We start from the raw sequence: 253,040 nt of genomic DNA on the forward strand, positions 1-253,040 counted from the left end.
ACAGCAGCCAGAGAGCGCCTTCCTCCAGGCTGGGTCAATATAGAATGCTCTATCACCGAGTCAGCTGATGCATCAGGTGACTATGTAAAGGATGGTGGGAGTGGTCACCACCCACATCAGCTGATGCATCAGGTGACTATGTAAAGGATGGTGGGAGTGGTCACCACCCACATCAGCTGAGCCAGCCACTCTGCAATTGCAGCAGCATTCCAGCCAGGAAAAAAGCTCCATTTAAATCAAAGTGGAACCAGAGCTGTTACAAATCCAAAAATGGATCATGACACCGCTGTACCCTCGCACTGGGTCAGTGGACGGTTCACCACCGTGTCCAGCCGGTCCCATATCTTTATTCTCCAGTGCAGGTTTTGCATGTGAGCTGCGGTTATATACTACATATTGTTATAGTAGATCATTTTCTGGACTTCAGGACAGTGTAGATCTTGACCTCGTATAAATATCAAACCTAAAAAAAAGTATAGATTTAGATTGTTGATAATTGTTATCATTGTGCGAAGAGGAGAAGAACAAATCATCTGCGTGACCGGCTCCAGGAGGAGCATAAACTACAGAGAAGAAAAATCAGAAGATTCACCATAAACCAGTATGGTGAGGTACAAACAACGAGAGACAATGTAGCTTCATTCCTCACTCAGGGTTATTGTCAGTAATGGATGATGAGAACTAGATGAACATCCAGCCGAAAGAGGACCCCAAGCTTCAGTGTCATTATCATATATCCTAATAATCAGTGGGTAATTATTCTGTTCCTTAATTGTCAGCATCATTACTCCCTGAGATTCAAGGTATCAGTGTCATTATGCTGTAACCCATGTGTCAGTGTCATTATGTACTGTTTGGAGGAGGGAAAATGATGCGTACACTGAAAGGAACACCCTGCCTACAGTGAAGCATGGCAGGGGGCTTGGGGATGTCTACAGTGAAGCATAGTGGGAGCTTATTCCTACAGTGATGCATGGTGGTGGCTTGGTGATGCTTATAGTGTAGCACAGTGGCAATTGCTGGGTATTACAGTGGCTGTTGCCAGCTACTACAGTGGATCATTGGTTAGCACTGGAGTGTTTGGTTCAACTCTGACCAACAATAATGAGATTCCACCTCTCGGGCACACTTTACAAACTGAAGTGAGTGGCTGCAATGGGAACTAGTTTCTCTTTTCACGAACTTCTCATAGGGGATAGAAGTCATTTTCGTGACTTAGGCAGTAAACAGCTCTTGGACAGCAGAGTGGCAGGGTGGTTCTGTGGGCAGTGGATTAATCTGTGTACAGTCCAGCTGTTCAGTGAAGATAGATTTATTCATGAGCAAAGATAACGCAGCTTACAACTGGTATTTCTTACAGCTCGGGATCTTGGCATCGTGTCTGCCAGCTTGTAAAGTGAAAGCAGAATGTGCTCCATCTACACACACAGTGTGAGCAGTGAGCGGGAACGTCCTGGGACTCTTATTTTAGACAATGTGTTATTGACAACATAACTATTGTTGGAGACAGACTAAGGCCCCAATAAACAGTAGCACATAGAAGTTGTAATTTATGCAATAATAAACATTATTCACACAGGTTAGCATCGCAGGTTTCCATTACTCGGGTTATTGCTTCACATCTAACCAAGGACAAGCATTTTCCACAGGCCATGCTGGGAGTTGTGTATTTGTGTACTGCCACAGGAGGACAGAGCATGCTGGGAATTGTAGTGCACATTTGTCGAATCACATTGACAATTCAGCCATCCCACAATGTGCTGGAGATATTGTGAAAAGACGGCCGCCCTTTTAAATGCAACACCCAACTTTCCAAGATCCCGGAAATCTCTTCTTCATCTCCAGTCATGACATTTGCTCTTCTTAATTGTCAGAGAGTGTGATGGCCGCACAGACTGCGGGGAGACGACTCCAAACCAAAGACTGGAAGCTGCGACCCGGAAAAAGTGAGAAACAGGAAAAAATGGGAGACATCTGCAGAGAGGAGGAGGATGGGTCTCAGCCGTGATCAGGGGAAAATGTCACCTCCCTATGCACCCCGACCCACTGAGTGCAGCTCTGGAGTGTAATACAGGATGTAACTCAGGATCAGTAATGTATGTACACAGTGACTGCACCAGCAGAATAGTGAGTGCAGCTCTGGAGTATAATACAGGATGTAACTCAGGATCAGTAATGTATGTACACAGTGACTGCACCAGCAGAATAGTGAGTGCAGCTCTGGGGTATAATACAGGATGTAACTCCGGATCAGTAATGTAATGTATGTACACAGTGACTGCACCAGCAGAATAGTGAGTGCAGCTCTGGGTTATAATACAGGATGTAACTCAGGATCAGTAATGTAATGTATGTACACAGTGACTGCACCAGCAGAATAGTGAGTGCAGCTCTGGGGTATAATACAGGATGTAACTCAGGATCAGTAATGTAATGTATGTACACAGTGACTGCACCAGCAGAATAGTGAGTGCAGCTCTGAGGTATAATACAGGAGGTAACTCAGGATCAGTAATGTAATGTATGTACACAGTGACTGCACCAGCAGAATAGTGAGTGCAGCTCTGGGGTATAATACAGGATGTAACTCCGGATCAGTAATGTAATGTATGTACACAGTGACTGCACCAGCAGAATAGTGAGTGCAGCTCTGGGTTATAATACAGGATGTAACTCAGGATCAGTAATGTAATGTATGTACACAGTGACTGCACCAGCAGAATAGTGAGTGCAGCTCTGGGGTATAATACAGGATGTAACTCAGGATCAGTAATGTATGTACACAGTGACTGCACCAGCAGAATAGTGAGTGCAGCTCTGGAGTGTAATACAGGATGTAACTCAGGATCAGTAATGTAATGTATGTACACAGTGACTGCACCAGCAGAATAGTGAGTGCAGCTCTGGGGTACAATACAGGATATAACTCAGGATCAGTAATGTAATGTATGTACACAGTGCCTGCACCAGCAGAATAGTGAGTGCAGCTGTGGGGTATAATACAGGATGTAACTCAGGATCAGTAATGTAATGTATGTACACAGTGACTGCACCAGCAGAATAGGGAGTGCAGCTCTTGGGTATAGTACAGGATGTAACTCAGGATCACTAATGTATGGACACAGTGACTGCACCAGCAGAATAGTGAGTGCAGCTCTGGAAGTTACTGGAGGATGAGGTTGAGAGACAGCAGAATAGTGAGTGCAGCTTTGGAGGATAAGACACTATAACTGCAGAATAGTGAGTGCAGCTCTGTAGGTGACTGGAGGATGAGGTATGCTGTGATAGCAGAATAGTGAGTGCAGCTCTGGATGTGACGGGTGGATAAGGTATGGTGTAATGACTGCAGCTCTTGAAGTCAAAGGAGGATAAGACACAATGTAACAGAATAGTGCCGCAGCTCTAGAGGATAAGATATGGTGTAACAGCAGAATAGTGAGTGCAGCTGTGGAAGTCAGTGGAGGATGAGGTTGTGTGACAGCAGAATAGTGAGTGCAGCTCTGGAAGTGACTGGAGGATAAGACACAATGTAACAGCAGAATAGTGAATGCAGCTCTGGAGGTGACAGGAGGATAAGACAATGCAACAGCAGAATAGTAACTGCAGCTCTGGAGGTCACTGGAGGATGAGGTTGGGTGAAAGCAGAATAATGAGTGCAGCTCTGGAAGTGACTGGAGGATAAGACACAATGTAACAGCAGAATAGTGAGTGCAGCTCTGGAGGTGACTGGAGAATAAGACTGTAGTAAAATATGTATATACTAGATTGTGGCCCGATTCTAACGCATCGGGTATTCTTGAATATACATGTCCCCGTAGTATATGGCCAATGATGATTTGTGCATATTTGTGTATGGTTGTCTGTTGTGCGACCTTTATGACATCATCGTCGCCATGGCAACCATTATGACATCATCGTTGTTGTGCCCGTTGCTGATTGGTCGAGACCTAGCGGCCTCGACCAATCAGACGCGGGATATCTACGTCCTTTATGACATCATCGTCGCTGTGCTCGTCGCTGATTGGTCGAGGCCTGGCGGCCTCGACCAATCAGAGACGCAGGACTTCTACGTCGATGCTGTGCCGGTCTCTGATTGGTCGAGGCCTGGCGGCCTCGACCAATCAGAGAGCCGGGATTTCCAGGACAGACAGACAGACAGACGGAAAAACCCTTAGACAATTATATATATAGATATGGATGTATGACCAGCATTAAATTAACACCTGTCTTAGACTGCAGCTCTCACAAAGGTCATGACCTATGTTATCCTGAGCAGGCAGTCTCCTGGTCTCCAGTCACACCAGGGGGATGTCCTGAGAACAAACAGAATTGGAAACACTTCACACCTCCTAGTGCCTTTGATAGGAAGACACCAAATTGCAGCCTACTGTAACACTGTATATTTACTCTGAGAAAGAAAGATTACACAAAGAGTGTTCAAAGAAAAATAATGTATTCATTGGTAAAATAACCAGGATCCAGTCACAAACCAAGGATTAGAATATTAACCTGAGAGGCTGGCCTAGATATCTGACCTCCAGGTTGACTATAAATTAGGCCTTTACACATAGAAAGCTGTTCACAAATTGAGGGACAGCCAAGCTGCTGTGAGCCATTCCATATTCATCCCCCCCAGGGAGCAGAATGCCGAACTGCAGAGTTTAGATATTTCTGTAAGTTTTCTCCTTTTAATTTTTATAACTTTTTTGTATATTTGGATGTCACTTTTTATTTTCATATTTTTATACCATTTTTATTGAAAGCACTGTACCTTTTCTATTAAAGCTTAAAACTTTAATAAGTCTGAACCTTGTATGCTCTGAAGAATCCATAGCCTTAAGGTGTGTGATCCTGGTGATTGGCGGACAGTAGTATTAATATTTCTGGGACTCATCGCCCGTGTATTTGGTGAGTGGTGGCAGCGTGTATGAGCGGGTGTGTGGCCTGGGTCGGTGTGTGATTTATGCTCCCATTACAGCATAGGACAGAGGTTGAATGCAGGACTGAGAGGAGATAGATTAACCCTTGCAAGCACAACCCCCAGTCACATGCTGAGAAGCAGGTACTTGACAAAGACAATGTAACAGCAGAATAGTGAGTGCGCCTCTGGAGGCCCCGGGAGGATGAGGTTGGGTGACAGCAGAATAGTGAGTGCAGCCCTGGAAGTGACTGGAGGATGAGACATAATGTAACAGCAGAATAGTGAGTGCAGCTCTGGAGGATGTTCATGGTTCCTGTGCAATATCTGGATATTACATTTCTTTGTTTAAATGATTAATGTGGAGTTCTTGATTCCGGAGGAGAATTAATGATGAAGATGCAGCGTCTTTCCATGTCGCCCTCCCTGTGTACAACCATCACCCACTCGGGGGCTTCGGATTTTCAGAAATGTCAGGTTTACACGTCTGGACGTCCAGCAGCTGCTGCTGTTTGTAATACGGATGTTGTACTATAAACAGGACTGGAAATACGGGAGTCCGAGAGAGTTTACTGGGGGGTGACAAGGGAGAGACGAGCGGCAGAGATACTATATACAGAAAGAAAGGCCGCCCCCCCATCATCGAGTCGAGTCCCACCATCAGTCATGGATGCAGTACTATTCCATAGCCCTGTCCATCCTGAGCCTCCTTGTTCATGAAAAGAATGTCGGAACCTCAGTGAAGAGTCCTGGGTTCTGTAATCCCATTCAATAGTACGAGAGGAACTTCTCAGAGGTCGTGATACTTGGGGGCTCAGGGTATTTTCGGGGGCTCAGTGGCCGGGCTCGCCCTACTCTCAGTGCGTTCCTGACCGCAGATGCGTCTGTTTGTTCCTCACCAATCAGCAGTCAATAAATTATAACCCGCCCTGCGGTGACATCCCGCATCACTTACAGAAAGTGGTGGTAAACCGTGGCGGGCGACCAGCACAAATCCGTGAGGACCGGACGCCGCCAAGATCTGGAGCGTTCTCAGTCATCAGACCGCAAGAAACTGAGTGACAACCAGAACCTGCGGAGAACTCTGACAACTCAGCCGGGAGACCCCCGACTCTGGGGGAGGTAGTGGTGGGATCTCTAGTATACGGGGCGCACTGTCACCTCCTGTACATGATGTACACAAATACCGCGACGTTGTACGCAAATGGAAAATGGGGCCGACCCCGATCACTAAGAAACATCAACGAGAAGACAAGAAGAAGTATAGAACGTCACAATGGCGTCCACTCACTGACAGCAAGCAGAGACTGAAAAAACGGAGCGAAAGGAAACATGTATGAAAAAGAACTTGTGATACAAAGTGTCAGCGTGAAAGCGAAACAATGTGACATCACCAAACGCAGGGGCGAAACAATGTGACATCAGCAGACGTGGAAGAGAAACAATGTGACATCACCAAACGCAGGGGCGAAACAATGTGACATCAGCAGACACGGAGGCGAAACAATGTGACATCACCAAACGCAGGGGCGAAACAATGTGACATCGCCAGACATGGAAGAGAAACAATGTGATTGTCACAACTCCCGGGTATTACTGCCGTGGGGGGGGGGGTGCACACAGCAGCAAGGGAGTTGAGCCAAGCGCCGGGTTACTAACCAGGTAACAACCAGGACCTGAACCATGTGATAGAGTGGGAGGTGATCGGGGGCGGAGCCAGACACCGGTGTGCAGAGAAGACGATATACACAGGAGAGTGGTCAAACAAGCCAAGATCAGAACCAAGAGATCACGAGGTACCAAAGGGGAGAGACGGGATTGTAAGAAGGGAAGCTAGAGATCAGAAATCCAAAAGAACAAACAAGCAGAGTAAGCACAGAGAGCAAGGAAAACTATTGCAAGCCGCGCACACACTCCATAAGTCAGGCACACATACAAGACGAATGTAAAGCTGACAGTGAATCCTAGTCTATAGAGAGTATAAATACCCCTCCCAGATAAAAAAGGAGGCCAGCAAAATTAACCCTGAGAGAACAGGGCATTAATCATGTCCTTACCATGACAGTGACATCACCAGCCATGGAGGAGAAACAATGTGACATCAGCAAACTCAGAGGCGGAACAATGTGACATCACTAGATGTAGGGTCGAAACAATGCGACAGCACCAGACACACAGGAGAAACAGCGAAACAATGAGACATCACCAGACGCCGAGACGAAACAATGTGAAATCACCAGGCATGCAGGAGAAACAGCGAAACAATGTGACATCAACAGATGCGAAACAATGTGATGGAGAAATCCAACAGTGGTCAGCTCCCTCCTCCTGCGGACTCTGCTCAGTACGTGGCACCTCTGACCCCTCCCGCGGACTCTGCTCAGTACGTGGCACCTCTGACCCCTCCCGCGGACTCTGTTCAGTACGTGGCACCTCTGACCCCTCCTGCGGACTCTGCTCAGTACGTGGCACCTCTGACCCCTCCGGCGGACTCTGCTCAGTACGTGGCACCTCTGACCCCTCTCGCGGACTCTGCTCAGTACGTGGCACCTCTGACCCCTCTTGCAGACTCTGCTCAGTACATGGCACCTCTGACCCCTCCCGCGGACTCTGCTCAGTACGTGGCACCTCTGACCCCTCCGGCGGACTCTGCTCAGTACGTGGCACCTCTGACCCCTCCGGCGGACTCTGCTCAGTACGTGGCACCTCTGACCCCTCCGGCGGACTCTGCTCAGTACGTGGCACCTCTGACCCCTCCGGCGGACTCTGCTCAGTACGTGGCACCTCTGACCCCTCCGGCGGACTCTGCTCAGTATGTAGCACCAATGACCCCTCCGGCGGACTCTGCTCAGTATATGGCACCTCTGACCCCTCTGGCGGACTCTGCTCAGTACATGGCCCCTCTGACTCATCCTGCAGACTCTGCTGAGTACGTGGCACCTCTGACCCCTCCGGCAGACTTTGCTCAGTACGTGGCACCTCTGACCCCTCCGGCGGACTCTGCTCAGTACGTGGCACCTCTGACCCCTCCGGCGGACTCTGCTCAGTACGTGGCACCTCTGACCCCTCTCGCGGACTCTGCTCAGTACGTGGCACCTCTGACCCCTCTTGCGGACTCTGCTCAGTACATGGCACCTCTGACCCCTCCCGCTGACTCTGCTCAGTACGTGGCACCTCTGACCCCTCCGGCGGACTCTGCTCAGTACGTGGCACCTCTGACCCCTCCGGCGGACTCTGCTCAGTACGTGGCACCTCTGACCCCTCCGGCGGACTCTGCTCAGTACGTAGCACCAATGACCCCTCCGGCGGACTCTGCTCAGTATATGGCACCTCTGACCCCTCTGGCGGACTCTGCTCAGTACATGGCCCCTCTGACTCATCCTGCAGACTCTGCTGAATACGTGGCACCTCTGACCCCTCCGGCAGACTTTGCTCAGTACGTGGCACCTCTGACCCCTCCTGCGGACTCTGCTCAGTATATTCTACCTCTGACCCCTCCTGCGGACTCTGCTCAGTATATTCTACCTCTGACCCCTCCTGCGGACTCTGCTCAGTATATTCTACCTCTGACCCATCCCGCGGACTCTGCTCAGTACGTGGCACCTCTGACCCCTCGCGCGGACTCTGCTCAGTACGTGGCACCTCTGACCCCTCCTGCGGACTCTGCTCAGTACGTGGCACCTCTGACCCCTCCGGCGGACTCTGCTCAGTATATTCTACCTCTGACCCCTCTTGCGGACTCTGCTCAGTACGTGCCACCTGTGCCACCATTACCTGGTCGTGTACAGGCAGCAGGGGGCACTCATCACTTCTGCACCAGGTAGAGATTAAGCCTGCAGTCTATTATCAATGACCTGAGATCAGACTGCAGGGAGCCTCCAACTACAACTCCCAGCATCCCCAGGTGCCATCAGTTTCCTGCAGCTGACTCTGCTCAGTAGTCAGATGTGGATTTTCACATGGACGATGCTGGTGCCGAGTCCTCACCGGGGGGAGATACAATAAGACCTAATTCAGACGTCTGCCCCGCCGTCATGTCCAGATCATGAGCGCAGGGCACCCACAAAACTGTATGTGCAGCTCTGGATGTGATTAGAGCATTGGACCTGATGTAACAAAGTAATTGATGATAATAAAACTCGTCAACACTCAGAAGTCTCCGCCGCTCACTGATAATTACACAATCCCTGATCCGGCCCAAGATCTGCAACTAATTAAATCCTTCTGTAAATTTGGACAAAAAGTGCACTCAACTATTTCACAACATCACATGATACCGCACAAGACACAACAGCGCACCACAACAAAGACCTGCAGCCGAGAGACCCTCATCTGGAAGACGTCCCGGGGTCTGCTGAAATCAATCTGGAGACCACGAAGGATCAGAAATGCTGACGGCACCGAAAAAGCATCTGACCCCTAGTAACAAAGTCACCAGCTGCAATGTACCCCAAAGGGGCAGAAAGATGCCGCTATCTCCACGGTCCTGCAGATGCCACGTACTTCTTGAGAAGTGAACGGGGAAAAACATTATGGATTTTAATAGGTAGGTGGCAGAACAAGGTGGAATGCTACCGGATTGATGACGGCTATGGTCTTATAGGGACCAATAATAAACCCGGGACCCAATTTCCAAGATGGAACCTTCAGCTTAATGTTCCTTGAGGACAGCCACACCAAGTCACCAACACTCAGGTCCGGACCCGCCAAACGTCTCCGATCAGCCACACTCTTATACTTGGAGCCCATCTTTTGTAAATTATTAATCACCCCCTGCCAAATCGTAGAAATAGAAGAAGAGAAACGTTCCTCCTCCGGTAAACCAGAAGGGCGATCACCATTGAACGAACTAAACTGCGGATGGAACCCATATGCCCCGAAAAACGAGGACTTACCGGTTGATTCCTGACAGCGATTATTAACAGCAAATTCAGCCAACGGTAAGTAGGTCACCCAGTCCTCCTGATTCTCAGATACAAAACATCTAAGATATGTCTCTAAATTCTAATTAACCCGTTCAGTCTGCCCGTTAGACTGCGGGTGAAAACAAAAAGACAAATGGATCCCCAGACGGGTGAAAAACGCCTTACAAAATTTGGAGATAAACTGCACCCCCCCGATCCAAAACAATATCTGTAGGAACCCCATGCAGTCTTATTATTTCCATGACAAGGATTTGTGCCAGAGATTTGGCGTTAGGCAAAGCAATAAAATGAGACATTTTACTGGACCTGTCCACCACCACCAGGATTACAGTGTTCCCTGCAGACACAGGTGGATCCGTAATAAAATCGACCGACAAATGAGTCCAAGGTATGCTGGGAACCTCCAAAGGTAGGAGAGCCCCTGATGGACGAGTATGTGAAGTCTTAGAACGCGCCCAGCTATTGCAGGCGGTGACATACTCCTGGACATCCTTATGAGCACCTGGCCACCAAAAACGCCGAGTAAGTAGATCGCGATAGCCTTAATCCCTGGATGTCCAGCCAGCACCGTATCATGATGTTCACTGAGGATTCTAAGACAGAGATTGACTGGTACAAACAGTTTACCAAGAGGACAGGTAGCAGGGGCGTCCCCCTGAGCGTCCGCAACCTCTCTTTCAAGATTGGAGCATTTAGACGCCATTACTACCCCTTTTTGTAAAATAGGTACCGGTTTGCACTTATCGACTCCCCCAGGAAAGCAACGGGACAAAGCATCTGCCTTAACATTTTTACTCCCCAGACTAAAAGTAACAAAGAAGTTAAACCTGGTAAAGAATAATGACCATCTTGCCTGACGAGGTGTAAGACGTTTTGCCGACTCCAAGTAAACCAGATTCTTATGGTCAGTGATCACCGTCACCGGGTGAACCGCTCCTTCCAAGAAATGACGCCACTCCTCAAATGCCCATTTGATAGCTAAGAGTTCCCTGTTACCAATATCATAGTTTCTCTCAGCTGGCGACAGTTTTTTAGAGAAGTAAGCGCATGGTTGCCATTTACCAGGAGACGCACCTTGCGATAATACAGCCCCCACTCCCACCTCGGATGCATCCACCTCCACAATGAATGGCTGAGTGACATCGGGCTGAATAAGAATCGGCGCAGAAGCAAAACACCCCTTCAAAGTGTCAAATGCCTCCCTGGCAGGACTGGGCCAACCTCCCCGCAACCCGGGCCCTCTAGTTTTCCAGCAGTTGCTTAAACAAGTGACGGGTAGGACATGTGCCGACAAAATGACCCTTCTGGCCACAACAGAAACACAGTCCCCCCTTACACCGGATTAATGCAAGTTTACTAGGTTGAGACGCCGCACCCACTTTTATAGGTTCCACAGTGGAATCAGTACTGGTCACGCTCAAACTTGGGCCTCCTGTCCCCAGAGGTGTCTCCCTGTGTGTCTGGCGAAGACGGCGATCAACCCAGATCGCCAGAGACAAGGCCGCCTCAAGGGAGTCCGGAGTCTCAGGGTATGTGCACACGTCAGGATTTCTTGCAGAAATTTCCTGAAGAAAACCGGAAATTTTCTGCAAGAAATCCGCATTTTTTATTTGCGTTTTTTCCCCGTTTTTTTTGCGTTTTTTTTTAGCATTTTGCAAGCGAAATTAGCTTGCAGAATGCTAAAGTTTTCCAAGCGATCTGTAGCATCGCTTGGAAAACTGACTGACAGGTTGGTCACACTTGTCAAACATGTTTGACAAGTGTGACCAACTTTTTACTATAGATGCTGCCTATGCCACATCAATAGTAAAAGATAGAATGTTTAAAAATAATTAAAAAAATGGTTATACTCACCTGCAGACAGCCGATCTCCTCAGCCGCGTCCGTTCCTATAGATGGTGTGTGTGTGCAGGACCTTCGATGACGTCGCGGTCACATGAGCGGTCACGCGACCAATCACAGGACCGCGACGTCATCGCAGGTCCTTCACACAGAGCATCTATAGGAATGGAAGAGAGCATGCACCGATGAGAGGCGGGAGGACTCCGGGGCCATCAGAGGGTGAGTATATCCCTATTTTTTATTTTAATTCTTTTTTTTTTACCAATTATATGGTGCCCAGTCTGTGGAGGAGAGTCTCCTCTCTTCCGCCCTGGGTACCAACCGCACATAATCTGCTTACTTCCCGCATGGTGTGCACAGCCCCATGCGGAAAGTATGCAGATCAATGCATTCCTAGGTGTGCGGAATCCCCGCAATTCCGCAAATTTAATGAACATGTTGCTTTTTTTTCCCGTGATGCGATTTTTTCAAGGAAAAAAAAGCAACATTTGCACAAGAAATGCTGAATACACTGTAAATAATAATAGGAGGCATATGTAAGCCTTTTTTTCGCGTTTATCACGTTTTTATAGCGAAAAAACGCAAAAAAAACGCAAAAAATACTGTACGTGTGCACATGGCCTCAGAGAGCTAATGCATCCCTTACTCTCACAAAGAAACCCTCGCAGAATAGACTATGGAGGGCCGGGTCATTCCACCTAGTGGCAGTGGCCCACCGCAGTATTCCTCCGCCAGACGGTCTCCTTGCTGAAGTTGGCGCCGAGATGACTCAGCCAAGAGGACACGATCAGGGTCATCATACACCAAGCCCAAAGCCTGAAAGAAGCTATTACAGCGCACTGTGATACTCACCTAGCTTCCCGGGTCCCGCGCCGCGTTCCTCCTCCTTCTCTTACGGGTCCTCGGCCATGCTCCCGGCTTCTTTATGACGCTGGGTTGTACTGACCCGGAAGCGCTATTCTGCCTGGGCGACTTCCAGGTATATCAGGTCGCTTCCTGTTAGAGGAAGCGCCTGATTATTATTGTGTCCCTCCGTGCTCCCACCGGGTCCACTTAGGCTCCAGTACGTCAGGTCCCTTTATGCTTCCAGTGTGTGCATGCTCTGCTCTGTCCCTGTACGATTCCAGTGCGTGCTCTGCTCAGTCCCTGTACGCTTCCACTGCGAGCGTGCTTCCAGTGCGTGCGTGCTCTGCTCAGTCCCTGTACGCTTCCAGTGTGAACATGCCCTGCTCCATCCCTGTATGCTTCCAGTGTGAACGTGCCCTGCTCCATCCCTGCACGCTTCCACTGTGAGCGTGCTCTGCTCTGTCCCTGTACGCTTCCAGTGCGTGCTCCGCTCTGTTCCTGTACGCTTCCAGTGCGAGCGTGCTCTGCTCAGACCCTGTACACTTCCAGTGCGTGCGTGCTCTGCTCAGTCCCTGTACGCTTCCAGTGCGAATGTGCCCCGCTCCATCCCTGTACGCTTCCAGTGTGAACGTGCTCTGCTCAGTCCCTGTACGCTTCCAGTGCATGCGTGCTCTGCTCAGTCCCTGTACGCTTCCAGTGTGAACGTGCCCTGCTCAGTCCCTGTATGCTTCCAGTGTGAACGTGCCCTGCTCTACCCCTGTATGCTTCCAGTGTGAACGTGCCCTGCTCAGTCCCTGTACGCTTCCAGTGTGAACGTGCCCTGCTCAGTCCCTGTACGCTTCCAGTGTGAACGTACCCTGCTCAGTCCCTGTACGCTTCCAGTGTGAACGTGCCCTGCTCAGTCCCTGTACGCTTCCAGTGTGAATGTGCCCTGCTCAGTCCCTGTACGCTTCCAGTGTGAACGTGCCCTGCTCCATCCCTGTACGCTTCCAGTGTGAACGTGCCCTGCTCCATCCCTGTACGCTTCCAGTGTGAACGTGCCCTGCTCCATCCCTGTATGCTTCCAGTGTGAACGTGCCCTGCTCCATCCCTGCACGCTTCCAGTGTGAACGTGCCCTGCTCCATCCCTGTATGCTTCCAGTGTGAACATGCCCTGCTCAGTCCCTGTACGCTTCCAGTGTGAACGTGCCCTGCTCTAGCCCTGTACGCTTCCAGTGTGAACGTGCCCTGCTCTATCCCTGTATGCTTCCAGTGTGAACGTGCCCTGCTCAGTCCCTGTATGCTTCCAGTGTGAACGTGCCCTGCTCAGTCCCTGTATGCTCAGTCCCTGTATGCTTCCAGTGTGAACGTGCCCTGCTCAGTCCCTGTACGCTTCCAGTGTGAACGTGCCCTGCTCAGTCCCTGTACGCTCCCAGTGTGAATGTGCCCTGCTCCATCCCTGTATGCTTCCAGTGTGAACGTGCCCTGCTCCATCCTTGTATGCTTCCAGTGTGAACGTGCCCTGCTCCATCCCTGTATGCTTCCAGTGTGAACGTGCCCTGCTCCATCCCTGCACGCTTCCAGTGCGTGCTGTTGTGAATTCTGTGGCAGAGTTCACTCCTGTGGTCACAAGTGGTACTTTGGCTGATTCTCTCTGGGATCTTCCATTTGTGGAGGAAAGTGGTACTGCAGCTTCTGAGTTTCCTCCCTCAGGTGATCTGGTGAGCTCGTTAGCTTCTTCTCTACTTAACTCCACCTGATGCTTTGATCTATGCTTCCTGTCAATGTTTCAGTGTGGGACTTGTTTTTTCCCTGGATCATTCCTGTTTCCTGCTGCTCTGCAAAGCTAAGTTTTGCTTATGTTATTTTGTTGCTATTTTTTCTGTCCAGCTTGCTTTATTGGTTTTTCTCGCCTGCTGGAAGCTCTGAGACGCAGAGGGACCACCTCCGTACCGTTAGTCGGTGCGGAGGGTCTTTTTGTCCCCTCTGCGGGTTTTTTTATAGGTTTTTGTGCTGACCGCAAAGTTATCTTCCCTATCCTCGTTCTGTTCAGCTAGTCGGGCCTCACTTTGATAAATCTGTTTCATCTCTATGTTTGTGTTTTCATCTTACTCACAGTCATTATATGTGGGGGGCTGCCTTTTCCTTTGGGGAATTTCTCTGAGGCAAGGTAGGCTTATTTTTCTATCTTCAGGATTAGCTAGTTTCTCAGGCTGTGACGAGGCGCCTAGGTTCTGGTCAGGAGCGCTCCACGGCTACCTTTAGTGTGGTTTGATAGGCTTAGGGATTGCGGTCTGCAGAGTTCCCACGTCTCAGAGCTCGTTCTATTATTTTGGGTTATTGTCAGTTCACTGTATGTGCTCTGACCTCCATGTCCATTGTGATTCTGAATTGCCTTTCATAACAGTACAGGAAGCCAAAAGTGCTAATGATTCTCAATAGAGGGAAAAAAGAAGTTCTGAGACCATTTTTTTTTTCTTTGCACTGTGTTTTGTCATTTTTTTCCCCTAGACATTTGGGTGGTTCAGGACACAGGTGTAGCGATGGACATTAAAGGTCTGTCTTCATGTGTGGATCAGCTCACGGCAAGAGTTCAAAATATTCAAGATTTTGTGGTTCAGAATTCTTTGCTTGAACCGAGAATTCCTATCCCAGATTTGTTTTTTTGGAGATAGAACTAAATTTCTGAGTTTCAAAAATAATTGTAAACTATTTCTGGCTTTGAAACCTCGCTCTTCTGGTGACCCAATTCAACAGGTTAGGATCGTCATTTCTTTTTTGCGCGGCGACCCTCAGGACTGGGCGTTTTCTCTTGCGTCAGGAGATCCTGCATTGAGTAATATCGATGTGTTTTTCCTGGCGCTTGGGTTGCTGTACGATGAGCCTAATTCAGTGGATCAGGCAGAGAAAAATTTGCTGGCTCTTTGTCAGGCTCAGGATGAGATAGAGGTATATTGTCAGAAATTTAGAAAGTGGTCAGTGCTCACTCAATGGAATGAATCTGCGTTGGCAGCAATATTCAGAAAGGGTCTCTCTGAAGCCCTTAAGGATGTCATGGTGGGATTTCCTATGCCTGCTGGTTTGAATGAGTCTATGTCTTTGGCCATTCAGATCGGTCGACGCTTGCGTGAGCGTAAACCTGTGCACCATTTGGCGGTATTACCTGAGCTTAAACCTGAGCCTATGCAGTGTGATAGGACCTTGACCAGAGTTGAACGGCAAGAACATAGACGTCTGAATGGTCTGTGTTTCTACTGTGGTGATTCCACTCATGCTATCTCTGATTGTCCTAAGCGCTCTAAGCGGTTCGCTAGGTCTGCCACCATTGGTACGGTACAGTCAAAATTTCTTCTGTCCGTTACCTTGATCTGCTCTTTGTTATCATATTCTGTCATGGCATTTGTGGATTCAGGCGCTGCCCTGAATTTGATGGACTTGGAATATGCTAAGCGTTGTGGGTTTTTCTTGGAGCCCTTGCAGTGTCCTATTCCATTGAGAGGAATTGATGCTACGCCTTTGGCCAAGAATAAGCCTCAATACTGGACCCAGCTGACCATGTGTATGGCTCCTGCACATCAGGAGGTTATTCGCTTTCTGGTGTTGCATAATCTGCATGATGTGGTCGTGTTGGGGTTGCCATGGCTACAAGCCCATAATCCAGTATTAGATTGGAAATCCATGTCTGTGTCCAGCTGGGGTTGTCAGGGGGTACATGGTGATGTTCCATTTCTGTCAATTTCGTCATCCACTCCTTCTGAGGTCCCAGAGTTCTTGTCTGATTACCGGGATGTATTTGATGAGCCCAAGTCCAATACCCTACCTCCGCATAGGGATTATGATTGTGCTATCAATTTGATTCCTGGTAGTAAATTCCCAAAAGGTCGATTGTTTAATTTGTCCATGCCTGAGCACGCCGCTATGCGCAGTTATGTGAAGGAATCCCTGGAGAAGGGGCATATTTGCCCGTCATCGTCGCCATTAGGAGCAGGGTTCTTTTTTGTAGCCAAGAAGGATGGTTCGCTGAGACCTTGTATAGATTACCGCCTTCTTAATAAGATCACGGTTAAATTTCAGTACCCCTTGCCGTTGTTATCTGATTTGTTTGCTCGGATTAAGGGGGCTAGTTGGTTCACCAAGATAGATCTTCGTGGTGCGTATAATCTGGTGCGAATTAAGCAAGGTGATGAATGGAAAACTGCATTTAATACGCCCGAGGGTCATTTTGAGTATCTAGTGATGCCGTTCGGACTTGCCAATGCTCCATCAGTGTTTCAGTCCTTTATGCATGACATCTTCCGAGAGTACCTGGATAAATTCCTGATTGTTTACTTGGATGACATTTTGATCTTCTCAGATGATTGGGAGTCTCATGTGAAGCAGGTCAGAACGGTTTTTCAGGTCCTGCGTGCTAATTCTTTGTTTGTGAAGGGATCAAAGTGTCTCTTTGGTGTTCAGAAGGTTTCATTTTTGGGGTTTATCTTTTCCCCTTCTACTATCGAGATGGATCCTGTTAAGGTCCAAGCCATCCATGATTGGACTCAGCCGACATCTCTGAAAAGTCTGCAAAAGTTCCTGGGCTTTTATAATTTTTATCGTCGCTTCATCTGCAATTTTTCTAGTATTGCTAAACCATTGACCGATTTGACCAAGAAGGGTGCTGATGTGGTCAATTGGTCTTCTGCTGCTGTGGAAGCTTTTCAAGAGTTGAAGCGTCGTTTTTCTTCTGCCCCTGTGTTGTGTCAACCAGATGTTTCTCTTCCGTTCCAGGTCGAGGTTGATGCTTCTGAGATTGGAGCAGGGGCTGTTTTGTCGCAGAGAGGTTCTGGTTGCTCAGTGATGAAACCATGCGCTTTCTTTTCCAGGAAGTTTTCGCCTGCTGAGCGTAATTATGATGTGGGCAACCGAGAGTTGCTGGCCATGAAGTGGGCATTCGAGGAGTGGCGTCATTGGCTTGAAGGAGCTAAGCATCGCGTGGTGGTATTGACTGATCATAAGAACTTGACTTATCTCGAGTCTGCCAAGCGCTTGAATCCTAGACAAGCTCGTTGGTCGTTGTTTTTTGCCCGTTTTGACTTTGTGATTTCGTACCTTCCGGGCTCTAAAAATGTGAAGGCGGATGCTCTGTCTAGGAGTTTTGTACCCGACTCTCCGGGTTTATCTGAGCCGGCGGGTATCCTCAAGGAAGGAGTAATTGTGGCTGCCATCTCCCCTGATTTGCGGCGGGTGCTGCAACAATTTCAGGCTAATAAACCTGATCGTTGCCCAGCGGAGAAACTGTTTGTCCCTGATAGGTGGACGAATAGAGTTATCTCTGAACTTCATTGTTCGGTGTTGGCTGGTCATCCTGGAATCTTTGGTACCAGAGAGTTAGTGGCTAGATCCTTTTGGTGGCCCTCTCTGTCACGGGATGTGCGTGCTTTTGTGCAGTCCTGTGGGATTTGTGCTCGGGCTAAGCCCTGCTGTTCTCGTGCCAGTGGGTTGCTTTTGCCCTTGCCGGTCCCGAAGAGGCCTTGGACACATATCTCTATGGATTTTATTTCTGACCTTCCCGTTTCTCAAAAGATGTCAGTCATTTGGGTGGTCTGTGATCGCTTTTCTAAGATGGTCCATTTGGTACCCTTGTCTAAATTGCCTTCCTCCTCTGATTTGGTGCCTTTGTTCTTCCAGCATGTGGTTCTTTGCATGGCATTCCAGAGAATATTGTTTCTGACAGAGGTTCCCAGTTTGTTTCGAGGTTTTGGCGAGCCTTTTGTGGTAGGATGGGCATTGACTTGTCTTTTTCCTCGGCTTTCCATCCTCAGACTAATGGCCAGACTGAGCGAACCAATCAGACCTTGGAAACATATCTGAGGTGCTTTGTTTCTGCTGATCAGGATGACTGGGTGTCCTTTTTGCCTTTGGCTGAGTTCGCCCTTAATAATCGGGCCAGCTTGGCTACCTTGGTTTCACCATTTTTCTGCAATTCTGGGTTCCATCCTCGTTTCTCTTCTGGACAGGTTGAGTCTTCGGACTGTCCTGGTGTGGATACTGTGGTGGACAGGTTGCAGCAGATTTGAACTCAGGTAGTGGACAATTTGACCTTGTCCCAGGAGAAGGCTCAACGTTTCGCTAATCGCAGACGCCGTGTGGGTCCCCGACTTCGTGTTGGGGATCTGGTTTGGTTATCTTCTCGTCATATTCCTATGAAGGTTTCCTCTCCTAAGTTTAAGCCTCGTTTTATTGGTCCGTATAGGATTTCTGAGGTTCTTAATCCTGTGTCTTTTCGTCTGACCCTTCCAGATTCTTTTTCCATACATAACATATTCCATAGGTCATTGTTGCGGAGATACGTGGCACCTATGGTTCCATCTGTTGAGCCTCCTGCCCTGGTTTTGGTGGAGGGGGAATTGGAGTATATTGTGGAGAAGATTTTGGATTCTCGTGTTTCAAGACGGAAACTCCAGTATCTGGTTAAATGGAAGGGTTATGCTCAGGAGGATAATTCCTGGGTTTTTGCCTCTGATGTCCATGCTCCCGATCTTGTTCGTGCCTTTCATGTGGCTCATCCTGGTCGGCCTGGGGGCTCTGGTGAGGGTTCGGTGACCCCTCCTCAAGGGGGGGGGTACTGTTGTGAATTCTGTGGCAGAGTTCACTCCTGTGGTCACAAGTGGTACTTCGGCTGATTCTCTCTGGGATCTTCCGTTTGTGGAGGAAAGTGGTACTGCAGCTTCGAGTTTCATCCCTCAGGTGATCTGGTGAACTCGTTAGCTTCTTCTCTACTTAACTCCACCTGATGCTTTGATCCATGCTTCCTGTCAATGTTTCAGTGTGGGGCTTGTTTTTTCCCTGGATCATTCCTGTGGCCTGCTGCTCTGCAAAGCTAAGTTTTGCTTATGTTATTTTGTTGCTATTTTTTCTGTCCAGCTTGCTTTATTGGTTTTTCTCGCCTGCTGGAAGCTCTGAGACGCAGAGGGACCACCTCCGTACCGTTAGTCGGTGCGGAGGGTCTTTTTGTCCCCTCTGCGGGGTTTTTTATAGGTTTTTGTGCTGACCGCAAAGTTATCTTCCCTATCCTCGTTCTGTTCAGCTAGTCGAGCCTCACTTTGCTAAATCTGTTTCATCTCTATGTTTGTGTTTTCATCTTACTCACAGTCATTATATGTGGGGGGCTGCCTTTTCCTTTGGGAAATTTCTCTGAGGCAAGGTAGGCTTATTTTTCTATCTTCAGGATTAGCTAGTTTCTCAGGCTGTGACGAGGCGCCTAGGTTCTGGTCAGGAGCGCTCCACGGCTACCTTTAGTGTGGTTTGATAGGCTTAGGGATTGCGGTCTGCAGAGTTCCCACGTCTCAGAGCTCGTTCTATTATTTTGGGTTATTGTCAGTTCACTGTATGTGCTCTGACCTCCATGTCCATTGTGATTCTGAATTGCCTTTCATAACAGCGTGCTCCGCTCTGTTCCTGTATGCTTCCAGTGCGAGCCTGCTTTGCTCAATCCCTGTACGCCTCTAGTGCGTGCCCTGCTCCGTCCTGTATCCGGTACCTTCTGTGTGAACCCTGCCATGTCCTGAGTCCTGGGTATTCTCTGTGGCTGCTCCATCCGTCTGGTCCTTGGTGAGTACCCTGATTTTCTTAGTTGTCCCCGAGCCGCCCCTCTGGCACAAGCTATCACGGTGTATCTCCCTCCTAGGCTTGCACCTAAACGTTCCTGTATAGTGGTCGGTTCCACGCGGTCTGCTCGCCTGGGAAGGGTTGTCATCGCAATCCAGTGGGTCCAGTCCAGGAACTGTAAAAGAATCCCTCTACTGTCTGGAGTGACTGTGAGTCAGTAGGGAGAGAAAATGCCGATGTTTGTGGGTCCCCCGCCAGGAGCGAGATAACAATCCCCACCCGTTGCTCCTCTGTACCAAAGGACGCAGCCGGAAATAAAGTTTACAGTCCTCCCGGAACACAACAAACTTGTCCCACCTGCCAGAGAACCGTCTGGCAGCGCGACCTTGGGCTCCACAATGGTTTGCCCGGAGGGCGAGATCCCCACACCAGATGTAACAGAATACTGTGAAACCACCGTGCGTAAATCCGCCACCTCCAAACTGAGCTGCTGCAACTGCCCTGACAGCGCTGTGATAGGAACCATCATGGATCAGAAAATGCTTTCGGTCTGAGATAATGTCACGATTGGACTGGCGAGTAAACTGGGACCAGCGGTACCTTCCCTGGCCCTAGCTCTAGGGGGCGCCCTAACTCGCCCTGTTCCCCAGGATACCTCAGATAGCGATGCCAGGGTCTCCGCCCTTGCCCTGTCTCCTAACTGCAGCCCTGCGTCTGTCCCCTTCCCCCAACCGGGGAAGAGAGGCGCTACTGTGTACAACAGTACACCAATCCGACAGACAGGGGAACCAAGACAAGGGTAAAAAAAGCCTCCACACAAAATATGCTCTCTCAAATAATAGAGATATTCACCATGGAGTGAAGGACGGGGGAGGAAAATAAGGCAGGTAAGGATGAGGAATTTCCAAGAATACAAACCAAGCAACAGTCGCACAATAAACTCCTCCAGCTCTCCAGACACCAGCTCCTCACTCTCCAGGTCTATGTAGCAAGTGCTAACTCAGACAAGGATCTGGCCAGCAGGCCTAGCTTTTATAGGAGAGAGGAGCGGCTAACCGAGCACAGCTGAAAGCAGGGATTTCCACATGGCCGCTTAACCCCTGTCCTGCTGAAAGAAAACAAACACCTTAGTACTTCTCAGCGGCGAAGCAGGTGCCATCAGACGCCGTGGTCTTCTGGTACTGCTCTGTCGCGGTAACTCCGTGACACAGCGAATACGACAAGACAAAAATAAGAACTTCAAATAAATGATAAATCCGGCCCTTTGTGTTTATCTTACAAGAACTTTGCTTGTCGTCAGCGAATGGAAACATTTATGTTCAAGTGCTACAAACCATAAGTCAGCAAGGAGCAGTAATAACACTATAATGGATGGCAGAAGCGGGCGGACACAATATAGCAGTATTCCCGCTGCGCTGAGACCCTCCATCCGACTGAGGCAGGTGGAGGCCTCCTTCCGAGAAGCAGCGTCCAGCCTTCACCTCCACAGATGGCTTCTGTTTGACACTGGATACCATCCAAGAAGCAGAAGAGAAGAGACACGGTGTCCATTACTGCAAAAACACGACTGCACCCAACATCAGTGCTGCTGAAAACTGGAAGGCCACTGCGAACAGAGCCCCCCATATAGGGACCACTGACCCCCTCACCTCAACCCCACCGAGTGCCTGAATCCCATAGAAGCCATAATGACAGCCGGGAATATCCTAATGGAAAGTGTGATGAAGCGGCTTCATAGAACGCACAGGAAAAAGCGTCCAAGATGTCGATAACACCACTCCTGCACCAGATAAATGGGATATTATAACCGGAGAACAGCCATGAAAGGGTTACATCAAGAAAAACACATTAATTCTACAAATATTGTGAAGTATTATAGTAGTTATATTCTTGTACATTGGAGCAGTATTATAGTAGTTATATTCTTGTACATAGGGGCAGTATTATATTAGTTATATTCTTGTACATTGGAGCAGTATTATAGTAGTTATGTTCTTGTACATAGGAGCAGTATTATAGTAGTTATATTCTTGTACATAGGAGCAGTATTATATTAGTTATATTCTTGTACATTGGAGCAGTATTATAGTAGTTATGTTCTTGTACATAGGAGCAGTATTATAGTAGTTATATTCTTGTACATAAGAGCAGTATTATAGTAGTTATATTCTTGTACATAGGAGCAGTATTATAGTAGTTATATTCTTGTACATAGAGGCAGTATTATAGTAGTTATATTCTTGTACATAGGGGCAGTATTATAGTAGTTATATTCTTGTACATTGGAGCAGTATTATAGTAGTTATGTTCTTGTACATAGGGGCAGTATTATAGTAGTTATATTCTTGTACATAGGAGCAGTATTATAGTAGTTATATTCCTGTACATAGGGGGCAGTATTATAGTAGTTATATTCTTGTACATAGAGGCAGTATTATAGTAGTTATATTCTTGTACATAGGGGCAGTATTATAGTAGTTATATTCTTGTATATAGGAGCAGTATTATCTATCTATATATATAATTGTCTAAGGGTTTTTCCGTCTGTCTGTCTGTCTGTCTGTCCTGGAAATCCCGGCTCTCTGATTGGTCGAGGCCGCCAGGCCTCGACCAATCAGAGACCGGCACAGCATCGACGTAGAAATCCCGCGTCTCTGATTGGTCGAGGCCACCAGGCCTCGACCAATCAGCAACGGGCACAGCGACGATGATGTCATAATGGTTGCCATGGCGACGATGATGTCATAAAGGTTGCCTCGACCAATCAGCGACGGGCACAGTCTGCCGCGAATTCTGGAATCATCATTGTCCATATACTACGGGGACATGCATATTCTAGAATACCCGATGCGTTAGAATCGGGCCACAATCTAGTAGTAGTTATATTCTTGTACATTGGAGCAGTATTATAGTAGTTATATTCTTGTGCATTGGAGCAGTGTTATAGTAGTTATATTCTTGTACATGGGGGCAGTATTATAGTAGTTATATTCCTGTACATAGGGGCAATATTATAGTGGTTATATTCTTGTACATAGGGGCAGTATTATAGTAGTTATATTCTTGTATATAGGAGCAGTATTATAGCAGTTATATTCTTGTACATAGGAGCAGTATTATAGCAGTTATATTCTTGTACATAGGGGCAGTATTATAGTAGTCATATTCTTGTACATAGGGGCAGTATTATAGTAGTTATATTCTTGTACATTGGAGCAGTATTATAGTAGTTATATTCTTGTACATAGGGGCAGTATTATAGTAGTTATATTCTTGTACATAGGAGCAGTATTATAGTAGTTATATTCCTGTACATAGGGGCAGTATTATAGTAGTTATATTCTTGTACATTGGAGCAGTATTATAGTAGATATATTCCTGTACATAGGGGCAGTATTATAGTAGTTATATTCTTGTACATTGGAGCAGTATTATAGTAGATATATTCTTGTACATAGGGAGCAGTATTATAGTGGTTATATTCTTGTACATAGGAGCAGTATTATAGTAGTTATATTCTTGTACATAGGGGCAGTATTATAGTAGTTATATTCTTGTACATAGGGCAGTATTATAGTAGTTATATTCTTGTACATAGGGGCAGTATTATAGTAGTTATATTATTGTACATAGGGGCAGTATTATAGTAGTTATATTCTTGTACATAGGGCAGTATTATAGTAGTTATATTCTTGTACATAGGGCAGTATTATAGTAGTTATATTCTTGTACATAGGAGCAGTATTATAGTAGTTATATTCTTGTTCATAGGGGCAGTATTATAGTAGTTATATTCTTGTACATAGGGCAGTATTATAGTAGTTATATTCTTGTACATAGGGCAGTATTATAGTAGTTATATTATTGTACATAGGGGCAGTATTATAGTAGTTATATTATTGTACATAGGGGCAGTATTATAGTAGTTATATTCTTGTACATAGGGCAGTATTATAGTAGTTATATTCTTGTACATAGGGGCAGTATTATAGTAGTTATATTATTGTACATAGGGCAGTATTATAGTAGTTATATTCTTGTACATAGGGCAGTATTATAGTAGTTATATTCTTGTACATAGGAGCAGTATTATAGTAGTTATATTCTTGTACATAGGAGTAGTATTATAGTAGTTATATTCCTGTACATAGGGGCAGTATTATAGTAGTTATATTCTTGTATATAGGAGCAGTATTATAGTAGTTATATTATTGTACATAGGGGCAGTATTATAGTAGTTATATTCTTGTACATAGGGCAGTATTATAGTAGTTATATTCTTGTACATAGGGCAGTATTATAGTAGTTATATTATTGTACATAGGGGCAGTATTATAGTAGTTATATTATTGTACATAGGGGCAGTATTATAGTAGTTATATTCTTGTACATAGGGCAGTATTATAGTAGTTATATTCTTGTACATAGGGGCAGTATTATAGTAGTTATATTATTGTACATAGGGCAGTATTATAGTAGTTATATTCTTGTACATAGGGCAGTATTATAGTAGTTATATTCTTGTACATAGGAGCAGTATTATAGTAGTTATATTCTTGTACATAGGAGTAGTATTATAGTAGTTATATTCCTGTACATAGGGGCAGTATTATAGTAGTTATATTCTTGTATATAGGAGCAGTATTATAGTAGTTATATTATTGTACATAGGGGCAGTATTATAGTAGTTATATTATTGTACATAGGGCAGTATTATAGTAGTTATATTATTGTACATAGGGGCAGTATTATAGTAGTTATATTCTTGTACATAGGGGCAGTATTATAGTAGTTATATTCTTGTACATAGGGCAGTATTATAGTAGTTATATTCTTGTACATAGGGCAGTATTATAGTAGTTATATTCTTGTACATAGGAGCAGTATTATAGTAGTTATATTCTTGTACATAGAGGCAGTATTATAGTAGCTATATTCTTGTACATAGGAGCAGTATTATAGTAGTTATATTCTTGTATATAGGAGCAGTATTATAGTAGTTATATTATTGTACATAGGGGCAGTATTATAGTAGTTATATTCTTGTACATAGGGCAGTATTATAGTAGTTATATTCTTGTACATAGGGGGCAGTATTATAGCAGTTATATTCTTGTACATAGGAGCAGTATTATAGTAGTTATTAATAATAGATGCTTTAGGAATGTTTGGGGGTGTCAGGTTTTATGCAGATACTCAGCGAGCCAATAGGAATATATCACAATTCATTTTCATCAACACGTTTATTACAAAGTTGTATATAAAGCTTCCTGTTCTCCCACATATGGTATAAATTTAGCACCAGGTACAAAACTCATCAGAAAGGCCCAAGGAATCCTCAACATTTATTACTGGTCACAATAATCCCCGATTTAAATAGTCTTCCCTAGACATTTCCAAGTTTTTGACTCCATAAACAGCAGAGTCGCTGTGTACATACAGCATTATACTCCAGAGCTGCGCTCACTATTCTGCTGCTGGGGCGACTGTCCTGTTTATGGAGGTGTATGGAGTTTTGTCCATATATATTAGGATTATTATTACAATTGTTTGGAGGAGACCCTATGCAGTGATACAGGGAACATACGTTGTGCGATTTCAGCTCTGGGGATAAATATTTATTATCCATGGGGTGGGCGGACGAGGGTCGTTTCTTACTGCCCCCCCAGGATGCGGCTTGTGCGGAGCGGCGCCATTCCTATGTACAATCAATGGTTGTAGTCAGGAGCTGCCACCTGATAATTGCCAGTAATTAAAGGGGAAGGAGCAGGATCTGAGGTGTGGAGTCCTAACCCTGCGTGGCCCCTCATCCCAGAGCTGATGATGTGCAGCAGGGTGGTCCTGACGATGTCCACAGCACACACACGAATACATATATATATATATATTATATATACAAAGAGGGCGAGTATCCCTCATATAAAATAACAGGCGCCAGCACTGCTGTATAAAAAACAAAGATCAGGAGACAATACAAAAGGTTACTATGTACAAGCCCGTGGGGGAGGGGTATTGTGGTGTGAGCCGCCCACCTCCACAGGCCCCACCCCCGCGGAACCCAAATGTCAGCAGAAGTTCTCCAGCAGGATTCCGGTAGGCTTATTAGTGACCCCACACACCGCTGAGTTATGGGGGCTTCTGCTGGACACAGTTCTTTGTATAGTCCTGGACTGATAACTGTTCCACCAGCTCAGAAGAGTTCAGCTCCGGAGGCAGCCACCATACAAATCCTCAGAATAGAGTGAGGTGACGACATTCAGGTGGTGGCTGATAGGGGTGACCCGATTCCAAAAAGCAGACAAGTTGGGGGGACGCTCAGCCTCCTCAATCTTCGGAAGAGTCCCACCAGATCGGCTTTTCTTATTATTGCTTCACGGGAAACACGCGGAACGCTTTACCTTCTTTACGGTTCCTAATACTGAACACAAAACAATCGGGAGTCAGAATAATCGGGGGATTCAGTATCTTATCCGTCCAGAAAAGCAGCCTGACAACCCTGGAGTAGCCGCTGCCTGCCCGACAACTCTGGAGTAACCGCTGCCTGCCCGACAACCCTGGAGTAACCGCTGCCTGCCCGACAACCCTGGTGTAGCCGCTGCCTGCCCGACAACCCTGGAGTAACCGCTGCCTGCCTGACAACCCTGGAGTAGCTGCTGCCTGCCCGACAACCCTGGAGTAACCGCTGCCTGCCCGACAACCCTGGAGTAACCGCTGCCTGCCCGACAACCCTGGAGTAACCGCTGCCTGCCCGACAACCCTGGAGTAACCGCTGCCTGCCCGACAACCATGGAGTAACCGCTGCCTACCCCACAACCCTGGAGTAGCCGCTGTCTGCCCGACAACCCTGGTGTAGCCGCTGCCTGCCCGACAACCCTGGAGTAGCCGCTGCCTGCCCGACAACCCTGGTGTAGCCGCTGCCTGCCCCACAACCCTGGAGTAGCCGCTGCCTGCCCCACAACCCTGGTGTAGCCGCTGCCTGCCCCACAACCCTGGAGTAACAGTTGCCTGCCCCACAACCCTGGAGTAGCCGCTGCCTGCCCCACAACCCTGGTGTAGCCGCTGCCTGCCCCACAACCCTGGAGTAACAGTTGGGCCCTGGGCTCCCGCTCTACATGGGCCACTGATCACACAGTATCAGTGCTGCTCTATCTGCAGACGTGCTGACCCCTCTTCCCATATAACCGGACCCCCAGCCCAATGACACAATGTTAATTCTGTGCTGAATTCTGTCTAGACCTGGGGCTCGGCGCCACGCAGTGATCGATGATGGCGGCAGGAGGTCAGCGCCGCGTGAGATGGGGAAATTAACCCCTCAGCTGCCTGGGGGGAATGAGTAAGATCCTCAGGTGAGAGACCACAGGGGACAGTAACGAGGGGGCACGGGCTGACAATCCGAGGAGGCCGCAGCCAGAGGGCACAGGTATACATGACCCTGAACATTCCTTTTAATCCCCCGGGTCACGAGCTCCACAATGTTATTACCTTTCCGAGTGGATCCCATTTTTGTTGGAGCCAATGTAATGATTTTTCCTATCCACGGGCATCACATCCACGTATCCCCCAGACTCGTCCTTAATGACCCCGGCGTGCACCGCTGTCCGACAAATGCTGGACGTCTGCAAGAGAAGACGGTGACACCAGTGACCACCAACACAGGAACATGTGACCATAACCCCGCCCCCAGTGATGACATCACTGATATAGGACACTCTGCCCCTAGTGATGACATCACTGATCTATAATACTCCGCCCCCAGTGATGACATCGCTGATATCAGTCACACTACGCCCTCTGGTGATGACATCACTAATATCGTAGGACACTCCGCCCCCAGTGATGACATCACTGATATAATTACACCCCGCCCCTGTGATGACATCACTGATATAATGAGACCACACCCCTTATACTACAGCAGCAGCGCCTGATTTATCACTGCTGACAACCTGCCTGTACACATGTGAGACGGGTTGTCAGCCCCGCCCATTAGTCTAGTGCTGGTGTATATTAGCGGGTGATGGTTTTCAGCATCTTGGAGTTCTCCTGGCACAGACTTGGTGCTTGTACATGGGCACAGTCAGCGCTGGCATCTGTCCTGGGAGCCTCCGGCCTCTATATCCAGAGCTGGGAAGAGAACCTCAGTGATGCTTGTAGGAGGTCAGCGGGGTTGTGGGACCCTCTAGGCTGGTCCTGATATACAGCAGTGTCCACACACAGGACGGGACCCGGCCACTCTGGTCCTGATATACAGCAGTGTCCACACACAGGACGGGGCCCGGCGGCTATGGTCCTGATATACAGCAGTGTCCACATACAGGACGGGACCCGGCGGCTCTGGTCCTGATATACAGCAGTGTCCACATACAGGACGGGACGGGGCCCGGCCGCTCTGGTCCTGATATACAGCATGTGAGGATAATGTATAATATAAGTTTTAGTTTCTATTGCCAGCACACATAGGGTGGGCGTTGACCCCCCTTCACTCTGTGTTTAGCTGAGGGATTTTTGCACTTCTGACCATGGTCCTGTTAGCACATGGCTGCTGTAAAAACCCCCTCTCGTTTTCCCCCCCTGAATACAACAAACCATCCCTATGGCAGACACTGGGTAACTTGAAGCTAGTGTGTGTGCAGGGTGTGGCTTTAAACTGCAGGTGACCAATCCTGCAAAGCCACCTGTGGTCCCTCCCTTCTCAGTCAGGAATTTCTTCTATAATTAACCAGCCCTTTAGTGATGTCATGAGGCTGGAGATTATAAGTCTTTACACTTAACCCAGCCTTTAGTCTTAAGGTACCGTCACACTAAGGGTACCGTCACACAGTGCCATTTCGATCGCTACGACGGTACGATTCGTGACGTTCCAGCGATATCGTTACGATATCGCTGTGTCTGACACGCAGCAGCGATCAGGGATCCTGCTGAGAATCGTACGTCGTAGCAGATCGTTTGAAACTTTCTTTCGTCGCTGGATCTCCCGCTGTCATCGCTAGATCGGTGTGTGTGACACCGATCTAGCGATACGTTCGCTTGTAACCAGGGTAAACATCGGGTTACTAAGCGCAGGGCCGCGCTTGGTAACCCGATGATTACCCTGGTTACCAGCGTAAAAGTAAAAAAACAAACACTACATACTTATCTTACGCTGTCTGTCCTCCGGCGCTGTGCTTTCCTCTGCACTGTGTAAGCACAGCGGCTGGAAAGCAGAGCAGTGACGTCACCGCTCTGCTTTCCGGCTGGCCGGCGCTGACACAGTGCAGAGAAGCACAGCGCCGGAGGACAGACAGCGGAAGATAAGTATGTAGTGTTTGTTTTTTTTACTTTTACGCTGGTAACCAGGGTAAACATCGGGTTACTAAGCGCGGCCCTGATATAGGACCGAAACGTTTTTTGGCTACTACGATTAAAATCTCACAAGCATTAAGTTGAGTGCCAGGTTCTTTCTTCTAGTATCACATGGTGTGGGAACCTACCTGGGCACCACTAGTAGTAGTGCACACGCCTTTATCTTTGAAATAGCATGGTTTTGCCTGACATGATCTAAAAACATGTGAGTTTTACCTTTCTTATTTAATCCCTGTTATTTTTATAATTACCTTGTACATATTTTCAATTGTCTCATATTGTAACATCTTTATATACCTTTGTAAACACTGCCTTCTTTCGGAGTAAAATATTTAATACTAGTTTCGTTCTCCTCCTCTAAAACGTACCCTAAGTCTTCTGAAGGGAATTACGCTACTGTTTTGGGTTAGCTTCAGACCCGTTTAATCGAAGCTGGTGGCAGCATACCTTGTACTATGCCTTTGGGAGTCGTTGTAGCGACTGCGGCGTTGATAATTAGTGCTCCTGCCTGAGTGGGAGTAGTTATATCGCCTCGCTGCAGCATGCCCAATAGCCAGTACATAGCAGGCAGCCTTTCTGGTGACTAATTTCCCTAGGTGCAGTACCTAATCTGACCTGAGAGTAAGGGGGCGCCAGAGAGCTGCAAGTTCAAGCAGAACTGTAAAGCGGGATATACATAAATCCCTGCAGTTCGTGGTATACTGAAGAGCAGTGGGATACCTAAAATAAGCCCCTGCTGTAAACTAAGAGGTCAATAGCCTTGTGTGTGTTTTTTCATCACATTGTAGCAGTGGAGGGATAACTAAGATAAGCCCCCCTGCACATGTGATAGCCGTCTGTTGGCCTAAAGTCACCCCGATCCGTGACGTAGGGGTGATGGTCACGGTGTGATCGTGACACAGCAGCGTCCACACACAGGACGGGGATGGGGCCCAGCCGCTCTGGTCCTGATATACAGCAGTGTCCACATACAGGACGGGGCCCGGACGCTCTGGTCCTGATATACAGCAGTGTCCACACACAGGACGGGGCCCGGCTGCTCTGGTCCTGATATACAGCAGTGTCCACACACAGGACGGGGCCCGGCCGCTCTGGTCCTGATATACAGCAGTGTCCACACACAGGACGGGGCCCGGCCGCTCTGGTCCTGATATACAGCAGTGTCCACACACAGGACGGGGCCCGGCCGCTCTGGTCCTGATATACAGCAATGTCCACACACAGGACGGGGCCCGGCCTCTCTGGTCCTGATATACAGCAGGCAGTGTCCGCACACAGGATGGGGACGGTACAGAATGTTCTTCGATTGTCTGCACCCCGGTGCGGGGGCTACGGTGCGACGATGAGCTTCTGCCTCGGGCACAGACCGGTTATTGATGCCAGTCACTGACGGGCGCATTATAATATGTGTATCTATGCTACACGTGCGACATTAAGAATGTCAGGCCGGGTCACAGCAGAGCGCTGGCATCGCCCGTCCACATGACTCCCACAGTCACCAATCACAGACACTACTTACATCTGCGTAAATGTTGGAGCCGATGACGGGCGCCCAGTGCGAGGGCTCGTCCTTACAGCGGCTGGGGCAGGAGAACCTGTGCAGGGAATTAAATGGTTAATACCAAGGCTCCTACAGACCCCGGACCCAAGGTCAGACACACAGCATCACCCACCACGTCCCCACATCCCCCTCCCCAGGTTCACGCCGGTATGTACCTGGGGCAGTGCTTCGCCGGCTTCTCATACGGGCAGATCTCCGCCACCGAGGAGTAACAGTCAATGGTCTGCACTGCGGGAAGGAAGCAAACGTTACATCTATGCGGCCACAATACCGCCACATGGCCTGGGGTAGTGCTGCGTGCCCCCAACACAGGACATTCCCAAATATACCCCCCACACGTCATACACCTAGATACACCCCCACACGTCATACACCTAGATATACCCCCACACGTCATACACCTAGATACACCCCCCCACACGTCATACACCTAGATATACCCCCCACACGTCATACACCTAGATACACCCCCACACGTCATACACCTAGATATACCCCCCCACACATCATACACCTAGATATACCCCCCACACGTCATACACCTAGATACACCCCCACACGTCATACACCTAGATACACCCCCACACGTCATACACCTAGATATACCCCCACACGTCATACACCTAGATACACCCCCACACATCATACACCTAGATATACCCCCCACACGTCATACACCTAGATACACCCCCCCACACAAGTCATACACCTAGATACACCCCCACACGTCATACACCTAGATATACCCCCACACGTCATACACCTAGATACACCCCCACACGTCATACACCTAGATACACCCCCACACATCATACACCTAGATATACCCCCCACACGTCATACACCTAGATACACCCCCACACGTCATACACCTAGATACACCCCCACACGTCATACACCTAGATATACCCCCCCACACGTCATACACCTAGATACACCCCCACACACGTCATACACCTAGATATACCCCCACACAAGTCATACACCTAGATATACCCCCCACACGTCATACACCTAGATACACCCCCCCACACGTCATACACCTAGATACACCCCCCACACGTCATACACCTAGATACACCCCCACACACGTCATACACCTAGATACACCCCCCACACGTCATACACCTAGACACCCCCCCACACGTCATACACCTAGATATACCCCCCACACGTCATACACCTAGATACACCCCCCCACACGTCATACACCTAGATACACCCCCCCACACGTCATACACCTAGATACACCCCCCCACACGTCATACACCTAGATACACCCTCACACACACGTCATACACCTAGATATACCCCCCACACGTCATACACCTAGATATAACCCTCCACACGTCATACACCTAGATATACCCCCCCACACACACATCATACACCTAGATATACCCCCCCACACACACATCATACACCTAGATATACCCCCCACACGTCATACACCTAGATATACCCCCACACACGTCATACACCTAGATACACCCCCACACGTCATACACCTAGATACACCCCCACACGTCATACACCTAGATATACCCCCACACACGTCATACACCTAGATCTACCCCCACACGTCATACACCTAGATATACCCCCCCCACACGTCATACACCTAGATATACCCCCCCACACGTCATACACCTAGATATACCCCCACACACACGTCATACACCTAGATATACCCCCCACACGTCATACACCTAGATATACCCCCCACACGTCATACACCTAGATATACCCCCACACACGTCATACACCTAGATATACCCCCACACACACGTCATACACCTAGATATACCCCCCACACGTCATACACCTAGATATACCCCCCACACGTCATACACCTAGATATACCCCCACACACGTCATACACCTAGATATACCCCCACACACATCATACACCTAGATATACCCCCACACACGTCATGCACCTAGATATACCCCCACACGTCATGCACCTAGATATACCCCCCCACACGTCATACACCTAGATATACCCCCCACACGTCATACACCTAGATATACCCACACACACACGTCATACACCTAGATATACCCCCCACACAAGTCATACACCTAGATATACCCCCCCACAAGTCATACACCTAAATATACCCCCCACACGTCATACACCTAGATATACCCCCACACACACGTCATACACCTAGATATACCCCCCACACAAGTCATACACCTAGATACACCCCCCACACAAGTCATACACCTAAATATACCCCCCCACGTCATACACCTAGATATACCCCCCACACGTCATACACCTAGATACACCCCCCACACGTCATACACCTAGATATACCCCCACACACACGTCATACACCTAGATACACCCTCACACACACGTCATATACCTAGATATACCCCCCACACATCATACACCTAGATACACCCCCCACACACGTCATACACCTAGATACACCCACACACGTCATACACCTAGATACACCCCCACACACACGTCATACACCTAGATACACCCCCCACACGTCATACACCTAGATATACCCCCCACACGTCATACACCTAGATATACCCCCCCACACATCATACACCTAGATATACCCCCACACACGTCATGCACCTAGATATACCCCCACACGTCATGCACCTAGATATACCCCCCCACACGTCATACACCTAGATATACCCCCCACACGTCATACACCTAGATATACCCACACACACACGTCATACACCTAGATATACCCCCCACACAAGTCATACACCTAGATATACCCCCCCACAAGTCATACACCTAAATATACCCCCCACACGTCATACACCTAGATATACCCCCACACACACGTCATACACCTAGATATACCCCCCACACAAGTCATACACCTAGATACACCCCCCACACAAGTCATACACCTAAATATACCCCCCCACGTCATACACCTAGATATACCCCCCACACGTCATACACCTAGATACACCCCCCACACGTCATACACCTAGATATACCCCCACACACGTCATACACCTAGATACACCCACACACGTCATACACCTAGATACACCCCCACACACACGTCATACACCTAGATACACCCCCCACACGTCATACACCTAGATATACCCCCCCACACATCATACACCTAGATATACCCCCCACACAAGTCATACACCTAAATATACCCCCCACACGTCATACACCTAGATATACCCCCCCACACGTCATACACCTAGATACACCCCCCCACACGTCATACACCTAGATATACCCCCACACACACGTCATACACCTAGATACACCCTCACACACGTCATACACCTAGATACACCCTCACACACACGTCATATACCTATATACCCCCCACACGTCATACACCTAGATACACCCTCACACACACGTCATATACCTAGATATACCCCCCACACATCATACACCTAGATATACCCCCACACACGTCATACACCTAGATATACCCCCACACACGTCATGCACCTAGATATACCCCCACACGTCATACACCTAGATATACCCCCCACACGTCATACACCTAGATATACCCACACACACACACACACGTCATACACCTAGATATACCCCCCACACAAGTCATACACCTAGATATACCCCCCCACAAGTCATACACCTAAATATACCCCCACACGTCATACACCTAGATATACCCCCACACACACGTCATACACCTAGATATACCCCCCACACAAGTCATACACCTAGATACACCCCCCACACAAGTCATACACCTAAATATACCCTCACACACACGTCATATACCTAGATATACCCCCCACACGTCATACACCTAGATACACCCTCACACACACGTCATATACCTAGATATACCCCCCACACATCATACACCTAGATACACCCCCCACACGCGTCATACACCTAGATACACCCTCACACACCTAGATACACCCCCACACACACGTCATACACCGCAACACACACGTCATACACCTAGATACACCCCCCCACACGTCATACACCTAGATACACCCCCACACATCATACACCTAGATACACCCCCACACATCATACACCTAGATACACCCCCACACACGTCATACACCTAGATACACCCCCAAACACACATCATACACCTAGATATACCCCCACACACGTCATACACCTAGATACACCCCCACACATCATACACCTAGATACACCCCCACACATCATACACCTAGATACACCCCCACACACGTCATACACCTAGATACACCCCCAAACACACATCATACACCTAGATACACCCCCAAACACACATCATACACCTAGATATACCCACACACACGTCGTACACCTAGATACACCCCCACACACATCATACACCTAGATACACCCCCCCACACGTCATACACCTAGATATACCCCCCACACATCATACACCTAGATACACCCCCACACGTCATACACCTAGATATACCCACACACACGTCGTACACCTAGATACACCCCCACACACATCATACACCTAGATATACCCCCACACGTCATGCACCTAGATACACCCCCACACATCATACACCTAGATACACCCCCACACGTCATACACCTAGATACACCCCCACACACGTCATACACCTAGATACACCCCCAAACACACATCATACACCTAGATATACCCCCACACACACATCATACACCTAGATACACCCCCACACACCTAGATATATATATATATATATATATACATACATATACACACACACATTACACACCCGTGTACAAGTTATATAGCCCCTTTTACAGTATATACCCCACACATACCACCCCGTACACACTATATACCCCGCCCCTGTGCATCTCACCTGTCACCTTCGAAACCATGAATGAATTTCCAGGTTTGAATTTACTGAGGGACATAAAATAATTGTCAGTTTCTGAGATTGTTAATTTACTGTCGCACAAAAAATGTGACATTTTACCTCAGTGACTCCACGCTGTTCCTGGTGGATTTCACAAAGAACTGCAGTCGCCCCTTCCGGGTTATGTCCACCAGGCCGCCATTGTTATCGATGACCCCATAGTGTATGGCCGCTCTGCAGAGGCTGGACATCTAGAGGAGAGCAAACAGCAGCGCTGACATGAGCGAAACGGGACGATGGTAAACAGGAAGGGGAGGGGCATGTGTAGGAAGGGGAGGAGCAGAGACAGGCACAGGGCGGAGCTGAGACAGGAAGGAGAATATGTAGGAAAGGGAGTAGCATATAGATGTATACATGAAAGGGAGGGGCATATACAGGAAGGGGAGGGGCATGTGTAGGAAGGGGAGGAGCAGAGAGGCACAGGGCGGAGCTGAGACAGGAAGGAGCATATGTAGGAAAGGGAGTAGCATGTATACATGAAAGGGAGGGGCATATACAGGAAGGGGAGGAGCATTTGTACATAAGGGAGGGGCATATACAGGAAGAGGAGTAGCATGTGTAGGAAAGGGAGGAACATAGACAGGCAGAGGGTGGAGAGAGACAGGAAGGGAAGGAGAATATATATGTGGAAAAGGGAGGAGCATATACACAAGAAAGGGAGGGGCATATACAGGAAGAAGGCGGAGCAGAGACAGGAAGGGAAGGAGATTAGACAGGAAGAGTAAGGTGCAGAGACAGGAAGGGGAGAAGCAGAGACAGGGAAGAGCTTAGACAGGAAGGGGAGTGGCAGAGACTGAAAGGGGAGTGGTAAAGAAAGATGGGAAAGGGAACAAAAGGGAAGAAAAGTAGCAAAGAATGGAAGGAAAAAAATGGGAAAGTCAGAGTAAAAGGGAAGGAGCAGAGAGCCAGGAAGGGGAAGAGAATAGGAGGAATAGGGAAACTGGAAGAAGTGATAAAAATTAAGGTGAGGAACATAGAAGGAAGAAAAGCAGAGGGACAAAGGAAAAGGAGGAGCACAGAAAGAAGGTGAGGGGCAAAACATGAAGGGGAGGGGCAAAGAAAGGGGAGTGGCAGAGGAAGGGAGGAGGAATAAAATGGGAGGTGCAACAAAAGGGGAGAGGCAAGGAAAGGGGAGTAGCATAGATGGTGTGGGGGTCTAGCCAGAAGTATGGGGGCACGTAGGAGCATGGTGACAGCCCTGGGAGTTTGTTCCCTCTATCACAGCCCCGCACCGCAGCCGGATCAGCCCTGGTCTTAGTGGAGAGGAATCAGGACCTAGATCTAATACTGAGGGCCCGTGTATACCTGCCCTGTTTGAGCCTGGGAGGTGAATCTGAGCCCTGCGGGGCTCCTTTTAGTCTCGGGGACCCACAGCCGCTGCTGGACCTCCTATATAAAGTCACCTCCAGGAGACACTTACGCTATCATAGAAAAGGGTCCCAAAGATCTTCCCTTTCTTACTTGCGCAGCCGGCCGGACAGAAATACCTGGAACCAATAAAGAGCATCACTGATGTGGGAGAGCGTCAGCATGCAGGACGTGTGCAACTAAGATAAAATGTGACATCTGCTCGCGTTCTCCGCTATCCTGCACAGAAAATGGGAGGAGCTTCAGGACGGAGCGCTAACCGCCACCAGGGTCACATGACACACAGCTCAGATGTGGCAACTGGGAGGGGTTAATCCAATCCGCTCCTAAATCCTGAGGTTTCAGGGTGCGGTCACAGCAGAGGGTGCAGAGACGGAGACACAACTGCCCGGACTTCCCCTTTAAGTGACCTGTAAGTGGAGGATCTGGAGCCGGGAGCCTCCGCATGTAGAAATATTACGGTGAGGAGTGAACCAGAACGAGGACATTCTGTTTATTTTGCTGCCTAAGCTCCAAACCCCATAAGACAGACCATGTTATACCACCAGCGCCAAACAGCCCTCCCCCCCGATGGCCACTCCTCTTCTTCTCACTGTGGATTGTTATGTCACTGTGGTTACCCCAAATTTATACTGCAGCAAACCCATTTATCTCCATAAGGAATGTGAGGGCTGAAAACTAACAGGAGCCGGAACCAGCGCTCGCCCCGTCCACTGCCAAAAACGCTGCGCTCAGTGTGAATCCGAACAAAGCAAAATATTCATACAGGAGAGAAAGCGCAAAAAACACAAGGCAGGACGAGTCCTCCACAGCCCAGGATCCAAAAGATCACATTCTCCTGCACCACTGGGGAGAGGAACCTGCTGCAGGGGTGGGGCATTCCCCTGCTCCCTCTGCGCCTGCCCAGTGGGCGGGCTCTTCCTGAAGTGATGTCAGAGCAGAGTTCACTGAGCCAATCAGATGTTTCCTACTATTGCTGCTCCTCCTCCTCCCTTCCCCCAGACACAGAGAGAACTGCAGCTGCATCCCCCTCCTCCTCCAGCCGCTGCACCAAACGGCAAAATTATCAGAAGCTGCTGGTGCTGAAGTGTTCGGCTACGGTGACATGTCCAGTAATCATCCAGCAGCAATCAGTTTTTTTCGCTGGACAAGCAGGTTGTGCAGACACACGTTTCTGTCCTGTGGACCTGTGACCTGCGCACCGCAGCTCTCCTGCACAGCAATGTGACACCAAAGAGCGTGTACCTGTTACAGGTGGATCCTTTACACTTGTCTCTCATCCGGGTCTCACATTTCATGACTTGAGCTAAAAAAGAAAAGAATTGATATCAACTGATTGATGTCACCGCTGATCTCTACTAATGGCACCGCTGATCTCTACTAATGCCACCGCTGATCTCCACTAATGCCACCGCTGATCTCCACTAATGCCACCGCTGATCTCCACTAATGCCACCGCTGATCTCTACTAATGCCACCGCTGATCTCCACTAATGCCACCGCTGATCTCCACTAATGCCACCGCTGATCTCCACTAATGCCACCGCTGATCTCCACTAATGCCACCGCTGATCTCTACTAATGCCACCGCTGATCTCTACTAATGCCACCGCTGATCTCTACTAATGCGATCGCTGATCTCCAGAAATGCGATCGCTGATCTCTACTAATGCCTCCGCTGATCTCCACTAATGCCACCGCTGATCTCCACTAATGCCACCGCTGATCTCCTCTAATGCCACCGCTGATCTCTACTAATGCCACCGCTGATCTCTACTAATGCCACCGCTGATCCCCAATAATGTCGCCGCTGATCTCCAGTGACTCTGCAGTCTCAGTCTGGGGTCTCTATTCTCAGTTTTCTTGCAGTGCGGCCGTGTGTCTCGTATGTGGCACGTACTCATCAGGTTCTCGTTGGTGGGCTGCGGAGTTTTTGGCTGCGGAGTTTTTGGCTTTGGCGTTTTTGGCACCACTTTGGGCTTGTTGATCTTCTCATGAACCCAGATCAGGGTCTCTTCAGGGACACGAGGAGATTCAATCTCATTGGTTTCATCAGTCTCCACCGTGCCGGCGTGCTTGTCACCTGCAGAAGAACAGTGTGTGATACAACATCACAGAGCGGTGTCCCCGGAGCCCGGACCCCCGCTGAGCAGAGGAACTTGTCCAGCGTCCAACACAAAGCTACTGACGGAGCTATCCTCCCCAGTCACAGAGAGGAGGACGGGGCTATCCTCCCCAGTCACAAAGAGGAGGACTGAGCTATCCTCCCCAGTCACAAAGAGGAGGACGGAGCTATCCTCCCCAGTCACAGAGAGGAGGACGGGGCTATCCTCCCCAGTCACAGAGAGGAGGACGAAGCTATCCTCACCAGTTACAGAGAGGGCAGAGCTATCCCCCCAGTCACAGAGAGGAGGACGGGGCTATCCTCCCCAGTCACAGAGAGGAGGACGGGGCTATCCTCCCCAGTCACAGAGAGGAGGACGGAGCTATCCTCCCCAGTCACAGAGAGGAGGACGGGGCTATCCTCACCAGTTACAGAGAGGGCAGAGCTATCCCCCCAGTCACAGAGAGGACGGAGCTATCCCCCCAGTCACAGAGAGGACGGAGCTATCCTCCCCAGTCACAGAGAGGAGGACGAAGCTATCCTCACCAGTTACAGAGAGGACGGAGCTATCCTCACCAGTTACAGAGAGGACGGAGCTATCCCCCCAGTCACAGAGAGCACGGAGCTATCCTCCCCAGTCACAGAGAGGAGGACGAAGCTATCCTCACCAGTTACAGAGAGGACGGAGCTATCCCCCCAGTCACAGAGAGGACGGAGCTATCCTCCCCAGTCACAGAGAGGAGGACGGGGCTATCCTCACCAGTTACAGAGAGGACGAAGCTATCCTCACCAGTTACAGAGAGGACGGAGCTATCCCCCCAGTCACAGAGAGCACGGAGCTATCCTCCCCAGTCACAGAGAGGAGGACGAAGCTATCCTCACCAGTCACAGAGAGGAGGACGAAGCTATCCTCACCAGTTACAGAGAGGACGGAGCTATCCCCCCAGTCACAGAGAGGACGGAGCTATCCTCCCCAGTCACAGAGAGGAGGACGGGGCTATCCTCACCAGTTACAGAGAGGACGAAGCTATCCTCACCAGTTACAGAGAGGACGGAGCTATCCCCCCAGTCACAGAGAGCACGGAGCTATCCTCCCCAGTCACAGAGAGGAGGACGAAGCTATCCTCACCAGTCACAGAGAGGAGGACGAAGCTATCCTCACCAGTTACAGAGAGGACGGAGCTATCCCCCCAGTCACAGAGAGGACGGAGCTGCTCCCGATCATAGCGGAGAGCGGAGCTTTTTCTCCCCCGGTCACTGAGAGGAGGGCAGGGCTATCCCCCACGACTGACCTTCAGGGAGGGTGATCCTTACATTTTACTCTTTAATGTTCCCCTACAGACTTTTACCTTTGTAGCACAGGTTATTTTTGCAGCTGCCTCCATAGCTGGGGGGACACTCGGAGCACGGCCGGCCATTCTTATAAGGGGCTTCTCCAATCCAGTTTCCCCTGAGAAGAAACATGAAGCACTATCAGTATGACCCGTGCAGCAGAGTCCTCTGTGCTGGGGCTGATGAATGGCGGCAGTGTGTGGCGGATGCAGACAGACGTGCAGAGAATGGCCTCGTGGCGCCACTTATCACACTCGCTGCCGCTGCTCGGCCCATCACAGGGGTGTGATGAAAGGTGCGCTTGTGCCGGACAGGACGGGACTCTCACTTTGGAGAATAGTTGCAGACGAGGTAGACGGCGTTCTCCCAGATCTCCCCCCACACGTTCATCCTCTTGCAGACGTTCACCGCGCAGCCCACTTTAGTGGTTGTGGCCCAGACGATCTGGAGATGGAAAAGACGAGATGAATAGCAGCAGGTTGGAGACAGGTCAGCCGTGGTCAGAAGCATGGGAGGTCGGGGATTGGGGGAGACCTCGGCTAGACCGCAGGGGAACATTGCAGGTACAATACAAGGTCTCCAGCTGGGTCAATGGCGGATCTGTGACGTGGTGGTGATGTGGAGGGGTCAGGGTCCATATACAGCAGTGCCCAAGGGCCCCACAATCCTACAGTATGGCCCCCACAGTGACTGGCACTTACCTGGGTGTAGTGGGTGCACATGGGTCCCGAGCACCGGTCCGGGCAGAAGGGGTTACACTCATGGGGGTACGGATACGTGTAGTCCTTCACCTCGTCATACCAGGACTGGACGTGGAAGGCCGGAGAGCGATACCTTGGGGAGGACAGAACATCATATGTGGCTTATCACAGAGCGGTGACCCCGCCGTCTGTGGCCCCCGCCGTCTGTGCCCCCCGCCGTCTGTGACCCCTGCCGTCTGTGACCCCTGCCGTCTGTGCCTCTCACCGTCTGTGAGCCCGCCGTCTGTGCCCCCCGCCGTCTGTGCCCCCTGCCGTCTGTGCCCCCCGCCGTCTGTGACCCCCACCGTCTGTGACCCCCGCCGTCTGTGACCCCCGCCGTCTGTGACCCTCGCTGTCTGTGCCCCCCGCCGGTGACCCCTGCCGTCTGTGACCCCCGCCATCTGCGCCCCCGCCTGTTCTCACCTGCCCCAGTGCACCGCCAGGTTCTGCCCGATGGACATGAGCAGGCTTGGGGGTCCGTGCTCCCACAAGCATTGCTGGGCCCAGGCCTCCGACGAGCGCTCCAGATCATCGTCCCACGTCTGCAAAGAAAACAAAACACTGGTTTAGTTCTCATAGCTGCTAAACCGCCTCCTGTCAGTGAATGGAAACACTTTACATCCAGGGGATAAAAGCCCGCCATTGCCGAGTACTGCAGACCCCAATGTCACCACGTATCGATCCGTATAACAGCTTGATACAGTGTCACAGACTACCAGCAGTGGATCATCCTCCGCTCAGGCCAGGCCGCCACTGGATTTCAATAAATGATTTATCAGTCACTGACAGCAAGAAGAGGTTTAACGATGGGAAAAAATTAAAACAACGTATGATGGGAAAAAAAATCACAAGTTTCTGCCTCCCGCATTGGAATCACGAGTTACAGTAAAAGCAGATGTTCATCTCGGGTCACGGAACACGACCCAGAAAATGTGCTGCAGAGTCCGAGCCGCACACAACCGCGGGCCGCACCTGTGGAGAATCAGCTCCGTCACCCGCAGAGCTGCCTGTTGTGTACAGGTCATACACAGACGGTCATCCCCTCCGACTCTCATTAACGATAAGGCACCATCACTGCACATAAGATCAGCGGTGCCATCACTGAGAATGCCTCCTATCCATCACCAGAGATCAGAGGTGACATCACTGAGAATGTCTCCTATCCATCACCAGAGATCAGAGGTGACATCACTGAGAATGTCTCCTATCCATCACCAGAGATCAGCGGTGACATCACTGAGAATGCCTCCTATCCATCACCAGAGATCAGAGGTGACATCACTGAGAATGTCTCCTATCCATCACCAGAGATCAGCGGTGACATCACTGAGAATGCCTCCTATCCATCACCAGAGATCAGCGGTGACATCACTGAGAATGCCTCCTATCCATCACCAGAGATCAGAGGTGACATCACTGAGAATGCCTCCTATCCATCACCAGAGATCAGAGGTGACATCACTGAGAATGTCTCCTATCCATCACCAGAGATCAGCGGTGACATCACTGAGAATGTCTCCTATCCATCACCAGAGATCAGAGGTGACATCACTGAGAATGTCTCCTATCCATCACCAGAGATCAGAGGTGACATCACTGAGAATGCCTCCTATCCATCACCAGAGATCAGAGGTGACATCACTGAGAATGCCTCCTATCCATCACCAGAGATCAGAGGTGACATCACTGAGAATGTCTCCTATCCATCACCAGAGATCAGAGGTGACATCACTGAGAATGTCTCCTATCCATCACCAGAGATCAGCGGTGACATCACTGAGAATGCCTCCTATCCATCACCAGAGATCAGAGGTGACATCACTGAGAATGTCTCCTATCCATCACCAGAGATCAGAGGTGACATCACTGAGAATGTCTCCTATCCATCACCAGAGATCAGCGGTGACATCACTGAGAATGCCTCCTATCCATCACCAGAGATCAGAGGTGACATCACTGAGAATGTCTCCTATCCATCACCAGAGATCAGCGGTGACATCACTGAGAATGCCTCCTATCCATCACCAGAGATCAGCGGTGACATCACTGAGAATGCCTCCTATCCATCACCAGAGATCAGAGGTGACATCACTGAGAATGCCTCCTATCCATCACCAGAGATCAGAGGTGACATCACTGAGAATGTCTCCTATCCATCACCAGAGATCAGCGGTGACATCACTGAGAATGTCTCCTATCCATCACCAGAGATCAGAGGTGACATCACTGAGAATGCCTCCTATCCATCACCAGAGATCAGAGGTGACATCACTGAGAATGCCTCCTATCCATCACCAGATATCAGAGGTGACATCACTGAGAATGTCTCCTATCCATCACCAGAGATCAGAGGTGACATCACTGAGAATGCCTCCTATCCATCACCAGAGATCAGCGGTGACATCACTGAGAATGCCTCCTATCCATCACTAGAGATCAGCGGTGACATCACTGAGAATGCCTCCTATCCATCACCAGAGATCAGAGGTGACATCACTGAGAATGCCTCCTATCCATCACCAGAGATCAGAGGTGACATCACTGAGAATGTCTCCTATCCATCACCAGAGATCAGCGGTGACATCACTGAGAATGCCTCCTATCCATCACCAGAGATCAGCGGTGACATCACTGAGAATGCCTCCTATCCATCACCAGAGATCAGCGGTGACCTCACTGAGAATGCCTCCTATCCATCACTAGAGATCAGCGGTGACATCACTGAGAATGTCTCCTATCCATCACCAGAGATCAGAGGTGACATCACTGAGAATGCCTCCTGTCCATCACTAGAGATCAGAGGTGACATCACTGAGAATGTCTCCTATCCATCACCAGAGATCAGCGGTGACATCACTGAGAATGCCTCCTATCCATCACCAGAGATCAGAGGTGACATCACTGAGAATGTCTCCTATCCATCACCAGAGATCAGCGGTGACATCACTGAGAATGCCTCCTGTCCATCACTAGAGATCAGAGGTGACATCACTGAGAATGCCTCCTATCCATCACCAGAGATCAGCGGTGACATCACTGAGAATGTCTCCTATCCATCACCAGACATCAGCGGTGACATCACTGAGAATGCCTCCTATCCATCACCAGAGATCAGCGGTGACATCACTGAGAATGTCTCCTATCCATCACCAGAGATCAGCGGTGACATCACTGAGAATGCCTCCTATCCATCACCAGAGATCAGAGGTGACATCACTGAGAATGTCTCCTATCCATCACCAGAGATCAGCGGTGACATCACTGAGAATGCCTCCTATCCATCACCAGAGATCAGAGGTGACATCACTGAGAATGTCTCCTATCCATCACCAGAGATCAGCGGTGACATCACTGAGAATGCCTCCTATCCATCAGCAGAGATCAGCGGTGACATCACTGAGAATGCCTCCTATCCATCACTAGAGATCAGCGGTGACATCACTGAGAATGCCTCCTATCCATCACCAGAGATCAGAGGTGACATCACTGAGAATGTCTCCTATCCATCACCAGAGATCAGCGGTGACATCACTGAGAATGTCTCCTATCCGTCACCAGAGATCAGCTGTGACATCACTGAGAATGCCTCCTATCCATCACTAGAGATCAGCGGTGACATCACTGAGAATGTCTCCTATCCATCACCAGAGATCAGAGGTGACATCACTGAGAATGCCTCCTATCCATCACCAGAGATCAGCGGTGACATCACTGAGAATGCCTCCTATCCATCACCAGAGATCAGCGGTGACATCACTGAGAATGTCTCCTATCCATCACCAGAGATCAGAGGTGACATCACTGAGAATGCCTCCTATCCATCACCAGAGATCAGCGGTGACATCACTGAGAATGCCTCCTATCCATCACCAGAGATCAGCGGTGACATCACTGAGAATTTCTCCTATCCATCACCAGAGATCAGCGGTGACATCACTGAGAATGTCTCCTATCCATCACCAGAGATCAGAGGTGACATCACTGAGAATGCCTCCTATCCATCACCAGAGATCAGCGGTGACATCACTGAGAATGCCTCCTATCCATCACTAGAGATCAGCGGTGACATCACTGAGAATGTCTCCTATCCATCACCAGAGATCAGCGGTGACATCACTGAGAATGTCTCCTATCCGTCACCAGAGATCAGCGGTGACATCACTGAGAATGCCTCCTATCCATCACCAGAGATCAGCGGTGACATCACTGAGAATGTCTCCTATCCATCACCAGAGATCAGAGGTGACATCACTGAGAATGTCTCCTGTCCATCACTAGAGATCAGCGGTGACATCACTGAGAATGTCTCCTATCCATCACCAGAGATCAGCGGTGCCATCACTGAGAATGCCTCCTGTCCATCACCAGAGATCAGAGGTGACATCACTGAGAATGTCTCCTATCCATCACCAGAGATCAGAGGTGACATCACTGAGAATGCCTCCTATCCATCACCAGAGATCAGCGGTGACATCACTGAGAATGTCTCCTATCCATCACCAGAGATCAGCGGTGACATCACTGAGAATGCCTCCTGTCCATCACTAGAGATCAGAGGTGACATCACTGAGAATGTCTCCTATCCATCACCAGAGATCAGCGGTGACATCACTGAGAATGTCTCCTATCCATCACCAGAGATCAGCGGTGACATCACTGAGAATGTCTCCTATCCATCACCAGAGATCAGAGGTGACATCACTGAGAATGTCTCCTATCCATCACCAGAGATCAGAGGTGACATCACTGAGAATGCCTCCTATCCATCACCAGAGATCAGCGGTGACATCACTGAGAATGTCTCCTATCCATCACCAGAGGTGACATCACTGAGAATGTCTCCTATCCATCACCAGAGATCAGCGGTGACATCACTGAGAATGTCTCCTGTCCATCACCAGAGATCAGAGGTGACATCACTGAGAATGTCTCCTATCCATCACCAGAGATCAGAGGTGACATCACTGAGAATGCCTCCTATCCATCACCAGAGATCAGCGGTGACATCACTGAGAATGTCTCCTATCCATCACCAGAGGTGACATCACTGAGAATGTCTCCTATCCATCACCAGAGATCAGCGGTGACATCACTGAGAATGTCTCCTGTCCATCACCAGAGATCAGAGGTGACATCACTGAGAATGTCTCCTATCCATCACCAGAGATCAGAGGTGACATCACTGAGAATGCCTCCTATCCATCACCAGAGATCAGCGGTGACATCACTGAGAATGTCTCCTATCCATCACCAGAGATCAGCGGTGACATCACTGAGAATGTCTCCTGTCCATCACCAGAGATCAGAGGTGACATCACTGAGAATGCCTCCTATCCATCACCAGAGATCAGAGGTGACATCACTGAGAATGTCTCCTATCCATCACCAGAGATCAGCGGTGACATCACTGAGAATGCCTCCTATCCATCAGCAGAGATCAGCGGTGACATCACTGAGAATGCCTCCTATCCATCACTAGAGATCAGCGGTGACATCACTGAGAATGTCTCCTATCCATCACCAGAGATCAGCGGTGACATCACTGAGAATGCCTCCTATCCATCAGCAGAGATCAGCGGTGACATCACTGAGAATGTCTCCTATCCGTCACCAGAGATCAGAGGTGACATCACTGAGAATGTCTCCTATCCATCACCAGAGATCAGCGGTGACATCACTGAGAATGTCTCCTATCCGTCACCAGAGATCAGCTGTGACATCACTGAGAATGCCTCCTATCCATCACTAGAGATCAGCGGTGACATCACTGAGACTGCCGCCTATCCATCACCAGAGATCAGCGGTGACATCACTGAGAATGTCTCCTATCCATCACCAGAGATCAGAGGTGACATCACTGAGAATGTCTCCTATCCATCACCAGAGATCAGCGGTGACATCACTGAGAATGTCTCCTATCCATCACCAGAGATCAGAGGTGACATCACTGAGAATGCCTCCTATCCATCACCAGAGATCAGCGGTGACATCACTGAGAATGCCTCCTATCCATCACTAGAGATCAGAGGTGACATCACTGAGAATGCCTCCTATCCATCACCAGAGATCAGCGGTGACATCACTGAGAATGCCTCCTATCCATCACCAGAGATGAGCGGTGACATCACTGAGAATGCCTCCTATCCATCACCAGAGATCAGCGGTGACATCACTGAGAATGTCTCCTATCCATCACCAGAGGTGACATCACTGAGAATGTCTCCTATCCATCACTAGAGACCAGAGGTGACATCACTGAGAATGCCTCCTATCCATCACTAGAGACCAGAGGTGACATCACTGAGAATGCCTCCTATCCATCACCAGAGATCAGAGGTGACATCACTGAGAATGCCTCCTATCCATCACCAGAGATCAGAGGTGACATCACTGAGCATGTCTCCTATCCATCACCAGAGATCAGAGGTGACATCACTGAGAATGTCTCCTATCCATCACCAGAGATCAGAGGCGACATCACTGAGCATGTCTCCTATCCATCACCAGAGACCAGCGGTGACATCACTGAGAATGTCTCCTATCCATCACCAGAGATCAGCGGTGACATCACTGAGAATGTCTCCTATCCATCACCAGAGATCAGCGGTGACATCACTGAGAATGCCTCCTATCCATCACCAGAGATCAGCGGTGACATCACTGAGAATGCCTCCTATCCATCACCAGAGATCAGAGGTGACATCACTGAGAATGTCTCCTATCCATCACCAGAGATCAGAGGTGACATCACTGAGAATGTCTCCTATCCATCACCAGAGATCAGCGGTGACATCACTGAGAATGCCTCCTGTCCATCACTAGAGATCAGAGGTGACATCACTGAGAATGCCTCCTATCCATCACCAGAGATCAGAGGTGACATCACTGAGAATGTCTCCTATCCATCACCAGAGATCAGAGGTGACATCACTGAGAATGTCTCCTATCCATCACCAGAGATCAGCGGTGACATCACTGAGAATGCCTCCTGTCCATCACTAGAGATCAGAGGTGACATCACTGAGAATGCCTCCTATCCATCACCAGAGATCAGCGGTGACATCACTGAGAATGTCTCCTATCCATCACCAGAGATCAGAGGTGACATCACTGAGAATGTCTCCTATCCATCACCAGAGATCAGAGGTGACATCACTGAGAATGTCTCCTATCCATCACTAGAGATCAGCGGTGACATCACTGAGAATGCCTCCTATCCATCACTAGAGATCAGCGGTGATATCACTGAGAATGTCTCCTATCCATCACCAGAGATCAGCGGTGACATCACTGAGAATGCCTCCTATCCATCACCAGAGATCAGCGGTGACATCACTGAGAATGCCTCCTATCCATCACCAGAGATCAGCGGTGACATCAGATTGCTCGGCATACATCCCCCATGCCTCTCAAGCAGATGTTTTCCTTTGGAGAGTGGGGGTTGTAGTAGCAGTGTTGCCCCCCTTGGTCTGGAGCGGTGGGCACACAGTAGCTCAGTGACGTGGCGCCTCTTCCCGGCAGTGTTGCCTCTGGATTTTCCATACAGTAACTCTGCGGCTCGGATCTATGGATTTTTTACATTGGGTTTTGGCTGTGATCCACAATGGAAAATCTCCAGGAGCGCGGAGGCCGCGGAGCCGTCTGAGAGCTGAGGCTTCTGTGTATCTGATGGCAGAGTATCCACAGCTGCTTCATCACATCTTGTGCCAGCACCGCCGAGCGCCCAGCTACAATAAGACATAATCCGAGGATGCAGAAGAAAGTGACGTCACTTATAAAGGGACGATTTCTGCAGACTATGGGGTCCAGCAGCAGAGACCCCCGACCATCTGATGAAAGTGGTGGTGGATCCTGTGACCCCCAATCATGGCACTGAAGGTCGGGCCCAGTATGCAATATCAGGAGAATATATACAAGACCGGATCACCCCACAGCAAATCTGATCAGGAGAATATATACAAGACCGGATCACCCCACAGCAAATCAGATCAGGAGAATATACACAAGACCGGATCACCTCACAGCAAATCAGATCAGGAGAATATATACAAGACCGGATCACCCCACAGCAAATCAGATCAGGAGAATATATACAAGACCGGATCACCCCACAGCAAATCTGATCAGGAGAATATATACAAGACCGGATCACCCCACAGCAAATCTGATCAGGAGAATATATACAAGACCGGATCACCCCACAGCAAATCTGATCAGGAGAATATATACAAGACCGGATCACCCCACAGCAAATCTGATCAGGAGAATATATACAAGACCGGATCACCCCACAGCAAATCTGATCAGGAGAATATACACAAGACCGGATCACCCCACAGCAAATCTGATCAGGAGAATATATACAAGACCGGATCACCCCACAGCAAATCAGATCAGTAGAATATATACAAGACCGGATCACCTCACAGCAAATCAGATCAGGAGAATATATACAAGACCGGATCACCCCACAGCAAATCAGATCAGTAGAATATATACAAGACCGGATCACCTCACAGCAAATCAGATCAGGAGAATATATACAAGACCGGATCACCCCACAGCAAATCAGATCAGGAGAATATACACAAGACCGGATCACCTCACAGCAAATCAGATCAGGAGAATATATACAAGACCGGATCACCCCACAGCAAATCAGATCAGGAGAATATACACAAGACCGGATCACCTCACAGCAAATCAGATCAGGAGAATATATACAAGACCGGATCACCCCACAGCAAATCTGATCAGGAGAATATATACAAGACCGGATCACCCCACAGCAAATCAGATCAGGAGAATATACACAAGACCGGATCACCTCACAGCAAATCAGATCAGGAGAATATATACAAGACCGGATCACCTCACAGCAAATCAGATCAGGAGAATATATACAAGACCGGATCACCTCACAGCAAATCTGATCAGGAGAATATATAAAAGACCGGATCACCTCACAGCAAATCAGATCAGGAGAATATATACAAGACTGGATCACCCCATAGCAAATCAGATCAGGAGAATATATACAAGACCGGATCACCCCACAGCAAATCAGATCAGGAGAATATACACAAGACCGGATCACCCCACAGCAAATCTGATCAGGAGAATATATACAAGACCGGATCATCTCACAGCAAATCAGATCAGGAGAATATACACAAGACCGGATCACCCCACAGCAAATCAGATCAGGAGAATATATACTAGACAGGATCACCTCAAGCAAATCAGATCAGGCGAATATATACAAGACCGGATCACCTCACAGCAAATCTGATCAGGAGAATATATAAAAGACCGGATCACCTCACAGCAAATCAGATCAGGAGAATATATACAAGACCGGATCACCCCACAGCAAATCAGATCAGGAGAATATATACAAGACCGGATCACCTCACAGCAAATCAGATCAGGAGAATATACACAAGACCGGATCACCCCACAGCAAATCAGATCAGGAGAATATATACTAAACAGGATCACCTCAAGCAAATCAGATCAGGCGAATATACACAAGACCGGATCACCCCACAGCAAATCAGATCAGGAGAATGGCTGCAGCGTGACCAGGTCTTACAAACATTCTCACAATCTGTTTGGTTGCAGGATGGTCTCATTGGCTCTGGTGTGATCCAGTCTTTTGACAATTCACATGATCTGATTGTTTAGAATACTGGATCACCCAGCAGCCAATCAAATCCTGAGACTATTTATAAGACTGGATTACCGAGCAGATAACCTCACTGTCAACATACTCAGGAAATCACCCTGCAGCCAATCGGATCACTAGCACGAGCTGCAGATGTGGATCCTGTAGATTACTCCCGTCTGGTAGGCACAGGACCCCTGAAGTGCTCGGTGTCTGGTGCAGTCACCTCAGGTCACCTCGGAGCGGGCAGCGAGGTCCCGCGGCTGGACTTTTCATGGCACTGGTCCCGCTGCGCCTGCCAGCTCTTCCCTGTACTTTTCCACAGCCCTAGAATGAGGCTCTTTCTTGCCCGGCTGCTGCTGCCGCTGTGGGCAGAGGAGTCGCCTCCAGTAACCGGCTCCGGAGCCATCACCTCATCTATTCTTGTAGCCTGAATAACCCCTTCAGAGCCAGACAGGGGCCCCAGTCCACTGGTGGGGCCCTCCGCCTCCTGCACTGTGCACAGATCACTTCCTCTCAGGTAACCCCATGATAGAACAGCCCTGGAGATCAGCGGCACCGGGAGGCACCGCTCATCATTGGGTTTTTCTGGGTTGTGTGTCCAGTAGGTGGCGCTGCTGTTCCCTGATCTCTGGTAGTGCAGGCGGGGGTAATCGTGCAGGAGCGAACAATCCAATCTGTGCAGCAGGAGGTGCGGGGAGAGAAATGAGCAGCCGGGACCACCACCCCAGCACACTGCGCTCCTGAAACACTCTGTGCTGCTGGAGGACCCAGGGTACAGACCGCACCACCCCAGCACACTGCGCTCCTGAAACACTCTGTGCTGCTGGAGGACCCAGGGTACAGACCGCACCACCCCAGCACACTGCGCTCCTGAAACACTCTGTGCTGCTGGAGGACCCAGGGTACAGACCGCACCACCCCAACACACTGCGCTCCTGAAACACTCTGTGCTGCTGAAGGACCCAGGGTACAGACCGCACCACCCCAACACACTGCGCTCCTGAAACACTCTGTGCTGCTGGGGGACCCAGGGTACAGACCGCACCACCCCAGCACACTGCGCTCCTGAAACACTCTGTGCTGCTGGAGGACCCAGGGTACAGACCGCACCACCCCAGCACACTGCGCTCCTGAAACACTCTGTGCTGCTGGAGGACCCAGGGTACAGACCGCACCACCCCAGCACACTGCGCTCCTGAAACACTCTGTGCTGCTGGAGGACCCAGGGTACAGACCGCACCACCCCAGCACACTGCGCTCCTGAAACACTCTGTGCTGCTGGAGGACCCAGGGTACAGACCGCACCACCCCAACACACTGCGCTCCTGAAACACTCTGTGCTGCTGGGGGACCCAGGGTACAGACCGCACCACCCCAACACACTGCGCTCCTGAAACACTCTGTGCTGCTGGAGGACCCAGGGTACAGACCGCACCACCCCAGCACACTGCGCTCCTGAAACACTCTGTGCTGCTGGAGGACCCAGGGTACAGACCGCACCACCCCAACACACTGCGCTCCTGAAACACTCTGCGCTGCTGGAGGACCCAGAGTACAGACCGCACCACCCCAGCACACTGCGCTCCTGAAACACTCTGTGCTGCTGGAGGACCCAGGGTACAGACCGCACCACCCCAGCACACTGCGCTCCTGAAACACTCTGTGCTGCTGGAGGACCCAGGGTACAGACCGCACCACCCCAGCACACTGCGCTCCTGAAACACTCTGTGCTGCTGGAGGACCCAGGGTACAGACCGCACCACCCCAACACACTGCGCTCCTGAAACACTCTGTGCTGCTGGGGGACCCAGGGTACAGACCGCACCACCCCAACACACTGCGCTCCTGAAACACTCTGTGCTGCTGGAGGACCCAGGGTACAGACCGCACCACCCCAGCACACTGCGCTCCTGAAACACTCTGTGCTGCTGGAGGACCCAGGGTACAGACCGCACCACCCCAGCACACTGCGCTCCTGAAACACTCTGTGCTGCTGGAGGACCCAGGGTACAGACCGCACCACCCCAACACACTGCGCTCCTGAAACACTCTGTGCTGCTGGGGGACCCAGGGTACAGACCGCACCACCCCAACACACTGCGCTCCTGAAACACTCTGTGCTGCTGGAGGACCCAGGGTACAGACCGCACCACCCCAGCACACTGCGCTCCTGAAACACTCTGTGCTGCTGGAGGACCCAGGGTACAGACCGCACCACCCCAGCACACTGCGCTCCTGAAACACTCTGTGCTGCTGGAGGACCCAGGGTACAGACCGCACCACCCCAACACACTGCGCTCCTGAAACACTCTGTGCTGCTGGAGGACCCAGGGTACAGACCGCACCACCCCAACACACTGCGCTCCTGAAACACTCTGTGCTGCTGGAGGACCCAGGGTACAGACCGCACCACCCCAACACACTGCGCTCCTGAAACACTCTGTGCTGCTGGAGGACCCAGGGTACAGACCGCACCACCCCAGCACACTGCGCTCCTGAAACACTCTGTGCTGCTGGAGGACCCAGGGTACAGACCGCACCACCCCAGCACACTGCGCTCCTGAAACACTCTGTGCTGCTGGAGGACCCAGGGTACAGACCGCACCACCCCAACACACTGCGCTCCTGAAACACTCTGTGCTGCTGGGGGACCCAGGGTACAGACCACACCACCCCAGCACACTGCGCTCCTGAAACACTCTGTGCTGCTGGAGGACCCAGGGTACAGACCGCACCACCCCAGCACACTGCGCTCCTGAAACACTCTGTGCTGCTGGAGGACCCAGGGTACAGACCGCACCACCCCAACACACTGCGCTCCTGAAACACTCTGTGCTGCTGGGGGACCCAGGGTACAGACCACACCACCCCAGCACACTGCGCTCCTGAAACACTCTGTGCTGCTGGAGGACCCAGGGTACAGACCGCACCACCCCAGCACACTGCGCTCCTGAAACACTCTGTGCTGCTGGAGGACCCAGGGTACAGACCGCACCACCCCAGCACACTGCGCTCCTGAAACACTCTGTGCTGCTGGAGGACCCAGGGTACAGACCGCACCACCCCAACACACTGCGCTCCTGAAACACTCTGTGCTGCTGGAGGACCCAGGGTACAGACCGCACCACCCCAGCACACTGCGCTCCTGAAACACTCTGTGCTGCTGGAGGACCCAGGGTACAGACCGCACCACCCCAACACACTGCGCTCCTGAAACACTCTGTGCTGCTGGAGGACCCAGGGTACAGACCGCACCACCCCAACACACTGCGCTCCTGAAACACTCTGTGCTGCTGGAGGACCCAGGGTACAGACCGCACCACCCCAACACACTGCGCTCCTGAAACACTCTGTGCTGCTGGAGGACCCTGGGTACAGACCGCACCACCCCAGCACACTGCGCTCCTGAAACACTCTGTGCTGCTGGAGGACCCAGGGTACAGACCGCACCACCCCAGCACACTGCGCTCCTGAAACACTCTGTGCTGCTGGAGGACCAAGGTTACAGACCGCTCCACCCCAGCACAACGCGCTCCTGAAACACTCTGTGCTGCTGGAGGACCCAGGGTACAGACCGCACCACCCCAGCACACTGCGCTCCTGAAACACTCTGTGCTGCTGGAGGACCCAGGGTACAGACCGCACCACCCCAACACACTGCGCTCCTGAAACACTCTGTGCTGCTGGAGGACCCTGGGTACAGACCGCACCACCCCAGCACACTGCGCTCCTGAAACACTCTGTGCTGCTGGAGGACCCAGGGTACAGACCGCACCACCCCAGCACACTGCGCTCCTGAAACACTCTGTGCTGCTGGAGGACCCAGGGTACAGACCGCACCACCCCAACACACTGCGCTCCTGAAACACTCTGTGCTGCTGGAGGACCCTGGGTACAGACCGCACCACCCCAACACACTGCGCTCCTGAAACACTCTGTGCTGCTGGAGGACCCAGGGTACAGACCGCACCACCCCAACACACTGCGCTCCTGAAACACTCTGTGCTGCTGGAGGACCCAGGGTACAGACCGCACCACCCCAACACACTGCGCTCCTGAAACACTCTGTGCTGCTGGAGGACCCTGGGTACAGACCGCACCACCCCAGCACACTGCGCTCCTGAAACACTCTGTGCTGCTGGAGGACCCAGGGTACAGACCGCACCACCCCAGCACACTGCGCTCCTGAAACACTCTGTGCTGCTGGGGGACCCAGGGTACAGACCACACCACCCCAGCACACTGCGCTCCTGAAACACTCTGTGCTGCTGGAGGACCCAGGGTACAGACCGCACCACCCCAGCACACTGCGCTCCTGAAACACTCTGTGCTGCTGGAGGACCCAGGGTACAGACCGCACCACCCCAGCACACTGCGCTCCTGAAACACTCTGTGCTGCTGGAGGACCCAGGGTACAGACCGCACCACCCCAACACACTGCGCTCCTGAAACACTCTGTGCTGCTGGGGGACCCAGGGTACAGACCGCACCACCCCAACACACTGCGCTCCTGAAACACTCTGTGCTGCTGGGGGACCCAGGGTACAGACCACACCACCCCAGCACACTGCGCTCCTGAAACACTCTGTGCTGCTGGAGGACCCAGGGTACAGACCGCACCACCCCAGCACACTGCGCTCCTGAAACACTCTGTGCTGCTGGGGGACCCAGAGTACAGACCGCACCACCCCAGCACACTGCGCTCCTGAAACACTCTGTGCTGCTGGAGGACCCAGGGTACAGACCGCACCACCCCAGCACACTGCGCTCCTGAAACACTCTGTGCTGCTGGAGGACCCAGGGTACAGACCGCTCCACCCCAGCACACTGCGCTCCTGAAACACTCTGTGCTGCTGAAGGACCCAGGTTACAGACCGCACCACCCCAACACACTGCGCTCCTGAAACACTCTGTGCTGCTGGGGGACCCAGGGTACAGACCGCACCACCCCAGCACACTGCGCTCCTGAAACACTCTGTGCTGCTGGAGGACCCAGAGTACAGACCGCACCACCCCAGCACACTGCGCTCCTGAAACACTCTGCGCTGCTGGAGGACCCAGGGTACAGACCGCACCACCCCAGCACACTGCGCTCCTGAAACACTCTGTGCTGCTGGGGGACCCAGGGTACAGACCGCACCACCCCAGCACACTGCGCTCCTGAAACACTCTGTGCTGCTGGGGGACCCAGGGTACAGACCGCACCACCCCAACACACTGCGCTCCTGAAACACTCTGTGCTGCTGGAGGACCCAGGGTACAGACCGCACCACCCCAGCACACTGCGCTCCTGAAACACTCTGTGCTGCTGGGGGACCCAGGGTACAGACCGCACCACCCCAGCACACTGCGCTCCTGAAACACTCTGTGCTGCTGGAGGACCCAGGGTACAGACCGCACCACCCCAGCACACTGCGCTCCTGAAACACTCTGTGCTGCTGGAGGACCCAGGTTACAGACCGCTCCACCCCAGCACACTGCGCTCCTGAAACACTCTGTGCTGCTGAAGGACCCAGGTTACAGACCGCACCACCCCAGCACACTGCGCTCCTGAAACACTCTGTGCTGCTGAAGGACCCAGGGTACAGACCGCACCACCCCAGCACACTGCGCTCCTGAAACACTCTGTGCTGCTGGAGGACCCAGGTTACAGACCGCTCCACCCCAGCACAACGCGCTCCTGAAACACTCTGTGCTGCTGGAGGACCCAGGGTACAGACCGCACCACCCCAGCACACTGCGCTCCTGAAACACTCTGTGCTGCTGGAGGACCCAGGGTACAGACCGCACCACCCCAGCACACTGCGCTCCTGAAACACTCTGTGCTGCTGGGGGACCCAGGGTACAGACCGCACCACCCCAGCACACTGCGCTCCTGAAACACTCTGTGCTGCTGGAGGACCCAGGGTACAGACCGCACCACCCCAGCACACTGCGCTCCTGAAACACTCTGTGCTGCTGGAGGACCCAGGTTACAGACCGCTCCACCCCAGCACACTGCGCTCCTGAAACACTCTGTGCTGCTGAAGGACCCAGGTTACAGACCGCTCCACCCCAGCACACTGCGCTCCTGAAACACTCTGTGCTGCTGAAGGACCCAGGGTACAGACCGCACCACCCCAGCACACTGCGCTCCTGAAACACTCTGTGCTGCTGAAGGACCCAGGGTACAGACCGCACCACCCCAGCACACTGCGCTCCTGAAACACTCTGTGCTGCTGAAGGACCCAGGGTACAGACCGCTCCACCCCAGCACAAAGCGCTCCTGAAACACTCTGTGCTGCTGGAGGACCCAGGGTACAGACCGCACCACCCCAGCACACTGCGCTCCTGAAACACTCTGTGCTGCTGAAGGACCCAGGGTACAGACCGCTCCACACCAGCACACTGCGCTCCTGAAACACTCTGTGCTGCTGGGGGACCCAGGGTACAGACCGCACCACCCCAGCACACTGCGTTCCTGAAACACTCTGTGCTGCTGGGGGACCCAGGGTACAGACCGCACTACCCCAGCACACTGCGCTCCTGAAACACTCTGTGCTGCTGGGGGACCCAGGGTACAGACCGCACCACCCCAGCACACTGCGTTCCTGAAACACTCTGTGCTGCTGAAGGACCCAGGGTACAGACCGCACCACCCCAGCACACTGCGCTCCTGAAACACTCTGTGCTGCTGGAGGACCCAGGGTACAGACCGCACCACCCCAGCACACTGCGCTCCTGAAACACTCTGTGCTGCTGGAGGACCCAGGGTACAGACCGTACCACCCCAGCACACTGCGCTCCTGAAACACTCTGTGCTGCTGGGGGACCCAGGGTACAGGCCGCACCACCCCAGCACACTGCGTTCCTGAAACACTCTGTGCTGCTGGGGGACCCAGGGTACAGACCGCTCCACCCCAGCACAACGCGCTCCTGAAACATTCTGTGCTGCTGAAGGACCCAGGGTACAGACCGCACCACCCCAGCACACTGCGCTCCTGAAACACTCTGTGCTGCTGAAGGACCCAGGGTACAGACCGCACCACCCCAGCACACCGCTCCTGAAACACTCTGTGCTGCTGGGGGACCCAGGGTACAGACCGCACCACCCCAGCACACTGCGCTCCTGAAACACTCTGTGCTGCTGAAGGACCCAGGATACAGACCGCACCACCCCAGCACACTGCGCTCCTGAAACACTCTGCGCTGCTGGAGGACTCAGGGTACAGACCGCACCACCCCAGCACACCGCTCCTGAAACACTCTGTGCTGCTGGAGGACCCAGGGTACAGACCGCACCACCCCAGCACACTGCGCTCCTGAAACACTCTGTGATGCTGGGGGACCCAGGGTACAGACCGTACCACCCCAGCACACTGCGCTCCTGAAACACTGTGCTGCTGGGGGACCCAGGGTACAGGCCGCACCACCCCAGCACACTGCGTTCCTGAAACACTCTGTGCTGCTGGGGGACCCAGGGTACAGACCGCTCCACCCCAGCACAACGCGCTCCTGAAACATTCTGTGCTGCTGAAGGACCCAGGGTACAGACCGCACCACCCCAGCACACTGCGCTCCTGAAACACTCTGTGCTGCTGAAGGACCCAGGGTACAGACCGCACCACCCCAGCACACCGCTCCTGAAACACTCTGTGCTGCTGGGGGACCCAGGGTACAGACCGCACCACCCCAGCACACTGCGCTCCTGAAACACTCTGTGCTGCTGGAGGACCCAGGGTACAGACCGCACCACCCCAGCACACCGCTCCTGAAACACTCTGTGCTGCTGGAGGACCCAGGGTACAGACCGCACCACCCCAGTACACTGCGCTTCTGAAACACTCTGTGATGCTGGGGGACCCAGGGTGCAGACCGCACCACCCCAGCACACTGCGCTCCTGAAACACTCTGCGCTGCTGGAGGACTCAAGGTACAGACCGCACCACCCCAGCACACTGCGCTCCTGAAACACTCTGCGCTGCTGGAGGACCCAGGGTACAGACCGCACCACCCCAGCACACTGCGCTCCTGAAACACTCTGTGCTGCTGGAGGACCCAGGGTACAGACCGCACCACCCCAGCACACTGCGCTCCTGAAACACTGTGCTGCTGGAGGACCCAGGGTACAGACCGCACCACCCCAGCACACTGCGCTCCTGAAACACTCTGGGCTGCTGGAGGACCCAGAGTACAGACCGCACCACCCCAGCACGCTGCGCTCCTGAAACACTCTGTGCTGAGAGGTGGTTCGGCCCTGCCATGGCCCCTCACATCTACCCTACCAATATAGCTGTAATTACTGGGGGTCTTCATTCTGCGGATATCCTGAGTGAAGTGCAGCTATGGGTTCTGGGGGTTATCACTACAAACCTTGCAGCTTTGCCATTCAGGGGCCCAGGAAAGTTCAATGAGAGTCCTAGTGTGGCCATACAGACTGTAATGCACTCACCATGTACTCCATGTTGGAGGATGATGGGTGGACTTGTCCTCGCAGCTTATTGTGGAGCTGCACGATTTCCTCCCGGTCGGACCTGGATATGGCGCGTCGGCTTCGCGAATGTCCAGCGCTGCCCCTGTATCTGCCCAGCAAGTTCTCCAGGAAGGTGTCATTGGCCAGGAACATGCAGTGACACTGGTCCACCAGCAGGAGGACGCCGAGCAGCAGAGGCCACAGACTCATGATGAGGAGCCGGAGGGACTGGAAAAGAGAAAACACATGAGACCATAGAGACTGAGACAAGACTACTCATCCCATCATCCTACCCAACACAGAACTACTGAGCCCATCATCCTACCCCGACATAGGACTACTGAGCCCATCATCCTACCCAACATAGTACTACTGAGCCCATCATCCTACCCAACACAGGACAACTGAGCCCATCATCCTACCCAACACAGGACTACTCATCCGATCATCCTACCCAACACAGAACTACTGAGCCCATCATCCTACCCCGACACAGGACTACTGAGCCCATCATCCTACCCAACATAGGACTACTGAGCCCATCATCCTACCCAGCACAGGACAACTGAGCCCATCATCCTACCCAACACAGGATTACTCATCCCATCATCCTACCCAACACAGGACTACTCATCCCATCATCCTACCCAACACAGAACTACTGAGCCCATCATCCTACCCCAACACAGGACTACTGAGCCCATCATCCTACCCAACATAGTACTACTGAGCCCATCATCCTACCCAACACAGGACAACTGAGCCCATCATCCTACCCAACACAGGACTACTCATCCGATCATCCTACCCAACACAGAACTACTGAGCCCATCATCCTACCCCAACACAGGACTACTGAGCCCATCATCCTACCCAACATAGGACTACTGATCCCATCATCCTACCCAACACAGGACAACTGAGCCCATCATCCTACCCAACACAGGACTACTCATCCCATCATCCTACCCAACACAGGACTACTGAGCCCATCATCCTACCCAACACAGGACAACTGAGCCCATCATCCTACCCAACACAGGACAACTGAGCCCATCATCCTACCCAACACGGGACTACTGTGCCCATTATCCTACCCCGACACAGGACTACTGAGCCCATCATCCTACCCCGACACAGGACTACCTAGCCCATCATCCTACCCAACACGGGACAACTGAGCCCATCATCCTACCCAACACGGGACAACTGAGCCCATCATCCTACACCAACACAGGACAACTGAGCCCATCATCCTACCCCAACACAGGACTACTGAGCCCATCATCCTACCCCGACACAGGACTACTGAGCCCATCATCCTACCCCAACACAGGACTACTGAGCCCATCATCCTACCTGACACAGAACTACTGAGCCCATCATCCTACCTGACACAGAACTACTGAGCCCATCATCCAACCTGACACAGGACTACTGAGCCCATTATCCTACCCCGACACAGGACTACTCATCCCATCATCTTACCCCGACACAGGACTACTGAGCCCATCATCCTACCCAACACAGGACTACTGAGCCCATCATCCTACCCAACACAGGACTACTGACATCACACTCCTCTCACAACAGCTCCCACCCAGATGAACAGTATGTGCCCTTTTATAACGACATAAGAGGTTCTGCAGCAGCTGACTGGCATCGTGGGGTCTGTTGTCTGACCACAGGGCTGTCGTCATGGTGATATCGGCCGTCAGGGGTTTGAATCATTGGAACTGTCCCCAGCCAATCACAACACAGTTTTCAGTGTCCAGGAGGGTTATTATCTGTAAGCTGCACTCCGATTGGTTGCTGTGGACAACGGGGCAGATGATTCGGTCAGCTGAGTCATCATAGTGTGTGCCGGTCCGTGGGGGGGGGGCATTGTGCTGGTCCGAGGGGGTTTACGCTGTGCTGGTCCGGCCCATGGGGGGGCGCTGTGCTGGTCCGGCCCGTGGGGGGCGCTGTGCTGGTCCGTGGGGGGGGCGCTGTGCTGGTCCGGCCCGTGGGGGGGGGGCGCTGTGCTGGTCCGGTCCGTGGGGGGGCGCTGTGCTGGTCCGTGGGGGGGCGCAGTGCTGGTCCGGTCCGTGGAGGGGGGGCGGTGTGCTGGTCCGGTCCGTGGGGGGGGCGCTGTGCTAGTCCGGTCCATGGGGGGGGCGCTGTGCTGGTCCGGTCTGTGGGGGGGGGGCGCTGCTCCATAGGGGGGGAGGGGGCTGTGTTGGTCCAAAAGGGGAGGGGGGGCGCTGTGCTGGTCCGTGGGGGGGTGCTGTGCTAGTCCGGTCCGTAGGGGGGGGGGGGCGCTGTGCTGGTCCGTGGGGGGGCACTTTGCTGGTCCGGTCCGTAGGGGGGGCACTTTGCTGGTCCGTAGGGGGCGCTGTGCTGGTCCGGTCCGTGGGGGGGGGCGCTGTGCTGGTCCGGTCCGTGGGGGGTGGGGGTTTGGGGGCGCGCTGTGCCGGTCGCCCGTTCTCACTTTCTGAGTTACACATTTGGCCTCAGAAATATGTAAACTGCGATTTTCCCATAGGACCGGAAACGTACAAGAGAGAAAAGCGGAACATTCCAGAGCGTCCGAGCGTTAACCCTCAGGGGGCACAGCCAAGACATGGACCCTCACATGCTGGACAGGCTGAGGTACACGGCTCAGCAGATGGTATCACACAGGAGAGGATTAGATACAGCTCAGCAGTCAGTATCACACAGGAGAGGATTAGGTACACAGCTCAGCAGACAGTATCACACAGGAGAGGATTAAATACACAGCTCAGCAGACAGTATCACACAGGAGAGGATTAGATACAGCTCAGCAGACAGTATCACACTGGAGAGGATTAGATACATGGCTCAGCAGACAGTATCACACAGGATAGGATTAGATACATGGCTCAGCAGACAGTATCACACAGGAGAGGATTAGATACACAGCTCAGCAGTCAGTATCACACAGGAGAGGATTAGATACACGGCTCAGCAGTCAGTATCACACAGGATAGGATTAGATACACGGCTCAGCAGACAGTATCACACAGGATAGGATTAGATACATGGCTCAGCAGACAGTATCACACAGGAGAGGATTAGATACACAGCTCAGCAGACGGTATCACACAGGGGAGGATTAGATACACAGCTCAGCAGACAGTATCACACAGGAGAGGATTAGATACACAGCTCAGCAGTCAGTATCACACAGGAGAGGATTAGATACATGGCTCAGCAGTCAGTATCACACAGGATAGGATTAGATACACTGCTCAGCAGACAGTATCACACAGGATAGGATTAGATACATGGCTCAGCAGACAGTATCACACAGGAGAGGATTAGATACACGGCTCAGCAGACGGTATCACACAGGGGAGGATTAGATACACGGCTCAGCAGACAGTATCACACAGGATAGCATTAGATACACAGCTCAGCAGACAGTATCACACAGGAGAGGATTAGATACACTGCTCAGCAGTCAGTATCACACAGGATAGGATTAGATACACGGCTCAGCAGTCAGTATCACACAGGATAGGATTAGATACACGGCTCAGCAGTCAGTATCACACAGGAGAGGATTAGATACACTGCTCAGCAGTCAGTATCACACAGGATAGGATTAGATACACGGCTCAGCAGTCAGTATCACACAGGATAGGATTAGATACACTGCTCAGCAGACAGTATCACACAGGATAGGATTAGATACACGGCTCAGCAGTCGGTATCACACAGAAGAGGATTAGATACACAGCTCAGCAGATGGTATCACACAGGAGAGGATTAGATACATGGCTCAGCAGACAGTATCACACAGGAGAGGATTAGATACACGGCTCAGCAGACTATCACACAGGAGAGGATTAGATACACGGCTCAGAAGACAGTATCACACAGGATAGGATTAGATACACAGCTCAGCAGACAGTATCACACAGGAGAGGATTAGATACACAGCTCAGCAGTCAGTATCACACAGGAGAGGATTAGATACACGGCTCAGCAGTCAGTATCACACAGGAGAGGATTAGATACACAGCTCAGCAGTCAGTATCACACAGGAGAGGATTAGATACAGCTCAGCAGACAGTATCACACAGGATGGGATTAGATACACAGCTCAGCAGTCAGTATCACACAGGATAGGATTAGATACACGGCTCAGTGTCTTGTTGGAAGGTGAACCTTCGGCCAAGTCTGAGGTCCAGAGCACTCTGGTAGAGGTTTTTATCCAGGATATCTCTGTACTTGGCCGCATTCATGTTTCCTTCAATGACAACCAGTCGTCCAGTCCCTGCAGCTGACAAACACCCCCATAGCATGATGCTGCCTCCACCATGCTTCACTGTTGGGATTGTATTGGGCAGGTGATGAGCAGTGCCTGGTTTTCTCCACACATACCACTTAGAATTATCACCATAAAGGTCTATCTTCATCTCATCAGACCAGAGAATCTTATTTCTCATAGTCTGGGAGTCCTTCATGTGTTTTTTAGTAAACTCTACGCGGCTTTCATATGTCTTGCACTGAGGAGAGGCTTCTGTCGGGCGACTCTACCATAAAGGCCTGACTGGTGGAGGCTGCAGTGATAATTGACTTTGTGGAACTTTCTCCCATCTCCCTACTGCATCTCTGGAGCTCAGCCACAGTGATCTTGGGGTTCTTCTTTACTTCTCTCACCAAGGCTCTTCTCCTACGATTGCTCAGTTTGGTTGGACGGCCAGGTCTAGGAAGACTTCTGGTGGTCCCAAACTGCTTCCATGTAAGGATTATGGAGGCCACTGTGCTCTTAGGAACCTTGAGTACTGCAGACATTCTGTTGTAACCTTGGCCAGATCTGCGCCTTGCCACAATTCTGTCTCTGAGCTCCTTGGCCGGTTCCTTTGGCCTCATGATTCTCATTTGGTCTGACATGCACTGTGAGCTGTGAGATCTTATATAGACAGGTGTGCGCCGCTCCAAATCAAGTCCTATCAGTGTAATTACACACAGCTGGACTCCAATGAAGGAGAAGAACCATCTCAGGGAGGATCACAAGGAAATGGACAGCATGGGACTTACATATGAGTGTCTGAGCAAAGGGTTATATGTATATGTTATACTAGATGGCAGCCCTCTTCTAAAGAATCGGGAGTCTAGAATCCATATATACTTTATTTATTCAAATGTATAAGAATAATACAATTAATAAATAATAGTAAGAAAGAACAAAAAATGGCTGCACTTACCAGCTCTTGACAATTCTTGTTATTTAAGAAATTGCTGGGCAATAATGGACAATGTCCTTATGTGGCAAATAATAGAGCAATATACCCAATGTGGCAAAGAAGAGGTTAATAAACGGCAGTCTCTCAGTATAACAGTCAGTGAATAATAGGCAGTATATGGAGAAAACACCAAACAAAAGTTCAAAATTGGTGTGAAAATGTCACTGAACCACTTCACAACTAAATATATATAGTTTTGGTAAATGGTATTATCATTTTTTTGACGAAATTCGGCAGGAGCTTGAAGAGCAACGTCACTGGGCCGCCTCCACGCAGTAGAAACTTGCTGTGAGGTAAAAATTCAAAAATCACACCAAAATGGCGGGCGGAGTGTGTCACAGTACGGCACGTTTCTGATTGGTCGCTCGCAGCAGGCGGCAACCAATCAGACACTGGACACTGTTGACGTCACTTATCTCCGGACATTAGCTCCGGACATTAGCTCCGGACATTAGCTCCGGACATTAGCTGCGGACATTATCTCCGGACATTATCTCCGGACATTAGCTCCGGACATTAGCTCCGCACATTAGCTCCGGACATTATCTCCGGACATTATCTCCGGACATTAGCTCCGGACATTAGCTCCGGACATTAGCTCCGCACATTAGCTCCGGACATTAGCTGCGGACATTAGCTGCGGACATTAGCTGCGGACATTAGCTCCGGACATTAGCTGCGGACATTAGCTCCGGACATTATCTCCGGACATTAGCTCCGGACATTAGCTGCGGACATTAGCTGCGGACATTAGCTGCGGACATTAGCTGCGGACATTAGCTCCGGACATTAGCTCCGGACATTAGCTCCGGACATTAGCTCCGGACATTAGCTGCGGACATTAGCTCCGGACATTAGCTGCGGACATTAGCTGCGGACATTAGCTCCGGACATTAGCTGCGGACATTAGCTCCGGACATTAGCTGCGGACATTAGCTCCGGACATTAGCTCCGGACAGGAAGTTGGCACAAATTGCAGGAAGTAGTATTCTAGGCAATTATATATTAGATGTGGCACAAGGGGATCTGCACATGATGATCTTTGCAGCCCTGAGAATAAGCACAACTCCCATCATTCACACGTTCCCCTCTGAGGACTACAACCCTCATCGTCCCCAGCGGCTGCAGGTCTGATGGTTCAGCTTCATGGAATATTCTCCGTCACACCATGAATCACAGAAACTAGAATACTCGCCAAATCCTTGTCCTCCGGCCACCCCCAACTCTCTGCCTCAGACCCCTGACCACAGAGGGGAGGGGGTCCGTCCAGGACGTCAGTACATGGGGAGGGTCACATGCAGCCCCCATGTATTCTGAGGTCATATCCCCGTCACCCGTATACTGAGACCAATATCCCATCATTGCCACAGATCACTGCCAGAAAAGCCCCCATCACCGGAGCTGCAGAACTAAGAACCACAAGTCCCAGCAAGACAGGGAAATAACAGGGCGGACAGTGACCTCTGGGCACCAGAACCCCAAGAATCCATGTAATAGAGAAAACAATCCAAATGCACAACGAAGCCCCCCCCCCCCCCCCCGAGACCTGGGACCACTACTCCTCATATGCTCAGAGTACTACTCCATGCTTGACCAGAGGAACCAGTAATGTTAGAGAGAGGCTGGGGGTCCCACCTGTTCTAGAGAGGCTGGGGGTCCCACCTGTTCTAGAGAGGCTGGGGGTCCCACCTGTTCTAGAGAGGCTGGGGGTCCCACCTGTTATAGAGAGGCTGGGGGTCCTACCTGTTATATAGAGGCTGGGGGTCCCACCTGTTGGGCCGGGATCACACATGCGAGAAACACGTCCGTGTCTCGCATGTGAAATCCAAGCTGTGGCGCCGGCACTTGGGAGCGGAGCGTGCGGCCGCATAGCAACACATGGAGCCGCACGCTCCGCTCCCAAGTGCCGGCGCCACAGCTTGGACTTCACATGCGAGACACGGACGTGTTTCTCGCATGTGTGATCTCGGCTTTCTAGAGAGGCTGGGGGTCCTATCTGTTATATAGAGGCTGGGGGTCCTATCTGTTATATAGAGGCTGGGGGTCCTATCTGTTATGTAGAGGCTGGGGGTCCTATTTGCTATATAGAGGCTGGGGGTCCCACCTGTTATATAGAGGCTGGGGTCCTACCTGTTATAGAGGCTGGGGGTCCTACCCATTATATAGAGGCTGGGGGTCCTACCCATTATACAGAGGCTGGGGGTCCTACCCATTATATAGAGGCTGGGGGTCCCACCTGTTATATAGAGGATGGGAGTCTGACCCATTAGAGGCTGGGGTCTTTCCTGTTATATAGAGGCTGGGGGTCCTACCTGTTATATAGAGGCTGGGGGTCCTACCTGTTCTATAGAGGCTGGGGGTCCGACCCGTTATATAGAGGCTGGGGGTCCTACCTGTTACATAGAGGCTGGGGATCCTACCTGTTATATAGAGGCTGGGGGTCCCACCTGTTATATAGAGGCTGGGGGTCCTCGCTCGGCACAAGCTGGTGGGCTCGGCTGCCTCCTGTGATCTGACTCCAGGGCTCCGGGTTCCTCCTATTTATACTGCGGGGACGGACGATCTTTTCCTGGAAGTCGATTTTCTTGGCAAGTTTTCCTTCACTGACGAAATGAAGACATCGGTGTCATGAAGGATCTGCGGCTCCAGGAGACGATAGCAGCGAGGTCAGCGCAGCCCGGAGAGCAGGGACGACTGCAGCAGGAGCTCCGATAGGTCAGATCCGAGGGGCAACACAACCCTCCCACCAGCACAGCTGCAAGAAGACCGGACTGCTATATACTATCACCTGCGGACCGGGGCCCTAACAGAAGACTGGGGCCCCACTGTCCCTTCAACAAGTGACTCAGTGATGTCACAGTACAGGGATAATGCACACAGTGATGTCACAGTACAGGGATACTGCACACAGTGATGTCACAGTACAGAGATCATACACACAGTGATGTCACAGTACAGGGATAATGCACACAGTGATGGCACAGTGTAGGGAGAATACACAGTGATGTCACAGTACAGGGATAATGCACACAGCGATGACAGTACAGGGATCATACACACAGTGACGTCACAGTACAGGGATACTGCACACAGTGACGTCACAGTACAGGGATAATGCACACAATGACGTCACAGTACAGGGATAATACACAGTGATGTCACAGTACAGGGATAATGCACACAATGATGTCACAGTACAGGGATAATGCACACAATGATGTCACAGTACAGGGATAATGCAGTGATGACAGTACAGGGATAATGCACACAGTGATGACACAGTACAGGGATAATACACACCGTGATGGCACAGTACAGGGATAATGCTCCCAGTGATGTCACAGTACAGGGATAATACACAGTGATGTTGCAGTACAGGGATAATTCACACAGTGATGTCACAGTACAGGGATAATACAGTGATGTCACAGTACAGGGATAATACAGTGATGTCACAGTACAGGGATAATACACACAGTGATGTCACAGTACAGTGATTTCACAGTACAGAGATAATGCACAGTGATGTCACAGCGTATGGAGAATACACACAGTGATGTCACAGTACAGGGAGAATACACACAGTGATGTCGCAGTACAGGGATAATTCACACAGTGATGTCACAGTACAGGGATAATTCACAGTGATGTCACAGTGTAGGGAGAATACACACAGTGATGTCACAGTACAGGGATAATGCACACAGTGATGTCACAGTACAGGGATAATGCAGCAATACTCGGTTCTTTGGAAAGGTATTCAGATAGTGTCTTGTCCACTGTGAGAATTGGCTATGCTTTCGATAAAACATTCCTCATCCTTTGACTTTCAGAATAGTTATTAGAAATGAACCGAACTTGTGATGTTGCAGCAGGTTTAGAGGATGAATACAGTAAATCATTTCTTTGTAGATGTTGTGCCCCATTATAGGCTCTTTTTATACGATTGCTGTAACCGCGATTGATTAATCTCATCTTAAGTTCCCGGGCCCGTATCTCAAAATCTTTCTGTAGAACACAATCGTCTTAGGGTACCGTCACTCTATACGATTTACCTACGATCACGACCAGCGATACGACCTGGCCGTGATCGTAGGTAAATCGTAGTGTGGTCGCTGGAGAGTTGTCACACAGACAGCTCTCCAGCGACCAACGACGCCGAGGTCCCCGGGTAACCAGGGTAAACATCGGGTTACTAAGCGCAGGACCGCGCTTAGTAACCCGATGTTTACCCTGGTTACCAGCGTAAAAAAAACAAACAAACAGTACATACTTACATTCCGGTGTCTGTCCCTTGCCGTCTGCTTCCCGCACTCACTGACTGCCGGCCATAAAGTGAAAGCACAGCACAGCGGTGACGTCACCGCTGTGCTCTGCTTTCACTTTACGGCCGGCAGTCAGTGAGTGCGGGAAGCAGACGGCAAGGGACCTGACGGACACCGGAATGTAAGTATGTACTGTTTGTTTTTTTTTTACATTTACCCTGGTAACCAGGGTAAACATTGGGTTACTAAGCGCGGTCCTGCGCTTAGTAACCCGATGTTTACCCTGGTTACAAGCGAACGCATCGCTAGATCGGTGTCACACACACCGATCTAGCGATGACAGCGGGAGATCCAGCGACGAACGAATGTTCCAAACGATCTGCTATGACGTACGATTCTCAGCAGGATCCCTGATCGCTGCTGCGTGTCAGACACAGCGATATCGTAACGATATCGCTGGAACGTCACGAATCGTACCGTCGTAGCGATCAAAATGGCACTGTGTGACAGTACCCTAAGTCTCAAGAATTGGCCCACTGGAATGGATCGTATTAATGATGTAGGATGGGCAGATGACACATGTAGAAGTGTGTGTGTTGATGTTTTCTTCCTGTAAATATCAGTCTGAAGGATATTATCCGCATCACGTTTAATAAGTACATCCAGGAATTCAGTCTTTGTCATGCTGGTAGTTCAGATGTGTATTTAAATTATTTTCATTCAATTGTTATATAAACTGATCAAGGGACTCTACTGAGCTCTGCCAAATGAAAAAAATGTCATCAATGTACCGTGTCTAAAAAAAAAAAAAAAAAGGACACGGCACATTGACTCATGATGATCTGACAAAAAGAGGTCCCTCTCCCACAGCTCCAGGAACAAATTGGCGTAAGCTGGGGCATATGATGCGCCCATTGCTGTCCCCTGGAGCTGTAGGTAGAAGGACCCCTTAAAAATGAAAAAATTATGAGTCAGACTGAATTCAAGAATTTCAATAATAAATTCATTCATTGCAGGAGAGTTGTTAGACATAGAAAGAAAATATTTGCTTGCATGTATACCGTCACTGTGTTTGAATATAATGATTCGACATCACGTGTGACCAGTATTGTATTAGTCTCAACATGAAGACCATTGATTTTTTTCAAAAATTCACTGGTGTCACGAGTGAATGAGGGAAGACATTCAACTAAAGGTTGAACTTTGTAGTCAATGAATTTGCCTACATTTTCCAAAAAGTTACCATTACCTGAGACAATGGGTCTACCGGGGGGGATTCCAAGTTCTTGTGTACCTTCGGTAGAAGGTAAAATGTGGGTATGCGTGGTTCCTTGATTGTTAGTGCCTGACGTAACTCCCTAGATATAATCCCTTCAATATTGGCCTCATTCAAGATGTCATTAAATTTAGAAGAGAAAGATGATAGTGGGTTAAAAGTAAGTTTTTTGTAACATACTCTTTTGGCCAAATCACGATATTTCCCCCTTTATCCACTGGTTTAATCACAACATCAGTCAGATTTTTTAATTTAGTCTAAACTATGGCGCTCCTCAAAATTCAAATTGCCATTGGATATATGGCGAGGTACCTTTTTAAATTCTTCACTAACAACTTTGACGAAGAGCTCAATATTGGGGCAAGTGAAGAAAGGATGGATTTTTTTAGAACGAGGTGCAATACATGTAGGAATCTTACCTCCTTCCGATTCAGAATGTTCCTGAGCAAGTTCAGTTACAATCTGTAGCGCCTCTTGTTCAGTGTCTGTTGGAAACAGATGATGCGTAGTCTCATCACGAAAAAACCTCTTCAGCATCAAGGACCTTGCAAAAATATGCAAGTCCTTGATGGCAGAGAAGGTATCAAAACATAAACGTGTCCGTTTGTGTAAAAGATTTTTAATGGTTGAATTAAAATCAACCGTACCCTGACCACTAGAATCATTAGTATTAGACCCACCACTGCCGAATAGTTGATTAACACGGCCTAGCCAAGATTGTTCCTTGGCTTTGAGGTCCATGGCCTTAAGGAGAAACCTGTGCAAGACACAGTATATAATATTAAATACACAAATTCTAAGGCAAAGTGCACATATGTAAAAAATGAATAAATAGAAAGATCCAAGATACAAGGCAATGTTGTACTAAGTGCAAAAATGGACAATACGAATGGACAACTCGGAAATTGAGATAACTAGCAACAAAAAAGAACCCGAACAAATATCCAATGTTCTACGTCGCTCTGCATTCTTCTGCACCGATCTACATCCTTCCGCTTCGCTGTGTCCTTCAGCATTGCTCTGCGTCCTTCTGCATCGATCTGCATCCTTCCGCTTTGCATCCTTCAGCATAGCTCTGCATCCTTCTGCATCGCTCTGCGTCCTTCCGCTTTGCATCCTTCCGCATCGTTATGCATCCTTCCGCATTGTTATGCATCCTTCTGCTTTGCATCCTTCAGCATCGCTCTGCATCCTTCAGCATCGCATCCTTACGCATCGCTCTGCGTCCTTCAGCTTTGCTCTGCATCCATTCTTGTAATTTCATCTGATGGAATGTCATCCCCCTCGATGCTGTGGACCCTCGGACATTGGTGTTGTTTTTACATGAATTAGACAATCCCATTTATCAGAACTCTGAGCAAACTCAGCAGAGCGCCCCCTGCCGAAGACACTGTCAGCGGCTCTGCGAGAATATCTGCCACTTATATACGTTCTCCAGAAAGGACGAGAACAGACGCAGAGCGGCAGCATCCACTCCTGCTGGGCAATAAAGCCACAAGCTGGATCACTCTGCATCGTTCTACGTTGCTCTACATCCTTCAGCATCACTCTGCGTCCTTCCGCTGTGCATCCTTTAGCATCGCTATGTCCTTCCGCATCGCTCTGCGTCCTTCAGCTTCGCTCTGCGTCCTTCAGCTTCGCTGTCTTTCCGCTTTGCTCTGCATCCTTCCGCATCGCACTGTGCCCTTCTGCTTTGCTCTGTGTCCCTCCGCTTTGCTCTGCGCCCTTCCGCTTTGCTCTGCATCCATTCTTGTAATTTCATTTGATTTTATCACCCTGATGTCGTGGACCCTCGGACATTGGCGTCGTTTTTACATGAATTAGAGAAGAATCCCATTTATCAGAACTCTGAGCAAATTCAGCAGAGCGCCCCCTGCCGAAGACACTGTCAGCGGCTCTGCGGGGATATCTGCCCCTTATATACGTTCTCCAGAAAGGATGAGAACAGACGCAGAGTGGCAGCATCCACTCCTGCTGGGCAACAAAGTCGCGCTGGATCACTCTGCATCATTCTACGTTGCTTTGCATCCTTTAGCATCACTCTCCATCCTTCAGCATCGCTCTGCATCCTTCCGCTTAGCATCCTTCTGCATTGCTATGCGTCCTTCCGCTTCGCACTGCATCCTTCCGCTTCGCACTGCGTCCTTCCGCTTCGCACTGCATCCTTCCGCTTCGCTGTAATTTCAACTGATGGAATTTCATCCCCCCGATGCCGTGGACCCTCGGACATTGGCGTCACTTCATCAGACTGGAGCCGCTATATTACTCCAGAACCTGACAAGAGCAGTTGTGAACTGCGCCCTATTCATTAGTGTGTACATCCCCCTTTAGGCCGTGCACAAGGTTTAACCTAATGAATTAACCCCAGTATGGCAGACACAATGGGACCAAACCTCCTCCAGTGACCGCCTGATGACGCCACGGGGCCGCACGAAGCAGCTGCTTCTGCCACATATTAGAGCACTTAAAATAACCTGTTACACAGCAGATATTTGTGGTACGGGGCCACAGGTCTATGTGTCACATAGACGGGTGATGATGGCTACTGGGGTCTCCTTGTCTATAGGGGGACGTGTGCTTATCTCTCCCATCTGGAGCTGCAGTCCCTTCATTCCCCAACAGTACATCATAGTTCTGCACATTGTAGGATGAAAGAGTCCAAGTGGATAATCCGAGACCACACATCAGTCTTACTCAGAGCTGCATACCAGAAACAGCAGAACAATAGGTCAGATTCAAAAGGGTGATAATGCTCCGCTAATGTCCACGTCCCCTGTATCAGTGGTAATCATTCGTGGGAGCAGAGAGGACCTCACTGACCATAAGAGCTTACACTCTACAGGAGAGAGAGGACCCCACTGACCATAAGAGCTTACACTCTACAGGAGAGAGAGGACCCCACTGACCATAAGAGCTTACACTCTACAGGAGAGAGGACCCCACTGACCATAAGAGCTTACACTCTACAGGAGAGAGAGAGGACCTCACTGACCATAAGAGCTTACACTCTACAGGATAGAGGACCCCGCTGACCATAAGAGCTTACACTCTACAGGAGAGAAAATACCCCACTGACCATAAGAGCTTACACTCTACAGTAGAGAGAGGACCCCACTGACCATAAGAGCTTACACTCTACAGGAGAGAGAGGACCCCGCTGACCATAAGAGCTTACACTCTACAGGAGAGAGGACCTCGCTGACCATAAGAGCTTACACTCTACAGGAGAGGACCCCACTGACCATAAGAGCTTACACTCTACAGGAGAGAGAGGACCCCACTGACCATAAGAGCTTACACTCTACAGGAGAGAGAGGACCCCACTGACCATAAGAGCTTACACTCTACAGGAGAGAGAGGACCTCACTGACCATAAGAGCTTACACTCTACAGGAGAGAGAAGACCCCACTGACCATAAGAGCTTACACTCTACAGTAGAGAGAGGACCCCGCTGACCATAAGAGCTTACACTCTACAGGAGAGAGGACCTCGCTGACCATAAGAGCTTACACTCTACAGGAGAGAGAGGACCCCGCTGACCATAAGAGCTTACACTCTACAGGAGAGAGAAGACCCCGCTGACCATAAGAGCTTACACTCTACAGTAGAGAGAGGACCCCGCTGACCATAAGAGCTTACACTCTACAGGAGAGAGGACCTCGCTGACCATAAGAGCTTACACTCTACAGGAGAGAGAGGACCCCACTGACCATAAGAGCTTACACTCTACAGGAGAGGACCCCACTGACCATAAGAGCTTACACTCTACAGGAGAGAGAGGACCCCACTGACCATAAGAGCTTACACTCTACAGGAGAGAGAGGACCCCACTGATCATAAGAGCTTACACTCTACAGGAGAGAGAGGACCCCACTGACCATAAGAGCTTACACTCTACAGGAGAGAGAGGACCCCACTGACCATAAGAGCTTACACTCTACAGGAGAGAAGACCCCACTGACCATAAGAGCTTACACTCTATAGGAGAGGACCCCACTGATCATAAGAGCTTACACTCTACAGGAGAGAGGACCCCACTGACCATAAGAGCTTACACTCTACAGGAGAGGACCTCACTGACCATAAGAGATTACACTCCACAGGAGAGAGAGGACCCCGCTGACCATAAGAGCTTACACTCTACAGGTGTTATGATCAGGTGACCTTGGAGCAGCATGAAAACTTTCACTGGAGTAGGTGGTAACTATACTGACCGCAAACCCTGATCTTAACACCGCAACTAGAAGTAGCCGTGGGGTGTGCCTAACAAATCCTAGACACCTCGACACAGCCGGAGGACTAAATACCCCTATAGATGGAAATAGGAATTCTACCTTGCCTCAGAGCAGAACCCCAAAGGATAGGCAGCCCCCCACAAATAATGACCGAGTAGTAGAGGAAAAGACACACGCATGCAGGAAACAGGATTTAGCAAAAGAGGCCACACTAGCTAAAATAGGAAAGGATAGGACAGGATACTAAGCAGTCAGTATTAAAATCCTTCCAAAAATATCCACAGCAGAAAATACAAAAACTCCACCATCTAACTAAAGATGTGGAGCGTATATCTGCAACTCCAGAGAATCCAACAAGACTGAGAAACACTGACACAGTCTAAGCTGGACAAGAGAAAACAAATTAATAGCACAGAATATAAGCACACAGCATGTGTGCCACAGAAAAAGAAACAGACACTTATCTTTGCTGAATTGGCAGCTAAGCAGGAGAAGCCAGACAGAGATCCAACACTTCCCAAGAAACATTGACAACTGGAAAGGACTAATGAGTTCTGCAAACCTAAATACCCCAGTCAGAATTGCAATCAGCAGATACACCTGTCCAAGACTGCAGCCCAGGGACAACTGCATTACCACCTACAACCACCGGAGGGAGCCCAAAAGCAGAATTCACAACAACAGGAGTGGACCCCACTGACCATAAGAGCTTACACTCTACAGGAAAGAGAGGACCCCACTTATCATAAGAGCTTACACTCTACAGGAGAGGACCCCGCTGACCATAAGAGCTTACACTCTACAGGAGGACCCCGCTGATCATAAGAGCTTACACTCTACAGGGGAGAGAGGACCCCACTGACCATAAGAGATTACACTCTACAGGAGAGAGGACCTCACTGACCATAAGAGCTTACACTCTACAGGAGAGAGGACAACACTGACCATAAGAGCTTACACTCTACAGGAGAGGACCCCACTGACCATAAGAGCTTACACTCTACAGGAGAGAAAGGACCCCACTGATCATAAGAGCTTACACTCTGCAGGAGAGGACCCGACTGATCATAAGCCACTGCCATGGATGTCTCCTCCAGATCCTCATCTCCCACCATACAGTCGTCGATATCATGGGTATCGGTGGTTTTGGCCGTCATCAGTCTCATGTGTATGGGGCCCTTACTCCGGGCAGTATCATCTGTGGCAACTAGTGATGAGCGAGTGTACTCGTTACTCGGGTTTTCCCGAGCACGCTCGGGTGACCTCCGAGCATTTGTTAGTGTTCGGAGATTTAGTTTTCATCACGGCAGCTGAATGATTTACATCCGTTAGCCAACTTGATTACATGTGGGGATTTCCTAGCAACCAGGCAACCTCCACATGTACTTATGCTGCCTAATAGCTGTAAATCTTTCAGATGAGGCGATGAAAACTTAATCTCCGAACACTAACAAATACTCGGAGACCACCCGAGCGTACTCTGGAAAACCCAAGCAACGAGTACACTCGCTCATCACTAGTGGCGACTTCTCGGTCACCCTATAATCAGATGCAGATAACAGTGGCCAAGAGATTGAAAACACTCAACTCATCCAAAATACGGAGGTTGAGATCAGAGGGAGCGAAGTGATAAATGGCGAGCACCGTTCACCAGAAGCGCAACGTCACAGCGTTACACAACCCTGCGCCGAACCCGAGCCATGAAGAGTGTTATTAATTAGAGGAATGTCCTCGGGATCCAGACAGAAGGAAAATTACAGAATTACAACATTTCAGAAGAAATATCAGCAAATTCGAAGAAAAAAAGGTGCTACTAATTAAAGGCGAAAATGGAGCTGAAAACATGAAGGGAAAAAAAGAAAGCAAACAGCCCTGGTGCAATAACAGACACCGGGCCCCCACGTGTGCAACCCCTACAGAGACATTACCGGCCTAATTACCTACACGGTGATCCAGCTAACGAGCAAGACCCAAGGAGAGCAGGAAAAGGGCAGATGGTCGCAACATGTCCTGACCACAGCGCATGCGTTCCACCTCACACATGCGCACAGGGAATAGAGGAATATCACAACTTTGTTTAAAAAAAGGAAAAAGTTATTCAAGGCACCACGGATGCCGGCCACGACGAAACCGGGCAATACCCATTCTTAGTGGCTTTCAAACATCAAGGACAACATCTGCAAGAGTTTGTATGTTCTCCCCGTGTTTGCGTGGGTTTCCTCTGGGTTCTCCGGTTTCCTCCCACATTCCAAAGACATACTGATAGGGATTCTAGATTGTGAGCCCCAATGGGGACAGCGATGATTATGTGTGCAAAACTGTAAAGCGCTACGGAATATGTTGGCGCTATATAAAATAAAGATTATTATTATTGCTCAGGTGACAATGACTTACTATTCCGTGTGTTACCGACCTGTCTGGGGAGGGCCGAGCTCCACTTCCTTGCCCTTTGGCAGCCACAAGTCGCCATGCTCCCCTTATCTCAGGGTATCATCTTCTTTATGTCTGAGTGGTAAGACAGTACTGTGTCCTGGTGCCGTTTATTTGTACTCCAGCTGCTTCTCTTGCTACTATCTGCTCAGACTTCTGAGATTTTGCATCTAGCACCTACAGGATCTTCTAGTTACCCCAACGTTTGCTGTAAGCATTACGAATTGGCATTGAGAAACTAATCCACTATGCTGCACTTACCTTTTCCAAACAATAATCTGGAATATCTTATCAGCCTTGAATCTCTGCCAAACTTGATGGTCTCTTTTGTCCTCCTGGCTTGATTTACCATCGAATATTCCGAAGTTAAAAAATGAAGTTTTGACTCTCTCTCAGTTTGCTTTGGCCCATATGATGCCTCTGAAGATGCACTTGAACATACCCTTACTTAGAGGTCATAATTTTGACTGAAAAGTAGTTTGCCGAAGATTCTCATCTTGGGACTGTTCTCTCCAGTCATTCGGGAAAGACTGCTGAACATGATTATTTCTACTGGTGGCCAAAATTGAGACGTTAAATAATTTGTAGATTCTTGCTCCCAGTTCAATCCCTCAACACCGAGTCCATGAAAGCCTCTTTCTAGGACATCTGAACCTTGTTCCGACACTTTAATGGACTTTACTGGATATTTCTGAGGTCCTAAAGTTCACTTTTTGCGCAAAACATTTCATGCTAAGCATTCTTTCTTCTACTGACTATTTTCTGGGACCATAGAAGGGGGTACTGCTATGTACCCGTCTCAACTCTGCTCACTTTCCCTATGGCCACTGCCCTTTGTTGTTCTCCACGTCAGGATTTACAAGGGTCCCTCCCTAGGCCTCTTAAGCCAAGATGAACACAAGCCTGTCAGTGGCAATAGTTTGTTAGGACTCAATATCCAGCTTCTCACATCTGCCCAGACTTCTGCAATTCCACATCTATCACCTACGGCTACACAAGGCTAACTGGTTAATCCATCATTTGCTGTAAGCGCTATCAACTAAACGGACATAGAGAGACTAATCACTACACTACATTTACCCTTGCAAAAACCTGTATTTTCTATGAATCCTCAGACCTGCTTGATGCAGGAGAGCTATATATCTTGGTACTGTGTTGGCCAATAGATAGAAAAATATTTAGAATTTAGAGTCCTCAGTGGTTGATACCTTTTAAAAAGGTATCAACCACAGAGGACTCAATTCTAAATATTTTTCAGACCTGCTTGTTAACTCGTCACTTGCTGTAAATATCAAACACTTAACCCTGCTGTTCTGTTCGGTCTGGGGAGACCTATTTTGAACTTTGGTATTTTTTGGGGTGTTCAAGATGCGGTTCTGAAACTTGTGGTTGATTGACTTAAATGAGGATGGGTCGGTCGGCCACGGGTTTCAGAGCCGCATCTTGAATATTTTAAAGAATATTGAAGTTCAAGGTCGGTCATTTTTGACCAACAGAACAGCAGGGTTAAAGAATGATCACATTAAGCTCTGCCTCTCTTCTGTGGCTAAAAGTATGTCCTGGAGTGATGGATAGGAGGCATTCTCAGTGATGTCACCTCTGATCTCTGGTGATGGATAGGAGACATTCTCAGTGATGTCACCTCTGATCTCTAGTGATGGATAGGAGGCATTCTCAGTGATGTCACCTCTGATCTCTGGTGATGGATAGGAGGCATTCTCAGTGATGTCACCTCTGATCTCTGGTGATGGATAGGAGACATTCTCAGTGATGTCACCGCTGATCTCTAGTGATGGATAGGAGACATTCTCAGTGATGTCACCTCTGATCTCTGGTGATGGATAGGAGACATTCTCAGTGATGTCACCTCTGATCTCTGGTGATGAATAGGAGGCATTCTCAGTGATGTCACCGCTGATCTCTGGTGATGGATAGGAGGCATTCTCAGTGATGTCACCTCTGATCTCTGGTGATGGATAGGAGGCATTCTCAGTGATGTCACCTCTGATCTCTGGTGATGGATAGGAGGCATTCTCAGTGATGTCACCTCTGATCTCTAGTGATGGATAGGAGGCATTCTCAGTGATGTCACCTCTGATCTCTGATGGGTAGGAGGCATTCTCAGTGATGTCACCGCTGATCTCTGGTGATGGATAGGAGGCATTCTCAGTGATGTCACCGCTGATCTCTGGTGATAGGAGGCATTCTCAGTGATGTCACCCCTGATCTCTGGTGATGGATAGGAGACATTCTCAGTGATGTCACCGCTGATCTCTGGTGATGGATAGGAGACATTCTCAGTGATGTCACCGCTGATCTCTGGTGATGGATAGGAGGCATTCTCAGTGATGTCACCTCTGATCTCTAGTGATGGATAGGAGGCATTCTCAGTGATGTCACCTCTGATCTCTGGTGATGGATAGGAGGCATTCTCAGTGATGTCACCTCTGATCTCTGGTGATGGATAGGAGACATTCTCAGTGATGTCACCTCTGATCTCTGGTGATGGATAGGAGGCATTCTCAGTGATGTCACCCCTGATCTCTGGTGATGGATAGGAGACATTCTCAGTGATGTCACCGCTGATCTCTGGTGATGGATAGGAGACATTCTCAGTGATGTCACCGCTGATCTCTGGTGATGGATAGGAGGCATTCTCAGTGATGTCACCTCTGATCTCTAGTGATGGATAGGAGGCATTCTCAGTGATGTCACCTCTGATCTCTGGTGATGGATAGGAGGCATTCTCAGTGATGTCACCTCTGATCTCTGGTGATGGATAGGAGACATTCTCAGTGATGTCACCTCTGATCTCTGGTGATGGATAGGAGGCATTCTCAGTGATGTCACCTCTGATCTCTGGTGATGGATAGGAGGCATTCTCAGTGATGTCACCTCTGATCTCTGGTGATGGATAGGAGGCATTCTCAGTGATGTCACCTCTGATCTCTAGTGATGGATAGGAGGCATTCTCAGTGATGTCACCTCTGATCTCTAGTGATGGATATGAGGCACTCAGTGATGTCACCGCTGATCTCTGGTGATGGATAGGAGGCATTCTCAGTGATGTCACCTCTGATCTCTGGTGATGGATAGGAGACATTCTCAGTGATGTCACCTCTGATCTCTGGTGATGGATAGGAGGCATTCTCAGTGATGTCACCTCTGATCTCTGGTGATAGGAGACATTCTCAGTGATGTCACCTCTGATCTCTGGTGATGGATAGGAGGCATTCTCAGTGATGTCACCTCTGATCTCTGGCGATAGGAGACATTCTCAGTGATGTCACCTCTGATCTCTGGTGATGGATAGGAGGCATTCTCAGTGATGTCACCTCTGATCTCTGGTGATGGATAGGAGGCATTCTCAGTGATGTCATCGCTGATCTCTGGTGATGGATAGGAGGCATTCTCAGTGATGTCACCTCTGATCTCTGGTGATGGATAGGAGGCATTCTCAGTGATGTCACCGATGATCTCTGGTGATGGATAGGAGGCATTCTCAGTGATGTCACCGATGATCTCTGGTGATGGATAGGAGGCATTCTCAGTGATGTCACCTCTGATCTCTGGTGATGGATAGGAGACATTCTCAGTGATGTCACCGCTGATCTCTGGTGATGGATAGGAGACATTCTCAGTGATGTCACCGCTGATCTCTGGTGATGGATAGGAGACATTCTCAGTGATGTCACCGCTGATCTCTGGTGATGGATAGGAGGCATTCTCAGTGATGTCACCGCTGATCTCTGGTGATGGATAGGAGGCATTCTCAGTGATGTCACCTCTGATCTCTGGTGATGGATAGGAGGCATTCTCAGTGATGTCACCGCTGATCTCTAGTGATGGATAGGAGGCACTCTCAGTGATGTCACCTCTGATCTCTGGTGATGGATAGGAGGCATTCTCAGTGATGTCACCGCTGATCTCTGGTGATGGATAGGAGACATGCTCAGTGCTGTCACCTCTGATCTCTGGTGATGGATAGGAGGCATTCTCAGTGATGTCACCGCTGATCTCTGGTGATGGATAGGACACATTCTCAGTGATGTCACCTCTGATCTCTGGTGATGGATAGGAGGCATTCTCAGTGATGTCACCGCTGATCTCTGGTGACGGATGGAGACATTCTCAGTGATGTCACCGCTGATCTCTGGTGATGGATAGGAGGCATTCTCAGTGATGTCACCTCTGATCTCTGGTGATGGATAGGAGGCATTCTCAGTGATGTCACCTCTGATCTCTGGTGATGATAGGAGACATTCTCAGTGATGTCACCTCTAATCTCTGGTGATGGATAGGAGGCATTCTCAGTGATGTCACCTCTAATCTCTGGTGATGGATAGGAGACATTCTCAGTGATGTCACCTCTAATCTCTGGTGATGGATAGGAGACATTCTCAGTGATGTCACCGCTGATCTCTGGTGATGGATAGGAGACATTCTCAGTGATGTCACCTCTAATCTCTGGTGATGGATAGGAGACATTCTCAGTGATGTCACCGCTGATCTCTGGTGATGGATAGGAGACATTCTCAGTGATGTCACCTCTGATCTCTGGTGATGGATAGGAGGCATTCTCAGTGATGTCACCTCTGATCTCTGGTGATGGATAGGAGACATTCTCAGTGATGTCACCGTTGATCTCTGGTGATGGATAGGAGACATTCTCAGTGATGTCACCGCTGATCTCTGGTGATGGATAGGAGACATTCTCAGTGATGTCACCGTTGATCTCTGGTGATGGATAGGAGACATTCTCAGTGATGTCACCGCTGATCTCTGGTGATGGATAGGAGGCATTCTCAGTGATGTCACCGCTGATCTCTGGTGATGGATAGGAGGCATTCTCAGTGATGTCACCGCTGATCTCTGGTGATGGATAGGAGACATTCTCAGTGATGTCACCGCTGATCTCTGGTGATGGATAGGAGGCATTCTCAGTGATGTCACCTCTGATCTCTGGTGATGGATAGGAGGCATTCTCAGTGATGTCACCGTTGATCTCTGGTGATGGATAGGAGACATTCTCAGTGATGTCACCTCTGATCTCTGGTGATGGATAGGAGGCATTCTCAGTGATGTCACCTCTGATCTCTGGTGATGGATAGGAGGCATTCTCAGTGATATCACCTCTGATCTCTGGTGATGGATAGGAGGCATTCTCAGTGATATCACCTCTGATCTCTGGTGATGGATTGGAGGCATTCTCAGTGATGTCACCTCTGATCTCTGGTGATGGATAGGAGGCATTCTCAGTGATATCACCTCTGATCTCTGGTGATGGATAGGAGGCATTCTCAGTGATGTCACCGCTGATCTCTGGTGATGGATAGGAAGCATTCTCAGTGATATCACCTCTGATCTCTGGTGATGGATAGGAGGCATTCTCAGTGATATCACCTCTGATCTCTGGTGATGGATTGGAGGCATTCTCAGTGATGTCACCTCTGATCTCTGGTGATGGATAGGAAGCATTCTCAGTGATATCACCTCTGATCTCTGGTGATGGATTGGAGGCATTCTCAGTGATGTCACCTCTGATCTCTGGTGATGGATAGGAGGCATTCTCAGTGATGTCACCTCTGATCTCTGGTGATGGATAGGAGACATTCTCAGTGATGTCACCGCAGATCTCTGGTGATGGATAGGAGGCATTCTCAGTGATATCACCTCTGATCTCTGGTGATGGATTGGAGGCATTCTCAGTGATGTCACCTCTGATCTCTGGTGATGGATTGGAGGCATTCTCAGTGATATCACCTCTGATCTCTGGTGATGGATTGGAGACATTCTCAGTGATGTCACCTCTGATCTCTGGTGATGGATAGGAGGCATTCTCAGTGATGTCACCTCTGATCTCTGGTGATGGATAGGAGACATTCTCAGTGATGTCACCTCTGATCTCTGGTGATGGATAGGAGACATTCTCAGTGATGTCACCTCTGATCTCTGGTGATGGATAGGAGGCATTCTCAGTGATATCACCTCTGATCTCTGGTGATGGATAGGAGGCATTCTCAGTGATGTCACCTCTGATCTCTGGTGATGGATAGGAGGCATTCTCAGTGATATCACCTCTGATCTCTGGTGATGGATAGGAGGCATTCTCAGTGATATCACCTCTGATCTCTGGTGATGGATTGGAGGCATTCTCAGTGATGTCACCGTTGATCTCTGGTGATGGATAGGAGGCATTCTCAGTGATGTCACCTCTGATCTCTGGTGATGGATAGGAGGCATTCTCAGTGATGTCACCGCTGATCTCTGGTGATGGATAGGAGGCATTCTCAGTGATGTCACCGTTGATCTCTGGTATGTAGATGAGCGGTGGAGCTTAGTGATGGCACGACTGATCTCTAGTTTTCTGATTTCCTAGCACAGGATCTGGTCTGGACACTAGTGATGCGTTAGGTCTGGTGATTACTACGGCATTGGTGCCAGGGTGCCGCCTCTGCCCATTTTACAGTAAGTGGGATTAGCTTTATATTTGGCAGCGCCGTTCTGTGGTCAGAGTCGGAAACAAAGCAAATTCAGCAGTAAAGTGTCAGAAAATTAGGATTTTTCCGTGAAATCTCCAGATCTGGCGTCTCGTGACCACGCCGGAGACACAACCGTGGACGTGTCCGGCCGTGCAGCTCCAGGGGATACAATGAAACCAGTCCAGGACGCAAGAGGTTAAACCAACATGGTGATTTTATTGATGGCGAAGACTTTGTACTCCAAGATATCACTAAAGTGTGTACAACGAGTAACCGCACGGCGGAGGAGAGGACGTGCCACAGACTGCTCCGCGCATCGCCAGCGCCTCTCCCCTCCGTCGTGCACAGATCAGCATCATTATTCCGGCCACTTGTACAGGCACTCCGCACACTCGGGGGGTCACTTATTTACGTCTATACCCCCCGACCAGTTTTAAAACCTTCCATCCGCCAGAGAGGAGGGCGCTCGCTGCACTTCTCCAGCAGGGAAGGGGTTAAAACGCCCTAATACTTCAGGTAACTGAAGAAACTCTGAATAAAAGCCTTCTGTATTTTTTTTTTTTCTTTGTATTTTTGCTATTTTTAACTTTTTTTTTTTGTTTGTTAATTATTATTCCCCCCCTCTGATTTATGCAAGAAATATTCTAGAGAAATGTGCCGTCTGGTTGTGATCTCTAGACTCGGTGATCGGGGGAGCGGAGGAGAGCGGCGAAGGGTTTCTTTGCGAGGAGTGGAGGGTGATGCCTTGCCGGCCGGGCCGTTTTCACGTGTGGGTTAATGCTGGTGCGTTGAGTCTTTGGCGAAGCGCGTGGGTGCCGAGAGGCGACTCAGAAGCTTCGATCCGAGACACTAAAAAAATAATAAAAATCTATTTCTGTGTAGCAAGAACCATCCCCCTCCCCCGTCAGCTTCTGCCTCGGTCCCAACGTCAACCCCGACACCGCGGCTTCGGGTGTATCAGGGTAAGGGGTGAATTGCAGCTCTGAGGGGCTTTAATCTCGTGATTCCTGTTGCCTCCAGACGGGGGCGCCCCGAGCCGCACAAGGCCATCGGTAATCGACATCTCACTAGGCGGATTACAGCGTCGTCTCAGGCGCTACGACTTTCAGCTTTGCAGGTCACGTGGTCGCTCAGAGGTGTCTGCATCCCGAAAAAGGGGAGCAGCACATCCCGGCTACTCCGGACCCCCCTGCCATAGCGGTCTGGGGGTCCCCAAAGCAAAGTGAAATAGTTTTTAAACATTTCTTCTTAATCTAATCTATAAAATGTACTGGGAAAAGAAAAAGTGGAGGAACAATGGGGGGAGCAAAAGAAAGGGGGGCACTCAAGAAAAGAAAAAAAAAATAGAGTAAAAGGAGGTGAAAAACTGTTTTGTGTCCTATGACGCAGGAATCTTGCGCCGGTCGCACGCAGGCGGCGCGGTCACAGCAGGTCGACGCGGCGGTAGTACAGGAGGTAGGCCGTGCGCTCCACCGTCTGCTTCACCACCTGATACTGATTGATCACTTTCACAGTCTGGTCGTCGATACGTAACCAGCCATTGAGACCGATCTGGAAGACGTCTGTAGTGTAGTGCCCACCCGTGGCGCTGTTACCATGGTGATAGACCACTGCCGGAGAGAAGACGAGAACACAATGGTCAGTTGGCACGGACACGGGATCAGAGGAAGTCAATGTCTGCACAGTGGCCGGATCTCTGCTTGCTGGGAATCAGTAACCGCGGGGTAATAAGCCGTTTTCTTACACTGGCAGCAAGCAGATATCTTACAAAGGATCAGAACTGAGACACAGAGATGATCACAAAGATTCACAGGACCCAGGAGTAGCGGGGCGGTGATGCAGACCGTGGCCTCCGGACCAGAGTCCTATGAACCGGGAATGCCGCAGGACTTTACCGATCCCAGAGGGGACCGCCGGGGAGGCTCGCAGCGCCTGGGTCCCGGGGGCATGGACTACATACGTGACCGCTCCACTGGACCAGGGTCCTGCAAGTGTTTGTGATCATCTCTAGACATGAAATATTAGACAGCCGCAGAATGTCTTCATACAAAGCAGTCTCTGGATTCTCTGCGTCCTGGCCCTGCGTGTCAGAGAGCAAGCAGCCCCATGTCAAGAGAGCAAGCAGCCCCATGTCAAGAGAGCAAGCAGCCCCATGTCAAGAGAGCCAACAAGGGCAGGTCAGGCAGCTGGATGAGGAGAAGCACTCACCTGCAAAGAGCCTGTAGGTTTTTTGGCCCTTAATCTTACTTCTCACACCAGGAGAAAACAAATCTGAAGAGGAAAAAAAAGATAGGAGGGTTAGGGGCGCGTTCACACACATCCGATAAGAACAGAACAGATCCACTGTCTCCTATAGAACCGTTTCTAGCATCCGCAGGGAGTTTGACATCTGGTATTTATCAGATGCAGCAGACGTCCGGCCTCACTCGCTCTCTCCCTCCACACATCTGGCCGGCCTCGCTCTCTCCCTCCACATCCGGCCGGCCTCGCTCTCTCCCTCCACACATCTGGCCGGCCACGCTCGCTCGCTCCCTCCACACATCTGGCCGGCCACGCTCGCTCCCTCCACACATCTGGCCGGCCTCGCTCGCTCCCTCCACACATCTGGCCGGCCACGCTCGCTCCCTCCCTCCACACATCTGGCCGGCCACTCTCGCTCCCTCCCTCCACACATCTGGCCGGCCACACGCTCGCTCCCTCCACACATCTGGCCGGCCACGCTCGCTCCCTCCACACATCTGGCCGGCCACGCTCGCTCCCTCCACACATCTGGCCGGCCACGCTCGCTCCCTCCACACATCTGGCCGGCCACTCTCGCTCCCTCCCTCCACACATCTGGCCGGCCACGCTCGCTCCCTCCCTCCACACATCTGGCCGGCCACTCTCGCTCCCTCCCTCCACACATCTGGCCGGCCACACGCTCGCTCCCTCCACACATCTGGCCAGCCACGCTCGCTCCCTCCACACATCTGGCCGGCCACGCTCGCTCCCTCCCTCCACACATCTGGCCGGCCACGCTCGCTCCCTCCCTCCACACATCTGGCCGGCCACGCTCGCTCCCTCCCTCCACACATCTGGCCGGCCACGCTCGCTCCCTCCACACATCTGGCCGGCCACGCTCGCTCCCTCCACACATCTGGCCGGCCACGCTCGCTCCCTCCACACATCTGGCCGGCCTCGCTCGCTCCCTCCACACATCTGGCCGGCCAAGCTCGCTCCCTCCCTCCACACATCTGGCCGGCCACGCTCGCTCGCTCCCTCCACACATCTGGCCGGCCACGCTCGCTCCCTCCACACATCTGGCCGGCCTCGCTCGCTCCCTCCACACATCTGGCCGGCCACGCTCGCTCCCTCCACACATCTGGCCGGCCACGCTCGCTCCCTCCACACATCTGGCCGGCCACGCTCGCTCCCTCCACATATTTGGCCGGCCTCGCTCGCTCCCTCCACACATCTGGCCGGCCACGATCGCTCCCTCCACACATCTGGCCGGCCTCACTCCCTCCTCCAGTCTGCCCTTTGAAGTGCACAGCAGCCATAACGTTAAGGACTCCACACACCTGTCGAGATGCATTATAATACCCAATAGCGCATTCTTAGTGGAGGTGCATGGGGTTATAATGTCAATGGCAGCACGCACAATTTCTGCAGCCAGTGTCCTCAGGTCTCATGCCGTACCCACAGGCGTCACATTAGGAACTCGCCGCAGCAGCTACCTGCCCTGGGCCAGATTTCATTGCCTTCATTATTCTTAATGCTATATACCAGAAGTCCCAAAGACAAGTCCGGGAGGGACATGGGGCACAGGACCCCGGGACGCAGGACCCCAGGATGCAGGACCCCGGGACACGTCTGTGGTGTAGCCAGACCCCAAGGTGCCTGATAGCACCCCTAGATGTTGGGGTCCTGTGCCGCCACCACGTCTCACTGTCTCCTCTCACCTTTGCTGATTTCCAGGTCCACCGGGTACTCGATGTTCTTCACCAGCTTCTGGCAGCCGCCGGTCTTTTCGAACACAAATCTTTTAAGGTGCAGCACGAGGACGGGCGGCAGCTCCTCCAACGTCACTCTGCGGCTGACCTCCACCTGGAAGAAGAGGAGCAGCGGTCAGCCAGGACCAGGAGATTGGGGCACAATGGTGGCAGAGTCCTGCCCTGATATCTGCGAGTGTGGGCCCCGCCGGGATAAGGGCGTCACCTGGCTTCTATCAGCGTGTGACCGGATATCCTCGGCCCGGTGATGAAATTGTTAAACATTCAGTGTCTCCTGCGGGTGTGCAGCGACCTGCGCTCTGCTGATCCGAGGCTCTGCTGATCCAGGAGAGCGCCGCCGCAGACACCAGGAATGTGCAGGGACGTGCGCCAAGTCTCACTAATCAGCGGAGCCGGCGGCTGCAGATCGCAACAGTGGGACTCCTGCGCACAGGAACACCGCCATGAACTCTCCCACAGGTAGTAGTGGCTGTGGTGTGGCCTGTGCTGCTCCGATACATTGTACCAGACCCTGAGCTGTGAAAAGCACTGTCAGATGTGCCCCAGTCTGTGAATGTTACAATATTCACTGACAGCAAGCAGAGAACAGGAAAAGGAGCAGAGGAGCTGCAGTGCATCCGATACTCTGCGATGTCTGATAATCCGGCATGTGGTGGGTCGCTGCTGTATATTCTAAAGCATTGGATGTTTGCACAGGGTCACTATAGGTGTAGACCCCCGCAAAGTCCTCGGCCGCCCCGTGGAGTGTGTATATATATTCCAGCCAATACTGAATTATGCGCTGGTGAACATCGGACCCCTGTGGTAATAATCCCCCCAGGACAGTGTCTTGTACACCCGTCCGCACCTGTGAGGAGCCCCCCATAGTCACTGACGTCTCTGCGCAGCTGCGCTCTGCCTCGGGCTAATTATTGTGCAGGAATTTTATTTCCGGCCCAGACATCAAAATAAAAACTCAGACGAAGCCAGTGGGACGTAAACTGATCCGCCGGCCCTCCCAAACCCGTAATTGAGCAGTGGTCGCCCTGTGAAGACCAGAAATGATGGGTTACCCACCAAACCCTCCAGCTACAATCACACGGGCGCTGCACCCACACCAGCACTGACCTGAATACCTGGGACGCCGATTAACCCCATCACTGCCCAGGAGGTCACACGGAGCAGCACACAACCGCCGCTCATGTGTCCGCACGTTTCCCCCATGTCTAATGATCCCGTCACCTGCAGAGCTGAAATCACCATTCTCCTAGCTGAAAAATTATCTACAAAGCTATGGAAGAGGCTGCAGCTCTGGATGTGACTGGAGAATCAGGAGACGTTACAAAGTCAGTATGGAGAGGATATTGGAACATCCGGCTTAACCACGGTTATAGCTCCAGTCCCACTACCCCCGGGCGTATACTGTCCAGCCTCCGGGCCCCCCCCCCCCCCGGTCTATAACCTCCGGCCCCCGGCCATGCCGTCTGCCTTCACTAACACGTGGCTGGTGGTGCAGATCTCGCTGATACCATCTTAACGCTTCAGCACCAGACTGCACTGAGCGGTGACTGTGGCAGTGCCGACACGTCTGTGTGACTGACAGCAGACGGCTCTGGGAAGAATGAAGCTCCCTCTCTCCGGGAGCAGTGCACCTTCCACCTGCAGATTTGCCCCATAGCCTGATCCGTGGTGACAATGCAATAACTGTGGTGGTGCTGTCGCCGGCCGGGACGCACCTCTTGCTTGGTTTTGGTGGTGTAACCCTGGACGGACTCTCGGGCCACGAGACTCTCCAGGGCGTCTTGGACGGTGCGGATCTTCTCAGACTGAATGTCCAGCTGGAGGGTGAAGAACGGCTGCAGGGTCGCTGACTCCTTGGAGCTGTGCTGATACACGACAGATCTGCAAAAGAAAGAAGCGATCTGAGCAGACTACACGGCGGCTGACACCATCCTGTACGCGGTGTCTTGGCTCAGACAGCCATGAGAACTTCTTCCCAGAGTCACAATCTGTCTCCCCAAAACCCATCACAGGGCGGCGCGTTCCTACGATGGGGAACAGGGTGTCCACACCAACCACATGGCACAGACAGCAAACACTTGTGGTGAGGAAGTGTGTTACATTACATCCTCGCACCGCACCCATCCTCCGCAGACGACAGATGTGCGAGGACCGCCGACTCTGCAGAAACTACAGCGAGAACCGCGGCTCGTCCAGAAGAGCGACCGGAGGGGCAGACACATCCGCCGCCTACATCGGTGACCCGGGGAGAAGAGCAGCGCTGCACTAGATCTGCACTGATAATGGACTCGCACCTCATGTGTCCTCCGAAGATCTCGGTAATGGGTGTCTGGATGAAGTCCGCCTGCCGGGTGATTGAGGACTTGTTTCTGGGTCCCACCTGCTCCCACTCCTCGTCACTGCCTTCTCCAGGGTCTCCTGGCTGGTTTGTTTCGTCTTCGTCGGTCGCCGGCTGAAGTTCTGGTCCATTTAAGATTTCTATAAAACAAAATGGTGTTAGTGCGGAATGATAATCGGCAGCTGTCCGGGCATGCTGGGAGTTGTGGTGTCTGCACACAATCTTCTCCAATAAATACAATCGGTGCACGAATCTGGAAGCACAGAGCTGGGTCAGACCTGGCCCGGGGGCACAGAATTGGGTCAGACCGGGCCCGGAGGCACAGAATTGGGTCAGACTGGGCCCGGGGGCAAAGAATTGGGTCAGACTGGGCCCGGGGGCACAGAATTGGGTCAGATGGAGCCCGGGGGCACAGAATCGGGTCAGTCCGGGCCCGGAGGCATAGAACTGGGTCAGACTGAGCCCGGGGGCATAGAATTGGGTGAGACCGGGCCCGGGGGAATAGAATTGGGTCAGACGGAGCCCGGGGGAATAGAATTGGGTCAGACGGAGCCCGGGGGCAGAGAATCAGGTCAGACGGAGCCCGGGGGCATAGAATTGGGTCAGACGGAGCCCGGGGGGCATAGAATCGAGTCAGACGGAGCCCGGGGGCATAGAATCGAGTCAGACGGAGCCCGGGGGCATAGAATTGGGTCAGACTGAGCCGGGGGAATAGAATTGGGTCAGATGGAGCCCGGGGGCAGAGAATCAGGTCAGACGGAGCCCGGGGGCATAGAATTGGGTCAGACTGAGCCCGGGGGCAGAGAATCAGGTCAGACTGAGTCCGGGGGCAGAGAATTGTCTAGTTCTGGTCAGACCTGTGGCCTGACCTAGTACAGACAGCGAACCCGACCTAGAAGAACTACACTGACACACTGTGACGAAACTGCTGCGCCTCCTCTCAGCGCCTCCAGCCCGTGGCACCGATAACGAGCAGCGCACGGCAATTCTCTAATCAGGAATTACAAGGAGACGGATGATGAACAATGCCAAGGCCGCAGGCAGATCGCACGGTGCTGAGCACGGGCGGTGCTGAGCGCGGGAGACGTACTGTCGTTGTGCGGGGACAGCAGCTTCTTCAGAGATAACATTTCTTCATGGAGTCCGTTCAGCACGAAGCCCAGGTACTCCTCCGCGTCCTCCTGCCGCCCCTGTGGGGACACAATACACGGGTTACACGGCTGATTCACAGTCCCTATATTGGGCCCAGACCCCCAGACAGCCCGACATATCACGTCCCGGCCCCCCATAGCATCTTTATACCTTCTCAGACAGACTGGACTTGGAGAGGGTCAGCAGCCGGTAGATGTAGGTGGGCTCGAACGCTGCCCCGGGACGAATGTCACGAACAACCTTCTCACCGGCCGCCACTGCCGAAAGTTTAGAAAATCAGAACCAAACGCCCAAATACTGCCCCCGACTAATGGTCATATCCCGAGAGGTCCGAGGACCCCCAGTCAATCCACAGACGGGGTCACACTGGTGGTCAGTCCGTCACTCCATAGACAAGGGGTCACACTGGTGGACAGTCCGTCACTCCACAGACAGGGGATCACACTGGTGGTCTGTCCATCACTCCACAGACAGGGGATCACACTGGTGGTCAGTCCGTCACTCAACAGACAGGGGGTCACACTGGTGGTCAGTCCATCACTCCACAGACAGGGGATCACACTGGTGGTCAGTCCGTCACTCCACAGACAGGGAGGTCACACTGGTGGTCAGTCCATCACTCCACAGACAGGGGATCACACTGGTGGTCAGTCCGTCACTCCACAGACAGGGGATCACACTGGTGGTCTGTCCGTCACTCCACAGACAGGGGGTCACACTGGTGGTCAGTCCGTCACTCCACAGATTGGGGATCACACTGGTGGTCAGTCCGTCACTCCACAGACTGGGGGTCACACTGGTGGACAGTCCGTCACTCCACAGACAGGGGGTCACACTGGTGGTCAGTCCGTCACTCCACAGACAGGGGGTCACACTGGTGGTCAGTCCGTCACTCCACAGATTGGGGATCACACTGGTGGTCAGTCCGTCACTCCACAGACTGGGGGTCACACTGGTGGACAGTCCGTCACTCCACAGACAGGGGGTCACACTGGTGGACAGTCCGTCACTCCACAGACAGGGGATCACACTGGTGGTCAGTCCGTCACTCCACAGACTGGGGGTCACACTGGTGGTCAGTCCGTCACTCCACAGACTGGGGGTCACACTGGTGGTCAGTCTGTCACTCCACAGACTGGGGGTCACACTGGTGGTCAGTCTGTCACTCAACAGACAGGGGATCACACTGGTGGTCAGTCCGTCACTCCACAGACAGGGGGTCACACTGGTGGTCAGTCCGTCACTCCACAGACAGGGGGTCACACTGGTGGACAGTCCGTCACTCCACAGACAGGGGATCACACTGGTGGGGAGTCCGTCACTCCACAGACAGGGGGTCACACTGGTGGTCAGTCCGTCACTCCACAGACTGGGGGTCACACTGGTGGACAGTCCGTCACTCCACAGACAGGGGATCACACTGGTGGTCTGTCCGTCACTCCACAGACAGGGGGTCACACTGGTGGTCAGTCCGTCACTCCATAGACAGGGGGTCACACTGGTGGTCAGTCCGTCACTCCACAGACAGGGGGTCACACTGGTGGACAGTCCGTCACTCCACAGACAGGGGATCACACTGGTGGGGAGTCCGTCACTCCACAGACAGGGGGTCACACTGGTGGTCAGTCCGTCACTCCACAGACTGGGGGTCACACTGGTGGACAGTCCGTCACTCCACAGACAGGGGATCACACTGGTGGTCAGTCCGTCACTCCACAGACAGGGGGTCACACTGGTGGTCAGTCCGTCACTCCACAGACTGGGGGTCACACTGGTGGACAGTCCGTCACTCCACAGACAGGGGGTCACACTGGTGGTCTGTCCGTCACTCCACAGACAGGGGGTCACACTGGTGGTCAGTCCGTCACTCCACAGACAGGGGGTCACACTGGTGGTCAGTCCATCACTACACAGACAGGGGGTCACACTGGTGGTCAGTCCGTCACTACACAGACAGGGGATCACACTGGTGGACAGTCCGTCACTACACAGACAGGGGATCACACTGGTGGACAGTCCGTCACTCCACAGACTGGGGGTCACACTGGTGGTCAGTCCGTCACTCCATAGACAAGGGGTCACACTGGTGGACAGTCCGTCACTCCACAGACAGGGGATCACACTGGTGGTCAGTCCGTCACTCCACAGACAGGGGGTCACACTGGTGGTCAGTCCGTCACTCCACAGACAGGGGGTCACACTGGTGGTCAGTCCGTCACTACACAGACAGGGGATCACACTGGTGGTCAGTCCGTCACTCCACAGACTGGGGGTCACACTGGTGGTCAGTCCGTCACTCCACAGACTGGGGGTCACACTGGTGGTCAGTCTGTCACTCAACAGACAGGGGATCACACTGGTGGTCAGTCCGTCACTCCACAGACAGGGGGTCACACTGGTGGTCAGTCCGTCACTCCACAGACAGGGGGTCACACTGGTGGACAGTCCGTCACTCCACAGACAGGGGATCACACTGGTGGGGAGTCCGTCACTCCACAGACAGGGGGTCACACTGGTGGTCAGTCCGTCACTCCACAGACAGGGGGTCACACTGGTGGTCAGTCCGTCACTCCATAGACAGGGGGTCACACTGGTGGTCAGTCCGTCACTCCATAGACAGGGGGTCACACTGGTGGACAGTCTGTCACTCAACAGACAGGGGGTCACACTGGTGGACAGTCCGTCACTCCACAGACAGGGGGTCACACTGGTGGTCAGTCCGTCACTCCACAGACAGGGGGTCACACTGGTGGTCAGTCCGTCACTACACAGACAGGGGATCACACTGGTGGTCAGTCCGTCACTCCACAGACTGGGGGTCACACTGGTGGTCAGTCCGTCACTCCACAGACAGGAGGTCACACTGGTGGTCAGTCCGTCACTACACAGACAGGGGATCACACTGGTGGTCAGTCCGTCACTCCACAGACTGGGGGTCACACTGGTGGTCAGTCCATTACTTCACAGACAGGGAGGTCACACTGGTGGTCAGTCCATTACTTCACAGACAGGGAGGTCACACTGGTGGTCAGTCCATTACTTCACAGGCGGGGGGTCACACTGGTGGTCAGTCCGTCACTCCACAGACAGGGAGGTCACACTGGTGGTCAGTCCATTACTTCACAGGCGGGGGGTCACACTGGTGGTCAGTCCGTCACTCCACAGACAGGGAGGTCACACTGGTGGTCAGTCCGTCACTACACAGACAGGGGATCACACTGGTGGTCAGTCCGTCACTCCACAGACAGGGGGTCACACTGGTGGTCAGTCCGTCACTCCACAGACAGGGGGTCACACTGGTGGTCAGTCCGTCACTACACAGACAGGGGATCACACTGGTGGTCAGTCCGTCACTACACAGACAGGGGATCACACTGGTGGTCAGTCCGTCACTACACAGACTGGGGGTCACACTGGTGGTCAGTCCATTACTTCACAGACAGGGAGGTCACACTGGTGGTCAGTCCATTACTTCACAGGCGGGGGGTCACACTGGTGGTCAGTCCATTACTTCACAGGCGGGGGGTCACACTGGTGGTCAGTCCATTACTTCACAGACGGGGGGGGTCACACTGGTGGTCAGTCCATTACTTCACAGACAGGGAGGTCACACTGGTGGTCAGTCCATTACTTCACAGACGGGGTGACACTTGTGGTCAGTGGTGTCTGGACATGTGGATGGCATCCTGTGGAGACCCCTCCGGACCCCCGTGGCTGATTTACGCCCTTACCTTGCTTCGGCTTAGCAATGACTGGCATGTTTGTGAATTCATTCATTAGTTGAACGCTGAAAAAAGAAAAGGCAAAACCTGAGAAACCAGAACCAGCGACAGTCGGAGCTGCACCATGAGCAGCCCCCCGCAGGGGCCGACGTCAGCCCCTACACATTCTGGAACGCTCCACCATACACAGCTACTTACAAGCTGTCGATCATGGGCGTTGATGTGCACGCTCGCTGCAGTTTGCTGTACATGGGAATGCACTTCATCAGATGGTACATGGGCGGACAGGCCACCAGAGCTTGGAGGGTCTACGGGACGGGTCAAGGAATAAACAATACACAAACCGCTCACGGGCCGAGAACACCTTAATGACTGTCTACACTGGATGCCACAGTAACAAACCCTCAGCGGTGACTGCTACCATGAGGTCTGACACGCTGCTTCAAATTCACAAACTACGAGGAAGCTGCAGCTGGAGACCCCCCAACATTCAGTGCAGGGAACCTGGAGGCAGTGTAATAACAGGGTCGGGACTGTGGGGACCTATAATGGCGGCGGGCACAGCGTGCGGTGAAGGATACAGCGTTGATGTAGCACCAGTTTCCTTTGTTGAGGAGTCCTCGCGGCTGTAACGACACGGGTTTATGGATGAGCTTCACCCCGTCCAGGATCTCTGCGGAGAGGAGGAAAGCAGCGTCAGCACAGAGAACACATCTGATAGATGGCAGACCACCGTGGTACATGGGGGGGATCGGAGGCTGCCGCAGCATGCAGTGCTTCCATCTGAACCCCCATCATCCACCCCCATCATCCTACATAGGCTCCGGCAGCCGCGTTCCCCATTGCCCCCTGAACATTAGAGAAAGGGAACGAGATGTCAAATGTAAAAAAAAAATTAAAGATATTAAATACACGGGCCCTCCAGTACCGACGACCCCGGGGGTCCGCACCGGTCTTCACTTTCCAGCGCTGCTCTTAGAAGTGATGCATGCACATACAGAACGTTATAGCTCCAGGAAACCAGCGAGCGATGCGGACCCCCGTGCTGGATGGGGGGGAATACAGGTGTGTACCTAAACAAACAACCTAAGCAAATGCTATTCACCCGGTGAATTGTTCTCTGCTCCAGCGCTGACCCTGGTGGTCCTCACATCCCACTTAGTGATGGTCCTGTGGAACGAGGGCGCTGATCATACCTCCGTGTTACAGGGGATGTCTGGAGCGTAGGACCCGCACCTCGCTGCAGGAGATGACATACCGGAGTCAGCAGGGAGTGCACGCTACACGCCCGACACCCCCTGTAACACTGAGGTATGATCGGTGCAACACGGCCGCTCTGCCCTCGGACCACAAGCTCGGAGCGCCACCTGGTGGAGAAATAAGTTGTCCCAGGTAATGGCGGATCATCTGCCCGCACAGGACGGCGGCGTCTGACCTCCGCACAGGAGCAGCGCCTCAGCCCAGAGCCGGCGACCCCCATCCATTACACCAAGGTGGTCTCAATTAGGAGTCACACGGGGTGAGCGGACGCTCCATAATACTAGGAGGGATAAACGGCTGAGCACGAGGGTCCGCCCGGGTCATGTTCTACTGCGGCGCCCCTTATTGATCACCCGTTGCTCTAGTTTTACTTTCTGGTTCCTGTAGAATTTTGGACTGACCACCACTTGGCGACCGACGAGCCCCCACTATCCCTGAAATCCACAGCATTCACTATGGCTGGGACAGAGCCACGGAGTATGGTATACACACAGCCTGCACTGCGGACACCGTCTGTGACGCCCCCTTGTGGTAACCACGGCCTACACTGTAGCAGGACTATAATGTGACCTCATACACACACAGCCTGCACTGCGGACACCGTCTGTGACGTCCCCTTGTGGTAACCACGGCCTACACTGTAGCAGGACTATAATGTGACCTCATACACACACAGCCTGCACTGCGGACACCGTCTGTGGCGCCCCCTTGTGGTAACCACGGCCTACACTGTAGCAGGACTATAATGTGACCTCATACACACACAACCTGCACTGCGGACACCGTCTGTGACGTCCCCTTGTGGTAACCACGGCCTACACTGTAGGACTATAATGTGACCTCATACACACACAGCCTGCACTGCGGACACCGTCTGTGGCGCCCCCTTGTGGTAACCACGGCCTACACAGTAGCAGGACTATAATGTGACCTCATACACACACAGCCTGCACTGCGGACACCGTCTGTGACGCCCCCTTGTGGTAACCACGGTCTACACTGTAGCAGGACTATAATGTGACCTCATACACACACAGCCTGCACTGCGGACACCGTCTGTGACGTCCCCTTGTGGTAACCACGGCCTACACTGTAGCAGGACTATAATGTGACCTCATACACACACAGCCTGCACTGCGGACACCGTCTGTGACGCCCCCTTGTGGTAACCACGGTCTACACTGTAGCAGGACTATAATGTGACCTCATACACACACAGCCTGCACTGCGGACACCGTCTGTGACGCCCCCTTGTGGTAACCACGGTCTACACTGTAGCAGGACTATAATGTGACCTCATACACACACAGCCTGCACTGCGGACACCGTCTGTGACGTCCCCTTGTGGTAACCACGGCCTACACTGTAGCAGGACTATAATGTGACCTCATACACACACAGCCTGCACTGCGGACACCGTCTGTGGCGCCCCCTTGTGGTAACCACGGTCTACACTGTAGCAGGACTATAATGTGACCTCATACACACACAGCCTGCACTGCGGACACAGTCTGTGGCGCCCCCTTGTGGTAACCACGGCCTACACTGTAGCAGGACTATAATGTGACCTCATACACACACAACCTGCACTGCGGACACCGTCTGTGACGCCCCCTTGTGGTAACCACGGCCTACACTGTAGCAGGACTATAATGTGACCTCATACACACACAACCTGCACTGCGGACACCGTCTGTGGCGCCCCCTTGTGGTAACCACGGTCTACACTGTAGCAGGACTATAATGTGACCTCATACACACACAACCTGCACTGCGGACACCGTCTGTGACGCCTCCTTGTGGTAACCACGGCCTACACTGTAGCAGGACTATAATGCGACCTCATACACACACAGCCTGCACTGCGGACACCGTCTGTGACGCCCCCTTGTGGTAACCACGGCCTACACTGTAGCAGGACTATAATGTGACCTCATACACACAGCCTGCACTGCGGACACCGTCTGTGACGCCCCCTTGTGGTAACCACGGCCTACACTGTAGCAGGACTATAATGTGACCTCATACACACACAGCCTGCACTGCGGACACCGTCTGTGACGCCCCCTTGTGGTAACCACGGTCTACACTGTAGCAGGACTATAATGCGGCCTCATACACACACAGCCTGCACTGCGGACACCGTCTGTGGCGCCCCCTTGTGGTAACCACGGTCTACACTGTAGCAAGACTATAATGATCTCATACACACAGCCTGCACTGCGGACACCGTCTGTGACGCCTCCTTGTGGTAACCACGGCCTACACTGTAGCAGGACTATAATGTGACCTTATACACACACAGCCTGCACTGCGGACACCGTCTGTGACGCCCCCTTGTGGTAACCACGGCCTACACAGTAGCAGGACTATAATGCGACCTCATACACACAGCCTGCACTGCGGACACCGTCTGTGACGCCTCCTTGTGGTAACCACGGCCTACACAGTAGCAGGACTATAATGTGACCTCATACACACAGCCTGCACTGCAGACACCGTCTGTGGCGCCCCCTTGTGGTAACCACGGTCTACACTGTAGCAGGACTATAATGCGGCCTCATACACACACAGCCTGCACTGCGGACACCGTCTGTGACGCCCCCTTGTGGTAACCACAGTCTACACTGTAGCAGGACTATAATGTGACCTCATACACACACAGCCTGCACTGCAGACACCGTCTGTGGCGCCCCCTTGTGGTAACCACGGTCTACACTGTAGCAGGACTATAATGCGGCCTCATACACACACAGCCTGCACTGCGGACACCGTCTGTGACGCCCCCTTGTGGTAACCACAGTCTACACTGTAGCAGGACTATAATGTGACCTCATACACACACAGCCTGCACTGCGGACACCGTCTGTGGCGCCTCCTTGTGGTAACCACGGCCTACACAGTAGCAGGACTATAATGTGACCTCATACACACACAGCCTGCACTGCGGACACCGTCTGTGGCGCCCCCTTGTGGTAACCACGGCCTACACTGTAGCAGGACTATAATGTGACCTTATACACACACAGCCTGCACTGCAGACACCGTCTGTGACGCCCCCTTGTGGTAACCACGGCCTACACTGTAGCAGGACTATAATGTGACCTCATACACACAGCCTGCACTGCGGACACCGTCTGTGACGCCCCCTTGTGGTAACCACGGTCTACACTGTAGCAGGACTATAATGCGGCCTCATACACACACAGCCTGCACTGCGGACACCGTCTGTGACGCCCCCTTGTGGTAACCACGGCCTACACTGTAGCAGGACTATAATGCGGCCTCATACACACACAGCCTGCACTGCGGACACCGTCTGTGACGCCCCCTTGTGGTAACCACGGCCTACACTGTAGCAGGACTATAATGTGACCTCATACACACACAGCCTGCACTGCGGACACCGTCTGTGACGCCCCCTTGTGGTAACCACGGTCTACACTGTAGCAGGACTATAATGCGGCCTCATACACACACAGCCTGCACTGCGGACACCGTCTGTGACGCCCCCTTGTGGTAACCACGGCCTACACTGTAGCAGGACTATAATGCGACCTCATACACACACAGCCTGCACTGCGGACACCGTCTGTGACGCCCCCTTGTGGTAACCACGGCCTACACTGTAGCAGGACTATAATGCGACCTCATACACACACAGCCTGCACTGCGGACACCGTCTGTGGCGCCCCCTTGTGGTAACCACGGCCTACACTGTAGCAGGACTATAATGCGGCCTCATACACACACAGCCTGCACTGCGGACACCGTCTGTGGCGCCCCCATGTGGTAACCACGGCCTACACTGTAGCAGGACTATAATGTGACCTCATACACACACAGCCTGCACTGCGGACACCGTCTGTGGCGCCCCCTTGTGGTAACCACGGCCTACACTGTAGCAGGACTATAATGCGACCTCATACACACACAGCCTGCACTGCGGACACCGTCTGTGACGCCCCCTTGTGGTAACCACGGCCTACACTGTAGCAGGACTATAATGCGACCTCATACACACACAGCCTGCACTGCGGACACAGTCTGTGACGCCCCCTTGTGGTAACCACGGCCTACACTGTAGCAGGACTATAATGCGACCTCATACACACACAGCCTGCACTGCGGACACCGTCTGTGACGCCCCCTTGTGGTAACCACGGCCTACACTGTAGCAGGACTATAATGCGACCTCATACACACACAGCCTGCACTGCGGACACCGTCTGTGGCGCCCCCTTGTGGTAACCACGGCCTACACTGTAGCAGGACTATAATGTGACCTCATACACACACAGCCTGCACTGCGGACACCGTCTGTGGCGCCCCCTTGTGGTAACCACGGTCTACACTGTAGCAGGACTATAATGCGACCTCATACACACACAGCCTGCACTGCGGACACCGTCTGTGGCGCCTCCTTGTGGTAACCACGGCCTACACTGTAGCAGGACTATAATGCGGCCTCATACACACACAGCCTGCACTGCGGACACCGTCTGTGGCGCCTCCTTGTGGTAACCACGGCCTACACTGTAGTAGGACTATAATGTGACCTCATACACACACAGCCTGCACTGCGGACACCGTTTGTGGCGCCCCCTTGTGGTAACCACGGCCTACACTGTAGCAGGACTATAATGTGACCTCATACACACACAGCCTGCACTGCGGACACCGTCTGTGACGCCCCCTTGTGGTAACCACGGCCTACACTGTAGCAGGACTATAATGCGACCTCATACACACACAGCCTGCACTGCGGACACCGTCTGTGACGCCCCCTTGTGGTAACCACGGCCTACACTGTAGCAGGACTATAATGTGACCTCATACACACAGCCTGCACTGCGGACACCGTCTGTGACGCCCCCTTGTGGTAACCACGGCCTACACTGTAGCAGGACTATAATGCGGCCTCATACACACAGCCTGCACTGCGGACACCGTCTGTGACGCCCCCTTGTGGTAACCACGGCCTACACTGTAGCAGGACTATAATGTGACCTCATACACACACAGCCTGCACTGCGGACACCGTCTGTGACGCCCCCTTGTGGTAACCACGGTCTACACTGTAGCAGGACTATAATGTGACCTCATACACACACAGCCTGCACTGCGGACACCGTCTGTGACGCCCCCTTGTGGTAACCACGGCCTACACTGTAGCAGGACTATAATGCGACCTCATACACACACAGCCTGCACTGCGGACACCGTCTGTGACGCCCCCTTGTGGTAACCACGGCCTACACTGTAGCAGGACTATAATGTGACCTCATACACACAGCCTGCACTGCGGACACCGTCTGTGGCGCCCCCTTGTGGTAACCACGGCCTACACTGTAGCAGGACTATAATGTGACCTCATACACACACAGCCTGCACTGCGGACACCGTCTGTGACGCCTCCTTGTGGTAACCACGGCCTACACTGTAGCAGGACTATAATGTGACCTCATACACACAGCCTGCACTGCGGACACCGTCTGTGGCGCCCCCTTGTGGTAACCACGGCCTACACTGTAGCAGGACTATAATGTGACCTCATACACACACAGCCTGCACTGCGGACACCGTCTGTGGCGCCCCCTTGTGGTAACCACGGCCTACACTGTAGTAGGACTATAATGCGGCCTCATACACACACAGCCTGCACTGCGGACACCGTCTGTGACGCCCCCTTGTGGTAACCACGGCCTACACTGTAGCAGGACTATAATGCGGCCTCATACACACAGCCTGCACTGCGGACACCGTCTGTGACGCCCCCTTGTGGTAACCACGGCCTACACTGTAGCAGGACTATAATGTGACCTCATACACACACAGCCTGCACTGCGGACACCGTCTGTGACGCCCCCTTGTGGTAACCACGGTCTACACTGTAGCAGGACTATAATGTGACCTCATACACACACAGCCTGCACTGCGGACACCGTCTGTGACGCACCCTTGTGGTAACCACGGCCTACACTGTAGCAGGACTATAATGTGACCTCATACACACACAGCCTGCACTGCGGACACCGTCTGTGACGCCCCCTTGTGGTAACCACGGTCTACGCTGTAGCAGGACTATAATGTGACCTCATACACACACCCTGCACTGCGGACACCGTCTGTGACGCCTCCTTGTGGTAACCACGGTCTACACTGTAGCAGGACTATAATGCGGCCTCATATACACACACCCTGCACTGCGGACACCGTCTGTGACGCCCCCTTGTGGTAACCACGGCCTACACTGTAGCAGGACTATAATGCGGCCTCATACACACAGCCTGCACTGCGGACACCGTCTGTGACGCCCCCTTGTGGTAACCACGGCCTACACTGTAGCAGGACTATAATGCGACCTCATACACACACAGCCTGCACTGCGGACACCGTCTGTGACGCCCCCTTGTGGTAACCACGGTCTACACTGTAGCAGGACTATAATGTGACCTCATACACACACAGCCTGCACTGCGGACACCGTCTGTGACGCCCCCTTGTGGTAACCACGGTCTACACTGTAGCAGGACTATAATGTGACCTCATACACACACAGCCTGCACTGCGGACACCGTCTGTGACGCCCCCTTGTGGTAACCACGGCCTACACTGTAGCAGGACTATAATGTGACCTCATACACACACAGCCTGCACTGCGGACACCGTCTGTGACGCCCCCTTGTGGTAACCACGGTCTACACTGTAGCAGGACTATAATGCGGCCTCATACACACACAGCCTGCACTGCGGACACCGTCTGTGGCGCCCCCTTGTGGTAACCACGGCCTACACTGTAGCAGGACTATAATGCGGCCTCATACACACAGCCTGCACTGCGGACACCGTCTGTGGCGCCCCCTTGTGGTAACCACGGCCTACACTGTAGCAAGACTATAATGATCTCATACACACAGCCTGCACTGCGGACACCGTCTGTGACGCCCCCTTGTGGTAACCACGGTCTACGCTGTAGCAGGACTATAATGTGACCTCATACACACACCCTGCACTGCGGACACCGTCTGGGACACCTCCTTGTGGTAACCACGGCCTACACAGTAGCAGGACTATAATGCGGCCTCATACACACACCCTGCACTGCGGACACCGTCTGTGACGCCCCCTTGTGGTAACCACGGCCTACACAGTAGCAGGACTATAATGTGACCTCATACACACACAGCCTGCACTGCGGACACCGTCTGTGGCGCCCCCTTGTGGTAACCACGGCCTACACTGTAGCAGGACTATAATGCGGCCTCATACACACACAGCCTGCACTGCGGACACCGTCTGTGACGCCTCCTTGTGGTAACCACGGCCTACACTGTAGCAGGACTATAATGTGACCTCATACACACACAGCCTGCACTGCGGACACCGTCTGTGACGCCCCCTTGTGGTAACCACGGCCTACACTGTAGCAGGACTATAATGCGGCCTCATACACACACAGCCTGCACTGCGGACACCGTCTGTGGCGCCCCCTTGTGGTAACCACGGCCTACACTGTAGCAGGACTATAATGTGACCTCATACACACACAGCCTGCACTGCGGACACCGTCTGTGACGTCCCCTTGTGGTAACCACGGCCTACACTGTAGCAGGACTATAATGCGGCCTCATACACACACAGCCTGCACTGCGGACACCGTCTGTGGCGCCCCCTTGTGGTAACCACGGCCTACACTGTAGCAGGACTATAATGTGACCTCATACACACACAGCCTGCACTGCGGACACCGTCTGTGACGTCCCCTTGTGGTAACCACGGCCTACACTGTAGCAGGACTATAATGCGACCTCATACACACACAGCCTGCACTGCGGACACCGTCTGTGACGCCCCCTTGTGGTAACCACGGCCTACACTGTAGCAGGACTATAATGTGACCTCATACACACACAGCCTGCACTGCGGACACCGTCTGGGACACCTCCTTGTGGTAACCACGGCCTACACTGTAGCAGGACTATAATGTGACCTCATACACACACAGCCTGCACTGCGGACACCGTCTGTGACGCCCCCTTGTGGTAACCACAGTCTACACTGTAGCAGGACTATAATGCGGCCTCATACACACACAGCCTGCACTGCGGACACCGTCTGTGACGCCTCCTTGTGGTAACCACGGCCTACACTGTAGCAGGACTATAATGTGACCTCATACACACACAGCCTGCACTGCGGACACCGTCTGTGGCGCCCCCTTGTGGTAACCACGGCCTACACTGTAGCAGGACTATAATGTGACCTCATACACACACAGCCTGCACTGCGGACACCGTTTGTGGCGCCCCCTTGTGGTAACCACGGCCTACACTGTAGCAGGACTATAATGTGACCTCATACACACACCCTGCACTGCGGACACCGTCTGTGGCGCCCCCTTGTGGTAACCACGGCCTACGCTGTAGCAGGACTATAATGCGGCGTCATACACACACAGCCTGCACTGCGGACACCGTCTGTGGCGCCCCCTTGTGGTAACCACGGTCTACACTGTAGCAGGACTATAATGCGGCCTCATACACACACAGCCTGCACTGCGGACACCGTCTGTGGCGCCCCCTTGTGGTAACCACCGCCTACACTGTAGCAGGACTATAATGTGACCTCATACACACACAGCCTGCACTGCGGACACCGTCTGTGGCGCCCCCTTGTGGTAACCACGGCCTACACTGTAGCAGGACTATAATGTGACCTCATACACACAGCCTGTACTGTGGACACCGTCTGTGGCGCCCCCTTGTGGTAACCACGGCCTACACTGTAGCAGGACTATAATGTGACCTCATACACACAGCCTGCACTGCGGACACCGTCTGTGGCGCCCCCTTGTGGTAACCACGGCCTACACTGTAGCAGGACTATAATGTGACCTCATACACACAGCCTGTACTGTGGACACCGTCTGTGGCGCCCCCTTGTGGTAACCACGGCCTACACTGTAGCAGGACTATAATGTGACCTCATACACACAGCCTGCACTGCGGACACCGTCTGTGGCGCCCCCTTGTGGTAACCACGGCCTACACTGTAGCAGGACTATAATGCGGCCTCATACACACACAGCCTGCACTGCGGACACCGTTTGTGGCGCCCCCTTGTGGTAACCACGGTCTACACTGTAGCAGGACTATAATGTGACCTCATACACACACAGCCTGCACTGCGGACACCGTTTGTGGCGCCCCCTTGTGGTAACCACGGCCTACACTGTAGCAGGACTATAATGTGACCTCATACACACACAGCCTGTACTGTGGACACCGTCTGTGGCGCCCCCTTGTGGTAACCACGGCCTACACTGTAGCAGGACTATAATGTGACCTCATACACACAGCCTGCACTGCGGACACCGTCTGTGGCGCCCCCTTGTGGTAACCACGGCCTACACTGTAGCAGGACTATAATGTGACCTCATACACACACAGCCTGCACTGCGGACACCGTCTGTGGCGCCCCCTTGTGGTAACCACGGCCTACACTGTAGCAGGACTATAATGTGACCTCATACACACACAGCCTGCACTGCGGACACCGTCTGTGGCGCCCCCTTGTGGTAACCACGGCCTACACTGTAGCAGGACTATAATGTGACCTCATACACACACAGCCTGCACTGCGGACACCGTCTGTGACGCCTCCTTGTGGTAACCACGGTCTACACTGTAGCAGGACTATAATGTGACCTCATACACACACAGCCTGCACTGCGGACACCGTTTGTGGCGCCCCCTTGTGGTAACCACGGTCTACACTGTAGCAGGACTATAATGTGACCTCATACACACACAGCCTGCACTGCGGACACCGTCTGTGGCGCCCCCTTGTGGTAACCACGGCCTACACTGTAGCAGGACTATAATGTGACCTCATACACACACAGCCTGCACTGCGGACACCGTCTGTGGCGCCCCCTTGTGGTAACCACGGCCTACACTGTAGCAGGACTATAATGTGACCTCATACACACACAGCCTGCACTGCGGACACCGTCTGTGGCGCCTCCTTGTGGTAACCACGGCCTACACTGTAGCAGGACTATAATGTGACCTCATACACACACAGCCTGCACTGCGGACACCGTCTGTGACGCCCCCTTGTGGTAACCACGGCCTACACTGTAGCAGGACTATAATGTGACCTCATACACACACAGCCTGCACTGCGGACACCGTTTGTGGCGCCCCCTTGTGGTAACCACGGTCTACACTGTAGCAGGACTATAATGTGACCTCATACACACACAGCCTGCACTGCGGACACCGTCTGTGACGCCTCCTTGTGGTAACCACGGCCTACACTGTAGCAGGACTATAATGTGACCTCATACACACACCCTGCACTGCGGACACCGTCTGTGGCGCCCCCTTGTGGTAACCACGGCCTACGCTGTAGCAGGACTATAATGCGGCGTCATACACACACAGCCTGCACTGCGGACACCGTCTGTGGCGCCCCCTTGTGGTAACCACGGTCTACACTGTAGCAGGACTATAATGCGGCCTCATACACACACAGCCTGCACTGCGGACACCGTCTGTGGCGCCCCCTTGTGGTAACCACGGCCTACACTGTAGCAGGACTATAATGTGACCTCATACACACACAGCCTGCACTGCGGACACCGTTTGTGGCGCCCCCTTGTGGTAACCACGGCCTACACTGTAGCAGGACTATAATGTGACCTCATACACACAGCCTGTACTGTGGACACCGTCTGTGGCGCCCCCTTGTGGTAACCACGGCCTACACTGTAGCAGGACTATAATGTGACCTCATACACACAGCCTGCACTGCGGACACCGTCTGTGGCGCCCCCTTGTGGTAACCACGGCCTACACTGTAGCAGGACTATAATGCGGCCTCATACACACACAGCCTGCACTGCGGACACCGTTTGTGGCGCCCCCTTGTGGTAACCACGGCCTACACTGTAGCAGGACTATAATGTGACCTCATACACACACAGCCTGTACTGTGGACACCGTCTGTGGCGCCCCCTTGTGGTAACCACGGCCTACACTGTAGCAGGACTATAATGTGACCTCATACACACAGCCTGCACTGCGGACACCGTCTGTGGCGCACCCTTGTGGTAACCACGGCCTACACTGTAGCAGGACTATAATGCGGCCTCATACACACACAGCCTGCACTGCGGACACCGTCTGTGACGCCCCCTTGTGGTAACCACGGTCTACACTGTAGCAGGACTATAATGCGGCCTCATACACACACAGCCTGCACTGCGGACACCGTCTGTGACGCCTCCTTGTGGTAACCACGGCCTACACTGTAGCAGGACTATAATGCGGCCTCATACACACACAGCCTGCACTGCGGACACCGTCTGTGACGCCCCCTTGTGGTAACCACGGCCTACACTGTAGCAGGACTATAATGTGACCTCATACACACACACAGCCTGTACTGTGGACACCGTCTGTGACGCCCCCTTGTGGTAACCACGGTCTACACTGTAGCAGGACTATAATGCGGCCTCATACACACACAGCCTGTACTGTGGACACCGTCTGTGGCGCCCCCTTGTGGTAACCACGGCCTACACAGTAGCAGGACTATAATGTGACCTCATACACACACAGCCTGTACTGTGGACACCGTCTGTGACGCCCCCTTGTGGTAACCACGGTCTACACTGTAGCAGGACTATAATGCGGCCTCATACACACACAGCCTGTACTGTGGACACCGTCTGTGACGCCCCCTTGTGGTAACCACGGTCTACACTGTAGCAGGACTATAATGCGGCCTCATACACACACAGCCTGCACTGCGGACACCGTCTGTGACGCCTCCTTGTGGTAACCACGGTCTACACTGTAGCAGGACTATAATGTGACCTCATACACACACAGCCTGCACTGCGGACACCGTTTGTGGCGCCCCCTTGTGGTAACCACGGTCTACACTGTAGCAGGACTATAATGTGACCTCATACACACACAGCCTGCACTGCGGACACCGTCTGTGACGCCTCCTTGTGGTAACCACGGCCTACACAGTAGCAGGACTATAATGTGACCTCATACACACACAGCCTGTACTGTGGACACCGTCTGTGACGCACCCTTGTGGTAACCACGGTCTACACTGTAGCAGGACTATAATGTGACCTCATACACACACCCTGCACTGCGGACACCGTCTGTGGCGCCCCCTTGTGGTAACCACGGCCTACGCTGTAGCAGGACTATAATGTGACCTCATACACACACAGCCTGCACTGCGGACACCGTCTGTGACGCCCCCTTGTGGTAACCACGGTCTACACTGTAGCAGGACTATAATGTGACCTCATACACACACAGCCTGCACTGCGGACACCGTCTGTGACGCCCCCTTGTGGTAACCACGGTCTACACTGTAGCAGGACTATAATGTGACCTCATACACACACAGCCTGCACTGCGGACACCGTCTGTGACGCCCCCTTGTGGTAACCACGGTCTACACTGTAGCAGGACTATAATGTGACCTCATACACACAGCCTGCACTGCGGACACCGTCTGTGGCGCCCCCTTGTGGTAACCACGGCCTACACTGTAGCAGGACTATAATGTGACCTCATACACACAGCCTGCACTGCGGACACCGTCTGTGGCGCCCCCTTGTGGTAACCACGGCCTACACTGTAGCAGGACTATAATGTGACCTCATACACACAGCCTGCACTGCGGACACCGTCTGTGGCGCCCCCTTGTGGTAACCACGGCCTACACTGTAGCAGGACTATAATGCGACCTCATACACACACAGCCTGCACTGCGGACACCGTCTGTGGCGCCCCCTTGTGGTAACCACGGCCTACGCTGTAGCAGGACTATAATGTGACCTCATACACACACAGCCTGTACTGTGGACACCGTCTGTGACGTCCCCTTGTGGTAACCACGGCCTACACTGTAGCAGGACTATAATGCGGCCTCATACACACACAGCCTGTACTGTGGACACCGTCTGTGACGCCTCCTTGTGGTAACCACGGCCTACACTGTAGCAGGACTATAATGTGACCTCATACACACACAGCCTGCACTGCGGACACCGTCTGTGACGTCCCCTTGTGGTAACCACGGCCTACACTGTAGCAGGACTATAATGTGACCTCATACACACACAGCCTGCACTGCGGACACCGTCTGTGACGCCTCCTTGTGGTAACCACGGCCTACACTGTAGCAGGACTATAATGCGGCCTCATACACACACAGCCTGCACTGCGGACACCGTCTGGGACACCTCCTTGTGGTAACCACGGCCTACACTGTAGCAGGACTATAATGTGACCTCATACACACACAGCCTGCACTGCGGACACCGTCTGTGACGTCCCCTTGTGGTAACCACGGCCTACGCTGTAGTAGGACTATAATGCGGCCTCATACACACACAGCCTGCACTGCGGACACCGTCTGTGACGTCCCCTTGTGGTAACCACGGCCTACACTGTAGTAGGACTATAATGCGGCCTCATACACACACAGCCTGCACTGCGGACACCGTCTGTGGCGCCCCCTTGTGGTAACCACGGCCTACACTGTAGCAGGACTATAATGTGACCTCATACACACACAGCCTGCACTGCGGACACCGTCTGTGACGTCCCCTTGTGGTAACCACGGCCTACACTGTAGCAGGACTATAATGTGACCTCATACACACACAGCCTGCACTGCGGACACCGTCTGTGACGCCCCCTTGTGGTAACCACAGTCTACACTGTAGCAGGACTATAATGCGGCCTCATACACACACAGCCTGCACTGCGGACACCGTCTGTGACGCCTCCTTGTGGTAACCACGGCCTACACTGTAGCAGGACTATAATGTGACCTCATACACACACAGCCTGCACTGCGGACACCGTCTGTGGCGCCCCCTTGTGGTAACCACGGCCTACACTGTAGCAGGACTATAATGTGACCTCATACACACACAGCCTGCACTGCGGACACCGTTTGTGGCGCCCCCTTGTGGTAACCACGGCCTACACTGTAGCAGGACTATAATGTGACCTCATACACACACCCTGCACTGCGGACACCGTCTGTGGCGCCCCCTTGTGGTAACCACGGCCTACGCTGTAGCAGGACTATAATGCGGCGTCATACACACACAGCCTGCACTGCGGACACCGTCTGTGGCGCCCCCTTGTGGTAACCACGGTCTACACTGTAGCAGGACTATAATGCGGCCTCATACACACACAGCCTGCACTGCGGACACCGTCTGTGGCGCCCCCTTGTGGTAACCACCGCCTACACTGTAGCAGGACTATAATGTGACCTCATACACACACAGCCTGCACTGCGGACACCGTTTGTGGCGCCCCCTTGTGGTAACCACGGCCTACACTGTAGCAGGACTATAATGTGACCTCATACACACAGCCTGTACTGTGGACACCGTCTGTGGCGCCCCCTTGTGGTAACCACGGCCTACACTGTAGCAGGACTATAATGCGGCCTCATACACACACAGCCTGCACTGCGGACACCGTTTGTGGCGCCCCCTTGTGGTAACCACGGTCTACACTGTAGCAGGACTATAATGTGGCCTCATACACACACAGCCTGCACTGCGGACACCGTTTGTGGCGCCCCCTTGTGGTAACCACGGCCTACACTGTAGCAGGACTATAATGTGACCTCATACACACACAGCCTGTACTGTGGACACCGTCTGTGGCGCCCCCTTGTGGTAACCACGGCCTACACTGTAGCAGGACTATAATGTGACCTCATACACACACAGCCTGTACTGCGGACACCGTCTGTGGCGCCCCCTTGTGGTAACCACGGCCTACACTGTAGCAGGACTATAATGTGACCTCATACACACAGCCTGCACTGCGGACACCGTCTGTGGCGCCCCCTTGTGGTAACCACGGCCTACACTGTAGCAGGACTATAATGTGACCTCATACACACACAGCCTGCACTGCGGACACCGTCTGTGACGCCCCCTTGTGGTAACCACGGCCTACACTGTAGCAGGACTATAATGTGACCTCATACACACACAGCCTGCACTGCGGACACCGTCTGTGGCGCCCCCTTGTGGTAACCACGGCCTACACTGTAGCAGGACTATAATGTGACCTCATACACACACAGCCTGCACTGCGGACACCGTCTGTGACGCCTCCTTGTGGTAACCACGGTCTACACTGTAGCAGGACTATAATGTGACCTCATACACACACAGCCTGCACTGCGGACACCGTTTGTGGCGCCCCCTTGTGGTAACCACGGTCTACACTGTAGCAGGACTATAATGTGACCTCATACACACACAGCCTGCACTGCGGACACCGTCTGTGGCGCCCCCTTGTGGTAACCACGGCCTACACTGTAGCAGGACTATAATGTGACCTCATACACACACAGCCTGCACTGCGGACACCGTCTGTGGCGCCCCCTTGTGGTAACCACGGCCTACACTGTAGCAGGACTATAATGTGACCTCATACACACACAGCCTGCACTGCGGACACCGTCTGTGGCGCCTCCTTGTGGTAACCACGGCCTACACTGTAGCAGGACTATAATGTGACCTCATACACACACAGCCTGCACTGCGGACACCGTCTGTGACGCCCCCTTGTGGTAACCACGGCCTACACTGTAGCAGGACTATAATGTGACCTCATACACACACAGCCTGCACTGCGGACACCGTTTGTGGCGCCCCCTTGTGGTAACCACGGTCTACACTGTAGCAGGACTATAATGTGACCTCATACACACACAGCCTGCACTGCGGACACCGTCTGTGACGCCTCCTTGTGGTAACCACGGCCTACACTGTAGCAGGACTATAATGTGACCTCATACACACACCCTGCACTGCGGACACCGTCTGTGGCGCCCCCTTGTGGTAACCACGGCCTACGCTGTAGCAGGACTATAATGCGGCGTCATACACACACAGCCTGCACTGCGGACACCGTCTGTGGCGCCCCCTTGTGGTAACCACGGTCTACACTGTAGCAGGACTATAATGCGGCCTCATACACACACAGCCTGCACTGCGGACACCGTCTGTGGCGCCCCCTTGTGGTAACCACGGCCTACACTGTAGCAGGACTATAATGTGACCTCATACACACACAGCCTGCACTGCGGACACCGTTTGTGGCGCCCCCTTGTGGTAACCACGGCCTACACTGTAGCAGGACTATAATGTGACCTCATACACACAGCCTGTACTGTGGACACCGTCTGTGGCGCCCCCTTGTGGTAACCACGGCCTACACTGTAGCATGACTATAATGTGACCTCATACACACAGCCTGCACTGCGGACACCGTCTGTGGCGCCCCCTTGTGGTAACCACGGCCTACACTGTAGCAGGACTATAATGCGGCCTCATACACACACAGCCTGCACTGCGGACACCGTTTGTGGCGCCCTCTTGTGGTAACCACGGTCTACACTGTAGCAGGACTATAATGTGACCTCATACACACACAGCCTGCACTGCGGACACCGTTTGTGGCGCCCCCTTGTGGTAACCACGGCCTACACTGTAGCAGGACTATAATGTGACCTCATACACACACAGCCTGTACTGTGGACACCGTCTGTGGCGCCCCCTTGTGGTAACCACGGCCTACACTGTAGCAGGACTATAATGTGACCTCATACACACAGCCTGCACTGCGGACACCGTCTGTGGCGCACCCTTGTGGTAACCACGGCCTACACTGTAGCAGGACTATAATGCGGCCTCATACACACACAGCCTGCACTGCGGACACCGTCTGTGACACCCCCTTGTGGTAACCACGGCCTACACTGTAGCAGGACTATAATGTGACCTCATACACACACACAGCCTGTACTGTGGACACCGTCTGTGACGCCCCCTTGTGGTAACCACGGTCTACACTGTAGCAGGACTATAATGCGGCCTCATACACACACAGCCTGCACTGCGGACACCGTCTGTGACGCCTCCTTGTGGTAACCACGGTCTACACTGTAGCAGGACTATAATGTGACCTCATACACACACAGCCTGCACTGCGGACACCGTTTGTGGCGCCCCCTTGTGGTAACCACGGTCTACACTGTAGCAGGACTATAATGTGACCTCATACACACACAGCCTGCACTGCGGACACCGTCTGTGACGCCTCCTTGTGGTAACCACGGCCTACACAGTAGCAGGACTATAATGTGACCTCATACACACACAGCCTGTACTGTGGACACCGTCTGTGACGCACCCTTGTGGTAACCACGGTCTACACTGTAGCAGGACTATAATGTGACCTCATACACACACCCTGCACTGCGGACACCGTCTGTGGCGCCCCCTTGTGGTAACCACGGCCTACACTGTAGCAGGACTATAATGTGACCTCATACACACACAGCCTGCACTGCGGACACCGTCTGTGACGCCCCCTTGTGGTAACCACGGTCTACACTGTAGCAGGACTATAATGTGACCTCATACACACACAGCCTGCACTGCGGACACCGTCTGTGACGCCCCCTTGTGGTAACCACGGTCTACACTGTAGCAGGACTATAATGTGACCTCATACACACACAGCCTGCACTGCGGACACCGTCTGTGACGCCCCCTTGTGGTAACCACGGTCTACACTGTAGCAGGACTATAATGTGACCTCATACACACAGCCTGCACTGCGGACACCGTCTGTGGCGCCCCCTTGTGGTAACCACGGCCTACACTGTAGCAGGACTATAATGTGACCTCATACACACAGCCTGCACTGCGGACACCGTCTGTGGCGCCCCCTTGTGGTAACCACGGCCTACACTGTAGCAGGACTATAATGTGACCTCATACACACAGCCTGCACTGCGGACACCGTCTGTGGCGCCCCCTTGTGGTAACCACGGCCTACACTGTAGCAGGACTATAATGTGACCTCATACACACACAGCCTGCACTGCGGACACCGTCTGTGACGCCTCCTTGTGGTAACCACGGCCTACACTGTAGCAGGACTATAATGTGACCTCATACACACAGCCTGCACTGCGGACACCGTCTGTGACGCCCCCTTGTGGTAACCACGGCCTACACTGTAGCAGGACTATAATGTGACCTCATACACACACAGCCTGCACTGCGGACACCGTCTGTGACGCCCCCTTGTGGTAACCACGGCCTACACTGTAGCAGGACTATAATGTGACCTCATACACACAGCCTGCACTGCGGACACCGTCTGTGGCGCCCCCTTGTGGTAACCACGGCCTACACTGTAGCAGGACTATAATGTGACCTCATACACACACAGCCTGCACTGCGGACACCGTCTGTGGCGCCCCCTTGTGGTAACCACGGCCTACACTGTAGCAGGACTATAATGCGACCTCATACACACACAGCCTGCACTGCGGACACCGTCTGTGGCGCCCCCTTGTGGTAACCACGGCCTACGCTGTAGCAGGACTATAATGTGACCTCATACACACACAGCCTGTACTGTGGACACCGTCTGTGACGTCCCCTTGTGGTAACCACGGCCTACACTGTAGCAGGACTATAATGCGGCCTCATACACACACAGCCTGTACTGTGGACACCGTCTGTGACGCCTCCTTGTGGTAACCACGGCCTACACTGTAGCAGGACTATAATGTGACCTCATACACACACAGCCTGCACTGCGGACACCGTCTGTGACGTCCCCTTGTGGTAACCACGGCCTACACTGTAGCAGGACTATAATGTGACCTCATACACACACAGCCTGCACTGCGGACACCGTCTGTGACGCCTCCTTGTGGTAACCACGGCCTACACTGTAGCAGGACTATAATGCGGCCTCATACACACACAGCCTGCACTGCGGACACCGTCTGGGACACCTCCTTGTGGTAACCACGGCCTACACTGTAGCAGGACTATAATGTGACCTCATACACACACAGCCTGCACTGCGGACACCGTCTGTGACGTCCCCTTGTGGTAACCACGGCCTACGCTGTAGTAGGACTATAATGCGGCCTCATACACACACAGCCTGCACTGCGGACACCGTCTGTGACGTCCCCTTGTGGTAACCACGGCCTACACTGTAGTAGGACTATAATGCGGCCTCATACACACACAGCCTGCACTGCGGACACCGTCTGTGGCGCCCCCTTGTGGTAACCACGGCCTACACTGTAGCAGGACTATAATGCGGCCTCATACACACACAGCCTGCACTGCGGACACCGTCTGTGGCGCCCCCTTGTGGTAACCACGGTCTACACTGTAGCAGGACTATAATGCGGCCTCATACACACACAGCCTGCACTGCGGACACCGTCTGTGGCGCCCCCTTGTGGTAACCACGGCCTACACTGTAGCAGGACTATAATGTGACCTCATACACACACAGCCTGCACTGCAGACACCGTCTGTGGCGCCCCCTTGTGGTAACCACGGCCTACACTGTAGCAGGACTATAATGCGACCTCATACACACACAGCCTGCACTGCGGACACCGTCTGTGGCGCCCCCTTGTGGTAACCACGGCCTACACTGTAGCAGGACTATAATGTGACCTCATACACACACAGCCTGCACTGCGGACACCGTCTGTGACGCCCCCTTGTGGTAACCACGGCCTACACTGTAGCAGGACTATAATGTGACCTCATACACACACAGCCTGCACTGCGGACACCGTCTGTGGCGCCCCCTTGTGGTAACCACGGCCTACACTGTAGCAGGACTATAATGCGGCCTCATACACACACAGCCTGCACTGCGGACACCGTCTGTGGCGCCCCCTTGTGGTAACCACGGCCTACACTGTAGCAGGACTATAATGTGACCTCATACACACACAGCCTGCACTGCGGACACCGTCTGTGACGCCCCCTTGTGGTAACCACGGTCTACACTGTAGCAGGACTATAATGCGGCCTCATACCTGCGGCAGACTCTGCGGATGAACACAACATACCTGCAATCTTTATGGCTACTGGGTCCTCAGAAACAGGAACGGGGCCCTCCTTAACGTCAGCCTGTTTTTCAGGGGCCGGCGGGGCAGCAGTGGGGGCGGCAGGCTTAGTTTCAACATTAGCTACCAGTGGGGTCGGGGAGGGCTTGGAATTGTGAAAGAGACTGGCCCAGGACTTCGCTGGGGGATTCCCGGGGGCCAAGGAAGACGCCTGGGTCACGGCCTGAGACAAGGACGTGTCCTCCGGCTTCACTTGCTCGGCCTCGGGAGGTAAATCCAGCCCATTGGGGGCCGCAGCGTCCTCGGCGGCTTCGAGTGTCTGTCCGTTGGCTACCCCCAGCATTGTTTCAGTAGTATCAGAGTCAGCCGGCGGCTGCTCCTCAGCTGTCCTTAGCGGGCTCTCACGCCCGGTGTCTGAGGCCGTGCCATCCTCAGGCTGCCCAGCAGTCCTGTCATCATCTAGTGCATTGGGTGCAGAGGAGCTGTCGTCACTGACGGCCTCTATGCTGAAGTCCACGGTGGGCTCCGGGCTGTAACAAGTCCTCGGGGAGGCCGACGATGCCCGCGTGTCATCTCCAAGCTCGGGCTCGTCTGTGCCGATACTGCCGGGTCCTGCGGAGGTGGCATGCCCGTTCACAAGGGTCTCCACAGGGCCATCGCCAACACCTTCCAAGTAACTGTAATATCCCGGGGGCCTTTTTTTCTTCTTTTTCCGCTCTCTCTGCGCGGATGTACCGTCACTGTCTGCATTGCCACTGCTGTCGGGGAGAGCAGCGTCAGGGTATTGACCGTCAACGGCGTCGCAGTTGTTTGCGAGGAGGAGGTCGTCGGGGCTCTTCTGGGTCGGGCTGCAGGACAGGATGAACTCCGGAGCCTGCGGGTTTAAGGTGCTGGAAATACTGTAATCCGAGTTCCCGATCAGAGCGGCGTCCACGTCGATCACTTCACTCACCCCAAACTCGATTCTCGGGAAGTCATCACCTTACAGGAGAAAAAAAAAACATCAGGAGCTGCGAGAATCTGCGATGGAGCCATGAGCGTCACAGGCCCACACCCATCCCCTTACCGGCAGAGACGGCGTACAACGTGACCCCGCACCCATCCCCTTACCTGCAGAGACGGCGTACAACGTGACCCCCATATCCATCCCCTTACCGGCAGACACGGCGTACAACGTGACCCCGCACCCATCTCCTTACCTGCAGACACGGCGTACAACGTGACCCCGCACCCATCCCCTTACCTGCAGAGACGGCGTACAACGTGACCCCCGCACCCATCCCCTTACCGGCAGACACGGCGTACAACGTGACCCCCGCACCCATCTCCTTACCTGCAGACACGGCGTACAACGTGACCCCCGCACCCATCCCTTTACCTGCAAACACTGCATACAACGTGACCCCACACCCATCTCCTTACCGGCAGACACGGCGTACAACGTGACCCCGCACCCATCTCCTTACCGGCAGACACGGCGTACAACGTGACCCCGCACCCATCCCCTTACCTGCAGACACGGCGTACAATGTGACCCCGCACCCATCCCCTTACCGGCAGACACGGCGTACAACGTGACCCCGCACCCATCTCCTTACCTGCAGACACGGCGTACAACGTGACCCCCGCACCCATCCCCTTACCAGCAGACACTGCATACAACGTGACCCCGCACCCATCCCCTTACCTGCAGACACAGCGTACAACGTGACCCCGCACCCATCCCCTTACCTGCAGACACTGCATACAACATGACCCCCGCACCCATCCCCTTACCTGCAGACACAGCGTACAACGTGACCCTGCACCCATCCCTTTACCTGCAGACACTGCGTACAACACGACCCCCACACCCATCCCCTTACCTGCAGACACGGCGTACAACGTGACCCCCGCACCTATCCCCTTACCAGCAGACACTGCATACAACATGACCCCCGCACCCATCCCCTTACCTGCAGACACGGCGTACAACGTGACCCCCGCACCTATCCCCTTACCAGCAGACACTGCATACAACATGACCCCCGCACCCATCCCCTTACCTGCAGACACGGCGTACAACGTGACCCCCGCACCTATCCCCTTACCAGCAGACACTGCATACAACATGACCCCCGCACCCATCCCCTTACCAGCAGACACGGCGTACAACGTGACCCCCATATCCATCCCCTTACCGGCAGACACGGCGTACAACATGACCCCGCACCCATCTCCTTACCTGCAGACACGGCGTACAACGTGACCCCCGCACCCATCCCCTTACCTGCAGACACTGTGTACAACATGACCCCCGCACCCATCCCCTTACCAGCAGACACGGCGTACAACGTGACCCCCATATCCATCCCCTTACCGGCAGACACGGCGTACAACATGACCCCGCACCCATCTCCTTACCTGCAGACACGGCGTACAACGTGACCCCCGCACCCATCCCCTTACCTGCAAACACTGCATACAACGTGCCCCCGCACCCATCTCCTTACCGGCAGACACGGCGTACAACGTGACCCCCGCACCCATCCCTTTACCTGCAAACACTGCATACAACGTGACCCCCGCACCCATCCCCTTACCTGCAGACACTGTGTACAACGTGACCCCCATATCCATCCCCTTACCGGCAGACACGGCGTACAACATGACCCCGCACCCATCTCCTTACCGGCAGACACTGCGTACAACGTGACCCCCGCACCCATCCCTTTACGTGCAAACACTGCATACAACGTGACCCCGCACCCATCCCCTTACCGGCAGACACGGCGTACAACGTGACCCCGCACTCATCCCCTTACCTGCAGACACGGCGTACAATTTGACCCCGCACCCATCCCCTTACCTGCAGACACTGCGTACAACACGACCCCCACACCCATCCCCTTACCTGCAGACACGGCGTACAACGTGACCCCCGCACCCATCCCCTTACCAGCAGACACTGCATACAACATGACCCCCGCACCCATCCCCTTACCTGCAGACACGGCGTACAACGTGACCCCGCACCCATCCCCTTACCTGCAGACACGGCGTACAACGTGACCCCGCACCCATCCCCTTACCTGCAGATACGGCGTACAACGTGACCCCCGCACCCATCCCCTTACCTGCAGACACTGTGTACAACGTGACCCCACACCCATCCCCTTACCAGCAGACACTGCATACAACGTGACCCCGCACCCATCCCCTTACCTGCAGACACGGCGTACAACACGACCCCCGCACCCATCCCCTTACCAGCAGACACTGCATACAACATGACCCCCGCACCCATCCCCTTACCTGCAGACACTGCATACGTGACCCCACACCCATCCCCTTACCTGCAGACACTGCGTACAACACGACCCCCGCACCCATCCCCTTACCTGCAGACACTGCATACGTGACCCCGCACCCATCTCCTTACCAGCAGACACTGCGTACAACACGACCCCCGCACCCATCCCCTTACCTGCAGACACTGCATACAACGTGACCCCCACACCCATCCCCTTACCAGCAGACACTGCATACAACGTGACCCCACACCCATCCCCTTACCAGCAGACACTGCGTACAACACGACCCCCACACCCATCCCCTTACCTGCAGACACAGCGTACAACATGACCCCACACCCATCCCCTTACCTGCAGACACTGCGTACAACATGACCCCCGCACCCATCCCCTTACCTGCAGACACTGCGTACAACATGACCCCGCACCCATCTCCTTACCAGCAGACACTGCATACAACGTGACCCCACACCCATCCCCTTACCTGCAGACACTGCGTACAACATGACCCCACACCCATCCCCTTACCTGCAGACACTGCGTACAACATGACCCCCGCACCCATCCCCTTACCTGCAGACACTGCGTACAACATGACCCCGCACCCATCTCCTTACCAGCAGACACTGCATACAACGTGACCCCACACCCATCCCCTTACCTGCAGACACTGCGTACAACATGACCCCCGCACCCATCCCCTTACCTGCAGACACTGTGTACAACGTGACCCCACACCCATCCCCTTACCAGCACACACTGCATACAACGTGACCCCACACCCATCCCCTTACCTGCAGACACAGCGTACAACGTGACCCCACACCCATCCCCTTACCTGCAGACACTGCGTACAACATGACCCCCGCACCCATCCCCTTACCTGCAGACACTGCGTACAACGTGACCCCGCACCCATCTCCTTACCAGCAGACACGGCGTACAACGTGACCCCGCACCCATCCCCTTACCTGCAGACACTGCGTACAACGTGACCCCGCACCCATCCCCTTACCTGCAGACACGGCGTACAACGTGATCCCGCACCCATCCCCTTACCTGCAGACACGGCGTACAACGTGACCCTGCACCCATCCAATTACCTGCAGACACGGCACAACGTGACCCCCACACCCATCCAATTACCTGCAGACACGGTGTACAACACGACCCCCACACCCATCCCCTTACCGGCAGACACGGCGTACAACACGACCCCCACACCCATCCCCTTACCTACAGACACTGTTCGGTGCAGGGTAACGGGGTCAGACCCAGTCCACGCAACGACACACGATACCACAGGTACTTACCATCCTGGAGATCACATGAAGACCGCGGGCCACAGAACACCGGCTCATTAAAAGGGGGCAACTGCGGAGAGAAAATGAAAACGTGAAAAAAAAGACAAAAACACAAGAAAAACTTCTCAGAATCTGCGGGCGACACGGCTCAGGATAATCCAGAAATCTGCACGAGATCAGTCACTGCCAGCACACAAGCCACCGAGCAAAGTGATACACCCCGGAGTGTGGAGAATCCACGGGGGAAGCAGAGACTCGACCTCAGAAAACGTCCCACACCCAGACACGGACGGATGTCGAATACGCCGCGGCTTCTGTGGGGCAAGATCTCAGCATCACCACAGGTCTATACAGGAACTTCCCCTGGTGCTGGAGATTTCTTCTGTGGTCACCAAGGCCCGAGGTCGAAGCTTCTTCACCCCATAGTTTGTGATGACACCAACACAACAGCCACCACCACGACAACAACACCAGGACACTCACACCGGCCACCACCACGACAACACCAGGACACACACACCGGCCACCACCACGACAACAACACCAGGACACTCACACCGGCCACCACCACGACAACAACACCAGGACACTCACACCGGCCACCACCACGACAACAACACCAGGACACTCACACCGGCCACCACCACCACACCAGGACACTCACACCGGCCACCACCACGACAACAACACCAGGACACTCACACCGGCCACCACCACCACACCAGGACACTCACACCGGCCACCACCACGACAACAACACCAGGACACTCACACCGGCCACCACCACGACAACAACACCAGGACACTCACACCGGCCACCACCACGACAACAACACCAGGACACTCACACCGGCCACCACCACGACAACAACACCAGGACACTCACACCGGCCACCACCACGACAACACCAGGACACTCACACCGGCCACCACCACGACAACAACACCAGGACACTCACACCGGCCACCACCACGACAACAACACCAGGACACTCACACCGGCCACCACCACGACAACAACACCAGGACACTCACACCGGCCACCAACACGACAACAACACCAGGACACTCACACCGGCCACCACCACGACAACAACACCAGGACACTCACACCGGCCACCACCACGACAACAACACCAGGACACTCACACCGGCCACCACCACGACAACAACACCAGGACACTCACACCGGCCACCACCACGACAACAACACCAGGACACTCACACCGGCCACCACCACGACAACACCAGGACACTCACACCGGCCACCACCACGACAACAACACCAGGACACTCACACCGGCCACCACCACGACAACAACACCAGGACACTCACACCGGCCACCACCACGACAACAACACCAGGACACTCACACCGGCCACCACCACGACAACACCAGGACACTCATACCGGCCACCACCACGACAACACCAGGACACTCACACCGGTCGCCACCACGACAACAACACCAGGACACTCATACCGGCCGCCACCACGACAACACCAGGACACACACACCGGCCACCACCACGACAACACCAGGACACTCATACCGGCCACCACCACGACAACACCAGGACACTCATACCGGCCACCACCACGACAACAACACCAGGACACTCACACCGGCCACCACCACGACAACAACACCAGGACACTCACACCGGCCACCACCACGACAACAACACCAGGACACTCATACCGGCCACCACCACGACAACACCAGGACACGCACACCGGTCACCACCACGACAACAACACCAGGACACTCATACCGGCCGCCACCACGACAACACCAGGACACACACACCGGCCACCACGACAACAACACCAGGACACTCACACCGGCCACCACCACGACAACAACACCAGGACACTCACACCGGCCACCACCACGACAACAACACCAGGACACTCACACCGGCCACCACCACGACAACAACACCAGGACACTCACACCGGCCACCACCACCACCACACCAGGACACTCACACCGGCCACCACCACGACAACAACACCAGGACACTCACACCGGCCACCACAACACCAGGACACTCACACCGGCCACCACAACACCAGGACACTCACACCGGCCACCACAACACCAGGACACTCATACCGGCCACCACAACACCAGGACACTCACACCGGCCACCACCACGACAACAACACCAGGACACTCACACCGGCCACCACCACGACAACAACACCAGGACACTCATACCGGCCACCACCACGACAACAACACCAGGACACTCACACCGGCCACCACCACGACAACAACACCAGGACACTCATACCGGCCACCACCACGACAACAACACCAGGACACTCATACCGGCCACCACCACGACAACAACACCAGGACACTCACACCGGCCACCACCACGACAACAACACCAGGACACTCACACCGGCCACCACCACCACACCAGGACACTCACACCGGCCACCACCACGACAACACCAGGACACTCACACCGGCCACCACCACCACACCAGGACACTCACACCGGCCACCACCACCACACCAGGACACTCACACCGGCCACCACAACACCAGGACACTCACACCGGCCACCACCACCACACCAGGACACTCATACCGGCCACCACAACACCAGGACACTCACACCGGCCACCACCACGACAACAACACCAGGACACTCACACCGGCCACCACCACGACAACAACACCAGGACACTCACACCGGCCACCACCACGACAACAACACCAGGACACTCACACCGGCCACCACCACGACAACAACACCAGGACACTCACACCGGCCACCACCACGACAACACCAGGACACTCACACCGGCCACCACCACGACAACAACACCAGGACACTCACACCGGCCACCACCACGACAACAACACCAGGACACTCACACCGGCCACCACCACCACCACACCAGGACACTCACACCGGCCACCACCACGACAACAACACCAGGACACTCACACCGGCCACCACAACACCAGGACACTCACACCGGCCACCACAACACCAGGACACTCACACCGGCCACCACCACCACACCAGGACACTCATACCGGCCACCACAACACCAGGACACTCACACCGGCCACCACCACGACAACAACACCAGGACACTCACACCGGCCACCACCACCACCACACCAGGACACTCACACCGGCCACCACCACGACAACAACACCAGGACACTCACACCGGCCACCACAACACCAGGACACTCACACCGGCCACCACAACACCAGGACACTCACACCGGCCACCACCACGACAACAACACCAGGACACTCATACCGGCCACCACAACACCAGGACACTCACACCGGCCACCACCACGACAACAACACCAGGACACTCACACCGGCCACCACCACGACAACAACACCAGGACACTCATACCGGCCACCACCACGACAACAACACCAGGACACTCACACCGGCCACCACCACGACAACAACACCAGGACACTCATACCGGCCACCACCACGACAACAACACCAGGACACTCACACCGGCCACCACCACGACAACAACACCAGGACACTCACACCGGCCACCACCACCACACCAGGACACTCACACCGGCCACCACCACGACAACACCAGGACACTCACACCGGCCACCACCACCACACCAGGACACTCACACCGGCCACCACCACCACACCAGGACACTCACACCGGCCACCACAACACCAGGACACTCACACCGGCCACCACCACCACACCAGGACACTCATACCGGCCACCACAACACCAGGACACTCACACCGGCCACCACCACGACAACAACACCAGGACACTCACACCGGCCACCACCACGACAACAACACCAGGACACTCATACCGGCCACCACCACGACAACAACACCAGGACACTCACACCGGCCACCACCACGACAACAACACCAGGACACTCACACCGGCCACCACCACGACAACACCAGGACACTCATACCGGCCACCACCACGACAACAACACCAGGACACTCACACCGGCCACCACCACGACAGGACACACTCACTGGCCACCACCACAACACCAGGACACTCACACCGGCCACCACAACACCAGGACACTCACACCGGCCACCACCACCACACCAGGACACTCATACCGGCCACCACAACACCAGGACACTCACACCGGCCACCACAACACCAGGACACTCATACCGGCCACCACAACACCAGGACACACTCACTGGCCACCACCACAACACCAGGACACTCACACCGGCCACCACAACACCAGGACACTCACACCGGCCACCACCACCACACCAGGACACTCATACCGGCCACCACAACACCAGGACACTCACACCGGCCACCACCACCACGACAACAACACCAGGACACTCACACCGGCCACCACCACCACACCAGGACACTCACACCGGCCACCACCACCACACCAGGACACTCACACCGGCCACCACCACGACAACACCAGGACACTCACACCGGCCACCACCACGACAACAACACTCACACCGGCCACCACCACAACACCAGGACACTCACACCGGCCACCACCACCACACCAGGACACTCATACCGGCCACCACCACCACACCAGGACACTCACACCGGCCACCACCACCACACCAGGACACTCATACCGGCCACCACCACAACACTAGGACACTCATACCGGCCACCACCACCACAACAGGACACTCACACCGGCCACCACCACCACACCAGGACACACTCACTGGCCACCACCACCACACCAGGACACTCATACCGGCCACCACCACCACAACAGGACACTCATACCGGCCACCACAACACCAGGACACTCATACCGGCCACCACCACCACACCAGGACACTCATACCGGCCACCACAACACCAGGACACTCATACCGGCCACCACCACACCAGGACACTCATACCGGCCACCACAACACCAGGACACTCATACCGGCCACCACCACAACACCAGGACACTCATACCGGCCACCACCACAACACCAGGACACTCATACCGGCCACCACCACAACACCAGGACACTCATACCGGCCACCACCACCACACCAGGACACTCACACCGGCCACCACCACCACACCAGGACACACTCACTGGCCACCACCACCACACCAGGACACTCATACCGGCCACCACCACAACACCAGGACACTCACACCGGCCACCACCACCACACCAGGACACTCACACCGGCCACCACCACACCAGGACACTCACACCGGCCACCACCACCACAACAGGACACTCACACCGGCCACCACCACCACAACAGGACACTCATACCGGCCACCACCATCACAACAGGACACTCATACCGGCCACCACAACACCAGGACACTCACACCGGCCACCACCACCACAACAGGACACTCATACCGGCCACCACCACCACACCAGGACACTCACACCGGCCACCACCACCACACCAGGACACTCATACCGGCCACCACCACCACAACACCAGGACACTCACACCGGCCACCACCACAACACCAGGACACTCACACCGGCCACCACCACCACCACATCAGGACACTCACACCGGCCACCACCACCACCACACCAGGACACTCATACCGGCCACCACCACAACACCAGGACACTCACACCGGCCACCACCACCACACCAGGACACTCACACCGGCCACCACCACCACAACAGGACACTCATACCGGCCACCACAACACCAGGACACTCACACCGGCCACCACCACCACAACAGGACACTCATACCGGCCACCACCACCACACCAGGACACTCATACCGGCCACCACCACCACACCAGGACACTCATACCGGCCACCACCACAACACCAGGACACTCATACCGGCCACCACCACACCAGGACACTCACACCGGCCACCACAACACCACACCAGGACACTCACACCGGCCACCACCACCACACCAGGACACTCACACCGGCCACCACCACCACACCAGGACACTCATACCGGCCACCACCACAACACCAGGACACTCATACCGGCCACCACCACAACACCAGGACACTCATACCGGCCACCACCACAACACCAGGACACTCATACCGGCCACCACCACAACACCAGGACACTCATACCGGCCACCACCACCACACCAGGACACTCACACCGGCCACCACCACCACACCAGGACACACTCACTGGCCACCACCACCACACCAGGACACTCATACCGGCCACCACCACAACACCAGGACACTCACACCGGCCACCACCACCACACCAGGACACTCACACCGGCCACCACCACACCAGGACACTCACACCGGCCACCACCACCACAACAGGACACTCACACCGGCCACCACCACCACAACAGGACACTCATACCGGCCACCACCATCACAACAGGACACTCATACCGGCCACCACAACACCAGGACACTCACACCGGCCACCACCACCACAACAGGACACTCATACCGGCCACCACCACCACACCAGGACACTCACACCGGCCACCACCACCACACCAGGACACTCATACCGGCCACCACCACCACAACACCAGGACACTCACACCGGCCACCACCACAACACCAGGACACTCACACCGGCCACCACCACCACCACATCAGGACACTCACACCGGCCACCACCACCACCACACCAGGACACTCATACCGGCCACCACCACAACACCAGGACACTCACACCGGCCACCACCACCACACCAGGACACTCACACCGGCCACCACCACCACAACAGGACACTCATACCGGCCACCACAACACCAGGACACTCACACCGGCCACCACCACCACAACAGGACACTCATACCGGCCACCACCACCACACCAGGACACTCATACCGGCCACCACCACCACACCAGGACACTCATACCGGCCACCACCACAACACCAGGACACTCATACCGGCCACCACCACACCAGGACACTCACACCGGCCACCACCACCACACCAGGACACTCACACCGGCCACCACCACCACACCAGGACACTCACACCGGCCACCACCACCACACCAGGACACTCATACCGGCCACCACCACAACACCAGGACACTCACACCGGCCACCACCACAACACCAGGACACTCATACCGGCCACCACCACAACACCAGGACACTCACACTGGCCACCACAACAACACCAGGACACACACTGGCCACAACCACACCAGGACACTCACACTGGCCACAACACCACCAGGACACTCACACTGGCCACAACAACCCCAGGACATTCATACCGGCCACCACAACAACACCAGGAAACACACTGGCCACCACAACAACACCAGGACACTCACACTGGCCACAACACCACCAGGACACTCATACCGGCCACCACAACAACACCAGGACATACACTGGCCAACACTAAGACACTCACATCAGCCACCACAACACCAGGACGCTCACATTGGCCACCACCACGACAACACCAGGACGCTCACACCGGCCACTACCAATACGCTCACACCAGCCACCACCACAACAACAAGAGGAGGCTCAAACCGGCCACCACCAGGACAAAACCAGGAGGCTCACACCAGCCACCACCAGGAGGCTCACACCAGCCACCACGAGGCTCACACCAGCCACCACCATGAGGCTCACACCAGCCACCACCATGAGGCTCACACCAGCCACCACTACGACAACACCAGGCACCACTACGACAACACCAGGATGCTCAAACCAGCCACTACCAGGACGCTCACACCAGCCACCACCAGGACCACTCAACCAGTCACCACTAGGATGCTTACATCGGCCACCATCATCACAACAACATCAGGACGCTCACACCAGCCACTACCATGAGGCTCACTCTGGCCACCACCAGGACACTCACACCAACCATCAGCAGGACACGCACACTGGCCAACACCACCACAACACTGGGATGCTCACACCGGCCTCCACTAGGACACACACACTGGCCACCATCATGACAACACCAGGACGTTTACAGCGGCCACCACCAGAGCACCTTCCGGCGAACACATCGGCCATCACAACACCGAAAGGTCAACAATCCGACCACCTGCATAACAAGCCGCCAAGAAGCCAACATGCCGGCCATCACCACAGAATAACACAGAGACCAATCTAGCCACCACGACAAACCGCCAGGAAGCCAATACGTATGTCACCACAACACCACCAAGATGCCATTTACCACAACCGGCCACAATGCCAGGACGCCAACACACCAGTCATCACTATGATAACGCCAGCCACCAAGACTCCAGCCACCACCACAACGCCAGGATCACAACTACCACCATGACAACTCTGGCCATAAAGCCAGGACACCAACACACCAGCCACAACGACAACACTAGAACACCAACACGCCGGCCACCACCATGACAACGCCAGCCACAACACAATGTCAAAACACTGGTCATTACAACACAGGATCATTATGCCGGCAATCACAACAACAGCCCCACGACACAATGCCCAGCCGCCATTACCAACGACAGAAGCCTGGGATGTCTGCCGGCAACACACCACCATGCCGGCAGACAAGATGTGAGGATCTGATATCCACGTATCACAACACCTCTTCTGCCCGGATTTCAGTGCGTGACGTCAAGCAAGAATTGCTTGTGGGTGTGAAGTTCCGATCCAAAATCCGTGAGCAGCGAACCCCCCAAATGTTTAGTATGGGGCGAGGGACAGATCCTTACCTCTACTGTACAACGAGTGCTGGTGAAGAACTGGCGGAATTCATCGTCACTGAACTCCCCAAAAATGTACTGAAAAAAAAAAGAAACACAAATCAGACCACGCACAGCAGGCGACCCGAGTACCCCTCACCCCCGACAATACATACACTCACAGACACTGCAGGTTGTCACCTCAACATAGGATATTTAAGGGCCACTCCCTGTATCCACTGGGAACAAATCTATCAGGATCATTGCCCCCTTCATATTCACAATCCACGAGATCGCTGCCCCACCCAGGACCATTGCCCCTTTCTCTCAGGATCACTGCCCCCTTCCCTAGGATAACGCCTCCATCCCCTCTTCCCTCCAAGACCATTGCCATCTTTCCTCAGGATCACTCCATGATCACTGCCCTCTTCCCTAGGATCACTTGTCCATCCCCTCTCCCCCCACGATCACTGTTCCCTTTCCTAGGATCACTCATCCATCCCCTGTCCTCCCAGGATCACTGTCCCCTTTCCTAGGATCACTCCTCCATCCCCTCTCCTCCCCCCAGGATCACTGTCCCCTTCCCTAAGAACACTACTCCATCCCCTCTGCCCCCCAGGATCACTGTCCCCTTCCCTAGGATCACTCCTCCAACTCCTCTCCCCCCAGGATCACTGTCCCCTTCCCTAGGATCACTCCTCCAACTCCTCTCCCCCCAGGATCACTGTCCCCTTCCCTAGGATCACTCCTCCATCCCCCCCCCCCCCAGGATCACTGTCCCCTTCCCTAGGATCACTCCTCCATCCCCCCCCCCCCCCCCCAAGATCACTGTCCCCTTCCCTAAGAACACTACTCCATCCCCTCTGCCCCCCAGGATCACTGTCCCCTTCCCTAGGATCACTCCTCCAACTCCTCTCCCCCCAGGATCACTGTCCCCTTCCCTAGGATCACTCCTCCAACTCCTCTCCCCCCAGGATCACTGTCCCCTTCCCTAGGATCACTCCTCCATCCCCCCCCCCCCCCAGGATCACTGTCCCCTTCCCTAGGATCACTCCTCCATCCCCCCCCCCCCCCCCCCAGGATCACTGTCCCCTTCCCTAGGATCACTCCTCCATCCCCTCTCCTCCCAGGATCACTGTCCCCTTTCCTAGGATCACTCCTCCATCCCCTCCCCCCCCCCCCCAGGATCACTGTCCCCTTCCCTAAGAACACTACTCCATCCCCTCTGCCCCCCAGGATCACTGTCCCCTTCCCTAGGATCACTCCTCCAACTCCTCTCCCCCCAGGATCACTGTCCCCTTCCCTAGGATCACTCCTCCAACTCCTCTCCCCCCAGGATCACTGTCCCCTTCCCTAGGATCACTCCTCCATCCCCTCTCCCCCCCAGGATCACTGTCCCCTTCCCTAGGATCACTCCTCCATCCCCCCCCCCCCCAAGATCACTGTCCCCTTCCCTAAGAACACTACTCCATCCCCTCTGCCCCCCAGGATCACTGTCCCCTTCCCTAGGATCACTCCTCCAACTCCTCTCCCCCCAGGATCACTGTCCCCTTCCCTAGGATCACTCCTCCAACTCCTCTCCCCCCAGGATCACTGTCCCCTTCCCTAGGATCACTCCTCCATCCCCCCCCCCCCCCAGGATCACTGTCCCCTTCCCTAGGATCACTCCTCCATCCCCCCCCCCCCCCCCAGGATCACTGTCCCCTTCCCTAGGATCACTCCTCCATCCCCTCTCCTCCCAGGATCACTGTCCCCTTTCCTAGGATCACTCCTCCATCCCCTCCCCCCCCCCCCCCAGGATCACTGTCCCCTTCCCTAAGAACACTACTCCATCCCCTCTGCCCCCCAGGATCACTGTCCCCTTCCCTAGGATCACTCCTCCAACTCCTCTCCCCCCAGGATCACTGTCCCCTTCCCTAGGATCACTCCTCCAACTCCTCTCCCCCCAGGATCACTGTCCCCTTCCCTAGGATCACTCCTCCATCCCCTCTCCCCCCCAGGATCACTGTCCCCTTCCCTAGGATCACTCCTCCAACTCCTCTCCCCCCAGGATCACTGTCCCCTTCCCTAGGATCACTCCTCCATGCCCTCTCCCCCAGGATCACTGTCCCCTTCCCTAGGATCACTCCTCCATCCCCTCTCCTCCCAGGATCACTGTCCCTTTCCCTAGGATCACTCCTCCATCCCCTCTCCCCCCCAGGATCACTGTCCCCTTCCCTAGGATCACTCCTCCATCCCCTCTCCCCCCCAGGATCACTGTCCCCTTCCCTAAGATCACTACTCCATCCCCTCTCCCCCCCCAGGATCACTGTCCCCTTCCCTAAGATCACTACTCCATCCCCTCTCCCCCCCAGGATCACTGTCCCCTTCCCTAAGAACACTACTCCATCCCTTCTGCCCCCCAGGATCACTGTCCCCTTCCCTAGGATCACTCCTCCATCCCCTCTCCCCCCAGGATCACTGTCCCCATCCCTAAGAACACTACTCCATCCCCTCTGCCCCCCAGGATCACTGTCCCCTTCCCTAGGATCACTCATTCATTCCCTCTCCCCCCAGGATCACTGTCCCTTTCCTTAGGATCACTCCTCCATCCCCCCCCCCCCCCCCAGGATCACTGTCCCATTCCCTAGGATCACTCCTTCATTCCCTCTCCTCCCAGGATCACTGTCCTCTTCCCTAGGATCACTCCTCCATCCCCTCTCCCCCCAGGATCACTGTCCCTTTCCTTAGGATCACTCCTCCATCCCCTCTCCCCCCCAGGATCACTGTCCCCTTCCCTAGGATCACTCCTCCATCCCTTCTGCCCCCCAGGATCACTGTCCCCTTCCCTAGGATCACTCCTCCATCCCCTCTCCCCCAGGATCACTGTCCCCTTCCCTAGGATCACTCCTCCATCCCCTCTCCCCCCCAGGATCACTGTCCCCTTCCCTAGGATCACTCCTCCATCCCTTCTGCCCCCCAGGATCACTGTCCCCTTCCCTAGGATCACTCCTCCATCCCCTCTCCCCCCAGGATCACTGTCCCCATCCCTAGGATCACTCCTTCATTCCCTCTCCCCCCAGGATCACTGTCCCTTTCCTTAGGATCACTCCTCCATCCCCTCTCCCCCCCCCCCCCAGGATCACTGTCCCATTCCCTAGGATCACTCCTCCATCTCCTCTCCTCCCAGGATCACTGTCCCATTCCCTAGGATCACTCCTCCATCCCCTCTCCCCCCCAGGATCACTGTCCTCTTCCCTAGGATCACTCCTTCATTCCCTCTCCTCCCAGGATCACTGTCCTCTTCCCTAGGATCACTCCTCCATCCCCTCTCCCCCCAGGATCACTGTCCCTTTCCTTAGGATCACTCCTCCATCCCCTCTCCCCCCAGGATCACTGTCCTCTTCCCTAGGATCACTCCTCCATCCCCTCTCCCCCCAGGATCACTGTCCCTTTCCTTAGGATCACTCCTCCATCCCCTCTCCCCCCAGGATCACTGTCCTCTTCCCTAGGATCACTCCTCCATCCCCTCTCCCCCCAGGATCACTGTCCTCTTCCCTAGGATCACTCCTCCATCCCCTCTCCCCCCAGGATCACTGTCCCTTTCCTTAGGATCACTCCTCCATCCCCTCTCCCCCCCAGGATCACTGTCCCCTTCCCTAGGATCACTCCTCCATCTCCTCTCCCCCCAGGATCACTGTCCCCTTCCCTAGGATCACTCCTCCATCTCCTCTCCCCCCACGGTCACTGTCCTCTTCCCCAGAATCACTCCCCCATCCCCCTGGAATCACTGCTAGGATACAGCGCAGCTTTGTCCTGTACAATATGACCTAATCCCGAGATGGTAACGAGCCACGAACATCCAGAGAAAAGTGCGAGCGCAGCACGAGTGCCTCATTGTCACCGTCCTGCAGCTTCAGCAATAGACACGTTCACACAGCACCCAGCGTAATCCGCGGGCAGCGCGCCAGCAACTCCCAGGATAGCAGCGGGTACAGTGGGTGCTCCGAGCAAAGGTCCAAACCACGGCACATCCCCCCACCCCTGGAGCAAAACCTCAGCACAGGACGGTCAGCGAGCGCCCGATGTATCACAGAGAGGAGGCCGCTTGCTGTTTGTGAATGGAAACATCCAAGACTTGCTACAATGTATCAGTCTGGAGTTCAGGCAGAGGATGCAACTGCAGTAAACCCTCAAATAAGTCTTTTGTTCCCTGTTATCAGCCATTCCATGCTGCAAGGTACCTTCCTGTCACATTTCTACAGTGCCGAGAACCTATAGAAATCATATCCGCCACCACTAATGGCAGATCTGCAACATCAGCTTCGGGAAATAATATTACCGGCCCTTTAAGAAGCGCGATCCCAGAAGAGATTATCATCTGACCCCCGATCACCACCTGATCAAAATCCACTATCTGCCGATCTCTGTACGCAGGCGCAATCACCATCATGGGTCGGGAAGGGTTAAGTATGTGGCTGGGCCAATGCCAACAGGAGGAAGCGCCAGGCCTAGATAGGTGTGGAAGGCAAGAAGAGCGGGGGCAGGGCGCTGCAGTGAGGTCACAACCTGGCGGACCACCCGAGGGACCAGCACAGTCCCCATCACAACCAGTAAGGCCCAGCACAGTCCCCATCACAACCAGTAAGGCCCAGCAGTCCCCATCACAACCAGTAAGGCCCAGCACAGTCCCCATCACAACCAGTAAGGCCCAGCAGTCCCCATCACAACCAGTAATGCCCAGCACAGTCCCCATCACAACCAGTAATGCCCAGCAGTCCCCATCACAACCAGTAATGCCCAGCACAGTCCCCATCACAACCAGTAATGCCCAGCACAGTCCCCATCACAACCAGTAATGCCCAGTACAGTCCCCATCACAACCAGTAATGCCCAGTACAGTCCCCATCACAACCAGTACAGTCCCCAATCACAACCAGTAATGCCCAGCACAGTCCCCATCACAACCAGTAATGCCCAGTACAGTCCCCATCACAACCAGTAATGCCCAGCACAGTCCCCATCACAACCATTAATGCCCAGTACAGTCCCCATCACAACCAGTAATGCCCAGTACAGTCCCCATCACAACCAGTAATGCCCAGTACAGTCCCCATCACAACCAGTAATGCCCAGTACAGTCCCCATCACAACCAGTAATGCCCAGTACAGTCCCCATCACAACCAGTAAAGCCCAGTACAGTCCCCATCACAACCAGTAAAGCCCAGTACAGTCCCCATCACAACCAGTAATGCCCAGTACAGTCCCCATCACAACCAGTAATGCCCAGTACAGTCCCCATCACAACCAGTAATGCCCAGTACAGTCCCCATCACAACCAGTAATGCCCAGTACAGTCCCCATCACAACCAGTACAGTCCCCAATCACAACCAGTAAGGCCCAGCACAGTCCCCAATCACAACCAGTAAGGCCCAGCACAGTCCCCATCACAACCAGTAATGCCCAGTACAGTCCCCATCACAACCAGTACAGTCCCCATCACAACCAGTAAGGCCCAGCACAGTCCCCATCACAACCAGTAAGGCCCAGTACAGTCCCCATCACAACCAGTAATGCCCAGCACAGTCCAATCACAACCAGTAAGGCCCAGCACAGTCCCCATCACAACCAGTAATGCCCAGTACAGTCCCCATCACAACCAGTAATGCCCAGTACAGTCCACAATCACAACCAGTAAGGCCCAGCACAGTTCCCATCACAACCAGTAATGCCCAGTACAGTCCCCATCACAACCAGTAATGCCCAGCACAGTCCAATCACAACCAGTAAGGCCCAGCACAGTCCCCATCACAACCAGTAATGCCCAGTACAGTCCCCATCACAACCAGTAATGCCCAGTACAGTCCACAATCACAACCAGTAAGGCCCAGCAAAGTCCCCATCACAACCAGTAAGGCCCAGCAAAGTCCCCATCACAACCAGTAATGCCCAGTACAGTCCTCATCACAACCAGTAAGGCCCAGCACAGTCCCCAATCACAACTAGTAAGGCCCAGCACAGTCCCCAATCACAACCAGTAAGGCCCAGCACAGTCCCCAATCACAACCAGTAAGGCCCAGCACAGTCCCCATCACAACCAGTAAGGCCCAGCACAGTCCCCATCACAACCAGTAAGGCCCAGCACAGTCCCCATCACAACCAGTAAGGCCCAGCACAGTCCCCATCACAACCAGTAAGGCCCAGCACAGTCCCCATCACAACCAGTAAGGCCCAGCACAGTCCCCATCACAACCAGTAAGGATCAGCACAGTCCCAATCACAACCAGTAAGGCCCAGTACAGTCCCCATCACAACCACTAATGCCCAGTACAGTCCAATCACAACCAGTAAGGCCCAGCACAGTCCCCATCACAACCAGTAAGGCCCAGCACAGTCCCCATCACAACCAGTAATGCCCAGTACAGTCCCCATCACAACCAGTAATGCCCAGTACAGTCCACCATCACAACCAGTAATGCCCAGTACAGTCCACAATCACAACCAGTAAGGCCCAGCACAGTTCCCATCACAACCAGTAATGCCCAGTACAGTCCCCATCACAACCAGTAATGCCCAGCACAGTCCAATCACAACCAGTAAGGCCCAGCACAGTCCCCATCACAACCAGTAATGCCCAGTACAGTCCCCATCACAACCAGTAATGCCCAGTACAGTCCACAATCACAACCAGTAAGGCCCAGCAAAGTCCCCATCACAACCAGTAATGCCCAGTACAGTCCTCATCACAACCAGTAAGGCCCAGCACAGTCCCCAATCACAACCAGTAAGGCCCAGCACAGTCCCCAATCACAACCAGTAAGGCCCAGCACAGTCCCCATCACAACCAGTAAGGCCCAGCACAGTCCCCATCACAACCAGTAAGGCCCAGCACAGTCCCCATCACAACCAGTAAGGCCCAGCACAGTCCCCATCACAACCAGTAAGGCCCAGCACAATCCCCATCACAACCAGTAAGGATCAGCACAGTCCCAATCACAACCAGTAAGGCCCAGTACAGTCCCCATCACAACCACTAATGCCCAGCACAGTCCAATCACAACCAGTAAGGCCCAGCACAGTCCCCATCACAACCAGTAAGGCCCAGCACAGTCCCCATCACAACCAGTAAGGCCCAGCACAGTCCCCATCACAACCAGTAAGGATCAGCACAGTCCCAATCACAACCAGTAAGGCCCAGTACAGTCCCCATCACAACCAATAATGCCCAGTACAGTCCACAATCACAACCAGTAATGCCCAGCACAGTTCCTATCACCACCTCCCCCCAGTAAGGACCAGCACAGTCCCTATCACCACCTCCCCCCAGTAAGGACCAGCACAGTCCCTATCACCACCTCTCCCCAGTAAGGACCAGCACAGTCCCCATCACCCCCTCCCCCTAGTAAAGACCAGCACAGTCCCCATCACCACCTCCCCCCAGTAAAGAGCAGCACAGTCCCCACCACCTCCCCCCAGTAAGGACCAGCACAGTCCCCATCACCACCTCCCCCCAGTAAGGACCAGCACAGTCCCCATCACCACCTCCCCCCAGTAAGGACCAGCACAGTCCCCATCACCACCTCCCCCCAGTAAGGACCAGCACAGTCATTATCACCACCTCCCCCTAGTAAAGACCAGCACAGTCCCCATCACCCCCTCCCCCCAGTAAGGACCAGCACAGTCCCCATCACCACCTCTCCCCAGTAAGGACCAGCACAGTCCCCATCACCACCTCCCCCTAGTAAAGACCAGCACAGTCCCCATCACCACCTCCCCCCAGTAAGGACCAGCACAGTCCCCATCACCACCTCCCCCCAGTAAAGAGCAGCACAGTCCCCATCACCACCTCCCCCCAGTAAGGACCAGCACAGTCCCCATCACCACCTCCCCCCAGTAAAGAGCAGCACAGTCCCCATCACCACCTCCCCCCAGTAAAGAGCAGCACAGTCCCCATCACCACCTCCCCCCAGTAAGGACCAGCACAGTCCCCATCACCACCTCCCCCCAGTAAAGAGCAGCACAGTCCCTATCACCACCTCCCCCCAGTAAAGAGCAGCACAGTCCCCATCACCACCTCCCCCCAGTAAAGAGCAGCACAGTCCCCATCACCACCTCCCCCCAGTAAAGAGCAGCACAGTCCCCATCACCACCTCCCCCCAGTAAAGAGCAGCACAGTCCCCATCACCACCTCCCCCCAGTAAAGACCAGCACAGTCCCCATCACCACCTCCCCCCAGTAAAGAGCAGCACAGTCCCCATCACCACCTCCCCCCAGTAAAGACCAGCACAGTCCCCATCACCACCTCCCCCCAGTAAAGAGCAGCACAGTCCCCATCACCACCTCCCCCCTGTAAAGAGCAGCACAGTCCCCATCACCACCTCCCCCCAGTAAAGAGCAGCACAGTCCCCATCACCACCTCCCCCCAGTAAAGAGCAGCACAGTCCCCATCACCACCTACCCCAGTAAGGACCAGCACAGTACCCATCACCACCTACCCCAGTAAGGACCAGCACAGTCCCTATCACCACCTCCCCCCAGTAAAGAGCAGCACAGTCCCCATCACCACCTCCCCCCAGTAAAGACCAGCACAGTCCCCATCACCACCTCCCCCCAGTAAAGAGCAGCACAGTCCCCATCACCACCTCCCCCCTGTAAAGAGCAGCACAGTCCCCATCACCACCTCCCCCCAGTAAAGAGCAGCACAGTCCCCATCACCACCTACCCCAGTAAGGACCAGCACAGTCCCTATCACCACCTCCCCCCAGTAAAGAGCAGCACAGTCCCCATCACCACCTACCCCAGTAAGGACCAGCACAGTCCCCATCACCACCTCCCCCCAGTAAAGAGCAGCACAGTCCCCATCACCACCTCCCCCCAGTAAGGACCAGCACAGTCCCCATCACCACCTCCCCCCAGTAAAGAGCAGCACAGTCCCCATCACCACCTCCCCCCAGTAAAGAGCAGCACAGTCCCTATCACCACCTCCCCCCAGTAAAGAGCAGCACAGTCCCCATCACCACCTCCCCCCAGTAAAGAGCAGCACAGTCCCCATCACCACCTCCCCCCAGTAAAGAGCAGCACAGTCCCCATCACCACCTCCCCCCAGTAAAGAGCAGCACAGTCCCCATCACCACCTCCCCCCAGTAAAGACCAGCACAGTCCCCATCACCACCTCCCCCCAGTAAAGAGCAGCACAGTCCCTATCACCACCTCCCCCCAGTAAAGAGCAGCACAGTCCCCATCACCACCTCCCCCCAGTAAAGACCAGCACAGTCCCCATCACCACCTCCCCCCAGTAAAGAGCAGCACAGTCCCCATCACCACCTCCCCCCTGTAAAGAGCAGCACAGTCCCCATCACCACCTCCCCCCTGTAAAGAGCAGCACAGTCCCCATCCCCACCTCCCCCCAGTAAAGAGCAGCACAGTCCCCATCACCACCTACCCCAGTAAGGACCAGCACAGTCCCTATCACCACCTCCCCCCAGTAAAGAGCAGCACAGTCCCTATCACCACCTCCCCCCTGTAAAGAGCAGCACAGTCCCCATCACCACCTCCCCCCAGTAAAGAGCAGCACAGTCCCTATCACCACCTCCCCCCTGTAAAGAGCAGCACAGTCCCCATCACCACCTCCCCCCAGTAAGGACCAGCACAGTCCCCATCACCACCTCCCCCCAGTAAAGAGCAGCACAGTCCCTATCACCACCTCCCCCCTGTAAAGAGCAGCACAGTCCCCATCACCACCTCCCCCCAGTAAAGACCAGCACAGTCCCCATCACCACCTCCCCCCAGTAAAGAGCAGCACAGTCCCCATCACCACCTCCCCCCAGTAAAGACCAGCACAGTCCCCATCACCACCTCCCCCCAGTAAAGAGCAGCACAGTCCCTATCACCACCTCCCCCCTGTAAAGAGCAGCACAGTCCCCATCACCACCTCCCCCCAGTAAGGACCAGCACAGTCCCTATCACCACCTCCCCCCAGTAAAGAGCAGCACAGTCCCCATCACCACCTCCCCCCTGTAAAGAGCAGCACAGTCCCCATCACCACCTCCCCCCTGTAAAGAGCAGCACAGTCCCCATCCCCACCTCCCCCCAGTAAAGAGCAGCACAGTCCCCATCACCACCTCCCCCCTGTAAAGAGCAGCACAGTCCCCATCCCCACCTCCCCCCAGTAAAGAGCAGCACAGTCCCCATCACCACCTCCCCCCTGTAAAGAGCAGCACAGTCCCCATCACCACCTCCCCCCAGTAAAGAGCAGCACAGTCCCCATCACCACCTACCCCAGTAAGGACCAGCACAGTCCCTATCACCACCTCCCCCCAGTAAAGAGCAGCACAGTCCCTATCACCACCTCCCCCCTGTAAAGAGCAGCACAGTCCCCATCACCACCTCCCCCCAGTAAAGAGCAGCACAGTCCCTATCACCACCTCCCCCCTGTAAAGAGCAGCACAGTCCCCATCACCACCTCCCCCCAGTAAAGAGCAGCACAGTCCCCATCACCACCTCCCCCCAGTAAAGAGCAGCACAGTCCCCATCACCACCTCCCCCCAGTAAAGAGCAGCACAGTCCCTATCACCACCTCCCCCCTGTAAAGAGCAGCACAGTCCCCATCACCACCTCCCCCCAGTAAAGAGCAGCACAGTCCCCATCACCACCTCCCCCCAGTAAAGAGCAGCACAGTCCCCATCACCACCTACCCCAGTAAGGACCAGCACAGTCCCTATCACCACCTCCCCCCAGTAAAGAGCAGCACAGTCCCCATCACCACCTCCCCCCAGTAAAGAGCAGCACAGTCCCCATCACCACCTACCCCAGTAAGGACCAGCACAGTACCCATCACCACCTACCCCAGTAAGGACCAGCACAGTCCCTATCACCACCTCCCCCCAGTAAAGAGCAGCACAGTCCCCATCACCACCTCCCCCCAGTAAAGACCAGCACAGTCCCCATCACCACCTCCCCCCAGTAAAGAGCAGCACAGTCCCCATCACCACCTCCCCCCTGTAAAGAGCAGCACAGTCCCCATCACCACCTCCCCCCAGTAAAGAGCAGCACAGTCCCCATCACCACCTACCCCAGTAAGGACCAGCACAGTCCCTATCACCACCTCCCCCCAGTAAAGAGCAGCACAGTCCCCATCACCACCTACCCCAGTAAGGACCAGCACAGTCCCCATCACCACCTCCCCCCAGTAAAGAGCAGCACAGTCCCCATCACCACCTCCCCCCAGTAAGGACCAGCACAGTCCCCATCACCACCTCCCCCCAGTAAAGAGCAGCACAGTCCCCATCACCACCTCCCCCCAGTAAAGAGCAGCACAGTCCCTATCACCACCTCCCCCCAGTAAAGAGCAGCACAGTCCCCATCACCACCTCCCCCCAGTAAAGAGCAGCACAGTCCCCATCACCACCTCCCCCCAGTAAAGAGCAGCACAGTCCCCATCACCACCTCCCCCCAGTAAAGAGCAGCACAGTCCCCATCACCACCTCCCCCCAGTAAAGACCAGCACAGTCCCCATCACCACCTCCCCCCAGTAAAGAGCAGCACAGTCCCTATCACCACCTCCCCCCAGTAAAGAGCAGCACAGTCCCCATCACCACCTCCCCCCAGTAAAGACCAGCACAGTCCCCATCACCACCTCCCCCCAGTAAAGAGCAGCACAGTCCCCATCACCACCTCCCCCCTGTAAAGAGCAGCACAGTCCCCATCACCACCTCCCCCCTGTAAAGAGCAGCACAGTCCCCATCCCCACCTCCCCCCAGTAAAGAGCAGCACAGTCCCCATCACCACCTACCCCAGTAAGGACCAGCACAGTCCCTATCACCACCTCCCCCCAGTAAAGAGCAGCACAGTCCCTATCACCACCTCCCCCCTGTAAAGAGCAGCACAGTCCCCATCACCACCTCCCCCCAGTAAAGAGCAGCACAGTCCCTATCACCACCTCCCCCCTGTAAAGAGCAGCACAGTCCCCATCACCACCTCCCCCCAGTAAGGACCAGCACAGTCCCCATCACCACCTCCCCCCAGTAAAGAGCAGCACAGTCCCTATCACCACCTCCCCCCTGTAAAGAGCAGCACAGTCCCCATCACCACCTCCCCCCAGTAAAGACCAGCACAGTCCCCATCACCACCTCCCCCCAGTAAAGAGCAGCACAGTCCCCATCACCACCTCCCCCCAGTAAAGACCAGCACAGTCCCCATCACCACCTCCCCCCAGTAAAGAGCAGCACAGTCCCTATCACCACCTCCCCCCTGTAAAGAGCAGCACAGTCCCCATCACCACCTCCCCCCAGTAAGGACCAGCACAGTCCCTATCACCACCTCCCCCCAGTAAAGAGCAGCACAGTCCCCATCACCACCTCCCCCCTGTAAAGAGCAGCACAGTCCCCATCACCACCTCCCCCCTGTAAAGAGCAGCACAGTCCCCATCCCCACCTCCCCCCAGTAAAGAGCAGCACAGTCCCCATCACCACCTACCCCAGTAAGGACCAGCACAGTCCCTATCACCACCTCCCCCCAGTAAAGAGCAGCACAGTCCCTATCACCACCTCCCCCCTGTAAAGAGCAGCACAGTCCCCATCACCACCTCCCCCCAGTAAAGAGCAGCACAGTCCCTATCACCACCTCCCCCCTGTAAAGAGCAGCACAGTCCCCATCACCACCTCCCCCCAGTAAGGACCAGCACAGTCCCCATCACCACCTCCCCCCAGTAAAGAGCAGCACAGTCCCTATCACCACCTCCCCCCTGTAAAGAGCAGCACAGTCCCCATCACCACCTCCCCCCAGTAAAGACCAGCACAGTCCCCATCACCACCTCCCCCCAGTAAAGAGCAGCACAGTCCCCATCACCACCTCCCCCCAGTAAAGACCAGCACAGTCCCCATCACCACCTCCCCCCAGTAAAGAGCAGCACAGTCCCTATCACCACCTCCCCCCTGTAAAGAGCAGCACAGTCCCCATCACCACCTCCCCCCAGTAAGGACCAGCACAGTCCCTATCACCACCTCCCCCCAGTAAAGAGCAGCACAGTCCCCATCACCACCTCCCCCCTGTAAAGAGCAGCACAGTCCCCATCACCACCTCCCCCCTGTAAAGAGCAGCACAGTCCCCATCCCCACCTCCCCCCAGTAAAGAGCAGCACAGTCCCCATCACCACCTCCCCCCTGTAAAGAGCAGCACAGTCCCCATCACCACCTCCCCCCAGTAAAGAGCAGCACAGTCCCCATCACCACCTACCCCAGTAAGGACCAGCACAGTCCCTATCACCACCTCCCCCCAGTAAAGAGCAGCACAGTCCCTATCACCACCTCCCCCCTGTAAAGAGCAGCACAGTCCCCATCACCACCTCCCCCCAGTAAAGAGCAGCACAGTCCCTATCACCACCTCCCCCCTGTAAAGAGCAGCACAGTCCCCATCACCACCTCCCCCCAGTAAAGAGCAGCACAGTCCCCATCACCACCTCCCCCCAGTAAAGAGCAGCACAGTCCCCATCACCACCTCCCCCCAGTAAAGAGCAGCACAGTCCCTATCACCACCTCCCCCCTGTAAAGAGCAGCACAGTCCCCATCACCACCTCCCCCCAGTAAAGAGCAGCACAGTCCCCATCACCACCTCCCCCCAGTAAAGAGCAGCACAGTCCCTATCACCACCTCCCCCCAGTAAAGAGCAGCACAGTCCCTATCACCACCTCCCCCCTGTAAAGAGCAGCACAGTCCCCATCACCACCTCCCCCCTGTAAAGAGCAGCACAGTCCCCATCACCACCTCCCCCCAGTAAGGACCAGCACAGTCCCCATCACCACCTACCCCAGTAAGGACCAGCAGAAATTTGGACAGGAGAATGATCCAAGCTCTGCACCACAAGGAGGATCCAATCTGGAAGACCATAAAACTGAACACCATAAACAGCTGCAACCTTAACCCCTTAGTGACAGAGCCAATTTGGTACTTAATGACTGAGCCAATTTTTACAATTCTGACCACTGTCACTTTATGAGGTTATAACTCTGGAACGCTTCAACGGATCCCACTGATCCTGAGATTGTTTTTTCGTGACATATTGTACTTCATGTTAGTGGTAACATTTCTTCGATATTACTTGCGATTATTTATGAAAAAAACGGAAATATGGCGAAAATTTTTAAAATTTTGCAATTTTCAAACTTTGTATTTTTATGCCCTTAAATCAGAGAGATATGTCACGAAAAATAGTTAATAAATAACATTTCCCACATGTCTACTTTACATCAGCACAATTTTGGAAACAAAATTTTTTTTTGTTAGGGAGTTATAAGGGTTAAAAGTTGACCAGCAATTTCTCATTTTTACAACACCATTTTTTTTTAGGGACCACATCTCATTTAAAGTCATTTTGAGGGGTCTATATGATAGAAAATAATGAAGTGTGACACCATTCTAAAAACTACACCCCTCAAGGTTCTCAAAACCACATTCAAGAAGTTTATTAACCCTTCAGGTGCTTCACAGGAACTGAAACAATGTGGAAGGAAAAAAATGAACATTTAACTTGTTTTTGCAAACATTTTAATTCAGAACCATTTTTTTTATTTTCACAAGTGTAAAAACAGAAATGTAACCATAAATTTTGTTATGCAATTTATCCTGAGTACGCTGATACCCCATATGTGGGGGTAAACCACTGTTTGGGTGCACAGCAGGGCTTGGAAGTGAAGGAGCGCCGTTTTACTTTTTCAATGTAGAATTGGCTGGAATTGAGATCGGACGCCATGTCGCGTTTGGAGAGCCCCTGATGTGCCTAAACAGTGGAAACCCCCCACAAGTGACACCATTTTGGAAACTAGACCCCTTAAGGAACTTATCTAGATGTGTGGTGAGCACTTTGAACCCCCAAGTGATTCACAGAAGTTTATAACGTATAGCCGTGAAAATAAAAAATCGCTTTTGTTTACACAAAAATGATCTTTTCGCCCACAAATTCTTATTTTCACAAGGGTAACAGGAGAAATTAGACCACAAAAGTTGTAGTGCAATTTCTCCTAAATACGTCGATACCCAATATGTGGGGGTAAACCACTGTTAGGGCGCACCGCAGAGCTTGGAAGTGAAGGAGCGCCGTTTTACTTTTTCAATGCAAAATTGACTGGAATTGAGATGGGACGCCATGTTGCGTTTGGAGAGCCCCTGATGTGCCTAAACAGTGGAAACCCTCCACAAGTGACCCCATTTTGGAAACTAGACCCCCCATGGAACTTATCTAGATGTGTGGTGAGAACTTTGAATGCCCAAGTGCTTCACAGAAGTTTATAATGCAGAGTCGTGAAAATAAAAAATATTTTTTTTTTCCACAAAAAAGATTTTTTAGCCCCCAAGTTTTTATTTTCACAAGGGTAACAAGAAAAATTGGACCCCAAAAGTTGTTGTCCAATTTGTCCTGAGTATGCTGGTACCCCATATGTGGGGGTAAACCACTGTTTAGGTGCACGGCAGAGCTCGGAAGGAAGGAGCGCCGTTTTGGAATGCAGACTTTGATAGAATGGTCTGCGAGCATTATGTTGCGTTTGCAGAGCCCCTGATGAACCTAACCAGTAGAAACCCTCCACAAGTGACCCCATTTTGGAAACTAGACCCCCCAAGGAACTTATCTAGATGTGTGGTGAGAACTTTGAATGCCCAAGTGCTTCACAGAAGTTTAGAATGCAGAGTCGTGAAAATAAAAAATATTTTTTTTTCACAAAAAAGATATTGTAGCCCCCAAGTTTTTATTTTCACAAAGGTAACAGGAGAAATTGGACTGCAATAGTTGTTGTCCAATTTATCCTGAGTACGCTGATGTGCCATATGTGGGGGTAAACCACTGTTTGGGCGCACAGCAGAGCTCGGAAGGGAAGGAGCGCCGTTTTGGAATGCAGACGATAGAATGGTCTGTGGGCGTTATGTTGCGTTTGCAGAGCCCCTGATATACCTAAACAGTAGTAACCCCCCACAAGTGACCCAGTTTTGGAAACAAGACCCCCCAAGGAACTTCTATAGATGTGTGGTGAGAACTTTGAATGCCCAAGTGCTTCACAGAAGTTTATAATGCAGAGTCATAATATATATATATATAAAAAAAAAAAAAATTTCCACAAAAAAGATTTTGTAGCCCCCAAGTTTTTATTTTCACAAGGGTAACAAGAGAAATTGGACCCCAGAAGTTGTTGTACAATTTATCCCGAGTACGCTGATGCCCCATATGTGGGGGTAACCCACTGTTTGGGCGCACGGCAGAGCTCAGAAGGGAGGGAGCACCATTTGACTTTTTGAGCGCAAAATTGGCTGTCGTGTTTGGAGACCCCCTGATGTACCTAAACAGTGGAAACCCCCCAATTCTAGCTCCAACCCCAACCCACCCCGAACCCTAATCCCAACCCGATCCATAATCCTAATCACTAACCCTAACGATAATCAACCCTTACCCCAAAACAACCCTAATGTCAACCCTAACCATAACCCTAATCAAAACCCTAAATCCAACACACCCCTAATCCTAATCTCAACCCTAATCCCAAACCTAACCCTAATCCCAATACACCCCTAATCACAATCCTAACCTTAACCCTAATCCCAAACCTAACCCTAATCCCAATACACCCCTAATCACAATCCTAACCTTAACCCTAATCCCAAACCTAACCCTAATCCCAAGCGTAACCCTAATGCCAACCCTAATCCAAACCCTAACCCTAATCCCAACTCTAACCATAACTTTAGCCCCAACCCTAGCCCTAACTTTAGCCCCAACCCTAGCCCTAACTTTAGCCCCAACCCTAAGGCTACTTTCACACTTGCGTCGTTTGGTATTCCGTCGCAATCTGTCGTTTTGGACAAAAAACGGATCCTGCAAATGTGCCCGCAAGATGCGTTTTTTGCCCATAGACTTGTATTGCCGACGGATCGTGACAGATGGCCACAAGTCGTGTCTGTTGTGCACTGGATCAGTTGTGTTTTGGCGGAGCGTCGGCACAAAAAAAGTCCAATGAAACGTTTTTTTGTACGTCGCATCCGCCATTTCTGACCGCGCATGCGTGGCCGTAACTCCGCCCCCTCCTCCCCAGGACATAGATTGGGCAGCGGATGCTTTGAAAAACTACAGATGCTGCCCACGTTGTGCACAATTTTGACAACGTGCGTCGGTATGTCAGGCTGACGCATTGCGACGGTCCCGTACCGACGTAAGTGTGAAAGAAGCCTAACCCTAAGTTTAGCGCCAACCCTAACCCTGAATTTAGCCCCAACCCTACCCCTAACCCTAATTTTAGCCCCAACTGCTGTTCTCCTGCCGGCCAGCAGATGGAGACAGATGGCGGGCACACTGCGCATGCGCCCGCCATTTTCTTTTCCCCGGCAGCCAGGAGGAGCAGCAGGAGGACCCAGGGACACAGGTGAGTATGGCAGGGTCCCCGAATCCCCCTATTTCTCTGTCCTCTGATGTGCAATCACATCAGAGGACAGAGAATTACACTTTACTTTTTTTTTTTTTGCGGTCGCCGGTAAACAGTTAATTACCGGCGATCGCAAAACAGGGGTCGGTAAAACCGACCCCGATCATGTTCTTTGGGGTCTCGGCTACCCCCAGCAGCCAAGACCCCAAAGATTCCCCCGGTGCCGGCCGGCGGGCGCACTGCGCCCGCCATTTTGAAGATGGCGGCGCCCACCGGGAGCCACGAGGAGCATCGGGGGAGATAGGTGAGTATTGGGGGGCTACCTGGGACCCCTTTTCTCTGTCCTCCGATGTGCGATCACATCGGAGGACAGAGAAATTAAAAAGAGATCGCATTTTTTTTTTTTTGCGATCGCCGGTTAGTTACCGGCGATCGCAAATGCGGGGTGGGTAAAAAACCCCCCGAATCATGTTCTCTGGGGTCTCGGCTACCCCCGGCAGCCGAGACCCCGGAGAAAATCCGACTCTGGGGGGCGCTATTCACTTTTTCCACAGCGCCGTTAATTAACAGTGCTGTGGTTTAAGTACCCTTAGCGGCCGCCGTTAAAAGGTGTATCGGCAGTCGCTAAGGGGTTAAACTGGGAACCTCAGGCAGCAGGAGGATCTAGTAACAAAGGGGTTAACCTGATTCCAATGCCAACAGCTGGTTAATAATCCCCATCATTCTGTAGGATTCCCGGTATTTTGCAGATCTTGTGAATAGTAATGATGTCTGAGTACAGCCAGCGTGCAGACAAAACGAAGCAGAGCGTAACTGGGAGAGAATACAGAGTACTGTAATCATGAGTCCAGGGGGCGGATCTACTGCACCATACACCAAATAAGACCGCCCCCTGGACTCCTAAACCCTTAGTGATTCCAATCCTTACAGGGGTAATTCAGCCGATCAACGTCAGACAGGAAATTCTGCATGAGGAATAGATGGCAGCAATACTCGCTCCCATCAGTCCCGAGGTCGATAAGCCCAGGACCCCGTTTATCCTCGCACTGAGTAAAGGTACCGTTACACTAAACGATTTACCAACGATCACGACCAGCGATACGTCCTGGCCGTGATTGTTGGTAAGTCGCTGTGTGGTCGCTGGGGAGCTGTCACACATACAGCTCTCTCCAGCGACCAACGATGCCGAAGTCCCCGGGTAACCAGGGTAAACATCGGGTTACTAAGTGCAGGGCCGCGCTTAGTAACCCGATGTTTACCGTGGTTACCATTGTAAATGTAAAAAAAAAAAAAACACTACTTACATTCCGGTGTCTGTTGCGTCCCTCGCCGTCAGCTTCCCTGCACTGTGTAAGCGCCAGCCGTAAAGCAGAGCGGTGACGTCACCGCTGTGCTCTGCTTTACGGCTGGCCGGCGCTGACACAGTGCAGGGAAGCTGACGGCGAGGGACGCGACAGACATCGGAATGTGAGTATGTAGTGTTTTTTTTTTTTTTTACATTTACAATGGTAACCACGGTAAACATCGGGTTACTAAGCGCGGCCCTGCACTTAGTAACCCGATATTTACCCTGGTTACCAGTGAACACATCGCTGGATCGGCGTCACACACACCGATCCAGTGATGTCAGCGGGTGATCAGCGACCAACGATCTCCCAGCAGGGGCCTGATCATTGGTCGCTGTCACGCATAACGATTTCATTAACGATATCGTTGCTACGTCACAAAAAGCAACGATATCGTTAATGAAATCGTTATGTGTGACGGTACCTTAAAGGTGACCAGTCTCTGCGATGATTGGCTGAGATCTCAGAGAGACGCGGAGGAGTGGGGATCGGAGGAGAGGACAGCCTCTTATGAGCATGTGCATCACCAGTCTGCGATGATTTGCTGATGTGGATATTGGGGTTCTTGGACTGTTAAAAGTTCATGCCCTCCATGGAGTGACCTGCACACGCACCTCTGCCGGGATCGCTGCAGCCGCAACTATCCGGTCCTGAACAATGAATGAGGCGCGGGGACTTGGGACCAGTCAGGCACAAGATCCCCGCAAGCTTCACCCCCAGTCAGCTATCACAAAGCGAGCCAGCGCTCCCCAGCCAAGACCCAAAACAACTACAAGGGTAAAACATCAATATCTGACCCCACTGTTGTGCATGCCGTCCTATAGTGTCACTCCTGAGCCGGTGATGTGTGCCGTCCTATAGTGTCACTCCTGAGCCGGTGATGTGTGCCGTCCTATAGTGTCACTCCTGAGCCGGTGATGTGTGCCGTCCTATAGTGTCACTCCTGAGCCGGTGATGTGTGCCGTCCTATAGTGTCAATCCTGAGCCGGTGATGTGTGCCGTCCTATAGTGTCACTCCTGAGCCGGTGATGTGTGCCGTCCTATAGTGTCACTCCTGAGCCGGTGATGTGTGCCGTCCTATAGTGTCACTCCTGAGCCGGTGATGTGTGCCGTCCTATAGTGTCACTCCTGAGCCGGTGATGTGCCGTCCTATAGTGTCACTCCTGAGCCGGTGATGTGTGCCGTCCTTAAGTGTCACTCCTGAGCCGGTGATGTGTGCCGTCCTATAGTGTCACTCCTGAGCCGGTGATGTGCCGTCCTATAGTGTCACTCCTGAGCCGGTGATGTGCCGTCCTATAGTGTCACTCCTGAGCCAGTAATGTGTGCCGTCCTATAGTGTCACTCCTGAGCCGGTGATGTGTGCCGTCCTATAGTGTCACTCCTGAGCCGGTGATGTGCCGTCCTATAGTGTCACTCCTGAGCCGGTGATGTGTGCCGTCCTTAAGTGTCACTCCTGAGCCGGTGATGTGTGCCGTCCTATAGTGTCACTCCTGAGCCGGTGATGTGCCGTCCTATAGTGTCACTCCTGAGCCGGTGATGTGCCGTCCTATAGTGTCACTCCTGAGCCGGTGATGTGCCGTCCTATAGTGTCACTCCTGAGCCAGTAATGTGTGCCGTCCTATAGTGTCACTCCTGAGCCGGTGATGTGCCGTCCTATAGTGTCACTCCTGAGCCGGTGATGTGTGCCGTCCTATAGTGTCACTCCTGAGCCGGTGATGTGTGCCGTCCTATAGTGTCACTCCTGAGCCGGTGATGTGCCGTCCTATAGTGTCACTCCTGAGCCGGTGATGTGTGCCGTCCTATAGTGTCACTCCTGAGCCGGTGATGTGTGCCGTCCTATAGTGTCACTCCTGAGCCGGTGATGTGCCGTCCTATAGTGTCACTCCTGAGCCGGTGATGTGCCGTCCTATAGTGTCACTCCTGAGCCGGTGATGTGCCGTCCTATAGTGTCACTCCTGAGCCGGTGATGTGCTGTCCTATAGTGTCACTCCTGAGCCGGTGATGTGTGCCGTCCTATAGTGTCACTCCTGAGCCAGTAATGTGTGCCGTCCTATAGTGTCACTCCTGAGCCGGTGATGTGCCGTCCTATAGTGTCACTCCTGAGCCGGTGATGTGCCGTCCTATAGTGTCACTCCTGAGCCAGTAATGTGTGCCGTCCTATAGTGTCACTCCTGAGCCAGTAATGTGTGCCGTCCTATAGTGTCACTCCTGAGCCGGTGATGTGTGCCGTCCTATAGTGTCACTCCTGAGCCGGTGATGTGCCGTCCTATAGTGTCACTCCTGAGCCAGTAATGTGTGCCGTCCTATAGTGTCACTCCTGAGCCGGTAATGTGTGCCGTCCTATAGTGTCACTCCTGAGCCGGTGATGTGTGCCGTCCTATAGTGTCACTCCTGAGCCGGTAATGTGTGCCGTCCTCAAGTGTCACTCCTGAGCCGGTAATGTGCCGTCCTATAGTGTCACTCCTGAGCCGGTGATGTGCCGTCCTATAGTGTCACTCCTGAGCCGGTAATGTGCCGTCCTATAGTGTCACTCCTGAGCCAGTAATGTGTGCCGTCCTATATTGTCACTCCTGAGCCAGTAATGTGTGCCGTCCTATAGTGTCACTCCTGAGCCGGTGATGTGCCGTCCTATAGTGTCACTCCTGAGCCAGTAATGTGTGCCGTCCTATAGTGTCACTCCTGAGCCGGTAATGTGTGCCGTCCTATAGTGTCACTCCTGAGCCAGTAATGTGTGCCGTCCTATAGTGTCACTCCTGAGCCAGTCATGTGTGCCGTCCTATAGTGTCACTCCTGAGCCGGTGATGTGCCGTCCTATAGTGTCACTCCTGAGCCGGTAATGTGCCGTCCTATAGTGTCACTCCTGAGCCAGTAATGTGTGCCGTCCTATATTGTCACTCCTGAGCCAGTAATGTGTGCCGTCCTATAGTGTCACTCCTGAGCCGGTGATGTGCCGTCCTATAGTGTCACTCCTGAGCCAGTAATGTGTGCCGTCCTATAGTGTCACTCCTGAGCCGGTAATGTGTGCCGTCCTATAGTGTCACTCCTGAGCCAGTAATGTGTGCCGTCCTATAGTGTCACTCCTGAGCCAGTCATGTGTGCCGTCCTATAGTGTCACTCCTGAGCCGGTGATGTGCCGTCCTATAGTGTTACTCCTGAGCCGGTGATGTGCCGTCCTATAGTGTCACTCCTGAGCCGGTGATGTGCCGTCCTATAGTGTCACTCCTGAGCCGGTGATGTGCCGTCCTATAGTGTCACTCCTGAGTCGGTGATGTGTGCCGTCCTATAGTGTCACTCCTGAGCCGGTGATGTGCCGTCCTATAGTGTCACTCCTGAGCCGGTAATGTGTGCCGTCCTATAGTGTCACTCCTGAGCCGGTAATGTGTGCCGTCCTATAGTGTCACTCCTGAGCCGGTAATGTGTGCCGTCCTATAGTGTCACTCCTGAGCCAGTGATGTGTGCCGTCCTATAGTGTCACTCCTGAGCCGGTGATGTGTGCCGTCCTATATTGTCACTCCTGAGCCAGTAATGTGTGCCGTCCTATAGTGTCACTCCTGAGCCGGTGATGTGTGCCGTCCTATATTGTCACTCCTGAGCCAGTAATGTGTGCCGTCCTATAGTGTCACTCCTGAGCCAGTAATGTGTGCCGTCCTATATTGTCACTCCTGAGCCAGTAATGTGTGCCGTCCTATAGTGTCACTCCTGAGCCGGTGATGTGCCGTCCTATAGTGTCACTCCTGAGCCGGTGATGTGTGCCGTCCTATAGTGTCACTCCTGAGCCGGTGATGTGTGCCGTCCTATAGTGTCACTCCTGAGCCAGTGATGTGTGCCGTCCTATAGTGTCACTCCTGAGCCAGTAATGTGTGCCGTCCTATAGTGTCACTCCTGAGCCGGTGATGTGTGCCGTCCTATAGTGTCACTCCTGAGCCAGTAATGTGTGCCGTCCTATAGGGTCACTCCTGAGCCGGTGATGTGTGCCGTCCTATAGTGTCACTCCTGAGCCAGTAATGTGTGCCGTCCTATAGTGTCACTCCTGAGCCAGTAATGTGTGCCGTCCTATAGTGTCACTCCTGAGCCAGTAATGTGTGCCGTCCTATAGTGTCACTCCTGAGCCGGTGATGTGCCGTCCTATAGTGTCACTCCTGAGCCGGTGATGTGCCGTCCTATAGTGTCACTCCTGAGCCAGTAATGTGTGCCGTCCTATAGTGTCACTCCTGAGCCAGTAATGTGTGCCGTCCTATAGTGTCACTCCTGAGCCGGTGATGTGCCGTCCTATAGTGTCACTCCTGAGCCGGTGATGTGTGCCGTCCTATAGTGTCACTCCTGAGCCGGTGATGTGCCGTCCTATAGTGTCACTCCTGAGCCGGTGATGTGTGCCGTCCTATAGTGTCACTCCTGAGCCGGTGATGTGTGCCGTCCTATAGTGTCACTCCTGAGCCGGTGATGTGTGCCGTCCTATAGTGTCACTCCTGAGCCGGTGATGTGTGCCGTCCTATAGTGTCACTCCTGAGCCAGTGATGTGCCGTCCTATAGTGTCACTCCTGAGCCGGTGATGTGCCGTCCTATAGTGTCACTCCTGAGCCGGTAATGTGTGCCGTCCTATAGTGTCACTCCTGAGCCAGTGATGTGTGCCGTCCTATAGTGTCAATCCTGAGCCAGTGATGTGTGCCGTCCTATAGTGTCACTCCTGAGCCAGTGATGTGTGCCGTCCTATAGTGTCACTCCTGAGCCGGTGATGTGCCGTCCTATAGTGTCACTCCTGAGCCAGTAATGTGTGCCGTCCTATAGTGTCACTCCTGAGCCGGTGATGTGCCGTCCTATAGTGTCACTCCTGAGCCGGTGATGTGTGCCGTCCTATAGTGTCACTCCTGAGCCGGTGATGTGCCGTCCTATAGTGTCACTCCTGAGCCGGTGATGTGTGCCGTCCTATAGTGTCACTCCTGAGCCGGTGATGTGTGCCGTCCTATAGTGTCACTCCTGAGCCGGTGATGTGTGCCGTCCTATAGTGTCACTCCTGAGCCGGTGATGTGTGCCGTCCTATAGTGTCACTCCTGAGCCAGTGATGTGCCGTCCTATAGTGTCACTCCTGAGCCGGTGATGTGCCGTCCTATAGTGTCACTCCTGAGCCGGTAATGTGTGCCGTCCTATAGTGTCACTCCTGAGCCAGTGATGTGTGCCGTCCTATAGTGTCAATCCTGAGCCAGTGATGTGTGCCGTCCTATAGTGTCACTCCTGAGCCAGTGATGTGTGCCGTCCTATAGTGTCACTCCTGAGCCGGTGATGTGCCGTCCTATAGTGTCACTCCTGAGCCAGTAATGTGTGCCGTCCTATATTGTCACTCCTGAGCCAGTAATGTGTGCCGTCCTATAGTGTCACTCCTGAGCCGGTGATGTGTGCCGTCCTATATTGTCACTCCTGAGCCAGTAATGTGTGCCGTCCTATAGTGTCACTCATGAGCCGGTGATGTGTGCCGTCCTATAGTGTCACTCCCGAGCCAGTGATGTGTGCCGTCCTATAGTGTCACTCCTGAGCCAGTAATGTGTGCCGTCCTATAGTGTCACTCCTGAGCCGGTGATGTGTGCCGTCCTATAGTGTCACTCCTGAGCCGGTGATGTGTGCCGTCCTATAGTGTCACTCCTGAGCCGGTGATGTGTGCCGTCCTATAGTGTCACTCCTGAGCCGGTGATGTGTGCCGTCCTATAGTGTCACTCCTGAGCCGGTGATGTGCCGTCCTATAGTGTCACTCCTGAGCCGGTGATGTGTGCCGTCCTATAGTGTCACTCCTGAGCCGGTGATGTGTGCCGTCCTATAGTGTCACTCCTGAGCCGGTGATGTGTGCCGTCCTATAGTGTCACTCCTGAGCCAGTAATGTGTGCCGTCCTATAGTGTCACTCCTGAGCCGGTGATGTGTGCCGTCCTATAGTGTCACTCCTGAGCCGGTGATGTGTGCCGTCCTATAGTGTCACTCCTGAACCAGTAATGTGTGCCGTCCTATAGGGTCACTCCTGAGCCGGTGATGTGCCGTCCTATAGTGTCACTCCTGAGCCAGTAATGTGTTCCCCCTCTCCTCGTCCCCACGGAAATTTCCCCCTCACCCTCCCGGTTATTTTCCCCCATCACCCTCTCCTCGTCCCCCCCCACCCCCCCCGATAATGACCTCCTCCTCTCGATTATTTTCTTCGTCACCCCCGTTATGTTCCCCCTCCCCGGTTATTTTCCTCCTCCCCTCATCCCCCTGGTAATGTCCCCCTCCTTTCCCCTGGTTATTTTCCCCCTCCCCAGTAATGTCCCCCTCCCTTCACCCTCCGGTTACTTTCCTCCTCCCCGGTAATGTCCCCCTCCGGTTACTTTCCCCCTCCCTTCACCCTCCGGTTACTTACCCCCTCCCCAGTAATGTCCCCCTCCCTTCACCCTCCGGTTACTTCCCCCCCCCCCCCCCCCGGTAATGTCCCCCTCCCCGGTAATGTCCCCCTCCAGTTACTTTCCCCCTCCCCTCACCCTCCGGTTACTTTCCCCCTCCCCGGTGACGTCCCCCACCCCTCACCCTCCGGTTACTTTCCCCCTCGCCGGTGACGTCCCCCTTCCCTCCGGTTACTTTCCCCCTCCCCGGTGACGTCCCCCTCCCCTCACCCTCCGTTTACTTTCCCCCTCCCCGGTGACGTCCCCCCTCCCCTCACCCTCCGGTTACTTTCCCCCTCCCCGGTAATGTCCCCCTCTGGTTACTTTTCCCCATCCCCTCACCCTCCAGTTACTTTCCCCCTCCCCGGTAATGTCCCCCTCTGGTTACTTTTCCCCATCCCCTCACCCTCCAGTTACTTTCCCCCTCCCCGGTAATGTCCCCCTCTGGTTACTTTTCCCCATCCCCTCACCCTCCAGTTACTTTCCCCCTCCCCGGTAATGTCCCCCTCCGATCACTTTCCCCCTCCCTGGTAATGCCCCCCTCACCCTCCGGTCACTTTCCCCCTCCCCGGTAATGTCCCCCTCCGGTTACTTTTCCCCATCCCCTCACCCTCCAGTTACTTTCCCCCTCCCCGGTAATGTCCCCCTCCGGTCACTTTCCCCCTCCCCGGTAATGTCCCCCTCCGGTTACTTTTCCCCATCCCCTCACCCTCCGGTTACTTTCCCCCTCCCCGGTAATGTCACCCTCCGGTTACTTTCCCCCTCCCCGGTAATGTCACCCTCCGGTTACTTTCCCCCTCCCCGGTAATGTCACCCTCCGGTTACTTTCCCCCTCCCCGGTAATGTCCCCCTCCGGTTACTTTTCCCCATCCCCTCACCCTCCGGTTACTTTCCCCCTCCCCGGTAATGTCACCCTCCGGTTACTTTCCCTATCCCCTCACCCTCCGGTTACTTTCCCCCTCCCCGGTAATGTCCCCCTCTTTTCACCCTCCGGTCACTTTCCCCCTCCCCGGTAGTGTCCCCCTCCCTTCACCCTCCGGTCACTTTCCCCCTCCCCGGTAGTGTCCCCCTCCCTTCACCCTCCGGTCACTTTCCCCCTCCCCGGTAATGTCACCCTCCGGTTACTTTCCCTATCCCCTCACCCTCCGGTTACTTTCTCCCTCCCCGGTAATGTCCCCCTCCGGTTACTTTCCCCCTCTCCCGGTTACTTTCCCCCTCCCCGGTGACGTCCTCCTCTCCCGGTTACTTTCTCCCTCCCCGGTGACGTCCCCCTCTCCCGGTTACTTTCCCCCTCCCCGGTGACGTCCTCCTCTCCCGGTTACTTTCCCCCTCCCCGGTGACGTCCTCCTCTCCCGGTTACTTTCCCCTTCCCCGGTGACGTCCCCCTCTCCTGGTTACTTTCCCCCTCCCCTCATCCTCCGGTCACTTTCCCCCTCCCCGGTAATGTCTCCTTACGGTCACTTTACCCCTCCCCGGTTACTTTACCCCTCCGGTAACGTCCCCCTCCTCTCACCCTCCGGTTACTTTCCCCCTCCCCGGTAATGTCCCCCTCCGGTCACTTTCCCCCTCCCCTCACCCTCCGGTCACTTTCCCCCTCCCCTCACCCTCCGGTCACTTTCCCCCTCCCCTCACCCTCCGGTCACTTTCCCCCTCCCCTCACCCTCCGGTCACTTTCCCCCTCCCCTCACCCTCCGGTCACTTTCCCCCTCCCCTCACCCTCCGGTCACTTTCCCCCTTCCCTCACCCTCCGGTCACTTTCCCCCTCCCCGGTAATGTCCCCCTCACCCTCCGGTTACTTTCCCCCTCACTCTCCGGTCACTTTCCCCCTCCCCGGTAATGTACCCCTCCCCTCCGGTTACTTTCCCCCTCCCCGGTAATGTCCCCCTCCCCTCACCCTCCGGTTACTTTCCCCCTCCCCGGTAATGTCCCCCTCCCCTCACCCTCCGGTAACGTTCCCCTCCCCTCACCCTCCAGTTACTTTCCCCCTCCCCGGTAATGTCCCCCTCCGGTCACTTTCCCCCTCCCTGGTAATGCCCCCCTCACCCTCCGGTCACTTTTCCCCTCCCCGGTAATGTCCCCCTCCGGTTACTTTTCCCCATCCCCTCACCCTCCGGTTACTTTCCCCCTCCCCGGTAATGTCCCCCTCCGGTTACTTTTCCCCATCCCCTCACCCTCCGGTTACTTTCCCCCTCCCCGGTAATGTCACCCTCCGGTTACTTTCCCCCTTCCCGGTAATGTCCCCCTCCGGTTACTTTTCCCCATCCCCTCACCCTCCGGTTACTTTCCCCCTCCCCGGTAATGTCACCCTCCGGTTACTTTCCCCCTCCCCGGTAATGTCCCCCTCCGGTTACTTTTCCCCATCCCCTCACCCTCCGGTTACTTTCCCCCTCCCCGGTAATGTTCCCCTCACTTCACCCTCCGGTCACTTTCCCCCTCCCCGGTAGTGTCCCCCTCCCTTCACCCTCCGGTCACTTTCCCCCTCCCCGGTAGTGTCCCCCTCCCTTCACCCTCCGGTCACTTTCCCCCTCCCCGGTAATGTCACCCTCCGGTTACTTTCCCTATCCCCTCACCCTCCGGTGACGTCCTCCTCTCCCGGTTACTTTCCCCCTCCCCGGTGACGTCCTCCTCTCCCGGTTACTTTGCCCCTCCCCGGTGACGTCCTCCTCTCCCGGTGACTTTGTCCCTCCCCGGTGACGTCCCCCTCTCCCGGTTACTTTGCCCCTCCCCGGTGACGTCCTCCTCTCCCGGTTACTTTGCCCCTCCCCGGTGACGTCCTCCTCTCCCGGTGACTTTGCCCCTCCCCGGTGACGTCCTCCTCTCCCGGTTACTTTGCCCCTCCCCGGTGACGTCCTCCTCTCCCGGTGACTTTGCCCCTCCCCGGTGACGTCCCCCTCTCCCGGTTACTTTGCCCCTCCCCGGTGACGTCCTCCTCTACCGGTTACTTTGCCCCTCCCCGGTGACGTCGTCCTCTCCCGTTCACTTTGCCCCTCCCCGGTGACGTCCTCCTCTCCCGTTCACTTTCCCCCTCCCCGGTGACGTCCTCCTCTCCCGGTTACTTTGCCCCTCCCCGGTGACGTCCTCCTCTCCCGGTGACTTTCCCCCTCCCCGGTGACGTCCTCCTCTCCCGGTTACTTTGCCCCTCCCCGGTGACGTCCTCCTCTCCCGGTTACTTTCCCCCTCCCCGGTGACGTCCTCCTCTCCCGGTTACTTTCCCCCTCCCCGGTGACGTCCCCCTCCCCGGTGACGTCCTCCTCTCCCGGTTACTTTCCCCCTCCCCGGTGACGTCCCCCCCCGGTGACGTCCTCCTCTCCCGGTTACTTTGCCCCTCCCCGGTGACGTCCTCCTCTCCCGTTCACTTTCCCCCTCCCCGGTGACGTCCTCCTCTCCCGGTTACTTTCCCCCTCCCCGGTGACGTCCTCTCCCGGTGACGTCCTCCTCTCCCGGTTACTTTGCCCCTCCCCGGTGACGTCCTCCTCTCCCGTTCACTTTCCCCCTCCCCGGTGACGTCCTCCTCTCCCGGTTACTTTGCCCCTCCCCGGTGACGTCCTCCTCTCCCGGTTACTTTGCCCCTCCCCGGTGACGTCCTCCTCTCCCGGTGATTTTGCCCCTCCCCGGTGACGTCCTCCTCTCCCGGTGACTTTGCCCCTCCCCGGTGACGTCCTCCTCTCCCGGTTACTTTGCCCCTCCCCGGTGACGTCCTCCTCTCCCGGTGACTTTGCCCCTCCCCGGTGACGTCCCCCTCTCCCGGTTACTTTGCCCCTCCCCGGTGACGTCCTCCTCTACCGGTTACTTTGCCCCTCCCCGGTGACGTCCTCCTCTCCCGTTCACTTTCCCCCTCCCCGGTGACGTCCTCCTCTCCCGGTTACTTTGCCCCTCCCCGGTGACGTCCTCCTCTCCCGGTGACTTTCCCCCTCCCCGGTGACGTCCTCCTCTCCCGGTTACTTTCCCCCTCCCCGGTGACGTCCCCCTCTCCCGGTTACTTTCCCCCTCCCCGGTGACGTCCTCCTCTCCCGGTTACTTTCCCCCTCCCCGGTGACGTCCCCCTCTCCCGGTTACTTTGCCCCTCCCCGGTGACGTCCTCCTCTCCCGGTTACTTTGCCCCTCCCCGGTGACGTCCTCCTCTCCCGTTCACTTTCCCCCTCCCCGGTGACGTCCTCCTCTCCCGGTGACGTCCTCCTCTCCCGGTGACGTCCTCCTCTCCCGGTTACTTTCCCCCTCCCCGGTGACGTCCTCCTCTCCCGGTGACGTCCTCCTCTCCCGGTTACTTTCCCCCTCCCCGGTGACGTCCTCCTCTCCCGGTTACTTTGCCCCTCCCCGGTGACGTCCTCCTCTCCCGTTCACTTTCCCCCTCCCCGGTGACGTCCTCCTCTCCCGGTTACTTTGCCCCTCCCCGGTGACGTCCTCCTCTCCCGGTTACTTTGCCCCTCCCCGGTGATGTCCTCCTCTCCCGGTTACTTTGCCCCTCCCCGGTGACGTCCTCCTCTCCCGGTTACTTTGCCCCTCCCCGGTGACGTCCTCCTCTCCCGTTCACTTTCCCCCTCCCCGGTGACGTCTTCCTCTCCCGGTGACGTCCTCCTCTCCCGGTTACTTTCCCCCTCCCCGGTGACGTCCTCCTCTCCCGGTTACTTTGCCCCTCCCCGGTGACGTCCTCCTCTCCCGGTGACGTCCTCCTCTCCCGGTTACTTTCCCCCTCCCCGGTGACGTCCCCCTCTCCCGGTTACTTTGCCCCTCCCCGGTGACGTCCTCCTCTCCCGGTTACTTTGCCCCTCCCCGGTGACGTCCTCCTCTCCCGGTCACTTTGCCCCTCCCCGGTGACGTCCTCCTCTCCCGGTTACTTTGCCCCTCCCCGGTGACGTCCTCCTCTCCCGGTTACTTTGCCCCTCCCCGGTGACGTCCTCCTCTCCCGTTCACTTTTCCCCTCCCCGGTGACGTCCTCCTCTCCCGGTTACTTTCCCCCTCCCCGGTGACGTCCTCCTCTCCCGGTTACTTTGCCCCTCCCCGGTGACGTCCTCCTCTCCCGGTGACGTCCTCCTCTCCCGGTTACTTTCCCCCTCCCCGGTGACGTCCCCCTCTCCCGGTTACTTTGCCCCTCCCCGGTGACGTCCTCCTCTCCCGGTTACTTTGCCCCTCCCCGGTGACGTCCTCCTCTCCCGTTCACTTTCCCCCTCCCCGGTGACGTCCTCCTCTCCCGGTTACTTTCCCCCTCCCCGGTGACGTCCCCCTCTCCCGGTTACTTTGCCCCTCCCCGGTGACGTCCTCCTCTCCCGGTTACTTTGCCCCTCCCCGGTGACGTCCTCCTCTCCCGTTCACTTTCCCCCTCCCCGGTGACGTCCTCCTCTCCCGGTTACTTTCCCCCTCCCCGGTGACGTCCTCCTCTCCCGGTTACTTTCCCCCTCTCCCGGTTACTTTCCCCCTCCCCGGTGACGTCCTCCTCTCCTGGTTACTTTCCCCCTCCCCGGTGACGTCCTCCTCTCCCGGTTACTTTCCCCCTCCCCGGTGACGTCCTCCTCTCCCGGTTACTTTCCCCCTCCCCGGTGACGTCCTCCTCTCCCGGTGACGTCCTCCTCTCCCGGTTACTTTCCCCTCTCCCGGTTACTTTCCCCCTCCCCGGTGACGTCCTCCTCTCCCGGTGACGTCCTCCTCTCCCGGTTACTTTCCCCCTCCCCGGTGACGTCCCCCTCTCCCGGTTACTTTCCCCCTCCCCGGTGACGTCCTCCTCTCCCGGTTACTTTCCCCCTCCCCGGTGACGTCCTCCTCTCCCGGTGACGTCCTCCTCTCCCGGTTACTTTCCCCCTCCCCGGTGACGTCCTCCTCTCCCGGTTACTTTCCCCCTCCCCGGTGACGTCCTCCTCTCCCGGTTACTTTCCCCCTCCCCGGTGACGTCCTCCTCTCCCGGTGACGTCCTCCTCTCCCGGTTACTTTCCCCCTCCCCGGTGACGTCCTCCTCTCCCGGTTACTTTCCCCCTCCCCGGTGACGTCCTCCTCTCCCGGTTACTTTCCCCCTCCCCGGTGACGTCCTCCTCTCCCGGTGACGTCCTCCTCTCCCGGTTACTTTCCCCCTCCCCGGTGACGTCCTCCTCTCCCGGTTACTTTGCCCCTCCCCGGTGACGTCCTCCTCTCCCGGTTACTTTGCCCCTCCCCGGTGACGTCCTCCTCTCCCGGTTACTTTGCCCCTCCCCGGTGACGTCCTCCTCTCCCGTTCACTTTCCCCCTCCCCGGTGACGTCCTCCTCTCCCGGTGACGTCCTCCTCTCCCGGTGACTTTCCCCCTCCCCGGTGACGTCCTCCTCTCCCGGTTACTTTGCCCCTCCCCGGTGACGTCCTCCTCTCCCGTTCACTTTCCCCCTCCCCGGTGACGTCCTCCTCTCCCGGTTACTTTGCCCCTCCCCGGTGACGTCCTCCTCTCCCGTTCACTTTCCCCCTCCCCGGTGACGTCCTCCTCTCCCGGTTACTTTCCCCCTCTCCCGGTTACTTTGCCCCTCCCCGGTGACGTCCTCCTCTCCCGGTTACTTTGCCCCTCCCCGGTGACGTCCTCCTCTCCCGTTCACTTTCCCCCTCCCCGGTGACGTCCTCCTCTCCCGGTTACTTTCCCCCTCCCCGGTGACGTCCTCCTCTCCCGGTTACTTTCCCCCTCCCCGGTGACGTCCTCCTCTCCCGGTTACTTTCCCCCTCCCCGGTGACGTCCTCCTCTCCCGGTGACGTCCCCCTCTCCCGGTTACTTTCCCCCTCCCCGGTGACGTCCTCCTCTCCTGGTTACTTTCCCCCTCCCCGGTGACGTCCTCCTCTCCCGGTTACTTTCCCCCTCCCCGGTGACGTCCCCCTCTCCCGGTTACTTTCCCCCTCCCCGGTGACGTCCTCCTCTCCCGGTTACTTTCCCCCTCCCCGGTGACGTCCTCCTCTCCCGGTTACTTTCCCCCTCCCCGGTGACGTCCTCCTCTCCCGGTTACTTTCCCCTCTCCCGGTGACGTCCTCCTCTCCCGGTTACTTTCCCCCTCCCCGGTGACGTCCCCCTCTCCCGGTTACTTTCCCCCTCCCCGGTGACGTCCTCCTCTCCCGGTTACTTTCCCCCTCCCCGGTGACGTCCTCCTCTCCCGGTGACGTCCTCCTCTCCCGGTTACTTTCCCCCTCCCCGGTGACGTCCTCCTCTCCCGGTGACGTCCTCCTCTCCCGGTTACTTTCCCCCTCCCCGGTGACGTCCTCCTCTCCCGGTGACGTCCTCCTCTCCCGGTGACGTCCTCCTCTCCCGGTTACTTTCCCCCTCCCCGGTGACGTCCTCCTCTCCCGGTGACGTCCTCCTCTCCCGGTGACGTCCTCCTCTCCCGGTTACTTTCCCCCTCCCCGGTGACGTCCTCCTCTCCCGGTGACGTCCTCCTCTCCCGGTTACTTTGCCCCTCCCCGGTGACGTCCTCCTCTCCCGTTCACTTTCCCCCTCCCCGGTGACGTCCTCCTCTCCCGGTGACGTCCTCCTCTCCCGGTGACTTTCCCCCTCCCCGGTGACGTCCTCCTCTCCCGGTTACTTTGCCCCTCCCCGGTGACGTCCTCCTCTCCCGTTCACTTTCCCCCTCCCCGGTGACGTCCTCCTCTCCCGGTTACTTTGCCCCTCCCCGGTGACGTCCTCCTCTCCCGTTCACTTTCCCCCTCCCCGGTGACGTCCTCCTCTCCCGGTTACTTTCCCCCTCTCCCGGTTACTTTGCCCCTCCCCGGTGACGTCCTCCTCTCCCGGTTACTTTGCCCCTCCCCGGTGACGTCCTCCTCTCCCGTTCACTTTCCCCCTCCCCGGTGACGTCCTCCTCTCCCGGTTACTTTCCCCCTCCCCGGTGACGTCCTCCTCTCCCGGTTACTTTCCCCCTCCCCGGTGACGTCCTCCTCTCCCGGTTACTTTCCCCCTCCCCGGTGACGTCCTCCTCTCCCGGTGACGTCCCCCTCTCCCGGTTACTTTCCCCCTCCCCGGTGACGTCCTCCTCTCCCGGTTACTTTCCCCCTCCCCGGTGACGTCCTCCTCTCCCGGTTACTTTCCCCCTCCCCGGTGACGTCCTCCTCTCCCGGTTACTTTCCCCCTCCCCGGTGACGTCCCCCTCTCCCGGTTACTTTCCCCCTCCCCGGTGACGTCCTCCTCTCCCGGTTACTTTCCCCCTCCCCGGTGACGTCCTCCTCTCCCGGTTACTTTCCCCCTCCCCGGTGACGTCCTCCTCTCCCGGTTACTTTCCCCCTCCCCGGTGACGTCCTCCTCTCCCGGTGACGTCCTCCTCTCCCGGTTACTTTCCCCCTCCCCGGTGACGTCCTCCTCTCCCGGTGACGTCCTCCTCTCCCGGTGACGTCCTCCTCTCCCGGTTACTTTCCCCCTCCCCGGTGACGTCCTCCTCTCCCGGTGACGTCCTCCTCTCCCGGTGACGTCCTCCTCTCCCGGTTACTTTCCCCCTCCCCGGTGACGTCCTCCTCTCCCGGTGACGTCCTCCTCTCCCGGTTACTTTCCCCCTCCCCGGTTACTTTCCCCCTCTCCTCCGGGTGTGTGGGTGGCTGTGGAGAGGTGTGAGCAGCTCCTCTAGGCCCGACCTCCGGTTCCAGGCCCACGTGTGACCCAGCGTCCCAGGCCCTGATGAGGCTGCAGAAACGAGGCCGGGCCTATCGCCAGCGCCCCCGGATCCACAGGCCGGGCAGTGTGAGAAGCCCCGGAGCCTCCCAGGCTGCTTCCTGGCCGCGGACAGCCGCTCTCCTACCTGCGCGCCCAGGGACGCCATGCTGGATACTTTCAATGAGTGAGGCCGCTCATGCCGCTTCCCCCGCCGCCGCCATCTTCTCTCAGCGCGCCTACCCAGCTCCGCCAGTGTGCGCAGGCGCGACCACGCCCCTCCTCCCCGCCACCTCAGGCGGGACGGAGCGTAGCATGCGACCATGTAAGGGCGGGGTCTGACACGTGACTTCTGAGCGGGGGGTGGGGCTCAGTTTACAAACGTGCGAGACACGGAGAAGAAACGGAACTGAAGGGGGAAGAGAGAGAAAACGGGAGAATACGGGGGAAAGAGACAGAACGAGACGGAGGGCTGAGGGGAACGAGACGGAGGGCTGAGAGGAAAGAGACAGAACGAGACGGAGGGCTGAGGGGAAAGAGACGGAGGGCTGAGGGGAAAGAGACGGAACGAGACGGAGGGCTGAGGGGAAAGAGACGGAACGAGACGGAGGGCTGAGGGGAAAGAGACGGAACGAGACGGAGGGCTGAGGGGAAAGAGACGGAACGAGACGGAGGGCTGAGGGGAAAGAGACGGAACGAGACGGAGGGCTGAGGGGAAAGAGACGGAACGAGACGGAGGGCTGAGGGGAAAGAGACGGAACGAGACGGAGGGCTGAGAGGAAAGAGACGGAACGAGACGGAGGGCTGAGAGGAAAGAGACGGAACGAGACGGAGGGCTGAGAGGAAAGAGACGGAACGAGACGGAGGGCTGAGAGGAAAGAGACGGAACGAGACGGAGGGCTGAGAGGAAAGAGACGGAACGAGACGGAGGGCTGAGGGGAAAGAGACGGAACGAGACGGAGGGCTGGGGGGAAAGAGACGGAACGAGACGGAGGGCTGAGGGGAAAGAGACGGAACGAGACGGAGGGCTGGGGGGAAAGAGACAGAACGAGACGGAGGGCTGAGGGGAAAGAGACAGAACGAGACGGAGGGCTGAGGGGAAAGAGACAGAACGAGACGGAGGGCTGAGGGGAAAGAGACAGAACGAGACGGAGGGCTGGGGGGAAAGAGACAGAGGGCTGGGGGGAAAGAGACAGAACGAGACGGAGGGCTGGGGGGAAAGAGACGGAGGGCTGGGGGGAAAGAGACAGAACGAGACGGAGGGCTGAGGGGAAAGAGACAGAACGAGACGGAGGGCTGAGGGGAAAGAGACAGAACGAGACGGAGGGCTGAGGGGAAAGAGACAGAACGAGACGGAGGGCTGAGGGGAAAGAGACAGAGGGCTGGGGGGAAAGAGACAGAACGAGACGGAGGGCTGGGGGGAAAGAGACGGAGGGCTGGGGGGAAAGAGACAGAACGAGACGGAGGGCTGAGGGGAAAGAGACAGAACGAGACGGAGGGCTGAGGGGAAAGAGACAGAACGAGACGGAGGGCTGGGGGGAAAGCGACAGAACGAGACGGAGGACTGAGGGGAAAGAGACGGAACGAGACGGAGGGCTGAGGGGAAAGCGACAGAACGAGACGGAGGGCTGAGGGGAAAGAGACAGAACGAGACGGAGGGCTGAGGGGAAAGAGACGGAACGAGACGGAGGGCTGGGGGGAAAGAGACGGAACGAGACGGAGGGCTGGGGGGAAAGAGACGGAACGAGACGGAGGGCTGGGGGGAAAGAGACGGAACGAGACGGAGGGCTGAGGGGAAAGAGACGGAACGAGACGGAGGGCTGGGGGGAAAGAGACGGAACGAGACGGAGGGCTGAGAGGAAAGAGACGGAACGAGACGGAGGGCTGGGGGAAAGAGACGGAACGAGACGGAGGGCTGGGGGGAAAGAGACGGAACGAGACGGAGGGCTGAGGGGAAAGAGACGGAACGAGACGGAGGGCTGGGGGGAAAGAGACGGAACGAGACGGAGGGCTGGGGGGAAAGAGACGGAACGAGACGGAGGGCTGGGGGGAAAGAGACGGAACGAGACGGAGGGCTGGGGGAAAAGAGACGGAACGAGACGGAGGGCTGAGGGGAAAGAGACGGAACGAGACAGAGGGCTGAGGGGAAAGAGACAGAACGAGACGGAGGGCTGAGGGGAAAGAGACGGAACGAGACGGAGGACTGAGAGGAAAGAGACGGAACGAGACGGAGGGCTGAGGGGAAAGAGACGGAACGAGACGGAGGACTGGGAGGAAAGAGACGGAACGAGACGGAGGGCTGAGAGGAAAGAGACGGAACGAGACAGAGGGCTGAGGGGAAAGAGACGGAACGAGACGGAGGACTGAGAGGAAAGAGACGGAACGAGACGGAGGGCTGAGGGGAAAGAGACGGAACGAGACGGAGGACTGGGAGGAAAGAGACGGAACGAGACGGAGGGCTGAGAGGAAAGAGACGGAACGAGACAGAGGGCTGAGGGGAAAGAGACGGAGGACTGAGGGGAAAGAGACGGAACGAGACGGAGGGCTGAGGGGAAAGACAGAACGAGACGGAGGACTGAGAGAAAAGAGACAGAACGAGACGGAGGACTGAGAGGAAAGAGACGGAGGGCTGAGAGGAAAGAGACGGAACGAGACAGAGGGCTGAGGGGAAAGAGACGGAACGAGACGGAGGACTGAGGGGAAAGAGACGGAACGAGACGGAGGGCTGAGGGGAAAGACAGAACGAGACGGAGGACTGAGAGAAAAGAGACGGAACGAGACGGAGGACTGAGAGGAAAGAGACGGAACGAGACGGAGGGCTGAGAGGAAAGAGACGGAACGAGACGGAGGGCTGAGGGGAAAGAGACGGAACGAGACGGAGGGCTGAGGGGAAAGAGACGGAACGAGACGGAGGGCTGAGGGGAAAGAGACGGAACGAGACGGAGGGCTGAGGGGAAAGAGACGGAACGAGACGGAGGGCTGAGGGGAAAGAGACGGAACGAGACGGAGGGCTGAGGGGAAAGAGACGGAACGAGACGGAGGGCTGAGGGGAAAGAGACGGAACGAGACGGAGGGCTGGGGGGAAAGAGACGGAACGAGACGGAGGGCTGGGGGGAAAGAGACAGAACGAGACGGAGGGCTGGGGGGAAAGAGACGGAGGGCTGGGGGGAAAGAGACGGAGGGCTGGGGGGAAAGAGACAGAACGAGACGGAGGGCTGGGGGGAAAGAGAACGAGACGGAGGGCTGAGAGGAAAGAGACAGAACGAGACGGAGGGCTGAGAGGAAAGAGACGGAACGAGACGGAGGACTGAGGGGAAAGCGACAGAACGAGACGGAGGGCTGAGGGGAAAGAGACAGAACGAGACGGAGGGCTGAGGGGAAAGAGACAGAACGAGACGGAGGGCTGAGGGGAAAGAGACGGAACGAGACGGAGGGCTGAGAGGAAAGAGACGGAACGAGACGGAGGGCTGGGGGGAAAGAGACAGAACGAGACGGAGGGCTGAGGGGAAAGAGACAGAACGAGACGGAGGGCTGAGGGGAAAGAGACAGAACGAGACGGAGGGCTGAGGGGAAAGAGACAGAACGAGACGGAGGGCTGAGAGAAAAGAGACAGAACGAGACGGAGGGCTGAGAGAAAAGAGACAGAACGAGACGGAGGGCTGAGAGAAAAGAGACAGAACGAGACGGAGGGCTGAGGGGAAAGAGACAGACCGAAGGAGACGGAGGGCTGAGGGGAAAGAGACAGAACGAAGGAGACGGAGGGCTGAGGGGAAAGAGACAGAACGAAGGAGACGGAGGGCTGAGGGGAAAGAGACAGAACGAAGGAGACGGAGGGCTGAGGGGAAAGACAAAACGAAGGAGACGGAGGGCTGAGGGGAAAGAGACAAAACGAAGGAGACGGAGGGCTGAGGGGAAAGAGACAAAACGAAGGAGACGGAGGGCTGAGGGGAAAAAGACAAAACGAAGGAGACGGAGGGCTGAGGAGAAAGAGACAAAACGAAGGAGACGGAGGGCTGAGGGGAAAGAGACAAAACGAAGGAGACGGAGGGCTGAGGGGAAAGAGACAGAACAAAGGAGACGGAGGGCTGAGGGGAAAGACACAGAACGAGACGGAGGGCTAAGGGGAAAGAGACAGAAGGAAGGAGACGGAGGGCTGAGGGGAAAGACAGAACGAAGGAGACGGGGGGCTGAGGGGAAAGAGACAGAACGAAGGAGACGGAGGGCTGAGGGGAAAGAGACAGAACGAGACGGAGGGCTGAGGGGAAAGAGACAGAACGAAGGAGACGGAGGGCTGAGGGGAAAGAGAAAGACAGAACGAGACGGAGGGCTGAGGGGGAAGAGACAGAAAACGAGACGGAGGGCTGAGGGGAAAGAGACAGAAAACGAGACGGAGGGCTGAGGGGAAAGACAGAAAACGAGACGGAGGGCTGAGGGGAAAGAGACAGAAAACGAGACGGAGGGCTGAGGGGAAAGAGACATAACGAGACGGAGGGCTGAGGGGAAAGAGACATAACGAGACGGAGGGCTGAGGGGAAAGAGACATAACGAGACGGAGGACTGAGGGGAAAGACATAACGAGACGGAGGACTGAGGGGAAAGACATAACGAGACGGAGGACTGAGGGGAAAGAGAGAGGAAGAACGAGACGAAGGGCTGAGGGAAAAGAGAACGAGATGGAGGACTGGGGAAAGAGACAGAACGAAGGAGATGGAGGGCTGAGGGGAAGAGAACGAAAGAGACGGAGGACTGAGGGGAAAGAGACAGAACGAACGAGACGGAGGGCTGAGGGGAAAGAGACAGAACGAGACGGAGGGCTGAGGGGAAAGAGACAGAACGAGACGGAGGGCTGAGGGGAAAGACAGAACGAGACGGAGGGCTGAGGGGAAAGACAGAACGAGACGGAGGGCTGAGGGGAAAGAGAACGAAGGAGACGGAGGGCTGAGGGGAAAGAGACAGAATGAAGGAGATGGAGGGCTGAGGGGAAAGAGACAGAATGAAGGAGACGGAGGGCTGAAGGGAAAGAGACAGAGGACCGTGGGGGGGGTGGGGGGGGGTTGGCAGAGGACGGGGGGGGAAGAGGCTGAACCAAAGGGAAAGAGACATAGAACAGATCACATGTGAAAGAGACGAATCAGAGGAAAGAGACAGAACTGAGGGTAAAGAGATAATAAACTGAGAGAAGAGACACCTTGAGAGTAAAAAAATACCTGAGAGGAAAGGGGCAGTAAATTGTCCCACACACGTATTAACTTTTGCTTCTCGGATATCCCAGGACGAGCCGACACTGAGTATTCGGGCCCCCAACGCTGGATTCAAGCATAAAACGGTACCTACAATTTAACATGTTTTTCAGTATTTGTTATGCACTTAACACACTTGGCTCCTGAGACTCTACTGATCCTCCACCATGTTTTACAGTAGGCCCCATGCAGTCCTGTAGGCATCATTCTCTGGGTACCAACCAAACCTAGATTCCCCAGGCTGGCAGACAGGGGCAATCCATCACCCCAAGAACAATATTGCGTGCAGCATACCACTGCAGCTAATACTGCATGCTGTACCTAGGCCGGTGTGCAGCTACTGGACCATAGAAATCCACTTGTGAAGCTTCAAGCTCGACCTTCTACTGATGTCAGCTCCAGTTTGAAACTATAGTGAGTGATGTAAAAAAAAAAAAAATTAATTTTTACACTCCATGCACGTGATGGACACATTTTGTGAGTGTAATCTTTATTTTGTTGATTGGGTCACTGTGTAGACGTGTGTAGTGACCTCTACTACCACCACAAGACTACTGACAAGTTCCTGTCAGGCATCACTAACCATCTTGGTCCTGCAGGCGTGCTGGCCATGGATGGCCCTCTGGGGGGTGCACAAGTTACTCAGATGCTTAGGACCAGTAGGTCCTAGGGCCGTGGTTGTCTTCTAGTGGAGCTCCATGTAGCGCTGGGAGACCTCATCTGTCCAGACCTGTTGGAACTGTCCGAGGAGATGATGGTGGAGGGCAGAATGCTTCCATCTTTCAGGAAAAGATGGTCACGATCGTGTACACGCGAAAGGGAGAGAGGTGGGCTACAAGAGACTGGCCAAAACTTTGGTGAAATGACTGAAGACAGTGATGGCAATGATCATCCACCCCGACCAGACCTGCGCCTTTCCCGACCATCACAGACAGCCGCACTCATGTGGGAAATGGACGAGTACATGAAGGCCCACCATGCACACTTGGCCCCCGTCAGTTTGGATCATGAAAAGGCCATATTTCCCATGAGTTCATGCGCAAGGCGCGGCAGAGGTTAGGTTTGGGCGACATGTTTTGATCTTATGTCTTTTCGTTATTGTGTTAACGGCTGGAAGATTGGCCGTTTTCCAGTCCTCTCTGGGGTCAGACATGGCTGCCCTCTGTCACCTCTTAACTATCCTCAGACGCTATCTGGCAGAATGGAGATATCAGAGGGACCACCGGGACCCGAATGATGCGAGGTCAAGTGCTCACTTTTCATGGACTGTTTTCCGTGCTGACCAGAGATTAGTGGACACCATCGTCCAGACACGCGGAGACCTTTGGACAAGCTTCAGGGGCTAAAGGTCAAGTGCCAGAAGTTGAAAGCCATTAGCTTTGGAGACTGCCAACAGGCCGCCTCTGGCCCTTCAACATCCAGCCAGATTTTATCAAGGTTCTTGGACTCTGGTACATGAAAGAAGGAGCGGCCCTCAGGTCCTGGGAAGAATGCTTGCGACAGGTCGAAAAGCGGGCACAAGGATTTGTGGTTGACGATACAGGGTGGCTGGATTAAACCCCTTCTCAACTCCATTTGTGTGGTCTTTCTATAAAGCTTCAGGCCTGTGCATTTCCCCCCTCCCTAGCACCTCTAATATAGCTACCCTACGTTTATACCTGCGTACCAGGGCACTCCGGGAAAGCTGCGTACTTCCTCCACTAAGCTCCGTCTATTTCCGCATACTTCTGCATGCGTCCTGAGTACCTATCTTTGTCATTGGGTACGCAGGACATGCAACTTCATGCGTTCCCGTTCGATCGGCGGGTGCATCAAAACAACGCATCCGCATACATCTGCATGTCCTGCCTACCCAATGTTAAAGATATGTAGAAAAAAATCTGCCACGCCCATTCAGCAAAAATTGGTGTTTATTCAAAGTATAATATTCCAAAAGGTTATATTCATAAATTTTTGAACAATTATTTTTTACTAATGTTAAAGATAGGTATGCAGGACGTATGCAGAAGTAGGCAGAGCTTAACGGGGGAAGTACGCAGTCCTCCGCAAAGCCCCAAACGTCAATGTGAACTTAGCCTGATCCTGAGTTACATCCTGTACTATACCCCCAGAACTGCACTCACTATTCTGCTGGTGCAGTCACTGTATACATACATTACTGATCCTGAGTTACATCCTGTATTATACTCCAGAGCTGCACTCACTATTCTGCTGGTGCAGTCACTGTGTACATACATTACTGATCCTGAGTTACCTCCTGTATTATACTCCAGAGCTGCACTCACTATTCTGCTGGTGCAGTCACTGTGTACATACATTACGGATCCTGAGTTACCTCCTGTATTATACTCCAGAGCTGCACTCACTATTCTGCTGGTGCAGTCACTGTGTACATACATTACATTACTGATCCTGAGTTACCTCCTGTATTATACTCCAGAGCTGCACTCACTATTCTGCTGGTGCAGTCACTGTGTACATACATTACATTACTGATCCTGAGTTACATCCTGTATTATACTCCAGAGCTGCACTCACTATTCTGCTGGTGCAGTCACTGTGTACATACATTACATTACTGATCCTGAGTTACATCCTGTATTATACTCCAGAGCTGCACTCACTATTCTGCTGGTGCAGTCACTGTGTACATACATTACATTACTGATCCTGAGTTAGATCCTGTATTATACCCCAGAGCTGCACTCACTATTCTGCTGGTGCAGTCACTGTGTACATACATTACGGATCCTGAGTTACCTCCTGTATTATACTCCAGAGCTGCACTCACTATTCTGCTGGTGCAGTCATTGTGTACATACATTACATTACTGATCCTGAGTTACATCCTGTATTATACCCCAGAGCTGCACTCACTATTCTGCTGGTGCTGTCACTGTGTACATACATTACATTAGTGATCCTGAGTTACCTCCTGTATTATACCCCAGAGCTGCACTCACTATTCTGCTGGTGCAGTCACTGTGTACATACATTACTGATCCTGAGTTACATCCTGTATTATACTCCAGAGCTGCACTCACTATTCTGCTGGTGCAGTCACTGTGTACATACATTACTGATCCTGAGTTACATCCTGTATTATCCTCCAGAGCTGCACTCACTATTCTGCTGGTGCAGTCACTGTGTACATACATTACATTACTGATCCTGAGTTACATCCTGTATTATACCCCAGAGCTGCACTCACTATTCTGCTGGTGCAGTCACTGTGTACATACATTACTGATCCTGAGTTACATCCTGTATTATACTCCAGAGCTGCACTCACTATTCTGCTGGTGCAGTCACTGTGTACATACATTACTGATCCTGAGTTACATCCTGTATTATCCTCCAGAGCTGCACTCACTATTCTGCTGGTGCAGTCACTGTGTACATACATTACTGATCCTGAGTTACCTCCTGTATTATACCCCAGAGCTGCACTCCCTATTCTGCTGGTGCAGTCACTGTGTACATACATTACATTACTGATCCTGAGTTACATCCTGTATTATACTTCAGAGCTGCACTCACTATTCTGCAGGTGCAGTCACTGTGTACATACATTACTGATCCTGAGTTACCTCCTGTATTATACCCCAGAGCTGCGCTCACTATTCTGCTGGTGCAGTCACTGTGTACATACATTACTGATCCTGAGTTACATCCTGTATTATACTTCAGAGCTGCACTCACTATTCTGCAGGTGCAGTCACTGTGTACATACATTACTGATCCTGAGTTACATCCTGTATTATACCCCAGAGCTGCACTCACTATTCTGCTGGTGCAGTTACTGTGTACATACATTACATTACTGATCCTGAGTTACATCCTGTATTATCCTCCAGAGCTGCACTCACTATTCTGCTGGTGCAATCACTGTGTACATACATTACTGATCCTGAGTTACCTCCTGTATTATACCCCAGAGCTGCACTCACTATTCTGCTGGTGCAGTCACTGTGTACATACATTACTGATCCTGAGTTACCTCCTGTATTATACCCCAGAGCTGCACTCACTATTCTGCTGGTGCAATCACTGTGTACATACATTACTGATCCTGAGTTACATCCTGTATTATACCCCAGAGCTGCACTCACTATTCTGCTGGTGCAGTCACTGTGTACATACATTACATTACTGATCCTGAGTTACCTCCTGTATTATACCCCAGAGCTGCACTCACTATTCTGCTGGTGCAGTCACTGTGTACATACATGACATTACTGATCCTGAGTTACATCCTATATTATACCCCAGAGCTGCACTCACTATTCTGCTGGTGCAGTCACTGTGTACATACATTACATTACTGATCCTGAGTTACATCCTGTATTATCCTCCAGAGCTGCACTCACTATTCTGCTGGTGCAGTCACTGTGTACATACATTACTGATCCTGAGTTACATCCTGTATTATACTCCAGAGCTGCACTCACTATTCTGCTGGTGCAGTCACTGTGTACATACATTACATTACTGATCCTGGGTTACATCCTGTTTTATACTCCAGAGCTGCACTCACTATTCTGCTGGTGCAGTCACTGTGTACATACATTACATTACTGATCCTGGGTTACATCCTGTTTTATACTCCAGAGCTGCACTCACTATTCTGCTGGTGCAGTCACTGTGTACATACATTACATTACTGATCCTGAGTTACATCCTGTATTATACCCCAGAGCTGCACTCACTATTCTGCTGGTGCAGTCACTGTGTACATACATTACTGATCCTGAGTTACATCCTGTATTATCCTCCAGAGCTGCACTCACTATTCTGCTGGTGCAGTCACTGTGTACATACATTACTGATCCTGAGTTACATCCTGTATTATACTCCAGAGCTGCACTCACTATTCTGCTGGTGCAGTCACTGTGTACATACATTACTGATCCTGAGTTACATCCTGTATTATCCTCCAGAGCTGCACTCACTATTCTGCTGGTGCAGTCACTGTGTACATACATTACATTACTGATCCTGAGTTACATCCTGTATTATACTCCAGAGCTGCACTCACTATTCTGCTGGTGCAGTCACTGTGTACATACATTACATTACTGATCCTGAGTTACATCCTGTATTATCCTCCAGAGCTGCACTCATTATTCTGCTGGTGCAGTCACTGTGTACATACTTTACTGATCCTGAGTTACATCCTGTATTATACTCCAGAGCTGCACTCACTATTCTGCTGGTGCAGTCACTGTGTACATACATTACATTACTGATCCTGAGTTACATCCTGTATTATCCTCCAGAGCTGCACTCACTATTCTGCTGGTGCAGTCACTGTGTACATACATTACATTACTGATCCTGAGTTACATCCTGTTTTATACCCCAGAGCTGCACTCACTATTCTGCTGGTGCAGTCACTGTGTACATACATTATGGATCCTGAGTTACCTCCTGTATTATACCCCAGAGCTGCACTCACTATTCTGCTGGTGCAGTCACTGTGTACATACATTATGGATCCTGAGTTACCTCCTGTATTATACTCCAGAGCTGCACTCACTATTCTGCTGGTGCAGTCACTGTGTACATACATTACTGATCCTGAGTTACATCCTGTATTATACTCCAGAGCTGCACTCACTATTCTGCTGGTGCAGTCACTGTGTACATACATTACTGATCCTGAGTTACATCCTGTATTATACCCCAGAGCTGCACTCACTATTCTGCTGGTGCAGTCACTGTGTACATACATTACATTACTGATCCTGAGTTACCTCCTGTATTATACCCCAGAGCTGCACTCACTATTCTGCTGGTGCAGTCACTGTGTACATACATTACTGATCCTGAGTTACCTCCTGTATTATACTCCAGAGCTGCACTCACTATTCTGCTGGTGCAGTCACTGTGTACATACATTACATTACTGATCCTGAGTTACATCCTGTATTATACTCCAGAGCTGCACTCACTATTCTGCTGGTGCAGTCACTGTGTACATACATTACATTACTGATCCTGAGTTACATCCTGTATTATACCCCAGAGCTGCACTCACTATTCTGCTGGTGCAGTCACTGTGTACATACATTACTGATCCTGAGTTACATCCTGTATTATCCTCCAGAGCTGCACTCACTATTCTGCTGGTGCAGTCACTGTGTACATACATTACATTACTGATCCTGAGTTACCTCCTGTATTATACCCCAGAGCTGCACTCACTATTCTGCTGGTGCAGTCACTGTGTACATACATTACTGATCCTGAGTTACATCCTGTATTATACCCCAGAGCTGCACTCACTATTCTGCTGGTGCAGTCACTGTGTACATACATTACATTACTGATCCTGAGTTACATCCTGTATTATACCCCAGAGCTGCACTCACTATTCTGCTGGTGCAGTCACTGTGTACATACATTACTGATCCTGAGTTACCTCCTGTATTATACTCCAGAGCTGCACTCACTATTCTGCTGGTGCAGTCACTGTATACATACATTACATTACTGATCCTGAGTTACATCCTGTATTATACCCCAGAGCTGCACTCACTATTCTGCTGGTGCAGTCACTGTGTACATACATTACATTACTGATCCTGAGTTACCTCCTGTATTATACTCTAGAGCTGCACTCACTATTCTGCTGGTGCAGTCACTGTGTACATACATTACATTACTGATCCTGAGTTACATCCTGTATTATACTCCAGAGCTGCACTCACTATTCTGCTGGTGCAGTCACTGTGTACATACATTACATTACTGATCCTGAGTTACATCCTGTATTATACCCCAGAGCTGCACTCACTATTCTGCTGGTGCAGTCACTGTGTACATACATTACATTACTGATCCTGAGTTACATCCTGTATTATACCCCAGAGCTGCACTCACTATTCTGCTGGTGCAGTCACTGTGTACATACATTACTGATCCTGAGTTACCTCCTGTATTATACTCCAGAGCTGCACTCACTATTCTGCTGGTGCAGTCACTGTGTACATACATTACTGATCCTGAGTTACATCCTGTATTATACTCCAGAGCTGCACTCACTATTCTGCTGGTGCAGTCACTGTGTACATACATTACATTACTGATCCTGAGTTACATCCTGTATTATACCCCAGAGCTGCACTCACTATTCTGCTGGTGCAGTCACTGTGTACATACATTACTGATCCTGAGTTACCTCCTGTATTATACTCCAGAGCTGCACTCACTATTCTGCTGGTGCAGTCACTGTGTACATACATTACATTACTGATCCTGAGTTACATTCTGTATTATACCCCAGAGCTGCACTCACTATTCTGCTGGTGCAGTCACTGTGTACATACATTACTGATCCTGAGTTACATCCTGTATTATACCCCAGAGCTGCACTCACTATTCTGCTGGTGCCGTCACTGTGTACATACATTACATTACTGATCCTGAGTTATATCCTGTATTATACTCCAGAGCTGCACTCACTATTCTGCTGGTGTAGTCACTGTGTACATACATTACTGATCCTGAGTTACATCCTGTATTATACCCCAGAGCTGCACTCACTATTCTGCTGGTGCAGTCACTGTGTACATACATTACATTACTGATCCTGAGTTATATCCTGTATTATACTCCAGAGCTGCACTCACTATTCTGCTGGTGCAGTCACTGTGTGCATACATTACTGATCCTGAGTTACCTCCTGTATTATACCCCAGAGCTGCACTCACTATTCTGCTGGTGCAGTCACTGTGTACATACATTACTGATCCTGAGTTACATCCTGTATTATACCCCAGAGCTGCACTCACTATTCTGCTGGTGCAGTCACTGTGTACATACATTACATTACTGATCCTGAGTTACATCCTGTATTATACCCCAGAGCTGCACTCACTATTCTGCTGGTGCAGTCACTGTGTACATACATTACATTACTGATCCTGAGTTACATCCTGTATTATACTCCAGAGCTGCACTCACTATTCTGCTGGTGCAGTCACTGTGTTTCACAAACAGATGCAGGCACATTTTGAGGTTTCAGTGTTTTTATGACTCGGCCATAAAATATCTAAAAGGAAACAAACAACATGAGGATATAAAATCCAGTGTGGAAGATCGGTACAATGAGGACACCTACAAATCCAGGCAGGATGAAGTGTAGCCGGGGCGATACCGGGGGATTGTACCTGTAGGACCCCAAAGCCCCCAGTGCAGGAGGAAACCAGAGGGACTGACAGCTAGGACCCCCAGAGATCACTGGTACAAAGGGGGCTGGCAATTGTATAGTGGCCACCTTGGATTTTTCAGTGACTGTTCGGATTGCTACTTCCTATAGGTGGCACTAGAGTGCTAGTCCTCTTCCTCTCTGAAGAGACAATTTGCATATTTCCCAGAGGAGCATTGCGGCTGTAAGTCTCCTCACCTTGGCATGCTTATCATGTCACTGTCCGCCAGGAGACACGATACTTCTTGGATCTCCGTGTCTCCTGGGGATACGCCCTTCAGAGGACAAGGTTTCTTCATTTTTGTTCTCAGATGTATAAAATTAAATGTTGCAATAAAATGTCATTAAAAGCTTTCCATCACCGCCATGCTGCCTGGGCTATTGCTGACTTCACAGCTGATGAGTTTGTCGCCCTTTTATCCGTTTTTCAGGGCTCCTATCAGCTGGTTTATGAGCACAACAAAGCTCAGATCTCTTAATGTGGTCAGTGGAGAGGAGCAGTGAAAACTCAGATCAGAGCGAGCTCACTGACAGATCCTCCGTCACAGGCAACAACATTGTAACCCTCTTCAGGTTTTACATGGACTTTGCAATGTTTGTATCAACCGGCTAATTCCTACTGGAGGTCACAGCTAATGGTCGGCCCCCTAAATGTGATCGAGGCAGCGGTCCGGGCCTAGACTTAACAGCTCACGACCCACATGCAGACTCTTCATAGTATGCGCCACTCACGACACAATGTAACAGGTGACAAGAACGCAAAGACTGTAAATCCTTCATCTTCCCGATCATAAAGATGACCAACAATCCATACTCCAGTCACAGCCAGAGCTGCGCTCACAATTCTGGATTTCGGTTATGATGTAAGTCCCGTTGAAGATGGACGTGGTTACAGGACATTACGTGTAGATTGATCCATGAAATGAGAGAAGTGCAAGCCCTGCTAGCAGCGGAGTCAGACGGGACGAGTCTGCGTCGTTCACACTGACGGTTTGCGGCCATGTTCCCAGAGATCACCTCTATCTGCAGGAACGCTGCTAGAACCCTTCACTATGACCTCGGATATAACCAGTCCCACCAGTAAAGGCCGACAGCATCTGCTCTGGGTGGAGGTTTTACCAATCACAGGAGTGACTATGACGGAGCACGTTTGTTCGTCATTCCTTAGGTTTCTTCGTGTTATTCCAGCCTCGGGGGTTATTCTTTTACCCGGCGAGTCCTATGTGCCGGCACAGGACGTGTCCTAGGGGGACCCAACTTTATCTGTGGCCTGGAAAGCAGCACTGATGGAGAAGTCGGCGTCAGGACCCAGCTGGGTGCGGGGCTCGGCCTCACGATCGGGCAGACGATCATCGGCCCCTGTCTGACGGTCTCTTTGTTTTTGTTTTCTTGGCTTTGTCGTAGCTCCGGTTTTTCAGGACACACACACAGGCGGACACCCCAGCCACTGTCTTCGGCAGGTCCGTTCCTTTCACCCACTTCTTCCTTTCTTTATCATATATTTGGACAGTCCTTGAGAAAGCCGTGTTCTCCCAGCTGTAGCCGCCCAGGATATAAATCTTATTGTCTAGAACGGCTGCCCCGGACTCGCTGTTCGGCTGAAGTAGTGGGGCGACCCGCGTCCACTGATCGCACTGGGGGCTGTAGCACTCCACCGCCAGGATGTCAAACCGCTCCATGGACTCCAGGTTGTCATCGCTGCCCCCTATAGCATATATACTGTCATCCAGTGTGCACATACTGTGCCAGCCGCGGGCGATGGTCATGGGTCTCCTCTCCTCCCAGGCATCAGCTCGCGGGTCGTAGCACAGCAGGTTCTTCCTGTAGGGGCCAATCTGGTAATCGTGTCCTCCAGAGATGTAGACATAGTCCTTGTGTACGGCCCCAGCATGTCCGTATGTGAATCTGAAATATAGAAGCAGCGTCATTGTATTGTGGCAAGTTTACAATGAGACATTATCTGCATATCAGGAGCCCAAACCATTCATCCCCATACACATCATGGTAAACACCAAGTCCTGTGTTCTCCTGAGAAGTCGCTGCTGAGGGGTCTGCAAGAGGGGGGCTGAAGGGTCCGCTATTCCCCCGGTTCACATGCTGCAGATTGGGTAAATAGGGTGTGTATGTGGTTATAATAGAGAAAAACCAAAGCGCTGCTGCCAGATACCCCTGTCCTCCTCCAGGCCCCTCTGTCCCTCTCCTCCAGACACCTTTGACTTCGGTTTATCTCTTGTAAGAACAAATGATTGGACATGTGGAAATCCAGATCAGTGCCTTTACTGTACTATAAATGTGCAGTTATACACGTCGGCGTATTGCCGTTAGTAAAAGTGAATCCATTTACATCAGCTATGTGGCTACAAACCGCATCCTGACTGCCCCCCCCATCCTGACTGTCCTCCACCTGCATCCATACCGACTGTCCTCTACGACTGTCCTCCTCAGTCCTGTCCTCGCTCTACCTGCGTCCCGACTGTCCTCCACACGGTCCTCCCTCCACCTGCGTCCCGACTGTCCTCCACCTCCACCTGCGTCCCGACTGTCCTCCACCTCCTCCGTCCGGTCCAACCTCCACCTGCGTCCCAACTGTCCTCCACCTCCTCCGTCCTGTCTTCCCTCCACCTGCGTCCCGACTGTCCTCCACCTGCATCTCGACTGTCCTCCACCTCCTCCGTCCTGTCTTCCCTCCACCTGCGTCCCGACTGTCCTCCACCTGCATCTCGACTGTCCTCCACCTCCCCCATCCGGTCCTCCCTCCACCTGCGTCCCGACTGTCCTCCACCTCCTCCGTCCTGTCCTCCCTCCACCTGCGTCCCGACTGTCCTCCACCTCCTCCGTCCTGTCCTCCCTCCACCTACGTCCCGACTGTCCTCCACCTCCTCCGTCCTGTCCTCCCTCCACCTGCGTCCCGACTGTCCTCCACCTCCTCCGTCCTGTCCTCCCTCCACCTGCGTCCCGACTGTCCTCCACCTCCACCTGCATCCCGACTGTCCCCCACCTCCTCCGTCCGGTCCTCCCTCCACCTGTGTCCCGACTGTCCTCCACCTCCTCCGTCCTGTCCTCCCTCCACCTCCGTCGGGTCCTCCCTCCACCTGTGTCCCGACTGTCCTCCACCTCCTCCGTCCAGTCCTCCCTCCACCTGCATCCCGACTGTCCTCCACCTCCTCCGTCCGGTCCTCCCTCCACCTGCGCCCCGACTGACCTCCACCTGCGTCCCGACTGTCCTCTACCTCTTCTGTCCAGTCCAACCTCCACCTGCGTCCCGACTGTCCTTCACCTCCACCTGCGTCCCGACTGTCCTCCAGCTCCTCCGTCCGGTCCTCCCTCCACCTGCGTCCTGACTGTCCTCCAACCCCTCCGTCCAGTCCTCCCTCCGCCCCGACAGTCCTTCGTCCTGACTGTCCCCCTTCTCGCCTGGCAGTGCAGTTCCTGGTTAAGACCCCCCAGTAGCACAATGTCTGTCCACGACGTCCGTGAATTGCAGGTAGCTATTCTTGAACCCAGAGATAAATGTGAAGGAATCAGACGTGGGGAGATCTACTCTGTTGAGGTATTTAGCCAGTGGACGATTATCTAGACAGAAACAACTGTATCAAACCCTCAGCTGTGAGAGGTGTGATGGAAGTGGCAGAATATTTTGAGAGTGACACAAACTTTGGTTTGTACATTTTGCAGCTTCAGTGTTTTCGCCCTTTTAAATCAGTCATTTCTATACGTTTTTACACTATTATTTAAAGATACATGAAGTTTCTGTAAAGCGTCAATAGTTTAATGGTCCTTGTGAATGGACGCTTACTGCAGGCAGACGCAGGACTCATGGCAGCGTCAACATCCGGAGAAGAAAACAGTGCGAGTCTTCATCAGAGAAAGTAACTTTCCCCGTGCTCTGCGGACCAGTCTCTACACAATGTCAGTTGGTCCTTGGTGTTTTCTTAGTGGCTTCTTTGCTGCCCTTCTTGACACCCGGCCGCCTCCACAAGCCGTCGCCTCACTGACACCTGCCTGCTGCCGTTCCTGAGCAAGCTCTGCACTGGGGCTAAACTGAGCCCCGTAGCTGAAACTTCTATAGGAGATGGTTCTGGTACTTGCTGGACTATTTTCAGAACCATTTTCTTTTGATGTTCATGATGATCTGATAAATGGTTGATTTAAGGGCAATCTTACAAGCAGCAATGTCCTTGCTGTAAAGCCCTTTTGATGCAAAGCATTAATGACTGCACGGGTTTCCTTGGAGGTAACCATTGGTTAACAGAAGACAATGCTTTCAGCACCAGCCACTTTTTACAGCCCCCAGTCTGCTCTTATCACTCCATCACCATGACAGAGTGATATCAGCTGCCTTGTCCTAGTTAACACTTTCTCCCACACTAACGAGAAGATCAATGGATTTATGCAAGAGGTCGTTTTGTGGCAGCAGTGAAAAATCAGTGAAAATGGGGTTTTTAGATGGTTCATTTTCATAGCAAGGAATTAATTTTCAATTCTTCTGATCTCTCTTCTAGATATAGTGTTAATGCAAATTTCCACTACGAAAACTGAAGCAACAAAATATGTACACCCCAAATTTATGTCCGTCTCAAAACTTTTGGTCACGACTGGCGGGTATGTGCACACAGAGTCTTTTGCTGATTTTTGGGGGGGCAGAAACTGATCAAAACTCCAGAGTTTTTGAAGAGTTTTTAAGTAGGGTTTGGACAGTTTTTGCTCAGTTCCAGCTCCAAAATTTCTTCAATAAGATGCAGTACGAACAAACCCTTGGATCGAGAAGATTTTTAGGCTTTGAATGTAAACAGCAAGCAGAGATGTTAACAAGTGCAAAGAAATTATGTATCCAGTCATTATATAGGATGAGATTGCTCTCGGACAATCAGTCAGGAAAGTCACAACACAACCATTCCACAACTTTTAGGTTTTGCTTTTATATTTGGGATTTTGTTTGGTTTCCGCAAGCAGCAGAATTTGCCTGATACATTTATTCCGGGGATCGGGCCGATGAGGGTGATAACACCTTTAGATGGCTTTGGTATAGATGAATAGACCTCCTCCTACCCGTCGTCATCCCCGGCGCTGTGGCGTGCCGGCGACTGATCAGGCAGGTAGAAGGAGGGCAGACCTACATGTCACTCGCCGTCATGTCAGCAATAAAGTCAGCATCGCATTCACCTCGGCAGCTCAGACATGTAGCTCCAAAGATCGAGCTGAGGGCAGTAGACTTCCACCGAGGACAGGGCGCCATTTTCATTCCTTCCACCGACTGCGACAAGTTTATCGGTCACGGCACCTAAATAAAAATCCACGCGATGCTGATTCATGGAGGCGACCTGTGAACGGCAAACGTGACACTCAGGGGAGGCAGTAGATTTACAGTCTTAAGCACCGGAATGAGACAGTCTACAGATTTCTGATACGTCTTTACATGCCGTCAGTCAGTGAAGACATCTTTACCTATACCCAGAGGCTGAAAAAACTCTACAAACCCCATGCTTTTCCCAGCTACAAGTTCTATCCAGTCTAGCCAATCCTCTAAACATTCCACATAGATACAATGTATCAGTCCAATCCTCTAAACATTCCACATAGATACAATGTATCAGTCCAATCCTCTAAACATTCCACATAGATACAATGTATCAGTCCAATCCTCTAAACAGTCCACATAGATACAATGTATCAGCCCAATCCTCTAAACATTCCACATAGATACAATGTATCGGTCCAATCCTCTAAACAGTCCACATAGATACAATGTATCAGTCCGATCCTCTAAACATTCCACATAGATACAATGTATCAGTCCAATCCTCTAAACATTCCACATAGATACAATGTATCAGTCCAATCCTCTAAACAGTCCACATAGATACAATGTATCGGTCCAATCCTCTAAACAGTCCACATAGATACAATGTATCAGCCCAATCCTCTAAACAGTCCACATAGATACAATGTATCAGTCCAATCCTCTAAACAGTCCACATAGATACAATGTATCAGCCCAATCCTCTAAACATTCCACATAGATACAATGTATCGGTCCAATCCTCTAAACAGTCCACATAGATACAATGTATCAGTCCGATCCTCTAAACATTCCACATAGATACAATGTATCAGTCCAATCCTCTAAACATTCCACATAGATACAATGTATCGGTCCGATCCTCTAAACATTCCATAGATACAATGTATCGGTCCGATCCTCTAAACATTCCATAGATACAATGTATCGGTCCGATCCTCTAAACAGTCCACATAGATACAATGTATCAGTCCAATCCGCTAAACATTCCATAGATACAATGTATCGGTCCAATCCTCTAAACATTCCATAGATACAATGTATCGGTCCGATCCTCTAAACATTCCATAGATACAATGTATCGGTCCGATCCTCTAAACAGTCCACATAGATACAATGTATCAGTCCAATCCGCTAAACATTCCATAGATACAATGTATCAGTCCAATCCTCTAAACATTCCACATAGATACAATGTATCGGTCCGATCCTCTAAACATTCCATAGATACAATGTATCAGTCCAATCCTCTAAACATTCCACATAGATACAATGTATCGGTCCGATCCTCTAAACATTCCATAGATACAATGTATCAGTCCAATCCTCTAAACATTCCACATAGATACAATGTATCAGTCCAATCCTCTAAACATTCCACATAGATACAATGTATCGGTCCGATCCTCTAAACATTCCATAGATACAATGTATCAGTCCAATCCTCTAAACATTCCACATAGATACAATGTATCGGTCCAATCCGCTAAACATTCCACATAGATACAATGTATCAGTCCAATCCTCTAAACATTCCACATAGATACAATGTATCGGTCCAATCCTCTAAACATTCCACATAGATACAATGTATCAGTCCAATCCTCTAAACAGTCCACATAGATACAATGTATCGGTCCGATCCTCTAAACATTCCACATAGATACAATGTATCAGTCCAATCCTCTAAACATTCCACATAGATACAATGTATCAGTCCAATCCTCTAAACATTCCACATAGATACAATGTATCAGTCCAATCCTCTAAACATTCCATATAGATACAATGTATCGGTCCGATCCTCTAAACATTCCATAGATACAATGTATCAGTCCAATCCTCTAAACATTCCATAGATACAATGTATCGGTCCGATCCTCTAAACATTCCACATAGATACAATGTATCAGTCCAATCCTCTAAACATTCCACATAGATACAATGTATCAGTCCAATCCTCTAAACATTCCATAGATACAATGTATCAGTCCAATCCTCTAAACATTCCATAGATACAATGTATCGGTCCAATCCTCTAAACATTCCATAGATACAATGTATCAGTCCAATCCTCTAAACATTCCACATAGATACAATGTATCAGTCCAATCCTCTAAACATTCCACATAGATACAATGTATCGGTCCGATCCTCTAAACATTCCATAGATACAATGTATCAGTCCAATCCTCTAAACATTCCACATAGATACAATGTATCGGTCCGATCCTCTAAACATTCCATAGATACAATGTATCGGTCCGATCCTCTAAACATTCCATAGATACAATGTATCAGTCCAATCCTCTAAACATTCCATAGATACAATGTATCGGTCCGATCCTCTAAACATTCCACATAGATACAATGTATCAGTCCAATCCTCTAAACATTCCACATAGATACAATGTATCAGTCCAATCCTCTAAACATTCCATAGATACAATGTATCAGTCCAATCCTCTAAACATTCCATAGATACAATGTATCGGTCCAATCCTCTAAACATTCCATAGATACAATGTATCAGTCCAATCCTCTAAACATTCCACATAGATACAATGTATCAGTCCAATCCTCTAAACATTCCACATAGATACAATGTATCGGTCCGATCCTCTAAACATTCCATAGATACAATGTATCAGTCCAATCCTCTAAACATTCCACATAGATACAATGTATCGGTCCAATCCGCTAAACATTCCATATAGATACAATGTATCAGTCCAATCCTCTAAACATTCCATATAGATACAATGTATCAGTCCAATCCTCTAAACATTCCACATAGATACAATGTATCAGTCCAATCCTCTAAACAGTCCACATAGATACAATGTATCAGTCCAATCCTCTAAACATTCCACATAGATACAATGTATCAGTCCAATCCTCTAAACATTCCACATAGATACAATGTATCGGTCCAATCCTCTAAACATTCCACATAGATACAATGTATCGGTCCGATCCTCTAAACATTCCACATAGATACAATGTATCAGTCCAATCCTCTAAACATTCCACATAGATACAATGTATCAGTCCAATCCTCTAAACATTCCACATAGATACAATGTATCAGTCCAATCCTCTAAACATTCCATATAGATACAATGTATCGGTCCGATCCTCTAAACATTCCATATAGATACAATGTATCAGTCCAATCCTCTAAACATTCCACATAGATACAATGTATCAGTCCAATCCTCTAAACATTCCATAGATACAATGTATCGGTCCGATCCTCTAAACAGTCCACATAGATACAATGTATCAGTCCAATCCTCTAAACAGTCCACATAGATACAATGTATCGGTCCAATCCTCTAAACATTCCACATAGATACAATGTATCAGTCCAATCCTCTAAACATTCCACATAGATACAATGTATCGGTCCAATCCTCTAAACATTCCATAGATACAATGTATCGGTCCGATCCTCTAAACATTCCACATAGATACAATGTATCGGTCCAATCCTCTAAACAGTCCACATAGATACAATGTATCAGTCCAATCCGCTAAACATTCCATAGATACAATGTATCGGTCCAATCCTCTAAACATTCCACATAGATACAATGTATCGGTCCAATCCTCTAAACAGTCCACATAGATACAATGTATCGGTCCAATCCTCTAAACAGTCCACATAGATACAATGTATCGGTCCAATCCGCTAAACATTCCATAGATACAATGTATCGGTCCAATCCGCTAAACATTCCATAGATACAATGTATCAGTCCAATCCTCTAAACATTCCACATAGATACAATGTATCGGTCCGATCCTCTAAACAGTCCACATAGATACAATGTATCAGTCCAATCCGCTAAACATTCCATAGATACAATGTATCGGTCCAATCCTCTAAACATTCCATAGATACAATGTATCGGTCCGATCCTCTAAACATTCCACATAGATACAATGTATCAGTCCAATCCTCTAAACATTCCATAGATACAATGTATCGGTCCAATCCGCTAAACATTCCATATAGATACAATGTATCAGTCCGATCCTCTAAACATTCCATAGATACAATGTATCAGTCCAATCATCTAAACATTCCACATAGATACAATGTATCAGTCCAATCCTCTAAACATTCCACATAGATACAATGTATCGGTCCGATCCTCTAAACAGTCCACATAGATACAATGTATCAGTCCAATCCTCATTCCACATAGATACAATGTATCGGTCCAATCCTCTAAAAATTCCACATAGATACAATGTATCGGTCCAATCCTCTAAACAGTCCACATAGATACAATGTATCAGTCCGATCATATAAACATTCCACATAGATACAATGTATCAGTCCAATCCTCTAAACATTCCACATAGATACAATGTATCAGTCCAATCCTCTAAACAGTCCACATAGATACAATGTATCAGTCCAATCCTCTAAACATTCCATAGATACAATGTATCGGTCCGATCCTCTAAACATTCCATAGATACAATGTATCGGTCCAATCCTCTAAACAGTCCACATAGATACAATGTATCAGCCCAATCCTCATTCCACATAGATACAATGTATCGGTCCAATCCTCTAAACATTCCACATAGATACAATGTATCAGTCCGATCATCTAAACATTCCACATAGATACAATGTATCAGTCCAATCCTCTAAACATTCCACATAGATACAATGTATCAGTCCGATCATCTAAACATTCCACATAGATACAATGTATCAGTCCAATCCTCTAAACAGTCCACATAGATACAATGTATCGGTCCGATCATCTAAACATTCCACATAGATACAATGTATCAGTGCAAGGAACATGGACCTATCAGGTTTCCATCAAGGCTTATTCCCATTCAGACATCCATGGTGGGAGACTAAAATATCAGTGGCCCTCACAGGAGATGATCTATGGAGACCCCCCGAGTGTCTGAGCTGTGGGCTTTCTGTCCATACCCCCCTTTAGTACTCCGACGCTGATATTCTATTACCACCCTGTAGAAATCCCCTGTAACACATGCAGCATTTTTTATTTCACCACGACCGGCGGCAGACAGAGGCGCAGCTATATCCACGTGATGGGTCTCACCTGAATCCACAGACTCCAGCGGGGATCGTACCTGTAGAGCAGGTTGGATGCAGCATCCCCGCCATTGTCCCGGGAGAAGCTTCCTCCGGCCACATAGATAAAGTTGCCCAGAGCAGTGACGCAGTGGTGACTCCTCCTGGCGGGGAGCTGCGTCTCCGACATCCACTGCTCCTTCTCAATGTCCAAACTGTAGACGTCGTCGCTCAGCTCCAGGCAGTGTTCAGAGACCTCTCCACCCACGAAGAGAAGGCGCTCCGACCCCAGACGGAGGGTGCTCCGAATGTTCTGCAGCAGGGGCTGTGCCGCCACGTTGCTGTGGTAGTCAATGGCTTCCTCCACCAGGCTCTCACAGTTGGACTCTTTGGGGAGCAGAGAACACACGGCGGGCTTCACCCGGTGCAGAAGTTCGCTCTTTGAGATCAGCTGGAAGCGGATGTTCTGCAGCAGCTGGTAGGCCTGCGCTTCGCGCTGCGGACAGTGAGTCGCCCACTGGAGCGCGGACTGCAGGAGGTCGTGCTCGCTGCCGTGCTGCACGTGGCTGCTCATCAGATACAGGCACAGCTTCTGCAGAGGGATGTCCTGCAGGAAGGCGCTGGTGAAGCACAGGGCGCCGTAGCTGCGCAGGATGAACGAGTCAATGTAAGAGCCCAGCCGCTCCAGGCTGTAGATGGAGGCCAGCTCCTGCAGGTACAGATAGTTCTCCTCATTCACCTCATTCTCCAGGTACTCGCAGCAGAAGTCCACCACTTTCCAGATCTGCAGAAGGTGGGCGGTTTCCAGGACGTAGTCAATGTTCCCTCCGTCCAGCGTCAGGTCACCGCTGTACAGGAAGTCCACCGCAGCCTTCAGGCCGACGAAGGACGCACCCACCAGCTCCACCTCCGTCTGGTGCGCCTCTCTCATTCCGATGGTGAACATGGAGTTGAAGTAGTCGCTGCAGGCGGACAAGTAGTTCCTGTGAGCCGGCACTCGCTGATCGTCGGCCACCAGGACCACATCACAGAAATGCCCCTGCTGCCTCTGCTCACTGAGTCTCTGAAGGACCAGGCAGGAGAGGTCACTCCACCGGTACAGCTGTGGAAGGAGAGGACACGTTACTGACTGTAGGAGCTTTCCACCACTGCGGACTGCCGGGACTCCCACCATCTCAGGTCCCCCTCCTTGTGAGACGAGTACATGTCCCAGAGAGGAGACCCCCATCAATCATTTATGGTGTACCCTGTGCATGCGCCATAAATGTCCGAGACCCCCAGAAGGCTGCACCATGACCCCACGGATCCCACCAGGATCATGTGTATAAGGGAAGAACAAATCTTTCCTAACAGCAGGTGGTGAAGGAAAGGACTGAGCATGTGGAATGTTAATATGCCCAATACTTCAGAAGATAACCAGCTGTCAGAGGTGTCTAAACGGAGGGCGGCGGGGGCAGAAACGTCTGCAGGGGGGCTGGGGGAGACACCGGCATCTGGAGGGGCAGAGGCGCCAGGAAAAAGGGGGTGGGGGGTGGTATACAGACGAATGGAGGAAGCGGGGCAGAGGCGCCTGAAGGAAAGTGGGACAGAGGCACCTGGAGGAAGGAGGGGGGGTCAAAGACACCTGGAAGAAGGGGGGGGGGGGGGGAGAGGCACCTGGAAAAAGGGGGGCCAGATGCCTGGAAAAAGGGGCAGAGGCGCCTGAAGGAAGGGGGAATAGAGGCACCGGGATGGGAACAGACGTCTGGAAGAAAGGGGGCAGAGGTGCCTGGAGGAAGGGGGGGATCGAGGCAACTGAAGGAAGGGGGGCAGAGTCATCTGGAGGGGGACAAAGAAGTCTGGAAGAAGGGGGCAGAGGCACATGGAGGAAATGGGGGGGACAGAGGCGCCTGGAGGAAGGAGGGGGGGACAAAGGCACCTGGAGGAAGTGGGGGGACAGAGACGCCCAGAAAAAGGGGGGGGGGGAGCAGACGACTGAAGGAACGGGGGGGCACAGAGACACCGGGAGGGGATCAGAGATGTCTGGAAGAAGGAGGGCAGATGCGCCTGGAGGAAGGAGGGGGACAAAGGCAACTGGAGGAAGGGGGGGGACAGAGGCGCCTGGAGGAAGGAAGGGGGGGGGGGGGGGACAAAGGCACATGGAGGAAGGGGGGGGACAGAGGCGCCTGGAGGAAGAGGAGGGGACAGAGGCACCTGGAAAAAGGGGGACAGACACCTGAAGGAAGGGGGGCAGAAGCATCGGGAGGGGAACATCTGTAAGAAGGGGGCAGGGGCGCGTGGAGGAAGGGGGGGGGGGAGAGGCACCTGGAGGAAGAGGGGGACAGGCACCTCGAGGAAGAGGGGGACAGGCACCTCGAGGAAGGGGGAGGGGGAGACAGGTGCCTGGAGGAAGGGGGGCAGGCAGAGGCACCTGGAGGAAGGGGGGGGGGGGAGGCAGAGGCGCCTGGAGGAAGGAGGGGCAGAGGCACCTGGAGGAGGAGGGGGGAGGCAGAGGCGCCTGGAGGAAGGAGAGGTAGAGGCTACCTGGAGGAGGGGGGAGACAGAGGCCCTGGAGGAAGAGGCGCCTGGAGGAAGAGGGGGACAGGCACCTGGAGGAAGAGGGGGACAGGCACCTGGAGGAAGAGGGGGACAGGCACCTGGAGGAAGAGGGGGACAGGCACCTGGAGGAAGAGGGGGACAGGCACCTGGAGGGAGGGGGAGACAGGTGCCTGGAGGAAGGGGGCAGATGCATCTGATAGTACACTCCCCTCCCCCCATGGGGAGCACAGAGCTCCCGGGGCCACGCATGCCTGTGTTTCGGGGGTGCAGGGGAACATCAGATGACCTTTCCGTGATCTGGGGTGTACGGATGCCTCCATAGTAAATGAGTGTCTGGTGTGGGCTGTGATAGGGACATCTGTCCCCTGTGCAGAATATAACGGGGACATATCGGGCACAGACGTCGATGTCCTCAGAAATGTTGGGAGTCTGCTAAAAGTAACACAAAAGCTTTGCAGCACATCCATGGTGCTCAGTCCGCCATCATGCAGCTGCGCACTACTGGCTTTTCCCGTCTTCCCTCCAGGTGTCCGGCTCACCAGGGAACGGTACATCGCCAAAAAGTAACATGTGCCACCCCGACATCCACAGCATCCACCGGACTCAGGATATGTGGCTCTGTATCAGGAAGATACATTCCCACATCAGGCAGAGCTGTGGTGGACAGTCGCGATACTGTGTAATAACGGGGGGCTTCCATGGACACGACAGGGGGAGCAGAGGTATCAGCAGCCGTACCTTGGAAGACTCGCTGATCTTGTGCGGTCGACAAACTCTGGTTTGCTTTGCGCCCTCCATTTCTATATAGATGCTTACCTTCAGGGAGAAAAAGAAAAGCATTAAAGGAGTTGTCCACATTTGTAGGCACATTCCACCTAAGTACAGCATGGGGTTAAAAAAAATAATTCTTTCAAGTGAGTTTCACTGAAAATTTCCCGGGGCTTGCTATCTATCTGTATTATACCCCAGAGCTGCACTCACTATTCTGCTGGTGCGGTCACTGTGTACATACATTACATTACTGATCCTGAGTTACATCCTGTATTATACCCCAGAGCTGCACTCACTATTCTCCTGGTGCAGTCACTGTGTACATACATTACATTACTGATCCTGAGTTACATCCTGTATTATACTCCAGAGCTGCACTCACTATTCTGCTGGTGCAGTCACTGTGTACATACATTACATTACTGATCCTGAGTTACATTCTGTATTATACCCCAGAGCTGCACTCACTATTCTGCTGGTGCAGTCACTGTGTACATACATTACATTACTGATCCTGAGTTACATCCTGTATTATACTCCAGAGCTGCACTCACTATTCTGCTGGTGCAGTCACTGTGTACATACATTACATTACTGATCCTGAGTTACCTCCTGTATTATACCCCAGAGCTGCACTCACTATTCTGCTGGTGCAGTCACTGTGTACATACATTACATTACTGATCCTGAGTTACATCCTGTATTATACCCCAGAGCTGCACTCACTATTCTGCTGGTGCAGTCACTGTGCACATACATTACATTACTGATCCTGAGTTACATCCTGTATTATACCCCAGAGCTGCACTCACTATTCTCCTGGTGCAGTCACTGTGTACATACATTACTAATCCTGAGTTACATCCTGTATTATACTCCAGAGCTGCACTCACTAATCTGCTGGTGCAGTCACTGTGTACATACATTACATTACTGATCCTGAGTTACATTCTGTATTATACCCCAGAGCTGCACTCACTATTCTGCTGGTGCAGTCACTGTGTACATACATTACTGATCCTGAGTTATATCCTGTATTTTCACCCCAGAGCTGCACTCACTATTCTGCTGGTGCACTCACTGTGTACATACATTACATTACTGATCCTAAGTTACAACCTGTATTACACCCCAGAGCTGCACTCACTATTCTGCTGGTGCACTCACTGTGTACATACATTACATTACTGATCCTGAGTTATATCCTGTATTATACCCCAGAGCTGCACTCACTATTCTGCTGGTGCAGTCACTGTGTACATGCATTACTGATCCTGAGTTACATCCTGTATTATACCCCAGAGCTGCACTCACTATTCTGCTGGTGCAGTCACTGTGTACATACATTACATTACTGATCCTGAGTTACATCCTGTATTATACCCCAGAGCTGCACTCACTATTCTGCTGGTGCAGTCACTGTGTACATACATTACTGATCCTGAGTTACATCCTGTATTATACCCCAGAGCTGCACTCACTATTCTGCTGGTGCAGTCACTGTGTACATACATTACATTACTGATCCTAAGTTACATCCTGTATTACACCCCAGAGCTGCACTCACTATTCTGCTGGTGCACTCACTGTGTACATACATTACATTACTGATCCTGAGTTATATCCTGTATTATACCCCAGAGCTGCACTCACTATTCTGCTGGTGCAGTCACTGTGTACATACATTACATTACTGATCCTGAGTTACCTCCTGTATTATACTCCAGAGCTGCACTCACTATTCTGCTGGTGCAGTCACTGTGTACAAACATTACATTACTGATCCTGAGTTACATCCTGTATTATACCCCAGAGCTGCACTCACTATTCTGCTGGTGCAGTCACTGTGTGCATACATTACTGATCCTGAGGTACATCCTGTATTATTATACCCCAGAGCTGCACTAACTATTCTGCTGGTGCAGTCACTGTGTACATACATTACATTACTGATCCCGAGTTACATCCTGTATTATACCCCAGAGCTGCACTCACTATTCTGCTGGTGCAGTCACTGTGTACATACATTACATTACTGATCCTGAGTTACATCCTGTATTATACCCCAGAGCTGCACTCACTATTCTGCTGGTGCAGTCACTGTGTGCATACATTACTGATCCTGAGTTACCTCCTGTGTTATACTCCAGAGCTGCACTCACTATTCTGCTTGGGCAGTCACTTTGTACATACATTACATTACTGATCCTGAGTTACATCCTGTATTATACCCCAGAGCTGCACTCACTATTCTGCTGGTGCAGTCACTGTGTACATACATTACATTACTGATCCTGAGTTACATCCTGTATTATACCCCAGAGCTGCACTCACTATTCTGCTGGTGCAGTCACTGTGTACATACATTACTGATCCTGAGTTACATCCTGTATTATACCCCAGAGCTGCACTCACTATTCTGCTGGTGCAGTCACTGTGTACATACATTACTGATCCTGAGTTACATCCTGTATTATACCTCAGAGCTGCACTCACTATTCTGCTGGTGCAGTCACTGTGTACATACATTACTGATCCTGAGTTACATCCTGTATTATACCCCAGAGCTGCACTCACTATTCTGCTGGTGCAGTCACTGTGTACATACATTACTGATCCTGAGTTACATCCTGTATTATACCCCAGAGCTGCACTCACTATTCTGCTGGTGCAGTCACTGTGTACATACATTACTGATCCTGAGTTACATCCTGTATTATACCCCAGAGCTGCACTCACTATTCTGCTGGTGCAGTCACTGTGTACATACATTACATTACTGATCCTGAGTTACATCCTGTATTATACCCCAGAGCTGCACTCACTATTCTGCTGGTGCAGTCACTGTGTACATACATTACATTACTGATCCTGAGTTACCTCCTGTATTATACCCCAGAGCTGCACTCACTATTCTGCTGGTGCAGTCACTGTGTACATACATTACATTACTGATCCTGAGTTACATCCTGTATTATACCCCAGAGCTGCACTCACTATTCTGCTGGTGCAGTCACTGTGTATATACATTACATTACTGATCCTGAGTTACCTCCTGTATTATACTCCAGAGCTGCACTCACTATTCTGCTGGTGCAGTCACTGTGTACATACATTACATTACTGATCCTGAGTTACATCCTGTATTATACCCCAGAGCTGCACTCACTATTCTGCTGGTGCAGTCACTGTGTATATACATTACATTACTGATCCTGAGTTACCTCCTGTATTATACTCCAGAGCTGCACTCACTATTCTGCTGGTGCAGTCACTGTGTATATACATTACATTACTGATCCTGAGTTACCTCCTGTATTATACCCCAGAGCTGCACTCACTATTCTGCTGGTGCAGTCACTGTGTACATACATTACTGATCCTGAGTTACCTCCTGTATTATACCCCAGAGCTGCACTCACTATTCTGCTGGTGCAGTCACTGTGTACATACATTACATTACTGATCCTGAGTTACATCCTGTATTATACCCCAGAGCTGCACTCACTATTCTGCTGGTGCAGTCACTGTGTATATACATTACATTACTGATCCTGAGTTACCTCCTGTATTATACTCCAGAGCTGCACTCACTATTCTGCTGGTGCAGTCACTGTGTATATACATTACATTACTGATCCTGAGTTATATCCTGTATTATACCCCAGAGCTGCACTCACTATTCTGCTGGTGCAGTCACTGTGTACATACATTACTGATCCTGAGTTACCTCCTGTATTATACCCCAGAGCTGCACTCACTATTCTGCTGGTGCAGTCACTGTGTACATACATTACATTACTGATTCTGAGTTATATCCTGTATTATACCCCAGAGCTGCACTCACTATTCTGCTGGTGCAGTCACTGTGTACATACATTACATTACTGATCCTGAGTTACCTCCTGTATTATACTCCAGAGCTGCACTCACTATTCTGCTGGTGCAGTCACTGTGTACATACATTACATTACTGATCCTGAGTTACATCCTGTATTATACCCCAGAGCTGCACTCACTATTCTGCTGGTGCAGTCACTGTGTACATACATTACATTACTGACCCTGAGTTACCTCCTGTATTATACTCCAGAGCTGCACTCACTATTCTGCTGGTGCAGTCACTGTGTACATACATTACATTACTGATCCTGAGTTACATCCTGTATTATACCCCAGAGCTGCACTCACTATTCTGCTGGTGCAGTCACTGTGTACATACATTACATTACTGATCCTGAGTTACCTCCTGTATTATACTCCAGAGCTGCACTCACTATTCTGCTGGTGCAGTCACTGTGTACATACATTACATTACTGATCCTGAGTTACATCCTGTATTATACCACAGAGCTGCACTCACTATTCTGCTGGTGCAGTCACTGTGTACATACATTACATTACTGATCCTGAGTTACCTCCTGAATTATACTCCAGAGCTGCACTCACTATTCTGCAGGTGCAGTCACTGTGTACATACATTACTGATCCTGAGTTACATCCTGTATTATACTCCAGAGCTGCACTCACTATTCTGCTGGTGCAGTCACTGTGTACATACATTACATTACATTACTGATCCTGAGTTACCTCCTGTATTATACCCCAGAGCTGCACTCACTATTCTGCTGGTGCAGTCACTGTGTACATACATTACATTACTGATCCTGAGTTACATCGTGTATTATACCCCAGAGCTGCACTCACTATTCTGCTGGTGCAGTCACTGTGTACATACATTACATTACTGATCCTGAGTTACATCCTGTATTATACCCCAGAGCTGCACTCACTATTCTGCTGGTGCAGATCATAAGAGTGACCTTGTCGAGCTATTTCCGTGTTATGCGACATTCTCTGCACACTCGCTCTGACCACTGCGCGTCTTTCACACTTCTGAGACATATCAGGTCCAACTTCAATGAAATCTGTTGTTAATGCTATGCGCTCAAATAACTGGTGTCACAAATGTGTGCAGTACATTACACCATACAGTAGGTGGCAGCATAGCATCACAGCTCAGGTATAACTATAGGGGATAGGTGACATGATGCTGCTGTAACCCAGAGTATCTCGTGTATATCATTATCTATGTACAGCCGGTATAACCTGGGCATCTCCTGTATATAATTATATATGTACAGCCGGTATAACCTAGGAATCTCCTGTATATACCGTAGTTATTTGTACAGCTGCTATAACCTGGGCATCTCCTGTATATAATTATATATGTACAGCCGGTATAACCTGGGCATCTCCTGAATATAATTATATATATACAGCCGGTATAACCTGGGCTTCTCCTGTATGTAATTATATATGTACAGCTGCTATAACCTGGGCATCTCCTGTATATAATTATATATGTACAGCCGGTATAACCTGGGCATCTCCTGTATATAATTATATATATACAGCTGGTATAACCTGGGCTTCTCCTGTATGTAATTATATATGTACAGCCGGTATAACCTGGGCATCTCCTGTAAATAATTATATATGAACAGCCGGTATAACCTGGGTATCTCCTGTATATAATTATATGTGAACAGCTGGTATAAGCTGGGGATCTTCAGCTTGCAGAAGTCTGATTGTCAGAGCCGCCATGTTGTGTGCAGGAGCTTGGAATCGATGTGATTTCTTCCGTCCTCAGAGCTGGGAGTGCGGCCGTTTGCTCCCGCTGTCTCGCACGTGACATTATAAGGTTTTCTGATGCTCAGGTCGTAGCGACAGTCACTTTCTCCAGGTTCCACCCTGGTTCCATCAGGATCAGTAGACTCCCCCTGTTCCCTCTTATTCCCCCCTCCCTGGTTTCCAGAGGAACCCCCCTGTGTGTCAACAATGAGCGCTGCTCTGAGGATCACTGTGCAGCCCCTGTGATGGTGCAGTCAGGGCGGCATGTAACATGCAGTGTTTGTTTGTGTCACTGTTGTGTAATCGCAGCTTTATTCTATGGTTATCATCATTATTAGATGTTATGTTATTGCTGCTATGTGACCTCCAGGATGATCACATTATATTATAAGAGCTCCAGTTACTTTATTACATGTGGACATCATTAGGTCACTTCTTATTCCTCCCGTTACTGTATTACATGGGGACATAATTAGGTCACTTCTTATTCCTCCTGTTACTATATTACATGGGGACATCATTAGGTCACTTCTTATTCCTCCTGTTACTGTATTACATGTGGACATCATTAGGTCACTTCTTATTCCTCCCGTTACTGTATTACATGGGGACATAATTAGGTCACTTCTTATTCCTCCTGTTACTGTATTACATGGGGACATCATTAGGTCACTTCTTATTCCTCCCGTTACTGTATTACATGGGGACATCATTAGGTCACTTCTTATTCCTCCCGTTACTATATTACATGGGGACATCATTAGGTCACTTCTTATTCCTCCAGTTACTTTATTACATGTGGACATCATTAGGTCACTTCTTATTCCTCCCGTTACTGTATTACATGGGGACATAATTAGGTCACTTCTTATTCCTCCTGTTACTATATTACATGGGGACATCATTAGGTCACTTCTTATTCCTCCTGTTACTGTATTACATGTGGACATCATTAGGTCACTTCTTATTCCTCCCGTTACTGTATTACATGGGGACATAATTAGGTCACTTCTTATTCCTCCTGTTACTGTATTACATGGGGACATCATTAGGTCACTTCTTATTCCTCCTGTTACTATTACATGTGGACATCATTAGGTCACTTCTTATTCCTCCTGTTACTATTACATGTGGACATCATTAGGTCACTTCTTATTCCTCCCGTTACTGTATTACATGGGGACATCATTAGGTCACTTCTTATTCCTCCAGTTACTTTATTACATGTGGACATCATTAGGTCACTTCTTATTCCTCCCGTTACTTTATTACATGGGGACATCATTAGGTCACTTCTTATTCCTCCCGTTACTGTATTACATGTGGACATCATTAGGTCACTTCTTATTCCTCCTGTTACTATTACATGTGGACATCATTAGGTCACTTCTTATTCCTCCTGTTACTATTACATGTGGACATCATTAGGTCACTTCTTATTCCTCCTATTACTATTACATGTGGACATCATTAGGTCACTTCTTATTCCTCCTGTTACTATTACATGTGGACATCATTAGGTCACTTCTTATTCCTCCCGTTACTGTATTACATGGGGACATCATTAGGTCACTTCTTATTCCTCCCGTTACTGTATTACATGGGGACATCATTAGGTCACTTCTTATTCCTCCAGTTACTTTATTACATGTGGACATCATTAGGTCACTTCTTATTCCTCCCGTTACTGTATTACATGGGGACATCATTAGGTCACTTCTTATTCCTCCCGTTACTGTATTACATGGGGACATAATTAGGTCACTTCTTATTCCTCCTGTTACTATATTACATGGGGACATCATTAGGTCACTTCTTATTCCTCCTGTTACTGTATTACATGGGGACATCATTAGGTCACTTCTTATTCCTCCTGTTACTATTACATGGGGACATCATTAGGTCACTTCTTATTCCTCCTGTTACTATTACATGGGGACATCATTAGGTCACTTCTTATTCCTCCCGTTACTGTATTACATGGGGACATCATTAGGTCACTTCTTATTCCTCCTGTTACTATTACATGGGGACATCATTAGGTCACTTCTTATTCCTCCTGTTACTGTATTACATGGGGACATCATTAGGTCACTTCTTATTCCTCCCGTTACTATTACATGGGGACATCATTAGGTCACTTCTTATTCCTCCCGTTACTGTATTACATGGGGACATCATTAGGTCACTTCTTATTCCTCCTGTTACTATTACATGGGGACATCATTAGGTCACTTCTTATTCCTCCTGTTACTGTATTACATGGGGACATCATTAGGTCACTTCTTATTCCTCCTGTTACTATTACATGGGGACATCATTAGGTCACTTCTTATTCCTCCCGTTACTGTATTACATGGGGACATCATTAGGTCAATTCTTATTCCTCCCGTTACTATTACATGGGAACATCATTAGGTCACTTCTTATTCCTCCCGTTACTTTATTACATGTGGACATCATTAGGTCACTTCTTATTCCTCCTGTTACTATTACATGGGGACATCATTAGGTCACTTCTTATTCCTCCCGTTACTGTATTACATGGGGACATCATTAGGTCACTTCTTATTCCTCCTGCTACTATTACATGGGGACATCATTAGGTCACTTCTTATTCCTCCTGTTACTGTATTACATGGGGACATCATTAGGTCACTTCTTATTCCTCCTGCTACTATTACATGGGGACATCATTAGGTCACTTCTTATTCCTCCTGTTACTATATTACATGGGGACATCATTAGGTCACTTCTTATTCCTCCCGTTACTGTATTACATGGGGACATCATTAGATCACTTCTTATTCCTCCTGTTACTGTATTACATGGGGACATCATTAGGTCACTTCTTATTCCTCCCGTTACTATATTACATGGGGACATCATTAGGTCACTTCTTATTCCGCCTGTTACTATATTACATGGGGACATCATTAGGTCACTTCTTATTCCTCCTGCTACTATTACATGGGGACATCATTCGGTCACTTCTTATTCCTCCCGTTACTGTATTACATGGGAACATCATTAGGTCACTTCCTTTTCCTCTTGTTACTATTACATGGGGACATCATTAGGTCACTTCTTATTCCTCCTGTTACTATTACATGGGGACATCATTAGGTCACTTCTTATTCCTCCTGTTACTGTATTACATGGGGACATCATTAGGTCACTTCTTATTCCTCCTGTTACTATTACATGGGGACATCATTAGGTCACTTCTTATTCCTCCCGTTACTGTATTACATGGGGACATCATTAGGTCACTTCTTATTCCTCCCGTTACTATATTACATGCGGACATCATTAGGTCACTTCTTATTCCTCCCGTTACTGTATTACATGGGGACATCATTAGGTCACTTCTTATTCCTCCTGTTACTGTATTACATGGGAACATCATTAGGTCACTTCTTATTCCTCCTGTTACTATTACATGTTGACATCATTAGGTCACTTCTTATTCCTCCTGCTACTATTACATGGGGACATCATTCGGTCACTTCTTATTCCTCCTGTTACTGTATTACATGGGGACATCATTAGGTCACTTCCTTTTCCTCCTGTTACTATTACATGGGGACATCATTAGGTCACTTCTTATTCCTCCTGTTACTATTACATGGGGACATCATTAGGTCACTTCTTATTCCTCCCGTTACTGTATTACATGGGGACATCATTAGGTCACTTCTTATTCCTCCTGTTACTGTATTACATGGGGACATCATTAGGTCACTTCTTATTCCTCCCGTTACTGTATTACATGGGGACATCATTAGGTCACTTCTTATTCCTCCTGTTACTGTATTACATGGGGACATCATTAGGTCACTTCTTATTCCTCCCGTTACTGTATTACATGGGGACATCATTAGGTCACTTCTTATTCCTCCCGTTACTGTATTACATGGGGACATCATTAGGTCACTCCTTATTCCTCCCGTTACTATATTACATGGGGACATCATTAGGTCACTTCTTATTCCTCCCGTTACTTTATTACATGGGGACATGATTAGGTCACTTCTTATTCCTCCTGTTACTGTATTACATGGGGACATCATTAGGTCACTTCTTATTCCTCCCGTTACTGTATTACATGGGGACATCATTAGGTCACTTCTTATTCCTCCCGTTACTATATTACATGGGGACATCATTAGGTCACTTCTTATTCCTCCCGTTACTATATTATATGGGGACATCATTAGGTCACTCCTTATTCCTCCCGTTACTATATTACATGGTGACATCATTAGGTCACTTCTTATTCCTCCTGTTACTGTATTACATGGGGACATCATTAGGTCACTTCTTATTCCTCCTGTTACTATTACATGGTGACATCATTAGGTCACTTCTTATTCCTCCTGCTACTATTACATGGGGACATCAGTCGGTCACTTCTTATTCCTCCAGTTACTGTATTACATGGGGACATCATTAGGTCACTTCCTTTTCCTCCTGTTACTATTACATGGGGACATCATTAGGTCACTTCTTATTCCTCCTGTTACTATTACATGGGGACATCATTAGGTCACTTCTTATTCCTCCCGTTACTGTATTACATGGGGACATCATTAGGTCACTTCTTATTCCTCCTGTTACTGTATTACATGGGGACATCATTAGGTCACTTCTTATTCCTCCCGTTACTATTACATGGGGACATCATTAGGTCACTTCTTATTCCTCCCGTTACTGTATTACATGGGGACATCATTAGGTCACTTCTTATTCCTCCTGTTACTGTATTACATGGGGACATCATTAGGTCACTTCTTATTCCTCCCGTTACTGTATTACATGGGGACATCATTAGGTCACTCCTTATTCCTCCCGTTACTATATTACATGGGGACATCATTAGGTCACTTCTTATTCCTCCCGTTACTTTATTACATGGGGACATGATTAGGTCACTTCTTATTCCTCCTGTTACTGTATTACATGGGGACATCATTAGGTCACTTCTTATTCCTCCCGTTACTGTATTACATGGGGACATCATTAGGTCACTTCTTATTCCTCCTGTTACTATATTACATGGGGACATCATTAGGTCACTTCTTATTCCTCCCGTTACTATATTACATGGGGACATCATTAGGTCACTCCTTATTCCTCCCGTTACTATATTACATGGGGACATCATTAGGTCACTCCTTATTCCTCCCGTTACTATATTACATGGGGACATCATTAGGTCACTCCTTATTCCTCCCGTTACTGTATTACATGGGGACATAATTAGGTCACTCCTTATTCCTCCCGTTACTGTATTACATGGGGACATCATTAGGTCACTTCTTATTCCTCCCGTTACTATATTACATGGGGACATCATTAGGTCACTTCTTATTCCTCCCGTTACTATATTACATGGGGACATCATTAGGTCACTTCTTATTCCTCCCGTTACTATATTACATGGGGACATCATTAGGTCACTTCTTATTCCTCCCGTTACTTTATTACATGGGGACATCATTAGGTCACTTCTTATTCCTCCCGTTACTTTATTACATGGGGACATCATTAGGTCACTTCTTATTCCTCCCGTTACTGTATTACATGGGGACATCATTAGGTCACTTCTTATTCCTCCTGTTACTATTACATGGGGACATCATTAGGTCACTTCTTATTCCTCCCGTTACTGTATTACATGGGGACATCATTAGGTCACTTCTTATTCCTCCCGTTACTATATTACATGGGGACATCATTAGGTCACTTCTTATTCCTCCCGTTACTATATTACATGGGGACATCATTAGGTCACTTCTTATTCCTCCTGTTACTATATTACATGGGGACATCATTAGGTCACTTCTTATTCCTCCCGTTACTGTATTACATGGGGACATCATTAGGTCACTTCTTATTCCTCCCGTTACTGTATTACATGGGGACATCATTAGGTCACTCCTTATTCCTCCCGTTACTGTATTACATGGGGACATCATTAGGTCACTCCTTATTCCTCCCGTTACTGTATTACATGGGGACATCATTAGGTCACTTCTTATTCCTCCCGTTACTGTATTACATGGGGACATCATTAGGTCACTTCTTATTCCTCCTGCTACTATTACATGGGGACATCATTAGGTCACTTCTTATTCCTCCTGTTACTGTATTACATGGGGACATCATTAGGTCACTCCTTATTCCTCCCGTTACTATATTACATGGGGACATCATTAGGTCACTTCTTTTTCCTCCCGTTACTATATTACATGGGGACATCATTAGGTCACTTCTTATTCCTCCCGTTACTGTATTACATGGGGACATCATTAGGTCACTTCTTTTTCCTCCCGTTACTATATTACATGGGGACATCATTAGGTCACTTCTTATTCCTCCCGTTACTGTATTACATGGGGACATCATTAGGTCACTTCTTATTCCTCCTGTTACTATTACATGGGGACATCATTAGGTCACTTCTTATTCCTCCCGTTACTGTATTACATGGGGACATCATTAGGTCACTTCTTATTCCTCCCGTTACTATATTACATGGGGACATCATTAGGTCACTTCTTATTCCTCCCGTTACTATATTACATGGGGACATCATTAGGTCACTTCTTATTCCTCCTGTTACTGTATTACATGGGGACATCATTAGGTCACTTCTTTTTCCTCCCGTTACTATATTACATGGGGACATCATTAGGTCACTTCTTATTCCTCCCGTTACTGTATTACATGGGGACATCATTAGGTCACTTCTTATTCCTCCTGTTACTATTACATGGGGACATCATTAGGTCACTTCTTATTCCTCCCGTTACTATATTACATGGGGACATCATTAGGTCACTCCTTATTCCTCCTGTTACTATATTACATGGGGACATCATTAGGTCACTTCTTATTCCTCCCGTTACTATATTACATGGGGACATCATTAGGTCACTTCTTATTCCTCCCGTTACTATATTACATGGGGACATCATTAGGTCACTCCTTATTCCTCCTGTTACTATATTACATGGGGACATCATTAGGTCACTTCTTATTCCTCCCGTTACTGTATTACATGGGGACATCATTAGGTCACTTCTTATTCCTCCTGTTACTATATTACATGGGGACATCATTAGGTCACTTCTTATTCCTCCTGTTACTGTATTACATGGGGACATCATTAGGTCACTCCTTATTCCTCCCGTTACTGTATTACATGGGGACATCATTAGGTCACTTCTTATTCCTCCTGTTACTGTATTACATGGGGACATCATTAGGTCACTTCTTATTCCTCCCGTTACTGTATTACATGGGGACATCATTAGGTCACTTCTTATTCCTCCTGTTACTGTATTACATGGGGACATCATTAGGTCACTCCTTATTCCTCCCGTTACTGTATTACATGGGGACATCATTAGGTCACTTCTTATTCCTCCCGTTACTGTATTACATGGGGACATCATTAGGTCACTTCTTATTCCTCCCGTTACTGTATTACATGGGGACATCATTAGGTCACTTCTTATTCCTCCTGTTACTATATTACATGGGGACATCATTAGGTCACTCCTTATTCCTCCTGTTACTATATTACATGGGGACATCATTAGGTCACTTCTTATTCCTCCCGTTACTGTATTACATGGGGACATCATTAGGTCACTCCTTATTCCTCCCGTTACTGTATTACATGGGGACATCATTAGGTCACTTCTTATTCCTCCTGTTACTGTATTACATGGGGACATCATTAGGTCACTTCTTATTCCTCCCGTTACTATATTACATGGGGACATCATTAGGTCACTTCTTATTCCTCCCGTTACTATATTACATGGGGACATCATTAGGTCACTCCTTATTCCTCCCGTTACTGTATTACATGGGGACATCATTAGGTCACTTCTTATTCCTCCTGTTACTGTATTACATGGGGACATCATTAGGTCACTTCTTATTCCTCCCGTTACTATATTACATGGGGACATCATTAGGTCACTTCTTATTCCTCCCGTTACTATATTACATGGGGACATCATTAGGTCACTCCTTATTCCTCCTGTTACTATATTACATGGGGACATCATTAGGTCACTTCTTATTCCTCCCGTTACTGTATTACATGGGGACATCATTAGGTCACTTCTTATTCCTCCTGTTACTATATTACATGGGGACATCATTAGGTCACTTCTTATTCCTCCTGTTACTGTATTACATGGGGACATCATTAGGTCACTCCTTATTCCTCCCGTTACTGTATTACATGGGGACATCATTAGGTCACTTCTTATTCCTCCTGTTACTGTATTACATGGGGACATCATTAGGTCACTTCTTATTCCTCCCGTTACTGTATTACATGGGGACATCATTAGGTCACTTCTTATTCCTCCCGTTACTGTATTACATGGGGACATCATTAGGTCACTTCTTATTCCTCCCGTTACTGTATTACATGGGGACATCATTAGGTCACTTCTTATTCCCAGCAGTTTGTTATATTCTGAATGTTACAGGATTGCCACTGCTGTTATGCTGTTACTTTGTATATTGTGGTGGTTATTTGCGCAGTTCCGCAGGTGTCCAGCAGATGCCGCCACTGACGCTTGTGATAAATAGGAGCCGTATAATGCATCATTGTGCAGAGTGTGAACAAGGCGGCAGCAGCTCCGGGGTCCCAGACCCCCCGGGACCCCCAGTACTGTGCTGTGGAGATCCTGCCATGCACTGTGTGTGATCTGTATGTATGTGATTTGTAGGTGATCTGTATGTGATCCGTGCTTGATCCATACATGATCCCTGCATGATACACGTTATGTCTGATCCGTATGTGATCCGTATGTGATCCACGTGTGCTTTGTAGGTGATCGGTGTGAGATCCGTGTATGTTATCTGTATGTGATCAGTGTATGATCTGCAGGAGATCCGTGTGTGATCTGTAGGTGATCCCCGTGTATGTGATCTGTGTATTGTGCAGGTGCCGGCTGTGGTGACAGATGCAGTGGTCTTACCTGCAGCTCGGGGGTCCGGCCTGCTCATCCAGACCCCGCAGGCGCCTCTGCCGGCACATGTGCTGCGCTCCGGCAGCTGGCAGCGGCATACTCCGGATTAGCGGGATGGCGGTGCCGCGCTGTGCGGTGCGGGGCTCCCCGGCCTCGGTGCATCAGTCCTGGCTGACAGCGGCTCCTGCAGGAAGTCCCAGTAATGCACCGCGGCCATCGCACAGGAAGGAGAACAGTCGCTGGGGGCGGGGAGGGGCGTGGTCACTGGCCGGAGGCTCCTCCCATTTTTGCTGAAGAAAAAGAATGAGCTGCCACATCCCAGTGTCAGTCAGCTGCCGGCCGGGGGCGCAGGGGTTAAGAGGCTGCTGAGGTGAGCTGCACCGAGAGCCGCACCGAGAACCGCACCGAGAGCCGCACCGAGAACCGCACCGAGAGCCGCACCGAGAGCCGCACCGAGCGCGTCTGCTCCTCCCGCACCGACAGCTGCTGCTCCTCCCGCCCGCTCCCAGGCTCCGCACGGCCCCGGTGTCCGCTCTCGCTGCTGCCCCAGGATGACGAGGATCGAGAAGGAGTCGTGCAGAGAAGCTTACAACCTGGTCCGAGATGACACGAACGGCATCAGCTGGTGAGTGCAGCCTGACCCCGGCCATCTGCCCGCTGATGTCTGCCCGCTCTCCGGTAACTTGTCCTGCCGGTACACTGCATGGTGTGCAAAGCGGACCCTGTGTGCTGTGCTTACTGCAGGGTGTGTACAGTAAACGACCCGATCCGGCTCTGTGCTGTGTATGGTGCGGTGTACAGCGATATCTGCTGCTGCTCTATATATAGTGTATGTGGCCGTGCTATACACTGCTCCTCTATATATAGTATATATGCCCGTGCTATACACTGCTCCTCTATATATAGTATATGTGGCCGTGCTATACATTGCTCCTCTATATATAGTGTATGTGGCCGTGCTGTACACTGCTGCTCTATATATAGTGTATGTGGCCGTGCTATACACTGCTCCTCTATATATAGTGTATGTGGCCGTGCTATACACTGCTCCTCTATATATAGTATATATGCCCGTGCTATACACTGCTGCTCTATATATAGTATATGTGGCTGTGCTATACACTGCTCCTCTATATATAGTATATGTGGCCGTGCTGTACAATGCTCCTCTATATATAGTATATGTGGCTGTGCTATACACTGCTCCTCTATATATAGTATATGTGGCCGTGCTGTACAATGCTCCTCTATATATAGTATATGTGGCCGTGCTGTACAATGCTCCTCTATATATAGTATATGTGGCCGTGCTATACACTGCTCCTCTATATATAGTATATATGGCCGTGCTATACACTGCTCCTCTATATATAGTATATATGGCCGTGCTGTACAATGCTCCTCTATATATAGTATATGTGGCCGTGCTGTACAATGCTCCTCTATATATAGTATATGTGGCCGTGCTGTACAATTCTCCTCTATATATAGTGTATGTGGCCGTTCTATACACTGCTCCTCTATATATAGTGTATGTGGCTGTGCTATACACTGCTCCTCTATATATAGTGTATGTGGCTGTGCTATACACTGCTCCTCTATATATAGTATATATGGCTGTGCTATACACTAACATACATAGTAACATAGTTAGTAAGGCCGAAAAAAGACATTTGTCCATCCAGTTCAGCCTATATTCCATCATAATAAATCCCCAGATCTACGTCCTTCTACAGAACCTAATAATTGTATGATACAATATTGTTCTGCTCCAGGAAGACATCCAGGCCTCTCTTGAACCCCTCGACTGAGTTCACCATCACCACCTCCTCAGGCAAGCAATTCCAGATTCTCACTGCCCTAACAGTAAAGAATCCTCTTCTATGTTGGTGGAAAAACCTTCTCTCCTCCAGACGCAAAGAATGCCCCCTTGTGCCCGTCACCTTCCTTGGTATAAACAGATCCTCAGCGAGATATTTGTATTGTCCCCTTATATACTTATACATGGTTATTAGATCGCCCCTCAGTCGTCTTTTTTCTAGACTAAATAATCCTAATTTCGCTAATCTATCTGGGTATTGTAGTTCTCCCATCCCCTTTATTAATTTTGTTGCCCTCCTTTGTACTCTCTCTAGTTCCATTATATCCTTCCTGAGCACCGGTGCCCAAAACTGGACACAGTACTCCATGTGCGGTCTAACTAGGGATTTGTACAGAGGCAGTATAATGCTCTCATCATGTGTATCCAGACCTCTTTTAATGCACCCCATGATCCTGTTTGCCTTGGCAGCTGCTGCCTGGCACTGGCTGCTCCAGGTAAGTTTATCATTAACTAGGATCCCCAAGTCCTTCTCCCTGTCAGATTTACCCAGTGGTTTCCCGTTCAGTGTGTAATGGTGATATTGATTCCCTCTTCCCATGTGTATAACCTTACATTTATCATTGTTAAACCTCATCTGCCACCTTTCAGCCCAAGTTTCCAACTTATCCAGATCCATCTGTAGCAGAATACTATCTTCTCTTGTATTAACTGCTTTACATAGTTTTGTATCATCTGCAAATATCGATATTTTACTGTGTAAACCTTCTACCAGATCATTAATGAATATGTTGAAGAGAACAGGTCCCAATACTGACCCCTGCGGTACCCCACTGGTCACAGCGACCCAGTTAGAGACTATACCATTTATAACCACCCTCTGCTTTCTATCACTAAGCCAGTTACTAACCCATTTACACACATTTTCCCCCAGACCAAGCATTCTCATTTTGTGTACCAACCTCTTGTGCGGCACGGTATCAAACGCTTTGGAAAAATCGAGATATACCTCGATTTATATACCACTGCTCCTCTATATATAGTATATGTGGCTGTGCTATACACTGCTCCTCTATATATAGTGTATACTGATGGGATATATGGATATGATATAGGCTCCTCCTCTACATATAGTGTATATATATTGATTATTTATGGGTATGATACACACGTGTGTGTGTGTGTGTATATATGTGTATATATATATATATATATATATATATATATATATATATATATATATATATATATATATATATATATATATTAGTATACTGATGTGGTGCATGGCGATATGTGCAGATGACACTTGCTGGGATACCGGTGCCATACGCTTCTGTCATATGTGCCGGTGATACTTGCTGGGGTTTCTGCTTCTTTCAATCACTCATCTTTCTCTTCTCTTTATATTTTAGGGTCACATTTAGGTATGATGGATCCACGATCGTCCCTGGAGAGCAGGGGTCCAGCTACGAGGAGTTTGTGAGCACCTGCACAGGTAAGGGGTCTTCTGCCTCCTCTATAATGGATCTTGCAGCCAGTGAGGAAATCTCCCCCGGGGCCAGGAATGTGGAGAAATGATATTGTGGGGACGTGTTCAGCCCTGTCCTGACTGCACGGAGGATCAGCAAATTTATCCTAGCCACTGCTGTATTCACTTCTGCATGTGCGCGGGGTGCTGCCCATCCACTGCATGTGCCGCTGGGGTGCGGGCTGTCCTCTGCATGTGCCGCTGGGGTGCGGGCTGTCCTCTGTATGTGCCGCTGGGGTGCGGGCTGTCCTCTGTATGTGCCGCTGGGGTGCGGGCTGTCCTCTGTATGTGCCGCTGGGGTGCGGGCCGTCCTCTGTATGTGCCGCTGGGGTGTGGGCCGTCCTCTGTATGTGCCGCTGGGGTGCGGGCCGTCCTCTGTATGTGCCGCTGGGGTGCGGGCTGTCCTCTGTATGTGCCGCTGGGGTGCGGGCTGTCCTCTGTATGTGCCGCTGGGGTGTGGGCCGTCCTCTGTATGTGCCGCTGGGGTGCGGGCCGTCCTCTGTATGCGCCGCTGGGGTGCGGGCCGTCTTCTGTATGCGCCGCTGGGGTGCGGGCCGTCCTCTGTATGCGCCGCTGGGGTGCGGGCCGTCCTCTGTATGCGCCGCTGGGGTGCGGGCCGTCTTCTGTATGTGCCGCTGGGGTGCGGGCCGTCTTCTGTATGTGCCGCTGGGGTGCGGGCCGTCCTCTGTATGTGCCGCTGGGGTGCGGGCCGTCCTCTGTATGCGCCGCTGGGGTGCTGCCCATCCACTGCATGCGCCGCTGGGGTGCGGGCCGTCCTCTATATGTGCCGCTGGGGTGCGGGCCGTCCTCTGTATGTGCCGCTGGGGTGCGGGCCGTCCTCTGTATGCGCCGCTGGGGTGCTGCCCATCCACTGCATGTGCCGCTGGGGTGCGGGCCGTCCTCTATATGTGCCGCTGGGGTGCTGCCCATCCACTGCATGCGCCGCTGGGGTGCGGGCCGTCCTCTATATGCGCCGCTGGGGTGCGGGCCGTCCTCTGTATACCACGTACTGTGCCCAATTATATCCTGTCTGAGGACGGGGACCTCTCGCGTCTGTCACTGGTGACCACCAGCATTAATCGCAGCCACGGAGGAACGGCGCTGCGCTCTGGTGAGATGACCCTGCAGGGAGAGATGCACATTCATAATGACAGCAGATTACCTCTGTGAGGAGACCGTCAGCAAGCAGGAGCACATGGTGGAGTTTACAGCCTCACTGTTGGCTCTCAGGCGGCAGGACGTCTGCTGGGTCAGTGATAACCGTAGCGCCATTGCTGATGCCCGCATAGTAGGGCTGTGACGGGAGGATCAGTCAGCATGGTGCTGACAGTCTCCACCCCATTGGTTAATATTTAGTTGGTGTTCTCTCCATATTTTTTTTTTTTCCTGGTCGGATCTGCGCTGGTTTTGTTGTCGCACGCCGACGCTGAGTGTGGGGTATAATTATGTGGCGGTGTAATTGTGGGGTCCCCAGGGAGCGTGGTGATGGCAGCTTTTACCTGTTTACCTGCCGTGTTTGTTGTGCAGACTCCTCACCTGCTCCTCACTGTCCTCGGCCATTGTCCTCGGGGTCCCGGCCCCGTCCTGACGCTTTGTCCTCTGGGTCCCGGCCCCGTCCTGACGCTTTGTCCTCGGGGTCCAGGCCCCGTCCTGACGCTTTGTCCTCGGGGTCACGGCCCCATCCTGACGCTTTGTCCTCGGGGTCACGGCCCCGTCCTGACGCTTTGTCCTCGGGGTCCCGGCCCCGTCCTGACGCTTTGTCCTCTGGGTCCCGGCCCCGTCCTGACGCTTTGTCCTCGGGGTCCCGGCCCCGTCCTGACGCTTTGTCCTCGGGGTCCCGGCCCCGTCCTGACGCTTTGTCTTCGGGGTCCAGGCCCCGTCCTGACGCTTTGTCCTCGGGGTCACGGCCCCGTCCTGACGCTTTGTCCTCGGGGTCACGGCCCCGTCCTGACGCTTTGTCCTCGGGGTCCCGGCCCCGTCCTGACGCTTTGTCCTCGGGGTCCCGGCCCCGTCCTGACGCTTTGTCCTCGGGGTCCCGGCCCCGTCCTGACGCTTTGTCCTCGGGGTCCCGGCCCCGTCCTGACGCTTTGTCCTCGGGGTCCCGGCCCCGTCCTGACGCTTTGTCCTCGGGGTCCCGGCCCCGTCCTGACGCTTTGTCCTCGGGGTCCCGGCCCCGTCCTGACGCTTTGTCCTTTACTGATGGGAAACTATCGGATTTTACGGTGATGTCTGTAGACTCAGGACGAGGGATCGATAACAAAATACAGAGCCGCCCGCGGGCCTGACACTACAACTCCCAGCATCAAATCCTTTCCCAATGTACTGCTTGTACGTCACTATTGACGATGGCTGCGGGTGACGGGCGCTGACATGCCCCGGCCCACACCGGCCGCCCCTGACATTCCTCATCCAGCGGAGGCTGACACATGACGGCACAAGGTGAAGACACAAATTTATAGGGAAAGTCATAATCCTTTAAAATAACAACTACCATATAGGAAACCTCCTACCAAAAGTGAACTAGGGGCCAAAGATGCCCAGAAAATGAATCTCCCAAGGGCCAATCTGGGGGCCGGAAGATGGAAGGGTCGCTCGCTTGTCAGCTGCTATTTCTAGAGAATCCTCTGATTTCTCTGCTCTTCTGATTGGTTTAAAAAATCTATCTGTCATCACTGTGTCTCGTCCCAGCAGTGGATCTGCATTTCCTCTCTAGATCTATGTACAGAATGTGCTGTAACAATATTTACCTTCCCCAAATATTCTGTTAGTCGCTGTTTTTCTGCTGACACTTCCTGGCACGGCCCGTGCATTTCTTCCTGCAGACGGACATAACCTCCGCGAATAGAACAACCTGGGTCATTGTCTCTTATCTATTGAAGAATGCGGAAGATTCGCTGCTGTTCATCAGTTCTGTTAAATCATCGACCCGATCTATAAATATTCATTACACTGGAGGGGAAGACCCAAACCAGAAAACTATATATATATATATTTTCTTTATTTTTTCTTAATAACAGCATCTTTCCGATGCAGAGCTCCAATGGTATGTTCCCACGGGCAGTAAACGCTGTGGGGTGGGTGCTGTGTACATCCACAATGGTCAGATGTTACCACCACTAGGGGGAGCTCCCTGTATACAGAGATACATTATAAGATCCTGTCTGCAGTCACCACTAGGGGGAGCTCCCTGTATACAGAGATACATGATAAGATCCTGTCTGCAGCCACCACTAGGAGGAGCTCCCTGTATACAGAGATACATGATAAGATCCTGTCTGCAGCCACCACTAGGGGGAGCTCCCTGTATACAGAGATACATGATAAGATCCTGTCTGCAGTCACCACTAGGGGGAGCTCCCTGTATACAGAGATACATGATAAGATCCTGTCTGCAGCCACCACTAGGAGGAGCTCCCTGTATACAGAGATACATGATAAGATCCTGTCTGCAGCCACCACTAGGGGGAGCTCCCTGTATACAGAGATACATGATAAGATCCTGTCTGCAGCCACCACTAGGGGGAGCTCCCTGTATACAGAGATATATGATAAGATCCTGTCTTCAGCCACCACTAGGGGGAGCTCCCTGTATACAGAGATACATGATAAGATCCTGTCTGCAGCCACCACTAGGGGGAGCTCCCTGTATACAGAGATACATGATAAGATCCTGTCTGCAGCCACCACTAGGGGGAGCTCCCTGTATACAGAGATACATTATAAGATCCTGTCTGCAGCCACCACTAGGGGGAGCTCCCTGTATACAGAGATACATGATAAGATCCTGTCTGCAGTCACCACTAGGGGGAGCTCCCTGTATACAGAGATACATGATAAGATTCTGTCTGCAGCCACCACTAGGGGGAGCTCCCTGTGTACAGAGATACATGATAAGATCCTGTCTGCAGCCACCACTAGGGGGAGCTCCCTGTATACGGAGATACATAAGATCCTGTCTGCAGTCACCACTAGGGGGAGCTCCCTGTATACAGAGATACGTGATAAGATCCTGTCTGCAGCCACCACTAGGGGGAGCTCCCTGTATACAGAGATACGTGATAAGATCCTGTCTGCAGTCACCACTAGGGGGAGCTCCCTGTATACAGAGATACGTGATAAGATCCTGTCTGCAGCCACCACTAGGGGGAGCTCCCTGTATACAGAGATACGTGATAAGATCCTGTCTGCAGTCACCACTAGGGGGAGCTCCCTGTATACAGAGATACGTGATAAGATCCTGTCTGCAGCCACCACTAGGGGGAGCTCCCTGTATACAGAGATACGTGATAAGATCCTGTCTGCAGTCACCACTAGGGGGAGCTCCCTGTATACAGAGATACATGATAAGATCCTGTCTGCAGTCACCACTAGGGGGAGCTCCCTGTATACAGAGATACATGATAAGATTCTGTCTGCAGCCACCACTAGGGGGAGCTCCCTGTATACAGAGATACGTGATAAGATCCTGTCTGCAGCCACCACTAGGGGGAGCTCCCTGTATACAGAGATACATGATAAGATCCTGTCTGCAGTCACCACTAGGGGGAGCACCCTGTATACAGAGATACATGATAAGATCCTGTCTGCAGTCACCACTAGGGGGAGCTCCCTGTATACAGAGATACATGATAAGATTCTGTCTGCAGCCACCACTAGGGGGAGCTCCCTGTATACAGAGATACGTGATAAGATCCTGTCTGCAGCCACCACTAGGGGGAGCTCCCTGTATACAGAGATACGTGATAAGATCCTGTCTGCAGTCACCACTAGGGGGAGCACCCTGTATACAGAGATACATGATAAGATCCTGTCTGCAGTCACCACTAGGGGGAGCACCCTGTATACAGAGATACATGATAAGATCCTGTCTGCAGTCACCACTAGGGGGAGCTCCCTGTATACAGAGATACATGATAAGATCCTGTCTGCAGTCACCACTAGGGGGAGCTCCCTGTATACAGAGATACATAATAAGATCCTGTCTGCAGCCACCACTAGGGGGAGCTCCCTGTATACAGAGATACATAAGATCATGTCTGCAGCCACCACTAGGGGGAGCTCCCTGTATACAGAGATACATAAGATCCTGTCTGCAGTCACCACTAGGGGGAGCTCCCTGTATACAGAGATACATGATAAGATCCTGTCTGCAGTCACCACTAGGGGGAGCTCCCTGTATACAGAGATACGTGATAAGATCCTGTCTGCAGTCACCACTAGGGGGAGCTCCCTGTATACAGAGATACGTGATAAGATCCTGTCTGCAGTCACCACTAGGGGGAGCTCCCTGTATACAGAGATACATGATAAGATCCTGTCTGCAGTCACCACTAGGGGGAGCTCCCTGTATACAGAGATACATGATAAGATCCTGTCTGCAGTCACCACTAGGGGGAGCTCCCTGTATACAGAGATACATGATTAGATCCTGTCTGCAGTCACCACTAGGGGGAGCTCCCTGTATACAGAGATACATGATAAGATCCTGTCTGCAGCCACCACTAGGGGGAGCTCCCTGTATACAGAGATACATGATAAGATCCTGTCTGCAGTCACCACTAGGGGGAGCTCCCTGTATACAGAGATACATGATTAGATCCTGTCTGCAGTCACCACTAGGGGGAGCTCCCTGTATACAGAAATACATAAGATCCTGTCTGCAGTCACCACTAGGGGGAGCTCCCTGTATACAGAGATACATGATTAGATCCTGTCTGCAGTCACCACTAGGGGGAGCTCCCTGTATACAGAGATACATGATTAGATCCTGTCTGCAGTCACCACTAGGGGGAGCTCCCTGTATACAGAGATACATGATAAGATCCTGTCTGCAGTCACCACTAGGGGGAGCTCCCTGTATACAGAAATACATAAGATCCTGTCTGCAGTCACCACTAGGGGGAGCTCCCTGTATACAGAGATACATGATAAGGTTCTGTCTGCAGTCACCACTAGGGGGAGCTCCCTGTATACAGAGATACATGATAAGATCCTGTCTGCAGCCACCACTAGGGGGAGCTCCCTGTATACAGATATACATGATAAGATCCTGTCTGCAGTCACCACTAGGGGGAGCTCCCTGTACACAGAGATACATGATAAGATCCTGTCTGCAGCCACCACTAGGGGGAGCTCCCTGTATACAGATATACATGATAAGATCCTGTCTGCAGCCACCACTAGGGGGAGCTCCCTGTATACAGAGATACATGATAAGATCCTGTCTGCAGCCACCACTAGGGGGAGCTCCCTGTATAGAGAGATACATGATAAGATCCTGTCTGCAGCCACCACTAGGGGGAGCTCCCTGTATACAGAGATACATGATAAGATCCTGTCTGCAGACACCACTAGGGGGAGCTCCCTGTATACAGAGATACATGATAAGATCCTGTCTGCAGTCACCACTAGGGGGAGCTCCCTGTATACAGAGATACATGATAAGATCCTGTCTGCAGTCACCACTAGGGGGAGCTCCCTGTATACAGAGATACATGATAAGACCCTGTCTGCAGTCACCACTAGGGGGAGCTCCCTGTATACAGAGATACATGATAAGATCCTGTCTGCAGCCACCACTAGGGGGAGCTCCCTGTATACAGAGATACATAAGATCCTGTCTGCAGTCACCACTAGGGGGAGCTCCCTGTATACAGAGATACATGATAATATCCTGTCTGCAGTCACCACTAGGGGGAGCTCCCTGTATACAGAGATACATGATAAGATCCTGTCTGCAGTCACCACTAGGGGGAGCTCCCTGTATACTGAGATACATGATAAGATCCTGTCTGCAGCCACCACTAGGGGGAGCTCCCTGTATACAGAGATACATGATAAGATCCTGTCTGCAGTCACCACTAGGGGGAGCTCCCTATATACAGAGATACATGATAAGATCCTGTCTGCAGTCACCACTAGGGGGAGCTCCCTGTACACAGAGATACATGATAATATCCTGTCTGCAGCCACCACTAGGGGGAGCTCCCTGTATACAGAGATACATGATAAGATCCTGTCTGCAGCCACCACTAGGGGGAGCTCCCTGTATACAGAGATACATGATAAGATCCTGTCTGCAGTCACCACTAGGGGGAGCTCCCTGTACACAGAGATACATGATAAGATCCTGTCTGCAGCCACCACTAGGGGGAGCTCCCTGTATACAGATATACATGATAAGATCCTGTCTGCAGCCACCACTAGGGGGAGCTCCCTGTATACAGAGATACATGATAAGATCCTGTCTGCAGCCACCACTAGGGGGAGCTCCCTGTATACAGAAATACATGATAAGATCCTGTCTGCAGCCACCACTAGGGGGAGCTCCCTGTATACTGAGATACATGATAAGATCCTGTCTGCAGTCACCACTAGGGGGAGCTCCCTGTATACAGAGATATATAAGATCCTGTCTGCAGTCACCACTAGGGGCAGCTCCCTGTATACAGAGATACATGATAAGATCCTGTCTGCAGCCACCACTAGGGGGAGCTCCCTGTATACAGAGATACATGATAAGATCCTGTCTGCAGCCACCACTAGGGGGAGCTCCCTGTATACAGAGATACATAAGATCCTGTCTGCAGTCACCACTAGGGGGAGCTCCCTGTATACAGAGATACATGATAAGATCCTGTCTGCAGTCACCACTAGGGGGAGCTCCCTGTATACAGAGATACATGATAATATCCTGTCTGCAGTCACCACTAGGGGGAGCTCCCTGTATACAGAGATATATGATAAGATCCTGTCTGCAGTCACCACTAGGGGGAGCTCCCTGTATACAGAGATATATGATAAGATCCTGTCTGCAGCCACCACTAGGGGGAGCTCCCTGTATACAGAGATATATGATAAGATCCTGTCTGCAGTCACCACTAGGGGGAGCTCCCTGTATACAGAGATACATGATAAGATCCTGTCTGCAGTCACCACTAGGGGGAGCTCCCTGTATACAGAGATACATGATAAGATCCTGTCTGCAGTCACCACTAGGGGGAGCTCCCTGTATACAGAGATACATGATAAGATCCTGTCTGCAGTCACCACTAGGGGGAGCTCCCTGTATACAGAGATACATGATAAGATCCTGTCTGCAGTCACCACTAGGGGGAGCTCCCTGTATACAGAGATACATGATAATATCCTGTCTGCAGTCACCACTAGAGGGAGCTTCCTGTATACAGAGATACATGATAAGATCCTGTCTGCAGTCACCACTAGAGGGAGCTTCCTGTATACAGAGATACATGATAAGATCCTGTCTGCAGTCACCACTAGGGGGAGCTCCCTGTATACAGAGATACATGATAAGATCCTGTCTGCAGCCACCACTAGGGGGAGCTCCCTGTATACAGAGATACATGATAAGATCCTGTCTGCAGTCACCACTAGGGGGAGCTCCCTATATACAGAGATACATGATAAGATCCTGTCTGCAGTCACCACTAGGGGGAGCTCCCTGTATACAGAGATACATGATAATATCCTGTCTGCAGTCACCACTAGGGGGAGCTCCCTGTATACAGAGATACATGATAAGATCCTGTCTGCAGCCACCACTAGGGGGAGCTCCCTGTATACAGAGATACATGATAAGATCCTGTCTGCAGTCACCACTAGGGGGAGCTCCCTGTATACAGAGATACATGATAATATCCTGTCTGCAGTCACCACTAGGGGGAGCTCCCTGTATACAGAGATACATGATAAGATCCTGTCTGCAGCCACCACTAGGGGGAGCTCCCTGTATACAGAGATACATGATAAGATCCTGTCTGCAGCCACCACTAGGGGGAGCTCCCTGTATACAGAGATACATGATAAGATCCTGTCTGCAGTCACCACTAGGGGGAGCTCCCTGTATACAGAGATACATGATAATATCCTGTCTGCAGTCACCACTAGGGGGAGCCCCCTGTATACAGAGATACATGATAAGATCCTGTCTGCAGCCACCACTAGGGGGAGCTCCCTGTATACTGAGATACATAGATGTTTTTCTCCAGGATTGGGTCCACAACCTATTAGAAATGTTCATTATGTGACTTATGAGATATTTCTGGGATGATACAAGCAGCTGTAGAAGTAATGGCGCCCGTGCGATGTCACGTGGAGACTTGTGATACCAGTACAGTGCTGGCGGTCAGGGTGACCCGGGTGCCCGTCCTCTGCTCAGTCATGTGAGACTGGACTGTATATTGTAGATACGGGGTCTCCCCTCCCCGGGGTGACATGCAGTATGTCGTCTGCCGCAGCTCCTGGCATCGGGCGATCCGGGCGGCCATGTTGGCTGTCGCTCAGCCCCTCCATACTCATCCGCCTGCTGACCAGTGATACCTTGTAATGGTCCGACACCCCCTATTGTGCTGATTGCTGTGCGCTGGTTGTCAGCGGTTGCCCGTCCTTGTGATGACGGTATTACGCCGTGCACCTGATGGTTTCTCCATCTTCTCCCGCTACAGACGACATTCGGCAGTTCGCCTACATCAGATTCACCACCGGAGACGCTCTGAGCAAGAGGGTGAAATTCGCCTTAATCACTTGGATCGGTGAAAGCGTCAGCGGGCTGCAGCGAGCCAAGATCGGCACCGACAAGACCCTGGTGAAGGATGTGGTCCAGGTAGGCAGCGCGCAGCGTCATCGAGCGGTGTGCCGCTCATCTGTCCGACCTCGGCACTGTCAGCAGGGGAGCAAATAACGGCTGCACAATGGGTATTCAGAAGAGCCCCCTGATATGCTGGGCAGGGAGCGCCATCTCTGGGTCTCAGCTTCTGAGACCTCCTACTTTATCCCAGTGAGGAGCACTAAGCCGTGAGATCGCCATATGGTGCACGCCAGCCTGGCAGCTCGGCCGCAGGTCACACTGGGTGCGTGGGGGGATTCGTAATAAGACCCTGTGTACGGAGAACATCAGTAGTGGCCACAGGGGGTCTGTGCTGCTCCCCTGGGGTTGGGGGTCTGTGCTGCGCCCCTGGGGTTGGGGGTCTGTGCTGCGCCCCTGGGGGGGGGGGGGGTCTGTGTTCCATTATTTAGTTAGTGGTTCTTTTCGTTTTACCTCCACACTGAGACCTTCCTCTCGGATTATCCCGGGGACTCGGTGGGTTTTCTGTCTATATGTTTCTGGCCCCTCTTATTCTCCTGCTCCTCCAGAAATGGTGAATGTTACAGGGGAGCCTTCCCGAAATCTCCCGTAGATGAGTAGGCTGATGTCGCGAGATGCGGAGTATTGGGGTCCCGTCCTGCGGAGCCCGGACCCCTCTAATGCTCCTTTGCTGGATAACTGCTCCGCAACGTTCTCAAATGTTTCGTTTTTCTTTTTTTAAGAATTTTGCCAAAGAGTTGGTGATCACCGACCACAAGGACCTGGAGGAAAACTACATCCGGGGGGAGCTGAAGAAGGCCGGCGGTGCCAACTACGACGCCCAGACAGAATAATGGCCCCTCCGCGCCCCTCCTGGGGAGACGCCGTTACCGCGCCCATCCTGGGGAGACGCCGATACCGCGCCCATCCTGGGAAAACGCCGGTACCGCGCCCCTCCTGGGGAGACGCCCCTCCTAGGGAGACGCCGGTACCGCGCCCCTCCTGGGGAGACGCCGCTCCTGGGGAGACGCCGGTCCCGCGCCCCTCCTGGGGAGACGCCGCTCCTGGGGAGATGCCGGTACCGCGCCCCTCCTGGGGAGACGCCGCTCCTGGGGAGACGCCGCTCCTGGGGAGACGCCGGTCCCGCGCCCCTCCTGGGGAGACGCCGCTCCTGGGGAGATGCCGGTACCGCGCCCCTCCTGGGGAGACGCCGCTCCTGGGGAGACGCCGGTCCCGCGCCCCTCCTGGGGAGACGCCGCTCCTGGGGAGATGCCGGTACCGCGCCCCTCCTGGGGAGACGCCGCTCCTGGGGAGACGCCGCTCCTGGGGAGACGCCGGTCCCGCGCCCCTCCTGGGGAGACGCCGCTCCTGGGGAGATGCCGGTACCGCGCCCCTCCTGGGGAGACGCCGCTCCTGGGGAGACGCCGGTCCCGCGCCCCTCCTGGGGAGACGCCGCTCCTGGGGAGACGCCGGTCCCGCGCCCCTCCTGGGGAGACGCCGCTCCTGGGGAGATGCCGGTACCGCGCCCCTCCTGGGGAGACGCCCCTCCTGGGGACGCCGGTACCGCGCCGCTCCTGGGGAGACGCAGGTACCGCGCCGCTCCGGGGGAGACGCTGGTAAAACTGTTATTTCTGATTTCCACACTCCTCTCCCCATTTCCCCGCCCCCCAGTAACGCCGCCCTGCTGGCTGTTCCGCAGGCAAACGCCATCTTCAGTCAGCGACAGCACCGCTCACTGCTCTACGTCCTTAAGGATGCCATAGACTGCACCTCTGGGGGTCTGCACTGCAGAGGGTCTCCTCCAGAGCCCCTCCCCAGCTTCATCCTCCATGATTGTCATCTTTTCAGATTGTCAGCAGGAAAGATGGAAACTGTATAAGATGCCGATGCTCGGGGATCTCTCTTACGACAGAGCAGGGAAGGGGCTCGTTAATGTGCTGCGGCAGAGCCCCCCATATAACCACACAACTCCAGCCACATGTGGTTACTCCGTCCAGCCCCCGGGGGCAGCAGTATAAGGTGCCCAGAGCAGTTGTCGCCTCCCTTCCCCCACTCCAAAGGGCAGGAATTAGATAATAAGAATCTGAGATCTGTGCTGCGCCATCACGGGTGCAGTAAAGCCCATGTTATACCGTCGTATCCGATGTGACTGGAGATGCCAATCAGCCATCCTCATCACTTTTATTATGGGGGGGAATTTTTTTTTTCTTTCTGCTTTATACATTCCAGCAATGATCTCCTGTGGTCAGCGGACAAACCAAAATCTGTCACCTGCGCCTCCACTGCACTCCATCTCGCGGCCCCTGGTTAGCTTCCATGTCGCGGCCCCTCTGACATCATCTGTCATATACCCACGCTCCCGTCCCTGCAGGTTATGGGGGGCTCTGCTTATGAAATAAACTGGAATCCGCCGCTCTCTTGGGGAGGCCGCCGCCGCTCTCTTGGGGAAGCCGCCGCCGCTCTCTTGGGGAGGCCGCCGCCGCTTATCGTTTACAGGAATGATGTTTATTACTGATATGAAATGTGGTTTTTTGTTTTTTTTTTCTTCTTTTCATTTCCTGATCCACAAATGTGAATTATCCGGGAGATGGAAACCTGAATATTTGTGAACTGGACGGAGAAACGATCAGAAAAAATCACCAAGAATAAAACCGTGTTTTTTCCACACTGTGTTGCTTGTGTCTATTGGGCGGGCGGCCTGACAACCTCTTACACATGACATACAGTTTGGTTGTCAGAGGGGTCAGTCATTGCTGTATTGTAGGGGAAGGCTATAGACGTCCAGTGCATTATTATGCGGGGCGAATCGTGGGGGTCCGGTCCTCTCGGGGGTCCGGTCAGGGGTCTTTCTTCCTACACACTGAACCAAATATGTGAATTTACATTGAAAAATTCCCAAACATGGAAGCGTCCCCCTCTGATACAGAAGAATTCAGGGGGTCAGACAGGAGCAGGGCCGGACAATGGGCGATCTGTGCGATGTCGTGTCTGCCGGAGGACAGACGTCACTGTGGGATGATGGGGGCAGTAGTCACCTATTGGCACAATGAGGGGCTTTCACGTCCAGGAATGTCCCAGGGGGGCTCATTACTGCTAATATTGGGTGGGACGTGTAGTCACCCTCCGTCCCCAATGCGAGTGATACCCCTCCACGGTAAGTACCAGGGGACATGTTCTAACCCAGTGGTCCACAACCTTTCTTACCTTAAGAGATGGTTGTGCGACACATCCAGAGCCCCCCAAGCCATAACATCCACTGCCCCCCACTGTAGTGCCGGTGTAACGCCCCTCAAAGTGTCCCACCAGAACTCAAGCCGAGACCTTGTGCCCCCTTCTCGGCAGTTTACTTGCATCCATATCTTCCCCCATTGGTAATCTCGCACCAGTCCCGCCTCCGAGCCCCCTCTATCGGCAGCGTCGTCCTCTCTCCAGCCCCCCATACTGTTCTCTGCACCCCCCATTCAGTGCACGTCCAGATCTGCTCTTCTGTGCGGAGAAGTCACAGGCTGGAGACAGAATTTCCACAGCTGTGTGCTAGACGTGGTGCTAATGCAGGTCGGGGACCCCCGCTGTACCCCGAGTCACTGCCCCTACAGCTGGAGGCTATGAGGACAAGCCGAGGGGCTGCACCTTCTGGCTAGGAAGGGAAGAGGGGGATGTTGGGGGTGATGGTACACTACTAGGTAATGGAAGCTATCAAGAGGATATTCGGGAGGCAGCTGCACGTGTCAGCTCTCAGGAGGAGTACTGCGGGGGCAACAAGCAGGGGGCAACTCCAGAGGAGGGACAGTACTTATACAGAGGCAGGCAGTACAGAGGGCGGCATCCAGGGGGCAGTACTGCGGGGGCAACAAGCAGGGGGCAACTCCAGAGGAGGGACAGTACTTATACAGAGGCAGGCACTACAGAGGGCGGCATCCAGGGGGCAGTACTGCGAGGGTAGCTGTATGGGGGGCAGTACTGAGAGGGTAGCTGTCCGTGTTTGCGTGGGTTTTCTCCGAGCACTCCGGTTTCCTCCCACATTCCAAAGACATAGTGATAGGGATTCTAGATTGTGAGCCCCATCGGGGACAGTGATGATAATGTGTGCAGAACTGTAAAGTGCTGCAGAATATGTTAGCACTATATAAAAAATAAAGATTATTATAAAAAATAAAGATTATTATAAAAAATAAAGATTATTACAGGGAGGGTAGTACTGCAGGCTACAACACGCTCAGTCAGAAGCAGAATGTGGACTATGACCCGGAGGCGCCGCTGCTGCTGGATTCAGGAATCTTAGATAAATATTCTTCCCTGTTAGTAAATATTGAGAACATGAGACATTCCGCAACAATGTATCAGGGGGCAGAGATCACGTATCACCAGAAGTTGCCCTTCTCCGTCCTTGCCCCGCACAGTCCCTGCCCCTCTCCGTCCCTGCCCCCTCTCCGTCCCTGCCCCCTCTCCGTCCCTGCCCCGCACTGTCCCTGCCTCGCACCGTCCCTGCCCCCTCTCCGTCCCTGCCCCCTCTCCGCCCCTGCCCCCTCTCCGCCCCTGCCCCCTCTCCGCCCCTGCCCCCTCTCCGCCCCTGCCCCGCACCGCCCCTGCCCCTCTCCGCCCCTGCCCCCTCTCCGCCCCTGCCCCCTCTCCGCCCCTGCCCCTCTCCGTCCCTGCCCCCTCTCCGCCCCTACCCCCTCTCCGCCCCTGCCCCTCTCCGCCCCTGCCCGCACCGTCCCTGCCCCCTCTCTGCCCCTGCCCCCTCTCCGCCCCTGCCCCCTCTCCGCCCCTGCCCCTGCCCGCACCGTCCCTGCCCCTCTCTGCCCCTGCCCCCTCTCCGCCCCTGCCCCCTCTCCGCCCCTGCCCCCTCTCCGCCCCTGCCCCCTCTCCGCCCCTGCCCCTCTCTGCCCCTGCCCTCACCTTGTGTTCTCAGAAGCAATGACGGGGGAACGATGAGGCCGAGCTGTTCTGTGCCTCACAATGAGCTCAGGCGGTTGTCACCTCCCCTCCCCCACACACCGCGCATTACAGGGGGAGCGGGTCTGGGATGATGGGAATTCACACAATTCTGAAATAATTAACCTACTTATCCAAGAACTCATTCCACTAAAAACTTCTCCACACAATCCCTCTGGTAGCTGCTGTAGTGATCGTGTGCCATCTGCTCCAGTCACATACAAAGCTGTACCTTTAGTCAAGTGTGTTTCCTGCAGCTCTGGACGTTACTGGAGGATAGGACACAATGTAACAGCAGAATAGTGACTGCAGCTCTGGAGGTGACTGGAGGATAAGACAAGATGTAATAGCAGAATATTGAGTGCAGCTCTGGAGGTGACTGGAGGATAAGACACGATGTAACAGCAGAATAGTGCGTGCAGCTTTGGGGGTGACTGGAGGATAAGACATGATGTAACAGCAGAATAGTGAGCTCAGCTCTGGAGGATAAGACACGATGTAACAGCAGAAGAGTTAGTGCAGCTTTGGGGGTGACTGGAGGATAAGACACGATGTAACAGCAGAATAGTGAGCTCAGCTCTGGAGGATAAGACACGTTCTAACAGCAGAACAGTGACTGCAGCTCTGGAGGTGACTGGAGGATAAGACAATGTAACAGCAGGACAGTGACGGCAGCTCTGGAGGTGACTGGAGGATAACACGGTATACTGTGTACATAGTAGCTGGTGTGGCCCCGGTTTCCGGCACGTGGTGATGTGGCCCTCGATATGTGGGAGGTTTGTGATTCAGGGCGTCGGGTCTGATCCGAGCGGCCGATAATGTGATTAGCTGAGGCGGCTCCTGGACGATGGTAAATATTAGTGACGGTATCTGGGGTGAGCGGCACATGGCGGACGTCCTGCGGCCGATGACAGAGGGCGGCTCTGGAGACCCATGTCATGTACAGACCCCCGGACTGCGCAGTCCCGACCCTTCTGGCCCTGGTGCCTGCCATACGGTGGTCTTTTGCCCCAATCTCACTGTACATGTAGCTCCTGGACCCCAATGTGCAGTCCACACCAGAGACCCCCTACGATGAGTCACTTATAATTCTGGATGTCTTCCTATCTGACAGAGCCCCCCATGCGTCTATCCCTGCACCCCTTATACAGTTGTGTGACAAAGTGTTCACCCCCTTCCTGATTTCCAGTTCTTTTGCATGTTTGTCACTTAAATGTTTCAGATCAACAAACAAATGTAAATATTAGTAACTATAAGGGAAAAAGAAATCCAAACCTCCAGGGCCCTGTGTGAGAAACTGATTGCCCTGAAACCTAATAACTGGTTGGGCCCTTAGCATTGACAACTGCAATCAAGCCTTTGTAATTACTGGCAATGAGTCTTTCACAACGCTCTGGAGGAATTTTGGCGCCTGATCTGCAGAATTGTGGTAATTCAGCCACATTGGAGGTTTCTGACCATGAATCACCTTTTTAAGGTCATTACAGCATCTCAATCATATTGAGGTCAGGACTTTGACTAGGACACTCCAAAGTCTTAATTTTGTTTTTCTTGAGACTTGCTGGTGTGTTTTGGATCATTGTTCTGCTGCATAAGCCACGTGCGCTTCAGCTTGAGGTCATGAACAGATGACCGGACATTTTCCTTCAGGATTTTTTGGTAGACAGCAGAATTCATGGATCCATTTACCACAGCAAGTCTTCCAGATCCAGAAAAAGCAAAACAGACCATGACAGTACCACCACCATATTTTACTGTTGGTATGATGTTCCTTTTCTGAAATGAGGTGTGTTAATTCTACCCCAGATGTAATGGGACATACACCTTCCAAAACGTTCTATTTTTGTCTTGTCCACAGAGTATTCTCACAAAAGTCTTGGAGATCATCAAGATATTTTATGGCAAAACTGAGAGGAGCCTTTATGTTCTTATTGCTCAGCAGTGGTTTTCGTCTTGGCTCTCTGCCATACAGACCATTTTTCCCAGTCTGTTTCTGATGGTGGAGTCATGAACGCTGACCTTAACTGAGGCAAGTGAGGCCTGCAGTTCTTTAGGTTTTGTTGTGGGGTCTTTTGTGACCTCTTGAATGAGTCGTCGTTGCGCTCTTGGGGTAATTTTGGTCGGGCAGTGACTCCTGGGAAGGTCACCACTGTTCCAGGTTTTCACCATTTGTGGATAGTGGCTCTCACTGTCGTTTGCGGGAGTCTCAAATCTTTAGAAATGGCTTTATAACCCTTTCCAGACTGATAGATCTCAATTACTTTCTCATTTGTTCCAGAATTTCTTTGGATCGTGTCGTGATGTCTAGCTTTTGAGGAGTTTTCGGTCTACTTCACTTTGACAGGCAGGTCCTATTTAAGTGATTTCTTGATTGAGAACAGGTATGGCTAGGAAATGTGACCTAAGCTTCCCAAAGATGTGAGAAACCACAGTTACTTTATGTGTTAAGGGGGAAGGGCAGTTACTTTTTGACACAGGGCCCTGGAGGTTTGGATTTCTTTTTCCCTTAATAATAGCGACCGTCATTCATGAACTGCATTTTGTGCTTACTTGTGTTATCTTTGTCTTATTTTTTTTTGTTGGTGATCGGAAACATTTAAGTGTGAGACACGTGCAAAAGAATAGGAAATCAGGAAGGGGTGAACACTTTTCACAGAACTGTAGTAGACCCCTGGCTCCAGGTAGTTCCCTTTCCTCCTCCCCCTGGTCTGGTGTTTGGTGGCCCCCTCAGCCGGAGTCATAGCCACATGGTGTACAGAGGAGCAGACCCTCCAGCTGGAGGAGCAGGGTGAGGTGGGCGACAATGGCCCTGGCGTTCCCTGCAGGAGATCCCGGTAACGCCGGGCGGCATGTCTTCCGTGGTGGCCTCGTGGCTTGGTGGCCTCGTCTGACTCATTTCATGGTTTCCACTTCTGGCTGTTCCCTTTTCTGTATCTTCTCTGTTCCTGCAGTCGTCGTCCCTCCTCGCTCAGTTCCTTCCCCTTTAATTGTGGCCCTTCTGTCACCGCGTTGTTTTCAGGTCGTTACCGATGACTTTATTCCACATCCGGCATCAATTGTCCAAAACCGCGTCCATCTCCCGACCCGTCACCACGACCAATACTATAGGCGTGAAATGTCAGCGGGTTTTATGGCAGCGGCTGAAATGTCGCCAGAAATTGCGAGTTAACCCTTCCATGAATGCAGCGTCTTGTGAGTTGTCGTACGCAGCGGCTGCTTCATCACCACACAGCAATCAGTGGGTTAACAGGCAAGGTCAGTGTCTGCCATCACTCCTCGCCGTCACCTTATGGCCGCCATAAAAACGGAATTTTATTTAGAAGGTAAATGTCGCCGGATGCGATGTGAGCGCCCACCCGGAGCAGGAGTGATGGACGCCAATAACATACAGATGACATGCAGGGGGCGCAAGTGGAAGGATCGGGGGAGGGATGGAGAGATGGGAGATGAGGGTCCGGAGAGATGGGGGATCGGGCATGGGGAGATGAGGGATCGGGGATGGGGAGATGAGGGATCGGGGATGGGGAGATGAGGGCCTGGAGAGATGGGGGATCGGAGAGATGGATCGGGGATGGGGAGATGAGGGTCCGGAGAGATGGGGGATCGGAGAGATGGATCGGGGATGGGGAGATGAGGGTCCGGAGAGATGGGGGATCGGAGAGATGGATCGGGGATGGGGAGATGAGGGTCCGGAGAGATGGGAGATTGGGGATGGGGAGATGAGGGTCCGGAGAGATGGGGGATTGGGATGGGGAGATGAGGGATCGGGGATGGGGAGATGAGGGCCTGGAGAGATGGGGGATCGGAGAGATGGATCGGGGATGGGGAGATGAGGGTCCGGAGAGATGGGGGATTGGGGATGGGGAGATGAGGGTCCGGAGAGATGGGGGATTGGGATGGGGAGATGAGGGATCGGGGATGGGGAGATGAGGGCCTGGAGAGATGGGGGATCGGAGAGATGGATCGGGGATGGGGAGATGAGGGTCCGGAGAGATGGGGGATCGGGGATGGGGAGATGAGGGCCTGGAGAGATGGGGGATCGGAGAGATGGATCGGGGATGGGGAGATGAGGGTCCGGAGAGATGGGGGATCGGAGATGGGGAGATGAGGGATCGGGGATGGGGAGATGAGGGCCTGGAGAGATGGGGGATCGGAGAGATGGATCGGGGATGGGGAGATGAGGGTCCGGAGAGATGGGGGATCGGGGATGGGGAGATGAGGGCCTGGAGAGATGGATCGGGGATGGGGAGATGAGGGTCCGGAGAGATGGGGGATTGGGGATGGGGAGATGAGGGTCTGGGGAAATGGGGGATCGGAGAGATGGGGGATTGGGCATGGGGAGATGAGGGTCCGGAGAGATGGGGGATCGAGGATGGGGAGATGAGGGTCCGGAGAGATGGGGGTTTGGGCATGGGGAGATGAGGGTCTGGAGAGATGGGGGATCGGGGATGGGGAGATGAGGGTCTGGAGAGATGGGGGATCGAAGAGATGGGGGATCGGGGATGGGGAGATGAGGGTCCGGAGAGATGGGGATCGAGGATGGGGAGATGAGGGTCCGGAGAGATGGGGGATCGGGGATGGGGAGATGAGGGTCTGGAGAGATGGGGGATCGAAGAGATGGGGGATCGGGGATGGGGAGATGAGGGTCCGGAGAGATGGGGATCGAGGATGGGGAGATGAGGGTCTGGAGAGATGGGGGATCGGGGATGGGGAGATGAGGGTCTGGAGAGATGGGGGATCGAAGAGATGGGGGATCGGGGATGGGGAGATGAGGGTCCGGAGAGATGGGGATCGAGGATGGGGAGATGAGGGTCCGGAGAGATGGGGGATTGGGCATGGGGAGATGAGGGTCTGGAGAGATGGGGGATCGGGGATGGGGAGATGAGGGTCTGGAGAGATGGGGATCGAGGATGGGGAGATGAGGGTCCGGAGAGATGGGGGATTGGGCATGGGAAGATGAGGGTCTGGAGAGATGGGGGATTGGGCATGGGAAGATGAGGGTCTGGAGAGATGGGGGATCGGGGATGGGGAGATGAGGGTCTGGAGAGATGGGGGATCGGGGTTGGGGATATGAGGGTCTGGAGAGATGGGGGATTGGAGAGATGAGGGATCAGGGATGGGGAGATGAGGGTCTGGGGAGATGGGGAATCGGAGAGATGGGGGATCGGAGATGAGGATATGAGGGTCTGGAGAGATGGGGGATTGGAGGGATGGGGAGATGAGGGTCTGGGGAGATGAGGGATCGGAGAGATGGGGGATTGGGCATGGGGAGATGAGGGTCCGGGGAGATGAGGGTCCGGAGAGATGGGGGATTGGGCATGGGGAGATGAGGGTCCGGAGAGATGGGGGATTGGGCATGGGGAGATGAGGGTCTGGAGAGATGGGGGATTGGGCATGGGGAGATGAGGGTCTGGAGAGATGGGGGATTGGAGGGATGGGGAGATGAGGGTCTGGGGAGATGAGGGATCGGAGAGATGGGGGATTGGGCATGGGGAGATGAGGGTCCGGAGAGATGGGGGATTGAGGATGGGGAGATGAGGGTCCGGAGAGATGGGGGATTGGGCATGGGGAGATGAGGGTCTGGAGAGATGGGGGATTGGAGGGATGGAGAGATGAGGGTCTGGGGAGATGAGGGATCGGAGAGATGGGGGATTGGGCATGGGGAGATGAGGGTCCGGAGAGATGGGGGATTGAGGATGGGGAGATGAGGGTCCGGAGAGATGGGGGATTGGGCATGGGGAGATGAGGGTCCGGAGAGATGGGGGATTGGGCATGGGGAGATGACGGTCTGGAGAGATCGGGGATGGGGAGATGAGGGTCCGGAGAGATGGGGGATTGGGCATGGGGAGATGAGGGTCCGGAGAGATGGGGGATTGGGCATGGGGAGATGAGGGTCCGGAGAGATGAGGGTCCGGAGAGATGGGGGTTTGGGCATGGGGAGATGAGGGTCCGGAGAGATGGGGGATTGGGCATGGGGAGATGAGGGTCTGGAGAGATCGGGGATGGGGAGATGAGGGTCCGGAGAGATGGGGGATTGGGCATGGGGAGATGAGGGTCTGGAGAGATCGGGGATGGGGAGATGAGGGTCCGGAGAGATGAGGGTCCGGAGAGATGGGGGATTGGGCATGGGGAGATGAGGGTCCGGAGAGATGAGGGTCCGGAGAGATGGGGGTTTGGGCATGGGGAGATGAGGGTCTGGAGAGATGGGGGATCGAGGATGGGGAGATGAGGGTCTGGAGAGATGGGGGATCGGAGAGATGGGGGATCGGGGATGGGGAGATGAGGGTCCGGAGAGATGGGGGATCGGAGAGATGGGGGATCGGGGATGGGGAGATGAGGGTCCGGAGAGATGGGGATCGAGGATGGGGAGATGAGGGTCCGGAGAGATGGGGGATTGGGCATGGGGAGATGAGGGTCTGGAGAGATGGGGATCGAGGATGGGGAGATGAGGGTCCGGAGAGATGGGGGATTGGGCATGGGGAGATGAGGGTCCGGAGAGATGGGGGATTGGGCATGGGGAGATGAGGGTCCGGAGAGATGGGGGTCCGGAGAGATGGGGGATTGGGATGGGGAGATGAGGGTCTGGAGAGATGGGGGATCGGAGAGATGGGGGATCGAGGATGGGGAGATGAGGGTCTGGAGAGATGGGGGATTGGGATGGGGAGATGAGGGTCTGGAGAGATGGGGGATTGGGATGGGGAGATGAGGGTCTGGAGAGATGGGGGATCGAGGATGGGGAGATGAGGGTCTGGAGAGATGGGGGATTGGGATGGGGAGATGAGGGTCTGGAGAGATGGGGGATCGGAGAGATGGGGGATCGGGGATGGGGAGATGAGGGTCCGGAGAGATGGGGGATCGGAGAGATGGGGGATCGTGGATGGGGAGATGAGGGTCCGGAGAGATGGGGGATTGGAGATATGGGGGATCGGGGATGGGGAGACGAGGATCTTGAGAGATTGGGGATGGGGAGATGAGGGTCCGGAGAGATGGGAGATGAGGGTTTGGGGGTGGGAGATGGAAAGTTCATGTGTGGCCCCCTATAAAAAGCCACAAAACACTCCTCAATCTCTTGTGTCCCTGGATCAGTGTCACCTGTTCACATTGATACATTGTGCTGGCTGCATCCTGCGGACAATAGCAGACAGAACGCTGCGGTGACGGACGGACATCGCTTCTGCAATTATCTTTCTATTCTGTCACTTTCTGACAATAAAATGAACATTAATAAAGATGGAGAACATGGCGCCAGGTGGGGATCTCTCCGCCCGTCCTCAGGGCCAGGTCTGGTGGAGGGGCAGGTGTCGCACAGGTCTGGTGGAGGGGCAGGTGTCGCACAGGTCTGGTGGAGGGGCAGGTGTTGTCGCACAGGTCTGGTGGAGGGGCAGGTGTCGCACAGGTCTGGTGGAGGGGCAGGTGTCGCACAGGTCTGGTGGAGGGGCAGGTGTTGTCGCACAGGTCTGGTGGAGGGGCAGGTGTTGTTGCACAGGTCTGGTGGAGGGGCAGGTGTTGTCGCACAGGTCTGGTGGAGGGGCAGGTGTCGCACAGGTCTGGTGGAGGGGCAGGTGTCGCACAGGTCTGGTGGAGGGGCAGGTGTTGCCGCACAGGTCTGGTGGAGGGGCAGGTGTCGCACAGGTCTGGTGAAGGGGCAGGTGTTGCCGCACAGGTCTGGTGGAGGGGCAGGTGTTGTCGCACAGGTCTGGTGGAGGGGCAGGTGTCGCACAGGTCTGGTGGAGGGGCAGGTGTTGTCGCACAGGTCTGGTGGAGGGGCAGGTGTCGCACAGGTCTGGTGGAGGGGCAGGTGTCGCACAGGTCTGGTGGAGGGGCAGGTGTTGTCGCACAGGTCTGGTGGAGGGGCAGGTGTTGCCGCACAGGTCTGGTGGAGGGGCAGGTTTTGTCGCACAGGTCTGGTGGAGGGGCAGGTGTCGCACAGGTCTGGTGGAGGGGCAGGTGTCGCACAGGTCTGGTGGAGAGGCAGGTGTTGTCGCACAGGTCTGGTGGAGGGGCAGGTGTTGTCGCACAGGTCTGGTGGAGGGGCAGGTGTTGCCGCACAGGTCTGGTGGAGGGGCAGGTGTTGTCGCACAGGTCTGGTGGAGGGGCAGGTGTTGCCGCACAGGTCTGGTGGAGGGGCAGGTGTTGCCGCACAGGTCTGGTGGAGGGGCAGGTGTCGCACAGGTCTGGTGGAGGGGCAGGTGTTGTCGCACAGGTCTGGTGGAGGGGCAGGTGTTGCCGCACAGGTCTGGTGGAGGGGCAGGTGTCGCACAGGTCTGGTGGAGGGGCAGGTGTTGTCGCACAGGTCTGGTGGAGAGGCAGGTGTTGTTGCACAGGTCTGGTGGAGGGGCAGGTGTTGTCGCACAGGTCTGGTGGAGGGGCAGGTGTCGCACAGGTCTGGTGGAGGGGCAGGTGTTGTCGCACAGGTCTGGTGGAGGGGCAGATGTTGCCGCACAGGTGGAGGGGCAGGTGTTGCCGCACAGGTCTGGTGGAGGGGCAGGTGTCGCACAGGTCTGGTGGAGGGGCCGGTGTTGTCGCACAGGTCTGGTGGAGGGGCAGGTGTTGTCGCACAGGTGGAGGGGCAGGTGTCGCACAGGTCTGGTGGAGGGGCAGGTGTTGTCGCACAGGTGGAGGGGCAGGTGTCGCACAGGTCTGGTGGAGGGGCATGTGTTGTCGCACAGGTGGAGGGGCAGGTGTCGCACAGGTCTGGTGGAGGGGCAGGTGTTGTCGCACAGGTCTGGTGGAGGGGCCGGTGTTGTCGCACAGGTCTGGTGGAGGGGCATGTGTTGTCGCACAGGTCTGGTGGAGGGGCAGGTGTCGCACAGGTCTGGTGGAGGGGCAGGTGTTGCCGCACAGGTCTGGTGGAGGGGCAGGTGTTGTCGCACAGGTCTGGTGGAGGGGCAGGTGTTGTCGCACAGGTCTGGTGGAGGGGCAGGTGTTGCCGCACAGGTCTGGTGGAGGGGCAGGTGTCGCACAGGTCTGGTGGAGGGGCAGGTGTTGTCGCACCGGTCTGGTGGAGGGGCAGGTGTTGCCGCACAGGTCTGGTGGAGGGGCAGGTGTTGTCGTACAGGTCTGGTGGAGGGGCAGGTGTTGTCGCACAGGTCTGGTGGAGGGGCAGGTGTTGTCGCACAGGTCTGGTGGAGGGGCAGGTGTTGCCGCACAGGTCTGGTGGAGGGGCAGGTGTTGTCGCACAGGTCTGGTGGAGGGGCAGGTGTTGTCGCACAGGTCTGGTGGAGGGGCAGGTGTTGCCGCACAGGTCTGGTGGAGGGGCAGGTGTTGCCGCACAGGTCTGGTGGAGGGGCAGGTGTTGCCGCACAGGTCTGGTGGAGGGGCAGGTGTTGCCGCACAGGTCTGGTGGAGGGGCAGGTGTTGCCGCACAGGTCTGGTGGAGGGGCAGGTGTTGTCGCACAGGTCTGGTGGAGGGGCAGGTGTTGTCGCACAGGTCTGGTGGAGGGGCAGGTGTTGCCGCACAGGTCTGGTGGAGGGGCAGGTGTTGCCGCACAGGTCTGGTGGAGGGGCAGGTGTTGTCGCACAGGTCTGGTGGAGGGGCAGGTGTTGCCGCACAGGTCTGGTGGAGGGGCAGGTGTTGTCGCACAGGTCTGGTGGAGGGGCAGGTGTTGCCGCACAGGTCTGGTGGAGGGGCAGGTGTTGCCGCACAGGTCTGGTGGAGGGGCAGGTGTTGCCGCACAGGTCTGGTGGAGGGGCAGGTGTTGCCGCACAGGTCTGGTGGAGGGGCAGGTGTTGTCGCACAGGTCTGGTGGAGGGGCAGGTGTTGCCGCACAGGTCTGGTGGAGGGGCAGGTGTTGTCGCACAGGTCTGGTGGAGGGGCAGGTGTTGTCGCACAGGTCTGGTGGAGGGGCAGGTGTTGCCGCACAGGTCTGGTGGAGGGGCAGGTGTTGTCGCACAGGTCTGGTGGAGGGGCAGGTGTTGTCGCACAGGTCTGGTGGAGGGGCAGGTGTTGCCGCACAGGTCTGGTGGAGGGGCAGGTGTTGCCGCACAGGTCTGGTGGAGGGGCAGGTGTTGTCGCACAGGTCTGGTGGAGGGGCAGGTTGTTATGGCTGGCAATCAGGCAACACAGCGTGCAGTAATCAGCGCACATACAGAGATCTGGCAATAACCCAAAACAATAGGACGAGCTCTGAGACGTGGAATCTCTGTAGACTGCAGTACCTGATCTATCCTCACACAACTGGAAGCAGCAGTGGATTGCGCCTATCCACTACCTATGCAACTCGGCACTGCCTGAGGAGCTGACTAGCCTGAAGATAGAAATACAAGCCTGACTTACCTCAGAGAAATACCCCAAAGGAATAGGCAGCCCCCACATATAATGACTGTTAGCAAGATGAAAAGACAAACGTAGGAATGAAATAGATTCAGCAAAGTGAGGCCCGATATTCTAGACAGAGCGAGGATAGCAAAGAGAACTATGCAGTCTACAAAAAACCCTAAAACGAAAACCACGCAAAGGGGCAAAAAGACCCACCGTGCCGAACTAACAGCACGGCGGTGCACCCCTTTGCTTCTCAGAGCTTCCAGCAAAAGATAATAACAAGCTGGACAGAAAAAACAGAAAACAAACTAGAAGCACTTATCTAGCAGAGCAGCAGGCCCAAGGAAAGATGCAGTAGCTCAGATCCAACACTGGAACATTGACAAGGAGCAAGGAAGACAGACTCAGGTGGAGCTAAATAGCAAGGCAGCCAACGAGCTCACCAAAACACCTGAGGGAGGAAGCCCAGAGACTGCAATACCACTTGTGACCACAGAAGTGAACTCAGCCACAGAATTCACAACAGTACCCCCCCCTTGAGGAGGGGTCACCGAACCCTCACCAGAACCCCCAGGCCGACCAGGATGAGCCACATGAAAGGCACGAACAAGATCTGGGGCATGGACATCAGAGGCAAAAACCCAGGAATTATCTTCCTGAGCATAACCCTTCCATTTGACCAGATACTGGAGTTTCCGTCTAGAGACACGAGAATCCAAAATCTTCTCCACAATATACTCCAATTCCCCCTCCACCAAAACAGGGGCAGGAGGCTCCACAGATGGAACCATAGGTGCCACGTATCTCCTCAACAACGACCTATGGAATACATTATGTATGGAAAAGGAGTCTGGGAGGGTCAGACGAAAAGACACCGGATTGAGAATCTCAGAAATCCTATACGGACCAATAAAACGAGGTTTAAATTTAGGAGAGGAAACCTTCATAGGTATATGACGAGAAGATAACCAAACCAGATCCCCAACACGAAGTCGGGGTCCCACACGGCGTCTGCGATTAGCGAAAAGCTGAGCCTTCTCCTGGGACAAGGTCAAATTGTCCACTACCTGAGTCCAGATCTGCTGCAACCTGTCCACCACATTATCCACACCAGGACAGTCCGAAGACTCAACCTGTCCTGAAGAGAAACGAGGATGGAACCCAGAATTGCAGAAAAATGGAGAGACCAAGGTAGCCGAGCTGGCCCGATTATTAAGGGCGAACTCAGCCAACGGCAAAAATGACACCCAATCATCCTGGTCAGCGGAAACAAAACATCTCAGATATGTTTCCAAGGTCTGATTGGTTCGTTCGGTCTGGCCATTAGTCTGAGGATGGAAGGCCGAGGAAAAAGATAGGTCAATGCCCATCCTACCACAAAAGGCTCGCCAGAACCTCGAGACAAACTGGGAACCTCTGTCAGAAACAATATTCTCAGGAATGCCATGTAAACGAACCACATGCTGGAAGAACAAAGGCACCAAATCAGAGGAGGAAGGCAATTTAACCAAGGGCACCAGATGGACCATTTTAGAAAAGCGATCACAGACCACCCAAATGACAGACATCTTTTGAGAAACGGGAAGGTCAGAAATGAAATCCATCGAAATATGTGTCCAAGGCCTCTTCGGGACCGGCAAGGGCAAAAGCAACCCACTGGCACGTGAACAGCAGGGCTTAGCCCTAGCACAAATTCCACAGGACTGCACAAAAGCACGCACATCCCGTGACAGAGATGGCCACCAGAAGGATCTAGCAACCAACTCCCTGGTACCAAAGATTCCTGGATGACCGGCCAGCACCGAACAATGAAGTTCAGAGATAACTTTACTAGTCCACCTATCAGGGACGAACAGTTTCTCGGCCGGACAACGATCAGGTTTATTAGCCTGAAATTTCTGCAACACTCTCCGCAAATCAGGGGAGATGGCAGACACAATGACTCCTTCCTTGAGGATACTCGCCGGCTCAGATAACCCCGGAGAGTCGGGCACAAAACTCCTAGACAGAGCATCCGCCTTCACATTTTTAGAGCCCGGAAGGTATGAAATCACAAAATCAAAACGAGCAAAAAACAACGACCAACGGGCCTGTCTAGGATTCAAGCGCTTGGCAGACTCAAGATAAGTAAGGTTCTTATGATCAGTCAAAACCACCACGCGATGCTTAGCACCCTCAAGCCAATGACGCCACTCCTCGAATGCCCACTTCATGGCCAGCAACTCTCGGTTGCCCACATCATAATTACGCTCAGCAGCAGAAAATTTCCTGGAAAAGAAAGCACATGGTTTGAACACTGAGCAACCAGAACCTCTCTGTGACAAAACCGCCCCTGCACCAATCTCAGAAGCATCAACCTCGACCTGGAACGGAAGAGAAACATCAGGTTGACACAACACAGGGGCACAGCAAAAACGACGCTTCAACTCCTGAAAAGCTTCCACGGCAGCAGAAGACCAATTAACCAAATCAGCACCCTTCTTGGTCAAATCGGTCAATGGTCTGGCAATGCTAGAAAAATTACAGATGAAGCGACGATAAAAATTAGCAAAGCCCAGGAATTTCTGCAAACTTTTTAGAGATGTCGGCTGAGTCCAATCCTGGATGGCCTGAACCTTAACCGGATCCATCTCGATAGTAGAAGGGGAAAAGATGAACCCCAAAAATGAAACTTTCTGCACACCGAAGAGACACTTTGATCCCTTCACGAACAAGGAATTAGCACGCAGTACCTGGAAAACCATTCTGACTTGCTTCACATGAGACTCCCAATCATCTGAGAAGATCAAAATGTCATCCAAGTAAACAATCAAGAATTTATCCAGATACTCACGGAAAATGTCATGCATAAAAGACTGAAAAACAGATGGAGCATTGGCAAGTCCGAACGGCATCACCAGATACTCAAAATGACCCTCGGGCGTATTAAATGCCGTTTTCCATTCATCTCCCTGCCTGATTCTCACCAGATTATACGCACCACGAAGATCAATCTTAGTAAACCAACTAGCCCCCTTAATCCGAGCAAACAAGTCAGAAATCAATGGCAAGGGATACTGAAACTTAACAGTGATCTTATTAAGAAGGCGGTAATCAATACACGGTCTTAGCGAACCATCCTTCTTGGCTACAAAAAAGAACCCTGCTCCCAATGGTGACGACGATGGGCGAATATGTCCCTTCTCCAGGGACTCCTTCACATAACTGCGCATAGCGGTGTGTTCAGGTACGGACAAATTAAATAAACGACCCTTAGGGAATTTACTACCAGGAATCAAATCGATAGCACAATCACAATTCCTATGCGGAGGTAGGGCATCAGACTTGGACTCTTCAAATACATCCTGAAAGTCCGACAAGAACTCTGGGATGTCAGAAGGAATGGATGACGAAATAGACAAAAATGGAACATCACCATGTACTCCCTGACAACCCCAGCTGGTTACCGACATAGAGTTCCAATCCAATACTGGATTATGGGTTTGTAGCCATGGCAACCCCAACACGACCACATCATGCAAATTATGCAGTACCAAAAAGCGAATAACTTCCTGATGTGCAGGAGCCATGCACATGGTCAGCTGGGCCCAGTACTGAGGCTTATTCTTGGCCAAAGGTGTAGCATCAATTCCTCTCAACGGAATAGGACACCGCAAAGGCTCCAAGAAAAATCCACAACGTTTAGCATAATCCAAATCCATCAGATTCAGGGCAGCGCCTGAATCCACAAACGCCATGACAGAATATGATGACAAAGAGCACAATAAGGTAATGGACAAAAGGAATTTGGACTGTACAGTACCAATAACGGCAGAGCTATCGAACCGCCTAGTGCGTTTAGGACAATTAGAAATAGCATGAGTAGAATCACCACAATAGAAACACAGTCTGTTCAGACGTCTGTGTTCGTGCCGTTCTACTTTAGTCATAGTCCTGTCGCACTGCATAGGCTCAGGTTTACTCTCAGACAATACCGCCAGATGGTGCACAGATTTACGCTCGCGCAAGCGACGACCGATCTGAATGGCCAAGGACATAGACTCATTCAAACCAGCAGGCATAGGAAATCCCACCATTACATCCTTAAGAGCTTCAGAGAGACCCTTTCTGAACAAAGCCGCTAGTGCAGATTCATTCCACAGAGTGAGTACTGACCATTTCCTAAATTTCTGACAATATACTTCTACATCATCCTGACCCTGGCATAAAGCCAGCAGATTTTTCTCAGCTTGATCCACTGAATTAGGCTCATCGTAAAGCAATCCCAGCGCCTGGAAAAATGCATCAACATTACTCAATGCAGAATCTCCTGGTGCAAGAGAAAACGCCCAGTCCTGTGGGTCGCCGCGCAAAAAAGAAATAATAATCAAAACCTGTTGAATAGGATTACCAGAAGAATGAGGTTTCAAGGCCAAAAATAGCTTACAATTATTTCTGAAGCTCAGGAACTTAGTTCTGTCACCAAAAAACAAATCAGGAATCGGAATTCTTGGTTCTAGCATCGATTTCTGATCAATAGTATCTTGAATCTTTTGTACATTTACAACGAGATTATCCATTGAGGAGCACAGAGCCTGAATATCCATGTCCACAGCTGTGTCCTGAAGCACTCTAATGTCTAGGGGAAAAAAAAGACTGAAGACAGAGCTAAGAAAAAAAAATGATGTCAGGATTTCTTTTTTCCCTCTATTGGAAATCATTGAATGGCTCATTGTACTGTTATGGCTGGCAATCAGGCAACACAGCGTGCAGTAATCAGCGCACATACAGAGATCTGGCAATAACCAAAAACAATAGGACGAGCTCTGAGACGTGGAATCTCTGTAGACTGCAGTACCTGATCTATCCTCACACAACTATAAGCAGCAGTGGATTGCGCCTATCAACTACCTATGCAACTCGGCACTGCCTGAGGAGCTGACTAGCCTGAAGATAGAAATACAAGCCTGACTTACCTCAGAGAAATACCCCAAAGGAATAGGCAGCCCCCACATATAATGACTGTTAGCAAGATGAAAAGACAAACGTAGGAATGAAATAGATTCAGCAAAGTGAGGCCCGATATTCTAGACAGAGCGAGGATAGCAAAGAGAACTATGCAGTCTACAAAAAACCCTAAAACGAAAACCACGCAAAGGGGCAAAAAGACCCACCGTGCCGAACTAACAGCACGGCGGTGCACCCCTTTGCTTCTCAGAGCTTCCAGCAAAAGATAATAACAAGCTGGACAGAAAAAACAGAAAACAAACTAGAAGCACTTATCTAGCAGAGCAGCAGGCCCAAGGAAAGATGCAGTAGCTCAGATCCAACACTGGAACATTGACAAGGAGCAAGGAAGACAGACTCAGGTGGAGCTAAATAGCAAGGCAGCCAACGAGCTCACCAAAACACCTGAGGGAGGAAGCCCAGAGACTGCAATACCACTTGTGACCACAGAAGTGAACTCAGCCACAGAATTCACAACAGCAGGTGTTGCCGCACAGGTCTGGTGGAGGGGCAGGTGTTGTCGCACAGGTCTGGTGGAGGGGTAGGTGTTGTCGCACAGGTCTGGTGGAGGGGCAGGTGTTGCCGCACAGGTCTGGTGGAGGGGCAGGTGTTGTCGCACAGGTCTGGTGGAGGGGCAGGTGTTGCCGCACAGGTCTGGTGGAGGGGCAGGTGTTGCCGCACAGGTCTGGTGGAGGGGCAGGTGTTGCCGCACAGGTCTGGTGGAGGGGCAGGTGTTGTCGCACAGGTCTGGTGGAGGGGCAGGTGTTGCCGCACAGGTCTGGTGGAGGGGCAGGTGTTGTCGCACAGGTCTGGTGGAGGGGTAGGTGTTGTCGCACAGGTCTGGTGGAGGGGCAGGTGTTGCCGCACAGGTCTGGTGGAGGGGCAGGTGTTGTCGCACAGGTCTGGTGGAGGGGCAGGTGTTGCCGCACAGGTCTGGTGGAGGGGCAGGTGTTGCCGCACAGGTCTGGTGGAGGGGCAGGTGTCGCACAGGTCTGGTGGAGGGGCAGGTGTTGCCGCACAGGTCTGGTGGAGGGGCAGGTGTTGTCGCACAGGTCTGGTGGAGGGGCAGGTGTTGTCGCACAGGTCTGGTGGAGGGGCAGGTGTTGTCGCACAGGTCTGGTGGAGGGGCAGGTGTTGCCGCACAGGTCTGGTGGAGGGGCAGGTGTTGTCGCACAGGTCTGGTGGAGGGGCAGGTGTTGCCGCACAGGTCTGGTGGAGGGGTAGGTGTTGTCGCACAGGTCTGGTGGAGGGGCAGGTGTTGTCGCACAGGTCTGGTGGAGGGGCAGGTGTTGTCGCACAGGTCTGGTGGAGGGGCAGGTGTTGTCGCACAGGTCTGGTGGAGGGGCAGGTGTTGTCGCACAGGTCTGGTGGAGGGGCAGGTGTCGCACAGGTCTGGTGGAGGGGCAGGTGTCGCACAGGTCTGGTGGAGGGGCAGGTGTTGCCGCACAGGTCTGGTGGAGGGGCAGGTGTTGTCGCACAGGTCTGGTGGAGGGGCAGGTGTTGTCGCACAGGTCTGGTGGAGGGGCAGGTGTTGTCGCACAGGTCTGGTGGAGGGGCAGGTGTTGCCGCACAGGTCTGGTGGAGGGGCAGGTGTTGTCGCACAGGTCTGGTGGAGGGGCAGGTGTTGCCGCACAGGTCTGGTGGAGGGGTAGGTGTTGTCGCACAGGTCTGGTGGAGGGGCAGGTGTTGTCGCACAGGTCTGGTGGAGGGGCAGGTGTTGTCGCACAGGTCTGGTGGAGGGGCAGGTGTTGTCGCACAGGTCTGGTGGAGGGGCAGGTGTTGTCGCACAGGTCTGGTGGAGGGGCAGGTGTTGTCGCACAGGTCTGGTGGAGGGGTAGGTGTTGTCGCACAGGTCTGGTGGAGGGGCAGGTGTTGCCGCACAGGTCTGGTGGAGGGGCAGGTGTTGCCGCACAGGTCTGGTGGAGGGGCAGGTGTTGCCGCCCGCTGTTGGGGCAGATGCTTTTGCATCACAGTGACCTCAGTTCATCTCACGCAGTAATCCCCCCATCGCAGGGCGGACACGGGCGTAGACCCCGAGCGCTGTGCATCAGACCAGAAGAATGCGCTGGTGTCTGAGCGCCAGTCCTGATCTCATGGGGGCGCCGCTCCTAAAATGAAGAAATCCACAGCAACGAGCTGTCCTCAAGGGGTTAAAAATTTAAAGGGATAAACATTTAAAGCATAACTTCCACACCCTGTGCCTCTTAAGGTGGAGGTGTGTGTCAGTGGTCAGTGCGGATCTGGCTTTCTGCTCATGAAGCAGGAGGCTCAGGATGAACGGTGTTGTAGTTTGGAGCAGGGATAATGGAGGAGGCATAGAGCTGAGAAATGGCGCACAGCGAAGCCACATCCGTCCCGTGAGCCAGGATTTCCTGTAGATTACAGTTATTTTTGGCGATATTACAGATCCCGCCGGGCCATCCGCAGCGATAAATGAATGACCCTGACCTCGCGCCTGCGGCACCGCACCACTTCTCACCAGTCAGTAACGATTGCGCTAATATTAAAGACGCCTATACCAGATTCGTACGCTGCGCCGCAGGAAATACAGGTACAGGATTGCACACTGCAGGAAATAATCATCACATCGACTGCCACGGATCGCAGGCGCGGTGCCAACATGGCGGCACATGCAGGGACACCCAGCTTTCCCAGGCTCCTGAATGATACAGGACATGGCAGATGCATATAGGGGCTGATCTGTCTCCGGGGTCTAGATGTGATAGAGGGGGCATTGCTGCAGCCTCATACCCCCTGCCCCCGGTGTGCTCGGTGCTGCAGCCGTACCCCGTGTCGTAACTGTAATCACATGTTTCCTGGAGACACGGAAGACGCTGAATCATAGAACTTCTCATTCTCTTATATGGAGATTTCACGGCTGCCGCCGACACAAAGGGTTAACTGCAGCTGCGGAACATAAAAGACCCAAACCTGCAGGGGCCGCGCAGGATGTGACTCCGTCATCCGAGCTGCCGCTACCTAATATGGCGAAAATAATCCGAGAGAACCACACCGAGGACAGGACGCAGCTCGGACGCCATGACACCAGTGTGACCAGAGACCTATCGCCATCTGACAACGCCGGAGCCGCAGTCATCGGCCACTGCTGGCAGCTACACTCCCAGTGTGCTGCTGGTGAGGGTCCAGCCAATATGTGCGCTGTAGCTGAGAGTGTCAGGGTCTCTGTGAATGGTGACTGCGCGGGTCAGCAGGGAAAGCTGAGCAGTCTGTGTGCTGGAGCTGCAGAGTGACGCGAGGAACCTGCAGCCTCTTCAATGTGAACGCTGCCTAATGCTGACCTGAGAGCGTGGATCCCTGCGCACCATATAGTGCCCACATAATACTGCCAGTGTCCACATAGTACCAACATGTAATTCCTACAGAATGTCACTGTCCCACCGTATGGTGCCGACATGATTCCACCTGATTGTGATGATAGTTTAATAGTGCCATGCTGTACTCGCATAGTACTGTCATAGTGTGCACAAATGTCGGCGCTGGCATGGGGTTAGTACTTGTGCACCAATGCCTGCATAATGCCACCAAACAGTGCCAATGGAATAGTGCTATCATATACAGTGCATAATAGTAGTATACGCTGTAATTAACCCTTGGATCCAGGGCAGAGAAACACCAGTGCAGAGCAGAAGGGTCACTATAATGAACTGTGCTGACATCTAGTGGTGAGAAATAATATTACACCGAAAGACATAAGTGACACCTGCGAGACAACAGCATCACCTATAATTATTAGAATCTCTGTATATTACCAGCACATTCTCCAACAACGCACAATTCAGGGTAAAAACAAGAACAATCAGACCTTTAAATCTACGGACACAAGAAATCAACTGGTTGCCGGGGTAATAGAAATGTACGAGAAAAAGTCCAGGAAACAAGAGGAGAGGATGTACGAGGGGCGTGCATTAAAGATTTCCCCTGACCCACTTCTATTTATCACAGGACGCTGACACTGCACACGTGTGATGATATACGTCTCTATAGGTGACGTGCCAATTTGCAGCTCGGTACTGATAACGGTCCTGATGTTACAGGTCCTGACGTGTGTGAGGTTTGATAATGGACCCAGTGGATACCGAGCAGTCATCAAGTTCCTTTACTTGAAAGTCCGCACACCAAGGAGACATCAGAGAGAAGAAAGAGGTTTATGGTGATGATTCCCCATCATATGGTGTAGGCAAGAACTCGCATGGTTAATTCAAAAGTGGTCGGACTTCGGTGCAAACACTCCAATTCCAGGGCGACCCCACTCTGCTATTGATGAACTCACCATCCTGCAAGTGGCGGTCGCCATCTTGGAGAATCGCCTCGTAACCATTCGCCACCTAACCCAAAATGTCAAGATTAGTGTGGGGGTCCATGGAAAAAATCCTCCAAGACCATCTTCACCGGCATAAGGTATCCGCTGGCTGGGTTCCCCGGCTGCTCTCAGGCTCTATTGACAATGTGTCATGGAGACCAGGAGGAGACAACAGACTGATCACACAGGATGAAAGCCTGGTCCATCACTATGATCCAGAGACTAAAGTCCAGTCCATGCAATGGAAGCATCATGACTCACAGCCTCCAAAGAAGGCACGTGCCCAAACCCTCAGCAGGCAAGGTCACGCTCACAGTATTTTGGGACCAGCACGGAGTAGTATTGATGGATTTCCTAGCAAAGGAACCATGGTCACTGGGGCATATACTATGCTTCACTGCTGCAGAAATTGCAGGAGGCCATCGAAACCAAGAGACGTGGCATTCTCACCAAAGACAATGCACCACGTGTTGCCCAAATGGAAGCATGTTCCTGTGGCTGTGACATTCTACCGCCTCCCCCGATACAGCCTTTCTCACACCATCGGACCTCCACCTCTTTCCAACAATGAAGTTATTTTTGAAGGGCAAGCATTTTCCAGATGATGAGACTCTGATTTCTGAAGTCACAACGTGGCTTTTGGGGCAACCTGGCGACTTCTACAAGCGAGGTTTTTACAGTTAGAGATGGGAGACGTGTGTGCCCCTAGGTGGCTCCTATGTAGAGAAGGACTAATAACTGTGCCAAGTGTCATTGCTCTCAGTCCACATGAAGTGGGTCAGGGGAAATCTTTAATGAACGCCCCTGGTAAGTTTTACATTACTAGCAGAACCTATGCAAGGTGATAGAAGAACATATGCAAGGTGATAGAAGATGTGTAGTGGTGCAGCACTGTGGAGAGGACAGGTAGGTGGTAGACAGATGAGGAGGAGATGTAGGGCAGTGCAGCACTGTGGAGAGGACAGGTAGGTGGTAGACAGATGAGGAGGAGATGTAGGGCGGTGCAGCACTGTGGAGAGGACAGGTAGGTGGTAGACAGAGATGAGGAGGAGATGTAGGGCAGTGCAGCACTGGAGAGGACAGGTAGGTGGTAGACAGAGATGAGGAGGAGATGTAGGGCGGTGCAGCACCGTGGAGAGGACAGGTAGGTGGTAGACAGAGATGAGGAGATGTAGGGCGGTGCAGCACCGTGGAGAGGACAGGTAGGTGGTAGACAGAGATGAGGAGATATAGAGCGGTGCAGCACTGTGGAGAGGACAGGTAGGTGGTAGACAGAGATGAGGAGATGTAGGGCGGTGCAGCACCGTGGAGAGGACGGGTAGGTGGTAGACAGAGATGAGGAGATGTAGGGCGGTGCAGCACCGTGGAGAGGACGGGTAGGTGGTAGACAGAGATGAGGAAATGTAGGGCAGTGCAGCATTGTGGAGAGGACAGGTAGGTGGTAGACAGAGATGAGGAGATATAGAGCGGTGCAGCACTGTGGAGAGGACAGGTAGGTGGTAGACAGAGATGAGGAGATGTAGGGCGGTGCAGCACCGTGGAGAGGACGGGTAGGTGGTAGAGATGAGGAGGAGACATAGGGTGGTGCAGCACTGTGGAGAGGACAGGTAGGTGGTAGACGGAAATGAGGAGTAGATGTAGGGCGGTGCAGCACTGGAGAGGACAGGTAGGTGGTAGACAGAGATGAGGAGGAGATGTACAGTTAGGGCCAGAAATATTTGGACAGTGACACAAGTTTTGTTATTTTAGCTGTTTACAAAAACATGTTCAGAAATACAATTATATATATAATATGGGCTGAAAGTGCAGACTCCCAGCTGCAATATGATAGTTTCCACATCCAAATCGGAGAAAGGGTTTAGGAATCATAGCTCTGTAATGCATAGCGTCCTCTTTTTCAAGGGACCAAAAGTAATTGGACAATGGACTCTAAGGGCTGCAATTAACTCTGAAGGCGTCTCCCTCGTTAACCTGTAATCAATGAAGTAGTTAAAAGGTCAGGGGTGGATTCCAGGTGTGTGGTTTTGCATTTGGAAGCTGTTGCTGTGAGCAGACAACATGCGGTCAAAGGAACTCTCAATTGAGGTGAAGCAGAACATCCTGAGGCTGAAAAAAAAGAAAAAATCCATCAGAGAGATAGCAGACATGCTTGGAGTAGCAAAATCAACAGTTGGGTACATTCTGAGAAAAAAGGAATTGACTGGTGAGCTTGGGAACTCAAAAAGGCCTGGGCGTCCACGGATGACAACAGTGGTGGATGATCGCCGCATACTTAATTTGGGGAAGAAGAAGCCGTTCACAACATCAACTGAAGTCCAGAACACTCTCAGTGAAGTAGGTGTATCTGTCTCTAAGTCAACAGTAAAGAGAAGACTCCATGACAGTAAATACAAAGGGTTCACATCTAGATGCAAACCATTCATCAATACCAAAAATAGACAGAAAAACACCTCATGAAGCCAGCTCAGTTCTGGAAAAGTATTCTATGGACAGATGAGACAAAGATCAACCTGTACCAGAATGATGGGAAGAAAAAAGTTTGGAGAAGAAAGGGAACGGCACATGATCCAAGGCACACCACATCCTCTGTAAAACATGGTGGAGGCAACGTGATGGCATGGGCATGCATGGCTTTCAATGGCACTGGGTCACTTGTGTTTATTGATGACATAAGAGCAGACAAGAGTAGCCGGATGAATTCTGAAGTGTACCGGGATATACTTTCAGCCCAGATTCAGCCAAATGCTGCAAAGTTGATTGGACGGCGCTTCATAGTACAGATGGACAATGACCCCAAGCATACAGCCAAAGCTACCCAGGAGTTCATGAGTGCCAAAAAGTGGCACATTCTGCAATGGCCAAGTCAATCTCCAGATCTAAACCCAATTGAGCATGCATTTCACTTGCTCAAATCCAGACTTAAGACGGAAAGACCCACAAACAAGCAAGACCTGAAGGCTGCGGCTGTAAAGGCCTGGCAAAGCATTAAGAAGGAGGAAACCCAGCGTTTGGTGATGTCCATGGGTTCCAGACTTAAGGCAGTGATTGCCTCCAAAGGATTTGCAACAAAATATTGAAAATAAAAATATTTTGTTTGGGTTATGTTTATTTGTCCAATTACTTTTGACCTCCTAAAATGTGGAGTGTTTGTAAAGAAATGTGTACAATTCCTACATTTTCTATCAGATATTTTTGTTCAACCCTTCAAATTAAACGTTACAATCTGCACTTGAATTCTGTTGTAGAGGTTTCATTTCAAATCCAATGTGGTGGCATGCAGAGCCCAACTCGCGAAAATTGTGTCACTGTCCAAATATTTCTGGCCCTAACTGTAGAGTGGTGCTGCACTCTGGAGAGGACAGGTAGGTGGTAGAAAGAGATGAGGAGGAGATGTAGAGTGGTGCTGCACTCTGGAGAGGACAGGTAGGTGGTAGACAGAGATGAGGAGGAGATGTAGAGCGGTGCAGCACTGTGGAGAGAATAGTGAAACCGCTGATGTCACCATAGGTAGTGAGGCCGCTAATTTCATCGTAATAGTGAGGCTGTTGATGTCACTGTGCAAAGTGAGGCTGCTGATGTTATCGTACATACTGAGGCCGCTGTTATGCTGCATAGTGAGGCCGCTGATATCGCTGTACATAGTGAGGCTGCTGATGTCTCCGTACATAGTGAGGCCGCTGATGTCTCCGTGCATAGTGAGGCCGCTGATGTCACCGTGCATAGTGAGGCCGCTGATGTCACCGTGCATAGTGAGGCCGCTGATGTCACCGTGCGTAGTGAGGCCGCTGATGTCACCGTGCATAGTGAGGCCGCTGATGTCACCGTGCGTAGTGAGGCCGCTGATGTAACCGTGCGTAGTGAGGCCGCTGATGTCACCGCACGTAGTGAGGCCGCTGATGTCACCGTTCGTAGTGAGGCTGATTTCACCGTACATAGTGAGGCCGCTGATGTCACCGTGCGTAGTGAGGCCGCTGATGTCACCGTGCATAGTGAGGCCGCTGATGTCACCGTGCATAGTGAGGCCGCTGATGTCACCGTGCTTAGTGAGGCCACTGATGTCACCATACGTAGTGAGGCCGCTGATGTCACCGTGCGTAGTGAGGCCGCTGATGTCACCATGCGTAGTGAGGCCGCTGATGTCACCGTGCATAGTGAGGCTGCTGATGTCACCGTGCATAGTGAGGCCGCTGATGTCACCATACGTAGTGAGGCCGCTGATGTCACCGTGCTTAGTGAGGCCGCTGATGTCACCATACGTAGTGAGGCCGCTGATGTCACCGTGAATAGTGAGGCCGCTGATGTCACCGTGCGTAGTAAGGCCGCTGATGTCACCGTGCGTAGTGAGGCCGCTGATGTCACCATGCATAGTGAGGCCGCTGATGTCACCGTACACAGTGAGGCCGCTGATGTCACCGTACATAGTGAGGCCGCTGATGTCACCGTACATAGTGAGGCCGCTGATGTCACCGTGCATAGTGAGGCCGCTGATGTCACCGTATATTGTGAGGCCACTGATGTCACCGTGCACAGTGAGGCCGCTGATGTCACTGTGCACAGTGAGGCCGCTGATGTCTCCATACATAGTGAGGCCGCTGATGTCACCGTACATAGTGAGGCCGCTGATGTCTCCATACATAGTGAGGCCGCTGATGTCACCGTGCACAGTGAGGCCGCTGATGTCACCGTGCACAGTGAGGCTGCTGATGTCACCGTGCACAGTGAGGCCGCTGATGTCTCCATACATAGTGAGGCCGCTGATGTCTCCATACATAGTGAGGCCGCTGATGTCACCGTGCACAGTGAGGACGCTGATGTCACCGTACAGTGAGGACGCTGATGTCACCATACATAGTGAGGCCGCTGATGTCTCCGTACATAGTGAGGCCGCTGATGTCACCGTGCACAGTGAGGCCGCTGATGTCACCGTGCACAGTGAGGCTGCTCATGTCACCGTGCACAGTGAGGCTGCTGATGTCACCATGCATAGTAACATAGTAACATAGTAACATAGTTAGTAAGGCCGAAAAAAGACATTTGTCCATCCAGTTCAGCCTATATTCCATCATAATAAATACCCAGATCTACGTCCTTCTACAGAACCTAATAATTGTATGATACAATATTGTTCTGCTCCAGGAAGACATCCAGGCCTCTCTTGAACCCCTCGACTGAGTTCGCCATCACCACCTCCTCAGGCAAGCAATTCCAGATTCTCACTGCCCTAACAGTAAAGAATCCTCTTCTATGTTGGTGGAAAAACCTTCTCTCCTCCAGACGCAAAGAATGCCCCCTTGTGCCCGTCACCTTCCTTGGTATAAACAGATCCTCAGCGAGATATTTGTATTGTCCCCTTATATACTTATACATGGTTATTAGATCGCCCCTCAGTCGTCTTTTTTCTAGACTAAATAATCCTAATTTCGCTAATCTATCTGGGTATTGTAGTTCTCCCATCCCCTTTATTAATTTTGTTGCCCTCCTTTGTACTCTCTCTAGTTCCATTATATCCTTCCTGAGCACCGGTGCCCAAAACTGGACACAGTACTCCATGTGCGGTCTAACTAGGGATTTGTACAGAGGCAGTATAATGCTCTCATCATGTGTATCCAGACCTCTTTTAATGCACCCCATGATCCTGTTTGCCTTGGCAGCTGCTGCCTGGCACTGGCTGCTCCAGGTAAGTTTATCATTAACTAGGATCCCCAAGTCCTTCTCCCTGTCAGATTTACCCAGTGGTTTCCCGTTCAGTGTGTAATGGTGATATTGATTCCTTCTTCCCATGTGTATAACCTTACATTTATCATTGTTAAACCTCATCTGCCACCTTTCAGCCCAAGTTTCCAACTTATCCAGATCCATCTGTAGCAGAATACTATCTTCTCTTGTATTAACTGCTTTACATAGTTTTGTATCATCTGCAAATATCGATATTTTACTGTGTAAACCTTCTACCAGATCATTAATGAATATGTTGAAGAGAACAGGTCCCAATACTGACCCCTGCGGTACCCCACTGGTCACAGCGACCCAGTTAGAGACTATACCATTTATAACCACCCTCTGCTTTCTATCACTAAGCCAGTTACTAACCCATTTACACACATTTTCCCCCAGACCAAGCATTCTCATTTTGTGTACCAACCTCTTGTGCGGCACGTTATCAAACGCTTTGGAAAAATCGAGATATACCACGTCCAATGACTCACCGTGGTCCAGCCTATAGCTTACCTCTTCATAAAAACTGATTAGATTGGTTTGACAGGAGCGACAGTGAGGCCGCTGATGTCACCGTGCATAGTGAGGCCGCTGATGTCACCGTATATTGTGAGGCCACTGATGTCACCGTGCACAGTGAGGCCGCTGATGTCACTGTGCACAGTGAGGCCGCTGATGTCTCCATACATAGTGAGGCCGCTGATGTCACCGTACATAGTGAGGCCGCTGATGTCTCCATACATAGCGAGGCCGCTGATGTCACCGTGCACAGTGAGGCCGCTGATGTCACCGTGCACACTGAGGCCGCTGATGTCACCGTACGTAGTGAGGCCGCTGATGTCAACGTACATAGTTAGGCCGCTGATGTCACTGTACATAGTGAGGCCGCTGATGTCACCGTGCACAGTGAGGCCGCTGATGTCACCGTGCACAGTGAGGCCGCTGAAGTCACCGTACGTAGTGAGGCCGCTGATGTCAACGTACATAGTGAGGCCGCTGATGTCACTGTACATAGTGAGGCCGCTGATGTCACCGTGCACAGTGAGGCCGCTGATGTCACCGTACACAGTGAGGCCGCTGATGTCACTATACATAGTGAGGCCGCTGATGTCACCGTGCACAGTGAGGCCGCTGATGTCACCGTGCACAGTGAGGCCGCTGATGTCACCGTACGTAGTGAGGCCGCTGATGTCAACGTACATAGTAAGGCCGCTGATGTCACTGTACATAGTGAGGCCGCTGATGTCACCGTGCACAGTGAGGCCGCTGATGTCACCGTACACAGTGAGGCCGCTGATGTCACTGTACATAGTGAGGCCGCTGATGTCACCGTGCACAATGAGGCCGCTGATGTCACCGTGCACAGTGAGGCCGCTGATGTCTCCGTACACAGTGAGGCCGCTGATGTCACTGTACATAGTGAGGCCGCTGATGTCACCGTGCACAGTGAGGCCGCTGATGTCACCGTACACAGTGAGGCCGCTGATGTCACCGTGCACAGTGAGGCCGCTGATGTCACCGTGCACAGTGAGGCCGCTGATGTCACCGTACGTAGTGAGGCCGCTGATGTCACCGTACGTAGTGAGGCCGCTGATGTCATCGTACGTAGTGAGGCCGCTGATGTCACCGTACGTAGTGAGGCCGCTGATGTCACCGTACGTAGTGAGGCCTCTGATGTCACTGTACACAGTGAGGCCGCTGATGTCACTGTACATAGTGAGGCCGCTGATGTCACTGTACACAGTGAGGCCGCTGATGTAACCGTGCATAGTGAGGCCGCTGATGTCACTGTAGATAGTGAGGCCTTTGATGTCACCGTACATAGTGAGGCCGCTGATGTCACCGTGCACAGTGAGGCCGCTGATGTCACCGTGCATAGTGAGGCCGCTGATGTTACCGTGCACAGTGAGGCCGCTGATATCACCGTACACAGTGAGGCCGCTGATGTCACCGTGCACAGTGAGGCCGTTGATGTCACCGTGCACAGTGAGGCCGCTGATGTCACCGTGCACAGTGAGGCCGTTGATGTCACCGTACACAGTGAGGCCGCTGATGTCACCGTGCACAGTGAGGCCGTTGATGTCACCGTGCACAGTGAGGCCGCTGATGTCACCGTGCACAGTGAGGCCGTTGATGTCACCGTACACAGTGAGGCCGCTGATGTCACCGTACATAGTGAGGCCGCTGATGTCACCGTGCACAGTGAGGCCGCTGATGTCACCGTACACAGTGAGGCCGCTGATGTCACCGTACACAGTGAGGCCGCTGATGTCACCGTGCACAGTGAGGCCGCTGATGTCTCCGTACACAGTGAGGCCGCTGATGTCACCGTACACAGTGAGGCCGCTGATGTCACCGTGCACAGTGAGGCCGCTGATGTCTCCGTGCACAGTGAGGCCGCTGATGTCACCATGCACAGTGAGGCCGCTGATGTCACCGTGCACAGTGAGGCCGTTGATGTCACCGTACACAGTGAGGCCGCTGATGTCACCGTACACAGTGAGGCCGCTGATGTCACTGTACATAGTGAGGCCGCTGATGTCTCCATACATAGTGAGGCCGCTGATGTCACCGTACATAGTGAGGCCGCTGATGTCTCCATACATAGCGAGGCCGCTGATGTCACCGTGCACAGTGAGGCCGCTGATGTCACCGTGCACAGTGAGGCCGCTGATGTCACCGTGCACAGTGAGGCCGCTGATGTCACCGTACGTAGTGAGGCCGCTGATGTCAACGTACATAGTGAGGCCGCTGATGTCACTGTACATAGTGAGGCCGCTGATGTCACCGTGCACAGTGAGGCCGCTGCTGTCACCGTGCACAGTGAGGCCGCTGATGTCAATGTACATAGTGAGGCCGCTGATGTCACTGTACATAGTGAGGCCGCTGATGTCACCGTGCACAGTGAGGCCGCTGATGTCACCGTACACAGTGAGGCCGCTGATGTCACTATACATAGTGAGGCCGCTGATGTCACCGTGCACAGTGAGGCCGCTGATGTCACCGTGCACAGTGAGGCCGCTGATGTCACCGTGCACAGTGAGGCCGCTGATGTCACCGTACGTAGTGAGGCCGCTGATGTCAACGTACATAGTGAGGCCGCTGATGTCACTGTACATAGTGAGGCCGCTGATGTCACCGTGCACAGTGAGGCCGCTGATGTCACCGTACACAGTGAGGCCGCTGATGTCACTGTACATAGTGAGGCCGCTGATGTCACCGTGCACAATGAGGCCGCTGATGTCACCGTGCACAGTGAGGCCGCTGATGTCTCCGTACACAGTGAGGCCGCTGATGTCACTGTACATAGTGAGGCCGCTGATGTCACCGTGCACAGTGAGGCCGCTGATGTCACCGTACACAGTGAGGCCGCTGATGTCACCGTGCACAGTGAGGCCGCTGATGTCACCGTGCACAGTGAGGCCGCTGATGTCACCGTACGTAGTGAGGCCGCTGATGTCACCGTACGTAGTGAGGCCGCTGATGTCATCGTACGTAGTGAGGCCGCTGATGTCACCGTACGTAGTGAGGCCGCTGATGTCACCGTACGTAGTGAGGCCGCTGATGTCACCGTGCACAGTGAGGCCGCTGATGTCACCGTACGTAGTGAGGCTGCTTATGTCACCGTGCACAGTGAGGCCTCTGATGTCACTGTACACAGTGAGGCCGCTGATGTCACTGTACACAGTGAGGCCGCTGATGTCACTGTGCACAGTGAGGCCGCTGATGTCACCGTGCACAGTGAGGCCGTTGATGTCACCGTACACAGTGAGGCCGCTGATGTCACTGAACACAGTGAGGCCGCTGATGTCACCGTGCACAGTGAGGCCGCTGATGTCACCGTACACAGTGAGGCCGCTGATGTCACCGTACACAGTGAGGCCGCTGATGTCACCGTGCACAGTGAGGCCGCTGATGTCTCCGTACACAGTGAGGCCGCTGATGTCACCGTACACAGTGATGTCACCGTGCACAGTGAGGCCGTTGATGTCACCGTGCACAGTGAGGCCGCTGATGTCACCGTGCACAGTGAGGCCGTTGATGTCACCGTACACAGTGAGGCCGCTGATGTCACCGTGCATAGTGAGGCCGCTGATGTCACCGTGCACAGTGAGGCCGTTGATGTCACCGTACACAGTGAGGCCGCTGATGTCACCGTACATAGTGAGGCCGCTGATGTCACCGTGCACAGTGAGGCCGCTGATGTCACCGTACACAGTGAGGCCGCTGATGTCACCGTACACAGTGAGGCCGCTGATGTCACCGTGCACAGTGAGGCCGCTGATGTCTCCGTACACAGTGAGGCCGCTGATGTCACCGTACACAGTGAGGCCGCTGATGTCACCGTACACAGTGAGGCCGCTGATGTCACCGTGCACAGTGAGGCCGCTGATGTCTCCGTGCACAGTGAGGCCGCTGATGTCACCGTGCACAGTGAGGCCGCTGATGTCACCGTGCACAGTGAGGCCGTTGATGTCACCGTACACAGTGAGGCCGCTGATGTCACCGTACACAGTGAGGCCGCTGATGTCACCGTGCACAGTGAGGCCGTTGATGTCACCGTACACAGTGAGGCCGCTGATGTCACCGTGCACAGTGAGGCCGCTGATGTCACCGTACACAGTGAGGCCGCTGATGTCACCGTACACAGTGAGGCCGCTGATGTCACCGTACACAGTGAGGCCGCTGATGTCACCGTACACAGTGAGGCTGCTGATGTCACCGTACACAGTGAGGCAGCTGATGTCACTGTACACAGTGAGGCCGCTGATGTCACCGTACACAGTGAGGCCGCTGATGTCACCGTACACAGTGAGGCCGTTGATGTCACCGTACACAGTGAGGCCGCTGATGTCACCGTACACAGTGAGGCCGCTGATGTCACCCCGTACACAGTGAGGCCGCTGATGTCACCGTACACAGTGAGGCCGCTGATGTCACCGTACACAGTGAGGCCGCTGATGTCACCGTACACAGTGAGGCCGCTGATGTCACCGTACACAGTGAGGCCGCTGATGTCACCGTACACAGTGAGGCCGCTGATGTCACCGTACACAGTGAGGCCGCTGATGTCACCGTACACAGTGAGGCCGCTGATGTCACCGTACACAGTGAGGCAGCTGATGTCACCGTACACAGTGAGGCCGTTGATGTCACCGTACATAGTGAGGCCGCTGATGTCACCGTACACAGTGAGGCCGCTGATGTCACCGTACACAGTGAGGCCGCGCTTACAT

The 253,040-nt window shown here is 52.7% G+C and overlaps 4 protein-coding genes across 9 annotated transcripts; 1 reads left to right on the forward strand and 3 right to left on the reverse strand.

Annotated features, from left to right (window-relative positions):
- Window positions 1-25,321: 25,321 nt before the first annotated feature.
- CRISPLD2 (cysteine rich secretory protein LCCL domain containing 2) lies at window positions 25,322-67,497 on the reverse strand. 3 transcript variants are annotated; one of them, XM_069739466.1, is made up of 15 exons: window positions 67,247-67,497; window positions 59,524-59,772; window positions 41,846-41,964; window positions 41,384-41,516; window positions 41,011-41,126; window positions 40,700-40,800; window positions 39,147-39,329; window positions 38,492-38,552; window positions 37,299-37,365; window positions 35,939-36,069; window positions 35,822-35,865; window positions 31,156-31,228; window positions 30,959-31,034; window positions 27,580-27,713; window positions 25,322-26,515 (listed from the first exon to the last, which is right to left on the reverse strand). In XM_069739466.1, exons 2-15 carry the CDS (start codon window positions 59,752-59,754, stop codon window positions 26,461-26,463), a joined length of 1,524 nt encoding a protein of 507 aa, XP_069595567.1. In that variant the 5' UTR covers window positions 59,755-59,772; window positions 67,247-67,497; the 3' UTR covers window positions 25,322-26,460. The 3 variants fall into 3 exon arrangements, with proteins under 3 accessions (XP_069595567.1, XP_069595569.1, XP_069595568.1); XM_069739468.1 differs by having other exon boundaries at window positions 67,220-67,303; XM_069739467.1 differs by lacking the exon at window positions 67,247-67,497 and adding an exon at window positions 66,543-66,566.
- A 16,187-nt stretch (window positions 67,498-83,684) lies between these two features.
- USP10 (ubiquitin specific peptidase 10) lies at window positions 83,685-163,171 on the reverse strand. The gene is made up of 14 exons (XM_069739476.1): window positions 163,028-163,171; window positions 129,221-129,289; window positions 120,551-120,611; window positions 115,948-116,925; window positions 95,274-95,365; window positions 94,891-95,000; window positions 94,702-94,757; window positions 91,121-91,227; window positions 90,909-91,008; window positions 89,775-89,958; window positions 89,196-89,361; window positions 87,430-87,574; window positions 85,697-85,759; window positions 83,685-85,098 (listed from the first exon to the last, which is right to left on the reverse strand). Exons 1-14 carry the CDS (start codon window positions 163,046-163,048, stop codon window positions 84,911-84,913), a joined length of 2,340 nt encoding a protein of 779 aa, XP_069595577.1. The 5' UTR covers window positions 163,049-163,171; the 3' UTR covers window positions 83,685-84,910.
- A 12,963-nt stretch (window positions 163,172-176,134) lies between these two features.
- On the reverse strand, window positions 176,135-204,848 carry KLHL36 (kelch like family member 36). Its single transcript, XM_069739477.1, has 5 exons — window positions 204,659-204,848; window positions 189,978-190,055; window positions 186,730-187,803; window positions 181,495-181,652; window positions 176,135-178,236 (listed from the first exon to the last, which is right to left on the reverse strand). Exons 2-5 carry the CDS (start codon window positions 190,035-190,037, stop codon window positions 177,681-177,683), a joined length of 1,848 nt encoding a protein of 615 aa, XP_069595578.1. The 5' UTR covers window positions 190,038-190,055; window positions 204,659-204,848; the 3' UTR covers window positions 176,135-177,680.
- Window positions 204,849-204,929: 81 nt separating this feature from the next.
- COTL1 (coactosin like F-actin binding protein 1) lies at window positions 204,930-220,250 on the forward strand. Of its 4 annotated transcripts, none has more exons than XM_069739480.1 (5): window positions 204,930-205,048; window positions 205,085-205,274; window positions 207,884-207,966; window positions 217,467-217,624; window positions 218,329-220,250. In XM_069739480.1, the coding sequence occupies exons 2-5, from the start codon at window positions 205,201-205,203 to the stop codon at window positions 218,437-218,439; spliced, it is 426 nt and encodes a 141-aa protein (XP_069595581.1). In that variant the 5' UTR covers window positions 204,930-205,048; window positions 205,085-205,200; the 3' UTR covers window positions 218,440-220,250. The 4 variants fall into 4 exon arrangements, 2 of the variants coding, with proteins under 2 accessions (XP_069595581.1, XP_069595580.1); XR_011315275.1 differs by having other exon boundaries at window positions 205,037-205,274; window positions 218,329-218,512; window positions 218,586-220,250; XR_011315276.1 differs by having other exon boundaries at window positions 205,037-205,274; window positions 218,329-218,512; window positions 218,631-220,250.
- Window positions 220,251-253,040: the final 32,790 nt, after the last annotated feature.

This window comes from Ranitomeya imitator, chromosome 9, assembly GCF_032444005.1.
Source record: "Ranitomeya imitator isolate aRanImi1 chromosome 9, aRanImi1.pri, whole genome shotgun sequence".
Classification (NCBI taxonomy): domain Eukaryota; kingdom Metazoa; phylum Chordata; class Amphibia; order Anura; family Dendrobatidae; genus Ranitomeya; species Ranitomeya imitator.

Bases quoted from the DNA above. Each gene is read 5' to 3' on its own strand.
- CRISPLD2 (XM_069739466.1), bottom strand. From the start codon at position 59,754: ATGAGTCTGTGGCCTCTGCTGCTCGGCGTCCTCCTGCTGGTGGACCAG. The intron at 41,965-59,523 runs GTGAGTGCATTA...TTTTCTTTGCAG, and splicing joins CCTCCAACATGGAGTACATG to ACGTGGGACGATGATCTGGA. The intron at 26,516-27,579 runs GTAATAACATTG...TTTTGTGTTCAG, and splicing joins AATGGGATCCACTCGGAAAG to TATTAGGAACCGTAAAGAAG.
- USP10 (XM_069739476.1), bottom strand. From the start codon at position 163,048: ATGGCGTCCCTGGGCGCGCAG. The intron at 95,366-115,947 runs GTATGTTGTGTT...TCCTCTCCGCAG, and splicing joins AGTAGCCATAAAGATTGCAG to AGATCCTGGACGGGGTGAAG. The intron at 91,228-94,701 runs GTAAGGGCGTAA...AACTTTCGGCAG, and splicing joins CATTGCTAAGCCGAAGCAAG to TGGCGGCCGGTGAGAAGGTT.
- KLHL36 (XM_069739477.1), bottom strand. From the start codon at position 190,037: ATGGAGGGCGCAAAGCAAACCAGAGTTTGTCGACCGCACAAGATCAGC. The intron at 187,804-189,977 runs GTACGGCTGCTG...CTCCTTCCACAG, and splicing joins AGATCAGCGAGTCTTCCAAG to CTGTACCGGTGGAGTGACCT. The intron at 178,237-181,494 runs GTGAATGCGATG...TCTATATTTCAG, and splicing joins TACATGTCTGAGCTGCCGAG to ATTCACATACGGACATGCTG.
- COTL1 (XM_069739480.1), top strand. From the start codon at position 205,201: ATGACGAGGATCGAGAAGGAGTCGTGCAGAGAAGCTTACAACCTGGTC. The intron at 205,275-207,883 runs GTGAGTGCAGCC...TTTATATTTTAG, and splicing joins GACACGAACGGCATCAGCTG to GGTCACATTTAGGTATGATG. The intron at 217,625-218,328 runs GTAGGCAGCGCG...TCTTTTTTTAAG, and splicing joins TGGTGAAGGATGTGGTCCAG to AATTTTGCCAAAGAGTTGGT.